Source organism: Aquila chrysaetos, chromosome 5 (assembly GCF_900496995.4).
Source record: "Aquila chrysaetos chrysaetos chromosome 5, bAquChr1.4, whole genome shotgun sequence".
Taxonomy (NCBI): domain Eukaryota; kingdom Metazoa; phylum Chordata; class Aves; order Accipitriformes; family Accipitridae; genus Aquila; species Aquila chrysaetos.
Window position 1 is genome coordinate 35581439 of NC_044008.1, and position 288358 is coordinate 35869796.

At 38.0% G+C, this 288358-nt stretch overlaps 1 protein-coding gene and 2 long non-coding RNA genes across 8 annotated transcripts; 1 reads left to right on the plus strand and 2 right to left on the minus strand.

Moving 5' to 3' along the window:
* Window positions 1-62360: 62360 nt before the first annotated feature.
* LOC115341628 lies at window positions 62361-70470 on the minus strand. Of its 3 annotated transcripts, XR_003923466.1 has the most exons (3): window positions 70222-70470; window positions 68483-69115; window positions 62361-67296 (listed from the first exon to the last, which is right to left on the minus strand). It is a non-coding gene; the product is annotated as an uncharacterized LOC115341628 (long non-coding RNA). The 3 variants fall into 3 exon arrangements; XR_003923467.1 differs by having other exon boundaries at window positions 62361-69115; window positions 70311-70470; XR_003923465.1 differs by having other exon boundaries at window positions 62361-69115.
* On the plus strand, window positions 70116-147331 carry SLC16A7 (solute carrier family 16 member 7). 4 transcript variants are annotated; one of them, XM_030014938.2, is made up of 5 exons: window positions 70116-70296; window positions 118827-119066; window positions 141401-141544; window positions 143000-143812; window positions 146428-147331. In XM_030014938.2, exons 2-5 carry the CDS (start codon window positions 118856-118858, stop codon window positions 146697-146699), a joined length of 1440 nt encoding a protein of 479 aa, XP_029870798.1. In that variant the 5' UTR covers window positions 70116-70296; window positions 118827-118855; the 3' UTR covers window positions 146700-147331. The 4 variants fall into 4 exon arrangements, with proteins under 4 accessions (XP_029870798.1, XP_029870802.1, XP_029870801.1 ...); XM_030014942.2 differs by lacking the exon at window positions 70116-70296 and adding an exon at window positions 70817-71433; XM_030014941.2 differs by lacking the exon at window positions 70116-70296 and adding an exon at window positions 87640-87676.
* Window positions 128566-170975, minus strand: LOC115341629. Its single transcript, XR_003923468.1, has 3 exons — window positions 170917-170975; window positions 129903-130022; window positions 128566-128650 (listed from the first exon to the last, which is right to left on the minus strand). It is a non-coding gene; the product is annotated as an uncharacterized LOC115341629 (long non-coding RNA).
* Between the last annotated feature and the right edge of the window lie 117383 nt (window positions 170976-288358).

The following is a 288358-nucleotide window of genomic DNA, read 5'->3' on the forward strand; positions in this document are numbered from 1 at the left end:
ATGAAAGTACTTATTTTCTTCAATGAACCATTTTATAAGCTAACCTCCTGGTATGGACAATAGCATGGCTTTTGGTGATACAAAAGCACTCATTTCTACCTTCCACTTCCCTGGGGGATTTTCAGTCCTGTCTCTTAATTCTTCTTCACCATTACAGTGTCCTTTGGGAGATTTTTCATTTGGGTCAGCAAGTAGCCAAATCTATTTGTATTTGAACTCCCCTATGAACAGCCTAAGTCATTGCCTGTGCTTTTCTGAAAGTGATCCATTATGAGTAGAAGCACAGTGAAAACAGCTGAATTCGGTGACAGTTACAGATCCTTACTTGGCACACAAGTTGCGATCAGTCCTGTAGGTGTGTAAATACTGCCAAATGACCAGTGCTCAGAATGCAGAGCAGATAACCCTGAATAATGTCCCCTATTATTTAATCTTTACAGGCAAGAAATAGGCATGTAGAGTTCTCATCTTTCTCTACTGCTGTTAGGCTTCAGGAAAAAATTCTGTAAGAACAATGCACAATGCTTAACATTTTCATGGCTTACTGTGACATAATATTGCAAAGAAAAAAGAGTCTGCAGAATAATGAGAAGAGCTTAAGCTTGAAAATTATACATCTGTTTCACTGCCTTTCTTTCTCAATGGAAAACTGTGTAGTTCAGTATTTAATATTCAGGCTAATTTACCACATCAAATGAGTTTAGTAATTTATATCCAACACATTCTATTTTTCCCATTTTGCTTAATGCTGCACAAGAAAAAGATACTTGAATATGTCTGTGTACACCTCTCCACCCACTTCTTCTGCTGGCAGCTTTTTAGGGCACTTAGTGGGGAGATGAAATACTCTTAGGCAGGAGGGAAATAAATTTCCATCTCCCACTCACTGAAAGAGCACACTGAGTACTGAGTGCCTCAGAAAGAAACTCCTAGGGAAACAGAGCAAGGTAAAATATTAGTTGCTAAACAGTCACAAAATTTACCAGGCTGTAAAGGAACCACTTCAGAAGAGTCTTGAGTCTTCATAACTACCCCTCAGACTCGGATCCTCCATGCAGGGCTCTGAACTGTGAGTCCTCTTCAGGAAGTAGGTCCATCTTTCTTCAGATGAAGATGAGGGACTTCATTCCGGTAGCTCAGAGGTTAGAGCTACCGCGCCGCAGAGCAGAGACCCACTTGCCAATCTCTGCCTGAACGTCAGGGCTGAGGGCAGCGTACTCACCGCGTAGCTCAGGAAGGACCAAGAAGGGCGAGAGCTTGAGATTGATGCAGCTCCCAACTCAACGAGCAGAAGAATGCGCAGGTAGAGGCCTCAGGTGAGACTTTCCAGGGTACTTCAGGTACATTGGTACACGCAGGGCCCTGACACTGACATTTCTGCAGATGCCACGGTATTTGAATATGAGATACAAATAATTAAAAATGTCAGGCTACTAAGACCCTTTGTTAATCTCAAGCTCTTTGGAAAGATACTATATATTATAAGAAATAATTTAAAAATAATCAGCCTTGTAAAAAGATCTATCCTGAATGACCCAATCATTATCCAGAATTAAAATAACCGTTAACGGCAATGAAGGCATTTAAAGGGTGGCAGGTTTCAATTACTGAACAGAAAAGAGAGTGACAAAGGTTTGGCAGTAGAACCGACACCACTGTCAGGAGGACTTATAAAGTTTTGTACAGCAGGCATGGGCAGAGCGCTGAATTAGTCTGATTAATAGGTTCTTCCTGGAAGTAGTGCTGTATTGCAAGGACTGTGATAGATAAGCCATGAACTTCCCTATTCCTGACCTAAGAGCCACAACAAAAGCACATGTGTACATGTGCCTTACAAGGATCATTATTTACTCGTGGGTGTTTGAGAAAAATATTTCATTAGGCAGTCAAAATGATGGAAAGTTCTTTTTGTCAATTATGAAGCGGCTTTCTTTAACGTGTTTGCAATAGGAGTGCTATCTTTAGGTAAGATACAACACAAAACCACCTTTCTTTTGTATTTTTTAAACTTGTCAGGAAGACTCAGCAACATAACTGCAAAACATCCTGCTGTTAAGCCTACCATAGTGTAAGACAGTCCTTACAAATATTTTCTGAAAGGCTACATTGCCAGCAGGACCAAGTACACCTAAAATTATAAAGAGCAGGAAGCTAGACTTACGCTCTTGGAAATCTTTCCATTATTTCCCTCAATTACTAGCCCTAAGACCCAGCTTTTCTTCTTCTTCAAATCCCTCCTGAATTACACTATTACTAAAAGAAGCAGTCCCGTATAGGATACCACCTACAACAAGGAGGTACACATTTTCATTTTGAACATCACAAAGGAAAAAAATGAAACCAGAATCAGGAAAGTATAGGCAACACTTTGCCACTTTTTCCCACAACTTTTTGCCACCTCTTCTTCTTTCAGTCTATTTACAGATTATCTGCCACTGTACTAAGTTCTTCAAAAAACCCAAATCCTTCTTTTTTTGCTGCCTTTCTGGAATAATAGTGAAAATAAATAGTAACAGCAACCTCCATTATCAATGTTTGGGTTTTACTAACTAGTTTACATAGAGATGGCCAAATAGGCAGAAAATATATTTACTGAATGCAATGGATAATGCATTTTAAAGTGTTCTGGAATTTACCAAGTATCAATAATATTTGACTACCTATTCTTTGGGGATATTTGAATAGAGGAAAACAAGTAGACTGTGTTTCTTAAATCATTTGGGGGAAATAAATTGAAATTTATCATTTTACTTAGTTGCCAAAAGCTAGGGTAGTGTGCACAGCAATATTGTAATGTACCCAGCTCAGAAGATGTAGAACCATTCTTTTTGTTTAATGGCTGACTCTGTTTCAGACTGAAAAAGCCTGAAATCTTGTCCTTTCTTTTCCGTTGATCTATAGAATATACTGCCTCTCCCTAGAAATTTTGTCAACCCTAAAGTCCACTGTATTTAAACAGCTGGATCAGTGAGATTTAGTGCCAGATTATGCCACTTCTGAAATGGAAAAGGGTTAAAAGAAAGATTAGAGACAATCATTAGTTCCCTGAAAAGACTTTCATCTCATTCTGTGTAGGGTGGGAGAAGGTAGTTCTTGCCAGTATTTTACCAAAACTCTAAGCTCTAAGCAGAATTACAGAATGGATAAAAAGTTAGGGGATTAAATTTCTTGTCAGTCTTTACCTATCCTAACACTTCATATGTATAGCATTAAATTTTTTTTTTTTTTTTTTTTTTGGATGGCATTTGCAAGCTCCCTCTAACATAAACAGGGTTTGTGGGTTTTTTGTTTTGTTTTGTCTTCCAAATGGCTATGCTATTGACTGTTTTTCTTTTACAGAGAGATTTTCCATTCACATTGTAATAATATTTTCTCCATTTGGACTAGGAAGTAAAGTTGAGAATAAAAGATTGCTCTCCAGAACTGTAGTACCTCAGCTTTGATCTTTTTAAAAGTTGCTCAAAGATACTTTTTCATTACTATGGCTAGGCTATCCCAAGACCAGGAGGCCCATTAATAAGCAAACCTTCAAGCCTGTTGTGGGGCTTGAGAATGCTGCTTCATTCCCATTTAGAACTCCTCTTATATCTGCACTGTGCAAGTAAACTCTCAGCTTAAAATTCTTGCACCAAGTTGTCTTGCATTTGCAAAAACTTGCAGCAGAAGACTACTATTACCTAGACTACTTTAGAGGGGCTTATATATACTATATGCTGTGTAGTACAGTGCCTCATAGAAAAGAGTGTTCCACATTTATATACAAAAAATGGTTATACATGTCATACATCTTCACTAATCTTAAAAATGAAAGAGGTACTGCTAACATGAAAACAAAATTACATGAAAATGATTTCTCTACGGTCATAACTGTGTGTTGCAGAACAAACAACAGAGGTAAGGTTTCATCATCTCCTTCAAATATCACAAATATTCAAATCCTTGTAACTTGGAAACCTGAGTATTCAAAACTAATCTCCAGATTTCTGGAATTTAAACCTACTTATCTCTATCAGTTAGGATTCAGCCTGCATAAGATTTTTCTTCTATAGCATAGTTACTCAGTACCTGACCTTTGCATTTGAGACAAAAATCCAACGATCTGTTTTGAAAAGCCTGGCCCAAGTAAACCTCGTGACAACATTCCCACTGCCTGCAATGGATTCATGATCTCATCTATAAGGGAACAAACATTTTTTCTGTTTCAAACAGTACTGGAAGGCACTCTTTCAGAGCATTTACAGAACATCAGAAAATGGGTTTCTGGGTAATAAAAATGAATCATTTTATTGCAACCCTTTTATTTCTTATTTAAAAATGCATGAAATGAAGCAGCTTCTTATACAAAAGTTTGGGGCATAGAGTATTTATATTTGTTCATTTCAATATAATTCATAAATGGGACATTTTGATATTGTAATTTAATCAGAAATAAAATTAAAAAAAAACCAAACAAGCCAAAACAAACCAAACAATACACTTCTGGTGTCAAAAATACCATCTTAAGTAAAACAGATTTTTCTAATGGAAAGCTGTATTTTTACAGACCGATATAACTGTGTCTTTCATGCTTATGTATAAGGCCAAGCACAGTTTAATGCTAATCACACACTTACCACTGGAAAGCAAATCATAAATACGTGAAGACATTCTTTAAAGCATCCAGTGGAGTGGGAATGAAGAAGTTAAGCTTTTAAATCTTTTCAAACAATAAAATTTTAGTCACTGTATAGAACTGAGGCAAGAAATATTTAGTGTTCAGATAACCTAATATTTAGCCGTTTAGTGTTAAAGAGGTACCACATTTTTTGAAGATGTATGTCTGGAAGAAAACTCTTGACTTCACCATGACTGATTGCTGAAGGCTTGGTTGTTTAACCTTAACACTTTATTCATGCTCAGTTTGTACATGAATTAAGTAATTTAGAAAAGGACCTTGCGATGAAAGATGCTATATAAATGTTCTATGTTTATTTTGATTATCACTGTAGCTAATGCCCGTTACTCAATTATGATGATCAAATGTCTCTTCAACCCCAAACAATGCAGTGATGAAATGACAAATGGTTTTTATTTGTAAAATTTCAATTTGGTTGATTAAACAATTAGAAAGCATGTGTGCAAATATAAAATACATCTTCTTTTATTTTACAACACAATGCAAAATTTGAATTGAGTCAAGCTGCACTTCACTGATCATCAGGACTGAAAGCTCCAACACTGGCTCCTGGATAAAAGTCTGATTCCCAAAGATATTATTATGGATCTATTTAGGCAGAGGAATTAGTTAACAAGGGATTGAAATGTCAATTAAAAAAGAACAATAAATAAAAATTTATGTTTTTGTTGTAATTCTATGGAAAAAAAAAGATTTTTCTATTGTCAATTAATCAAAAAAAAATGTGAATATGTAGCACTTGTGTGTCTTTCTGTCACCTTTACAGTGGAATAAGGCTCTCATTTACAATCCTGACTATATTAGCTTTGTTTCAATGGATAATATAAAAAAGTTAGTGGCTTTAAGGACAGTAATGTATTTTTGACTTATAGATGACAAGTTAGAAATAATAACTAATATCAGAATAAGATAGAAAAGTGTAATGTTTTTCCGTAAAATATGTGACTAAAAAGGAAGAGGACACATGAAGTTCTCCCGTACTCACTTCACTCAAATAAGCTTGAGGTCACTGGGGGGAAGGTGAGGGAAAGGCAACCGATCTCACCTAACCATAACCGAGGGAGGCAAAGACAAATAGAGAGACAGACAGTTACTTCCAGATGTCAGTTCATTCCAATTCTAGCTATACTGCTTGCTAAAAGAGCACAGAATGGAGTGAAGCATTGAGAAGTTTAGAGGAGATATTTAACTTTAAGGCAGGTAAAATTAAGTAATACCAATTTGGTCTTATGCAATGATATTGCTATTTGTCTTGAAGCTATTTGCATTGGCTTTCTTTGAATTAATGACAGGACAATGCTAGAAAATATGACATGTATTCAGTTAGGAATAACATTTGTGCTTAATATATATTTATCTCCTTCCTAGGGCTTGCTTTTCCTTTTGCTGGCTTTTCATGCCCTTTTCAGCTGCTAAATCAATATACTGAGATATATTAAAAAAAGACCCAAGAAGAGTATATTTTCATCAGCAAAGAATTGTTCATCACAATTTTCATGAGTAACCTGTGTCATAACAAATTAATAAAATAAACATTACCATTTTTCTGTCCAGAATCAGGCATAAAAGAGACTCAAGTCCCATAAGAACACTGCCACAGTGGAAAATGATGCTCTAAGTTAATTGACTAAACCAGCTGCCAGTCTAAGTAGCTATAAGGATTCAGGGATTTGTCTTTTTTCCTAATGAAAAGCCATTACTAATAATTTTTTCACAGAAAAACATGCCACTATTTAACTAAACAAATAATTCCTACTTGAAAGAGCTTGTAGGCATAGCAAATGGAACATCCAGTGAAGGTTCATCATAACCGCACCGTGAGGTACACGTACTGAGCAGTCTGCCACTTCAGCAATCAGCAAGGAGTCTAGTCTCTCTGGTGGTACTCAGAAGACTGAGAAGCCATTTTAAACAAGAATTAAAGGAACTGTACCAGTCTCAAAATGCATCATCATATTGTATCCACTTGTCTGGAACCGTGCTTATTTTGAAAATCTACAACATAAATCTGTACACAAAAAATGTGACACAGCTGCAAGACATAACAATCAAGCTGTCCAGAAACACGGTCATACATTTGAATTTTTTTCCTGACATAATCTTTTAAAATTGTAGTAAATATTTTTTAGATTCCTGTGAAACTGTGAGTTATTAGCTGTTTTGTGAAAGAGGGCTAACATTTTTTTTTCCATCTTTTTTAAGGATGTACTTAACAAGCCAACAACATCACATGAAGCATATCCAGAGAACATCATTTTGGACTACAATCACTGTAATGTTTCAAGCGAAAGCAAATAAATGATTTGGCTCTTCAACAAAGAGAATTGGTTTCAGCTGACTTTAAACAGAAATAAAGTTATAATATTCTCATATAAACCTCAGAATATAGCTACTTTTTCCAAAACCAAAAAGAACTCTCAAGCTAAGGCTAGTTTAACTCTAAATGCACATACCAATTTCTGAAAGTTTGGAACTCCAAATGAACTCTTATAAAACATTCAGGAATAAATACAAAAGGAGTTTTCCCTACTTAATAAACAGTGCTAGACATCGTAAAACTGTCCTGGATAAAGTACAAGTACCAGGCTGTGACTTAGAATCATAGTTTTGAGTAAAAGGAACCACAGAATTATTTCAGTAATTAACTTGGACCTAAAAAGCATGGAATCATAGGAGTCAGACAAAGGTATCCCATAGATATGAATTTTCAATAATATAAACCCACACTTTTCTTTCTTTTCTCTTGACATTCCATTGGAGTTGAGCTTAATTTGTGCAGCAATTAGCTTTTTGAAGAACTGCAGGGAGAACAAAGAGTTAACAGTTTGGCATGTAGGCAAGAGTCTTACTCAATTTTTATTTCTGTATTTCCAAGTAGCACACTGGTTGTTTGAGAGAGATCTTTAACAAAGAGTGAACTGTATCTTTAAATACTTTGTTTGTGGAGAGACACAACCCAGAACCACTGTTTAAAGAAAGGAGCAGCTCAGTGTATAGTTTAGACAGTCTTGCTGATAGCAAATTAGTGCTGGAATTATATTGTTACTGTGTTCTCAAGTGACTGATTCTACTAAACATTTGTTTGTAGAAATATAAAATCACCACACTTGAGACCTACGTCTTTGACATGAACACAGTTAATAGCATATGGAGATAATTTATTATGAACTTTGTAATACTTGAACAAGCATCATGACACAGGAAACCCTGTTAAATAGAGTTGCTGGGTTTTTTCTTCTAGAGTGACAATTTAGTTGTGCAGAGTGTTGTCATCAGTTGAGATTAATCACAGTAATGACATGTTTTTCACTAAGAACTTTATTAAAAATTATTTGAATATGGACCAGGAGGAAGGAGTTTCTAAGTCAAATGATGTAAACATTGAAAAATGGTAAACAACTCATCTGAAAGGTAGGTCTTACATGATTTCTGTTTGTTTGGAAAAAGAAAGTACCAAAATGAGGATGATATCATAGGCAACTCTGTGGCAAAAGTTTATCTACAAAAAGATAAATGCTTGACAATTTAGTATGAAAAATTTGGGAAATTAGAGACTGATTTTGCTAAATAAATTAACCTATTAAAAATCAAAACATTTATGACAAAAAGCTACGTAAGTGATGAGTGGCTTTCTAGTATTAAAGAAGACATGTTATATTCCAGATCCACATTTGAATTTATCCAGAAGACTAAGTAAAACATGAATTTTGATCGGGATGTGACAGCACCAAAATCTTGTGACCTGTGTAAGCAAAAGCATCTAACATCAGAAGTATTGCAAATCAGCTGCTATACCTATTTTTGTAGTCCCCTACATAGTTCACATTTTGCAAAATTAGATGCCCTCGTATGATTTTACCCCTAGCCAGGAAATAAGTTACCACAGCTAAGGGTCATTTCTGGTTCGGCCTATATAGCATCAGGTTTGGAAATGGGAATTAAAGTAGGACCAGTGTAATAATTTTGTGCGCTACCAAATAGCAAATAAGTTGCAGATTAATGAATATAAGAACTACAATTGTTTCCAGAGCTTTGAAATAAACTAGAGAAAATGGGGAACAGCTCTTCTGTGGTAGAAGTGGTCTGAAAGCTAGGGTTCAGAGGAACCCTAAGGCAGAGGTTTTCTTCTGTCATTAAATAATTATTGTAGTGCAGGACTCTTCCCTCACCAAGAGGATATAGTTTAGCACTAGCGCTCGTGGGTTTTTTGCACTGTGTTAGCCTAAAGAATGCATGGCTCCCATTCCGGGATTTCTTTTGTCCTTTGGCCAAGGATTGCGTAGTCATTCAGTAAAAACCTAATTTATTTCAAATCCTATGGGACAGATTTTTTTCTCTTTTTTCAAATGCGCTTCAGGCCTTGAGTCATTTTGTTGCCACAGCCTCTGTCATGGCTTCTGAGTCTGTGGCCAAAAGTTCACAGCCTTCAGGCAGCTTTGCTGCGTTTCAGTGCCAGAAAAGGGCAGCCTGATTCAGCGAGGGCACGAGGAGAAAGGAGAAGCAAAAAATTAATGCCAGGAGTAGAAAAGGCCTGAAAGGAGGGATTAAATCAGTGCCAAAATGTTGACAGTGTCAGTGCACTATGAGGACAGCGATGGTGGAGGCAGCCCATGGGCCAGGCAGGGTGGACCTCCGCAGCTGGGACCAGTCCCACGACCTCTGGGGCCACAGACGGAGAGGTCCTGCCCTCCCTGCCCCCCCCGCCAGGGACATTGATCCCAAGATTATTTTTTAACATATATCTGACAATTTTTATTTATTTATTTATTTATTTTTAAAGAAACTGAGACAACTGGAAATGCTCTCAAAGCACATACTGGTGTTCAAAGTCAAAGAGTTTGACAGTTAGGGTAGGACTCATCTCAAAATTTCAGTCTCCTAAAAAGGTTTTGTGTTAAATTTAAGGTCACCTGCATTCCCTGCGCAGTCCCTGATATGGGACAGGCACCTCATAACGATACTTTACTGTTCTGGTTCATTGTCCTATAACTAGGATTGCCTTTAACTACACAAGGACCTTAGGCAGCCAGCTTAGGTAGACTCTGAACTCTCAGGTAGCTAAAGAGGTGTGAGATAAATTCCCTTTTTTAGGATACAACTGGCCAGAAATTGGTCCGTTCTCATTTTGCAGTGGTTAGACCCTCTTGGCATTGGTGCAGCTCTGCTCTTCAAGCATCTGATCGAAAAGTTTCTCAAAGAGATAAGCTAACTCTCTGTCACCCCAAGTGCTTTTCCTTTTTGTTTCACTGATTAAAAAGATATCTTATCTAGAACACATTCTTCAATTAAGTAACAAAAATCTGACACCTTTTTTAAGAAGGTGTCAGCAACATATGAACAAAGAGCTGTATGGGACAGTAAGTCCCTTTCTGACATAGGGAACTATAATCAAGCCCAATTTTCAAATCAGCTAGGTTCTTTGAAATTATTAGGCATAATTTCACCTATTTACTGTGGTATAACTTATCCAGGGGACAAAAAAACCCCTTAGAACACAGAGGAAAAAAGCATAAATCAAATTTAAGGGTAGAATTCCTAGAACTAAGAAATAATTGTAACTCTTCAGTTATCATCTCTGCCATGAAATATCAAGCTTCAAAACCATGTATGCAACAAATAAGCCTTTCCTGTATAAACACAGCTTCTGGATAGTTCACCTGAAATGCTAAACTTAAAGCCATTAGGAAACTTAAGAAGCATGAACATTTTAAAGATGATAAAATATATATAAGCTTCATTCATGCAAGGTGGCAAACTTTGGTTTGCTCTAGAAAACAGTCGTGAGATTACCTTTAAGTATGTGTGTAGTTCCAGTGAATTGAATGGTATTCCTCAGGTTCCTGATGAAATTATGAATGTGGAAAGTTAAGGACAGGCTTAAGTGCTCAGAGATGCCACAGTGCTCAGTATATTCCAGAAATGGAATCTGAGATGCAGTGAAGAGTATCTTTGGCTTGAAATTTTACAAAGGAGAATCTAACTTTAGCTAAACTGATTAGATCATATGCTCAAAGAAAAACCCATCATCAGGCTAAAAAGACAAGTTTAAATCACTTCCTGACCGCTTCCTATGTCTCCCACCATGTTACTGACTCACTACATGCTTTCTAAAGCATGATCCTACCATGAGATGTCTGAAGCATCCCACAGGATGCATTTATGTGTTGTTTTCTATAAAGAAAAAACAAATATGTGTTTAGAGTTTAAATTCTTTGGAGGTGGGATAATGTCTTTGAATGTGATTGTAGACACTGATGCTGGCTTTACCTTCAGTACAAATTAGAAATATTAGTATAAGTAGCCCTATCTCACTCCTTTCTCCAATATTATGAAGCTGATGTTTATCATTAAATCAAATAATTTATCAGCCAATAGGTGGCACTGAAAGTATTTAACATTTACCTATGTTGTTTACGTTCTTTTAGGAGAGTTCACATTTCCCTCAAGTAAATGGTACATTATGCTCACAAATTAAAAGCCAAGGCACATATTGAATTCTGTCATTAAAAATATTAAATACCTTTAAATAGTTGGAGAACTGTTGAGAATTTAAACAATTCCCTGGAAATATGAACAAGTGCATCATACTACTTGCATCTCTGTCAAAACCAATTCTAAGGCAGGAGATCCTTTTGAGATCCTGGGACCGATGACATCCCAGGGAGTATCTTACTATGAAGTTTAAACTGTAAATATCTGGGGAAACTGTAGCATTCCAGGAATTGGCTTATACTGTAGCTTTTGCATGCTGCATGTCAATTTGTAATTTTTTTTCCAGCTGCTTTCATTTTTGCAATCCTGTGAGGAAAGAAAGAAGATTTTGTAGCAAATATAATGTAATTTTTCATCACTAGTGTTCACCTGAATTTTATTAGGACAAACTTTACAAGCAACCTCTTCATTCTCTGTGGTAAACACGCTCATAAACTATTCTACAAATAGAGTTAATGAGACATTTCAGATCAGATTTCCAAAGAAACGTGCCTTAACATATTCATAAAGGAGCAAACTTTCCATGTTAAGTTTTTGCTAACTTTAAATGTTCTTTGAGCAAATGTGATTCAGAAGATAGTAAGTAGCAGTGTTTTGGTTTATACTGAGTGTAATGCAGTCGTTCTCTGTGCATCGTGTTTGATATCTGCACATACGCTTCCTCCAAGCTTTTTATTGAAAGATATGCCAAGATGGTGAAGTAGGAGTGACTTGTTCGGAAAAAAATATGACATTGTGATACAACACAGAACCTAACTATTCCATTTTCTGACTGCTTCCATACCACCTTTATATAAATTTCTGTCTTAAGAACAAATGTAGGCCACATTGGTTTCAGCTATATCAAATAAAAATGTCGGAGGGTTCACTGTACTGTCATCGACTACAATGTTGCGGAGGACAAGAAGCAAATAGCCTTGAAATAGAAGTATGTCCAAAAAAGGATGGTATGTAGGGATAAACAGTAATTTCTGTGGTGCTATTTAGTGCTGTCTTGCTTGGTAGTTCAGTACGTTATGAATAATGTTAACATTTGTATCAAAGGGGAGAGAGAAACCCATCACATCGTGTGTCAAAACAGTAAGTACGTTTTGCTAACAATAAGAGCTCTGGTTGTGAGAGATTTTTCATTTACTCAGCTGTACCAATGCACCTTAATTACAAGCAACTAGAAGCTTTTCATATATTCCTGCCTTCATCATTCCCTGCTAGCAGGAAAATTAAAGTGCCTTCAAATCACAGAGCAATAGAACATAATTATTTAATGTTACAGCACCAGGCCTAGGCAAGGTATAAGACTTTCCAGATTTACCTGAATTGGTTCTGGAAACTTGTGACACCACAATTGGTCATGAGAATACATGTATCATATCAGAAAATATTTCAAGTTAAAACTCAAACCACTGACTCAAAGTTAGGCATTGTTTTCTCTGTTCAGGAAGCAAAGCAAGGAACTAAATCCAAACCAAAGAAGACTAAGCAAGGATGTATATTCTCCATTAACAGTACAACTGAAAATGTCATCCTTCTCAGATTACTTGGAATATGCGTGGATATGAAAAAAGAAAGCCCAATATTCTGATTATGAATATTTGGCCAGGTTACTCCTATTACACAACTTCTCTAACCTAATATTAAACAGAGTACCTTTAAGGTATAAGCAAAAAGAGAAGTATGAATGAATGAATTCATAAATGTTCTGGGAAAGAAAAGTATGGAATCTTACCGACATCTATGCTTGTGAATATCTGCATAACCACAGCTTGGTCACAAAAAATAAAATTATGTTTAAAAATTACATGTCTTGAAAATACCATATCTTCATTATTAACAATTTGCCACTAAATACATTTTTGATTCTTTCCAGATACATACTCAAAAACTCTAGAAACTAAATTAAACATTTTGAGCAGCCTTCAGATAAATGATCTGCTATTGATTATTTTATTATGTAAAATAAGTTGGTGGATAAGATATTGTGAGAACCTTATGTATTTCCAGTTACTTTAGCATCTGAGTATATGCAAATAGATATTTGAGTAGAAATTGAATAGATCATTAAAAAATGAGAAAAAGCTAATGCCGCAATGTCCCTCTCAAGGTTATGAAATAAGTGAGATATGGTATTTCACAGGAGTATGTTCACGAGAATATCCAAAGCCCAGAGCCCTCCATGAAAACTGACAACTCATGCTCTGTAAACTACACAAAATAATTTCCATGAGAGAGATGCAATAAGCCAGAGAGCCCCATACTAACAAGAGGATCATCTCTGGCTGATACAGCCACTGATAGTCATGAACACAAATAAACCCAAGCATAACAATAAAAATAAGGGAATGTGTTGTTTTTCTGCAATTATTGTTAAAGCATGTGATGATATGTAAGGCAACAGGACCAGTGTTTTGTTCAAAAGCCTCAATTTACCATACAACCTTATGATTTAGACCTAGTCACTGGAGCTATGTCAACAATTTTCAACAAAATGAAATCCAATTATTATATGCTGGTTTTGCAATTCTCCCCGTCCATCAATATTTCTTAAAGAACTTACTAATTTTGCTAGTTTTCATATGACATAAATGCATTTGCACAGTTGGTAATCCTTGGAGCTTCTACTAAAGTACTGTAATGTGCCGGTTTTCCGTAAGTAAATCTCAGTGGTAACTATCACAGTGTAATGCAGCTCAGGGTATTCCCTCTTAATATCACAGGCTATCAAACACGCAACGGCCTCCTAAACTGCCTTCAGTCCTCTTGGTGAACATCATGATAAGACCTCATAAAGGGTGGGAGATTCTTAAGAAATTGATGTGCAAACTTCCCCAGTTCTGTACAGGCAATACTTAAGGAATTCACTGTTTATTCTTCCCAGACATCCTCCCTCCCAGACATCTATAAGCACCTGAGCAACAACGGAGCAGTATTCTGAATGCATACGGAGGTTTGCTTGGAATGGTGGTCAGACACTGAGTGTATTTACACAGCTGATTGCACCTCAAGGTGTATTCATCTTAGGTTATATGATTCACCCTGACTGGCCTTGGGAATCCTTTCAACAGTAATTTTTTGTTCACATGGATTCTGTCGTTGAATCCCAGGATGTCTGAGGCAGGTTGCAAACAGGGATTTCCTGAAGATGATAATCCATTATTGAACTTCATATTTTATGTTGTTTAAATGCTAGATTAAACTTTTTATGTCTCTATAATTGTTTCTTTCTTTGTAAAGAAGTTCTAAGCCCAGAGCTGGTATCCTATGCTTAACCCTAGCATGGGATCCTGGTCCAAAATAGATTGTCCTCTAAAAGTCATCTATTGAACATGTTATTTCTGGTCTACTCCATGTTCATGTTGGTATAAAGCAGCAGGATATGAAATCATAAACCAGGGATCAGAACTCAGGATCTGTAATGCCTGTCTTGTCACACCTGTAAAAAACACCACAAGAAAACTCAAGGTGGGACAGCAACCTGGTCATATTTACTTTGGATCAAGAGATTAGGAATCAATTTGTCGTATATAAGTAGAAAGGTTATGGTATTTTTTTCCACTTACAAGTAAGCTTTTTGTACAAAGCTCTGTCAGGATAAAAGGACTCTCAGCATAAACTTTCTTCACATTTGCTACACTAATGGGATAACACGACAGTAAATGAAAAAACAAGTCCTGGATTTAAATTAGTTGGAGGGGGAGTTGTTTGTTTTATTTTTTTTTTCTCCCCCCCCCCCCCCCCCCCCAGTAAGTAATCTAACTCTAATTGGACTTGGATGCTAGTTTAGAAAGTCTGAAGTCATTGCCAGTTCTTGGATATTTGTACCACAACTAGAAGTCTTCCAGCTAATGAAGGAAATCAGATCTTGCTATAATGAGGAAACCAATAAGATACTGTCTAATGGGGAGACTTGTTAAAACTCTCATTGAAATGTGGCCTGCTGCTAAGTGAACAGGCTTGGCAGGCATGAATTAGAGACAGTAGCTATTGTAACCTGCCAGGGCTCTTTATGATGGGATGATCATGCTAATAAGAGAACTTTTAAGGAGAACTATCGAGAGTCGCCAAGTAACTGCCAAAGATGAGATTTCACCTTATCCTTCAGTGCATCCACTTTCTAATTAGTGATGGGAAAAATTCAAAGCAATTTGGGAATCAGCTGAAATGCAGATAAATAACAAGCAACAAATCAGTTGTTCACACAAAGGGAGACAAGGTCAGCAAGCAGCAAGGCCAGTGCACCTTGAGCTAAGTCTTTGTTTTTACACAAACAGTCAACAATCATTTGGGAAATTAGGGTCCTAAGACTGCAGTACTTCACTGAGCCAAGCACATTATGATACAGATGCTTCCATGTAAACGACACCACTTAAGGCAAGACTCCTCTGAGGGTGCAGAGCTGCATTCTTCAGCATATCGTTTTCTACTCTTGGTTCAAAGTAGACAAGCAACTGGGCAGCCAGATAACAAGTGAGTCAAAACTTGATCTCAAGTTCATTCTCAGCAGCTCTGTCTGTGAAACTTCTAGGAAGTGATAAGGGTGCTTTGAAGAAGATCTCATAGACCTCTGTGTGTTTCAAGGCAAGCTCAGACTTGCTCTTGATTAAGAGTCTAGATACTCCCAGTGATCACAGCTAAAAAAACATGGTTTCATTGACTTGCCTAAAATCACGCTATAGTTCTAAGGCTAGCAGTATTAAATAGTTTTCCTGTCACCTTTCTTGTCACTACATATCTTCTAAGTTCAGTAATAAATAAGGCAAGAACAGCCTCCTGTATGTTATAGTTCTGAATCACCCTGATGATTCACATGGCTTACCAGGAGCACCAACTGAAAGAAATATCCCACAAAACAAAACATGGTAAGCACACAAAACAAAATTGCAACCTAATATATACAAATTTGGTTAAGGCTGCAAAACCAACCTAAATCCTATAATCTCCTAACTTTCCAGCACTTGACTTTGTTGTTTTAGTGAGGAATGTGTTTTCTGATTTAAAAAACAAAACAAAAATCAAGGAACCATTAGACATACTCCTGATGTTCAAAAACATTGAAGAAAAGACTGGAAACTCATCCATGGCACAGCCTTCTGCTCTTGGACATAATAGCACAGCTCATATAAAGTATCACTGATTTTTCATCCAGCATGTTGATCTACTCCACAGATTCAAGTCATGCCAACAGGTTTCACAGATACTTGCTGGCAAATGGCACACTCTTAATGCGGAGACCTGCTCCAGTGCTAAATGTCAAGTCACCTGTTCCGTATTGAGTTACTAGAGCTTCAGAGTAACACCACTGCAACGCTTTTACTTTTTTTTAACTTGAAAGGACAATGTAGCTTTCTTCAGTCTTATCCTAGGAAATGGCCATACACTGTTTACTGATGGTTTCCAGAGAAATTCAGGCTAAGGCAAATCTGTCAGATGGAAGGTTTCACCCCAAACACTTAGAACCTTGTAAAGTTATGAGAAATTGAAGGCAAGCTCTTGAAATGCTTGTGAAACTTAACCTTATAAAATGCTTCCAGAATATTTTGTGTCCTAATAAAAACTTGTAAGCACAAAAGAAATTTAGAACTGGAATTTTTATTTGATCCATGTATCAACAGCTTTTTTTTTTCAGTGTGGGAATGTGTTCTTCATGCACATTTGTAGCAGAATCCAGAATTTCCACACTACTGTTGGTCAATAGAAACAAGCAATCTGCCTTCTAGCTGGTCCAAAAAGAAACTTGCACATAGTAACATCCATCATAAATAATGAATGGACCAATTTCAAAGCGTAATATTACATCAATATTCACACTTTTTGAATATTGATGTAAATTGGTTTAAATTGACCAGATGCTCTGAAGATGGCATAGACAGGTGCAAATTATTTCTCTCCTGTCAGCAAATCCCATTAGTCTTTAGAAGAGATGCACTAAAAGGGAAAGCAGCTGCTTATTCCCCTTAGGGACTGCATAGAAAGGCACCTCTAACGTCCCCTGGGAATTTCATAGGAGTGCTGAAAATGCAGAATAAGCTTGGGATCAGATCTTTAATCAACACTTTACCTTGACTGACTACACTTTTTATTACCCATTTCTCAGTACAATGAACCTGTCACAGCATTATCTATGCTCTGTCCCCTTTCTGAGGCCTGTGATTATGTCTAGAAAAGTAAATAAAAGAGGCTGGGGCCATTTTCTAACCCTGAGGCCAGGCAATGCCCTAGTTCATATTCATCTGCTTAAACACTCTCCCTACAAAAGAGGAGAGAAGCAAAACTGCTGAATTTCTGAAATATTTCTATTTATTTGATTCAAAATCTTGACAGTTAGTCATTGTGCTAACAATTAAATTATACATACATTCACACACCAGTGCTTGATGCCACAAAGTAATTCTGTTTTATTTACTGGTATGAGCAAAGCCTCTAAGCACAAGGAAGATGTCCTCTTGAAGTCTGACTACTTACCCTTTTTGGTTTGCATCTCCATATCCATCCCAAGGGCTTTTCACCCTTTCTTTGGGAATCAGTGACCAGCTTTCCAAAAGAGGCTTCTCCTCTTTCCTTGATTCTACAGGATCACAGATGACCCTGCTTAGAAAGCAGTCTTTTTTCTAGGTGTACTTAAGTCTTGACTATAAACCCAGCAGAAAAACATAATTAAATTGTGGTATGAGTAGAGCTGCAATGCTTTTATGCTAATTTTACTATATTCTTATGCTACAGTAGGGATTGCGCTGTGTGTAGTGTATGTGAATGGCTGGCCTTTAAAACAGTTATATGTAAGATAATACATGGTGCAAGCGAAAGAATAATTGCATGGGGATTGCTGGAGCAAGAAAACAAGATCAGGATCAAACATAGCAACTAAAGAAGGCGAGAAAGGTAAGGGGAAGGGGGGAGGCTGATTAATAGGAAGGGACTATCATATGCAGCACTGGAGCTCTGGTGGTAAGAGAAAAAATTAAAGCTCTTCCCCTCTTCCCACCTCCCCCATCCCATCTTTGACAAATTATCAATCTTGTAATCTTGTAATTTTTTGTAGTATTTTGCACCCACCCCTCTACCTCAACATGCATGTAACAACTGTTTTACACTTAACAGATTATACAGATAACATGAATATAAATTGCCCCTTTCTGACTCTGTGACTGAATATAGAATCACAAAATCATTCAGGTTGGAAAAGAGCTTTAAGATCATTGAGTCCAACTGGCACTGCCAAGTCCACCACTAAACCACGTCCCTAAGTCCCACATCTACACGTCTTTTAAATCCCTCCAGGGATGGTGACTCAACCACTTCCCTGGGCAGCCTGTTCCAATGCTTGACAACCCTTTCACTGAAGACATTTTTCCTAATAGCGAATCTAAACCTCCCCTAGCGTAACCTGAGGCCATTTTTTCTCGTTCTATCACTTGTTACTTGGGAGAAAAGACCAACCCCCACCTCACTACAACCCCCGTTCAGGTAGTTGTAGAGAGCAATAAGGTCTCCCCTCAGCCTCCTTTTCTCCAGGCTAAACAACCCCAGTTGTCTCAGCTGCATAATATGCATTTTGAATATTAGTTTCTAGGTCAGTTTTAATCCTGTTTTGTATGCAGGGTTTGTTAGATACGTTCTTTTGATTCCTTTCTGAAAATCCATGAATACATCAAACAGTAAACAGTCAATTCATCTTTTCTTCTTTTTACCCCCAGCCGTGTCTGTTCGTGACAAAATTATTTCTTTACTTTCACTCTGAAAACAACATTGTCCTTAATCATTAAATGAATGCATATTACTTCCTTTTGCTAATAGAAGATGGCTGTATATTGTCTGAAGGCATGCATACAACACACACATGGAAATCAGGTTCCAACAATGATCATACCAATTGCGTTAGATTGCTGAGGCTTTTGAAGCTTTCCAACTTGCATAACTTAGTGGAAATAGGGCATAAATCAGTTCTTCAAGTTTGTGTTGCTGTTCCTGTGTTATGGGAACAGCAGCTTCACTTCTGCATTCCATACCAAAAACCAGCTCAATAAGTGAAAGAGAATATATGGCTGTATTTGGGAACCATTACAAATACACAGGGTTGATTCACCCTCCCACCTTGCTGAGTGTGACTCTTTTGTATGACTGCCTGATATTCAGACAAAATCAAATATAAACTGCTATTGCCACAGTAGCCATGCAGCTTCATAAACACTCTATTTACATGGCAGGTTTGGTGAAGACATGGGCCAGGCTTACAGGAGTTTTACAGAGAAAAAGAAATTGCCAGAACTGGCAGTGTAAATAGAAATAGCAGGAGGAGGTGATGCTATAAGAATAAATATTGGAAATGCAACTAGGAAACGGGATGGGGGCAACTAATTTTTAGTCTTTTCTCCTCTGCAAACATAAAAGCTTGAAGTCGCCTGTCTCTAACGTACATAGCTTAAACCTTCCCAGCCACTCGATACAGCTCCCACTGAAAAGGCACCGTGAAAAAACAGTTGATTCAGAGAGCAAACATGAAATTAAATATTTTGGGATTTACATTTTTTGTCAGGTCAGATGACAATGCAAGAATGCTAGTGACTGACTTTCCCTCAGTAATCTAATGAATTTCAAAGTTCCCAATCTCTCTAAAAGCTAGCATCACTAGGATCCTCTGAGATCCTTCTCTGAGGTGCTGTTATCACATCCTTTCCTAGGCTGTGTGATTTGCTGCACTGGGGTGATACAGCCACATTGAATTAACAGGGAGGGAGAGGGAGTAACATGCTGTATAACATGCTACCTGCCGTACTGATGATGCTGCAATAGCCCAGTGTGATGAAAGCACATTTGAGTTTCATACCCAACAGATTGAAAAGACTGGTGTAGCTATCATTGCACTGAGACACATTCAACTTTCCTGTCCCAAAAGTCAGGTATTCGTTTGCAGCCAAATTTATGGACAGCATGTATGTGGAGTAGGGCTTAAACTCACAGTGGGAAGAAACCTTTGGGAATCACTGGGATTTCTAAGTGTAATGTCTTAATGGCTCTCCTATCATTCTCATAAGAAAACTGGTTGTAAATAAAATAAAATGTAAAGTAAACAAAACAAAGACATTCAATAATATCTGTAGCTTTTTTCTTTTTTCCCCTCCCAAATTTGTAACGCTTCTGCTCCCCCAGAACCCAACGTAATCATTCATAAGCCGTCATTAGCAAAGGCGCATCTTGTTGTCTGGAAGTATTTCACTGAGATCTGCTAACACCACTCCCTCCTAACACATATAAGGTAGGTGTTATACTGCGTGAGGTCTCCATTGATGTTGTCTTTCACTCGACACCATTCCCTACTGAGATGGCATCCCACACTAGAGAGTGAAATTCAGATATAAATACTGCAGGCTCAAACCAGCTTTAAATATAAAGAGAAAAAATGTGGAAAGAGAAGTTATCCTTCAACAGCTGTTGCTATTTCAGTTTGAAAGCTTGGAAAAAAAAAAAAAAGCCTCATTTTTAAAATGGTGAAAGAAGAATATATCAAGCCAAAGGGGGAAAAAAAATATCTCTGTTTTTAAGCAAAATTCTTATTCACTAGATGATAACTAGAAGTTGCACACTGCCCTTTTTGTGTTTAAGGAGGAACTGATCACAGATTCATTAGAAACTAATCCAGTCATATGATCAGACATGCAGTACAGTCATATAGTTGGAAAGATTAGCTGATACAATTAGCAAATGAGTTAAATCAGATACCTAAAATAGAAGAAATGAAAAAAAAAAAACCAAACCCAAGACATTCCTTCTTTGAAAACTCATCATTTACAAACAATACACTAATAGCCTCCCACCCAAAATAAACAGGCAAAACAACAATCAAGTAACAGAGAAAGATGACAAAAATCAGAAAGAGTAATAAGTGTGAAGAAAGAAAATTTTGCAACCAGAAAGAAGAAAAGTGTCTTCAGATATTAACTCATCCAGCCCCTCAGACAATCCATGGTTATCCAGTGTAATAGCTTTTGTACAAAACTATACTGCACACATTCTTAAACAGAGAGGCTCCCATATCAGTATGCCGTAAGTGCTCAGTTACAGAAACAGCATGAATGGGAGCGCTTCAGCAGTGACACTCAGGGACTGCGTTCATACTCCAAGAAAAGCTACAGCTAAAGGCAAATTACAATTTGAAGGCATGCCCGCCTGCTCCCTTGGCTCCAGCTCCATGATCCAAGCTGTGAGGGAGGAATAAAATTAAATAAAAGGCCCACAAGCCAAAGGTCCAAATGCTTCATTACTTTTTCAGACAAACCCACAAGTCACGTACTAATCTCAAACATTTTCTGCGAGGGAAAGGATCTTGAACTGACTGGGGAATTAAGAAGTACAACGATAGGGGGTTTTTTGAAGCTTGCACTTATTATCCATAAAAAGGAGTGTATAATCAAGGTCAGGACCCAAGTAAAGGGCTGGAAGAGCCCGTGCACTGCAGGAAGTAGTACAACATTAGACAGAAATCTGCCATGAAGACAAACACCTACCAGAGATATCTAGCACACGGAGGAACTGCATAAGCAGCCAGCTCTTCCAAGGGATAGAATTTTCTTTTCCCCACCTACAGCGCCTTCCGTAAATAACTTCCTCATGATGTTAAAGCTGCCGTGGAGCTGCACACTGTGAAGCTCTGTGGGGAGAAATGATAACTGACGATAATTCTGTACTCTTTTGGTGTCATCGCTCTGTTTTAACACAGGCATTTGATATAGACCTCTTTTTTCTTTTTTTTTCAGCCTTCAGACTGACCAAACTGCATATGTGAGAGCCAAGCTGGTATCAGGGCACAGCAAGGGCCGGCTGCCCCCTCAGGGCTGGGGAGCCAGCGGTGACTTTGGCGGCGGGGGATGCTGTCTCCCCGGGGCTGGCGGTGCGGGGCCGGGGTGCTGGTGGGGTCTGCAGGCAGCCCCAGGCAGAGCGAGCGATGAACCAGGCCTGGGGCCCGTACGGGGCATCCAGCCAGGAGACAGGGCCACGAGCAGGTCTTAACGCAGGTTAAGCTTTTTTTTTTTTAAGCTACATTATAGCTTAAACCAAGCCTGCTAGCCCCAGCCTGAGCTTAAATGAGGCTCCAGGAGCAATGGGCAGGGTGGGGGGCCCCGGGTGAGGCTGACCGGGGCAGCTGAGGCTTGTTAGTGCCCTGACGGTTAGCACCAATACAAACTGAATAAAAACTTGCCAGAGAATCAAAGATTCCTAGCATGTTTGAGCTTCTCATGGCTCCAGACCAGCCAGCACAGGCACCAGATCTTCAGGGCAGCTCGTTGTTCTCAGTCCCTTCGTATCTTCCAAGTGCTTCTAGACCGTACGTTATTCTATAGCTTCTGCGGTAAATCACAGGCTAGGTAACAGGCTCGTATAACCCCAATGTAAAGCAAAGCTATGGAGTGACTCTATGAAAAGTCAGACTTTTCACTTAACAGTTTTCACAGTCAGGAAAGTAGGAGTGGGACTGCACAGATGCTAGGACTGGAAAAAAGAAAAGGGGATCTGTCTCTTCTTGGCTGTCTGTGGTACACCCGGCTTCTCCAGGCTGCAAGAAATATGGAGGAGGAAGCCTAAGCATTGACATAAAGAGGAGACAAGATCTAAATCTAAGACTCAGCATGGAAAAATGGGAGCCAATGAATGGATGGTGAAGCAGATTGTGGTACAGACCTTGTAGAGAAGAAAACAGGACTGAAGGATCTCCCAGGTGAGAAAGAAGAAAACAAGGAGAAAAGGACTGGCAATTAGCAGGACTTCAGGGAATGGAGCTGCTGAGCTGAGAAGAGTATATTTGATAATCAAACAGGAGAAAAAATACAGGTGCAGTCAGTTTAGGTTCACTAGAACTAGACTAAAAATCAAGGATCCAGCTAAGCAGACCAAAACCAGGTAGTCTGCAGGGCAAATTGTTAGGTGGCTGTTAATGACTGAGAACTAAACACTGATGCCGAAGGGCTGGTGTGTCCCATTGCTCACTCCAAGTTCCCATTTCCCCCAGGACAGATCCAAGACAAGACCTAGCCGCTCACCAGACGCTCCTTGGCAGGGCAGGAGCTGCAGAGGGCACGACAGCTTCCCATGGCCTTCGCCACCCAGGAACCAGCCCTGCACTTGCGGCTATCCTGCAGGTAATGACATTTCTGTCCCTAGACTCATTTCAAAGGCAAACCTTTGTTATTTATGGAGCAAGGTATAAATATTTTTCTAAGACCTGAAAAGGAGGAGGAAAGGTCTGCACCTGTCCTTGTATCCAAACTGGCTCTCCTTGTGTACAGACAGTCAAACCAGTTCTACGAGAAAGTTCCAGAGGTGTTGCCTTGCAACACAGAGTTACACATTACTTGTCCTTCAACAACCCTTTCCAAAGAGACGATGCACACTACTACATATTTGCTCTGTGTTTCGTTGCTCAACACTTCCTCTGATCCTTTTGCACTCTACAGTTTGCTCTTTTTTAGACGACAGGCACACAGAGTCCACCTCTTTCCTATCTCCTCTTGATGAAGGCTCTGACAATATGTTTTATATTCTTTATACAGTTGCTTTTGCTTAGCTACCACCACCCCAGAATAAGGCAAAATTCCTCAAAGACCACTATTTTCTTTGCCTTTCTTTTCTTATGTTTTATTTGAATTAGAATAATATACACATAAACCCAGTTCTGGGTGTTAACAGATTTTATCCATTGTGCTTATCTGTCTCTGTCCATCTTTATCCCCCCTCCATATATATATGTGCCACCCCCATAATCTCTTATAGTATTTACAACAGTGTACAATACCATTATTTTTGGCTAAATATTTTAATGGGTTGATTTCACTTGAACAACACTGGAGCAGTTGAAAGGATCAGATTGAAGGATACTACTCTGCAACTTAACTACAAACTTAGCCGACCTAATTTTATGTTTAATATTTCTATTTCTGGTACTACCACATGTAGAAAATAGCAACCAACCATCTGAAATCAACACAGAATAAAGCCTGTTGTTCTTAAATACAGCATCATCTGTGTCACAAAGATTGAAGTTGTTATAAGGGGAAGATATTAATAGCCATCACCATCTTTGGCAGTTTGATTTCATGCTGCAGCTTCTGCAGCGACAGACCATATCTTCTGAGAGAGGACTGTCACACCTGAAGCAGTTTTTCTGAGCAGGCTCATCTAGTTCCTGTATTAGACTCCTATGTCTTCTTACTTCTTTTCTCTCCCAAGCTGAGAACAAGTTTTCTGTTACCGCAGAGTCTTTTCCTCTTTCATCTCTGTTTGTAAATCATACAATTGAAACTGAAAAGGAAAAGTTTATGAAATCCAGAAGCCTTTTCTAACTTTTTTTTTTAGTAGTTGTCTTTCAAAACTCATGACCTTTTTCTATGAAACCTGGTCTCCCTTGGGAAAAAGAAACTGACATATTTCCTTCCTTGCATACAGTACAGCTAGAGATCCTTATTCTGCTTCTGCACACCTACGCTCAGATTCAGTCCAAGCTTTGGAAGCATATGCTACGAGTTTCAAGCGATCACCCTGCCTTCGTACAAGCATGTCCCCAAGGCCCTGCTTACAAGCATCAGGTGACAGCTTTGTCTGGCGCTTTTTGTACTCGAATGTCAGCACAGTTGCCTTCTGTTTGAATTGTGTAAGAATTTCAAACTCCGTGTTTTGATTGGTATCTCTTACCTGTTCTGCACTTTTACTAATTTAGAAAGGCCCTTCAGAAAGCAGCTGGACTAAGTAAAACCTTTCACCAAAACATACTGTACCCACAAATTTTTGTACAGAATTTTCTTTCTATAGGTCAAGGAATCACCTCTATCCTATTAAGACTTATGCATATCCCATAACAAGACACCGCTCCTAATTCTATGGTTTCTTTACCTTATATTTGTTGTTGTGTTTTAAATCTGCAATATGAGCCATTTTCAGAGCTTATCTAAACATCTGGTTATGTTTCTGCATTGTTTCATCTTACATTAGACTATCCTCCATGTCATACCTTAATAATCTGAATAGCTTCAACTATTCTTTTGGGACTGTACTTCAGGTACAAAACATAACTCTAAATATAAGCCAGCAGAGCCACAGTTACCCAAACAAAGTATTAAAAGCTTACAAACTTCTTTTTAAAGAAAAAAAAAATTAATTATCACAGTCAATGCAGAATATTGAACACATATTGGTTGCCACAAAATTTCTTCTTTAACAGCTAGGCGTTGATATTTTTTTACCATAGTTATTCAAATCCTTTGTGATCCTCTCCTCCCATTGAAATCTAGCTACTGAAAAAAGAATCCATTCAGCATGCTCTTGAACTCTCTAGAATACCAAATGTAACCAATCTACCTAAATAATCATTAAGATTGAGAGGCTTCTTCTGAGCATGGTAGGACTATTTTTATTACGTGTATTCCAGATAATTGGGTTCTCTTACCTGTTTCATATTCTGCTGATGTATTACCTCTTCTGTTAAAGATGTCTTGGAAAGATATTTTACATCTCTAAGGATTTCTGCCCTACAGTATACAGTCTTTTTTTTAAAAAAAAAACAAAAACATTTCTGTTGGCCTTGGTATTTCTTTTTTTCCCAACAATTATGAAATCTATCTTAACAAGATCTTTGCACCTAGTTAGAATCACCCAAAGTAGGAACGATTCCCCAGCTTCCCAGTCTGTATCTTTGTGAGTTGCACAAGACCAGGATTACTCACTACGTTTCTTACTGTGTCTGCAGACAGAGCAATAGGTTGCTTTCCAGTGTCCATGTATGCTCAATGTAACGTTCAGTTTTGGAGATGTAGCTCTCTCGAACAGTCTCCATCAATAAATTTGCTATGTTTTCTCCTGCTGCTGCTCTTTCTGTGCAGAAAAGGTGGGTTTCATTACCGTGTAGACACATGGTGTGTTCCACTAAAACTTTGGTTCCTCTCAGCTGGCACTCCAGTTGTCCGTCATGCTGGCTAGGCACAACTAGAACCATCTCCCTCACCCCCAGCTGAGTGCCCTCATAACCCACTACAGTCAGACTTCGTCTTCTCTTTTCTCCTTTATGTCCACAGGCATAATGTGAATGGTTCAATTTTAAGAGAAGGGATGAAGAGCTTTTTCACCCAGAAGATCTTAGAATCTGCTATGAAGGTGATACACGCTGTGTTTCAGTCCATATAACCATCAATAATTATTTCCTTAGATGGACTAAATCCCAAGGGAATAGCAGCACTGGACATTTCCTATTATTTCCTACTATTATTTCTTATTTTTCTTCCCTCCTTAAAAGAGGAGGGACATGTCTAGTTTAAGACTGGACCCTCCTCTGGGGAGGCTAAATTTTCTGTATTTGACAGAGAAAAAAGAAAAATTAAATGAGAATTCAAAGTGTGGCTAAAGATAAACTGATCTCTCAACTTCCAGCATGGAATTCCCAATTCTGCTGCATGCCTTCTGCCAACTCTGCAGTTTTTGAGGCCCTATAATATGCCTATTTGATGAGAAAAATAGAAGGAAAAAAGTAACCCACAAAAACATAAAAAGCTTTCTCCCACTTTAATTTCATGAACTATTGGGGTGAAAAAAACAACCAAGCAAACAAACAAAAAACCCAATAAACCAGGACCATGATGGAGATGGGACATGCAGTCCAAGATCAGGAAGCAGGAGTTAGATCAGCTTATCTACAACGTTAGACCCCACCCTGAGTAAACCAGACCTTTTTTGCAGATGTGGTTCTCCCTCCCTTTTCCTAATATGGAATTTAAATCATTACTTTATCACTATGTCAGTATATAAAGGAGCTTTTACACAGCCTGCTGTTTTTACTGGGAAGGCAGAGAATTGGATAACAATTTTATCATTAAAGACTATCTCAAAATCCATATACAACCTAAATAAGGTTATACAGACAAACAGATCTGACATTCATCAATTTCTGAGTGACCAGCTTTACAATCTTCAGAAAGTTCTCTTCAGTAATTGTCAATCAGTAACAAATGAGTAGACAATGCATGGCTGAAATCTCTCAAGAAATTTGGAAAAAGATCATTCAAATAATAAAAGATAAAATTAATAAAATGCTTGTGGGTTGTCTTAAATTAATAGTGGATGTTTAAAATGTCTGTTACTTATTTGATTTAGTTAAAATAGAAGTAAAGTTATCTTTAAGAGCACTGCAGAGAAAAGAAACCTCTTTTAGTATACTGCCCTGAGTGGACAGAGATATTGAATCTAAAAGCTTTACATGTTAATAGATCATTCTCTCATTTTGGCTAAAACCAATTTGTCTTTTTCTTTTTATTCTCACAGTGAAGTCTTGGTTTTTGCTCCACTACCACTTCTGTTTCTGACATCTCTTGCTTCTCCACTTTTGGGGTGCTACACTTGCATCAGCAGTCCCCTGAAGATTAATCTACATTGTAGGCATGATCATCCATGTCAAGGAGGATTGGATACTGCTAATGACTGATCAATACCACCTCTCACCAGCCTAGAATAGTTGGAATTAGCTAGGAAATTTGCCTAAATTAGTATATACACACACAAACAGCTATCTAGATAAGGAATTAGAATCAGGAACACTTTTTTTTTTAATTTCAGGGGCATAAAAAGCAGTGTGGGAGAAGACGCCCATGTTCCTCTCTTCCCCTCACTGCTGTTTGCCCAGAGAAGAAATAGGTACAGTCATATGCGAGAATTCAAAGTGCAATGCAAAATGCATAGATCAGAAAAAAAGAGTGGGTGAGGGTGGGGGGGTCCTGAGAGATATGTCCTCTATAAACTTGGGTATTCCTTTGGAGTCTGGCCAATTCGTATTCGTTATAGTTAATCTCTTGAAAATGAGTGATCACTAACAAGATGATCTTTCCAAAACATTTTTCCCTCTTATAGGTCTGTCTCCCTAGCAGGCTGAGTTTGTGAATATGCAGAGGTTGACTGAGCTACAGTCTGTGTATGCAAGCTCAGTTTCATCATGGTGTAGCATATCTGGATTAAGAGTTTGCACTAATGTAGATAAGTGCTAAAACATAGATCCCTAACACTGCCAAATCCTTCATTTCCTGAAAGGGCTTTTCAGTATAAAGCCTTCATTGTTCAAAACAGATACATGAGATTTGCCAGGTAGGCTGGGCCGTGGATCTCTTTCTATCCACCTCTTTAATGTACTGGTGGTTACATTTTATTTTAATTACTTGATTCAGATCACACATGATCTGCACGACCAGACCAAACAGATCACCTGAGGGTTGATTACCACTAGAAATAACTCCTACACTACACACCCAAAACCTAATTCAAAAGAGCAGCTTGCACAGTCTCTCAGCATTCACTCTTTCCCTGGAGGTGCCAGCAATGAGTCTCCGTTAGGTGAGATTGACTCTCTTTAAAGTACTCTTGATTATTTACAAATCCCTACAAAACCATGATCCATTTTATTTTAGCAGCTGTTATCACCCTATTGTCTGTGATGATACAATCAATTCTGAAGATTGCTAGTCTGTAGATCACTGTGAAAAGTCATCTGAGTTCAGCGGGTGCCTGGATTTTGGTTTCTCTTTCTTCTTCCATGATTTAGGATCTTTGGGATTATTTCTTTCTTTGGCATGAATCATAAATAATACTTGTCATCATTAAAAGATTTTTTAATGCCAACCAATAAACATTCCCTTCTGCTAAGTTTTCTTTACAAAACATAATGAAATCTGCTATTTCAGAGTTTAAGAATAGTCACTAGTTTTATCATGAAGTTCTTATTCCTTAGATGCTGTCATAATATATATGAAATGTACACAAAGATGTGAATGGAAATAACTGCATATTTTTGAGCTACTGCTTACATAATTTAGAACCTAAGACAGAAATACTTCATGAAATGCAGGAAGTCAAAATCACTTCCTCCTGCTCATACTTGTTAATGGTATACTATACTTTACTATACCATACTTTAGGAAAACTAAAAATGCTCTTATTTATTAATGACTTTACAGTAAGTCCTATCTGCTATATACTTTAATGAAGCTTAAGCACTGGCTGAAATTTCTAAATGGAACAGTAACCAAAGATAATAAGCAATATGAACTCAAGGACTCTTTATTCCTATATGAAACTTTGAACTTGTCCATGTTATCTAAAAATAAACAGAACACATTTTTCTTTGATAACAACACTGAAAAACACCTGTTAAGGAGTTACGTCAGATTAAACGAAGGTAGAGAACAAAATAAACCGCAATTTCAACATGCAACACAAAGTATCGGTACAAAGTGTCCATATTAGTAAATGGATACTGTGAATTCAGCGGTTCAATTTTAAGTTGTGCCTGTTCTTTGCTTCACTCACAATTTAAAGGAAATAAGATGTTACAAATAAAAAATGAATAAAATATATTGACATTTTGAGTGAGATACATTTGATGAGCAGCCACACTTGAAGACAAAAACCATCTCAATATTAGGGTTAATCTGGCCTCCTTTTATTGCAGGTGAGGAAGGTGTTATTTAAATATTGATGTTGATAATGTCCTACTAAATAATGAATTATGTCATGGGAAGGATATTTTACATGAGAAAGAACAAACACATAGACCACATTATGAAAACTGCATTCCAAAGACATAAGTTGTTGAGGATCCAAACTTCATGAGCTCATCTGGGATGGTAGACTACGCATTATGGTGCATATGCAGTATTATCCAGATCTGAAATAGAAATCCTGAATATCCCCAGACACTGGGAGTTGGTAATACTTCTTCTGTGTAGTACCACTATTACAATCCCACAGTTAAATGCTGATAACACCAAACGAGCTTTACGACAGCTTCCTAACAACAGCTGTAGAAGTCTTGTATTCACATGCAGCCTCTGTGCTACAGTAATAAAGGCAATATCAAAAAATCCTATACTGGGGTATTTTTATTACTTTTTCAGATTCACACTATTATCTACTATGCATTTCTAAAACTGTATTGAGACAAAATGTTATTTAGAGGGTTGTTGGGTAAAATCTAGAACTCCAAAGGTTTTGTGCACAGTCAAATTACTGTCTGAAAGACATCTGTATTTTTTGGTTTTTTCCTTTGCCGCCTTCCCTTTTTCCTTCTCCTTACAGCCAAAAGTTTTATCAGATAGAGTTATTCTGTTAATTACAGTTGTGCAATTTCAGTAGCTGTTCCTGCAGGTGGAAACTGGAGATGTATTTATAATTATTCTGCAACATGAAAACACCTACCTTGTATGTTATGATCCAGACTGTGTGGCAATCTGGCATTTCATTTTCGTAATGTTATAAAGTTTGAAAACTTTAGCAAAGTCATTGATGGATTTTTCGAAAAGACTTTTTTTTTCACAATGTAGTCTCTTTCCAAGGTGAAAATTAGAGTATTTATTTTGTTAACAGAAGGGAACTAGGAACTTATTTGATTCCATGCTCAGAAAGTCTTTTTCCTGAAGGGAGCCTTGCACAACATTTTGAAAACGGAAATGTTTCTAAGGATTTTCATTTTTTGATGAATCATGTGTTTATGACCTTCCTTAGATATCTTTATTCATGGCTCCCTACTGCCTTTTATCACCTTATCAGTAATCATCGCTTGTACAATGTCATTGCATGAGTGTAGCTGCACCAGAGATGAATGATGCATTTTCTCTAACATTTATTCCATTTTTGCTTCCACAGGCCCTACCAAATCCTTGATCAGTTATCATAGTCTCTTTTTGTGTTTTGCTGGGTGACTGGTGGTTTGGCAATATATTTCTCTCTCGAGTCCTAAACGTCCCTCTTAGGACAAACAGAGGACAAAACTATTCACTTTTCCCATACAAAACAATGCCACAGATATCCCCAAGTTCAAAAGAAATCCGTAAAACTGTATTTTATTTTGGGGCTAAACTGTCTGCTGAAATTCTTGCAGATTCTGTTCTTGATCTCATTCCCTCTGGTATTCACAATGTTTCTGTTTCCTACTGCTTAGTCCCAGGACAGCTATAATCTTTCTGCCAGCAGCATTACAGAGAAGCCCTTTGTGGCTGTCATCTACTTCAGATCCCAACCCCAGAGCTTTAAATCACGAAAGCATCCTCTGACCTTACCTTATTTTTCTTGCTGAATCCCAAGCATTCTTCTCACTCTGTTCTATTCCACAAACTTTTTGAATGTCCCCAAGTACATACAGAAGCTCCAAGCAGCCACATAATCCCCCTTCCCATTTCTCCACGCTCTGTGTAAAATGTTTCTTGGCAACTTACCTTGGCATGCAGCAAAATCGTGTTTGTCTGGATCTGAAGCGTGTGGTACATAATAAATGCCTGACCAAAATGTCTTTTACCAGGATTTAAAATATCAGTACAGTCATGTTCCTTTCCAGAATGTTTAATCCAGTGATTTTCAGATAGCTGAAAATCAGGAAGCAGAGAGTTGTGTGTGTAACTTAAACTTGTGAATATCATGAAAAATAATAATAAATACATGTCAGTGAAGCATTGGCTCTGTTATTCCTCCCCAGCTGGCAAAAATCCACATGCATTTCAGCTGGATTCACTGTACTAAGTGCAGTGATATTGGATGGTGAAGGGATTAGTTGGAGCAGCTTGGCAGTATGAGGAGATCTGGGTCTGAGCCAGTACTAGGTGTATTCAAGGAGAGAGAGGTGTATGTGTGTCTTAATCCAATATCAGTGCAAAGAAATTCAAGCCTTTTCTTGTCATAGATTTTTCAGTGTTGTGAGAGTGAATATCCTGCAGAAAAAGAAAATTTATGAAAGTGTATAAAGGGATTGTAAAACATAGCATATTTGAGGTTACTTCCTAGCTGTGACCCACATGGGGATAGCTTCAACTCATTGTGGTTCACTTAGCCACACCTTTTACCTTTAAAAAGGTTAAAAAAAAAAGGTGTTATGTGTTGTCCTAAAGTTATCAAGGGCTCTATTTCCTCTGAAATATGACCTTGTTGGCGAAGACTAAGTTTGAATCTGTATATTGTGGACTTTTAAGGTCATTGCTCAAAGATGGCAGATTAACAACTTCATATCCCATAATTCAGAATTTTCTGGTTTTAAAAGGTTAAATTTCACTGACCCTACTCCTTAGGTAGGGCACGAACCCACAGGCAACCTTAACTCAGCATTAATGAAACACTTTCTTTTGTCAGAGAATGTCTGTATTGAATTGAAAGAGCAATGTCTTTTTAAAAGACAAATGTGGCAGCTAGTACATAATAACTGCCATACCTGTGAAGTTGTACCTGCATATAAATGCGTCTGCAACAGAAGTGTGGTTAGGTAACTGTTGGCATTCTTTCCATCATTCAGACAAAACTTTCCATCAGGAAAACTCACCGCAACTTTACAATGGAAGTAGATTATTATTTTAACTTTACGAAGAAAGGCAGATGGGGCAGAGAGCTGTGAAAAGCTACCAGCAGAACTGTGAGTAGATTCCAGAGCTCTAGTCATTGCCCAATATTACTACTGAAAAATTTTGTAATAATTTACGCTCATCTTTCTATTACAACTGAATACTTACAAGATACTGGTGTACAGTAATGGAATTTTTGGAGAGTAGCACCTGAAGGGGTGCGTGACAGATATCACCTATATTCCTGTGGCATAGATGATATAGACATTACTTAATGGCTTCAGGAAAAATATACAACAAGATAAACCTACAATGTATAACCTCTATCCAAGTTCCCAGATTGTCCTAGCCTATCTTTTACATTAAGAAGGTCAGATGGAAAAAGCATGGGGCTCCACATTTTGTCCAAAAGAGAAGACAACACCTGTAGAATGTTCTTTTTGTTTGAAGTCAAGAGGTCTCCAATACAGACATTAAGACAGAACACTTTGAAATATTTCACAGTCTCATCATCTAGATCATCTGTCCCAGAATCAGCTCTTATGTATGTTTCAGGAGTCATCTTTTAACTTTAAAGGTATTCCAAAAGCATCTTTTCCATAAGTCAAAAACTGCAAAAATAGTCAAAAAAATATTACCTGAGACCCTGGTAAACAGTATTTTCCTAAATTGTGGACCTCAGTGCTAGTGTCTCCGTCTGGATGTTTCAGTAGAAATACAACTGAATACAACATGAGAAACCTTGTACTTTGATGGCAAATGCACTGCCGTGTCAAGAAGCAGAAGTACAATGGTCTAAGAAACAGGATCTATTAGTATGGGCTGAGCAAAGTTCAGATAACCAAGTAACCAAGCTAGCTCTTTCACAACACACTGGGATATCCCTGCACGATACTGTCATGCGTATAAATCTATTAAAGAGTCTTCAGGAGAGAAAAAATCTTTATAGAGGCTTTATGGCATATTTCCAGTGGAGCTAGAAAATAGGTGGTCAGTCATGTCTGACCACATCTAGATGTAAAAAGAGGAAAAAGATAAAAATATTAAAGTCAGTTTACCCTAAAATATCAGCTGAATTATGTCTCTCCTCATTAACTGATTTTTCTGGAGTACTGAAATATTTAACTCTACAATTTAAGCAACATTTTCTGAGTGTTGTTGGAGAGGCTGTATAAACATATCTGAGAAACACAGAACTGCAGCAAAAATTGTTTCAGTTAACATCACTCTTCTGCAAGTGTCATGGTCTGTCTTTTCTACATTATCACCCTCACTGGACACTAGATGGATAAGTCACTACTTTCCGTTCTACTTCAGTACAAAGCCATTGTGAAAGACCAACCTTGAAGTATTGTTTTCACCATACAGGACTGTCATAAGCTGTAAATCCTCTAGCAGAATAAGAATGCAACGTAAAATTTCCTACCTATTCTTATCATGTTAGTCACTACTCAAGCCAAATAATTATTTAAGAGGTCTAAAATGCCTTACCTTCTGTACTGACCACTGGTTTTGCTATATTTTACCTGTAAGTGAAAAACATACTAATAGTGAAATTAATTTACTTTCTCTCATCTACCTGTTCAAAATGTAAATTCTCAATGCCGAACATTGCCCAATGCAAAGGACACAGGAAAAAATATAACAATAGGCTTGTTAAATATCCTTGCTTTATTCAGAATACTCCTATTTATTCCCCATCTGGAGAACACTGACGTACAGGAACTGCAAGTGCTTAACAAGCTGCAGGTAGTGCAAGACTGAAGCAATAAGTAACTTTCATGCTGTCAAGATTTCTGACCTGACAAAACCCCAAAACTTCTATTAGTCTTGCCACCCAAATTCACATGCAATCTATAGCCTGTCTCTCTTTCATTCCTATCTTGTCAGCCCAGTGTCTTGTCCTATATTGGTCTAGTTTGATCACTACTGAAGTAAATTATTACAGACTACACTTTCTAAAATTATTCCAGTATGTCTACCATTTTGCAATGTGTACATGCTCTAGGAGGCAACATTTCATTACCCATCAAAGGGGCAATATCATTACATTTCCTTTTTTATTTTTCAAAACCCTATCTCTGCAATAAATATCAAAAGTCTTCTTATAGAGAGGGCATTTGATGGAAGCATCACTGAAAACTAAGGAAAGATCCACAAAAACCTTTGATTACAGTCAACTTACAGTCTACAGAAGTCCAATTTTTCTTTATGAAGACAGCTTCTAAATTTCCAGCCTATATAGATACATGGTAAATTTATAATAATTTGATCATATGCCAACACTATCCTTTAAGATTAATACTTTTTTTTCCCTGTAGCTTTTATACTTTTGATATATTTATAAATAACAAAAATATTCTTTCACAGCTATCCTTTTGCTCTTGCAATATCTGCTGGTGATACTGACCCTTGTTCTCCACTCATTCCAGTTGTTTACTCATTTATGCAGCTCAGCTGTCTTGATCATCAAAGGCAACAACTTAGTGCTTGAGACAATACTTCACCAGTATCTTTAATACTCTCTACCTTTACAGAATACATCTCTGATTTCTCCTATTAGTTATTTTTTATTCCAAAATATCATTTTGTTGACTTGATGACTAACTTACTTATAGTCCTTCCTTTTACTGATGTGCCTCATCGTAGAACAGAAGTTGCATTGTATGAGTCCAGATGCATCATCTGGTATTTGCAGAGTAAATTCCACACGACTGTCAGTTAGATACAAACGCCACAAGAAGGGGGTGTAGAGAGGAGGCCTCTGGTTGGTCAATCCCACCTTTCCATCTGGGATGCATAACATTCCTGAATGGTTCATCACTCCATGGGGATGCTTTCAATCTCTCTAATGACAACTGTATTATTAAGTAAACAAGGATTTTGTTTCCAAAATCTTGGGCCAAAAGTAATCCAAAATTCAACTCATGCCAAGCCATAGTCGGAGAATGTTGCAAACTGCACTTACCCAACCTAACCATTGCAACAACTTTCACACTCTCTGGATAATAAACCACACTTTTCTCTGTTTAATGTAGAAAACTGTCTATATAGGAGTAGCACCAAGCATCCTGCAACATGATGTAATGCTTTTAAATGCATTTCAAAAGCTTGCAAATTTAGTGCTTTTTTTTTTTTTTCCCAGTGTCATGGTTTAACCCCAGCCAGCAACTAAGCACCACGCAGCCGCTCACTCACTTCCCCCTACCCAGTGGGAGACAATCAGGAAAAAAAAAAAGTAAAACTCCTGTGCTGAGATAGGAACAGTTTAATAGGACAGAAAGGAAGAAAATAATAATAATAATAATAATAATAATAATAATAAAAATAGGATTGGAATATACAAGTGATGCACAATGCAACTGCTCACCACTCACCGACCGATGCCCAGTCAGTTCCCGAGAGGAGATCCCCCCCGCCCCCACTCCTCCCAGTTTATATACTGGGCATGATGTCATGTGGTATGGAATACCCCTTTGGCCAGTCTGGGTCAGCTGTCCTGTCTGTGTCCCCTCCCAACTCCTTATGCCCCTCCAGCTTTCTCGCTGGCTGAGCATGAGAAGCTGAAAAATCTTTGACCTGGCATAAACACTACTTAGCAACAACCAAAAACATCAGTGTGTTATCAACATTCTTCTCATACTGGATCCAAAAGATAACACTATACCAGCTGCTGCAAAGAAAATTAACTCTATCCCAGCCAAAACCAGGACACACAGGCGTTTTTTTTAAGTGAAATAATTAACTGTGAATTAGAAACTGACAAGTCATAAACTTTAATAAGGCTTGTCCCCAATTTATAATGTTGGATGATTCAGCAGAGATGCCATTAAAACCTCATTATTATTAAGCTAAGTTCTACCACCCAAGGTCAAGGAATGTAAGCAGTTCACTTATTCCAGTTGGAAGTACTGGGTTCAAAAGATCAAAAAGTTGGTCACTCCTACAACTCCCATGATTCCCCAAATTTTAGGTCTATAGTCTTGTTTTCTGATTTGTTCGCTTGCCTCCGGTAAGGTGGTTGACTGTAAATGTTGGTTCATGAATGACTTACAACCACACCTTGAGTTTCTTGAGGGAATTTGTCAATTAAAACCCCCAAAATTTAGGGAAAATGTTACATAAAACCATTCCTTTGTGTACCCTGTTATCCTGATAATCTTGATGGCCTACTAAAGGATCATTGCATAACTCAAATGTTTCCCTATTGTGCCATTCCTCTAGACACCACCTATGAACATGCCTGGTTTTCTGCACGTACTGTATCTAATGAAGTCCCCGTAGTCTTCCGTACTGTCAGCAGGAGACCCTCACTTCACCTCACAGCCAGCCTTGAAATTCTCAGCTGAAACACAGAGAAGCGTGTGGCTGAATCTGGTTACCCGGTCTGGAATCTAAATAAGATATCAAAATATATTACACTACGGTATTTACATGGAAAGGTTTTGTGGAGCCTGTCTGAGCCCTAAGATCTTTCTTATACTTTAAAAGGATACTGCAGTAATCCAAGAAGGAAACTCAGTGTTGAACTGTATTATATACTTTTGCCTGAGGACAGAAATTAAAAAGAAAAAAGGAAAGAAAGAAAGAAAGAAAGAAAGAAAAGATTCATTCTATGTCAAACCCTTGATTTAATTCTTAATTTTAAATTATTATCATAAAAAAATGCATAGAATACATGATGGCATAGATTGCTTTGCTACTTCAAAGATGCCCCAGTCTTAAGTTATGAGAGAATAATAATAATAATAAAAAATTAACAGAAATTATTTCAACAACAGAATTCCCAATGTGTTTGTCCTCCATCTCTCCTATGCAGCCCAGTGATATCTCCAACAGCTGAGGTTGCTTCTATTGCAAGGAGAATTTGGGGAGAGTCTGATATGTACTGGCTGTGACTGCTGTGTAGGTTCATTTCCTACTGGGCCCTTAGGAAACTCATGATGGAAACACACACTCTGACACATCTTTATCATCTGTTGCCTGTGTACAAATCCTGATTAACACTAAAGTTTCCCTTTTTACTGCTAAGGTATTTTTGTGAGAAAAAAAAACAAACCAAAAGCAAATCTACAAAACAATGGCTCTTTCTTCATATTTTAAAACATGCCTCTCTGGAGCCACTTTTTTCTCCGTACTTACGCTCTTAGTACGGTATATGGAGTTCTGTCAGAGAATACAGCTTTATCAGCAATAAACTGACACTATTACAACCCCTTCTACTCAGCAGAGAAAGAGAATGCAACAAATGTATGAGAAAATCCAGCCTTTGGATTTATATTTCTCAAAACTTCCCAGCTCTGATGATGCTCTGCTGTGTTCCCACTTTTTGTCAGGAAATTCCATTTCAATAGAGTTTGACATTAATGGCATCTTGCAGTATTATTTCCTAGAGGGGGAAAATATAGTTCTACCATGTCCTTACCTGTGGCTCCAAAAAGCAAAGCAAAGTCTCACTGACTCCTGCTTCCCTTTAGTATTCCATTATTTACCATTTTGCTTTGAATCTCCTTCTGCTCTTCCGAAAACTTCTCAGCTTTACTCACTTAAATTAAAATTCCAATCCAGGAATAAATATCCTAACCTTCACCGCCAAACAACAGCTCTCCACAGTCTACCAACAGTGCAAAGAAGTTTCTAAAACCATATTCCAAGCAACCAGTTAAAAGATCTTCTACCCTTAGTCCCAGTGAAGTTAATAATGAATAAAACTCTTTTTGTCCATGTTACCTTAGTAATCATCTTGGCTAGAAGAGGAAATAAAAACTTTCTTTTATCACCCAAGAAAATGTTCTTAAAAGAGATTATTGTCCCTCAAATGTTTTGAGGGCTGAGGTAATGAGGAATTTCAGTGGCATAGTCATAGTGCGATTGCTCTATAAGAAATAATATACATTTGTAAAGATTTTCAAGACAGTTGAAATGCTAAAATATATATTAAGCTTTGTGGTTTTCTTCTTCATCATGTACACTCCACTAATCTAAATCACTAGTCGTTCCAAAAGAACAGCAGGACAGCCTTGAACATCTACAGTCAGGCACAACAATAACATGTAGGTAACTAACACAAACATTTCTATCCTTTTTTTCAGAAATGCATTTTGGAATGGCTCTCATCTAGGATTCTTCAGGATATATTTGATTTGAAGGACTGGCTATCTCACTTGAGACTGACTATGATAATTTCTTACATGGGTGCTGAGAACTAGATCTGGTCCAAAATATTCATTAAAGCAAGATTCATGGGGAAATAGGATGGCAAATGTTGATTCTTTGTAGATTTGCAGATTCCTCATGTAGGCAGGAGCATTTAGCCAGGGACCAATTCCTTAACAACAGGGAGAAAAATAGGGTGGAAAACAAAACGGGTAAAATAGTTCAACAACTAGAATCACCATATTATGTTAAAATTATTGTGTTATAGACCTACTTACAGAAAGAGAGGCTGAGAAAAATTTGAACAAAACCATACAAATGCTAGATATCCTGGAATCCAGAGTTTTTGAGATTTCTACATAACTTGTGTTTGTTATTGCTGTTCATTCACCAGGCACACTCCTTCATTGTCTACAGTGCATATTACCTTAATGTAAGATGAATTTAAAACTAGTTAGACAAACTTGAAACAAAATAGTGCAAGTTTGTGTTCAGTTCTCAAAGTCCACTGAATAATGACAAAATATGGAATGATGTTCCCCACACATTATTTGCTGCAAGTGTTTCTCTTTGAAACTCCAATTTCACCAGGTGAACAGTAATGACAAATACTCTGCATGCTCAACTTACATCTGTCCTGGTGGTCACACAGTCATCTTAGAATCATAGAATAGTTTGAGTTGGAAGAGACCTTTAAAGGTCATCTAGTTCAATCCCCCTGCAATGAGCAGAGACATCTTCAACTAGATCAGGTTGCTCAGAGCCCTGTCCAACATGACCTTGAATGTTTCCAGGGATGGGGCATCTACCACATCTCTGGGCAACCTGTGCCAGTGTTTCACCACCCTCATTGTAAAAAAGTTCTTCCTCATATCTCATCTAAATCCACCCTCTTTCAGTTTAAAACCATTACCCCTCATCCCACCACTACACTCCCTGTTAAAGAGTCCCTCCCCATCTTTCTTGTAGGCCCCCTTTAAGTACTGGAGCCTTCTCTTCTCCAGGCTGAACAACCCCAACTCTCTCAGCCTGTCCTCATAGGAGAGGTGCTCCAGCCCCCTGATCATCTTCATGGCCCTCCTCTGGACCCACTCCAACAGGTCCATGTCTTCCCTGTGCTGAGGACTCCAGAGCTGAAGGCAGTACTGCAGGTGGGGTCTCACCAGAGCAGAGTAGAGGGGAAGAGTCCCCTTCCTTGACCTGTTGGTCACACTTATTTTAATGCAGCCCAGGATACAGTTGGCTTTCTGGGCTGTGAGCGCACATTGCTGGCTCATGTCCAGCTTTTCATCCACCAGCAACCCCAAGCCCTTCTCGGCAGGGCTGCTCACAATCCCTTCATCCCCCAGCCTGTACCGATAGCAGGGGTTGCCCTGACCCAGGTGCAGGACCTTGCACTTGGCCTTGTTGAACTTCATGAAGTTCACATGGGCCCAATCCTTGAGATTGTCCAGGTCCTTCTGGATGGCATCCTGTCCCTCAGCTTGGTGTCACCTGCAAACTTGCTGAGGGTGCACTGGACCTTACTGTCTGTTATTGATGAAGATATTGAACAGTACTGGTCTCAATACGGATGCCTGAGGGACACCACTTGTCACCGATCTGCATCTGGACATTGAGCCATTGACAACCACCCTCTGGATGCAACTATCCAACCAATTCCTCATCCACCGAACAGTCCATCCACCAAACCCATCTCTCTCTAATTTAGAGAGACGGATGTTGTGAGGGACCATGTCGAAGGCCTTACAGAAGTCCACATAGACGACATCCATAGCTCTTCCCTTGCCCACTGATGTAGTCACTCCATCATAGAAGGCCACTAGGTTGGTCAGGCAGGACTTGCCCTTGGTGAAGCCATGCTCGTTGTCTTGAATCACCTCCCTGTCCTCCATGTGCCTTAGCATAGCTTCTAGGAGGATCTGTTCTACGATCTTCCCAGGCACAGAGGCGAGGCTGACAGGTTGGTAGTTCCCAGGGTCCTCCTTTCTACCCTTCTTAAAAATGGGGCAATATTTTCCTTTTTCCAGTCACCAGGGACTTCACCTGACTGCCATGACTTTTCGAATATCATGAAGAGTGTCTCGGCAACCACATCAGCCAATTCCCTCAGGGCTCTGGGATGCATCTCATCAGGTCCCACAGACTTATGTTAGCTCAGGTTCCTCAGGTGGTCACAAACCTGATCTTCTCTTACAGTGGGAGGGACTTTGCTCCCCCAGTCCATATCTTATGGTCCATCCACTTGAGAAGTGTGGGAAGAGAGGTTGCCACTGAAGACTGAGGAAAAAAGTTGTTGAGTACCTCAGCCTTCTCTTTGTCCATTGTTACCAGTTTGCCAGTCATGTTCATCAGGGGTTATGCCTTCTTTGAGCTTCCTTTTCTGGCTGACATACCTGTAGAAGCCCACATAAGCAATGGCCCCAAGTATATTTTTAATCTGTTATTAGGAATCTCTTGCATAGAAAGATTCAAGAAATTTTGAGTGATTCTTGCTTAGTTGGATTTTTTTTTGTGGTAAGATGGACTGTCTGCTCTCCAAATTGTCATACTTTCATACAAACTATTTCTAATCAGACATGGAGGTTGAAAGCTTTGCCTGGGAACAGAGAAGATAATACCAAGGAGTTATCGTACACTAAGGTAGCAGCTTGAATAGTACAATACTAGCCAGTAATCCAAAATATTATGAAGTTATCTGTCCTTTAAAAGAATATGGAAAATGCCCATAATAGCTTTCATTTTCTATAGAAAGCACTTCAAGAAGAGATCTGAGATAATTAGCAATCACAACAAAAAGGGACTGCTTTCCAATCCAGCTGCAATTTTGTATGTACTTTTACTTTGTAGGTATTCAAACTTCAGAGCTGTTCTCTACTGCCAAAAGAGTATCTCTTTTATTAATGACTTTTTCTGAAATTTCTACATGGGAATGTAGTGTTTAGTCAAAATATGTTTTTTCTACTTGAACTTACTTAGTATAGTTTGACTTCTTTTAGGCAACCATTATGCTCCACAGACTTGTTTCTCTGATTTAGTGAGTAGGGAAACATGCCATGACTCCTGGCTTGGCCACACTTCCAGATTTCCTTTTATGTTAACTAGGTCACAAATAGGAAGGAGATAATGGACTCCTGGTTTTTTGGACACAAACATGCATTTGTGTCCAAAGACCCAGACTACATGTTCCCAGATTATATATTTTAGGCATAGTTGCAGGCAGGCATTAATTGCTTTCTCAGATCAAAACTTGATTTCATTTTATGTACTAGAGCAAACTAAAAAACTGCAGACATAAGATTAATTTCAGTAAACATGTCTTCCAACTATCCCAGAATATCTCAATGGAAAACTGATTAATGTTTTCCCTGTGAAATATTTATTCAGCTGTGTAAACTAGTAGTGTTTATCCTGTCAAATACAATGTTTTTCTGTGGAAAAAAAGACAGAACCCCCCCCCCAACAAACCTTTTTAGCTTTGGCACCCAGTGTACATATTCCTTCATAACAGCATTATAGACACAAAACCCAGTTGCTTTGAAATTTTGCAATTACATGTGATCTCTATGAGAGTATGGCATTCAGCATCTAGAACCAGAAAACAGAAGAATGTACTTTCATGATGGCAGAAGACTAAATATTCTATGAGGCATAGTTGATCCTCTGAGATTATACCTGCAAGTTTAACCTGGTTGACTGTCTTCTCATTTTACAGAAATTCTGCTCATCTGCAGTAACTGTTCTGAAATAACATTAAATTGTCTAATCATTGCAGCTCTATTTGCTTATTCATTCAAACATATGCTCCCTAGAGTCTCATATCTAGAAACAACATAAGGATTTCCTCTCTCTTTAACTTCTATAGCTCTCCTTTGATCTGTTTCTGAGCTCTAAACGTAGTGATTCCAGGGTTACCTAAAAATGTACTGCATTCATTTCTTTGACAGCATTTTCACATAAAAGTGAGATTCTGGAAGATTGAAGAAGTATATAAAGACACATTGCAAAGGTGATTTTGTCACTCTAACATCATATTTGAAATGTTAATGTTTTCACTGTCATGAAATTTTATTATAATCATCAGAGTTTGTATATGGAGTCTTTTTTGATACAACAAGAATTGCTTGCTCTGTTTGCAGTAGTTATATGATTTCATAATTCAAACTGGCAGATTCAAAACTGTATAAAAATATACATGAACATATGTATGCCTATATATGTATGAACGTGTAGGTGAGTATCTAACAGAAAAGAACTTTGTAACAAAAAAACTAAGTAATACTTGTAAATCACATTCTGATTGAATATTTCTAGTGAAAAATGAAAAAGCATTACTTGAAATGGAAATAGATCTCTTTATAATATGAACTATTTATTCATAGAAATGTCATAATAGCCATAACAGTAATACCAGCATGCTAAGAGCAAATTAAATTCAGGAGCAAGGCCGACCTTATTTGTCACGGACTTATTTTTCATTTTCAATTTTGCTAATCATAGTTTTTCAGAAAAACAGAAGAAAAATTGTTGAATTGATATTGTAGCTTATCAAAAGCTAGGGAACTGAATAGCTGTAAGAAAGACAGCTATTATTTCTTATTGAGACTACCTGTGTGTCCAATTTAGGAAATATGTAACAGAAGCAAAGGTTTTCAAAACAGATGCTCTTCTTTTGGAATAGACACACACACAAAAAGATGATAGGCAGAGCTCTGGGCTTCATGTCCCTCAGCATAAATGGTTTCTTTGAGGCTAACGCTGTAAACTCCCTTCTGAAGAGGGTCATTACAAATAATCCTTCTCCCTTGTCCTTTACCTTGGAAGGGGAAGAGAATGTCTATGAGAAAGCTTTTGTTCACAGCCATGCTTGTGAAGCACATGTATTTTGCTACGTTGCAGAGATGGAGCAATCTGTCAAGGAGGGAAAGAAACTATTAGAGTTCAATTTGTAAGGCTAATTGTCTGTTTAAGACAGGACTTGGAAGAAAACTGGTTTTTTTTAACAGGGATATTAGGCCCATTTGCATGATCGGAAGTGGAAGAATGGAGACTGTACGTAGGTCACATGATTATGAAAGGAAATGCTTGAAATATATGTGGGAATGTCACGTGTTCAGAGAAAATTCCTGTTATTAAAAAAAAAAAAGTTTAGAAAAATAAACCTGTAAAGATTCCAGATAAGGTTTAAGCACCCTGAACATAAAAGGTAAGGAAACACAACATAAGCTACGCCACCCTTCATTTTATATTCAGTACAACAGGGTCTCTTGTTCAATCTTGGCTGACCAAATCTTATGAAATCTTCTAAAACTGTCTTTATAAGTTGTGTGCCAACTCTCAGTTAATTTGCACTTCTAAACAGAGCTAAACTACTACCTCCTCCTCAAACAGAACTAAATTACTACCTTTTCCTCAACCATTTCCTACATTTTTTAGTATCCAATAACATATTGTACATTGCTATATAGGTTACCTTTCCATGCTTTCAGCATAACTTTGGCTATACCCAGCCATGTTATGGCCTCTTGACAAAGTATTGAACTTCAGGAGATCATAGATAATCAGTCCGAAAGGGATCAGATAGATTTAAGAATGAGTCCAATATTTATTTCAAATTTAGAGAGTTTCCTGAACTCACCTGCCCTCTGTACAGGCCAGGTGATTGTCTTAAACATTAACAGATCTATGCAGTTGCTTCTTTTCATATAAATGATTAAATATTCTTGGTTGAGAGAGGGAACTGAGAAACTATTCTGAAACTAGAATTTACTCCTTTGAAGGACCATGATAAGGCTGAAATGACTCTTCAGTTAATATGTATATATGTGGAAAATGAAATGCAACAGGAGACATGGAGACAGACCTTTTCTGATGCACACTAGTCTCATGTTTTGGGTATTAATTTGAGAGAAGAGGCAGTGAGGTTCAAAAAATATTAGTTAATGGAGGATGGACAGGGACAGGTCTCACTTTGGAAAGGAAAAATATTTTAATGAGGAAAAATCTGGGATTTATATTGTTTTGAATATGATTGATTTGAACTTTGCAATAAACTCTTCCCTCAGAAGGATCCTCTCCTGTTCCACTTACTGTCCAGAAGTTTAGTTCTGAATTCATGAAAGTTTACTAACTCCTTGGAACAGAAAAACATTTTTGCCTTTATTTTTTTTCTTTCCCTCTCTAACTCCAGTGTTGATGTTCCATGTATATACTGACACCATACTAATAATATCACAAAAAATTACAAAAATACCGATAGCATTCTTCAATAACCTGAACACACAGAAGACTAGAAAAGAACTATGTTAAATAGGGCAGACTTCTACTGACAAAATTTACAACTAAATTTGCTGTGGAATGTGTTTTTTCTCATTAGCAAGTAAAAGAGCAAGGCATTTGTTAAGATGAAAGATAATCTTTCTTACTTAATAAAAAACAAATATAATAGTTGTCATAACAAAAGGGACACTCCAAGAATGAAATTACCATGTATTTCATATTTCTGATTCTAGCACAAACAAAACTTGTCTTCTTTATACTACAAATCACTACACATTTTCCCCAGTTCTTACTGGATATAAAGAATAATAATGGCTGGGAATAAAATAACTTTTGTATTCACTGCTTAGGAATAAAAAGGATAATGTCAATTAATTCTACTGAATATTCTTCCATATCTAAATCTGTACTCACTCCTGATACTTTTATTTTCCTCCTTTAACATAACACTGTGCTTTCACTGGACCTGATCTCACTCCTGGATTTTTAAATTGGACTTTTCCTACTGAATGTAAAAGGTTCAAGTTCGCAACCTTACCGTGTTGTGCATAAATATACAAATATACAACAGAATGCATATTTATGCACCTCATTTCACATCAGCTTTGCAAATTCAGTTTAAGATACATGTTAATGCTAAGCTAAGAAAGGCAAGAAGCAAAAACGTGTGATACAGGAATATGGGGGAAAAAAATGCCTTTCTATGCAAATGTTGTAAGGTGATATTCATGGCTAGCAAACAGCTGAGAGAGAAATACCTCACAATACTTCCATTAGGAACATGCAAATGGTTGATATAAAAAGGTTCCAGATCATTAAGCATGCTAAAGTCAACAATAATTTAATTAAATCATTTCAAAATCTGACAGGAAGGCTATGCAGTGTCTGAAGAACAAATCTTATGTATTTACAATGGGTTAGTAGCATCATGAACAAAATACGCTGGAAACAGATTTCTCAGGTAACAATAAAAATGGAAATACTACAGACTTAAATAGGTTAAGCAAACACACAGCAAAATCCTACCCACATATACAATGTGATATTTTGGCTATAACTGGCTTCTACTACAACTGGCTTTGAACTTTAATTACAATCTTTGCAAGTAAGTCTTTGCACTCAGAGTTTAACACTCTGATTTTTTTCAAAAGTAGGAAAAACCACCACAGTTTGCAAGGGAACTGAAAAACTTTCATTAACCCATGACCTGTTAGCTATTACTACTTCATGTCTTCACATTCCATTCAAATCATCACATTTCACTGAAAACATGTTTTCCCCTGGAATTAGTAACATCTCTTGAAACAGTAGAAGCTTCTTTGAAATAAGCAGACATTGTACAGAGGTGAGCAGTAGATACAATATGCAGACTCTCCTCTCTCCATTGCTATTGCAAATGCGTGCTAGAAATAGTTTTGCATCCCCAATGGATACTTTTTTCCAGGCTTTTCTTGTATAAACTGCTGTCTAATTGATTTTTCCTCCATTAGAGGTTTGTATAGTAAAATAATGGCCAACAGTCGATGACAAGTTAGCCATCACAGAATTAAAGTGAAAACTGATCAACCTTTCATCTTTACAGAGGATTTCTTCTGGACAATGTTGGAGAATGTGCTGGGTTTGGCTGGGATGGAGTTAATTTTCTCCACAGTAGCTGGTATGGGGCTGTGCTTTGGATTTGTGCTGGAAACAGTGTTGGTAACCCAGGGATGTTTCCGTCCCTGCTGAGCAGTGCTCACCCAGAGCCAAGGGCTTTTCTGCTTCTCCCCCCACCCCACCAGCGAGGAGGCTGGGGGGGCACAAGGGGTTGGGAGGGGACACAGCCGGGACAGCTGACCCCAGCCGACCCAAGGGAGATCCCAGACCACAGGACGTCGTGCTCAGCAGATAGAGCTGGGGGAAGGAGAAGGAAGGGGGGACGTTGGGAGCGATGGCGTTTGTCTTCCCCAGTCCCCGTTCGGCGTGATGGAGCCCTGCTGTCCTGGAGATGGCTGAACACCCGCCTGCCCATGAGGAGTGGGGAATGGATTCCTTGGTTTGCTTTGCTTGCGTGTGCGGCTTTTGCTTTCCCTGTTAAACTGTCTTTGTCTCAACCCACAAGTTTTCTCACTTTTACCCTTCCGATTCTCTCCCCCATCCCACTGGGGTTGAGTGAGAGAGTGGCTGCGTGGGGCTGAGCTACCAACTGGGGTTAAACCACGACAGAGACCAAGGAGCTATCATCTCTATGCACACACCAAAACCAAAAACATCCTTGAACTGTTATATGTATATTTGTATATATAGATGTCATGTATATGCTATATGGATATGGATGCTGTATATATAGTAAATAAGGAGGAGCACATATATATGGCAGAAACACCAGTAGCACATTACTGTAGCTGAGGTAGTCACTCTAAGCTGTCTTTAAAATGAATGGATGGAAATAGACATCTCAAAGGCAATTAATTGGAGCAATTTTGGATTGCTATGTTAAGGTAAGATGAAACTCTTCTGTAGTATCTGCTTTCCCCTATTGATTAGATAGCATAGCTAAGGTGAATAGCTAAGACTTAGGTGTCTAATTTTCAAACACTTAATTTAGAGCAAATACATACGATCCTAAAGAGCATCATGGATACTAAATTATTTGTCCTTTTGATAAAGAAACACGTCAAGGATGTAATCTAGAAATTATATATCTGAAGGGAAAGCAATCAGAATTTGGAAACCCCTATGTCTTTATTTCATTTTTCACTTGTCCTAAGCAATTTCTTACCTCTTATCATGCCACACACCCTTCTCTGTGCTTTTTACAGGTTTGGGGGTTTTTATGTGTTTGCATTTCCAGAAACTGATGAAATATTTACAATTTGCAAATACCACTTCTACACATTGGTATAATTATGATTCCTGCTTTGCTTTACATTCCTTTGCTAATAAATCATATTACTGTGATTGGTTTCTGACCATTACTGAGCATCAAGCTCAGACTGTAAGAGAACTATACCAAAAAGCTCCCAAAATCTCTTTCCGAGTGGAAAGAGTTACACTGATGCATGTCATTGTATCTATATCTAGGATTGTTTTTCTTTCCATGTGCATTTCTGTGCAATTATTGGTGTTGAATTTTGTCTGTATTTTATTAACAATCAGTCACCTAGATCATTCTGCAGCTGCTCAGAGTCAGCTTCAGAAACATTTTGGTACAATGCTTGCAAGTACATCCACATCTTTGTCCTTTTCTTTGTATGATGTTCTTCTGAGTTCTTAATGTGTGGAAATAAATCACAAACAGAAAATAAAAAATGGTTACAGAACTGTTTGTTTAAATTCAGTACTACGTAAGCAATTATTTCATAGATTTTTCTATCCAAATACCCAACCCTTGGTTTTTTTAATTGCTTTTATTACCCATCTGGCATAATGCTATTTTTACTATTACCAGACTCCATTATCATATCAGAAAATTTACTGATAAAAAGCTGTGTCCCTGCCCATGGCAGGGGGGGTTGGAACTAGATGATCTTTAAGGACCCTTCCAGTCTAAACCATTCTATGATTCTATGATTCTATGATAAATTATGCTGATGTTTAATATGAAGCTTCTCTTCACAGCTTTTACAATATACTAATATTGTGTTAATATAGCTTATAGTGATAGAAATTAAATCCTTAACAATAGGAATTGTTAGCTTGTTAATCAGAAAAATCAGCCCTTTCTTGGGTATAAATTACTGTTTCTGTAGTTTTCTCAATTTATTAAATAAATGTGGGTTCAACTGTTACTGATCCTGTACATTTTCTCCTTAAAGATGGAATTCAAATTCAAATTACAAAATAAGGAGGTTCTAGAAATTAATGGTAGATTTATTATCCATGAGGAAAAAGGTCAAAGCTATTTGTTGAATGTAGTTGTCTTACAGAGGAAGCAAACAAAAGCTTTGCTTTACATTTCTGAAGTCAAGAGGGCCACTCCTTCGTTTACTGAGAGACATCCACTGAAATGCTTTCGGGTATAGCCATAACATGTAAAAAAACCTGTGATGTGTGATACGTCAGCTGATTTATTACCTAGCAAAAGAATGCTGTGGGTATACAGCCACATAAGCAGGAAAAAAGCCAGTAAGCTTACCACAACTACTTGCAAATAAGGTATGAGACATTTATGCCATCAAGGAAAATATCTGCAGTCAAATATTCATTCCCAGCTACTTGGAAATACGGCAGTTATTCAAATAAAATTCTGGGCCAAATTCAGCTACAGCATAACCAGGCTTATTTACACAATTACACATAAAAATTTCTCCTTGTTGCCGTTACTCAAAATGGGATTTCAGCTCTTAAAGGCAGAATGAGACCAACATTTTAATTTCTGCTCTGAATCGCATGGAGCTGGAGGCTGAATGTGGCTCTCTACCTCTCAGACAAACAACTCTGCTGTTGAGCTGTCCCTTTCCTATTTATTAATCTGCTTTTTCTCTCTCCTCCCAAAAATGATTCACACTTGTCCTGACAAGGGATTCACAGAGTCTCCCAAACACCTTGAGTCAAGACATCTGTTGTGCGAAGTGTAGTCTTTCCTTGATGAAGAGGATTAATCCAAAGGACATTTCATCACCAAGTCTCAGAGCAACCCCTCCCAGTCCTTGTCAGTGCATTTTCACCTCCTCCTTTCACCCACAGTGAGATCTGTACACTTCATCTGAGCATGTTCCCTGCCTTTTAAGATGCAAGGACAGAGAAAGGTTTTCCCAGTTTCACTGTCAAATACCACCACCTGCGGAGAGAGCCTGATTACAGTACAAACCAGTCTCTCTCGCTATCTGAAAATATCACATCAGCCCAGCAAAAAAGAGATTTGGCAGCAAGTTGTTCAGTTCCAAGATGGATTTTCTTTTCTATAAGAACAAAAAAGATGCTTTTATAATCATGTAGGGCCAATATTTGTCTCTGTTGATTGAGGTGGAGAACCGCGCATAGGTGAGGAAATTAATTCAAGTTATGTTTCCTCACGTTTTAGGGTCTCCAAGGCCAGCAACTCACAAAGCAGTAGCAAGCAGAATCTGGATGCAAGCCATGCTCTTAATGAGTTACTTGACTGGGTGGCTAACGCTGATCATCATCACCTCATCTCTGCAGATCAGAGATCTTTTTAAGCAAGACAGCATAAAAGCCTTTTAATACAGTATACACGCACTGCACTTAAGCCAAGTTTATTGAGTTTTGTGCTACTAACCCGCCGTCGGAAGAAACAGTACAGCACCATTTCTCCTACCTACAAAGGAGACCTGGATTTCTCAGGTTCATCAGTACGTGATTGCAGTCTTTTGGGCTACGTTTTGAAAGAGAGGTCCTTATGGTACTAAGCCCTTACAATAGATTTGTTCTCAGATCTCCGTCTTTAGATGTTAAATGCAGAACATAGAGCTGCCATTCAACATTTTCCCACTGTCATCTTTGCTAGTAAATAACGTACTTGATTCAGTACCTTTGCAGCTTTTTATGGCTGTCAGTACACTAAAAAATAACAGGCTAGTGCCCCGCCAGAAGTAGATAGAGTTCTAGTGCAGGGATAATCAAAGGAATTAAATGTAGTATGTAGTTATCTTACAGAGGAAGCAAACAAAAGCTTCACTGTATATTTCTGAAGTCAAGAGGGCCACTCCTTTGTTTACTGAGAGACATCCATCCATGTCTTTACCTTCCCAACTTGGGCTCTTGATTTCTCAGCAAACATTTCTCACAGATTTGCTCATCCCCTTGAAAAATTAGAAGGAATATTTCTGAGAGTAACACTATAAAGCCATGTCCATGTGATTTTAAAAACAGCGGGCTAATGATTTACTTTGCAATGACAAAAGGCTTGATCAGCACTTCTTCACTTCAGGCCGTTATTGTGTGAAGTACCTCTCATGCTAACTCTCAAAATTCATAACAGAACTGAGAGGTAAAAGCACTGCATGGAGAATGATCTCCCCGTTCAGTCCTTTACAGATCTACATTTCTACTGTAGTCAATGTACCTGGTTGAGGGTGTAATCTTAGCTCTAAATTTGTCTTATTGAAATAAATAGTATAAGCATGGAATTGATAATCACCTGTAATGTTTTTAAAAGTGGTTTAATGTTCATTTAAATAAATACAGCACATACCGAACAACGTGGAGTATTGTGAGGAAAATTACATGAAAAGAGATTTTTTTCAAGGAGCAACAAGGATGTTCTGCATTTTAAAAACACTATTAAAACTGAATATTAATATAATTACAATTATTTTACTTTTCTTTAGGTATCACATCATACATTATGTATCGTTACTTTGTTTTGTAAAGCTGCCAACTGCAAAGTGTCTTGTCATTTTTGTTGCCATTAGTGAATTGTCTACAACCATTTTCAACCAAAGATACACAAATAATAGTAATAGTAAGAATAAGAAGTAACTAAGCTGCCATATTTCTTTGTTTATATTCTGAATGGATCTGGATAGTTATTATTTTATTTTACTTTATGGACACATTGTCTTAAGACCTTTCAAAGAAACAGCATGAACATTATTTTCATAATTTTTAAGGCAAATAGATTTGGACACCAGGGTTGGCCAAAGATGTATCAGTTAGTTTTTAAAAATCAATACATTTTTCTGGTTTACTGTCATATCTCTAGACTCATTTATTACTTTGATCTTCTATTTAAAACACCTGAATAAAATGCAGTATCACAGTATTAACGTCAATAGCCTTTCTTAAAGACCTATTGTGGGACTAGGATGAAGGTGTCATTGCAGTCTTTGTTGTATTTATGAAAGTCCTATTTAAGACTCCTCTTCACCCATTTCTGTAGTTCTGGACTTATAACACGTTCATTGTTCTTTCTTTGCACCTCTCCTCTTTTACTTTCTATTTCTGTTCTGGGATCCCTGCAGCATTCCTATTCTAAGAAAATCCACTAAACATGTATATGTAGCAGAGGGTAAAATCATAATTTACCTCAACTGTGAACAGGAAAAGCAAGTATTTTCTGCTACCCTTTTTCAGTCCTTGTTATTGAAACCAGCCTGATGTTATCTGCCTCTGTCTCCTTATCTAGTCATGTTTGAACATTTTTTTGGATTAGGAGAAAATGAGCCCAGCAGTAAAACCTTATCTCAATTGGCTATGTCTACAGTGCTGAATAAAATAGGACTAGAGAGCAAGCTCAAACCCTGAAACAAACCACTCATAGTCCTTAATTATTAACATACTCTCTGGCGTGGTTTTCACCTGTACCATCTAGCACTGTCCTAGAAAATACTTGGGACTGTATGAGCCAAGAGCCACTCCCGCACCCAGAGCTTTCTCCACCCTGCTACCCCCTACTAACCATCCACCCACCCCTTCCACTTTCAGCAGGTCTCGTACCTTGAATACACCCCCAAGCCCCGTCGATGCCACCCCAGAACCTGTGACAGATGCCCTCAGCTAACATGCCCTCTGAAAACGTTCTGGGCTGCAACATTCTTTCATTATTTCAAACATGTTAACTGAAAAATAAAGAAAATGAAAAGTCATTATTTCATCTGTGGATCCAAGGATAGCATCCCAGGCACGGGCCCAAGGTCAAGACTATTGCGCGGATGTGGCCAGTCTGTGTCAGTCGGCCCTAGAGCTGAAGAGTGCTCCCTGGCTCTTTACAAGTGCAGGTGTCACCAGTCATGGCCAGGGTGGGGATGCAGGTCAGCACCACTGGTGATGCAGAAAGTCACTGAACTTGGCAAGGTTTAGCTACTCATGGGTCACACATTCTCAGTATGGAGGTCTGGAGGAGTACAGAGAGACTAGAGGAGGGTTAATAGGTATGTTTGACCCATCACTTTTTTTCTTTTTTTTTTTTTAAATCTGAAGAGGCTTCTCTAAGCATTTTGGATTCATTGCTAAGTCCTTTCCTTAGGCTAGACACATAAACAATCAAGCAGGGCTCACCTTTTTTAAAACATACCTGATGCTACCTACTCTTTGAATGTAGCCCATTTCATAAATATATTGCAGAGAATTATTTATTTCCCTTCAACTCCAACAAACTTAAATCCATAGCTTCCATATCTCAAGCAAATGCCCTCACAACAAGACTATGGCTTGGCTTGGGGCTGACAGTGATACCCAAAGCACCCAGCTAGAAATGTTAGTTTTGCACCTACTCCATACTGGGTGAATAATTTATCATGTTATTACTATTGATGATGACGATGATGATGATGATTATTATTATTTTGTTTTAATCCCAAACCAAATTTAATGTGCATAAATTATCTAGGGAGCAATGATTAAAACCCATGTATATTGCCTTCCACCAGAATGCTCCAACCTCTAAACAATGTGCCAAGTGCATGCACCACAGTAATCACATCTCTTTTCCCAGCCATGGTTTCTGAAGCAAGCAGTTGTGGCTTGGCTTAGGTTGAACTCTCTGTTGCCAGCTCATGAGACTGTCCAACGTACAGTTACTAGATTGGATCCTTTGGGAAACAGACTTCAGGTTTCTAAATCGTAATGGAGCTTGGATGTAGAGAAGGCAATGTTGCTGAAGACAAACTAATTCTGCAATCATATATATGTACGCACAAAGCTTTAGACTGAAAGAGAGGTGCTAACTGAATACAGGCATCTCCAGAGTCAGAAGTAACAGAAGAGTATGTGCCTTCTGAGATTTAGATATCTCGATCTGTTTCAGGTATGGAAAGCAGGGAACCCAAAATTCAATCTAAAAGCATCATGGAAAATCACTTCTAAAAGTCTTAGCAAAAGACATTGCTCCATCAAAATAATATGAAGGCCACTATCTGAATTAGGATAGTTGCAGGGAATAGGGAACTCAGTGCTGAAGGAGATCAGAATTATGTTCTTGGTTTGCATAGGAAGTTGAAGGGAAAAAAGTGCTGGGAGGGAATCTGCCTGGCCTCTGCAAATGCAGCAAAGGATTATAAACTTAGGGAATAGCTACTTGGGTTTTGGCATAATTTTTATGGTGTGCTTCAAAAATAGTTTTGTGCATGAGTCACCCCAAGGCTACTGTTAAATCAATGATTGACTACTGTTGTGAATGCCCTCAATCAAGAACCAGTATGAACTCCATAAATTAATGAAGATGCTTGCATTACTACACTTCTTAATGGACAGGTTGATCTAACTACATAGTGCAGTGAAAGAAAACAATTCACTCTCAAATTTACATCCTGACTTCTTTGAATGAATAATTTTTATCCTTTCTTGAGTCAATAAGTAGCTAATAGGCCATTAATTATAGGCAGCAACTTGCAGCTTGAAAAAAAGAAAAAAAAGACATATCTTCAAAAAAGTAAGTCAGAGCTTAATTTAAAAAGAACATTGTCAAAATAAGGTAAATCTAAATATGTGAATAAGGAGAGAGTGAACCTTGGATGTGGTTGATATTGTACCCCAACTGAGTATAAAGAGAACATGCCACTTATCAGAGAAGTTCTGAAATACATCCTTCTGAAGTGAGGAACTGTGGGAAGAAGATAGTGAGGAACTCTGGGACGAAAAGTCCATTTTAATATAGATGTCTAAATCTTAAAAATTATTGTAACAACATAGTCAATAGCAGGAGATTGAACTTGATTGCCAAAGGTATCCTTTGAAATCCTGTTTCTGAGGTCTACAAAACCCAAACCTCTGATGGTGCTCTATATGCACGCTTCCTCTCAACAAAATTTTAGGTTCTCAGTAAGACACTTTCGTGACTTCCCTAGAAACCTTGAAACAGCATAATCAAGAGTTCCTTTAGTTTAAACAAATATAATTTCCATCATTCATGTTCCTTCTTTCAAAAACAAGTTTATATAACATTATAGGTTAAAATGACCTCTTGCTTCCTCTTACTCATTTTGATTTAATCCAGGCTTTAATTCCATCTACAAAGTTTTAAACCATTGGGTTATGCAAAACCACCTATTCTTAATTTTCTGTGTGTATGTATACATGTGGGACAGAGAGAAGGAAAAGTTTTGTATTAAGTAGGTACTAATGTGGCAGGAAATAGGATCTGTTGTAATTCTTACTTCCCTTTGCTCAGTCTATGAAATACACTGAGAGACGTGACAAAGAAAACAAAGTCTGTTAAAAACAGTCAGCGAAGTCACTAAATCCCATAAGCAGAGGACTAGAGGAGTGACTGCCGTGTTGCCAAATTGCCCTTGTTCATACAGTCATGTTCCAAATTTGCAATGCATCAGCATCTTAACATTGTTTGCTGAATCTGCATTTATGCATTTCAATTCTTTACGTCAAACAATTCAATTCTGTAACACCAACATTTGGTGCATTTGAGAAATTAGAAATAGTTCTTCTCCCCTTTTCTGTCACTGCAGTAATTTAGTAACATGATGCGAAAGGAAATCTACCCCATATCAAACACCCTTATTGTGCCAAGTGTTCCCAATGGTATCCTTTAATTCTGCTCCATCCTAATCCATTGAAGGACTGTGGCTAAGGCTGTTGTGAGATGAGCAGAGATGAGTAGAGATGACGATGATGTTGATGATGATTTGACAAAGTATAAATTCATCAAAAAATCTATTTTCAGTCACTTCAAAACGATGTGAGTGCAAGCCAAATGTGCTCATTACCAGAATTTTGAAAATTTCATTACACACAAATGTAGAACTATCATTACGCCTGCTTAATCTACTGCTCCTGACATTCATACAAAATTTGGCAGTCCCTGCTTAAATTCCCAGCTTTCTCCCAGATCCTAGGTTAGCATACTAACTTCAGAGGACAAAGCAGAAATAGAAGATCGTATTTACCTTTCACTGTGCTGTTTTGTATTAGTGCTTTTAAATCCAGTGGCTCTTGAAAGGTTTTCTGAACCCGATACTATCAAGCTCTCTCTGACTCAGTGATGGTGTCTTATACCAAATGAAGGACTTCCAGTATACAGATATGTTATCCAGAAATTTCCCAGCTTTCACATGCTCCACATCCCACCTCTTATGGTGCTTGTCTGAACTCAGATCTGTTGTCTTTCTGACTGAGGTTAGGAATCTGAAACAGTTTATTTCATAGGTTAAATTAATACCTTCTCCCAAGGCAATAGATATTCTGAGGGTAATGCAGAGAAGAGAGAAGATAAGACTTCTGTTACTTCTGCTAGAATTTTTCTTCTCTTTACAAAACCATTTGCAGCTTGGCAGTTAGGATTAGAGGAGTTTAGGATTTAATTCCCCTAAGGCGAACTGCAAACTAAACCTAGACTGCCCAACACAGGTGGACGTTCTAACACTCCAACAGTAAGAAATATGTGGCTTTCTCCAGCAGCTTTGTCTGCATCTGGTCCATCTTCTCCTTTACTTTTTCTTACCTGTGGCCCAAGAAAATTGTTTGTACAAGGCCACACCATACTTCGATCTCAAACTAATTGATTTTCTTTCTTATCAGTCTTGGACCTAAAGTAAAAAAAAAAAAAAAAGAAACACAAAACACTGGCTTCTCAGAATAAAAATTATTTCTATTGCTTAATTCACAAGCTAAATTGAAAAATCAATTCTTTGCACAGCCTTAAAACATAATCAGTCTCATTGACATTAATGTGCTGAAGTACACAAGTGAATTGAAAACTATATTCCTCTATTATTGCTGAGATCTGTCACAAGTAATTTTAGAATCGCTTATTGATCTTTCATTATTAAGATTCAGAAAAGCACTCATTTGCTAATCTGGCCACTTCTGACATCATTCACAATAAAAACATTACCATACCACCACTAAAATGAAACACTCAGACAAACATCAATAAATCACCCCAAACATTACCCCAATATAGAAAGAACTTTTCCCCATTGGAACTTTTGGTGGGGTTTTTTTGGGGGGGAGGGCTGCTGGGGATTTTTTTCTACTATTTTAAGCCAGTCTATCTTCACCCCTTTCGTTCAGGATATTGACAGGAATGTATGACAAAGAACTAAACAAACACAGTTCTCTAAGATGCAAAATTAATTGTATAGTAATATATGCATAACAATACATAAGCGTTGGTTTATAAACAACAAATCAGTCTCATTGTGCTTGCTGAAAACAAATGTCTATAATTTTTCCATCTTTCTCTCCTTCAAAAATTCTCACTGAGAAAAAAGTGGAAATTGAATTATTTATATATAGACCCATTTGGTCAGCTTTGAAAATCATGCCTTATTTTATTTGATAATTCTAAATGATCAGTAGCACTACAAGAAGACTGGCAGCTAGGGTTTTTTAATTAATATTGCTTCTTTTACTGCATTTTTGTAACAATGGTTAGCTAAGTATTTGATGAAGGCTATAAGAAACAGAGAATACAGTTTTCATATGCGGGAGAAAAAACTCACCAAACGCCAATATTTCCTATCAAAGCAGAAAACAGCTAAGCGCCAAATATTTCTACCTGTGCCAAGTCTGAATACACTTGGCAAAGAGATGTTGCATGCAGGAGAAAAATATCTTCTCCGTGAATATCACAGATCAGCTGCCAGCTACGGGCAGGTCTCTGGTAGGTGCATTGCTGGCCTGGGCTCATTAGCCGTAGCTTTGGGCTTGTCAATGCATAAAACCCTCCTGCTCCTGCAGAGCTTTATGGGGGTTCAAGCCATCTGTAAGTCGATTCTTTACACCTTACACAAAATACGAGTGCAGCAAAATTGTGCCATTTTTTTTGCTTCTGTTGGATGTTACATCCACACTACAGGATCTATTCAAAACACGTTTTTCAAGTAATAGTCCGTATGGAGTACATAAAAGTAGTAACATGCAGTTAAAGTGCAGTGAACTGACCAACAAAGTTTTAAGTCTTTATGTTTAGGGGCATACATTGACTGGCAGGCAGAATCAGGATGAAATTTCTCTTACTACATCTAAAGTAAAATCAGGAAAAGCAACACAATCCATGTCTTCTCCGTCCTTGTCATTGTTCAGTGCTGGAGAGTATAGGAGAAAGTCCATTACTCTGGAAATTCTTAAGTTCTCATGCATAACTTAACAGCTTTTTGTTTTTATTTTCTTCAGCTTAGTGATAATATGCTTATCTAATGCAGAACTATCAGGCAAAATTGGAAGCCTGTGATAAGTCATTGTACAACAGGACACAAACAGAGTGGGTGTAATGAACTATTGAGCAGTCAAAAATCAGCTAAAGGCAGTATGATAAATCTGTCTTGAGCCCACTGATCAATTTTTCCCTGAAAAAGGATGGCAATATGCAAACAAGGGAAAAGTTAGGATGGAAGTCATTTCACTTCACTTTAGATTTTTAAGCTGTGGATGTTTATACCTGTACTAACACCCTGGGTTGTCTTGTAGTCAATAGAGACAAATGGGCAGTTCCAGAAACACAATTCCACTGCCTCATTTTAGACCTTTTTGTTGAAATTAACTGTGTCCTTCAGGTTCCTACTTCTAACCACTGAGCATAAGGGTAGCCTAGATGCTTAGCTCTGATGTAGCTGTTACATTGCAAAAGTTCCGTTTGGTCATATAAATCTCACATAAAGTAACTGAAATTCAAAATGTACCTGGCAGAGGCTCCCCCCCCACAACTGATCTCTTTAATGTGCAGTGTTTGGGACCTTCCTGACCTTTCCTATGACCTTTCTGCACACACAGAACACTACAAGCCCTTTGGAAGGGACTGTTGTATTTCACTGTATCTGTCATCACAACTGATCCCTGTTTGAAAGATAAAGGATAAGAACAGTGGCTTGCAATCATAGATGACAAGTCATCTTACCCTTTCTTTTGCCCTCAGCCAAGATCAGGTATAGTTTCTATCAGATATATCAAAATATATTTTTACGTGAAAGTTGTTAAATGGTTTTATGAATTATTACTGAGCAAAAAATAACCATACTAGGAAACCTGATTGTGATGTTCAGCTACCTCAGATTTGTGAATAGGTAGGCTCTTGAGAAAGAATAAAAATCCTGACAAAGCGATATTCAAAGGCTTTGGCCATTCTAACTGCAGTAATTGTAAAATGTTCCTACATTCCATTTTATGTCCATGCTGATTTTATATAAAACCTATATCCATTGTTCCAGTGATTTGAATGGGACAGAAATATCTGTAGATCTGGTTAATGTGTGGGCTAATGGGAGCTACAGGGTAATAGTCTGCCCTTAATTCACTGACTTCTTTCAAAGATCCAGCTCTCTGTGCAGCCTATTAATCTACTAATGAGTCAAACCATTTCTGAAGTATACAGCAAGTCTGGAGACTTGCTACAATTTGTTTGCATCTCCCTGGTTTTCGTCAATGTCGATGTGCTATTCACAGCACCAAGCTATTCTATTTTAAGAAGTACTTTGAGAAAGGATGCCCTTATCAGGAAAGAGTTTTGGATTTAATAGGAAAAAAAATAGACATAGTATACAGCACTCAAAACTTAATGAAAAGTAATTCTATTGACATTAAAAAAAATATGTAAGAGGTTGCTTAATATCTGGTACCACAGCTCTGTAGCATATTTTCATAATGGAAGATGAAAAAGATTTTGAGGACTGGTTCTGACATCATCTATAGCCATGGCTAATCCAAACTACCTGCGTACGTCCTACACAGAATAATGGGGAGGGTCACAGACAGCTACAGGTTCTCTGCAGAGATCTTTTTGTACTGCATTTCTTCTCCTTTTTAAGCTGTTTAATTGCCTGGCTTTCAATTGCCAGGCTTTTGTGTCAGGGTCTGCAACTATTTTGTAAAGCATTAATATGCTTTATAAATAGGATAGGAACAGTAACCTTTGCAGCCAGTGGAGATGCTCACAATTTATAGATTATATCTGAAAAATGTACTTTCAGAGAGAAACAGGGCTTTCATAGGTAGCTTTTGTTTGTTCAAAGAACAATTAAAGTACACAAGACACGGTGTACCATCATGAAGAGTGGGCTAGTTGGGATACTAAAAACAACACACCTGGGCTTACAGATCCTGATTCCCAACCTAAGAAGGGTAACTAGGATTATCTTTGCGTAAACTGAAATGTGCCTGTGAAGTCATGGCCTTTCTTTAATGACTCAGTAGATGACGTATTTGAGGGCAGATTGTTTATGATATACCTAGTGTACACAATTTTTAGAACTAAATATGTCTCAGAAGCTAATATTTTTTAAATACATCGGCCATGAGAATTTCTATTTGCAAAGTTGCACAAGAAGCTTCATGGACTTTGTTTCCAACTAGCTGTTGTAATTCTTGTCGCAATATGTAAGGTTCTTATATAGCTTGTTTGTTCTATATTAGAGCAGCTAATATCTGAGATTTAAGACCTCCTCCTTTTGGCCTCGTCTTCATCTGTTCAGGAACACTGGCTGGCTGCCACTGCTCTGCAGCTGTCTAGGCACTGTCTCTGTAGCTGTCCTGGGTCAGTAGCCACCCTGTGTAACCTTAGTCCAACTCTAACTTGGATTGTGTCCTTTGCTATTGCTTTCCATTTTCATTTGATGCTTGGATTCAAACCTGCTCTCTGGTATATTGGCTGCTGATCTTCAGGTTAACCCAATGTGCTAAAACAAAACAGGGGTTTGGTGCTATGAGAAGGAAAAATCTTTGGGCTAAGGGACAAATGACTTCCCTTCCCCCGATATGTACAATCACTACAAAGGAAACAAAAAACTGTCTTTACAGGAAAGTATTTTATTCACATGGAACAGGTAAGCAAGACACTCAGACACCAAATTCAGAGTAACCTTCTGCAGTCTTCCATTATTACAGGCTACCAACTCAAATAATCCTCTTAATATCTTAAATGTATCGAATAAGCCCGAGAGATTCAAGAACTGACATCATTACACCGATACACATTTTCAGGATAAAGGCACACAAAGATTACCCAAGATTGCTTTTACTTGGCCAAATACATGTTACCAGTTTAGAGTATAGATGTGCACAAGTCACAGCAAATGACAAGAGGCGATTTGACAATTTCACAGTGTTTTGGGTTTCTGTGGCAGGGTTTTGGTAGTGGGTGAGGTGCTGCAGGGCCGGCTCCTGGGAGAAGCTGCTGGAAGCTCCCCCGGCTCGGAGCCGGACCCGCCGCTGGCCCAGGCCGAGCCCCTCCGCGACGGCGGTCGCGCCTCTGGGAGAACAGATTCCAGAGGGGAACGGCCCGTGAGTCGGGGGAGTGGGATGTGAGAGGAACCCCTCTGCGGATACCGAGGTCAGGGAAGGAGGAGGAGGAGGAGGAGGGGATGCCCCCGCAGCCTGTGGTGAGGTGGCAGGCTGTCCCCCCCAGCCCATGGAGGGGACCGGGGAGCAGATGCCCACCTGCAGCCCGGGGAGAGAGGAGCCCATGCCCAAGCAGAGGAATGCCCCCCAAGATGGCTGGGACTCCGTGGGAAAGCCCACACTGGAGCAGCCTGTGCCTGAAGGACTGCAGCCCGCAGAAGGGACTCATGTTGGAGAAGTTTGTGAAGAACTGCAGCCTGCGGGAAGGACTCATGCTGGAGAAGTTCGTGGAGGACTGTCTCCCGTGGGAGGGACCCCGCGGTGGAGCAGGGGAAGAGTGAGGAGTCCTCCCCTGAGGAGGAAGGAGCGGCAGAGACAACGTGTGAGGAACTGACCCCAACCCCCATGCCCCGTTCCCCTGCGCTGCTGCGGGGAGGAGGGGGAGAAAATTGGGAGTGGAGTTCAGCCAGGAAGGAGGGAGGGGTGGGGGGAAGTTGTTCTAAGGTTTAGTTTTACTTCTCATTGTCCTTGTTTTGATTTGATTGTTAACAAATTAAATTGATTTTGTTTTTTCCCCAAGTGAGCCTGTCTTTTGCCCGTGACCATAAGTGGTGAGTGATCCCTCCCTGCCCTTGTCTTGACCCACGAGCTTTTCTTTGTATTTTCTCCTCCCCATCCCACTGGGGCCAGGGAGGGAGGAGTAAGCAAGCAGCTTCATGGTGCTTTGTTGCCAACTGGGCTTAAACCATGACACACGGAATCCTAATTTATCTTTGGGAGAAACTCAAGAAAGTTCTTTTTACCATTTTTGTCAGAAACCTAATGATTACAGTAGAATATTTTTCCAGTTTCTGGAAGTTGCATCCTTTAGAGAACTGCAAGACACAGAAACTGACAGTACATTTTGCAAGATGCCATATTTTTTCTCTGTGTTCAGATGGAGGTGAGAGAACAACCCAGCTCACTCTGAAACATATCCAAAGCAGTTCATCAGCTAAGGCACTGAGTAGGCTTCACAGATTGCATTGACTCTGTTGCCTAGAACAGGAGTTTACACATACAGCTTACACTTGAGCAGTTCCATATAGATGCCTAAGGCGTCTTAATCTCCACTAAAGTCTCACCCTAGACCACAATAAAGTGCTGCAGAATTCAAGCCATTTGTTTAGAAGTGGATATTTCAATACAAACCATCATACTTGTGTATCCAAAGACGTTACTGGCAATGAGGCAATGACTGCCAATAAAAGAGAAATGAAGAAAGAAATTTTTATTTTGTGGAATAACCAAAACAGGATAGTGTGATCCCAAGGCACCAGCAGAAGCTCCAGCAGGCCTAATTGCTACAGAATAAGAGAGTCACCAAAAAGAAGTAAGAGCACATATGTGAACACCTGCAAACACGTACGTGGCTGCCATGCCACGTATGTGTTGGGGAAAACAGGGTTTGGATTAGCAGTCTGAGGCCTTCCCCAAAAGAGTATTGACTTCTGCTTCCTCGTACTCTGCTGTAGAACCGCATACATAAGTATCGTGTGGTTTCTTCTTTAAAAGTCTCCTGGTGTTGATTTGTATGTTGGGAGAAGGACCTGTTGGGTAAGTAGCCCCCAAAAGTTAAACGTATTGCTACATCTGAAATCTTCTGTAGTACCTTTATCTTGCAAAACTACATTTGTGACCTGATCAGTAAAGAAAGTAAATATATAATATACTGAGGATTTTTACAGTTTTGAGGCATGAAAAGCACTAGTAATCCAAACACACTTCCATTTCTTAGGTTTTACCCACTTTGGAAAAATGTGACTATCCCAGAGGAGAATTGCAACGTAAACTATGATTTTAATAAGTCATAAAGGCATGAAGTAAAAGCTCTTCATGTATGATTTTGATCATGTAGTCCAGTGCTTTCGACACAATGAATAACAAATGAAAGTACTGAATATTAATTGCATATTCAATATACTCACGGTATTCAAGATGTTCATGATATTCTGTAAACCAAGTCAGGAGTTGCATTTTCACGTTACTGTGAGTGCAGAACGTGATCCCATCAGAGTGTGCTCATTGACGCTTAATGTTTCTGCAAACCAATCTACTCTTAAGGGCCTTGTTCAGACTATTATAGCTGCAGGATGATTCAGATGTAGTTCTTTAGGCATCCCAAGTCTCATACAATCAGTGAGTGGGTTAAGTGCCTCCATGAGGAAGTTAAAAACCCTTAAGGAGGAAGCCTTTCCCTTTTCACTGATGGTACAGCAACTGTCTTTGGGAACACTCAACCATGATGTTTGTCTGAACAGTTAGCTGACTCCTGTACCTACATAGAACAGACATCTTCATCCCCTGAGACTCTGAGCACTGAATTAATTTTTGAGCACAACCAGATAATGAAGGATGCCTCCTTTTATGCACAATTAGGAAACTTGACCAGATAAGATTTCCTTCTGTTTAGACCTCCTATAGCAGTACCTGAATCTCAGAGAATTATGGAGCCTGAGACTGAGTTGAACTATTTATTCTCCATTTTTCCTGTTGAATCTGGATCACAGCATAGAAAAAAATCTGCAATATTCAAAGGATTCATGAGAGAGAAGTAAAAAGACCTGTTTCTATCCTAATTATAAGGATGCTTCCCTGGGAGTGATGCTTTCTTACATCTTGCCCCTTATATTACCCTAAGTATTATTTGCACTGTTTAGGACAACATGTTGTCAACATCTTCTTAGCTGATAATTACCGACATACTGGAGTCTTATATAATGAATATTTAGGCACATTCTAGAATTTTATTTAATAAGCATTTTTTTAGCTATTTCTCTTTTATCTTCTTTTAAAAACAAATAAAAATACGCAAGTCAGAAAGAAAATCCTCCTGCTACCTAAAAAGTTTTGTAATCTAATGAAGTTAGGCATATTGTATAACACAATGCTAGTAATTTACAGTTGTATAACATCTAAACTGAAAAATTGATATAAAAAATGGATCTAGACTGGCCCAGAGTCTATCACTAGGATTATAGTGGCACAATGGAAAAACAAATCAGGCCTCAAAATAGCAAATCGTCATTTTAAACTTTTGATGTATGTAAGCTTTAAAACTTTGACCTTTTCTTATTTCAGCAGTCATAGAATGAGATATGAAAGGAAAAACACCCTCAGCAATCACTACTTAGAGGCAGACTTTACAGAGGCACACAAGTGATTCATGTCCAGAGGCATAGCAAAACAAATATTAAAACAATACATAAAAAATAAAAACATGTACATCAGTTACTTTTTAAGAATTACAGAGACTGTTCAAAGGACACAATTATTTATGCAACCAGCAACATGAACACATCTAAATTTTGTTAATGGGTTTTGTGAATATAATATGTTGCTTTCCTGTTTAGGACTTCCTTTAACTGTGTTGACCAATACTCTAAAAATATTTGATGCATGTGTCTTGGTTTATGTACTTTCAGTATAATGCACAGAATGATTTATAACTCTTGTGGTACAGAGAGATTTTTTTTAAGGTATCTTTCAAAGCAAATTGAGCAGCAGAAGTCTTTCTTTCCTTTTCTTTTCTTTTTTCTTTTTTTTTTTATTTTTTGTTCAGCTCCACAAGAATTCACATTACACTGACATCAGCTACTTTCTGTGGTCCACCTGAGTGGTTAAACAAAATAAAGACAGATGTCAGTGAAGTAATTTGAGCACTTCTTTGGTGGAAAGATGCCACTGACAGACTTCTTTTCTGTGCGCACACTTACAAAAATATCTCCTGATGCTATCTCCCTACCACCAATACAGTCCTACAAGATCTCAGAAGCCAGCAAGAAGAGTTATCAAATGGTATCAGTTTCCTTGCGCGTTCATGCAAGATTTCACACTTTCCATAGACAGGAATTTGAGAATTATAAGAGTGACTTGAAGAGAAAGATGTTTTGTAGGACTGTTTTAATATACAGCTACTAAGAACAACACATTTTTTACTCATAGACATGGGCCTTGCCCTCTCTTCTCTGTGCTCATGGTAGGGAAAACAGAATGGTTATTTTAAGGCAAGCAGAACTCACACAAAAAAGAAATCACGTGCCCCGCAGAGGACCACGATCAGTATGGCAGGAGTCCTACGTAACGGTTGTGCCGGCAGTATAGGCGCAGCAGCATGCAGGGTAAGAAGGGGGCGTAACTAGTTTTCTATTCTGGCAACTGTAATTTAATAGAGGGTCATGGTGTTCCTGGTATTTTGGTCACCTGTCTTTCAGCAGTGTGATCCTTCCTCACTCTACTGCAGTAGTGATTTCTATGACTGAATATGTCAAACTGCGTTTCCAACAACATCTTGAATACTACTTCAGAGCTGACAGGCATGAACTGCTACTGTATTTTCAGCAGTATTAGACACAGCACTGATCTGGGAGTTGAGTTCATCAGTGACCTACCTGAGTTGTTACCTCCCCTCTAGAAGAGAGGTTTATTATCTCTCCCAGGTTTCCAGATTGCTTTTCTATTATCTATTTATCTTCTACACTTCTACCGACTACCTGCTTCGGCTGATAACTGCCAACTGCCTCAAATTCTCTGTGATGCCTGATAGAGATCTTTCGCAGTCAAGTCTATCCCTGTAGTTACAATGTGCTGTGTTCTGTGTCCCCAGGAGCTGTAAAAGAAAAGGATTTTATTGGGTCTGGAATAGACATGGTCGATGCTTATAGAGAAAACTCACCTCAATAGAAAGACATGCTTTGGCTATATTTTATCGTTAGAATTCTACAGTCTCATCATCTTTATATGAATTTTATCACAAAAATTGAAGTATACGTATCTCTTACACTCTACAGAACTAGGATTAAAGTTTTATGCTAGCGACAGAGCTATCTGTGTGTATGAACGAGGGTGGAGTGAGACACAGGCTGACAATGATGAGTTGTTGATATAAAGCTTACAGAAGGTAGCTTAGGTGATTTACCAATATAATTTTAATGATAATACCCTGTGTATTTGCTGGAGATGAGGAGCATGCACACCACACCAGCCTGTATATGGACATGAGAGAAGTTTGAGTTGCGTATTTGTGGAACAGAAATCAATCCAGAACAAAAAAACATAATCAGAATGCAATCTTATGTAGGCCAGAATGACACACAATCATAAAGATGCACCCTTTAGATCCAGGCTCTGCGACTAGAAGACATAACCTGTGATGTAGCAGAAGAATCTAAGCTTAGCAGAGGACTTGTAAAATTTTGGGTTCAAACGAAACTCTGTGACAAGTGGCACATGGGGGAAATGGACTCCTATTCCAGTAGGAGACTTACCGAAACAGTTAGTGGATAGGCTCACAGAAAATACCGTCAGGTATTCAACATTTGCAGCATTTTCTTTTTCTCTGGTGAAAAATTATACTTAAAACCTTTTCCCGTTAATATCACTAAAAAGACCTCAAGCTGTTACCAACTGAAACAGGAGAGTACGTAACATGCGACCTCCCAGAAGTCTATCTCACTATTGAATGGACACAGAATGAATAACCAGATGTGTGACTTCTTTTCACACACACGCTAGATAAGTTTGTTTAATTTCTTCTTTACAATTAGATCACTGAAAAATACAGAATGCCACAACCCCATATACAGACACACATGCACACACAGCTCTGAACTTTTGCTAGCTTCTTGACATTCACATGGAAATTATTAATTGCTACCACCAATACATTTTTAATTCTTACCCTTAGAGGGTAGGTATGAATATTTTTACTCCTAATAATGGGCTTCCTACATTGAAGGTGCTCTGAGACTGGAAAGATGTAGAATGACAACAGGTTTTTTTTTTTTTTTTTTTTAATCTGCAACAGGAAACGGAATCACTTCAGAGCCTTCGTTCTGCAGCACTGGCAAGGGAGTGCATTCACTTCACAAACCTGACGTCACTGCAGTCGAGGTCAGCATAAAAAAATAAAATCATACATTGACTTTTACTCTGAGGGCTCATCGTAATTTTTGTGACTGTAAGCAGGATGCAGACGTTAAGCTGTATCTGAAATTGTGCAGACTATAGGCCAGAATCACACACTGTTATAACTGCAGCTAGCTCATGTTTAGACTCTGCCTTCAGAGTAGAAAACGCAAAATGCGATGAAGCACACAGCAACAGTAAGTCAATTAAGATGCATACAGCTTTCCTAGAGAGGGTGTTCTGAAAAGAGGTAGAGAAAGAAACTGCATGAGGCACATATGTATATACAGAAAATATATATGTCTATGTAATGGTTAACATATGTTAATATAATCTACTATTTCTAGATAGATATGTTAATGTATGCAGCAGTAATATAAATACAAATTTATGATATATAAACACAGAATACATCCATTTGTACTGTATGTAGCACTGTGCTATACATAGCGTGCAGTATGTACCATGCAGTACAGCAAATACTGTGTATGTGATATACCTTATCACATCTATCACTGTGTAAAATTTATTGTCTATAGTATACAGCATACATTTATAAATAAAAAGTGTCTATATTTATATCTATATAAATACATATTTATTCCTGTTAAGGTACATCAGTGGAGGAAACAGAACTATGCAATGAAAAACAGTTACCATTTCTATCTTCATGTATTTATTTTTCAGCTCCCTTTGAAAATCACTTTCCTAACATTCTACAAACCAGTAGGTAAACCGTAGTATTTCACTGTAAAAGACAATGTAGCCAATGTCTTGGCACTTTACAGGAACCGTATGAGGTCCCATACAGCCTATGATTTTCTCCAGGGCATGCAAAGTGTTTGAATGTGGAAGAGAGCCTAACACTGCTGTAATGCCAAGTCTACAACTTTGATTTCAGCACTAGCAGCTTCTCTATGAAAGATCTTACATCAGATTTCATCGTAATTGACACATTTTTAATCCCGTAATTGTGTGTGGGCCGGCCTGGAAGTGACAGTGAGTTTGCCCATGGGCGTCTGTACCCAAGGCTCCTGTGCTTGTATGCCCAACAGTCGCTGCTTAGTGTTTGCTCGTCCCTCCGCTTGGCTCGGTGGGCCCCTCCTCGGTGCTCCTTGGTCTCCCAAAGCCCGTGGTGCAACCCGCTGCCGGGACAGACCCCGTCACCGCGGGGATGCTGGGCACAGGCTCCTTTCACGCGCTTGCACAAGAGAGGACTGGCACCGCTACCTGAATTAATGCAACTGCGACTTCCACCAGCCGCCCTGGCAGTCGCCATGGACGTCTGCTCCTAAAAATGTCCCTGGACTCAGGTACCCAACTCAAGTGTTACTTGGGTTATGGGATGTCACAAAAATGACTCCAAACTGTTCCTTCCTGTTCCAGGAATAAAAGCATTTGCTGTGTCTGCCAGTGAACTACTCACTGCTCCTTAGGACTACTGTCCCAGAAACTGCCCAGAGACTGCAGCGACCTGGCTGCTTTACAAACACCTGACAAAGCGAATCTGAAGAACTTGCAGTGGAAGCAGATGATACATAAATTGCAACAATAATATCCTCAAGAAAGAAGGAATGATAAAATGTTACATTACTGAGATTTCTGGGTCTGCATCTTCCCGTTTAATGATTGCAGAATTAGATTAGTAGAATGACAGAAGAATTCCTCACATAAAAGCAAACAGATTCATAAGCAACGGAGCCAAAGAAAATCTGATTTATATGAATTTTGTGCTTCAAGATGGCAGTTCTCTGTGGATGGATTCTTTGATGTGTAATAGGTATTGCCACTCACGCTGCAGCTTTTTTGAGGGGTGCCATGCTCCTCTCCAGATTATTTTTCAAAAATCTTTGTTCATTGTGGCTGACGCTAGCTAAGGGATTCAAATGTTATTGATGGAAAATAAACAGACAATTCTATCGAGTCCTCCCCTCCTTCGCTAGCAGCTCAGGAAACTGGAATGTCCCCAACCACAACCCAAGTTCTCTCTCCTCCTGTCCATACGCAGGCAGTCACAGTTCCTAACACATCTGTAAAGATCCGATTCATAAAGCTCTCACTAAACAAAGTACATGCAATAAAGTTAAAAAAAAAATAAAAATCAGGATAACCACATTTACTTTTGTACATGTTTTGCAACATAATGTCAAAACTGTAATTACTCCGGCCTCCTCACACTACTTTAAATGTTGCACATAATGTGCAACCTTTACCCATGAGAATAGGCACTGTGGTAAAGGCTTTAATTAGGCAATTGTATGATTATGTCCTATCTGTTTCCCTACAGGATTTTAGCCTTAAGGACAGAATTTGTGGATAATTTAGTGGCCGCTTTCATAAGTATGTTCATGAGATATACAAAACAGTTCTTGTGACTTTTTTTTTTTTTTAAGGGAGAGAAAAAAGGGGGCAAAGAAAGAGGCGACCAAGGTTTTAACCAACAACTCATCGCTGACTGGCCAAATTTCAGTTCCTGCTTCAGAGGACGAAGTTCCCGCGTTTAGCACAAAAAAGATCTCTGTTAATTCTTTTCTTTTTTTTTTTTTTTTTTTTTTTTCCCCTGACACGAGCAAACCGCCGCGCCTTTCCGTAACCTTTCCTTGAGAACAGCGAGCGCAAACAGCCTTATAACGTGAAATACTTGGCGCCCTCGGTCCCGAGGAGGAGGACGGAGGAAGGCGGGGGGGGGGGGGGCTCGGCGGCAGGTAGGCGGCAGGCGGGGAGGGCTGACGCCTCGCCCCGGGGTGGGGAGCCGGGGCCGGGGGAGGGCGAGAGGGGCCGGGACGCCCCCGGTGCTGCCCTCCCTCTCCCCGGCGCGTCGCGTCTCGTCGCGTCCCACCTCCCTCGGCCGGGCCGGGCCGGGCCGGGCGCCGCGCCCCCGCCGCGCCGGGTTGGGCAGCCCCGGGAGGCGGCTCCGCCGCAGCCTCCGCCCCCCCGCGCCGGTGCCGAAGACGCCTCGGCCGCTTCCACGGCAGCTTCCCCGGCAGCAACCCGGCCCCCCCCCCGCCCCCCCCCGCCCCGGGAGAGCGGACCCCCGTCGGCCCCGCCGCACACAGCCCGCGGGCTTCCCCTTTTCCCTTCCGTCCCCCGCCGGCCGGCCCGGGCTCTCCCGCCGCTGCTGAGGACACCTCATGGGGAAATAAATAAATTAATTACCACACTCACCCCCCCCGCGGCAGGGACCGGGAGCCGCCGCCGCCGGCGGCCGCGGGATTAGATCCGGCCCGAGCTAGAGACCAGGTAACGTAACCTACCCGCCAGGAGGGAGGAGGAGGAGGAGGAGGAGGAGCAGCGAGGCCGCTGAGGTCGCCCCCGCCGGGGAGAGGGCTCCGGGGGACGGAGACGGGGCTGCCGCGGCCGTGGCCCCCCCCCCGCCCGGGGCGGCTGTGCCCGCCGCGCTGTCAGTCACACACACCCCCACCAGCCGCACGCCCCCGCCGTGCCCCCCCCCCCCCCCCCCCGGCCCTTCCCCGGCTCTGACAGGGCGGCGGGGCCCGGCCGAGGCCGCCGTTTCGGGGCTGGGGGCACGATCCCGCCTCCGCGCTGCTTGCGCGCATCCCCGCGGGGCCGGGCCGCCTCCGCGGGCGCCGGCGGCGGGAGAGGTGGGCGGGGGAGCCGCGGAGGCGAGGGGGGCTGCCGGGGGGGGGGGGGGGGGATAAAGCGCGGTGCCGTCATCGGAAAGGGGCCTGCGGGAAGCGCTGATGTCACGGCGCTGGGGTCGGGGGTGACCTTGGGGAAGGTGGGTCTGGGTGGAGGCTCCGCTGCACCGTGGGTTGCCCCGCTCCGCGCTCCTCCGAGCCCCACAGCGCTGGCGTCTCCAAATATTGCTGGCTTTAGGTGGTGGCCGTGTACCAGGCTCCCGGCGTAACGGGTACCAGAGCCGGGGGCAACGGTCCTTCTCCATCATTCTCTCTACCTGACCTCTGGTGGCACACAGCCACCAGTCGGAAGAGTCTCCCTGGCGAGGGGCAGTCGTCCCAAGGGAAAAGGAGTTCCCGGTGCCCACGGGGACCTCCGTGTCCTGGGCTCGTGGTTGCTGAGGTGGCCCCTGCGAGACACTGCAGCAACCTTAGAAGAGGGCGAGAAGTCGCCCTGTTCACGTTTCAGAGACCGGAGTGTCCCCCGCTACTCCCGGGAGGGCGCGTTACCTCGCAGTCCTGCCGGGACGCAGAACTGACACGGGCTCTCCGCTGCTTTCCCAGCCAGGTAGATAGGAAAACAAAAAGGAATAACATTTAGAGAGAGCCGGCCTTTCAGATGCCAGCCTGAGCTTTCAGTAAAGGAGTCTTACCGAAAATATTGTTGAAAGCTGTTTTGGGAGAAAGAAAGAAACTGAAGGAAGCCGATGCCTCATGGACGTCCATTCTCGTTTCATTGGTCTGTATAATAATAATTCGTGTTTCCATAGTGACATCCATCTGTGGCTCTCAAGTTACTTATCAAATAGTAATGAAGTAGGTGCTTGCAGCTTCCGTTGCAGGAATGGGGCCATAAACTTAACAGCACACCAGTCGAGCCAACAAAATACTGCCTCAGCTCTGTCTAGATGAATCATGATACGAAAGTTAGTCTTCAAGACAGAGGGATGTAGACTGATATTTAAAGGAAGCAGAAAACTGACAAATAGTTCAATAAAAGTGGTAAATGCTTTTATGTACAAGTATTAAATCTGGGAATAATGTGTAAGCGATTCCCTTCTTATTTTTAGACAACTCTCTCCTCTCTCCTTCCATTATTGTCTGCTAGCTTTGAATATCATACTTGAGAGTGAGTGCTGAATATCTACTCCTTCCACATGGCGGAATCAATTCAGAGAGGAAATTGTCCTCCGGATGTTTCTATTATTTGTGCAATTTATTCTAAAACTGTAACTCCACGTCTCAGTAAGGGCCCAGCTAGCTTAGTTCGCAACATAGTGTTTGCAACGTAAGTGGCTTCAGAGCAAAGCAGCTGATCATTTTGAATAGGCAAAGGGTGGCTGGAGGTTACGGATTTTCTTTCTACGGCAGCAGTAAGTCATTTTGGTTAATGAAGTCAGCCTTATTTTATTTATATGATGGAGACGTAGAATAGCCTAAATATCAAGTGTGGTCTTCAGGGAAGGTCTTAATGGATGGCAGAAAACGAAATTCACACGCTTTATGGATAGGAAAACTCTTTGGATTGTGTAGTGATACCACTGATCTGAGCAGGTATTTTACATGTAAAGGGGGAGACTTTGAAGTATTACAAAGGGAAATATCAAAGAATCAGTGTAGTTAAACATTGCGGCTTTGCAGCTGCAGTGGAGAGGTGGAATTCTGTTTCAGCAATTTTCAGTGTAAATGAATGCATCATTAATAGTATTATTAAAAAAGTCTCCTTCCAGCTCTTTAACCTAATTCCATCTGTCACTCCTCTGGAGTATACACTGGATTTAAGCTCACTCAGCTCTTGCTATGGCAAAATCCTCATTCTAGAATCTGAGTTTTATGGACGAAGGCGATCCTTTGGGCAGCCTTAAAGGAGATGCTGTTATTTACAGATAGGCAAGGTAAGGGAGAGAAAAGAGCACTTCTCCGTGAATCAGAAGCTGATCTTTTTTAAAACGTTTTTCTTTCATTACTCTTCTTTCTTGGATTTGGTTCACTATGTCGTACTTCTTCTCTATTTCTTTACACATATATATATATATATATATATATTTCTGGCACCCATTGTTTTTCTTTTTTTTTTTTTTTAGAAAAAAGTCCTCTCTGGTATCCTTTGTTTCTTAAGTAAATTATCTTGTCCTCTTTTTACGATGAGCAGGTGGTTTTGCTTCCAGTAACTCAGGTTATTACTGGACCCCTTCCAGTTCAAGAAAAGAGACTACAGCCTACCTGATTTTTTCTCCTATTGCAACATCAGAGGATGCTCTTCAAGAGTTGCATTTTTCTTGAGGAGGTGTTTGCTTTAGCAAAGATGGTGTCCGGATATAATTCTCAATGAATTGTATCCCTTACGCCATTTGCCAGAGTTAAAGCTGTCCATTTTCTTATGCGAGGATCAAGAAAAGAAGAATGTTCTTGGGCTATGCTAATAATTTGCGCTGTTAAATGAATTTTATGTTTCAAGGTCAGTATGATTATGAAAATTTAATTCTCCTTTGATTTTTATCAAAAAAGAGCTAGGTCATAGCTGTTAATCATTGTTAGAGAACATTACCAGTTTCTGTGTCTGTTCGTGTAATACATATGGCCTAATGTTTGCATAGCACCAAGGAGGAGGTTGGATAGGAAAATAGGACCTCATTGACCAACTGGTTTATGGGTCAAATGAAAGTGGGAAACAGGCTGTGTCCCACATAGGCATCTCAGTCCAAACCTGCATTCCTTGGCTTGCATGTATTTGTGAGCTGTGGTGCCAACTTTCATAATTTTATTGTGACTCTTGGAACATTTGAAGAAAAGTTTGTGGTATTCAGACAAAAGTAATTGGGATATAGGAGTAAGGAGATAATATTCCATGACTTGAGGAATAAGGATATTGGACAAACTGACTGGGGAACTGTATTTGGCTTTACAATCTATCACATATTTCCCATATTTCTTATAGCTCTTGGTCTTATAGTCAAGCAATCAAAATAATGTTAAGCTTTTATTGAAGAGCAAATGTCTAGCCAGGTCACGGTGGCTGACAAACTAGAAACAGTCCCAGTTTGTTTTTTTTTCCTTGCAGTCTCAAGATTTTTATTTCATAATATTTGTGTCTGGGGGGGAAGAATCATCATCATCAGCTTGTTCTTTTGTTGATTATATTTAATTTTAGTTTATGCAGTGTCTGTAAGTAGTTCCTTTATTTGTTATCTTCAAGGTCAGGCCCCCAGTTACATGCTAACATATTTTATTTTCAGGACCTGGTGCTTTCCTGTCTCATGACACTTGCAGTATTATGTAATCAGAGGTGTGCATTAAGAGCATTTGCTGATAAAAATTGAGTAAGCATTTCCAAAAGGATATTAACATAACTAGGGCAATTAAAAAAGTTCCCCAAAAGGAAGGAGGAAAATTAATGGAAAAGAATGGAGTCTTTTCCTTTGTGGTTGTAAGACTTAAGATCTTAAGAAATAGAATTAATGTTAATTCACAAAATCAGGAAGCACTAGAGAACAAACTTAAGCCTGATTTTTCTTTTTTAACTTAGCTGTTGATGGATTTTCTTTTAACTTGGTGTCATGGTTATTGAATGTGAGGTATTGAATGTATTTCAGTTCCACCCAACAAAAAAGCAGTGCTCTGAATAATAGTGTAAATCGTATAGAATTGGCTAATCACTTTAGACTGTAGGAAACTTGTACTTTTAAGTCAGCTATTGAAAAACTGCTGAAAGCCCAAACATTGCAGAAATTGGAATATTTCAGAATAGGTGGATTTGACATTCTTTTCATATGGTTACTCTGAAGGATAATGACAGCATCTGATTTTAATGGTCAAAGCATAAAACTCTGCAGACTGGAGTTGCCCAAACATGCAGGATTGTTTAAACAGTGTTTGCTTTCTTCCTGCCTGAATGTTTGTACCCCCCAAAAGAACATTTTCCAGTTGTTTTGACAGAAAGCTTGGTAGTTATTTCACTTTTGTCTCTCTTTAAGGTTTTCCAATGGAGGACTCAGCTGTAGGTGATGATCAAGGTGCTGTGGGAACATTCAGAAAGCACGTTGCACAGAAGACAGCTCAGAACACCTCCTATATTTCATGGCTTTTCTTATCTTTATATATTTTTAAAAGTTCTGGTCCTTTAGAATAGCTCATCTTCCCACACCTGCTAGCAGGCTCCTGCTGCAGCTTCAGGCACGACCATTGTGTAGTGCCCTCCCATCATATGGCCTCAGTGACCAAACTGTTGGCAGCACTCCCAAGTTGGGCGCTTCAGGACAGCACACATGACAAAGCGTTGTAATGGTGTTCAAAATGTGGTTGGCATCAAAGAACTTTAGCCATTTGCTGTCACTACAGTGGTGGTAACAACAGTGCAATGGTGTACGTTGCCTTTTGCATGTGTTCCATGCCATAGAAATTAGTAAAATCGGTCACAAACCAATACTACATCATCCCAAAAGATAGAAATGATTTTTTTTCACAGAAATAGATTAATTAAGATTTTAGTATTCATGCTTGCCACTCATCACTTAGACACTCTTGCAGTCTATGGTAGAAGCAAAAAGGAGACAAAAAAAGGATGAAATCTCAGTTTCTCTTGTATTACTTTCAAACTCATAGTGTCAACTTCAGCCTTGTACTTCTCAGGGCTTGTTTTCTGAATTCAAGAAATACTGAGAACAGATACAAATTTTACAGTACTAAGAACATGTGAAGAAACAAACCAAAAAGAACAGCATTTCTGTGCTGACAAAAATGGCAAAAGCATACATGCAGAATACCTATTTGATTTTTTTAAACAAAATCAGTTCCTACTGTAATATATTTGATTAGTATTGCAGATAGAGAAATGCGCTCACTTTCAGCGTGTGCTTTTGAAATCAATTGTATTAGAGTGGGTTTTTTAACCTTAGAAATCAAGTGCTTTGTGGCATTTTTTTCAGATCTCTGGGATAATTATATAAATATTTGTCAGTGAAGGCTAGAATTTTTGAAGTGATGCAGGACTATGTTCAAAATACCGTCTATAACAGCTTGGCTTCTGAGAGACGTAGCTGCTTTGTTGACCTTTGTGAGAGATGGAAATTGGAAACCTTAAAATGTAGGACGCCTCAACAGTTTGCCATGCTATTGAATTAAAATGCCATAGGAGTTGGGATTACTATATTGAGCTCCTATAGTTTGCATTTTTAATATGGCCCTCAGAGAAGGTTCAAAAAAGAAAGGAAAAAGAACAACTTAATGATGCAAATAAGCTCCCCATGGGAATGTAGGTGTCTGATTTCTTAACAATTGGAATTTTACGTGTTAAATTCCTTGAGAATTGTGCCTTTGCTTAGTACGCTCTCCACTGAACAAATCTCTTCTAGAAGTTAACTGGTTTTGCATGCTATGCCGGGGATGGATTTGGGTCTGAAATCGGGTACCAGACCCTGTGGTCTCAGCAATGCCTCCTGCTGATGTTACAAATGGGAATTGTTAAGCTATAAACTGCAAACTGGAACTGAAGACTGGTTTCAGAAGCAGCAAAAAATGTGCTTAGGACAGAGACTCAAGCTGGCTGACCAAGGGGGGTTGCATCTGGGAGGAGGTGGAGGGAACAGAATAGACTGTGGAGGGAAATTGGTGCTGGAAGCTGAAGAAGGCAATGGGCCTATCATCCCATTACCAAACCCTTTTTAAGACATATATCTTTATAATGATTTGTACGTAGTGTTAAACTAAAGGCTTCCCTTCTGCCCTGAGGAATTTGCAAGATCTCTGCTCATTGTATCACGCAGGGGTCCTCACTCCCTGTCTTCCATTAGGCAGCCTCTTTCCCTTCTCCTCACCAACACTACAAAAGGCACATCAGGAGACTCAATAGCCCATGATTAGAACCCACAACACCAGATTTTAGCAAGGAGTGAAAAGAACTTGTGTATTTTGAGACCTCTGGGTTGTATATTTAAGGAAAATAGGTAGAAAAGAATATGCCGTAATAGCGTGTACTTACAAAGCATGAAGTATGCATTGTATTTGTGAAGAATAGGAAAAAAGGAGATCCTGTTTTCTTGTTCTTGTGCCGATATAATTATGTTGGCTATAGGTAGTTTTTTTTTCTCATGTTTTTCTGATGTAGTTCTCAAAAAAGAGATGTTTTGATGTAGTTATGCTGGATATGAGGGTGCTTTATTTCAATTTAGCTTATTTCCTCATTCATACATAACAGCACTAGAGCATTATGAAAGCTGTGCATGGCCTGCCTCAGTTTTAGCTATATTATAATAGTGAACGAGGTTTATAAGCAAAGCTAATGAATGTGAGGGCCAAACTCACGAGGCATAGAAATCCAGGAAGGGCATTTAAAGCGGACCTAAACCCGTTGTGATATTTTCTCTCAGTCAAAGAATATGTCAGCGTTGCTTGATTGGCATTTCCTCTGTTCCTGTGACTCCAGGTCCGAGCTTGATCTCCCTTCCTCTTGTGCAGTGCCGCTGGGTTAAAAGGGGTTACTCGTGGTTTACACCCAGTAACGGCTGAAGAGACTCTTTCGACAGCTGCTCAAGACTTGGTTAGTTAGTCTTTTGGATCACTGGCTTTGACTTGCCCAATTAGTTTAAATGGAAATTATTTCTCATAATGATTATCAAAATGATTTCTCTGTTTCCAAACAAATACTTTCATGTGTCCGTCTTCTCAGTCCTTCTCTTCCCCTCCTTCTTTCTGTGAGAGCATTTTCCTTCTCACCTTTTATTAGAATAAAAAAACTCAAGGTAGAAGATCAAGTTACTATTCTGCTCTGCTCGTCCTACCGGCATACTGGGTTTTCCACACTAGAACTTGAAACTGTCAGAGACATGCTTACTTTTAGGACAGCTTTTATATGGCACAGTTGATGCTCCTCCATAGTAACCAGTATTTATGGTTTCTATAATGCTATTTTTACCTTCAGAGTTATCAATGTTTACATTCTTTACCCTTCTGTTTTTTAATTCTGCCTTTCAGGTGTTATGATTAGGGTAAAGAAAAAATGTAGCCTTAGAAAAATTACAGATGTAGAAGGTGAAAACAGAGTAGAAGGGAAAGAGTCATTAACCTGAGGAAATGCTATTATTTTGAGGAATTTCACAGAGGCAAATATCATCAAGCTAGCAGAGGTGGAGTAATGTGTCATATTTTCAGTCAGAGTGGTTTTCAGTTGTCTTCAGATTTTTGTTTGTTTGTTTTTGAGAAAGGAGTAGAGAGAATGTTGACCTTTGCTTTTATTATTTCTGTGTGCTAATTGTAGGCCATAGCAAGCTTTTTGTTGTTGATGAACAGTTGTGTTGTCTGATCACCCAATGGGTGTGCACTCTTGGCAGTGCTGTTGTGTATACCAGTATATTCATCAAACAATAAAGAAATGAATATGTTAATAAAGGAATGAATATGAAATATGATAAGAGGAAAAATTAACAAACAATTGAGCAACACAGTTCTCAAATATTAATACTGCAGCCTTGAAAATAAAAGGTGAGTGTTGAGTTTTAGCCTAGTGGTTGAGAATATCTTGACTTCCAGAAGTAATTTGCAAATACTGTAAAACACATTCAAAACCATTACACGTAACACTGTAAAATTAAATAAAGGGTAGAAATGTTATTGAGATTTACTTGAGTAATGGTGGCCTGTAACCTCAGTGGGAGCCGACGTGGACTCCGCAGTATGGATTTGTTCAGGTGGTTTAGTGGTGGGTGGGCGGGCAAAAAGGGGATTGTTCCTGACTTACGGCTTGTAGAGCACCGGGAAGCCCCGTGCCAGGCTGCAGTCTGCTAACGCATCCCACCGGGCGCGTTCGTGAAGTTGATCCGCACGGTGAGGGCGCCGGCGACTCCCTCTCACGTGTGCCGTGAAAAGGGAGCTCTGACATACGAAACGCGAATATGCCACGTGTACGTGGCTGCGTCCACTAGCACCCACCTGCATAAGGGAGTGTTGAGCCAGTTGACGGTTTCTAGCTCAGAATTATTTTTGCGATTAAAAAAATAATAGTGGCTTCCACCGTTATGCTTAATACTAAAGCCGATTGCTTTATGCAACCTGGAAAATACAGTCATATTGTGTTCATAATAGGATACAAAAGCCTGTCCTTCCCACGATGAAAATAAGTTCTTCTGAATGTGATAGCATAGAAAGGTGTTAATGAAACAAGATGTTCTTGCTTAACTAGGTAATCAGCTTGCACTTCTGGATATACTTTAGCATTGCTGAAACATTATACACCTAAAATGGTGACTTAAATCATATTGTTCTCAATGCAAATATATTGCAGCTATGAGGCCATGATATTTTTTTTTCTTGTAGCTATTTCCTGAAAAATTAGCAAAGCTATTGTAGTTGCCATGTCCAAGCTTACTTTTAAATTATTGTACTGAAATTGCTAGTCTAATAGAATAGGATTCTTACAGAATAGTGAATGATATGTTTTACTGAGGATTCAGAATATGTTTTTAACCTTAATAAGGTAGTTAGGATTTTTTTTCTTTTTGTTTTTTTTTCTTTTTGTTCTTTTCCTCCATTTACCAGTTTTATCCCAGGTGTATAAATACAACAGTTTTTGTATGCAGCACAACAATCTTGTGAAACCTAAATTAGCCACCTAAATTAGGATCTTTAATTTCAGTGTTACTGGATCCTGAGTAAGTAGGTTGTTATCTCTTAATAACTGAAGCTTAAATCCTACTTTTAAATCAATCCTCTCTTCTAACTAACACTTGTACAGGATGAAATCAGAAGTTATAACTGTATAGGCTGAACAGCTTATTTTATAAGTACTTTGAACAGCAGATATAGTTGTTTTATAAGCAGAGAATCTTGCATTCTGGTATAGTCTCAAAGAAGCATCTACTTGCTTCTCATTATGGCAACTAAATATAGGTAAGTGAGGAGATAGTTTTTCTAACAGAAATAATTGTATGTATATATACAAACACAGAAAGTGACACAAAAAATAGGAAGAAATACACAAAATGCTGCATACTAGGAGCTGAAGGGGGGGAAAGAAGAAAGCACTGGAAAAAGAAGTGTGGGTAAATTGGTTTGGTGTTTCAGGGAGTTCTAGTGCTGCAGTATGGTATTTACAGCCCATATTGATCTGCCACGGGTACCATAGGTACATGTAGATGTATTTTCCATACGATCCTTTTGACTCCTTTGGAACACTTCTATGACGAGGTGCATAGAAGGAGTAGTGGATACTGATGGATAAAAAAAGGAGATTGTTTCATACAAGGGGAACAGTGTGAAAGCAAGCATGGGACGGAAGGAGGGGAACCTGCCTGTTGGCAGTACAGGAGCGTGAAGAGTTGTAGAACCTGGACCCAGTAAGAAAACAAAGGGATCGAGTGCTTGGAGGGGGCATTTCGCTGCCATTGCTTTGACTTGGCACGGGAACTGTCCGAACTGAACGGATGACTCTTCAGTCAGCATTTAATAGTAAATTTAGCCCTCTGAAGAATGAAGGACTCCTGTAATCAAGGAAGGTTTTACTCATCCAACCAAAGCAGAGCAGGTTCTGTTTTCCAGTGCCAAGTGGCTAAGGTTGTTTGCTTCATAGCTGTTCTCGCTGCTCCAAAGGGGAGTTTGAACTGTTTGGTCAATCCCTGCTGGGTTCATTAACTTTGTGTGTTTGTTTCTGTTACCCCATTGAGAAGGGAATGGTTTGTATTTGTGTTCCTAAAAGATTGGACCTGAATTATTTAACCAAACCCCACTGAGCACGGAACCTTTTGTATTTGGTTGAACTCGTGCTCCCAGGGTCATTTTCATCTGCTTCTCTGACCTTGCCAGAGGGAATCCCTGTTTATTTCTTCATTTGGTAGAACTGTTTATCTGGGCCCTGCTGAGGATAGAAATGGGCTGCCTACTTTCTGCTGCAAACGGGAACCATGAGAGACTATTGCTTGTTGTAAAGACAGAAGAGCTTATGTAAGATGGTTTTTGATTTCTTTTTTTTTTTCCTTCGGAGAATTGGTAATTTCTTGTCTTGGAGGGTGTTGCAGTGATTCTTCAAGCAGGAGTGGGAAGGCTGGTGACAGCAGTGAGAAGACACAAGGTCTTGAAGGTAGAGAAAGAAGGGAAGGTAGATGATATTAGCTGTCAGGCTGCTAGGCTTTAATTCTCAGGCAGTCCAGCAATGCACCGACTCATTTTCTGCCCTGCTTTTGAGGAAAACCATGGTAGTGTGAGCTACCTAAAAAAACCTCTGTGCCTCAAAGTGGAGGGAATGCACAGTGCTCTCAGAGCGCTGGCTTTGATTTCAATCCTAAAATGGAGCAGCCTAAGTATTAGAGCAGATTGAGCAGTTCTGTTGTGGACCATGGGCTGACTTTTGGGAGGTGGTTTGTGTTACTGCTAGGGTTACCATCTGTAAAAACACCACACGTGCACAAAATAGCTGCTGCAGAGCTACAGTGAACCTGTACATTGATCTGAATCTTTTACCTGTGGTAGCTGAAAGTGTATTTATCTCAAATAGACATACTCAGGGTGGCTTGAAAGAAGTTGATTAGTCCAGAGAGCGAAAAAGAAAAGTGAGCTGTAAGGGAAAGGTGCTGCTGTTGCGGTATTCAGGCCAGCTGGGAGTTGCATAAAAATTTATCTGTCTCCTGAGGAGCCTCAGTTGGCAGGATTTGTGTGGATTTCTGCCCATAAAAATAAACCTGCTTTACCCTGGTAGAAGCTACAGCCAAGAGTTGATCCCTCAGGGGTGAAAGCTTCTGCCAGCACAGCTGCCCCTCTAGGCAAAGTAGAAAGACATTATACTGCACCCTTTAATCACTGTGGGTTATATCTCCTTCTTGTCTTTAAACAAAATTACTTCATCAGTTCTGAATACTTTTATCACTATGCTTATATGTTAAAGTAATATATACCCAAGTACAACTGTCATGTTCCCACTATAGTGTACACCTACATTTATTGCTTACTTGTTTTAAATGCCTCCTTTAATCATGGCCCAAATCTGGCTGAAAAGCTGAGTTACAAATATAACATATATTTAACAATTTATATATCTGTACATAAATCATAAACTTTCAAGCTGGAGACCATCTTGCATTTTCTTACAGGCTGGAAACAAATATTTTTTGCTTAACATAATAATTATGCAGCTACAAAGATTTGCTACGTTAAAGCTAAGAGTTATAGGCTTTCACAAGATGTATACCATTAAAAATTAAGATGCCAGTAAAGGCAGTAGTACCACTCCATTCAAGCTCATTTTCCTTTTCGCTTATATTTTGCAATGTCCTCATAGCATCCTCTCCCCTGTGAAGAACACATTTTATAGTACTCAGTAAGTCTCATGTACACACTCAGTTCCACTGAATTAGGCTCACATACATTATCTGATTTGACTAGAAAAAGATATTTTTCTACTCTAAAAAATACACTTGCCCACAAATAATTTATGAAAGACAAAGGAAGGGATTTGGTATGATAATCTAAAGTGATCTGAGTAAAACAGAAAAATTGCAAACATATATTAGTGAGTTGAACATATTTTGTCTTCACGTGCTACTGCAGTGTTTTAAAAAAGTAAGAGTGTTAGTGGCCAAGTTCATACTTCTTTAAGTCATTAGGAGATACTCAAATAATCATGGCTTAACTGTTCCCTGATGGAGTAGTCTTAAAAATTATTTTGAAGGTATTGCGTTCTTTTATTTTGTGTACGATTATCTGTATATTCATATAAATACATTTAAATACAAGATAGTGAGGACGACTGAGGGGAAATCGAGGCACCAGGGGAAACATGAAATATCAGTCTTGCGGTGAACAAGCCTTAAGTCAGTTACGGGGTGGTTTTTCCTTACCTTGGACTTTGTATGCTGGTATGTTTTTTCTGTTACTAGAGCTGTTAGAGCAAGGGGGGGTGAGAGCAGCAGCCTTTGGGGGATGGGGGAGGCAGAGCGGAGGGAGGGCGGTGAGCGTCCCACGGAGCAGGCTGAAGCGGCGGTCGCCGTTGGGGAGGGCTGGCAGACTAAGGGGCTGGTGGGGGAGCACGTGTTTTCCCCACAGTGCCATTGCAGTGAGCGCTGAAGTACAGGTGGTGAGAAGGAAACTACCGATATGTCCATTTAGCGACTCGTGCACAGGCGGTTTTTAACACACCGGTGTTTCTGGCTCGTTCTGAAAGGTGGTGTACGAGAGGGGAGAGTTACTGCCATTTTGGAGACAGGTGAGAAAATCTCTGTGTTTCACACTGACCAGGTACAGCAAGTCTGGTCCTGCTGTTGTCCATTCCTGGCCCTTTATGGTCTTCTCCATTCACTCCTTACTGTGCCTTGAGGCTAACCGCTGCAGAAGAGTGCTTACAGGAGAATCAGGCAAGAACCACCCCAAAAGGCTGTGTGCTGGGCAATGTGATGTGCAACATAGCTTTCAGATTTGCATTTTCTTCATACCTAACGCACTCAGACTTGTGCAGCGTCACACCCTATGGCATATCTTATTACTCAAGCTCTTGTGTATCTGCAGTTATCTAAGCCAACAAAGCTACTTCAGGCCTGAACCACAATACTTTATAAATAATTCACAGGGAATAGTTTTAAATTAATATCGTCCCTTTTTTCTGCAAATGGATCTACTATGGAATTCTTGAGCTTATTCAAAAAGACTTGGCAGTATCTCTGGCAAACTGTTACTGTTTTTCTGGTCAGTTGTGTGCAGTCCCACATACTATCTGCATCATCAGAGACAGCCCTAGCTATTTTGTTCCTTGAGTAAAATATATTCGGCTGCCTCTACTCCAACATTTGCAAGAAATTATATTTAATACCAGCATTTTTATAGAGTTTCAGAATGCCACATATTCAGCTATTATGAAATACAGTCTCACAAAGTTCCAGAATGATATGAGACAAATTATTTATGCATTATAAAAATTAATGTCTTATTAGCAATTTAATCAGTGCAGTCACAAATTGTCTCTAAAAATGCTGCCTCTCCAACTCTGCAGCTCTGGGCAACTGTCCAGTCTTTACATAAGGTAAGCTGGCCTCTACCTTGTTCTGTAACGCATTGAACATTGTTTCAAGTTTTAATTGGATGGTTTATGCAGTGACTTAGTTGAGTAAATTGTGAATTAAAATTACACATACAAAATTTGTCACTGTTTTTTTGTCTAACAAGGCAGAGGTTTGCTTTTGCTATATAAGACTTGACGATTTACTTTCAAAAAGGATACCATCAGTTGTCTATGGTATGTACATAAAGCATGAGATAGCTTATCTGCACCTTCCATAAATTTTCTTCTATGCAGCCATGATAGCCACAAAAAAAGTTCGTAATGCAACATTCCTGAGTTGCACATTTTACAAACACAGCAACAAAATATGGGTGTTGCAGCACATGCTTTTCAGAGACTCATTACTCGGCCAAACTGAATGTTTTTTTCTCAGCAATACAGAAAAGATTGCAAAATTTCAGATTTCAACACTTTACTGTTAAGCTGTGGATCTATTTCAAAGAAGATAGAAAGAACATTTTTAGAATCCAGAACATATATTTTTCACTTTGTTATTTTATAAGAGTTAAATAAACAAACAAAAAACCCCTCCTCCTACCTACCCCAAAACACCTAAGATTTAAAAACATTGGACTGGAAGAAGGAACTGGGTGATTATTAGTCAGTCCCCTGCAATACCAAGAAATGGTATTATGAACACAGAGGGCTGCGTCCATCCAAATGCAGAGTTCAGTAGCATAGGTATCTATAATTGAACAACTTATCTAGACTCACTTTATATAATGGAGAGATACAGGCACTTGTAGGCCACGTATCATTTCATTACAGCTTAGATGTCTAAAACAGGTCAGTGAGGTACGTCCCACAAGTTCATTTCTGCCCATCGACTGTAAGTGGAACCTAGGTATCCGGATCACATGCAGATGTCGGCACTGTCAGTGTCTAAATATGGCTGTGATGAATCCCTCCCTTAAATCAGAAAAAGTCACAAATCATGTGTAAGCCAAAAGATATCTTGCAGAGCTTTATTAAAAGCTTAAATCTTCCCTAAAATGTGAAAAGATAGAAGTATATACTAGTAGGAGAAACAGGAGAAGTGGAGATTGTCACCCCCTATCTGAGGTCTTGCAGGGGATTAGACCAAAAAAAAAATATAAAATTCACACCAACAGAAAACAGTTTGTGACCAAACCTCCATTATTAGAACAAACCGCTATATAGCTTTAAGTACTATTGCCAGTGCTAATGTAAAGCATTCTTTCAAGAAAATCAACATCCTTGGATTGTGACTGAAGGAAAAATTGTGCTGTAATATTAATGATATCACTTGGCTGTGTGCAAAAGAGATTTTTTTTTTTTTTTTTAAGTGTCTATTAATAAACGGACGTCATACTGAAACAGATGTTAGTGAGTAGCAAACCTGAGCTGAAGTTCAGATCGGCATCCAGACTGAATGGTTATGGTGAACATACTTCCGTTTTAACAGTTTAAACTCGCGATCCTGGAAGAAAACCTCAGCTTCTTTCTGGTGCCTGGCTCTCTTCCAGGAAGGAATGGTTAAATTTAATACGCGTGTGGCTCCGTGTGAGTGGGCAGCAAGGTGCAGTAAAGCAACAGCATCTAGGCACCCATCGCGGAGGGAGCTCTCGAGTAGCTGTCTTCCTGTTATTATTTAAAACCCCGCTGCCATTATTATTCACAAAATACACTGCCAGATTAGTCTCATATGGTGAGTTGACTAATAGCCCTCACGGTACCTATACGTTTTTACAGACAACGGTCCAAGAGAGTGTTAACTTTTCTTTCTGTCAAGGTGAAGCTGACCGCGAACGGCAGGCCGACTGCCCCGCGCCGGCCGGCTCCGTCGCGCCGGAGCGCGCTTGAGGGCTGGCCTTCGGGGACACCGCGGTGGTACCCGCTCTTCACCCCTCTTTCTGCGGCTGCCTTCCGCAGACGCAGAAATCTGGAAGGCAGAGGTGGTTTTCTCTTCCCCGGCCTGGGGCGGGACGGGGATCCTGTGGAAGGAAGGGCCTGCCACCCAAGGGCGCGGTGGGGGGGAGCCTCGCGGCTGACAGAGGCGAGAGGCCGAACGCGGGCCGAAACGCAGGCGGTCAAGATGGAGCGGAGGGCGTCCAGCGCGAACAATGCCTCGCTTCCTATTTCTCTCCAAGAATAGGAAACGCGGTGGTGTTGGCACCGCAGGGTCTCCGTCAGAGTTCAGCAACCCGTGTTAGCCTCCTTTTTTGTCCTCTTCTCATGCGCTTGTGTCAGCAAACACGTTCCCTTCCTGCCGTTGTCCTCAGTGCCGAGGCGGAGACCTCTCGCAAACAGTCCTCCCCACAGTTCGGCGTTAGAGGCTTGCCTATCGCTGCCACGTCTTATCTCCCACAGATTTCATCCTTCCCGAAGGAACCGTTTCAGATTCAAATTAAAGTTTTAGACAGTGCAGAGATCAATTAAATGATAATATTTTCTCATGATTATGCCGGTCTTTTTCTTTAAGCAACCCTCGTATTGGGTGTGTATCCAGTAGTTTTAGAACTTGTCTCACTTTTCATGCGAAATTGCCACAGGTATTAGAAATGCAGATCATCGTTAGCATCGTTATTTTCAGATAAATTAAGAAGTTCATTGAGAGAATTGCTTCTTTCCCTGTGAATATTCAGAGTGGTAGGCAGTGAAAGTAACAGCAGTTTGCTCATAAGATCAGTCCCAGAGACTCTCTAGAATTCCCAAAGAAAGCGCTTCTGAGAGCTCTGAGGCTTTAATATCAGTTGCACAGTGAATATCTAGGATGAGAAAAAGTTTCTTTTTTTTTTTTTTGACCTGAGTCGGCAGAATGTTTTTCCATTTCATTTGGCCATGCAGTTTCATCCCTTCCAGCACTTATTTGGTCAAGGCAAGTATGGTGTGTGAGACTGGTGAAAAATAACAATTGCAAGGACACGTACACCTTTTTGTTTGCTTCTCCAACAAAATAGTTAAGGTCATTTTTGCAATTAAAAAGGAAAGGCTTTTGATGTGAACTTGTAAAAGCATTTTGCTCAGAATTCTTGAGTGAAGTTATGATCTGGTCTAAGGTACAACTTGTCTTTTATGTATGCATTTATTTTGTCATCAGTATTGCAGATGATTTGATTTTTTTCTATAAAAAAATGGTGAGTTTTTGTAAAATTTAAGATATAATGGAAAATAGTTTTTGGAGCTCTGAAGCAAATTCTGCATTATCTCCAGCAAAATACAGCTTTTTAAATAATGTAGTGGCTAGCATTGCTTATTAATACAAAGAAGTTTCTCATTACTCTATAAAGCCTAATGTAGTATTTTACTATGCCTGTTAATGGAGCAGTCTAAAAAAGTCTAAGTTAATTGCATATTTACTGTTAATTGCTGGACGATTTTGTTCAAATGAGAAAAAAATTAGACTTTTGCAACACTGAGTGCCTCCAATTTTGCTTTTAAGCTTCTGCTGATGATCTTTAGAGCATTTTTATTATGTTTTTAATTTGTTGAACAAAGTCATATTAATGCTGATCTTAACTTACTATACGTTTTAAAAGGCAGGTTCACACCCAGCATCTCAGTACACACTCCTGTAGCCTTAGCCACAATTTATGTTCAGGTGTCCCCAGATATTAGCACTCATTTTAAAGGCTATAGCATCTAAATAGACCTTTGAATGTACACAGAGGATGATAAGGAAAAATCCTGCATGTCAGACAAAGAAACTGCGAAAGAGACCCTAAGAGGACGACGTAATGTTAATAAACCAAGGATGCCCTTCTGTGGGATCGTGTTCTGAATGTTGAGCTTCACAATTACCCCTTCCACCTCAGTAATTTGAGATGCTTGTTGGTTTGGCAATTGGTCACACAAAATAAACTGTCCAAACATCATGTGTGATAATCAGCCAATCAGGTCTCCAAAGAGTCTTTAAATGTTCAAACTGAACAAAGGCTCTGTACCTATCAAGTTCAGATTATTGTCTTGGACAGCAGCTCTCTGCCAGGTAATGTGCTGTTTTTCTATTTCCTTTTAGCTTTACTTAGTAGCAATAGGTAGTTTCAGATTCCTGTGGTAATCCATGCAAAACTAATTGACTAATTAAATGCAAGACAAGTCAATGCGCCAGCTCACGTTGCACAATATTTGCTATTGGCTTTTTAATGATTATCTAGCATATATTGACGAAAGAGTGTGAAGAACTTCAAAGAAGAAATATTCTTACACTCTGTCTACTCCTAAGAAGTTATAACAAGTATTAATGACTGAATGGTGACACTCCCCAGTCTTGTCAGGCTTTATAGATTTGATTGACACTTATTGTTCATATATTTTGCCAACATATCTGAGCAAATAAAGAGTTCAAAGATGAGTCTTCTAAAGAGAAACTTTAAAGAAAGGGAAGCATCAGTGTAGTTCAGGTTGGATTTCAGGGCTGATTGACATGAAATGTAAATCAGAGTTAGAGTGAAGGGTGTGCTGGAAGTGGTTCTGTGACTATGTGGCTTGGATTGAATTAGAGGAATGACAGGACAGTGATAAAGAGTGCAAGCAAAGTGTTTGGCAGAAGCACAGCTTTGAAGAAGCTCAAGAAGCTCCCAGCTAATATGGAAAAAAAAGATGAATGAGGGCAGGAGAAGATTTGAAGACAAGTTGGACATAGCTGAGGCAATAGGCAAGGTAGATGATTGCTGTGGCAGCATGTGTGGGAGTGAAGACTAGAGCCTGGGCTGACAGGGAGAATTAATCCCATGTGTTCTGAAGTAACTCATAAATGCAATATCAATTTTACTTACAAGACAAGTCTTCATGATAAACATCTTATTTTCATAAGGATTTGGGAGGGCAGCCATAACATAATCCCCCTGCATGAAACCCAGCGATGGAAGGAAGGCTGTTCAGCCTCACTGGGCACTTACACAGTTGGTTCTTCTGCAGTGCCAGAGATTTTTGTCATGAAGAATGAGGGGTTGCTTTAAAGCAAGCAATGTGGGTGTATATTTCACTGACACAAGTAACTCTCAGTCTTTTACAACCTCAGAACTCAGTGTCCTATGCCTTGTTTTAGCGTAGGCACTTAAAAATTACTGGATTCCTTTGACTGAAGCAAGAGCAAAAGTAGTTTCCAATTCTGTTTTTCATATATAACAACCCCTCTAAAATCTCCAACCAACCTAAACAGTTTTGCCGATAGTATTTTGGAGAAAAATTTACTGAGTTTATTTCATGGGGATAACCTGGTGATTTTTGGTGCTGTTTTTGTCATCCCTGTTATCAAAGTTTAAAGCCTCAAGGTCTAATTCTTCGCTTACTGAGCTCAAAACGGAGCGCAAAGTTGTCTTTGATTTCACTAGAGCAGTCTGATGGCTTAGGGGCCGGAATTTTGGCTGTCATCTTCGCAACTCTTCTGACATCAGAAGCACTGTAATGGCTTACCCCGTAGTAAGGCTGTGGACTTAAATGGGTCAAACTGCAAAACAAAACCTGACAAAACTGGTCAATGGTGGCAGTCTTCACGCTTGCTTCCAATGGGCATTTTTATGCCTTTCTTTATATTTTTTTCATTTGTATTTGCTCATTATATGATAAATCTACATGAAATATTAGTCATAAATTATTTACGAGAAAAGAAAATATTGGAGTGATCAAAAAATAAGTAATATTTTGTTTTTCACCAGTGACCAGGACCCCAGCGTATATTCACATAGTCCCATCCTCATGTAGAACTGATGTATTGTAACTCTCCAACAGTAAAAAGAGTCACTGGCCTGTTAGTAAAAATAGGAGATAACAGAAAGGTATTCCTATGGCATAATGGTAGAGGTCCCCAAATCGTTGCATAAAGGAGTCACGTTTGAACAAGTGATTTTTCGTGATGCTGCATGCAACCGTAGTGAAGTTTCAATATGAGGAAAATTCCTTTTGCTTTAATTTACCCCCTAAAGAACTGTTTTTCAGATTGTCACACAAAATTGATTTACCAGTAGAACTCCCTATCCCCTTAAACAGTTATAAGATGGAAAGAAATTGAGGGGAAAAAAAGCCAAATCGGCCTGTCTCTTCTCCGCAAAGTCACAGCAAAAGGAAGCACTGTGCTTGACCCACATAAAAGAAGAAAGCAGGAGAGTGAAAGGTGTGTGTGCAATGTAATTACAGACATAAAACAATCACTGCATGATGTTTAAACATTGCTTTATGGTGTTTCCACTGAGATATTCCGTTAGTATGTGATGATAATGAATCATGATTATACTTCACTGAGAGCTCTTGCCATGACTGCATACTTTTCTGATTTTTTTTCCTTCCTGTGGATTGCACATGGAAACAAGGAAGAGAAAATACTTGAAGAACATAGCCAGAATAAAAGCAGCAAAATTATACTAGTACTTGGAAGTGGACAAACTTTTCAACACAGTTTTATTTCATTTTGTCAATATTATTTTATTCAAGTTAGAAATGCAGCTTTAAATATAGTCTTGTGGGGAATGTGAAAGAATGCCTGGGCAGCACATATGTGTTGACAGAAGTGGGGTTTTTTAAATTCTTTTTTTTCCACTTCTGTAGACATAGCTTGTCTATAGCAACTAATCTGAGAAAGAATATTTTCAGCTAAAGAGAAAGATCGAAACAAGACAAGTGCTTCTTTACTGGTAAAGCTCTCAACATCTATACAGCATCTCAGTTCAGCTGGCAACATTTCTCCCAGATCTAACTCCTACACGCTCAGATGGGAAGTCTTTAGAGCAGGGAAAAGTGCCATCTGGTGATTCAAAACAGTACAAAACTGATGGAATCAACTTCTTGTAGATGACAAATGGAACTGGTCATCAACCTCAAATAAAATTGCCATATGTGATGTTTGGTCCTGAAGATCCTGAAAACCGACAAAACACTCAACTGTCTCCATTATCAGATTTCTATTTAAAATTTTATTCTTTCATGATACTGCAGCAAATGAATATTGTATGTTTAGCGGCATAATTCATGCATTTCTGTAATCACAAAAATGTCAGTGTATATGTGTGCTCATACAAAACTATATACCATATATGCCAATTATCTAAATTATGAAAATTTTAAATGTACACTTATATTTGTCCTTTTACATTAGATTTTGAACTCTGATACAGGGATTGTGATTTACATGGATATTATATGGCACATACTGTACAGTAACAATAATGTCTCTTGTATGAAGAAACTAGAGAAACAATAATAGGTTAGAATAATAATTCTAACTATTTTCATAATAAGTTAAACAAAATATTTGATAGTTGATAAGCTGATGATGTGCCTTTAACTGGAGGCCTCAAATTTAAGAACAGAAAGACCATGAAAAAGGGAAAGGGTAGGCTGTGACTTTGCAGAGAAAGAGAAGACATAAAAATGGCAATATTTTATTCAGCGAGTTCAACTCCTTTTTCTGGGAAGAACTGTATCTGGTTTATGTTCTGGTTTGTGGTGAGGGTGAATTAGTAGCTAAGAGAGTAAGGTAAACTCAATACTAGCTCACTACATTTGTTTAAAGGCTCACATCTGTAAACATTTAGTCTGAATATTAATTTTATTTGCATGAGTACTCTGAGTATCCTGTTGATTTTTATAGACCACATTATGCAAAGTTGTTGAGTTTTTCATCAAGACTCCCTTTAAGAGGCTTATCAGAGTGAAACATAATGCTGTAGGGTCTAGTAAAAATATGCACAAGTACTAAAAAGCTGTGTGTAAGCATTCATAAGAATAACTCCTCTAGTTCAGATACTGAAATATTCGTTGATAATGAGGAAGAAGCTGTAAAACATCCATTCATGTTCTTAGACAGATTTTCCTTGAAGTCAGTAGGCATTTCAAAAGGGTCAGACTGTATACGTATTTCTGTAAACTGATCCTTCAGTTTAAAAAAAAAAAAGGAAATACGTAATACCGAAATAGCATTTAATGAATATTAGACCATATCCATTTTTCTAATTAGTAATTTAGAACGTGTTCAAAAAGGATTTACTACAGACTTGTGTTTATACATCACTGCTAATATATATCTTTTTTACTTGAAAGCCATTTTAAAAGAGAAAAAAGGCATGAAGAAAAAAAATGTCCTATTGAACACTTACAGCTCTGAATGGGATTGTACAGACATCTTTGGCATAAAATTTCTAATAAACTGCCAAGTATGAGCTCAAGGTGTCTTGTCATACCCTGTGAAGTTAAAACACTTTTTGTACGCAGTGCCACGGACGGTAATGCAAAGAAGCAGTATTTCTCAGCCAAATCCAATTTTGTAATCCCCTTTAACTTGCTTGTTACATTTTGTATATTCAGGTATTAGTTCAGCTTTTCCATTAGTTTATATTAGTGCCTTGTGATGTAAACCCTGATGTGAAGCTAGCACTACAAATTAATACTGTCCTCTGATTTTCTGTGTATGACATGGTACAGATAACTTTATCCATAATAGACAGTATCTCTATTTTAAGGAGATAAGACCAGATGATAATTCTTTATATTGACACACAATGACTAGTTGGGTCAGGGTGAGTTTGCATAGTGGAATGAGCTCCCTACAATTGCGTCCAGTCACCTTCATAATGAGAAATGGCATAAATGTTTAATTCATTCATTTCTTTCCACTCAGAAGGTCAAAATGAACTGGTATCTTCATTTCTGTTTCTATAAGTTTTCAAATGAGTTTTACTTTTTCGTTTTCAAGTAATATTTAATTTGAAATATCAAAGGAACAAAATTAAACTCTAAGTGTCTATACAAAGTTAAGAGAATGAATAAAAGATAAATTCAGTTCATTGTAAATTTCAATAACAACAGTCTTAATTTTAATGCAGCTTAACTATTTTAGAAGTCAGTTGATGGTCAAAGCCAATGTTACTGTAAAGCAGAATGAGTGAAAGCAATCATCCTTGTGGTGACTGGGACTGATGATGACCTTTCTGCATTTATCATGTGATTAGAAAAGCAAAGAATTTTCTCCTTCCAAGGACAAGAAATCAGGTATATCAAGTTCTGTTCAAAAAAACGGCGAAGGTTACAGCATGCTTTCACCTTATCTTAAACAAAAAAGAATTTAAAGAACTGACTAATTAATTTCCAGTGCAAACAGCTGATCTGAACTATAAATGACTGGGCTTTTTAAGGAGTAGATAGACAATTTAAGAAGTTCTTTGAATTCTAGGACTTGACTGTGGCTTAAAGCCAGGCCTCCTTTGGAAGACCGGTGCTGCATTAGAGTTAGAATTCCTTCTGGACAGCATGTGCTGCAACAGGAGCTCTACCAACCTGCGAGATGGAACAGCATATCCCCATCTGTTGCTGGCCAGCTGTCCTGTACATCCCCCTCCTTTTCATGAGATCAGCCTGACAGCAGTAGTTACGCTCTCGAGCCATCGTGCAGCAGAGCCGCGAATGTGAAACAAAAGGGGAAGGTGCACGTCTTCGCAGTCGTTTGCCTGTCTAGAATTCAGTCCCTGCGTGTGTTGGGGTTTCTAGCTCTGATCCAGAAAAAATACTTAGCGTGTGTTTGTTCCGCTGAATCGCTGAGGGGTCTTTTCCTAGAGAGAAGCATACAGGAGAGATAGTGAGATTGTTTACTGAGGTTTGTTATAGGGAATATCGTTGGAAGAATTAAGTGCTTTCCTGGTAACTATTGGTTTACAATGCTTAGTAGTTAGCAAACTATTTTATATTTCATTAAATTTACTGTTGCCTTGTGTCAAGAGACTCTAAGGTCTAACTCCCACATTTGGGAATAGTAATTACTGTCCCTTTTTCAAAATGGTTAATTTTGCAATACGTTCAGGAAATACTCTGACAGTGACAGCAAAATGTGGCAGTCCACACAGTGTCTTCTGAAATCTAGACCTGTGAGAGAAGGATAAAATACCGAGAAAACACCTCTTCAATGTTTGTTCTGAGAGAAAGGGATGGTGACATGGCTGTTAGGATTATTTGAGGAGTAGGATTTCTAAGGGAAGGGTAGTGGTTTTTTGTTTGTTTTTTTTTTTTTTTTTCCCTAGGTTTCAGGCATGGTTCAAAGTTTATTTAGGGAAGTAGAATGGTATACCATTCACTCTTTGTGGATTTGCCTTAAAAATATGCATCATTAAAGAACCTAGGTGATCATTTCTTTGAGTAGCTCCTCATCCTTGTATAGTGAGAAATAGCAAGTAGTCGTTACCTACTAACCTTCTCTACATCGAGTTTTTACAGCGTCACAGACATAGAGCAGCAAGAATGTGTGATTGATGTCATTATATCATCTTTAGATTGACTGGGAAGAGCCTATTTCACTTTATTCTGGGCGGCTATCTGTGGTGGCTGTATGAAGCGTTAGTTCATTTTTCCATTCTCCCTCCCTGCTATCAGATTCATTAAAGCTGAAGCGCTTGCCCTGGTTGACAATAAACCTCAGGTATTTGTGAAAGAAGAGTGTGCTAGAAATGGATATTGCAAAAAAGGGATACTCATTAGATAACATAGTGTGAACGTTTTTGGCTTGGTCTTTGTGTTTGTTTTGCAGCCTGCACTTCCTTGGGAATGCAGACATGGAGACATGCCGGTGCAGCCTGGGTGCCCAGGTTGCTGGCGGAAGGGCAGCCCCTGGCAGGCTGTACGCAGCAGCCAGCGCTCCCAGAAGAAGTTAGGAGGTAACTCGCGCACACGCCTACGCTGCTGGCTAGCCTTTGCCTGAAGACATCGGAATTAGGGCCCCAGGAGAAGAAAAACTTAATCTACGTTGTAAATGGCAGGTTGACGTAACTTCAGCCTGAGGTCATTATAACTTCAGCTGACGGGCTGATGGTGGTGTGCAACTCCAGCGATCTGCGCTGGTAGTGCGCTAGGTCGAGAGAAGGAGGTAGGAAAGCAAAACTACAACAGCTGATCTGTGGGAAAGTGTGTCTTTTTGAGCCCCTTAGGTTTTGTCCCTTTGCACAAAGGGGACGATGGCAGGCATGAAGTGAGGGGAGACCTTGAAACATGCAGTAGAAAGGCAAAAGGACTGAGGAGGTATGTGGGATGAAGAGAGTATGATGTACGTGACCATACAACATGAAGAAGGCTCCATGAGAGGCGGCCAAAACCCCCTTCTTTTTGGTGTTCTCTGGACTAGGACAATTGAGATGGGGCTACAAGAAGGAGAATCAGCTCTTTTGGGGCATGGTTATCTGAGCTGAGCTACTCAAGCTGTGAGAGGGAAAGCCATCCCCCTTCTCCCCACATATTTTTATAACAACCACTCGTCTTAAGAGTAAAAGTCAACATTTGAAAAGATCTGTTTGAATGAGGGTGAAATTACACCTGCAAATCAGAAGACTAAGCATAGTGTGAGGAGGAAGCGATTTTGCATTTTGTGCACCTTCATCCCCACAAAACAGGCACTTAAAAGAAAGATATTTAATAGTGAAATAAAGAAAAATGGAAAAAGGAGAAGAAATCCCACCTAATGACAAATCAGGGATCTTTAAAAAGTATTTTAACCAAATCTGGCATTACAGACACTTTAAATCACTAGTTATAAGTAGACCATCACTGTACTAAAATACTGGTATAATGAAACAACCATTTAAGTGCTTTTGGGTGTCTTTTTCTGTATCTTAACTGCCTTGAATTCATTATTTATTTTTTGTGAGACTTTTCGGAGAGTATGAATTGAGTTTTAGTATCACTGTGATACATCAAATTGCTGATATGTCCTCAATTTTTAATACCAAATGAGTAAATTTAACTTGGAAATAAGAAAAGAGGTGAACAGGAATGTAACTCTATAGAGTAGGAATTTTTGCTTTAGTAACGAACTCTATTCACATATTATTAGGAAACTAATTTGTATCAATCAGTAAGAAATACACCATTGGAACAAACTTTAGCATTTTTTGCTTAGTAATTAATCTCTGACTTATGAGGAAGACTTTCTATAATGTATGAAAATATTAAAGAGTTAATTACAGTCTATAAAAAAAGCCTTGTGGGATGCATTGCATCGTTCACATGAGACACATTGTTTTCTGTCCCTCAGTAAGTACTTTATTTGTTCAAAATGATCCCATGATATTAATTTCTGACTTGGCAAGAATGATATAGATCAACAGTATGTACTAACATCTGGCTGCACAGTGCAGCTGAATCATTCGTGCGATAGCAGTAAGAGAAGAAAATGGCATGCAAATATACATAATTTTAGGCTCAAGGGCCCAGTATTCTTGTGCAATGCTGGTTAAACAGACTGACAAAGCAGAGACAGTTTGAGATGTGTTAATATGGGAAAATATAATTAGTTCCAAAATAAAAGTTACTGTAATTCAAGCAGTAGACACAAACTGAGGAAAATAGTGCTAGCCCTGTGTGCAATCAAATCATACTGTAAGGCTGATGATTTGATGGGTATTATAGAGTGGAAATAGAAGACATGAAGAGAAATTACAGAAGCAAATCCTTCACAAATAGAAGTATTATACATATCACAATGAAATGTATCAATGACAGAAATGCAGCTTTGTTAGTTACTGCAACTGTCCTATCAGCTGAGTCGCCAAGTTGCTTCTAAAGACTGGCGTAACATTTGATATCTATTCTTGAGGAGCATTTCATTTCTACCAGAAAGGTGTCTGAAGGGCAATTTAACCTTAAGTTAATAGAAAAGTAGGTACGCATTAATTTCCTTATGCCACTAGGGAAATGTAGTTCTTTGGCTAAATATAAATTCCTCATCTCTCCTTCCCTGCTAACCATAATAAGGAAGAAGTGGAAACTGTTTTTCCTTGTCTGCCAATACTCAATGAAGAACAATTAATTTTCTTCTCTCTCAGTTATCACTTCATCCATCTTTCTTTCTCTCCCTCACTCCTTCTTGCACGTTCTGTTTCTCTCTCCCCTCTCTTTCTCTTCATCTAAATACACACATTCATGTTGTCCTCATCTAACCAAGATACTCCTAAAGCTGTTTTTCCAGATGCCACGCAGCCCAGTGTGTGGGTGCCTGGTAATAGAAGCCAGTGTCATGAAGAGATGGATGTATTTATTGGCTTTTTATGAGAGACATGAACCGTCCACATAAAGTGCAGACTATCCTGATGTCTGTATCCTGATGGCCACGTGTATGGAACATCAGACAAAAAACATTGCTGATGAGTCTGGGGCTGATTTTAAACTGGTGAGCTAGATCTTGGCCTCTGAGGTATCTCAGCATGGTATCTTAAAATGGCAGGTAAGGGAGAGGCGTACTTTCACACAAAGGCTAACTTCCACTGTGTCCTCATTGCTTATGAGGACGGCATCTGAACTTGCTTTCAGAGCATTGCTTGTTCATTTATTCATGGTGAGTATTGCAATTTCTGAAATATGTTGACTCTGTAATGCACTGGAAAGAGGGTTTTTCTGAGCCTGTAGCATGAGTCAGAAGTGCCTAGCTACTGACATTTAGTCACTTCTTAATCTTTTCTTTTGTTGCACAGTATGAACAGTACAAACAGGATTCTGCCTGCTCAGAACTGAAAATGTTTATCCAACGTAGAAGTGCTAGATTTCCAGAAGATTCTCCTATCTTCACAGACAGTATTTCTGGAAGGAGATGTCAGGGAAAAATCTGACGGCATTACAAGTTACAAAAATTACTTTGCATTACTTTAATATTGCCCCAAAGTAACCTGTTGTATCAGCATATTTCCTCTAAATCTTTTATGCTGAATTTCATCTTCTAAACTCCTGTGGGTTTTTTTTTTTTTTCATTTTTGTCTTGATTTCTCTCTCATCAAATTCACACATCTATATATTAATAACCAGAAGGGCCTTACCTATTTAAACAGATATGGGGATAAAATGCAATTTTGTTTCATGGAAATCCCAAAGACACATCCACCTTTTCCTGGTTTTGATCATCCTAACATCTTTATGAATAGAGAACCAACTTTCTTTCTCTCCTATACCCTGTAAGTGAGGATGAAGTCCATTAAAGATAATGGATTGATGCTATCATGATATAATAATCAAATATCAATACATTCTTCTAGCCTAAAGCCTGCTTTACGAAATTCTCATTTCAACGTCTGATATCATGTGCATACCTGTAATACTAATAAAAATTATTTTATTGCAGAATTAATGTAAGGTACAGACTAACAAACAGTCCTGGAAATACTTGAAAGAATAGCAGTAGGCCCAGCCTCAGGGAAGCAATTATTTACTGTGACTTTCCTTTCAACTTTTGTCACGTGTGATTTTCACAAGGTTTCTTTTATTACCCTGTGCAGTTGCCATAATAACAGCATGTCTGTTGTTGGAAACCTCAGGCTGTATTTGTCTCAGGCATGCCATGCAAGTAGGAAAATTGTATTTAAGCCTTGACATAGTATGGCATGACTTGGTTCATTTATCTGGATTCAGCCAGCTGAGGGTGGTTCAGCTTGTTACTCTGTTAGTATAAAATGTACTTCCTTGTCATTTTTGATGGATCATTAATTACCCCTGTCAGGTAGTAGCAAAGGGTTTTGTGGTTTAAGTCCTGCAACAAGTTTTGTAAAATGTAGGGTTATTTCTGAGGTGCGGTGCATGGAATAAAACTAAAATAAGGCTGGTTTTGGTTTGGTTTGGTTTGGTTTTATTCCTTTTGGCAACATTTCCAATGTTTGTCACTGTATTTTAGTTGCCTTGTTGCTCACATTTCATAAAATACTACCTATCTTATGCGACACGCTTAAATTGGGTTTGCTACATATAAATCAATGTCTTGGATATGAAATACTCTGATCCTGTTCTTCATTTGCATTATCAAGGTGACGTTTCATATATTTCCTTAGAAAGAAAATTTTAGCTTTGAAATTGGAAAGTGAAGTGGACAGCATTGCTGCTTGATGAGTTCTGAATTAATAGATAATTTCTAAATAAGATTCTTTTGCCTCTTCATAAAAGGAAACCTTAAGGAATTAAAACAGAACAAAGTGCAAAAATAATTCTTTCTAAATGCTATTTATTTTTTTATATGACAAAGTGATGAAGAAAGGATGAATGATGGGAAATGACATTGCCAGAAGCAAATTAAAACACAGAGATAATATGAAGCATATAAATATTATCCAAACTATTAGAATAGACAGAGAAAGCATTCATCTATGTATTTCATTGCAATTGGGTTATGGCTTAGTTCAGTACATCTAGAAGATATTTGTACCCTGATGTGCAGATCCTTGTTTCTCATTTGGAAATCTTTTCAAGTCAGAATTTTAGGACTTTTGGCAATTATGCAGAAATCTCAGATATGTCTGTTGTGGATGCACAGTGGTCTCCTGCAGCTCAGTACCTGAGAGTCACGGCTTCTTTGTCCTACAAAGCAGATGCTCGTATTTCTGCCCAGAAAATCTCAGGCACAAATAAGCCAGGCCTAGGCAGCATTAATCTGAAATCTGGATATTCAACCCATAAACAGTCAGAAGTCTTCTTTAAGTCTAAAGCTCCTATAATGTTTAAGATCAGAGGATGGTGGGAGCTATACAGATGCAGCTGTGTTTGCTTTCAAAATACATTGAATTTTATTACTTTCTGTATGAGAAACTTGGTCAGTGCCTTGCATACACAGAACCAGGTTCCTATTGCCTTACGCCCTAACTGTACTGTGTTACTTTGCACAGTGTTAAGTTTTCTGCAGTTTCTGAAAATGAGTCTTTTTTTTGTCATGGTATGAGTTGATTACTCAGAAATTGAGATTCATTAAATAACTGGTCAATTTTAAAAATCATCCTGAGTCCTCATTTAAAGCTTAACTGTTGAGAGCAATTCTTTTTTCTAGAGCAGCTTTTTTTTTATTTGCATGCACAGGTGAGACAGACATGCTTCAAATAGAGCATGAGTCTGGAGAATTTATTCCTAAGGTTTTAGAATCATATTGATTTTGTTTGTTTACTTATTTAAATCAATATCTTTTTCTTCAACTACTTTGGCATCAGTATTAACATTTCATATGACTTTTGTCTCAGAGAAACGGTGGGGGAAAAACAAATCCAAAGCCCCAGTTTCATATAGATTTAATTCTTAGAAACTGCTATTAAAGGAATCTGTGAAAAGTTTTACATAATTTTGTTCCAATAATAAAGACTGGTAGGGTTGGTTCCCCTCCCCCCCCACTTTTTTCCCCCTCTGGTGTATAAGACCTCTGAAATTGAGGGAAGAAAAAACTTTTATGGTAGATATTCCTATCCTCTGAGACGAGTTATAAACTCCTCTGTCCTTCCTCTCTGATTTGATTCAGGATCTGATTGTTCTAAGATAAAAAACAATTTTGTTGCTGTGTTTTCTTCATTGTAGTTGATCTTTGCTGTGCTCATACTACTCTGTTGGCCAGCGGTATTTTGGAAAAGAGGATCAAGCCCATGCACCTGTATTTTTTGCAGGAAATAATGAATCTGATCATTGCAAAGAAACAACTGGGGGTATGCTGGATGCCAGGGAATGAGCTAAAGAGTAAGAAAACAGTTACAGAGAATAGAAATTTTTTTATATTTGCTCCTAAAACTAGTGTTTAATCAGACCACTTGATGAAGAAAGTATAAACTGTTGAATTTCCATGAAATTCTGTGTTGATAAATTCTATCAAATAAAACCCAGCAGTTTGGCCCAGATCTACATTTTTTCCGAAATCTGTTGAATGATTTCACAGTTGAAAGCTGTTGGGCGTGGCAGTTTTTCTCCAGAAATGCTGTGGCATTCTGTGCTGGTCAGCTGAGGCGAGAACGGCTATCGGAAAAAGTGCTGCAGGGTGATAGCAAGCCACAAATAGTTTTTTAAAATGCCTGTGACTGTGCTATACTGCACAAAAGAAAGACACCTTATTTATTTGTGTGAAAGCACAGAATTTTTCTCTGGCTTGACTGGAAAAGAACAGAAAGGAAGAGGCAACAGAAAGACCACAGAGAGAAGCAAACCCTACTGAAAGGGGAGAGCCGAGTCCTTCTTTTCTAAGAGGTGCATATGGTTATACACGTTACTGAGCCTGCCCACATTTTCTTGTGTAATCCTTCCCACCTCCTTGCATGACTTAACTCAGAATATAGTACAGGCAGGGTCAGTGAGGGTGAACCAAAACCTCCCGTCATGAGGCTAAAAGGTGACCTTGTTCTGCTGTGATGCCAAATATTTAATCTGAAATTTCAGCTGAGTCCTCCTGCAATATCCTTCAGTGTGAGCACAGATATTAAAATATTGGAGAAATAAAAGACAGTTTAAATAAGATAAATGTTATGATACAGAAGGCAGAATGGATGACAAATACAATTGAAGCTTCAAAATATAGTATGCATGCCATGCTAATCCCCCAGAATGCTTTCCTGGTTTGTTTATGGCAACTTTTTCTTTTTTATGAGTAAATTCTACTTTGGCACAGAAAGTATGCTAATCTGCTCCTCTTTCCATGTCTTTTAACAAGCACTTGCTCATGCTGCAAAATACAAACAGACAATAGGTTGGCTAGTGCTGAATGTGTGGACTTTGCATATATGATTTCAGCTTAGTGGTATGTAACAGCAAAGCCAGCACTGATTTTAATTTTTCCACTAAATCCTTACATTTCAGGATGACTACTGGGTTTCTTATGGATTGCTTCTTTCATTTGCAACAAATAAAAGGAAGAGGTTGTTGCTACATTATGATTTCAAATTTTCAAAATCAAGATGTCATATTTTTTCAGTAGAAGAACTTGGACATTGGAATCTGTTGAATTCGGAATAATCAAAAAGATACATTTCTTTGCCTACAAGAGAGAAATAATCTGAGATGAACTGTAGAGAGGCTGTTTCTATCATAAAATCAGCAAATTAACACTGCTACTGGGCTTCACTCACTCTCAATTAAAAATGTGATTGGCATTGAAATTGCCAAGTTTATAGTGAAGACAAAGGGGAATATTTTTGCAAAGTCTGAAACATTAGCTTTAATCTTTTATGGTTTCTCATATCACTAAAAATTCTCCTCATCTGAAATGTTGACTTTAATGCTTTTTGTCTCTTTTTCAACTAAAAAAAGACTTGCTATTGTTTGCCCTGCAAAATATATACATCTATAAATCTTGAATGAGTGTGCTAGACCAAATAAGAAAGTTGCATTTTAAAATCTTTTTTTGGCTTTTTTTTTTTTTTTTTTAAAGAGAGAGTGAGAACGAATGTTTCTGAAATACCCTTTTTCCCATTGAGTTCAGGTTATTTGCATAAATAAACCTTCGATGCTTTTCCATGAATATGGGAAAATAAATAAATAAATAAATAAAAATATAAAAAATTGTTTTGAAATTTGGGATGCCCCGCTATCACTCTCATTTTGGAAAGTTTTGTGCAGAGCCTAATTTTTTTCTGTCTCCCTTGATTGTTCCAGAGAAACTTCATGGTATCACAGCACTCAGAACACATAGATTCCACTGCCTACCTGCAGGTAGCCTGCCTGTTGTTTTTTAATCTTTGTACGGCACTCTGGGGGCAGTGCCACAGTGATAAATGCTTTAAAAATGCAGGTAGGTTAAATAGGTTTTGACATGGGCTTATGCAAAAGGCAGTTCTAAAGGGCAAAAATAATACAGCGTTTAAGACCTTGCCATTGAGAAGCATATATATTCTCTCACACTGAAGACTGAAAGATGAAAGAAGAAACCGATAGACAATATATTATACAACAGTCCCACTGATTGCTGAATCCCCTTAATGGACAAAATAAACGTGATAAAACTGATCATATATAGGCACTTAAATGGAGAGCTTTTCATGGCTGTAGAAAATGGTCTTGATTGCTATTTTCGTCAGAGACGTGTATTTGGCCAGTTCTCATCATCCCTCAATTCACTACAATAAAGTTTGATATGGAAAGTAGTATAAGCTTCATATGTAAGCTTGATATACAAGCTTCATATATCCATGATAATAAATATAAGCTTATATATAAACTTCAGTAATCAAAACCTCAAAGAGCTGCTGCATGGTAGTGAAGGCCCTTAAATTTCTTTTCCTAGTTGAATCAGAGTGTTAACATTCTGTTTCTTGGCGTGGTCAGAAGTGCCCCAGCCTCGATTGTGCGCGATGCCTTACTCCCATCAGGGTCTGTTAAGTAAACAACATGAGGTCATTTGATAGGTCTGGACTGTTCTACAGTTTAGAGGTTTACCTGGTCAATAGGGTGTCACGCTGTTGGTTGTGTTAGGTGACACTGGCACTTCCTTTTCAGGCACTTGCTCAATAAACAGAACATTACCTAACGTTCAAGTTAGTTTTCTATCCAAGAAAATTCTAGCCAACATATTTTCCATTTCAGGGGAGTACTTCAGTTGTGAGACTATTCAGGAGGACATTGTTGGTCTTGATAAAACTGTTCTATTTGGGAGGCAATAATCTCACATTCCGTGGCTGCTGAAGATTTGGCTAACAAAATTTAGCCTGAGCAGGAGAAATTGCTGCTTTGGAGGTGGATATGTAGACGTTAGGTTTTCCTGAATTGATTGTCTTTCCACTACAGACACATTAGACAGCTGTAACCAACAACCAGTTTGCAAAGCTCTTGAGCCTAAATGTTTTGTTTGAAATAAAAATGGATGTATGCGTGTTCTTAAGCTCTTTGTTGAAATGAGACATGAAAGGCTTGCCTAAAATTACAAGAAAAGTTTGATGCAGAATGAGAGAATGGGCCCATGTCACCTGAAACCTAAGTCATTGCTTTGACTGGAAGACTATGATTCCATGTCAGGCATGGAGTTAAAAATAGTCAGGTGTATACCTAATATTTATTGGTGCACTCATACAATAAATATATATCATGAAAAAATCATCATTAAGAGGAAAGAATAAATACCGTGCAATCCACTAAAAACAAGAAATTGCAAAAAAGGAGGGATTAAATGTATCACTCAACCTGACACATACCAATCAACCCATACAGGAGTGGAAGTATGCTCCAGGGTGAAAGAGCTCATGTATACCTTGAAAGACTTAATACATCTCTCTGTTTCATGTTTCCTGTCCTGGGTACATCATCCTATTTGTAAAATAAACATCATACTTCAGAAAGGCTGTGTGTTTTTCACATTCATCTACTCAGCACTGATATCCAGAAGAAACAAAAATCTACAAACAGTTATTATATTCAAATTTGTCTGTATGTCGCATTCTTCTGTGAACTGTAATATCCTGGAATGCACATAATAATACTATTTTGGATAGTGGTTTGTTGATAAAATACATCTTTCTTTGTAATTGATAAGGATAAAGACTCCATTTCGGATTGTATAGTAGCCATTTTATGCCAGTCCCTTGGTGTAAATATGCCCTAGAGCCATCTTTGCTTTGCTTAAATAAGCGCTTTATTTCAAGTGCTTTATTGGCAATTAACAATGATTTTGTAGTTACTTGGCAGCAAACGGTAGAGTAATATTACATTATTTCACATCAGAGCAGGTATGTGTGATATATTAGAGCAAATAAACCAGCGCTTTGCTCTGTTAACAGACAACAGTAATCATTTTCTTCAAGTAAGGTGTAGCTATGCATATCTTCATCATAAAGACTTGTAGATAGGTGGTGTATGTGAAATATGTAAGTTATTTTTCCTTATGTAATTAAGGAGGAGGCACAAGTACAACCTTATTGTCTATCTCATGTCAACATTATTACTATTTCTAAGCCATTTTCACCATTTTGAATGATTTTTTGGCATTATATAATAATTATTCACAAAGGATATTGTCCTATTTCACTTTCTTAAGTTTTTAGAGAAAGATACTCTTTGTAAAGTTTTTCTTTCAAACTGTGTTAACCTGTAAATAATTAAGCTTTTATTATAATTTTTTTGAAAAACCTAAATGATTCTAGAGTAGTTGTATTGAAGTATTTGTCTAATGAACCTTGGAGGTGTTCCTCATGCAGAAGCCAAAATACAGTGAATTTCAGCGAGTGACATAAAAGCTTTGAAGAGGGTGAACGTGGGTGATTCAAGGCTCAGGTAATGGTCAGAGTAGCCTTTTACAACACTTACTTAGGAGCAGCCCATAGCAATGAAATATGCAGATAGATAAAACATATTCTTCAAGAGGGTTTTTTCTTGATCTTTTAAGAAATCAGGATAAACAGGGTGTTTATAAAAGCACAATTTATATTAGGTGATCCAGCCACTGGTCTGAAATAGATGTGCTATGCATTAAGTAATGACTAATCACTCAGTCTTACCCTTGAGTCTACCAAAGTATTGCTTTAGTATCTGTTTTACATGTAATTTTATCCTATGTGCCTCAAAGGAGTTGAGTGCTTTGTTTTATATGTTTTCTTATGGATCATAGAAGGCATGCAACTTTATAGGACAGGAGTGCTGGTTTGTTTTGTTTATTTATTTACACTTTCTTTTCTTACAGTGCTTCTGGTCATAATTTTGGTCAAATTGTCTTATTAAGAACTATATTGTACCTCTCTGGCTGCTCTAATAGTACAAATTCAGTGTAACCGAAGAAGTATTCTGAGTGCAGAGCTTCAGTCTGTTTCTTTTATACCTAAGGACAATTCAAGAATTACAGTACCTGTTCTATTTAAAAGAAGTTTAATCTTTTCTTTTTGTGGGACTGATTTTTTGTGCCAGCTTTCCAGTTCAGAATTAATTGTCAAATCCAAATGAAGTTTGAGGAAGCTTTTTTTGTGGGAGATAGATTCATAAAAATCCACTTGTTAAAAACAACCACCTGCATGTGCAAATGTGGGGTGTGAGAAGCGTCGGAAGTACATAAAAGTTTGCTATCATTCAAAACCAGACTTCTGCATTCTGTTCTATTGCATTTCTGCTGGTTTACTGAATTGGCAGATTGTAATGTACAGAATCCCCACTCTGTCTCATCTGAGAAATGAAGACTGAAGGAGTGTGCAGTAGAAAATATTTTATTCAGTTGTGTACAGAATTTGTACATCATCATTGCATTGCTATGTTGTTTTCATTTAAGTAATTGTAAAAAAATCTATGAACTAGCACATGAAAAAATCCTACAATAGTCTTATTTAGGGAAGGTGCTAGAAAAGATTAAGATTCTCCTTTGATTGATGGAAAATTAAGCAGTACTTTGTGTTAATTTGCCATTTGAAATATGCACAGCTATCATAATAATAGCTATTTTGTAATGTATATGTACTGCAAATGTATGCATGACTTTATAGATTGCAGCTAACCCTACAAGGTGGTTTTAGGTCTGATGCATAACAGATAGGTGCGAGAGCCAATTGAAAAACTCATAAATAGCCAGAGCTAGATGACATCTCATGCACTCCTCCTCAAAGTCCTATTTTGTTTTGCAAAGAAGATGAGTCATAGCTTTATTCACATTTTAGGGATGAAAACAACACTATTTGCTTCATCCTTTTGCACGCTGATATCTGCTCAGGAAACCTGAACAGGTACATTCTTTTACTGTCCTTTTTCACTTTCTAGACATTCAAGGTTTATCAGTGCTCTTTTAAAAGTCAGCTTTATTCTGCAGGGGCCAATCACACATTTCCCCACAAAGGGCAAATGACAAATTCTGTGCATTCAAATTTCATTTCACAGGTACTACCACCTACATGCATTGTACCATCATCCGAGATGCATAGGCACAAAAACGCAACTTAGGTATGTTTTTCCATCATATGCTTCTTTTATCATGTAAACAGTGCAATAAATGTATGCAGCATTTTACAGACATAGTTTTTGAATCAGTAAATTATACGAGGGAGAAGAGAAAGAAACAACCCATGTTTTTTCTATACATGAAAGCCATACAGATTTTTTTTGGAGTTAGGGCAGAGTTCATTTTACTCAATCTTTTGTCTCTTAGTATAAACATTTTGTTGACTGAAGAGATGAATCTCACCCTACATAACTTACAGGGGAAAAAAACCAAAACAAAACCCAAATTCCATGTTTAATATACAAGATGAAAAATATTGTGAAAAGGCAATAATAATACTAAGGTTGAACAGAACACAGATTTTGTGCTTGAATAAAACAGATTAAAACAAGTACAACATCCCATTGGGATCACCTGGCAGTACATCCAGTAATATTTTGAGCCATACATGGAATATTAAAAAGTGTGTTTGGAGAAACTGTAAAGAAAGAAAAAAAGCCTACTTAAATCCAGTCATCCCAGAAGGTGGTTGTTGTTTCATCTGCAACTATTGACTGAGAAAGGATCTAGCTAAATGACAATTAGAAATACGGATTTGTAGTTCAAATCCATCTAAGCCCCTTTGAAGTCAGTTGGGCTGTGTGTAAAAGTAAAAGTCTATGTATAGGAAGTCTATGCATGGCCTATGCATACCTGTGCATAGGTAGGATAATCGGATAATAGACTTCAGTAGAAATGACTAAAAGACATGTCTTTAAAGGTTTTAGAAAAACATATAAACTCCAGAGTTGGGTGTTTTGTACACAAAGAAAAGTATTATTGTCTTGAAGACTGAAAGAGTAATCTTCAGTGGACTACAACGCTCTTAGGCCATGAATCCCAGCATTGTATTGCTTTCTCAAGGAAAAACCTTGAGATTTACAAAACTCTGCTGCTGCTTCCTTGTCTTGTTACCAAGAAAAAATGAATAGATATGTGGAGTGTGCTGTACATGTTTTTACACATTATGAACAATTTTACATGTAGAAAGGTTGGCTAAACTGGTTTTATGTGTAAGTGGGCCTTCAGTACAAATCGTAAGATAACAAGCAAATGTATGTATCTGCTTTTCACAAGGAAAAATACAACTCAATTTTTTGCCTCTGAGTTGGTTAAACTTCTGTCCTGAAAGGGACAACAGACTCATTGCTTAGATTGATGCGCTCATTGCCCTACATTCAATATGGCTTGCTCTTATTTATTAAGCTTCCCGGTAAATATGATTTAACTAGTCTCTTCTGTGAATATTTTTACTGTGCCCTTTTGCTAATTGGAAGCATGCAAATACCACAGAGATCTTTATATTTCTTGTCTCATTTGCTATATATTTATGTAAACTGTACTGTTTCTATTGCAGCTATTATAGTGAAATTTTGAGAATTTGAAATATTTTGATCTAGATTCTCAATAATGAGAATAATGAGTGTTATGTTATCTCAGTTCACAGGAGAACATCTGAAGTGTAAAGCTTTTCTTGTGATGATACAGAAATGTAAAAGCTAATGCTTGTGAGTCTGTTTACTTTGGTGTAGTTTTGGCAAAGAAGGGTTATGTAGAGCAAAGCACCTTGGTACATGGGAGAAGTTTTACAGTTAGTCCAGCGTATATCAGAAGTGCAACTTGTTGTGAATTTATCAGGTTACTTTTGAGCAATGAAGCAATGCTACCTCATGTTCTCTGTCAAAAATGAGTAGTTTACCAGCTAAACCAGAACTATTGCAATAGCAAGCTCATATTGCGTAATTAGCAGGCTGCTGCAGTTCAGGACTTCGGTTTTCAGGTTTACTTTTTGGGTCTGCAACGCAGAAAGTGGCCTATTTGGATCATCCATTTCTAGTAAGAAAAGGAATTCCTCTTGTCTTAATGTTTGAAAGGAGCACTTTCATAACAGGCTAAGATAGCTGGTAAGTTCTGGTCAAAAGGCTTGTGTTCCAGAAGGCTTGTGTTCCACACCGTAAATTGGGCAAATGGATGTTGTATAAGGTAAATGCATAGTGCTGGGATTAAATGGAAAATCTATAAAGGGACATTGAAATACGGTAAATATGAAAAAAATATGGAAAAAAAAATTGGATTTCTAGATTCTTCAGAAATTCCTGATGTCAACATGAGAGGGGAGGAGTTTCAGAATGATGTAGCACTTCTCTTGCATCCCTCAGTGGCTGGTCATCTCTTCATCTCTTTGAGTGTATTGACAAGCACTAAACAACTTTTCAGTGCCGCTATGCCAGAGCAGAACCACAGGCTTCATGCATGTATTCTGGACGTTCAATGGGGATTTAGTAAAAGACAGAATAAAAACGTTGCAAATGATACATCTATAAATGATATGATTTATATTAAACTCTTGATGAATTCTAAAGCATGTTGCAAATTAGTTGAAGATTGTTTTAGCCGTAGCATTGTAGAACTAGTCTCTGAGAGGTACAGCAGTATGTTGTACTCTTTGGGTGTTGTGTACTGTGTTAGGAAAAAGTGTCCTCCATAATAGGCAAGAGAGGTTTTTTGATCTCCCCATGTCCAATTTCTCACAATGGGTGGAGGAGTACACATCAGAATTTGATTAAACCATCTTGGCCTTTAAAGTTGTTTTGTATACATATCGGCAGGTCACCTTATTAACACTTGGACAAAGTACATAGTAAGTTTGTAATTAAACATCCTCTTCCTTCCCATGGAAATCAAATACAATCATAACTTCTTCCTTCCCTGTATTTGTTTATGCTAAAACATTGCCATTGCCTAAATTATATTAGTTTTGGTACATACTTCAAATGAATCTTTTATCATCATGTTCCAGACTGGACAAATAATCATCATACATGTACTTATTTTATGTAGCACAATGCCATGATACCTGAGTAGATCTAAGTTGCCTCGATGGGATACTGAGCTAACACAGCTATTCAACTCCTACTAGCCACGTTTAGCCATCAAGAGATAGCATGAGTATCTGCGTAGTACGAACCTGTCCCGTGTAAATATATACCTCCCCATTTGTTTAGCTGTCTGCTCAAATTTACAGGCTATCAAACAAGAATAGAACTTTGTTTACAATCTTTTACCAGCATAAATATCAGCATAAGAAAGGCTGAAAGTTGAGTGTGCTGGACATACTGTCTACTTCAATGCTAAATGGTTAGAGATGTTACCTTCCCCTGCACAGTCCTCAAGGTGCTATTAAAATCTGATTTCTGTACTTAAGAAATGGCAAGTGCATCTTCAAGGATGGCCCCTGCACGGCCCCAAACACGAGCACTGTGTTAGTATATCTGCGTGACGATCTATCTGCCTGGAACTGGAGACAGTTGGAGTGAGGAACATGCCTTGCTGTCATGTTTGGCTTTTTCAGAGCCATGGGTCTCACTGGTCATAAGATTAATAAAATGAAAATTAATGTCTCTGGCTTGAGAAAACTCTCAGGTAGACTATGTCTGCGAGAAAAATGTTGACATTTTTAGAATTCTTCCACTTTGTTTTATGAAGCCACACTGATTCAGTTCTAAAAACATTTTTTGTAAATGTATAAAAAGCTTTCATCTCTGCTAAATTCTGTTAAGGCAGATGAAGTTCATTTGTTCATTCTTTCTTCTTTCTTTCTTTCTACCAACCTAATATGTTTTAGTAATTCTGGAAGGACCTCTGGATTAATTATCTTCTGGCTATATTGTGCTTGGAATCAGTGGCTCACATTTTAACTTTCACTGGCAGAAAGAGCTCACACATCAAGCCTTTACAGGCACAGCTGTATTGACTGGATTTTGCAGTTTGAATTATCTGTATGTTTTTAATTTTATTTCATACAAATAGATGGCTTACTTGCTCTACTCTCACACAGCTTTTAAAATCTACATTAACCGAATAGCTTCTTACTTATGACCTAAATCCTGGGGAGATTTTTAGACTGGATACCTACAACTGCAGAAACTCTTCTGGCTTTTCTAAGATACAATGGCTCCCAAGTAATTTGTTTTAAAAGCTATTTTCCTCACTGAAAGTTTTGGTGGTTCTGCCCATTTCCTTTTTGCCTTATTTATGTAATTTTCTATATAATACATAAGTTAACTGTAGCTTTGCTAACAGATAATTCATAATTCATTAGATTTCCCAGTTCAAACTTCTGAAAGTCTCTATGTCATCAGAAGTGTTCCTAACTTTTTCCATTTTACTAACAATACAGAAAATATTTCTTAAACTAGGAACAATTTCCAGACTGGCAGGAATAGATGAAATGTGAACCCCGTATGAGCTTTTGCTGTCTGGAGTTATTTTCCAGCCGTGGCTTGTTATGTGTTTCCAGTCATATGCTCTTAGGAACAGAATCCAGATCAGTTTACTTCCTATTACATAATCTAAGTAGTTGTCACTGAGACTTAAGCATTCGTAACTATTTCCACCCATGGGAGTCATGTGCTTCACGAAAATAGAAGAAAAATATTTTCCCAGTATGTGTGAGATGGTGCTTCCAGGCCAGGATTTAGGCGAGTGGTGGGACATAAACAGAAAGTACACTGGGCCGTAATAGTGAAGTAGAGCAGACAGCCAGGGGTTGGTTTCTAATCTCAAGAGCACAGAGTAACTGATAAAGTTTACAGAAATTAATGTCAGCAGAATTTGAATTGGAATCTATTGCGTCTTCATAACGTCAAATATTAAGCTGGTAAATGGATGTGAATATTATCTTCAGCAATAAATGAATTAAACATTGCCACTTCCAAATTATATGTTTATGTAAAAAGACATTAATTTTGATTTTGAGAACTTTAACTAATAGCACAGCCTAAGAATAGACTAGCTTTACCCATCATTGATATTTTTTTTCTGCAGCTTAGTATTGAGAGAATGATACTAAAATGAATATCTGTTATTATTGATAATGGAAAATCTGCTGCTTTGGAAAGATTATGCTATTTATTTTTCAAGCAATGTGCAGCAGCTGTGCAGACAACTCCATTAACACTGACTTGAAACCTTAGTTCTTCCATTTATAAAATACCACAAATAAGTGAAAATATAACTCCCCATCTTCCAAACATCAGAACTCTTAAAAATATGTATCAAGCATACAGCTCCAGATTTACATGACTTTTGTTATTCCGGGTATTCTTCTTTTTTATAATATTCACTCAATGTGAATTTTAAAGAAGATGAGTGTGCTAATGTACTGAAAAGGCTTACATTAACAAAGATGGTTCAAAATTGGTCTACACGGAGTTAAAACAATAAGCTTATACAACAGGTTGTAAAGCTGGTAACTACCATAGTTAAATATGAGGGAGCAGTTCTAGAATTTAAAGGGTGGTACGAGTGGTTAAAAATGAATAAGTAGATCAATATTCTTGCAGTGTGGGGAGCCAACGCTTTGAGTTATAAAGGACAGGTTTAGCTGAGCTTATTGAAACTAGTTCTTTAATGGCACGACAAAGTTTTGGTTTGGGTTTTTTTGAAAGGTTGATTAGTATGATGGTTTATTTTTTTCCAGGTATGCAGAATTTTTCATCAACCTCAATCAACTTATTGTTAAAACTGGTTAATTCTTCAGACTGGATCACTGGCATTTTCAATTTAGCCATCAACATTTCATTTCAGTGCACTTCAATTTGGGTGGAGTGCCAGCCTCTTCAGGCTAGATTTTCTATTGACTGCTATTTTGAAGTAATTAAAACAGAATTGCAGTCACTTTCATTGGAATTCATTTCACTTCACTTCACGTCTAGGCATTTAGTCATCCAGAGTAAGCCAGTCATTTAGGTTTCCCTTAAAATCAATGGAAAAAAGTAATAACAGAAGACATGATGAATGGAAGTCCAACCCATGACTGTCATTGTGAATACAGATTATGGTTACCCAGGAGAATGTGGCAGCACAACATGGGAGGTTAACCCCCCCCCCCCCCCCCCAAAACCCCCAACCCTCCAGTGAATTATAAATGCTGCATTGATATTAGTTTTGGCAAATAATGTTAGCCATCTCACTAGTGACTCAGCAGCGCTCAGAATCTGATTTCAATGATGTAACAATTCCAGTATAGTTTCAATGTAATTTTTTCAGATGGGGGTTCCAGTTCTGTAAAAACCTGACTTCAGTGACTGGCTTAGTAATAGCTTTTGGCCTCAGCCTCTGTTTAAACGGCGATGAAATAGGGCCTTAGTGCAAATGGGATTTTAATTACACTCTCACAGCATAATTTGTACATTTTTGCTTTTTATAGGGCAATATCTTACAGGGCTCACTTCTGTCGCAGTAATCCTATTTGAGTCCTCAAACAGGAAGAAGGAATTACAAGACATGCGCCTTTATTCCAGTCTTCTTGGTAAAAGTGAATTAGACCTTTCATTATTCCCACAGCCATCAGGAACTCACATCTCTAATCGTCCTTGTTTAACTCTGCAAACAGGTTTTGCTTTTACATCCAATTATCTGCTCAGCTGATGCTGTTACTACAGATCAGCCCATTACAATGCCAGACCCTAAGAAGAAAGAAAGTTATTGGGATTGTTCATTTATTTTTGTCTTGCAACATGTGCCTTTGCCTCCTTTCTGCTTGCCTCCACAGAGCCTGCCTCTGCCAGCCTCCTAGGTATTTGGAAGAATGATATTAATATACCCGCTTTGGATGTCTGAGGGGCTATTAGTTTCCCACACCATCTTGTTACTGCCTCAGTGGGATGACAAGCATACTACAATATTGCTTCTTAACTGTAAATTATGGATGGGTTGAACAACTCCATGTTTGTTTCATAGATGTGAATATTTAGAACTAATTCCTTCATCTCCTCTTCAAGAAAAAAAAAAGTTTGTTTTTTTCTCAATAAGCTATAGCTTTATACTTAAAATACCTGTAGTAATATATTTTAATATTGTCGGATATCGTGCTATTAAAGACTGAAGTGAAATGGACTTTAAAATTAAGTAAGGCTAGTGATTTGGGGTTTGTTTTTTTTTAAAGATTTGCTTAGACTTCTAGCAAAAATCCTTAGTAAATGTTAGTAAATCCTAACATATGCCCCATAAGTACAATTTAATCTAACAAACTATATATATAATTAATTTTATTGTCACATAAAAGTCTGGAAAGCATTCACAGACATGGCCCTTTGATTCAAGCCTGTTGGAGAAACTTTACAAAAACCAGCAGCTCTCCGAAATGCTAAATAGCCTGAGCCCATTTTGGCAGTTTTGGTCTCGCATAGGGTGTATTTGTCCTGCAGGTTCGACCCTAGTGGAAAAAAGGCAGTAAAGTCAGATTCTGAGTGTATCTTTCATCTACCTGGGCTTCATTTCTCGCATACCCCGCAGTCACTGAATACAGGCATTCAGGCGAAATGGAGTATTTTCCTCTTTCAGGATGATTAGCCAGTTCTTTTAGGTACCAGAGCTCATTAGGAGCTACCTTGCCTCCAGAACTGAGTGGTTAGAGCTAAAAGCAAAGAACAAGCTCTCTTGATCCTTTCAGTCAGAGCCTTTCTGCATCCTCCTGTTCTCCACAAAAGAAAATCCCAAGTCAGAGCGAAACCTTGTCGCAAAACTAAGAAGATATTTTTTTCTTCCGATACTGAATATTGCTCACAAGATAATGACAATAGCTTGTAGAGGTTAGTGAGGCAATACCGTCTGATGACATGATACCTATCCTGCCATCCTGCTTGGAACTTATGAAAGAGCTGTTAATAAAAATAAGAAAATTGAAAGTTTTGCAGCTTTTAAGCAAGGATCTTTTGTAACAGTATAACTCCTCTGTAGCTCATTATTTTACTAATGCTACCACAAAGTCATTTATTTCAAATACCACAATGTAATTGACATTCGTTAGGGGTAAGTTAGAGCAGCAGACTATTCAAAGCTATGAAGCAAACATTGTACCCTGCCTGTGCTCCTAACTCAAGTATTAAGCGGTGCAATTAATCTGCATTTGCTACTTAATGAGTTTCTAAAACGCAGATGTACTTAAAAATCTCAGTCATAACTCACAGTTTACGTGGACATTAGTCCACATCCCAGCTCTGCCACTGATCTGGGACAAGACTTAGGTTATTTAGCCTGTTAGTGTATTTGTTTCCCGTGCCTGAAAGTGGATGATACTTCTCATTCACCCCACAGGGATGTTCTAACACTGAATTTGCTCAAGTTTGCAAAGGGTTTTCAGGTCCTTGGCTTACTGTGTGGAACTGGAATGCAGTACACATGTGCCAAATATTCCTACTATCCTACGGCAACTGGGGACAGATTTTTGCCATACCAGCTCTTTTACTCGGGGACAAATGGCTGCTGAGTCAAGTGGTGATGGGGCACGTTGAGGACAAGGCAGACAAAATGCAAGCAGAAAAGCAAACAGTTACTCTAATGTTGCAGGAAAACAAAACTAAAACTCCCAGTAAAATCGGAGTCTCTGTAAACAAAAGAACAACATAACCCCTTCTCAGAAGAGTCTTTGACAAGCTTTTGTATTGATAGCTGATTCTGGCAGCTGGCAACTGCAGAATATTAATGAAGCATTGGTACAAGAGCGGTCTGAACGGGTTGATCATCACTGGCTGAAGTCTATGGTGCATGGTATCAAGATACATTATTTGTCTGTAGCATTTGCTCTTAGTTTGACCTTGTTGCTTGCTTGCTGCTTTCTCTCTTCTTTTTTTTCCCTTTTAAAATTTCCTTTCCCTTCCTTCCTCCATCCCTTCCTCCTTCTCTCCCTTTCTCTCTTTCATTCACTAGTTCTCATTTGCCTAAGTAAATTCAAATGTGCTGAGACCTATATAATAATGTTGCATATCAGATGTTTTAGAAGTGTCCTCTTGCCGTGTTTCTCTCCTATTATTTGTTAGTAGTCACACGCAGCTCTTACTACAGGAAGCTATGTTCTTGTTCACTGCTTACATAAATGGGATTTATAGAGGGGAGCTGGAAGGAGCTTAGGAGAAAATCCTTGTGCAGTCTGACTCAGGGTACGGGAAGGCCGAGCAGCCTCTCTGTGTCTGAGAGAGAGAAGGGAGATGGATGGCTTCGCTCAGGACGCGCTTCAGTCGCTGTTCGCCTGCTGCTTCCCTGGGCGGAGGGCAGGCAGCGTTCCTCACCCGCTGCTTGCCTATAAAAGCAAAGGTATGAGCAGTGCTCGCTCGCTGGCTTTAAGCACATGATGAAATTCATATGACTGACTAAAAACACTGGTGGTGACCTTTATTTACTCAAGTGCTGCTTTTTTTTTTTTTTTCCCCCCCGGTACCATGTCCTTCACATGGACATCATCACACATGCCTTTTTTATGCTTTCTACCGTGTTTCTTTTTATTTTTCACAGCTCATAATAAGCTGTGAGAGGTCTGAAAAGGCATTTTGCTTGTCACTGCTTCATTCCTCCCTCTTCTGCCTCTTCCCTTGTCAACATTTATACCCACTGATCTAAAATGATGTTTTGTTTTGGTTGCTAATGGATTTTGCACTTGTCTGTATATTACCTGTACTACCCAAATCTTACTAGTTAGGCTTAGATTAGAGCTAGGTATGTTAATGTGCTAGACTGTTTAGGAGGATTTCAGTTTCAGGGATATTAAGTGCAGATTTTACAGAAGAAAGTTGCTTTGGCTCCTGAGCAGGTATGGGATGTTTGAGATGTTGGATTTAATGTTCCTGACAAAATGAATACTTTTTTCCTCTTGGTGCAAACATGTTGGTTTTTTTTTTTTTTTTCCTTTTCACCTTTTATTAACTGGAGCTAAAATTAGCTATCACCATCATAAAGGAACGTCAGGGAAGCTATTATTAACTCTACTCTGTGGAATAAACAGGAGGTGTGAGACACAATGATCCAGGCTCTTCTTTGTGACAGTGTAATGCCTCGTATAGGTTAGCAGCCAGCCTTTTACTGCTGCAGCGTTACAAGCTGGCCATGCAATGGACTTTGCAGGAGTTTGCCTCTAGGCTGAGGCTTAGGAGCAGCCAATGCCCCTTTGCTCCTCTCCTTAATGCCCCCTTAGTTTACTGTGAAGCTTTTGAAGGGAGGAAAGCACTGAGCTGGATATAATGGGATCTTTCCAAAGCGCCGATGCCTTAGTGACATTTGGGAACCTTCAGCATTCTTCTGACTAATGTGGTGTCCGTGATTTTTCAAAGTGGTGTGTATTATTTTTAGGAAACGGAGTGCTTCCTCAATAAATTGATAATCCCTTTCCATTTTTATGGAGAGAGATGCCTTGATGTTGTGTGGCATTACTAAAATTTATAATAGAGCTAGAAGTGTTGTCATATGAATATGAAATAGGGAAACAAATATGCTCAAACTTTGAAGTGTAAGAAAACAATAGTTAACCTTTTTTTAGGAAATAACCAAAAGTTTTCTCAGATGAGCAGAACAACAGCTTTCTGGGACAGATAGCAAACTTCGTTGTTTACTGTCACTCAGTTCGCTGAAATAGAGTTCTGCTTTTCATGCCGATTTGAGGTTTTGTGCTTTTGAAGGCAATCAATCATCACTATGTGTGTTCTAAGTTACAACGGGCTTTCTGAGATACTCTTTGTTCTAATGGGTCCTGATGCAGCAAAGCAAACTGGTATTTAACTGCTTTGCCAAAGTTAAGTCTCAGCCACCAGAACTGTCTCTGCTCGTCCAACTTCTTCTAGTGGCAGGCCCAGGTTTTCCTCACTGATGTACGTTAGTGGACTAATGTTAAGCTGAGACTAGGATAAGCAGAAACAAAGTACGGGCCAGAGGTTCTTTCTGGACATGCGTATAAAATGATGTATATGCTCTGTGTACAGAGCAATAGATATCTATTGCTGCCAGCGGCAAATCTGTGTGATATGATGCAGAAACCAAACTACCTGGGCTTTTGCAACCTTGCATATACGTCAGATGTTTTAATGGTTGATTTAGCTTCCCCCCAGAGGTCTGCCCATATCAGGGTGATGGCTACAATCAGCTTCAAGAAAGTGGAGATTCAGAAGTCCAGTGGGTTTCTATCCCAGGGCTAGCCTAGCGATAGATAAACTTAAAAGCAACATTTTGCTCGTTTTGTGACATATATTGCACACAGTGCTACATGGCGTTTACCCAGAAAGTTCTCCAGGCACTATCCCGAGAGATTAATATAAGCTGACACAGTTTGGTTTTTAGATTTTGTTAAGGTAATCATATCACTCCTACTGTTAATGCAGTTTGCTGCCAGAAATTGGAATATGCCGTTAAGCGGCACAGAAGAAGTCACATAGAGACTTGCTGGTAATCATAAGCATGACAGCAACCTCCACACTGTTATCATCCACAGCTTTCGATACTGGTATGGCAGGAGACCAATCGAGAGTAATAAGTTGCCTAAATGCCCAAGAAAGAAACAGAGAGGAAGGAGGAAATTTCAGTTCTTGCTGTTTGTGTAGGCTGGATTACACAGAAGAAAACACAGGACTCCAGCTCTGTGTTTAATAATAAAGGGATTTGATAGTGGAAAAATCTCAGAATTACCAAATGGATTCTCACTATTGCATATTTCCTAAAAAGGTTGTGCAGAATGTAGAAAGCTTATGTTTTTAGGTATCAGGATGATAATAACAGTATGAAATTTATTTCAGGCCAAGGAATTTTAAGTGGATTACCTATGATTTCTTGAGCTGCCTGAATGTGTTGGTTGCACCTCTCAGAACCCCTGTAAGATATCACTCTGGTGGCATCTTTTATGTTAAATTCTGAATTAGAGAATAGCTGTGGAAAGTTTGTGACATTATTAGTGAAAGACTTCCCGATGTCTTCTGACATGTGGAAGCGGAGCAAATATAGTACTATCAAGCTCCACCTTGTTCCTACAAAGTCATATCGACATCAACTAATATGAAGATGAAAATGTTAAAAACAAGAGTACAATACGGAATTGTAATATTTTGTATTTATTTTATGGATACACGGGGAATTTTATATCTCTGCTTAGAACCTGCTTTTTAGATGTTCTTATGAGATAAGCAAGAGATACCAACAATCGTCAAAAACTGGATTATGACAGCATATGGTAAAAAACTGTGTAATGAATTTATTCCTTGCTGTCATTGCTGATGATTTTGCTCAGGTACTGCTAAATCTTGCTAACACAATGGCATTTAGTGATAATTTACTGTAACTTTTCCCCATTGTTTCCTGTAAATCCAATTTCCAGGGTTTTTTTCTGTTTCATTCCTGTGCTGAATCCACACTGTAGATAGTAGAGCTATGTAAATGAACCCCCACAAACACGTCGCTTTCCAATAAGTGACGAATTGCAAATACAAGTTCAGTGACTGAGATCAGTGATTTGTAACAGTTGCCACATACTGAATAGGATATCGCGAATATTCTTGCCACAAGTTTTTTTTGCAGAACAGATTTTGCTTCTGAAAACAGGTGCTTACGTTCTGTGGTCCCATGAAAGCTGGAAATTGGTCTCTGCTCTGAGGTTTCTTTATAATCCCTGCAGATGATGATTGAATACTGCAGCTTGATAAAGAAAAAAAGGAAAACTGTTTGAAACCTTGTTTCTTCTCTTCTTTTTCAGCCTAGTTAGAGAAGAGACAAAGACCAAAAATGCCACCAGCAGCAGCGCCACAGTACCCACCTCCGGATGGAGGTTGGGGATGGGTTGTGGTCTTTGGGGCTTTTATCTCCATTGGATTTTCCTATGCATTCCCCAAAGCCATCACGGTATTCTTCAAAGAAATACAAGAAATCTTCCACACATCATATAGTGAGATAGCTTGGATATCGTCGATAATGTTGGCTGTCATGTATGCAGGAGGTAAGACATTTATGAAATTTGCAAATACCATAGTTTGTTTGGGTTTTTTTTCTATGGTCTTAAAGTGTTTAAAGTTAATTCCTACCTGATTTTATCATTATTACCTAAAGAATTAAGCAAAATACATGCTTCTTTTTGTATCATACTTTATCAGAGTCCTGGTAGCCTCATCATCATTAAAGCACTGTTTACTTTCACTTTTAAAACATTTTATATTCTCTTCCTTTTTGTTTTCCCCTTAGGGCCTTTTGTTTGTTCCTTTACCTAGTTCTATTTTGTAATTTTGCCCTAAATTCACAGTTTCTGAAAGCCACATTTTCCAACAAAGCAGTGCCCAAGTAACTTCTCCTGGGACTGGGAGTAGAGTTGCCTGGTTTCCACTGCCTCGGTGAGATCTCTCAGTAGATCAGATGATGGAGCTTAAACACAGAAAATTATTATGGCAACAAGGGTTCATTAGTCAGGCACAGGTATTCCTCTGTAGACAGAGGGTTTATATCTCATCCCTGTTTGTCCTAAAATAAAATTCTACTTTCCATTTAGGCCAAGAGCCATGTTTCATACATGCCATTTGTATAACAGCTAAGATACAGACAATCTTATTCTTGGGACTGAAATAAACAATGAACATAAACTCTCTAATATCTTTTTTCTTGTGAGCAAGGAAGTAAAGAACAAGTAAAGAATTTTAAAATATAAAGCCATGTTTAAGTACTAAGTGTCAAACCTCCTTTGGCAGGTTTTGTGTCTATCAACCTCAAAGACTAACTGTTAAATTCAGCTTGATTTCTTCATTCTTTCAGAATATTTTTTTAAGTATTGGTGGGAGCTAGCTGCTACTTAGGCAAAACACTTTTTCAGGCAGTAGAGAGGTCTGAATAAGAGGTTATTTCAGGCAATAGAACTGGCATTGCCCTTTCTTTGGATGGCATGAGGTAACCGCTTGGAACATCTGAGACTGTTTGCAATGATGGAGCAATTAAATGCATACCTTTATATTTATGTGTGTGTCTATTTGTATGTACATATGTATAAACGTATATAGATAGAAATGGAAAACATTGTGCCAATAGCACATTGAGATTCAATATCTTTAATCACTGAAGAGCATCACTCCAATGTTTTTCAGAAGTGGTATCTGTGTAATAATAAAGTACGGTATTATCAGGTCCAGTAAACAACCTATTGAAGGAAGCATAAAGTCTCATTTTTAGCATGGTAGTTTTTTATCTCTGATTTCAACTTACCTAAGTTTTGACACCTGAATGACCCTAGCTCCTTTAGCAGTCAGGGAAAAGAGATAGGTGCCTGTAGAGAGAAATTCAGACTACCTGAGTTGTTCTCTCTAAGTACCTGTTTTTCCCCTCTGACTATAAAAATGAACCTGCAGCCAGCATAGCATTAGCTTAAGTACCTCAGGTAAATATTTTTCAGTTAATGGGGTGGAAAAGTGGATCCTTTATTCAAATGCTGGCAGAGACAGAGACCTTATAAAGACATCTTGACCAGTGGGGTCAATATCAACAAAAGCTTGCTGTTCAGATATTTTGATCCCATTTTTATTCATATGCTAATAAAGAATCATAAATTATTCATACACTAGTGGAGAATCATAAAGGATTTTATAGGACCAGCAACAATAACCAAGTGATTCACCAAAATTCACCAGGTGAAGAAGTAACTTGAACTAATGCAGTCCAGAGTGGAGTAAAAGAGCAGGTATGTCCCATCACATTCAGGTCCCCTCTAATGTAGTTGCTCCTAAAGGATGCATCAGCACTTGCACTCGGGAGCGTACATGTGTACATGTGTACATGTGTACATGTAACTGTGGAGGCCCCTGGACAAGTGTTGGACCCACCTGGAACAAGAGAAGAGCACAGATGTTGAAAAGCTGGAGTTTGTTCCTGCTTTCCCTGTGCTGTGACTTTTGACCTGGACTCTTTCTCACCACTTTTTCTGATGGGAGCTCGATTTTCTAAGGGCGGATTTGCTTTATAGTGCAGGTGCTGTTCTTCTGTTTTAATCTTTGAATAACGTTTAATTTATGCCGGTTTTGTCGTCTCGAAGTTCACCCAAGTTTTATTAACAGTACAGACGCAAACCACAGGATGTTTAGCTGTGATCATTTTTATCTCCAAGGTTCAATTGTGCACAACTTTTCATGTAAAATGCAAAGCATTCAGTACTTCTGCCTTTTCTCTAATACCTCTTTTACTGTTCTGAGTCCCAGCATACTAACTTGACCTGTACATTGACATTAAAAATTACAAAATTGTTTACTATTCATTCTGCTAACAACTACCCCAGTCACTATGAAGATTATTGGCACAGTTGTTTGAATATCTTGTTAGAGACTCGTGATTTTAAAATGCTGAGAATAACGACCCTGCCTGATATAAACACTCTTTGAAGCCATAGCTTCTCTAGAAGCACTTCCTAAAAAATAGGCCATTTAGACAATCACTGGCAGAATATGAAATAGCAATCAGGAAAAACATTTCTGAAGGAAATCTCTCCTTTGTTTTTACTGTCTGAAGGTGGTTTGATTCCTCAGCATTTGATGTGCTATAATATGAAATACACGTTCAGACCATGAGTACAAGGTGTATTGTTTACTATGAAGTGCGATACGTACGTCTGCGATGAACACTCTGTTCATCATACTACTAATTAAGGTAACCTGAAAACATCTAAGATCTGTCATCCTCATTAGAGCTTAACATTCAACTTATTAATCATCACAGTGGGGTCAGTGAGTAAGTTAGAGTCTGTGCAGACACTCTTTGCTTTGGAAGCTGCAGCCTCTTGCAGTAATTAGCTGGCATCTGTGTTTCAGTAACAAGGTATTAACTTACCTTTCAATGCCTGAGAAAAAAAAAAAAAAAGAAACTAATAAAAGGCATCCAGTAAGGAGCTAAAAAATGTTAATTATGTTTATCACTTACTTCATACTTAGAATAAATGGCATTAAATTATAGCAGACCATCTGGCAATCCATATGGTCTCCTGCAGTCCTGGTTAATTCCAGCAAATAGGTCAAGCACAGCATTCACCCCGTTAGGAAAGCACTAAGCAGAGGTGACAAATCTGATAAATCAATATGAAACTCTTTTCCCCTCTCAATCTGGCATAATATGCATTTTCATATTAGTTTTTGTTGGGTTGGGTTTTTTTTGTTTGTTTGTTTTGTTTGTTTTCTTAAGCTCTCCCCCGCCCCTCCCGCCCCAATCTCCTGGATGTTTGTTAGCGTTTACTAAAAAGCCATCCCAAAAAGCAAGATCCTGTGATGTGATCAAGGTTACAGGTATTGCACAGCCTCTACTGTTCAGCCTGTGCTTGAAAAAAGCATCCTCTGGAGAAGAGCAATAGTTCAGTCTCCATGGCAACTCCTTCTTCTGCCTCTCCTGAGCAGAGACTGTCAATTGTATTAAATTAAGGGTGATGGGTTTGTGATGGGCTGCTACACCCAAGGGACTGTGGCTGAGCCCACCAAACTTGTGTTACTGGAGGACAGTAGCTGGGATAAAATGGAATTAATTGAGTTATCCTGACAGGCCAACCTGTGTTTCTGTATGTGCATGAACACATATGTATATAAAATATGTGTGCGTGTATGTATTCTTATATACATAAGCTATATATGTATTAATACATTTATAGAGCCGTATTTATGCTCTAACACCCACAAGCATTAAGGAATTCAAGAAAAAGATCAAATACATTTGACCTCAAGTTCTGTCAGTTCATTCTTCTCTTTTTCAAAACTTCACCTCTCACATTGCGCAGCGGTAACAGCCAAAGGTGATTAGAGAGATTCTTATCGGAGCTCGATCTGTTTCCAGTAAAAATGTTTTCATTGCTTTCAGTGTAGGTTTGATAGGAGCCTTAGTGGCAGCTATGAAAAAGCCATGTGACAGGTCCAGTGATTTCAGACACAACTGACCTTGAGTTTTAGATTTCCTTAGGGAAAAAGCAGTTGGTTTACTTGTCTTTAACTCGTTTTCTGTCATTTTTCCAAGGACAATTTCAGTTTGGGGTTTTCGTTTCTTTGTTTTGTTTGTGGTTTGTTTTTTTTTTCAAAATAACTTTGTGGGTGTGACACTGGATTATAGAGATTAGCCTGAGAGTTGCTAAATCCTTCAAGCCATACTCAGCTGTGAAATGTGGGGTAGTTTTGCTGGTCTGACGTTCAAAAAAGAAAGGTCTATTTAAATTCTAGACGATATTTCTAAGTAAATAACTTAAAACGCACCTTTGGACCCCTTTTGAAGAAAAATGCTATGTAAGTGTAAGTAGTGGCCATTACCATTTTTCAGAACATGCTCATAATTAAAAAATGCAGCATTAAATAGCTTCCTCTCTCTTCTTCTGAATTTCTTAAGTTATTCAAGTTTGAGGTTAAATATTTCCAAACAGTAGCAAACCCTTAAAGGATTTTTCAGGTGACAACACAAAGGTAACCTATAGACAAATCCTCATTTTGACTTTTTCAAACACTAATTTGGAAAATAAGATATCATATGGTATGTTCAAAATATTTGTGATTTTATCTCAGTGGGTGTTTTGGTGATATTGCTGTGAAGATGAAATGGCGTGCACAGTGGAGATGACAGTTGCAAAATCCATGTAACACAAACAACAGATGGTTATGGATTTTTACTTTTGGACAGGACCTGGGCTCCTACACTTCTCTTCCTCCCTGGTAACATTTTCTTATGTTGGTTTTACAAATACTGGCTCAAGGAATTCAGTGGCCATGTGTAAGGAGATGGAAAAGCTTTCTTAAACTGACCTATGTCCTTTGTTGTCAGGGACAAGCGTTTTTCTCCATCAGAATATGCAAAGTGTTGAATTTTAATAACCTCATTTAGAGTGTCCTTGAAAGCAGAACTTATCAACTTTCCAAATGCCTCATGGGCATGAGGGAATACTTCACATTTAGCCTAAAATATATGTAAAACATCTATTTCAAGTTAATTTGAGACTCGCAGATAAAGGAAAAGAAGTCATAATGGGGTGACACAAGAACAGAGCATTTTGACTCTTACTAGTAAGAGGAGATAAGCTCAAAAAAGACGTATCAAGAATAACAAAAATATTATAAATTTACAGTAGTTCAGTTTTTAAAAAAGAAGACCTGAATGCTAAGGGAGCCTGGTAAAGCCTCTGAAGGATAATACAGCCACTTCTTTCATTTCTTGGAAGGCTCTGAGTTTTAGTTAAACTGTACTTTCTAGGGCAGTGTTCTGCAGTAGCAATGGCTGTTTTAAACAGAGACCTTCCCTAATATTTACAAAACACTCTTTAAAGTGGTCATGGGAAGAGAGATGAAAAAAAGCAGATCTGTTGTAGATGGTTTTGTACATTGTTTTCAAACAGGTTTGTTGTCCTATCTACAGGAGCAAGCTGGTTTTTGACTCTGCAACTTGTTATGTTTGGCTGAACAGATAAGATCTAATTGTTAAATATTCAGTGCCATTTGGGGATCTAATTTTGTCAAGTTTTCATGAAACATAGTTTTTACTGGGATTTACTGAGACACCCTCAGGAAGCCAGTCTCAAAGTTAAGGACATGCTGCCACTGAGAGAAATAAGGGTTTTTTGTCTGTTATTGTACACTTACATTAATTTTGAATAATTGTCAGAAAGACATTACGTGATGAAGTATTACCACTGTGCCTCTGCCAAGCTCTTTCTGTATCCAAACCATAGGTTATTAGTAATGATTTGATGCATATCAAAGAAATATAGAAATATATAGAAATAAATTTAATTAACTCAAGCCCTTTACTAAAACAGTTTTCATTTACATACAAGTAGGCAACCTGGATTACCTAATGAACGTTAGTTAAGGACCCTTTTCCTATTTAAGGCTTTGTATTAGTCTTGATCTCCATTTGGTTTTATAGCCAGGGATTTCTATAAGTAAAGTAATGAATATTGACAGCTTTTTTATCTGCAAAGAAGATTCTTTTTTCTCTCCCACTTAGTTTCAAGTAATGGGTCAAAGTCAAACAATAATAAATAACATGCATCATAAAATACATTTTCTAAGGGGCTAAAACTTTGGGTTTGTTTAAGAAAGATATCAAGGGACAAACTTAGGCCTTTGATATGTTCACTGAGCTTGTAAAACTTTGACAAAAGAATGCTTATTTTGTGTGTACTAATAACGTTGGATTAGTTCCCATATAGTTTTTCATATCACTGGATCATACAATGGTTGTATTTGTGATGTGTGTCGGGTAATTCAAAGGTAATGAAACAATGGTCTAGCACAACTGGGTATCATGAGATATTTAAGCAGATACCAGAGAAGAACTGTGGGGAAGGAAAAGTCTGTGTATACCATTGTAGTCACACAAGCACTTCAAATGAAATAATAAACCCAGCACTTTACAAAGAACTTATTATAGAATTTTACTGGTCCATTGTTTTGGAATGTCTAAGAACTATTCCCTTGTTTATTTTGAAGGGAAACAGAGTTGTACTGATACGTTTAGAAGATATTCTAAGCCAGCATCAAATAGCAACAGCTGAGACTTTTTCTGTGATTCATAAAGAGATGTAGATCTATAGTCATCAACAGAAGTAAGTGGACCAGGGACTTAGTGACAGGTTTATGCTGATGCCAGGGGAACTACAGAGATCAAAGAATGAGGTGGTTTTAAATTGTCTTTTATGATTACTTTAAACACTCTTTTAATTGATTAACTGGTTTTGAAGATTTTTGCAGAGAGCACATATGACACATGTAGATTAAACATATATACCATACGAAGAGTTTTTGATCAGTCAGAACCTTTTCATCCAACAGTGACATTCTATTAAGATTATGTATGTCAAAGAGCACAAACAACTGCAGCTTTAGTAAGTAATATATGCTTCATTGGTGCATACAAGCAAAAGAAAAGCTTACCTTTCTTTTCCAGAAATTTTGGCAGGTTTTTTTCAATTGTCAAGAAACAGTTAAGCATTTTCACACAGTTTTACCTGACTTTTGTTTGGGTGAATAAGTAATGTGACTAGACAACCAAATGAAAGAATGTGATTAAAATAGGAGACTGTCTTGTGAAATAAGACGTTGATTTCCTCATCTAGTTCAAACACTTCTTGCAACACTTTCCCACTGATGATGGGAACAGGTGCCTGTTTGGTTTTCTATGTGTACTGCTTTGGAACACTTACCATTAAGTGCTTTGACACACCTATCATTAAGTGCTTTGACTTTTAGGAAACTTTTTAACAATAGTCACTCAAGATTATATGGACAGGATTCATGTATTTAGTCTTCCTTAGCATAGGCACCTACATCTGATCCAGTTGTCTCGACGCCTTCTGTTGTCATTTGGTAAAAATAGGAGTTTCTGATTCAACCCTTCCTAAATTACATGTCCAAAACACATCAAATAAATCATGTTTTAGAAAGACTTCCCTGTCTTTTGAGTGCTAAAGGAATCTAGAGGAAGGGTTCAGATGCCCATTTTGCACAAGTCTGAGGTGATGCCACCCTACATGATTGTTGCCCTATACTAATACATCATATTTCGCTCCCTGGAGACCTTGAAATCTAAGAACGTTCCTGTTAGAGATATGCACCCATGTGCATCAACAGATCCATTGAAATTCATAGTAATGAATGACAGCTTTCACTGACAATGTTGTGCTCTTATCAGAGACATGTAAAATAACTGCCTGGGACTCCATTCCAAGTATGGGCACCATGGTGCTAATCCTTCAACATGTGCTTAATTTTAAATACCTTAGTGATCTCATAAAGTTCAAAGTTAAAATAAATTTTTCACCTGCTTAAAGTCAACATATAAACATGTTTATATATTTATGCAAATATGTTTATCCATAGGTGTTTGTAACTTCAAGATCTCTTGACAGTGTACTTTCAATGACTTAAGTGCTCCCAGCGGCGCTCATTAAAATCTCATTTTTATTTATGTCAACCTTAAAAAAACATTATCCATAAATGATTCATGTCTTTTCCCCAAAATAAAATATAAATAAAATATAGAAGATTAGCTTTGAGGATTTACAGTATTTGAGCAAAACTGACAGTGTTCATTTATTAAAGTAATCATTTGATTAAACTTTTGACTTGTTTGTCAGTAAGCTTATCTCTGCTTCATAAAAAAACATTTTTTTTTTATTATGGACACAGTACAATTTGATCTTAAGTATGAGTCTCCTACCTTCAATTTTAATTTATTGGATTCCACAGTGTTCCAGTGCTGCAAAGTGCACTGAGGAGTGGAGAATCATGTACGGTGACTGTAAGGATTGTTCTGATTATTCACTGAAGCAACAAACTATGTAACAAAACACTTTCAAATAGTGACCTGAAATTGTATGATCCTCACATGAGGAGAGAATGTAGTCAACATTAGAGGTGCTTGTGAGGGGCTGATGGCCTGAATAATCATTTTTGATTAACATATTCTTATTGTCATAGAAAGTTACAGAAAATCTAAAAATAAATAAAAAAAATTGACAAAAAAACCCACAACCCCCTCCCTCCTATGGGCTGGACTTGCCGAAGGACTACGCCTCCCAGAATGCGATGGGGCAATTCATCTCAGAGTCTGTTATGGGACTGCATATACAATAATGAGCAACAGAGCCCAGCAATTTGGCTTATACTAAATTAACAAACTGTAGAGCTGCAATTCTTTTTAAGACGGTTTGGTAATGAAATGCAATATAGTACCGAATGACCTGAAACAAAATGTCTGCAATTATTTTGAAAAGCTAAGCGGAAGAATTAGATCATGAGAATGCCAGATAGTTAGTTATATTTTGAATTTGTTTATTTGTATGACGGCAGACGTTTGAGATATTTCAGAGTGACTTATTTGAAGAGTTTTAATTCAACTGAAAATTCTGAAACTTGAAATTTTTATTTCAGCTTGGGAATAAAATGGATGTTAAAGCATAAGAGTGTTTCATGCAATGCTAGTTCTAATTTTATGTATTGTTCCTTAAAAATCAAATACCATGTCACAAAGATGGTACACGTGGGAGTGATTCGCTTGTCTTTCACTCAGCGCCATAGTTTATACCTGTGCGAAGAGTGTGCAAGGTTATATAAACCATTGCCATTGTGATTTAGAAGCTTTTCATATTTACTTACTCAAATGTAAACAGTAACCTGAGTGCAAAGCACTTGACCCTGTGCTCAGAGAAACAGAGCTGAAGTGGCATAGGGGATTGAGGCAAGAACAAATTTGTGTCATAGAATTTCTTCTGGATCATTTCTCCTAGTGTTATAAAAAATTTACTTGACAAGGTGTTCAGATATACATATTGCCTAGATCAGTCAACTTTCTAACCAATTGCTTCTCAGTAAGGTGTATTAAAACTTACTCAAGAAACACAGTTCTTCCTGTGGGAAGAAAATAATTCTTTCATTAGTAAACCTAATTAATATTCTCCTCACAGGCACACATGTTAAATCCTTGCAGAAGCGGGTATATTTTATTGGATTATTTTAATATATTCTGGCTGAAGAATATCAACATAACTCCTTAGATGAAAGGTGGCTCCAGGAATGCATGATGTTCAGGCAGCATCTGTAATACAAATCATGAGAAGCCTGTATTTTAATGGGTACTAATTTATTTTGAATTTATGATGCATCACAATCATTAGAAGTAAGTTGCTTGACATTACTTGGTGGAGAATAAGGTTTCTGCCAGTGGTGGGTTGTTTTACTTCTTCACACTGGGTAAGAAAACACGCCTGGTTCAAAAGCCACACAAATATTATCTTCAAGTGCAATAAGATGGCACTAGGTCACCAAACCGCTTCATGTTGCTTTGTGCAGCAGAGCTCAAATATTCCTTGTTCATGCAAGCAGACCCGATCTAGACTTCCCCTACCCCTCCACTCCCACATTTTCAGAAGACCTTGTCTGTGGAGATGTATCCTCTGCTGCTACAAGGGAAAGGACGGCGTACAGAACATCATAGATATTGTTTCCTCTCTAGTCCATGCAAAACACAAACGCCATAAAGGCATTTCCCCACCTCCCTCATAATATATTCCTTTTCCACTGCTTAAGTCCCAGCCTTCCTCTACTATTTTTTCATGATTCTTTCACTCTGCACTTGGTCATATTTTATGAAATACTGTTTTCATAGGGGAAGGTGTAGTTTCCTCCTCATTAAAAGAAATCATCACGTCTTGGTTGATTACAGTCCATGGAAAGTGCATTTTTTGATCCAGTCCACAAAAGCAATGGCATGTGACTATACATAGGAAACATCTAAAAAATTGAAAGACCCATCAGGTAAAGCTCTTTCCATTGTGGATGGAAACCTGAAAGTGTCAACCTGATGACAAATTCAACTCTGATGACAAAAAGTATGTGAGGTGGGTATGGTAATATGCAAAGATAAACTGACATCTGTTCAGATAATGTATAGATTAAAAAAATGTATCTGATTTCTCTTTCAATTTTATTGGATAGAGTGTTAGTCTCAGGCATGTGTATTTTGCTGTAAAAGGCTAGGGAGAAGCAAGGAAAAAAGAACGAGGAGAGACGAGACTAGAATTCATTCTTAAATTATTGATTAATCAGTAAATAGTTTCCTGAAGATTATTATTTTTAAAAAGCAGTTAAATGTGGTTTGTCTAAAGTGTAAGGAAATTGGAAAATGTTCTGATCTGAACCTGCGGGATACTTTCCGAATTCTGGACCTGTTCACTAAGTTGTCTCCAAAGGTTCCGCTTCCTCTAGGGTGTAATAAAGGCTACTGATTCAGGCACAGCTGAAATAAAGAAATGCATTGAAAGATGGAAAACATGACATAAATCTTGTACCTATTGTTGATCAGGAGGATAATCTGTTGATAACTTTTGGCTTTTCATTATCCTAGTTTGGATTTTTTTCTTCATGTTTCTAGCCACTTAACACTTTATATTGCTTTTAGTCTTTTTGACCTGGAAGACAAAATATTCGGCATTACATTTATATATCATTCTATAATTAAACAGATTTTCTCAATATACAAACATGTTTTTTTTTTCACTTGTCTGAAAACAGGAAAAAAACCTACAAATGAATCCACCCAAAGATTCTCCTTTTAATTGACAACTGAATGTAGTTGTGTCTCCCCTCACCCCCACCCCAGTTTCTCAGTCTCCCCTTTTGCAAAATACTGGGAAAAATGCAAATTCTGTACCTGGTATGATCCCGTTAATATACTATCACTGTCTGCACTCTAAATACTTCAGGTGCCAAAACCTAATGACAATGCTCAGTTCCCAGTTTGTATGATATCTTTGAAACACAAATAAGTTCCTTCCCCCTCCTCTTTCCTTTTCCCTTTTCCCTCCCCTCCCTATTTCCTCTTCCCCCTTCCCTCCCTCTTCCCGTTCCCCCAGTATGTTGTGAACTAAATATTATTCACATATATTTACCTTACACAGTTCTTCAGACAGGATCTAATTTACGGGCTGTAAAGGAGTTTGGGAAATTCCTACTCTTTTCTTCTAATTGTTACCACTTAAAGTCACCATATGCATTTTATTAGATATTATTAAAAATACAATTATAATGAAAATAATAATAAAATAATGTTTTAGAAAGACTTTTCTATATAGTACATTTTAAGCTTAATGGTACATATGTGTCAAATAGCAAATGGATTTGGAAATAATCTTACAATGTTATTGGCAATGACCTAAATATGATGATTTCTCAGGACACTTCCAAGTTATAAATACATCCAGATTTATACTTTGTGTTACATATATTCTGAATATGTAGATGAGATTTAATGATCCACTCATGATCCATAATTCACAGTAAGTGGTCCACAGAAACATCATACATAGTAGACTGAGTATTTTCAATTTGAAGTTTAATTATACAGTGCAAAATTGAGACCAGAAAGGAATATGGTAAAGGAGGAACTAGGAAGAAGCATGTATCTTGTGCCTTCTGAAATTACATATTATTGCCTGTAACAATATATAAGGAATGATTTCCAAGTTGAGTTAGTTATGATATTATTCTGGAAGAAAACAAACTGTAGGATGATGTGCAGCATAAAAATGGGATATTGTGTGAACATTAATATGATGGGCAATTTGTAGAAGACAGAGAAATCCAAATGACAATATTAATCTTAACTGGAGTTGGCTGAATTTTTCACAGTGAATGCGTTATCTGAAAAATGTAATGGTTTGAGTTACAGAGAATATACCCTACATTCATAAGAATTACTAAATAGCCTGTGCAAGGTCCTCTGAAATTGTTTGCTATGACTTTTTCCTTTCTGTGATGTCTGCTAGCCTTCCAAATGACGAAGTATTGTTCTGCTTCCAGGAAAAGTAGCCAGAGTTTTTTACAAAGGTGTATAAAAATCATGAATGATAATAAGGAATAATAAATAGGAAGTGGTGAGTAATGAATATTTATGAATATTGTGTTCACATGTGCATACACAGATTTGTAGAAAAGACAGTCATTACTCAAAGAGGAAGAAAATAAAAAGGGAAATATTTGTAACTAGCTAATAACATGGTTTAGGAAAATGTCTATGAAGAATTAAAACAAATGTTTGCAAGCACTGTTTGTTCTGTGGGTTTTTTTTCTTCCCAACAATTAGCTCTGAGATTAACAACATATCTCTTATTTTCAAGTTGATATAATTGTAGTTGTGACAATGGTATGCTGTAACCTCTTGTCTTTCTCTTCAGTTTTATGATCTGCAACAATACAGAAAATCGTCCTCCCTTTGTAACAGCAGAATATGCAGAACTCGTTTGGCAATCTGGTGCACACAGTTAGCAAGCTGTAAAGACAATTTTTATAGCTAAAACTGTAATCTGCTTTGGCAAGACACAAAGTACTAAACACGAAGTCTTCTTCCATTACAAATTTTCAAGTTCTTTGAACTTGGAAGAATGAGTTCAGAAATTTCCAGGTGAAAAATACTTACAAATGGGATGAGTACTTTCTATTATCCTAGGAACAAACAACTCATTTATATCATTAGGAGTCCAGAAATCAGATGAGGAAAAGTGGTAGGGTTTGGGGGCTTTTTGTGTGTGTGTGTTTGTGTGAATATGTAGTCTCTGTGTCTGGGCATAGTAGTTTTTTAGTAAGATTACTTTTGAGATAGATAGAAAAACTAGTGGAAATACTGGATAGCTATAAGTGAACCTCTAGTTTCGGTTTAGTATTAATTTTCCTTCGTTCCCTGAAAACGGACATATTGGATAGGATTTATTTTAATCTTTTCAGAAGTGTGATGCTTCTTTCAGTACAAGGACTCAAACATGGATATTGCCAAATGGAACATAGTCTTTCACTTGCAACCATCCACAGAGAAAGAAGGAACAGCCACTGAGATGAATGGGTAGTACTTCAAGGATGAGACCTCTGGAAGAAAATCACTAAATATTTTCACTGGAGCATAGTTAGAGTTATGCCTCCTGAAGTTCCTGGTGAAACCCTGAATAGGATGTAAATTTAGTGAAGTTTATTATTAATTCCTTCATATTAACTACTGCTATAAAGGATTACATTTACTAGTGTGTATATATATATCAGTATTATTATCTTTACTGTATTTCTGGTGAGGAAAAATGAGTAAGTCCTTGTTTGGTTTTTCATTTGAAGAAGTAACCTTTAATGGCACAGGTTCATTCTGCTTGTCAACAGTATTATTATTTAAGTGAAATCCTCAACACTTTTTTGGGGTCTGAAAAGCTGTTTTAAATTTAGATACATGCAAGCCTGTGAAGCCTATGAATACTAAGCTTTAAAAATTCATTGTCTTTTCTTCTGCAGGAAACTTTCATTAATTCTTCCCGGTACCTCATATTTGCCACTGAATTTTCTAATGTTCATGTTGATACACTACGTGACATTTACTGCTTAAGTTACAAGATGGTTGCATCAGTTTTCTGAGAAGAAAAGACCATTTATCTGAGAAGACCATTTGTGATGCACATATTGTGCTGATGCTATTTCCAGCTATCCCCATTACAGAGGCATGCAGGCCACTTTGTGAAAAAATACGTGCCTGGTGTTACAATGTCTCTATTTATATACATCTCTCTTATAGGTGCTTTGGTTCCATCTCCTCATTAGCTTGTTCCCTCCTTTCTTCTTGTTTCTTGCCTTTTTCCAAGTTGGCAGACTAGTTTTTGCAAATGTCTATGCACGGGCTTCACTTTATTTAATGATACTGAAGGTAACAGGAATACAAATATAAGGAAAGTTTAAAAAAGCGCTGAAATATTTTGCTGCATCTGACTTCATTTCACAATAAATGTGTCAATGTGAAATCTGGGCAAGCAATTTTGGGACAGAAATTTTTTTTGTAGTCAGTGACCATAAATGCTTCTGAAAACTGCTGAGTATTCAGCTGCTAATAGAATTACACTAATTTCCTATTAAATACTATGAAGTTTCATATTGCTAATTTCAAAAGAAATGTCATAAATCATCTTAAAGTCTTCTGCTTTGTGATCGTGTTTTAGCCTTTCATGAAAAAAAAATTCTGTAGCAGAGCATGCAAAAGATAATTAATATAAAGCATCAATATGTATCAATGTAAATAGTAATGAGCATGGCTCCTCCTTGATTAAAAACTGGGCAGTTTTCCAACTTTTTTAAATTCATAGATATAGAGTAATTTTCTAAATTGAAGATGTTTTCTAAATTACATGGTCCATAACTCCATACACATTGGCACCCTAGAAAACAAGAAAAGAACCAGTAAGCCAGTCAACAGCTTTAATCAAAATACGTAATGCCCTCAGTTCCTGTCTCTGATGTATCACTGGGAAAAAAAAACGAAAATACCAAAACAGATCAAGGATCTGTAATTTCTACAGAAAAGCAATATATTTAGAGCAAGCGCCAGCACCACTGATCACTTATTTTGTTTCTTCTGAACATTTCAGGACAAAGGCAGCTCATATTTGCAGCCAGACGTACATGTTCCTGAGTCGAGCACATCAGTTCAAAATTAGCAGATGTAACCTTTTGGGAGGAGAAACCATGAAGCAGCAGCCCGTGTGTTGAGGCACTCTACCACCAGCCAGGCTGTATTTCTTATAAAAGTCCTAAGGAATAGCTGAAGGTCAATTTAATCCTCATTAGTAATCAAAAGATAGAAACTTAATAGGATTCAAGGATCCTTCAGGACACAAGTGAGAATGTGTGCATGACACTGAGGAAATACAGTTAGAGGAGGGGAAGTGGTGAGCAAAGTGTGATGGATGGTCGGACGACTGACTGCTTCTTGCCCGGCATGCTGGGCTTTCAGCTGCCGAGCTATCTTAACTCATAGTTTAGCAACCCTAACTCAGTGTTAGCCATTTCTTTTTGGTGATATTTATTGCAAAAGCATTTTCTTTTTTTCTTTGCTTTCTGTCAAGTTTACTATATTATCTAGGTTTATGGAATCAGTGCAGCCAGTTGTAAATGTTACATGAAATAATAGAAAAAAAATACTGCCAAATGCACAGAGGAAGCTTTCCAACGACTGTTGAACTATGTTACCTTCATTGCTGTTACACAAACACATAGGATATGTCCAAAATGCAGGTTACCATTCCCAGAAATGGGATAAAGAATCTAACACAAAAATAGTTGCATGACATTTTAATACTTTCAAAATCATCAATACTTTTTTGGATTTTTTTCTGTCTGCCTTCTCTAGATGCCTATCCAAGAGTACTAAAATTATTTAGCTGAAGGTTTTTGAACTAGAGATAAGACTGTCATAGAATGCTCAGTATTTTGACTTAGACCTGCTTGAGAAAAGCAGCATATTTTTAAAGCATTTTCCAACTTAATGAACAGGTTTTAAACATGATCAGAATCAATTTTGAGTTGCTTTTCCTCTGGGTGCCAGAGATTACATTCCAACAGCAGTATTAAGTACTTGCTTAAAGTGTTTGTGGTTGAAGGAGCTTTTTTAAAGTGAAAGACAAGGCTCTACTTTAGCAAAATATTGGGGAGTCTTTGCCAAACAAAGCAAATCAGCTGCTGCAAGTGGATTTTATATTTTGTAAAAAAAAAATGAAAAAGGAAAAGGAAAAGAAAAAGGGAAAACAAAAAGAAAAAGAAAAAAAGAAAAAGAAAGAAAAAACAAAAAAGAGAAGAAAATAAGAAAAAGAAAAAAGAAGAAGAAAAAAGAAAAGAAGAAAAAGAAAAAAGAAGAAAGGAAAAACAGAAGAAAGAAAAAAAAAGAAGAAAGAAAAAAAAAGTCTGACTGATATTAACAAGTAGTTTATCCTAATGATAATTCTTGGAGCTCCTCGGGCTTTTCCAGCCTTGTAGGAAACAGAAATAAAAAATAAAGCCGGACTGGAAAGATAGCTGCGTTGTCTCTGCAGAACAGATGGCTAAAAATGTACTTGTGTTTAAATCACTTGATGCAATCTACAATATTGCATTAGTGCAACTTGAAATATTATCATTGCATTTATTTTCAACTTTTTTCAGCAATTCCCTTTATTTAAATAAATGTCATATTGTTTAGACTGAGTCATTTCACGTTGCTTTGTATCAATGACACTATGAACACTGTGTGACATTGTCAATGAATGTTTAAAAAATTACCTCTATATCAGGAAGGTTCACCTCTAGTTCCATACTAAAAATAGTGCGGGTAGCAAAATAAAAAGCATAAATGCACTGGCTGTATGTGAAACAAATTACAGATGTGGATGATCTTTAATTACATCATTGTACTATAGCAGTGAAAAATCAAACCAGGACAAATAAATTAAATACTAAAACCTAGATTATATACTTTTTAAAGAAACTTTCATTCCTACAGTGAATATAAACATAGAATAGACCCAAAGATGACGTCTTTATGGACATAAAAGACAATTGTGGCAGCTTGATACTGCTACAAACCAATCCCTACTATTGCAACCATTCTGGCTAGTTATTACACATTTAAGTTGCAGAACATTTTGTCATCCCTCACAGAAAGTGGTGTCTATTTACGGGAGAACTCTCTAGAGTAAATATATTCTTTTTCATTTTGGTAAGAGAAAAACTGATGGAAAAGAGAAAAGGCAGCAAGAATTCTAGTGTCCTAGATTCTCTTCCTTTTATAAATTAATGGAGTGTACCTAATGCGTTTGGACTTATAAATGTTATTCTACCTGAGAGCTGAGCAAGATACAGATTTTATGTCAAATAAATCTTCCTTTATTCTATTTCATGGCCTTAAAACTGATCTTCCTTTACTATTACCTCAACGTATTATGAAATGGAAATATTGTTATCTGGTTTGCATCCTTTAAGCTTTTAGAGACACTAGATATAAGGTTGTTGCACTGTCTCCAGAGTCAGATCATTTTTTGAAGTGTATATTTTCTTAGGGCTGAAAAAAATGAATAAATGGATAGATGTTGTACATGAGTGTGTGTATCTCTGAGAGTGTAACTATATGAGAAAGAATATTAAATTTATAGTGCATAGTCTGAGCCCTTTATTCATTTCTACAAAAATAGCAAGCAGTACATTTTTTTAAAAAGAAACTTTAATGTTCGAGTTATGTTTAAACTGTATTAGCACAATAAGCATCTTTTAAGGGGGAAAAAAGTGATTATTTCTTCAAACATCTGCTTTTTAAACCTACTTATTATTCAGTTATGTAATCTTTTTTATTGCTTTTCATTTACAACAGTATGGCTTAGCAGAAGAAGGAAGATTTAAATGGTGATTGAAAAGTTAAACTTGAAAGTGAGAGGCAAATATGGATAATTGATACCTTTGTTATTATATGAAATAATTAATCTCCTTTGTAAGCAATATATTTCTTCCGAGAGGTCTTGGTATTCACTGAAGACCAGCGAGAGCAGCTTTGTCATCACATTTTGCACAATACAGATGTGCAAGTGAACGTTCTGCTGAACCCTCAAAACAGAGCGTGGGTGTCACGTTATTACAGGCTTTGTATCAAATATCGTAAACAGCTCCCAAATGCGTGAGCCAGTCTCTGCTCACATAGCTGAAATGGCTTTTGCCATCTTGCCCTTGACATATGATAATGAATGTGAAAAGCTGCTGTTTTTTCTTGTCTTCTAAAGCATTTGTGTCCTGCTGCACAGCCCTTCCTGAAAGGGTTCTTCAGTGGCACCGGTTACAGTCGCTTTCTTATTCCTGCTCACACTCTGGTCATTTGCCTCAAACAGAAAGATATAATCCAAAAATACAGCCAGGAGATTGTTAGCATATTATGATAATGGTCTTAAATTTGGTTTAGGGAATGTATAGTCTTTTGTGGCTGATGGTTTGTAGGTGCTAAGGGAGAGATCGGAGTAAATATTCTTGTGGGCTTCCTGACTTAACATCTGTTGCGTAGTTACTTCAGGAAAGTAGACTCAGGGATCCAGCAATCCTTCAGTGCATTAACGTGCATTAATGTATAGCATGATTTTGGCCGGGTTACAGTACTTAAACAGCTTAATCTTCCTTCTGCTAAAAAGAAAAAATATGCAAGGAATATAGGTACCTGCTGGCATGTAAGCATTACTTAAATAATTATAGAAGCTGTTAGATGTGAAAAGACATTTGTGCATGGCTAAAAAATGTATGATAGCAGGCAAACAGCTGGAATTTATGTAGATTCTTATATGTTAAGATATGAATATGCATTATTTTATGAGACTCCAAAACCAAGTATTTACGCAGATGTCACAAGAAAATGTTTAACCGGCTGATCAGATTGGAAGAGTTCCTAGGTAACTTAGGGAGTAAGCTTGAACTAACTTTATGGCTTATAGTACAATTAATATTTCCCACATGCACAAATTTTAAATCAAAATACTGGAATATACTAAAAGAAAACCCCAAATTAAATGGAGCTGTGGTGGTAAATACACATCATTAACTTAAGGAAAACATCTCAAAGAGAAAATTATGTTTAAAGGAATTTTAAATTCATAATACATTCCAGATTGAGGTCATTCTAAAGTACAGAGCTCAGGCCCGTCAGACAGCTTTGTCTTTCCTCTGGTGTCTTCATCCACTGCCTACCTAAATTAATACATCCATATTTGACCTCAGCTAACGGGTCTCTTAGGGGAGGCTAACACTGCATGCTTTGATCTGCAAAGCTGTAACTTGGCTTAAGTGCCACCGTTAAGACCTGCAGAGATGCAGTTTTCTTGGTCGTGGTAAGGAACTGTCTGCAAAATGAGTTCCCTCAAAGGAGAGGGAAACTTGCCATTTCTGGACAACCCCCAGAAAACATGACCAACCACCCTCTAAAAAGAAACCTCTTCTGCACATCCCTAAACAAGGAAGAATCTGGCTCATTTTCCTGTTCTACAGGAGAAGGAAGGAAGGATTGATGGAACAGTATTAAAGAATATTGTAGTCAGTACTCTTTGGGGGTGAATATTACAGCAGAGCTCATCTTTGTCCTTGATTATGGTTGGAAAACCTTGTCAGTGCTGTGCAATGCAGTCTTTTTGATCTATAATTTTATTAAAAATGCTAACAATATAGCAATATTGCACAAAAATCTTTTTTAATGCCATTCCTCCCTTTCCAACACTTGATAGTCTGCTATGTGTGGATTTACCTCATCTTTTTCATTTAGTCTCACACCTATCCTTCTGGCTTTTCACGCTGTCTTTGTTTAATGAGAAAAGAAACATTGCTAACAAACAGGTCTATCTCCATCATAACTGAAGTATTTATCTAAAGGTAAAAATCATGGTGCTGCCTGTAGTGAATAAATCTGTAAAGAGTGTGGTCAAATATTTCCCTGCTATGATGCCTCTTTCCTACATTTTTTTCTAAGGATCAGCAAAGAAATATTTTCAGTAAGGCTACGGCAAGGCAACGTAGCAGTCATTACAGTTATTAGAGCAGTCATTTGGGGGGAGGTCAGAATGTTGACAAATACTAACCAAATTTTTCATTTACAGTTTTGTAAATACTTCCATTTCATCACAGGAAAAAGAACTTGAAAATAATTTTAAATATCATTATTTTGATATCTTTGAAGTGAAATACTGGTATTGCGTTTAGCAATGGTAACAATTTTTTTTTCCAGAAAATTGCCTTAGAATTAATTTATTTTCACAAGTATAAATATTACTTGATATTGAGATGAAACTTTTTGCTTTGAGTTAAACAAAGAGTTCCAGTTAAAAGGGACTTTTTTGACCCAGAGAAAATATTTGTATTGTTCACGTATTTCAAAAGGGCTTTCTTTCTAATTCAAACATGAGCCAAACTACTGATTGTCCAAACATAGCTCTATAAATAAAAAAATCGTGATTGAAGTTATGCTTCAGCATAGTTATGAGAACACAAGTTTATTAAGGCAGGAGAAGTAAGCATGATATATTTGGAAAGCGCTTGGAGTGTAATTTGTCCATCCTTCATGTTTCACTGCTTGCTCCATATGGCCTCAAAGGACAAAGCCCACCACACCACTGTTCTGCTCAGTGGTCCCCCCCCAAATGGAAATAAAGAAGCATTAGATATCTCATAATACAAGCTGTCGGTGAAATGTCTTAGTGCTTCATAGGTGATTTAAAGTCTTTTAATGAATCTCTGGGCTATTGTATATTTGGTGGGCCATTCCGTGCTGGGGATGTTGGTTTCAATATCCAGTTACGCTCCAGCTGCAGCTCAGTGAGCAGCAGAGCCTGATCTCCTGTGCTTATGTGTGTGTAAGACGAGCCCTAATGCCTTCACTCTGAGCATCCTTTACCTTCGCAGTAAAATTGCCACCCTGTTTCTCCTCTATGCCCCCACCTATGTGAAACGGTACAGCTGCCTGGGCAAGAAGATAGATTGTTTTTACTGGTGAAACCTGAGTGTAATGGTCAGTGTCTGTGCTGCCCGGACAGGGAGCCTTCTAGGAGCTTCCCCGGGCTCCTTGGGACCCAAGCTGTTTAATGAATGCACAAACTGTAAGATCTAAACATCACTCAAATCTTTGCCCTTCAGTCAAGTTATTTTCAAACTGACCTCTGGATTCACAAGCTATTAGAAAAGACGAGCGGGGCACAGGGCAACACTGTTGTAGAAGCTTATTTCCGTAAGGAACTAAGCTCAAAATTGATCGTTTGGCATATGCTTAAGGCTTTTGTTGTTGATATGCAAGTAGTAATTAACATTTACAATACATCCCTAATAATACTTTAAACATTCAAGGTAATTCAAACAGTGGAGTCTAAAATAACACTGTACCTATGAAAATACAGTTTTAAATTTGGTTATATTTGGCTTTTTCATTGAGTTTCTGGCATTTATTCCTTTAGATATTTATAAAAAGAGACTTAAAACTGTCACCAGTACAGTGAATGATTTGCAGTGAAATCAGATGCAGAGCTTGGCATCCCACTTTATGCCAGGTGCCGGCTTTATCTTGAGTTTGAAATGTATTGCTTTTTATTATGGTTTTTTTTTTTAATTTTATTTTTGAATTGGATAAGTTTGGTTATTGCAAAAGCAAGACTATTCATAACGGTTTGGGCCAAATATAGTGCAGTCAGATGGTATGCAGGTTTACCTAAAGAGCTTTGACAACCTCTTAATCTTGATATGTAGCACACCGTCTATTCTAGTCACGGTCATTTAAAAAACATATAATGCATGTCATGCTAAATTGCACACTAGCTGTTTGTTTAGTATGGACGTAATTACACCATAAATTGAATTGCAGTTGGAACTGAAAAACAGACCTGTAGCAATATTTTCAAAGTTTATAGGTCTTTTTGCTAAACCGCATCTTAGATTTTCCCAGACAACCTATAGTCATCTTACTGCCCATTAACACACCTTTCTGCATGAGGTAAGGGAAAACGAGCCTCAGGGGCCAGCAATTTACATTCTGATTTGACAATATTTTTAAGTCTATGTGTAGTTTTAAGTAGGAGTCCAGGACATGCTACGGTACTAAGGTCAGTTATTAGTTTGCTTGTCTGGAGATTCCTCCTGCTCTGTGGAGTTTTGATATCTGTCTCATACTTGAAATTCTTCGGTCCTTGCACTTTCAAAACTTCCATTGACTGATCTCAGTATTGATTGCTTGTGAACTGTAACAATCCCTCTTGCTTGTCTGATGTCTTTAATCTTTTTATCCGTCTCCATGACTAATCAATATTTATATTGTCGTGGAGGCAATATATCCACATCCAGGCTCATGTGTCTGCAAATTCACAGAGTGTGTTTGTAAGACAAATTGTTATAGAAACAGCTAAACGATTTCTGGGATGGAAGAGGAAAGCATTCCAACATATCCTAAATACAAAGACACGTGTGATGGAGTTACCTGTTACCTGCTAATGCGTTTTCTTTCTACCAACAGGTCCCATAAGCAGCATTTTGGTGAATAAGTATGGTAGCCGGCCTGTGATGATAGCAGGAGGTATCCTGTGTTCATTTGGAATGATTGCTTCTTCTTTCTGCAATAGCGTCCTGGAACTTTATCTATGTATTGGTGTCGTTGGAGGTAAGAGTCCTGTTTAAAAGGTATTATTATATTATATTATTTTATTCTATATTATTCTATATTATATTATTTCTAATACTGTTCTACCAATGAGCCTTACTGATCAAGAACCCACTGTGCAAGGCATTGTACAAACGTAAACCAAGAAGGTAGCAAGATCAGTTAATTTCTGCTACCTGAACTATCTAATCCTTTAAATTAGCTGGTATGATGTTAAATTATTTCTTAGGATAATTCAGGAACAACTGATGATTTTATTCGATAAATGCTGTATGTATGTAGTGTTCCACACTGCACTGTAATTATGGTATAAAAATTGATTGGCTTGTGACAGCACTTATTACAGTCATTTGTGTAGAATTTCATATTCATTCTTTTAGCTTTCAATCATGTTGCACTTCAAACGGGGTGGCAGAGGCTAGCAGAACTCTAGTAAAAATGCGAAAGCTAGTACCAGCTTTCTGTAGGTTTGTAGATACATATACTCTCACAGAAAAGTATAACAACTTCCAGCTCAATAGCTTTTCTGTTTAAAATCCCCCAGGGTCAATCCCCAAATAAAATTATTCTTATATCATCAAAGGCAGGGATATTGCCTAAGGCAATGAACAACAATGATCATAAAGCCAGTAAATTAAATAACCTGCTTATCAAAAGTTGTGATTTTTTTTTAAACTACCTCCTCAGAATAAGGAAGGCAAGTGAGATGAAATATTTGTAGGTAATAAATGAATGGGGTAATACTTGTTCCTACATTCAAGCTCGTCTTGTTTTATGTTGGGACTAAAGGAGTCCTTCTTTGTTCAGTGATTATTTCTTAAAGCTCTTATTTTTTACACCCTAAACTTGAGGCCCACTGAAAGGGTGAGTGGTCTGCTCTGATGCATGTCCTCTACACTTCCACCTTTAGTTGTGACTTCCATACCTGGGGAAGTGGAGCTGAATGTGCTCCAAAATAATTAGCCATCTTAAGCTCCACTTTTGTATACAAGTTTGATCTTAAATAGAGCTGGAAATAAGAAATGAGGAGATTTATGCATTTAAATACACCCTGCATTCATTGTAGCTGAGGTGACATTTAATAACTTTTGTGAAATGAGCCAAGAGAGAATTGCATTATAGCTTAGTAAATATAAAAATGGTGAGTCAAGGCCCTGATACCATCATTCCTCTGTGGATTCCCCTGTCTCTATCATTGCTGAAATGCAACAAGGAGTTTTGGGTTTTATTGCAATGGTACAGGGGGAAATGGCAGAATGCCACCACGACACAGTCTTGTGTTAACACACGTAGACAGCAATGAATCTGTATTTCATTCCCTGATGCTAGTTGGTTTCTGTCTTCGATGGAAACCACTGGATTAGATCTTGGTCATTTTAAAAATAACTTGAAAGAGGTGTGATATGTTTTTCAGTGCATGACCTGCAATAATACTGTCTTTTATGTGTTGTTTAGGTCTGGGTTTAGCTTTCAACTTACAGCCTGCCTTGACCATGATTGGCAAGTATTTCTATAAGAAGCGTCCCATTGCCAATGGATTGGCCATGGCTGGAAGTCCAGTGTTTCTGAGCACATTGGCACCTCTCAATCAATTCCTCTTTAATGCATTTGGCTGGAAAGGAAGCTTTCTCATTCTGGGAGGACTTCTTTTGAACTGCTGTGTGGCTGGGTCACTTATGAGACCTGTTGGACCGAAAACAGTCCCTCCTGTGAAAAAAGATGTTGAAAAAGGTACAGGAGATTCTACCTTGCACAAAAACAACAAGAAGTCTTTTTGGCAAACTATGAATAAATATCTAGATCTGTCCCTCTTCAAACACAGAGGGTTTCTGATCTATTTGTCAGGAAATGTCATTATGTTTATCGGTTTCTTCGCTCCAATAGTATTCTTGGCTCCTTATGCCAAGCACAAGGGAATTGATGAATATTCTGCTGCTTTTTTGCTATCTATCTTAGCTTTTGTAGACATGTTTGCTAGGCCTTCAATGGGACTTGTAGCAAACTCCAAGTTTATCCGGCCAAAGATTCAGTACTTTTTTAGTTTTGCTGTCTTGTACAATGGCGTCTGTCATATCTTGTGCCCTCTGGCAACAAATTACACTGGCTTGGTGATATATGCTGTATTTTTTGGGTTTGCATTTGGAATGGTTAGCAGCGTTCTTTTTGAGACATTGATGGACCTCGTTGGGGCTGCCAGATTTTCCAGTGCGGTTGGACTTGTCACCATCGTGGAATGTTGCCCTGTGCTCATAGGCCCTCCTCTAGGAGGTAAGAATCTCTATTATTCCATTTTTTCAGACATTACAGCATAATCATGCGATTTAGCATTGAATTAATATAAACACTGTTCTTAATGTTTAATGTTTTCGCTGTGACTGTAGCATCAGTTATCTTTGGGCTTTACAGCTGCAGATCCACACGAGAATCTAAAGGCATACATTGCGTGCTTGTGCAATAGATAGATTACGAGCATTCCCTACTGGCCCATCAATCCAGGTGATAAATGTGTGTTTTCCTGATAACACGTAGTGCTAACTTTGCAACCTTGATTTACGTGTATTCAGCTCCAATTTGCTCTTTGCCATCACAGTTCTTACTCTCTTGAATGGGTCAAATCCACCGGTCAGTTGTTGTGAAGATCTCACGGAGCGGCTTATAGTTTCTCTAACCTATTGGCAGCAGGAGGAGCACTCGCTTAAAATTAAAATAGCAACTTTAGTTTGTCTGAACGGAGAGGACTGGCATTTATAGAGAGAAGAAAGTGGCAGGGAGGTGCCAGACAGGACAGGGGCACGCTCAACAGCCTCGGCAGGGTCCACGCACGGTGGGATTCCAGCGCGGTGCCGTGGAGCGTTGCGCCCTGGCGTGAGTTCACGCCACCGCAGCCGGTCCTTTAGCCTCTTACTAGAGCCAACACATACATGTAAGGCAATTCAGAGTGTGAACTGACTGAAAGATGGCAATGTTGCCAGCTTCACTCTTTTGAGTGTAACGGGAGCTTAAAGGGAGCCTGGGGTTATAGCTTGGACTATATTCATAACTTTTGGGCCTCCAGCACCCAAAACGATGAAGACTCTTGTCTAAAGTTTTTTTGTTTGCTTGCTTTTTAGTCAGTACTTAGTAATGCTGTTAGTAAGTTTTATAATCTTAAGGTTTCTGATGATATAAGAGACTAAAGAAATAGATGCTCAAATCTTATTGAAAAGTATTGGTTACTTGTGTATGTCTCTATTGCAGTGTAAGCCCAACAGTATGAAAATAAAGATAGTGAGATTACCAGCCTTGTGAACATACACTATACCCACATAAACAGTGCCACAAAAGGCAGCAAGATTACGTGTGTCCAAAACCATTTATACATATCAAAGTATTTTGAGGGTTAGTCAGTATTTCTATGAAAATAGCAATGTCAAGTGAAATTTTAAATATGCGAAAACAAATCCATTCACTTCAGTGCAATTATATTTGTCCAAGTGCATGTTTAAAAGTCCTCAAGATACTCCATATTTCCCTCAACTTCTAAGATACAAATTGAATTTGGTAATGGCAGAACAGCATCTATTCTTCTCACACAGACTCTTCCTATGCCATCTAGTGGGGGGAGGGAGCCTGGGACCACCAGAGTCCAGCCTGTTCTGTTAGGTTCTGAAATCAGTATTAATATTAACTCTAAAGATAGTAAATCTAATATTTATGGAGCATTAGCAAATGCAACTCTTTACTTTTCAGTATATTTGCTTTGCAGAAGTTTTGAAAAGCATGTGTTTGTGCTATAAAAGTATGAATAATTGATTTATCTTGTTAAATAGAGACAGCAAAGGGGATGAACACGTGGAAAAGCTGAATTCCAGCTTTGACTAGTTCATATCCTTTAAAATATTATTCTGAAGTAATGTTAATGCGGAATTTCATTTTTAATCATCAGTTTTATGAGACTGCTCACTGATAAAAAACAGTAAATTGTACTGTTTACACTAATAGGTGAATTATGCACTTGCAGTGCTATTTGAGTTTTTCCTAATACTAGGCTGGAGAAATAAAGAAAAGACTAAAACAATTTAATGGCTTGTAAATGTGTATTAGGTGTACAGGCTGGCATTATGGCTTCAACCCAGTAAAAGCATCTAAATACATACTAAATTGAAGCACGCAGGTTATCCTGTGAAATTCAATGACAGTGTAGCAGAGTTCAGAGCTAAATACTTGGATACGTACAAATGTTGATTTGGGAGTTGGGAAAATTTAGAAAGAATGGCTCATAAAGTGGAAGGACAGTTATATTTTATTTTCCTTGTCATGACCAAATTAATCTCAGAGTTGTGGATGAAATTTTTAGGGGCAGGCTTCATAGTTTAAAACTCAGCAGTTGAGCATGAGAGCTGAAGGGACAAGCCTTTCTATCGCTTTCACCAGTCACAGGAAAGTAAAAGTGAAAAGCAGGCAGTTGATGCACAGTGACAGCAGCCTAAAAAGGCACATACCTCTTCATCCTATTGTCTGTATGCAGCCTCCGTGAGTGTCAGACCGTCACTCCAAAACAATAGGAAACAAAATTAGGAGGTGAATAAAATAATAAGGCTATGTAAGAATGAAAATGAAAGAACTAAAAAACTGTCTGTCATTATTCATTAAGCTTTAGTTACTTTGTTCTTCAATATTTTATCATTGTCGGTGATTCCAATAACAATTGCTACCTTGACTAATCCAGATTTCGTTAGAGTTCCTCTATATATGTTAGACAATTTGAACACATTGAAAATGCTTTTCTGCTCCAACTTCAAAACCAAGCAATATATAGCTATTTCTCGGAGGGAAAGATCTAGATTGGATTGGGTATCCTATTCTAAAGATTCAGTTTCTCTGTTCTTGTCTTTGTATTTCAGGCTGGTTAGTGGATGTTACCAGTGAATACCAGTACATGTATTTTGTCTGCGGAGTGATTGTGATTGTGGCCAGTATCTGGCTGTTCATTGGCAATGCCATTAACTACAGGCTTTTGGCAAAAGAAAAGAAGTTAGAAGATGAGAAGCAGAAAGCACAGAAGAATGCTGACTCAAAGGAAGCGGAACCGTTAACAAACAATGAGAATGAAGATGCTGCCAGCAGAGCAGATAAAGGTCTTGAAGATCCTTCAGAAAGAGAAACCAATATTTAATCTGCAATATAGCTCAGAAGGCAACATTTATGACTTCCATTAGAAATATGTCTTCAAGACAGAGGCCAGGTTTTGTGGTAATAATGATCAGTCACAATATTGGATGGGAACAGATTTTTGCCCCGTGGCAAGACTCTAAGTTAAATTACTATCTACCGTTTATTTATTTCAGTGATACAAAATTGAGATTACAGAGGTAGTGACTCCATGCAAATGAGTCCATCAGAGTATGACTCTGGACAATCAAGAGTCAGGTAAACCAGACTATAAAGCCTTCCAATGAAAAACAGTTTTGTGTCAAAAGTATATCTAATGCAAAAGTATCTCCTAGTCTTATTTGGGAAGATACTTTGTGTTCATCTTTAGAGAATTGTTAAAGTCTGTTGAAATAATCTGCCCAAACTGTACTTACCACTAATATTAAAAAGAATATAAGCTCAAACATTTGTTTCAAAAGAGACAGAGTACCTGAGTGAAGCACACTGAAACATTTTCTCTTTTGTATGCCCACTAGATCAAAAAGATACATTATGTCTGTATAAACAATTATAATATGGATGTAAAAGTTAAGGCTAGAAGATGAACAATTGGTGGGCACCATCTCTAAAATACAATAAACAGCTGAATTACAATATATTCCAGAAGTTGTTTCCTCCTGTGATAGCTGACTACATTGTACTTCACCATTTACATTTGAACACAAAGTACGTTCAGACCTCACTAATTCAAACTACGCTAAAATCTGCCTGTACATAAGAAGATTTTAAAGCAAGATTTACATCGCTAAGAGTGGCAATCAGTTTGTTATTATGTAATCCTGTATGGCTGAAGGATCTGGGCTGTGAAGCCTTCTTCCTAAAGGGACTAGATTCAGAACCTGTTACGAAGTCAAAAGGATACTTACCCTTGGCTTTTGTGGCCTGAATCAGTTTCATGGCAGTGACTTCAAAGTAGATGCTTGGGTTTATTGGCAAGTCATTAGTTGGTCCGCTGAGAGGAGATTTAAGGTCTAACTTCAGGTCTTTGCAGACAGGTAATTTCATACCAGTTCTCACCTCCCTTTCCAAAGTGTTTAGTGAAAAGCTACTTCTTTTTTGTAATGCCAGTTCAAGCAAAAATGCTGCAAGGCACATTGACAGTGCCAGTCTGGAACCTTTGTACTGACGTATCATTTTTGTGCAGGATATTTGGTCTTGTGTCTACAATTTCACACAGACACTCATATAAATCAAAATGTACATAATTGTTCCTCTTCCTTTAGGCAAAAGAAAGCATAAATCTACAATTTTACTTTACAAAAATGATTTAGCATTGCACTTGAAAGGTAAAAGTGCAAGCTTCTGAAAGTATTCAGTGAAAATATTTCTGTTCTATTTGTAGGTGAGGAAAGGTGCTATTCGTTTTGGAGAGATGCATATAAATGCCTCAGAAGTTGTGAAAATTAAGGGTCTGATTCATAAAATATTTATGCACTGTTTATGCAGGATACACATACACTCAGTTCCAGGAAAAGAATATCATTCATTTTAGCCCTCTTTTAAATCTCAAAAAGTTGCAAATATATTGGACAGACAGCTGTGCTAAACACACTTTGAAGCACCAATAACAAAAGAAAAAAAAAATAGTAAAATCTAGCAGATTTTAAGAAAGCCATTTCTTAAGAGTAGTGTTCAATATTATTATTTTCAATCTTCTTCTAAAAATTTTGGTAGTGCTTGCTTCTATTTTGCTGGGTTATCATCTTATATACTATGAAGTTCCACAGTAATGCTGAACTTTTTCATTATCTCAGCACTGTTTTGGGGGAGAAGCATCATGAATCTGCTCACAGCATGGTACAGAAATGAATACCTACTTTTTACCTAATTATATGCAGGAAAACCAAACATCTTCTACAAGTCCTGTAATTTTATAGGCACATCAGCAACAAAATATGTGCATTTCAGAGTTTTGGGAGAAAATACGGGTTAAATGCTTAGATTTGAGTGGTGAACTGTGTAAAGGAGAGTGATTTTGTCCCAGTAAAATTAGAGTTCCTCTCCTAGCCCCCAGCTTCAGAGAAGAAATAAATACACTGCTCCTCCTTCCGAACCGTAGCCCTGCCAGCAGCCCACGAGGTAAAAGCATTGCTCTGTTTCTGGCTATACAAACATACAGGGTGAATTCCAAGATCTGTGAAGGCCCTACGTGCCCAGAGCCAGAAAGTGATTAGGAGTTTCATAGACACTAAGCTTTCATACAGTGAGGAATATCAGTTATAAATACTGGATTGTAAAAGATGAACTGAAATTTTAGCTAAAGAATAGTCATCAGGAACATCACTCTGCTCTTGACAGCAAGCAGTAGAAAGGCAGAGGTTATTTGAAAAGAGATTAATATAGAGGCTGAACCAAAATGGCTGAGGCAAAATTCTAGGTGCTTATTATCTCTTTGCAAAAAACAGCGTCATTAAGAATACAGGGTAGAAGACAACAAGTGTCAACTTTTGACTTAAGTCTGCTGAAAGTTGCTGTTGAGTAAATAAAGGACTCAGGAAAAAGATGATAAAAAAGGGCTTTCAGGAAAAATGAAAGCAATTTACCTGTTTTACGCAGGATTAGAGAATATGATGCAACATGGCATAGGAAATAAGGGAAAAACAAGGTTCCTAGAGCCATAGACACAACTGACCACCAGGAACAAAAATTATGTTGCTATCTCAGCAGAGATAAAAATTTGAATAAACACAAACCTCTGCAGAGATACTACTCTTTCATCTCTGGTCAATTATGTTAAAAAATAATGGGAGTAAAAGAGCTGCTTTATCACCACTCACAAAGTGCAATTTTTAATCCCAGAAGGTAAAATGATGTAGCAGGCAACTGGAGCAATATAAAGTAGGAACTGAGTCAAGTGAAACATTTCCTTACACTTCCTTCATTACTTTTTCTCTTATTACTAGCAGCAAAATAAAAACCATCAGAATACTCTTGATATTACTGAATGTTAAAGAAGTTAAAATCCAGAGATGAATGAAGAAAATTGGAACCATATCTATGCAAAAACTGCCTGGAATTAAAAAACTGTGTCTTCCAAATAACAGGTCCTAAAGGGGCAATTGCCTTGTATAGGTAGCTCTTATTTCTAAAAGTAGTAATAATAAAAAATTGCCTTGAATCACCTCTATACTGAGCAGTAAAGTAGCAAAATGAATATAACTTGCCTTCAAACCCCTGAATATCACTCCTACAGAGCTGTAATTTATACTGCAAATAATTTCATCATTTCGTTTCTGCTTTCAGGATAAGACCCGGGTATATACCATCCCTCTAAATTCCCCTGGTTTCTTTTTAATTACCTTGCCCCCAGTCTGGACCACTGCACGGTCAGGACTAGGAGATGCCCCAGCCCTACGATGAAGAACTGTACTCTCAAACTTCAAGACTTGCCACGTGCATCTGTTACACGCTATGGAGTCTGTAGTCTCTGTCAGTCAGCGCAAGGAAATCCTTAACTGGTCTTAATCTCACTTATGTATACTTCATCCTTTTCTTTTCCCTGCCACAATATCACTGAGCCTAATTACCATCTTGCTCTTACTTGAGCAATCAAGAAAAATAATGCCAAAATTTTAAAATTAGTAGGAAAGGGGATAACATCAATAATATTTTTCCTATTTAACATCAAGGTTAAATTTCAAGTAGTTTCAGAGTACACATCCAGATACTTTTCTCTCTTTAGGGGTTTTTGACATCATACTCTAGTAGCTGGAGAGTTCTTCTGTATTGCCCTTTCCAACTCCAGAGAAAGACTTGTCACTGATAATTCTCAGTACTTTTTCAAGAACATATCAAAATTCCACCCCTCCCACCTCTCCCTATTGAACTGTGGTTGCAACTGTTGCCAGTTCTGTATTTCCATTAAGTTCACAAAAGCATCTTGTTATATGAAATCCTGTAGCATAAGTAGTCAGACTACAATCCTTTTATTTCAGGAGTGTGATTTGTGAACTGTTTTGACAGAGTTAGGCAAAGTCTTATTTTATCTTCAAAGAGATATTTTTTTTTTAAATTGTTCTGTCCTTATGAGAGGAAGTTCAACTTATTGCTGAAGTGAATGGCAGCAGTTTCACTGACATCATGATTCAAAATTCACATGAGTTTTAATGGTCTTCTTGCAAATCAGCATCCAGTGTGCTTAGAAAACATTTGGCAGTGTGTACCTAATTGTTACTCCCAGAGAACTCTCGTTCCTCTTGAAGGTTCCCCACTCCCACCCCCAACCCCATTTTCCATTTTGATGTACCACAAAGAATTTGGACCTGGAACATAGTGACTTTTTTCTTAAATGCTTTCTTGTCATTCTCTTTCCTCAAATGCCTAAGCAACATTTTTCACACGCTATTTTCAGGTCTGGATGGTTGTGAGTGTTAGTGGGGAGATATTATTCAGATGGATGATAAGCTACAGATACCACATACAGCCAGATTTGGGGCAGCCATCAGGATTTCACTAAATGAAGCCAGTGACCAGTTTTATAGATGAACATGCTATAACTGATAGCGACAATTTTGCCTATAACAAAATTGAATCAAGGAGACTTTTGTTAGTTTCTCTATAGATGACTATTTTTCTACTCACAGAGAGGAATATAAAGGAAATTTTTAAATAATTATTTTCAGAGATGACATATCAATTTTAACAAGGCTCTCTGGATTTTTGGGGGGGAGGGTGCTTTTCTGATATTTGTGCATATATATATTGAAAGTGTTTGCATGTATTATCACATTTTTGATCACAATTTGCATAAGCATTGCTATGTAATTTCAACATAATTTGCATGTTGTTGTTTTGCAGTTCAAATTTTTCTCGTCATCTACCTCTCAATTGAAGTTTGGAGACTTGCACGACCCTGGAAGAATACAGTTAACAAAAAGTATAATGATAAAACCTGTACAGACTATTAGAAAGTCTCCCAAATATTTGAAGCTACCTACAGTTCTATTTTTAAGGCAGTGCATATTTATGACCAAATTCTTTCTATCAATTGGCATAGCTTTATTAAGTCTAAAGACTTAACCCATACTGGTGTAGTTTTTACATCACTGAACTGGTATAAGAACTCAATGTGTCATTTAGATATCCAAAGTCTACTGCCCTTTCTGTGAGATACTGGCCTTCCTTTTTTGGTTTTTGTTTGTTTGTTTGTTTGTTTTCTTTCCATTTCTGAGTTAGTGGAATTAAATGGAAACACTACTTAGTTGATACATCAAAGCAGTTTTAAAAAGTATTACAGAACACTTTGCAATTTGCATCCCTGAAAAAAATGTTTCTTTGGTTTAGAAATAACACAGAGTTCTAGCTTGCTTTCCCTTTTCTGGGGCAATTGAGGGAGATGGTCACAAAATGTTGGATCAGGGACAAGGTATAATGATTGTTCTTCATATGCTCTTTACAAAACCAGAGATGATGATTGTTTATTCAAAGATATTCTTTTTAGTCTGCAAACCATTCCTGCCTTCTAGGACCTACTACAAAGTCTACCGAAGCCAACATAAAAAAAACTATCAAGAGTCAAAGAGCTTTATCAGCCATTGGAGGTGATGTGCCTTCAGTGGAGGCTTCAGCCTTATTTTCTCCATATCAGATCTCAGGAGTATCAGATATAACACAGCAAATGCAGGATTTGTTGCAACTGGCAAATTAAGCTACACCTGCATAATATTCCTAATGAATCAGTCCCTAAATTAACGCACAATATGTATTATTTTTATAGTCTATGTAAATAAAAAAACCAAACACCATAAACTCTGAATGTAGATTATAAAATATAGAGGATATATTTAAATAAATATCTGAACAAATCTGTTTAACCCCAAAGGAAATTATCTATTTCCTTTCAAGCCTTCCTTCAGCAGTTTATATTCTTCATTTTTCTTATTTCCAGAGAAAATGGTTTATGTCTTTTGGGAATGTATATATAGACATATATATAAGGGAATATATATTCAGATGTGTGTATGTGTGTATATATGTATTCCCCTATATAAAAAGCTCTAATTTATATATATTATATATATTTATGTATATATAAAATATATATAATGTTTTAGAGTAAGTTGCATACTGTGCCTGATAAATGAAACATATTTGTAAGCAAATAAAAGACTTCAGCAAATGACAGAAAAATTTAAAGGTTTTCTGTAAGAGTGTATTTTATTATTTTTCAGTTTCTGCTGGTTTTATTTATAGTAGAAATTCATTCAGAAAACTGCAATATTACATAACACTGGTATTTCAACCATTACTCAATTCAAAGTGGCCTAAGATCACGGACAATTCTCCTTGTTGTTAGAGTGTAAAACGTACGTTGTTGCTGAGGGGGTTGGTTGGGTGTTTTTGCTGGGGAAATACTAACTAGATGGTCTCTGAACAGACTGCAACACACAGACTGAGTTCTCATCTGTTGCAGTATGTATGACAAGATCATACAAAGTATTGATGGACATGATATTCTTGTAAAAAGTATGGAAAATGAGAATACTCAAGGCCCGGCAAACAATATTCCTGTTAAATTACTATGGGCAACTCTCCAGAACATGAGACTCTAAAAACACTGACAATTTTTTATACCTTTTCCAGGTTTGGTTTTTTTTTTATTTTGGGTAGGCAACCCCATGAAAAGTCTACATTTGCCTCTGACTCTTTAAAAGTTCTACCTTAAAGTTATTGAGAGATTTTTCAGAGTGGTACATAAAGCACATGTATAAATACCCTTCCTGAAGTGTGACATAGGTGCATTTTCCACTTATAGCCTACTTGGAAAGTTCACCGTATCTGCAGTCTACCAACAGAACTTGGTATTGCTATGCAATAATTAAACATGCAGTAGCCATTGTTGTTGACTAACAAATTTTTTTTTTCTTTTTGTATTTTGCAATACTGTACGGTTTTTACTTGAATATATTGGCTAGTTTTTTTTTTTTTTTTTTGGACAATCATTTATTAGCTAGAGGTGCTATTTATGTTCCAAAGAGATCTGGGTGAATGGTAACATTCTCTTTCTAGATGCCAAATCCTTTTTTTGGCCTGACAAAATTCATTGTTCATAATGTATATTAACCCTGTACAATGCTTATGCACTGCATTACATTGTATTTAAATGCAATTTTGCTCATTAACTTCTATTCCAGGCTTGTACTAGTGTCTAATATGTCAAGTTTGTCCATATATATTTATGGAAAATTACAATGAAAAATGTGTATGATAAGCAAGTGAAAAAAAAAAAAAAGAAAAATGAAAATAAAATTTCCATGTAAAGTTTCTGGAAGGATGTAAACGGTGGTTTTTTTGGACTCTTTAATGGTAACCTATTTACACTTTTGAAGTGTGCAAATATTAATAGATATATTAATTGATTCACTATTGAAATGTAGGTAAGATCTCAAAATCACTTCTCCTTGCTTACAGAAACAGAACTGGAAGATTTCCTGTGTAGGAAAGATACTACTAGCAGCAGAACAGGCTACCAGTCCCTTGCAATTCCTAATTCTACCATAATTATGATTTAATCTCATACGTTACTCAAATACCATCTGGACACCCAGGATTTTTCCCCATTACTCTGATTGGGATGTTTATCTATATTCCATCTACGTGCTATATCATTCATTTGTCACTAATAGTTGTTTTCATACAGAAGAGGAATTTATCCATGTGGCTTGAAATAGTGGATGGAGATAACTCTATTTCATCTCATCTTTCTAAGCGTTCCCAGATCGTATGTATTTGTCAGTTGACTTAAGGTTATGATTGCTTGCACCGGTTAAATTGGTGTTTATTTATAGAACGTGACTCGATATTTAAAATTAGAGATATTAAGGAGATATTAGAGATAATATTAATATTAGAGATACTAACGTCCTTTGCATGCTGTCTACACATCTTTTACACAGAAGCACAATAAGCTACTAGGAAACAAAGGTGTAAAAGATAAACTATTGAATAAGAAAGAAATAACTTTGTCTATGAAAGCAAATAGTCTCTATTTTTATATTTCTCATGCCTGTAAAATCTATTTTCAAAGAATGTTAGCTATATGTTATCTATAATCTTCTTGATATGGAAGTGTTGATTCACCTACCAGAGTATATTTAGATTTTCTTTAGATTCTCGCCCTTTGTAATATTTCCATATTTGAGTATTTGTAATATTAATAAATAATGCATTTTCAGGCATTGACCGAACAAAAAATAAAAATAAAGTTAAAAGTACGTAGTGGTAAAGCTGTCCCTTTGGCACGATGAACCAGGTATGATATTTAACCCTGCTCAAAGACTTTGTTGATATCACTTGCATGCCCAAAGATATGTTGCCTCACAGAATTGATTGCATGACTAAAATACATTGCTGAGTAATAACCGCTGAATTCAGAAAAATCATACCTATTCCTGAGGTTTTGTATTTTAATAGTTCAGTGGCAAGATAGACGGAGACCTCAATCTGTATTTTGTCTCTAAGGTCAGCTGTTACTCTTTTCCCACAAATGGTATTTTATTCTAGTAATGAGGCTTTTTAGCTCCACTGATTATCTCAAACTGAGTTAATAGGTTACATTTACCACTGCAGCTCAGCAGTAATCACTTCCACAGTTTTACTCCACTGATCCTTTACTGATTGCCATTCAGTAAAGTTCCTAATCCATAAGATGCATGTACTTTAATACATACAATATAATTATATCCCTAATAGTATGCATGTGAACATTCATTTTTCCTCATGCCTCCTCTTTATAGACCCTGGTACGCATGTATTTGCCATAGCACGTTACGCTTCAGTTCATCTTCTTAAACTGAGATAAGACAATCCTCTAGAGATCAGGGATACTAAGTTTATTGTTTAAATATAAAATCAGAATCGTAAGCCAAAGAAAAATAAGTGAGATATATATATAGTACATTAACAAGAGACATAACTGGTGATTGACATTCACTGGTTGAATAAGTAGTTCAATTTTCATTAAGTGACTTCTAATTTCCAGTGCCTGATGACGCCAAACTGTAAGTATATTCCATGAGGTAACAAGTATTTGGTTAGACTATATCCACCCCTTCGAACAACTGTTTTTCTCATAGAAAAGTCCTGCAGGATCCTATTGTATAATATAATGATGTTTTCACCTCAAAATGGAGATGTAAAGACATGATTCTGTTGTTTCTTTGACTAGCATGAGACCTCAGTCTTGTAGTCTTTTCTGTGCAAAGGAACTCTTGACCTAATCCACAGTTACACTGTTTTTCTCACAAGATGTAAAAAAAGATGATTTACCTGGAGAAAATCCAGAAACACTGAGGCAGAATGTTATTTTAAGGACACTTAACACACTTTTTGTCCATTAGCACATATGGATCTAATAACACCTGGAACTGTACTTTCTTCAGTTTAAAATTTTGGAGTTGCAGATTCCAAGTATTATTTGCAAATTACCTCAAATCAATATTTCAAATTAGCATATCTCAAGGAAAAGTAAGTTGTCAAAACTAATATTCAACTTAAATGATTTTCTTCTTAGCATTTTGTCAAAATTTAGAGTAAATAGGCCTGGAAGCTAATTAAATTACTTCCCCTCTTTCCTGTGCTCTTCTCATCCTAACTTTTTCACTCATATTGACCATGCTGAAAAAATATCCATCAAGTACAGTAATGCATTTTAGCTGCTAGACATGGATCTTCTTTTAAACAAATTACACCTGAACAACAACAACAATGGTAAGTAAAAAAAAAAAAAAAATTGAAAAAAAAAAGTTATTTTCCAACTGTTTGGAAAAGCAAAAACTCTCAGATGTTACATGATAAAAAGCATCTCTGAGAAATTTCTTGGAAATGGCCAACTCTCCATAAAGAAAAAAGTGAATTAAAATGCATGACTGGAGGAGATACTGTTCAGCATTTGTAGATTTCATCCTAAAATCTTGCACCTATTATTTCAATTAAAGATAGAATTAGATGTTAATGTCTGGAAATTGACAATTTTGAGTGCTTTTAAGCATTAATATCTATGCAAGGGGTTTGTTTTGTTACAAATGCTATGATTTTTTTTTTCTTTTGATATGTCTATTTTTTTCTGAATTTAATTATATTTTTCCCCCTGGAAATTGTGTAACTGTAGTTAATCAAGCAATATGTATTTTCTGTATAAAACTTGCAGATTTATTGTGATAGCAGAAGGGTTTTAGTGCCTTCTATACCAAACTATATACAGTCCCAGTCAGTCTTATGGCTGTTCCCCTTCCTACTTCCCCTTCATATCATTCCTCATAAGCTGGAAATGTGCACAATCTATTTGAACCCTTTAATGTCTATGAAATTGGAATGGGAAATTTGCTAATGCCATTTTCCTTGTTTCTTAATTTAAGAAGTTCATTGGCACAATCTATTTTGGTTTTATTGTCCTTGTCAAAGTTCATGGAGACCTACAAAAACCACAAGCATTTAATAAAGCTCTTTAAATGGTATTTGAATTCTGAGCACAAAAGCCGTATGAAATATTTAGGAAAACGTGTTATTCAAACATCTTAAAACTCTCAAAAGTTTCTGTTAGAATAAGTTTAAACTGAATACTAATAGAAAAGATTTGTCTTACATAAGCTGGTTCAGATATCCATAACTTGTATGTGCTTGTATTTTCCACAAAATAAATATTTTCAGAAATGGTCCTGTAGAACCCTAAAGCTGTAGCTATGCACCAAAAGAAATGGCAAAGTGTTCTGGAATATCACACATGTGTCAGTATTCTCTGATGAAGAGTTTATTTTGGAGGAACAGTGATTCATTTTGCCAACCATCATAACATACTTTGATTAATAACTGCAATTCCAGTTTGGCCTGAATGATAGATGAGTAGCAGTTAGGCATGATAATTATTCAGTTCAATCACTGAACTGAATAATTGGGGAAAAATGGTTGAGGTTGAACTGAAGGGTTTTTTTCCTCTCACAAAAAAAGTGTTTCTTTGCCTTAATTACAAAACAAAGCTTTTCGATTCCATTTTGGGCCTTCTGAGTGGAAATAAAGGCAGAGTTGGAGACCATTTATAAAACAATAGGATTCGGCAATGATCACATTATTCATCAGACATTCATCTGACAGATTCAGTTCGTTCTTCTGCCTGACATGAATGAAGCCATGATTCCCTCTTCTAAAGCTGCCGGGGATTCAGGAGCGCGTTGCTGTCCTGCTGATAATTTTTACTGCTGCAGAGACTGGCAATCTTTTGTTCCATTTCACATGGCAGCATTCTAGCACCTGGACTATATGTCTTCCAACAGCAAATATTTTATGCAAAGGGAAGGAGCACCAATAAAAGAAATTGCTCCTACCTGCACACCAGAAAAATCCTACGGAATTGTGTTTGGGGATTATCATAGGAAATGCATCAGTTTGAAAAGATACATAGCTTTTGAAAGACTGAAATAAAGTAGATTGGCATTGATAATCTCCTCTCTCTTTTTACTCAGCTGATGTCCACTGCAAATAAAAGGTTTTCTTCTTGGGTATTAATAAAATCCACAGTCGGCTGTTTTGTGTTTACATGGACACTGGATTTGTTGTATCAGAGGTAGAGTCTGACTTGATTGAAAATGACTGCCTCACAGAACTAGATATTTGTCTTCCCATCCTCAAACCCGGAGGCACGGAAGTTCCGTCTGGATACAAAAAGTAACTGAAAATGGGAAATAATGCCCCAAAGTAGCAGTTATTTTCCGAGAGAGTCAATCTTTCTAGCAATATTTTTCCCACAAGTAACAGTGTCACTAAATGGTCTTAATTCTGCGTTCCACTCAGGTTTATTACAGCAAGACTTTGTCTTAAAATTAATCAAGTGAAAAGATATTAAGAACTCAGTCTTAAATTCTGCCTTAGCAACCGCAACAGCAGCAACCCGGAGATTCTGTGCAGCTGGCAGAGGGTGGCAAGTGGGCTGTTAACAGAAGTGTATAGTCCCAGGAGCTCAAAAGTGTGACGTCCTTAGTTGCCCTCAAGAATTTGAGATTAACAGGAGTTTGCAGCCAGAGGACTGCTTTAAGTTCTGAAGTTGGTGCAGGGCATCAACAACAAGCACGAAACGCCCCGGAACCGTTTACAACTCCATTTTGTGTATCTGTTAATAACTTATTCCCCGACCTGTGTCCTCAGACTTGGCAATGTGTTTGCTGGTTACCGAAGGGACAGTCACTGAGGGGCCTCCACCATAACCTTCCTCTCACCTTCCTCCGAGTGCGGGGTGGAAATTGCTTGCCTCACGCTTTTTGTACGTTTTCCAGATTACAGTTAAGCATCCACAACACACAACGCCTGAGCGATGCCCTTGCTTCAGCGCTGCAAGGTGCTCAGTTCTGGGGCTCATCTCACTGGCTTACGGCAAGAGGGATCTGTTTTGAACGCAGTCCAGATTCGTCCTCGCTCTGCCCCAAACCATGCCAAGGGATGACCACAAAACATTTAGGCTGGACAGTTTGTGTGGTTCTTTCTCTGGTATTTGTAAGCTTCAGTGTGCATGGATATAATCCACAGGGAAAATGTAAAGTTTTTAATTTGGGAACTTCTCTTTCTGATGGATTTTTGCCAAAAACCTTAAGAACCTCACGTGGAACCAATCAAAAAGCTTTGTGAGTAGATTTTTCCACTTCAGGATGCCTGTCCTTAGAAGGGTTTCTCTGCCAAGCAATTTTCAGTCACTTTATGGAAAAAATACATTCTGGAATAATTTTTTTGACCAGCACATGAGACTGAAAATTCTAAGCAAACACATTCTGGAAGTACCTTTGGGTGGATGAAAGGAGCACAAAAAAGCTTCAAATATAAGGAGACTCAGGAATAACACATTCAGGAGTCTTCCACTCTTGAAAAGCTATTCTCTTTTGATACAGACTTTATGGGAAAGCCCGTATATTTAGAAAGGTGTCCCTTTAAAATAGGGTCACAGTATAAATAAAAAGAAATTAAAATGCAAGATGACTGGAATTTGTTTCACATCTGTCCTATGGATTATTTTAGGATATTTCCAAGCAACTTTCTGGACTTGATTTGTCTCTATTTTCCTACATTTCTAAGCATACAAGAAATCATGTCTAGAAAGTTTTTCAAAGAAAGGTGAAACCTATGAAGTCGAGGTGTAATATCAATGACTACTAATATTTTTATGTTCTCAGAACACATACGGTTTTCCTTGTCACCTTTGTAGCAGCTGAAGAACCACTTCCCCTGTTACAGAATTGCAGGCAATAAGTTCTCAGCATGAGCTTGCTAGCATCCCTGAAGAAAGAGTACCACACAGCTACTCACTTTCTAACACCTCTGGCCTAGAAATAGCTTCATAGTTCAGCAAAACTCAAAGCCACATATTGAATTAAAGGCAACTGTTTCTCTACTCAGCTGCTTATTTCTAAGTGAGGTTTATTACGATAGGAAAGAATAGATATGGACGTTTGTAACAGTGCTAATGCATTAGATGCTAAAGAAATATAATGCTCTGTGGAGGTAAAAATATAAATCAAGCACCAGAGTTTCAGGAACAGTATCTAATCTGTCTGAAAAGTCATCTTGCTCAGTCAGCAAACCTCCTTTTCTACTACGAAAACAAGTATCTGTAAGTCCAGCTGGTTAGCCCTACATTGTATTAATTGGTTAACATCCTACAGCTCTGTGGACCTGCGGAAGATGTGGGGCAAAGGGAAGGTCCATATGGCCTCCTGCTCCCCTGCACATTCCTAGCTGCTGTGTTGAAAGCCAGACAGCTCCTTTTTGTCACCAGTGGATGAAGAGAAGGTCATATGCTGCCAAGCTGGTATAATGTGTTCTTTTCCCACTACATCTTTTCCTCCATTTCACAGGACAAGGCATGCTCTCCTAGCTCCCAGTCTTGAGACAGGATGCAACAAAGGGGAAAGGCTCTGCTTTCCCCGAAACTTGTGAGTAGTGCCTACCCTCAAAGCTCGTGAGCGGGGTCTAGGAGCTGGTCCTTACCTGCCTAGCTCTTCTCTCACTTTTTCCTTTCACACAGGCTTTCCAAATGCACTGTTGTTTCTCCCAAAATGCTCTCTAACTGAAAATATACGTGATTGCTGCTGAGTAGAAATAATCTTACTGCAATATGGTTCTGCTACTGCATGACAGGTTGTGACATATTATGTTGTAGTCGGTCAGTGAAACATTTATGTCACAGTAGTCACTTGCTTCAAGATGGAGAAGTAGATTACTTATGTCTCTGCTACAATATCATCCACATCATCTCTGTTCTGCTATCCTTAAGCCTGTCTGATCCACATCACCAAACAAACAGCTCTCTACACCACTTCATATTTTGCTGTTTCCATCTACCTGAAAGCCACAACTCCCTGTACAAAGCTGAGCAACTTAGAGTGTGTGCGAGGAGTCCTCCCAGGCAGCATATGGACTGATTGATGAGGAGCACTTCAAACCAGCTTCTGACTCTTCATTAGTAAGGCTACAAGCTGAAGGGAGAGAGTGGGGTGGTCTTCTAGTGCCACACGCTGTGATTGCTTCAGCTTTTCCAACCCACGTATGCCTGTACGTGTAGCTGTGAGACAATCGTGAGTTGCCTGTTGGGACACTACAATGAAAAAGACAGTGTCTTCTCAGGACCGGGACATAAGCTGTTCTCCAAAGCCTTCATCTCAGCTCAAAGACAAGAAGGGAGGAAGGAAACAATGAGTGCAATCCACAAAGGACATGGTCAGCTCTGTTTGTTTCTCAGTTATTTTCTGATTTATGAAGTTAGAAGTGTGGCAGTCCCTTCGCTTGAGTTAACAATAGTGTTTCTGAAACTTTTTGTGAACTGATGAAAATCACGATTAGCCTCCTGGCTTCGGTTGCATTACATGACAGTGACTCACTGGTGCAATGCAGTGTTTCTGCCTGCTGTGCTGCAATTCTGAAGGGTGCTTGTTATTTAAAACATGATTTCCATTACATTATAGAAGAGTTGAAACAAACCAACCTCTAAGAAGCTAGTTTATGGCCCTCTACAGTTAACCTTCTAATACAGAGCAAGAATGAACATGCCTATTCCGATGTGCATCCAAACCAAGCATTGGATTTACAACTGAATTTCTGAATACGTATGAGAACGTAGGGTCTTCATGGGGGTCTGCAAATTTCAGTCTTGTCCAACAGCCTGCTTGATTGCAACCTGTTTTAAATGAGTTGGTGATTCTCAGCCAGAGATGTCAGGAGCAGCTTTGAAAATACCAGCCATATGTTTCATTGGGTAAATCCTACCATTAAAATCTACCAGTTGGGTAGGTAGGTAGCAGTTCTGGAAACTGACTTCAGTGAGTTGCAATTTTAAATTAATCCCCAGGAATTTATCTATCTATCTATCTATTTATATTATAAATATAAATAGAAAAAATATGAATACATTTGTAAAAGTTGTTTCATCACATTTGTATACACATAGTATTTAATGTTCAATATCTTGTAAATGTCCCTAAAGACAAAAGAAAGAAAATAATTTGCTTCAGAAAGCAGATACTTCTACAGCTATTTACTTGGTCTCTTTTACATCTAATGAAAATAGGGTTATAAAAAAAGGTCAGACAAGTTTTCACTTAGCACTAAAACAATTTTCTCATCCCAATCAAGTAATTTAAAATCCCAGTACTGAATACAGCTTTTATATCTCTTCACTTTCATTTTCCCTAGTAAGTATGTGTGAAGGTCCATAGGAATCTGCTGTACTGAATATACACTTTCTGTGGAGCTCTCCAGGTAACTTTCAGCTGAATTTCCACTTGATTCATTTCCATTTCAGAATATTAATTATTAAAAAAATGTTTCATATTTCAACTTTTAAAGCTTTCCTGCTCATAGGGAACAATCCTCATTTAATTCAGGCAGTTTCTCTATATTCATAATTAACTGTCTATTTTATATTTCATCTCCTTAAGCTCCTCTGTTAGGAAGATTATTAAAAAAAGAGTATATATGAAAGTGTCAGAAACTTAGTCTGCTTGCACTGATCAGTAAATGAGATCTATCCTTATAATCTGAGTCATCAAGAGAATCTTCTCAGAAGATTAAAGGAATGGCCCTGAAATGTTCTGGTAATCGAAGTCACGTAAAGTCAAAAAGCATACTCACTGCTCTGTTCATGAAATCCATACTTTAACAAAAGAAATGAAAGGCATCCTTGGCCTTCTCAAACTTCAAGACTGCAGCTTAGAATTGAGCTGAGGAGAATAAAAATTTTGGTTTAAGCCTTTAAAGAGTGATGCAAGTAAGAAATCCAGTTGGGGCTCTACATCTTTTAAAATAGTTTGAAAAGGCACGGTCAAGTACAACAAATTGTACCCACTGCAAAAAAAAATCGTATTTAAAGCTCATCAAAGGCCAGGTTAATGTACTAAAGAAGATCTTTCTGCAATGATCTGAGAATTTTCAATTTTATTGCCATCTACAGCTTTCTGACCCTTCAGCATGTCTCTGTTAACCTGATCTTCCAGTGTGCTGCTCATTGCACTGCAGTAAATACCTGTGCAAAGTCAGTAATCGTCCAGTTCTGATTCTTTTATTTCCATGGCATTATGGAAAACATCACCATCATGACTGTCATCTAGCAATAGCTTCCTTGCACCCCACTAGCATATGCTTTTCCATGAAATTTCTTGGCTTATTTCTACTAGATATTTGTATTCAGCACTGTGAGGGAAAAATAAATTGTTGACAGAATGCAAGAAATAGTTTAAAAAATAAGATTACTCTCCCAGAATTAAATGAGATTTGACTGGTATATAAAAGAGCTATGTCACCTGATATTTGACCTTTTGAGGAGCCCACCATGTAAGTCATACATCATCTAGAGCATTCCAGGCCTGGTACTAAGAGCTGTGAATTTGTTACAAATAATTTGGGGAAAAATGAGAGGATTTGATGTGTCACATGTCTAAACTGTGAAACTGATTGAATATATACAAAAAAGTGAAAGCATGTGTTAAGCAAAAGTAGATCCAAGTAAAACTGTATCCATAACACTTGATTAAATAATGTTTTTTGAGAACCTAGATCCTTGTCTGATGTAAATCATCACTATTACTATAATTTTGCACAGCACAAGGATAACATTTCTTTTTTTAAATTAGTTTTTTCCTATGTAATAATTACACTCAACTAACAAGAAGAAGAGCAAAGGTTACACCACAGGTTTTATGAAGTTTGAAGAAGTCACAGTAGAAAGCATTCCAAGAAAATAAATGGAGCTCTTTGTGTGTCCATGAGCTCAATAACTAAATCCAACATTTTCACTAGAAATGCATTTGCTACATGATAGATCTGATTTTGTACCCCTGCTCACAATAAACCTAATGGTTATTTATGCTTGTATTGTGCTATTGAACTAGTTTTACACTATTTAAAAATAACTCTTTACTAGTATACTGCTTGTATTTGACACCTCAGCCATTTGACACATCAAGTTACTTTTCCCTTTCTTGTCATTAATTCTAGAGGGGGATTTCTGCTGTCCTCAGATCTCTAAGTAAGGTGAGATTAAGTACTTTTTAGAGATGCCTGTCTCTTCCTTCATGCGACTCCATGTGACTATGGAATACCTCTCCCTCTCCCTCTCCCTTTCTCTCTCCCTCTCCCTCACTTCTTTTCTCCCTGTAAAATCTAATTTTTCTTCATAGTCTTCAGGTTTCACTGAAAAAAATACAAAAAAATTGTTTTCATCCATCTTTAACAACAAAACAACAAAACCCCTACCAAAGTGAAAAATCCTATAAAACCTATTCTTTTAGCAAGCAGTAAAATCCAGTATTATCATAAACCCAGTTTACCCCTGGGATAGAACTACATCAGGCTGAGGTTCATAAATTTGTTTTTCACAGAACCCTGATCCTCATGGTGTTTTGCACAGACCAGTCTTCCTGAACTGTTTTTACTCTCGTCAGGAATGGTCTAATGGATTTTGGAGTACAGTGATCACCACGTGATAGCAAAAGTCTGGTCTAGGAGTCTTTTTCCCTATAACATTAGGGGTAAGAAGAGGAAATGATGTAATAACCTTCACATTGCTTCTGTATCTTTTGAGGATCATCATGTTTCAACTCTTAGTTTTTTCTTGGCCTTAACTAGATGCAATATTAATATTCACCAGGCTGAGAGAAGTTCTGATATGATATGCTGACTTATTCCTGTTGAAATATTAAACTGAAGTTCTACTATTTTTTTGCAAGTTTACTATTCCCCATAACTTTAAAAGGGAAAGGGATGGCTGTAGATTCCTTACCTTATTACAAATAATTCTAAATTCAAGACAAGACATAAATAGGACTACTGAAAAGTAATGACTACTACACATGCTTCTGTATTTTCACATTAATTAAAGTACATAGCTTTATACATAACAAAATATTGAAAGTAAACCAACAGAAATTAAAAACTTTCTAAAAAATAAATCAAGCTAGAATTTATTCATCGCTTTTATGTAGTAAGAGAAAAATATGTACATTTTCTGACAGTGTTGCTGGCCACATCTTAAATAAACAATACACAGTTTACAGAGAAAATTTCTGTTGATGAAACCAATTAAAGCAATCACAGTTAGGAACATTTAGACCTGCACTTTGAGCTGACGCTCCACCGACTATGTCTTTGTCCTCTTTATTTTCTTTAAACTCAGCAACAGAAGATACAGCTGGACAGTCAGCCCACACATTCCAGCTATGCTGGGAACGCTAATCAGATTCCTCACATTTTTAAAAACTAAAGTAGCTGTAATTGAGCTAATGCATTGATAATCTAGAGACAAAGCCATTAGCACAGCTGTCCAAGGGTCAACAAATGAGAACTGCTGCATCCTGTGTGTTTGGAGACTAATCTGCCTAATTGGCTCATGGAGTCTCACTTCAAAGATGTACTTTTTAGTGATAAAAGACACGTAATTACTAAGTGTGAGATTGGGTCAGCCTTGGCGAGGAACAGAAAGAAAACCAAAACTGCTTGGCACCATATCTAGTCTCTTTGTCACTAAAGAAATGACTGAAATCTCTATGACTCTTTCAATCTTTTCCAATTTGTAAATATTCTTCCTTCTCTCCAAGTCATGTTGCTGTGCTTGCCTATCTCTTTTTTTTTTCCTTTATTTTTGGACCTCATCTCCCCAAATCCACAACATGTGCTGTTCTTTACAATAATATCTCAGAGATGAAAGGTAAACAATGGTTTCCTCCTGATCATCAGTAAGAATAAGATTCTGCTGAACCAAAGTCAGTAATCAAAAAATCTAAAATAATACAGGAATCAACTCATATAGATGTCTTCAAATCAGAATCAGACTTAAGATCTTTAATTTTCTAGTAACTAATTTTCTTCTCAGTTTATTCTTATGCATCTTCTACTAAAGATTTCTTTCCAGATCTCCTATCCCACTGAAATTATTTTCTCAGCAGTCAGTGGTGTTTTATAGGGTGTGGAGGTACTGGGTTTCTTTTTTGTTTGTTTGTTTGTTTGTTTGTTTGTTCTTCTTTTCCTTGAGCTAGGAAAATAAAATGGATAAAAGGTAACTATCAGAATTTTGGTGGAAACAAAGTATGCTATCATGAAGCAAAATGGCATATTTCTCTACCTCAGAGATACAGGCTATGCCTTGTGGAAGCACCATTCTTGGGCAGTAGAGCATGCATACAGGATGAGCTAATGCTCACAGCAGGAAGACTGAAGTGCTGGCTGATTTGTTGAACTTACTTACATTTATTTAATAACAGGTGCTTAAATTTGTCCATTATTTCATTTGAGAAGAATAACATACCTAGGCCAGATTAAAACATCACTTTGAATGGGACATCATAAGAGCCAAATCACAGAATTCACTTAAGCCATTTTTACGTATTCAAAGGGAAAAAAAAGCTTTCCTTTTTCATTTGTTCCTAATTCTTTCTCACTTGTCACTTACAGATGTAAATGACTGCAGATTGGGCAAGAGTTGAGGGTTTGGGGAAGATAGTGCAAGGATAACTCCCGTCTGTGTACTGTGCTCGTATCCCTACATTAATAGCTGAAAATCCCTTTCCCATCACTGGCCTTTGAGTCACCCCTCATAATTTATCTAATTCAACCCCCAAAATAAGTCATAAATTAATCCTTACACTTCTTAAGGGAATATGTGCTTACAAAATACAACTTACTGTCCTTTTGTAATAATCAGAAAGAAGTATATCTGAAATTATTGCGGAATAACGTGTGAATGTACTACACTGCTTATTTAAAAAGAGGTGAGTCTTCCTAAATAACCCCTTTGGAGATGACCTTTGTTTTTGATTAGTATGAATAATGGAATGCTATCTTGGATGCGGTTCTCAACCAAATCCTCAGGAACATCCACTACACAAAAATACTTTTAGTAGAAAATCCCTTTTATTAGCTAATTAATGAATAAGGGAACAACAAACTCAGATGTGATGAGGTTACTTCTTTAATTTTAGTGAACTATACATACACAAAAATGGCTATTGCTTTGTGCTTCACCTTCTCTCACCTATTTGCTTAATTTTAAGTCTATAACTTTATTTGAAGATATTTTTTCTTTTTACCTCTTTTGTAGAGTTTTCCACTGATTTATTATATTATTATTATTATTATTATTATTATTATTATTATTATTATTATTATTATTATTATTATTATTATTATTATTGACTCTAATCAGCCTCTGATATAAAGGAATCTGAAAGCTTTTGCCTTTAATTGTTAGTAAGAGCAGATACACTTACAGGATAAATCATGGCATACAGGTAAATATATAAGCCAGAAGTGAAAAGTTTATTATCAAAATTTCTATAAACTAAAAAAAAAAGCAAATACTGAAAAAAAATAAGTCCTAGCTAGAAAAGCTACAGAGAATATGTGTTCTTATCTGACACTTCAAGCAATGGGCAAATGTAAATAGAGGAAAAAAAGGATGTTAATATTTTTAGGAGCATTCTTTTATGTCCCAGGGGGGTTCCATGCAGACTGTCAAATATAAGATCTTGATTTACTTTGGGAAATGCAGTATCACCAGTTGCATTTGATGGGGTTGAGAAAATCACTCTCAAGACAGGACAAGAATATTACATTTGCAAACTGTATTTCTTCTTTTAACCAGTCTAAGAAAACTGCGTGTAAAGGGTAAAGCGCAGATACTCCTGTATTTGTTGGCCAACTTAATTTGTCGAATGCTAAAGAGATCTCAAATCTGTTTAAAAAGAGGGTCCTATATGAGACACCTTTACAGGTTCACATGTACTTGGAATTTTCTCAGTTTGGAAGAGTGGAAGAAGAATGGAGGTTTCGTGCCACCATTCTCCAGGTGCTTCTGCAGACCCTGCCTGTGTTCCCCACAGCCTGATCTCCTGGGGTGCTGAAAGGCTCATCCTCACAGCCACGAAGGAGCACGGAGGTGTGATGGCAGGGGGACCCCCATGCCCCCGTCAGAGATAGGAGACCCCACTCCAGCCCCAGGGCTGTCCCGGGGCAGCCCCAGCCCCACGGACCAGGGGACACCCGGCCCCAGGAGTCAGCGAGGAGCTCTCTGGGTCGCCCCACAGACGGGGGGCATCGCCCGGGGTGCAGGGTTCCCCGTGGGCCGCAGGGAAGAGCGCTCGGGGACTGCGCGGGACTTACTGTAGGATGTCTGGGGGAGGCAACGAAGGTGGGGAAAGGGCCGGAACACGCCGGTTTGGGGAGGAGCAAGCGTGGGAAGGCAGCGGGAGAAGGGGAGAAGAGGAGCCGGTCCTGTGCAAACAGGTGCTGGGACGGACGCCCGTCTGTCCGCGCCTGCGCCCGAGCAGCTCGGTCTGTCCCAGCTTCTCACCAGACCCCACGTCGAGCGATTTTCCTGGGTGGGGGGCTCTCTGGGCTGCTTCCCTCTTTGGGTACCAGTGTCAGGGGTGGACTGCTAGTGGGATGCCTGTGGTGCCAGCACCTGGAGAGACTGGGGGGGAGCCATGCATGTTGTGTGAGGGTGCGTGTGTCAGGGTGTGTATGGCAGCTGGAAATCAGAGTGACCACCAGTCTAGGCTGGATACTGGAAAGACAAGGGGTCTGTGCCATGGCTACTGGACCAACCGTGAGGTCCAAGCCAGCTCCTGGAGAGTCCGTGGGGTCTGGGGTTTGAGTGAGAGACCTGTGTGTGTGTGTGTGTGCATGCACGTGTGCCGGAGGCAGTGCGGGAGGCAACCGGGGAGAGTGGGGATGCAGGCCCAGCTACTGGACAAATACTGGACAGATACTGAGCATCTGAGCCCATTTCTGGAGGATGCACGGGGGGGGGGGGGGGGGGGGGGTGCATGCGTGTGTCTGCACCGGCAGCTGTAGTAGGACCATGGCCCTGGGAGCTCATCTGTCCCCAGCATCTGTGCCCGTCACTGGGCAGATTGGGTGTCTGAGCCCAGGGGCTGGAGGGGTCCATTTTGTATAACATCAATGTATTTCACACTGGTGGACCTTAATCTTGATCAGCCAGAGAGGGGAGCAGGGTGAGGCCATTGGTGCTGTCTGCGTTCACATGAAGGCTGAGTGTGTCTGTGCTGATCTATGTGGTTGGCCACTTGTGTATGTATGCATGTTATATACATGTGTTTGTGTGCCTGTGCCTCTTGAGAGTATACTCTTAGCTTTGCTACCTGTTGGATGTGCAGGCATGGAGCTGTGGCGGCCTCTTCTCTATCAGGCTACTGGATTTGGCAACCCCCTAACATTGCACGCTTCCAGTCTGCTCCAACACTGCTCCCAGTCTGACTGATCAGTGACTTGACTTGCACATTCTTGGCTTCAGCAAAATATCTTTTAATCAGTGATGGAAATCAGGAGTCTCTTTTAAGGGATATATTCTTAGATATGTCTTCTGTTTCTGAGAAGCTTTTATGACAATTTTTCAGTTACTCCTTAGGAATGAATTCACCATTAATAAAAACAATAGATGTGTACAAGCTTTCCCTGTGCAAAGCACGTGTCTCCCACCTTCTCCTCACTAGATGCTCCATGTAGATGAAAATGCAATTTCAGTAAATGTCACAGAAGGAAAGTCAAGATCATATCCTCTTACATCCCTCACATACAGAAGAAAGAGGTTATTGGTAATGTAACAATAAATGAAACTGGTCATAAGCAGGTTCTTAGTCTAGAAATAATAGTTATGTAGCCATACTGGGTATCTGTAGTTTTGTGATATACATGAATTCATCATGTGTCCACGCTCGCTACTTAGGAAAGATAGAGAAAAGTATAAATTAACCTGATCATGCAATAGTGAGACTCTCAGAGGCATTCCAGAGTACAGGTGCAGTTTGTCCTGACAGTAGTAAGAGCTGTTAGCACTGGGGATGGTGTGACTCAGCCAATTTCTAAAGACGTGTTTGCTTGTTTTTCCACTTGGAGAGAATATTAGTAGGTTCCACCATGTGAATGGAACCTCATTTAGTGCTATGGAGCATCTGCAGACTCTTCTGACTTGCATTTGTAAAATTCAGTGTTATTACAAAAGAAATATCTTTCCTTTAGTAGATGCTAAATATTTATTTACGTGTCCTTTGGACATATTACTCTGGACTGTGATCCTGTCAGATCTTATAAATGATGTGTGGAAGGAAGGAAAGGCGAAGGCATTCAATCTGGATTGGAGACCCTCAAGGAAAATATCCATAATGCAGGAATTAGTAGTGGCGGTTATTAAATAACAGTTTTCCTTTGCGTCAGAACATGAAATAATCTCTACTTGGTGGTGGATTAAATGGAAAAGAAAAATCTTTTTCTTGAAATAGTAAGGGATAATAACTTGAGTAACCTATCAGTTAAGGTAGTACCAATTTTTTGTTCTGCATTGTTTGTCCCTTACATTTAAGCAGAGCTGGTTCCATATTAGAAGATAGTCCTGCAAATATCTTCTTAGACTAGATTGAGGTAAATGCTTAGGTGCCTTTAGGTTAAACAGGGCAGCTATTATGCCTTTAAACTACTCCTCCTTTTCAGAGTTTATCATCAGACTCGAGGTACTGAGCAGTACTCAGTGCTGTACCTCAAGTATAAAATCTACTGCTTAGAAACTGGAACCTGAAATTAATTCTGAGGATTGTTAATCAGAGTTTAGCTGAATTAATTGTTTTTCCTATGGCAGTGGTACAAGAAGCTTGCCTTTTTTTTATACTGTTATCTAAAGGATTATATAAGGAGAGTGATACCTTGGTTCAGTGTTCCAAGGGAAACTGGGATTCAAAGCTCTGCTTCCTAGGAAAGCTCCTTAACTTCCAGCAGAAGGACTGTCTGGGGACTGAGAATGTTTTATCTCTCTCCTGTGTAATTCTTGTGATGCTGAATCCTTGTCCTGAAGACAGAAGATGAGAAAAAAAGAATGTGATTCCATAGTTCTCTATTAAGCATTCCCTACCAAAGAGAGTCTTGGATTTTGGTCAGCCAGTATTTTTGTTGTTGTTGTTTCATTCAATAGCAATGTAATGCAAATTACAGGTGTGCTTGAGGGGCTTCTGTCTAGTAGCACTGAAGACAGTTATTAGCCTATGCATCAAACTGCAGTTTTTCACACTATTTCCAGAGGAGGAGGCTATCCAGCTTACTAAAGATTTTGTAGGAAATGAGAGGGAGAAATACAATTTAGAACTCTCTATTTCAAGTAGGGAAGTAAATGCATACTTACTATTTTGAGGCTGTAATCACTAGGCTGTGTAGGGTAGGTAGTAGTGAGAACCTGTGCCCTCCATTCACAAATGCTTCAGTGTTATTAGACACGTGGAAAAGTTGTCTGTAGATCAACTTAAGTGACCTTTGAGTTATTCCTGTAGTCTTTAGAATTCAGTGATGCTTAGACTAAAGTCAAGTCCAAACCTGTGGGTGCAAGCACCATAGCCGGATGTGCAGAAGTCAGGGGAACTCCCAGATCAAAAAGCATCCACAAAAACACCTTTACATGTAAACAGCTACTGTATACAGTTTCATTTCAGGGGTAATTTTGGACTTTGGTAAGTCATCTAACTAATCTTGTTGTTCCTTTTCTATAAATATTAATATTATGTACATGTCAAGTAGACACCCTGCTATAACCACAGGATCATCCTTTCTTTTTTCTTTTCTTTTTTTTAGATAACGACCTGGGATTTCATGCATGAATTGCAATTCACCTGCTTGAAAGTTACACTTCAAAGCTGAAAGCAAAACAAAAAAAATCCTGGAATTTTCATCTTAGTAATTATGGTTTTCAATAATTCAGAAAATTGTGGTAAATATTCCTTTACTACTGTTTGTAGATTGCAGGTTATTGTTAATGCCTTCTAACAGTTGTTTTCTTTTATTTTGAAAGATTTATATAGAATTCATCCTGCATTTTTTCATCAACTTAATTTGACATCACAAATTGTAAGGTGTAGATAGTCAAGATCAGTGCTGAAAATTAAATCCGTCATTTTTTTGTTAATTTGACAGGCTTCTGAAACAGTGTGGGTATTCATAATTATTATTAGGCCAAAGCATATAATTTCTTTTTGTGAGCAGATTTATTTTCATTGGACCTTAGACCCTAGCACTTTTAATCAGAATATATTTCAAGATACAGCTTTGTAGGTTACTAAGCAGGAAAAAAAAATAGGTTTCTAACTGGCAAAAAATAGCTCCTCATAAAAGCAACAGCAGCACAACAGACCTTAAACTGAAATAAATTATTAAGCAGTTACCTTCTCAATTTTTGTCATTGCTGATAGAAATCTAATCTGATTTTTTTATCAAGGTAATCCATAATTTGAATAAACCTTGGAAAAGACATCTAATTGTTTTTACTAACTACATGAATTTTAAATATTAAATGTTCATCAACAGATTCAAACATCATAAATTGATGTAGAATATACAGTTGGAGTGGGTGGAAATCAGTGTAGCATGCAGATAAATTCAGGAAAGAACTGATAACTACTGTACATGCTATGCTGATAAAAACAATTAATCAATTGTAAATTGATATGCAATTATTGTAGAAATTGAATGTAATAGGAAAAGAAAAAGTCCCACCTATATTTTCACATTCATATAGAGAAATGCAAGAACTCACCACCTATGTCCCTCCCTGTCCAGTAGACCACGTAGCCATGCGTAAATATTTGTAGGGCCACCACAACCAACAGGGCTTTTGAAAGAAGCTTTGTTTAATGGAAGACTAAAAAATATAAAAAAGGGTTATATGCACTTCTTGCATATAAAGTCAAAAAGTCATTCTTAAGAAAAGTGGATATTAGTCACAAACATTCCTTGTTGGTAAGCACCTCAAGGAAAAACAGAACTACTTTGAGCAAGCAAAAACTGTTAGAGAAAGTAAATACATCTCCTGTCAGTTAGACTCACGGACTTCCTTGTAAAATTGATTCCAAGTGTACGACATGTAAATCAACAACTTGGTAATGCAGTTAACAGCCATTCAGCCTCTAGCAAGTTACGCTGCAGTCACCACTGATTTCCCACTTCTTCCTGAAAAAGATTCCATTTTCACACCTGCCACCACCACGTTCTTCCCTGGAAAATGAAGTAATATTTTGCTTTCAAAGTATCCCCACGGTCCTGACTGAAATCATGGGAGCACTTAAAATCATCTGCTGAAACAACAGATGTTTCTGCATGTAATCTTGCTAAACAATTTTTGTGAACATATCCAACCATTATTCAAGTACCTTAAGACAGAGATTACACAGAAAAAAAGAGAAAAATAAAATGTCTCAAATATTAGCAAATAACAGAGACTTAATTTCCTCTCCTCCAGTGACATGAAGACACCGCAATGACTAAACCGTACATCTAAAGCCTATAGCTGATACAAAAAAACCAAAAGAAATTACTGTATTTTCTTTTTACAAAAGGTCGTTATTCTGACTTTCTGTCCTCTCATCATAGCATCAGGCAGATAATGCAATACAAATTTAAATGCAAAATGATCCAATCACTTTCCCAATACAGTTCCTATATCTGCCAGAGTAAATCCAAGGTACATTAAATGACTGAAGTTTCTCTGTGTTTCAACCAGTCAAAAGGGATCAGTTACAATAGGTTGGCTGGGTTTTAATGATTCGGAATGCATTAACATCTTTTATATTGCTGATTTTCTTATGTTTCTCTGTGAAAATGAATGGTATTACGGGTAATTTCACAGGAGAAACATACAGAAACACAAGAACAGCTGCCATAGTCAGACCACACGTGCATATTTCCCAATATTCTTTCTGACCATTGTCAAATGTATATTTTCAGCTAGCTTTTCCAGTATATGAGTCAGATTTATTGAACTATAATTTCTGAGAAGCCCCCGAACGCTTTTATAATTAACATCACTTTTTATTGACTGCCATTCTTTCATACTGAAGCCAACTTAATGAGCTGAGTATACACACGACTAGCTACAAAATGACTGTTAGCAGTTTGACAATGAATTTTTTTGGCTTTTTGTGGCAAAAAATCTGGTCGTAGTGATTGCTACTATTAATGTTACTGATTTCTTTTAAAACATATTACAATTTGAAACAGATCCCCCACTCACCACATAAAAATATATTCCATGAAGGCTTTATTCTTATTTTCCCCGAACAGTCTTTGTTTTCCTGAGTACTATATCTTGATCATCTATTAGCTCTTCAGTCTCTGTTGTAAGACTCTTTTAATGTCTCTCAAAACATTTTTACTTGCTTTCGATGTTGTTACTAAATTGTTCATAAATAGCCTTTTAGATTCATTTATTATGGTTTTTCATTTAACTTTTTATAACCTGTGTACTTTTGTAGTTCTAGACAGAAATTCCAGTCTTTGTAGGCAGTCATTTTAGTTTTAGGATCCTCATTTACACTTCTTTTTACACATGCTGCCTTTATTCATGGTCTTGTTAAAGATGGTTTAGATTATTTTTGGAGGGTTTGGTGTCATTAAACAGTCTCAGTGTTGCATGCAAACACTTTACTTGTTTTGATGCTCCTTTAAAACTCTTCCTCATTTTCCCATAATTAATTTCTTAGGAGTTAATCAATAATAGAGTGGATATTTTAGTTTGCTTTTCATTTTTATGCAGCTAACTGTATTTTGTAAATTGTGTTCACTAAATGGTTATAAACCAGTTTTCAACCAGTTTCAGTGTATAGATTTGGGCTTTGTGATAAATTGCTTCAAGCAACAGTCTAAAATTTTATTGTTGAACTAAATGTTATGTTATTTATCCATATGAATAACTAGATCTTCCAATTATTATGAGGAATTTTGTACTTTAAGCTTGCCAGATGCACATTCACTTGGCTAATACTTAATATTACATTTCCTACTTATCTTTGGAAATGTACTCCATGCTAGGTTTTAATACAAATATAATGCTTCATTATATTTGAGTAAGCTGTCTAAGCGGCAGCACTGCCTCTCCACTACTAGGTCTGTTCTGTTATTCCTATGCATTTTGTGCAGTGGCAGTATGGTATTTTGCCATTTGTGTTACCGCCGTTCGAACAGGTTATGGTCAATATACCCTGCTTAAAGTGACTTCATTGCCTGAGCCTGTTCTTTGATTATTAAAAGTTACAAAGTTCAGTCTTTAAATATTTCTTTTTCTTTTCTGTTTGCTTGCTTTTCTTTTAGGAAAAAGAGATTTTATGCTGCCATTCCCCAGGTCTCAGGGTCATATAATAATTCAGATTGAAAGGTCGGTAGTCCAATCTCGGGCTCAAAGCAGGGTCGGTGTCTGGACCCTGAGGGCACCCACAGCCCTGATCCCCCCTGCCCAGTCCCTGGGGCTCCTTCCCACCCTGCCCATGTCCCACTCAGGTTGTGAAAACTTCAAAGGCTGGAGACCTCACCGCCCGTTCGGACCACCGGCTCTATTGCCTGCCTGTCCTCACGGTGAAAAATGTTTTCCTGGATCCAGTCCCAAGCTCTCTTGTTTCAACTTGCGCTCATTGCCCGTCATTCTCCTGCCATGCACCGCCGTGAAGACCTCAGCTCTGTCGTCTTCATCATCTCCTTATAGGCTGTAAGGGACAGAGGGTCCCGTCTCTGACGGGGGCATTGGGTTCCCCCCACCATCACACCTCTGTGCTCCTTTGGGGCCGTGGGGATCAGCCTTGCAGGGGCTGATGGATCCTGTGGGGCACTTGGAGGGACTGGGCAGGGGGGGACTGGGGTTGCCCCAACTGTGGAGTTCCACTGCGCTCCCTTGGGTGTGTCTTGGGGGGCTTTTGTCACGTCACCTGATGGGGAACGCTTCGTGGTAAGGATGGGCAGCGTTAGACGCACGCACTTCTCAGTACAGAACTGTGGGTGTGATAGTATTGTCACAAATCTGTGACAGGAAAAATCCCATCCAGGTCAAAACCACTTTCCCGTTCTCACATAGAGCTATGGAAGTCAAACTTTCTTTAGTTAGTTTGCCAGCGGTTGACAGATGCAACAGTGCTCTAATTCCATTGATTTACATATTTTTACTATAAAAATCTCCATTTTTCCAGGCAGAAATATATTCTTCAAATGCAGACATGTGCAATGCCAAGGACTAATGACCCTGTCAGTCAATACATCTTATTTAATCTCCGAAAGCCTTTGTTCACATGCTGTCTTGGTTTACAAATGAAAATGAGAGAGATTAGTGTTTCCAACTGAATCATTCCTCACAGCTACATCAAAAGACCCTGAGAAGACATTTGTGACTGTTAGCCTTTCACTGTGTGTCCCAAAGATGAATGGCACCCCAGTTCCCGAGGCGGACTCCTGTGGTTACCTTCAGCAGTGCTTGCACTCTGTGGCAATGTGCATTGCCAAACTTGTTGAAATTCAATTTTATTTCCAGGAATATTAAATCCACTGACATTATAAGTTATAATAGTAAAATGGTACGACTTTTTCTTTTTTTTTTTCTGCAGCCTTACTTCATTAAAAACTAATAGTTTCTTGATTCAATGTGATGAAATGTGGCTTAATGCCTTGTTGTGGAATTTTAAGAGATACAGACTACGCCAAAGGTAAAAGTTCCTGAGAGTCGTGGCACTGAAGTCGAATAAGCAAAGTTATTTTATTGACAAATGGTAGCTTGACATGTCTGTAAAATTTATAGGATTGGAAACCTCCGAGGAGTTGGAGAAGGAAATTGCATTTGATATAATGGGAAACATTTGCGATTTTTTAATGCAAGGCAATGTATTCTACATGCTTGCTATCAAGAAACTTTTTCAATCTCCTCCTGCCTTTGGGATGACTCTTCTGATGACTTTTAAAATGAGAGAAGAAGGCTTCTATTGGGGACACTGGAAATACTTGTATGCTTGTGATGGAAATCTGCTGCCTGTTATGAAGTTTTACTGGGAAGTTCATTAGAAAGTTTCCTTATGTATAATGTTTTACACAATTACAGAAAACAATTTGATTTTGATCAAATCACATTTATATGTGATAGTGTCACCAATAGGTAAGTATGAAAAAATAAGAATGAAAATTATGTATTTGTAACAGATTTTTCCCTCCCAAGGATTCTGTGGGTTTATTTATTTATTTATTTATTTAATACACTGTGCCTTGGAGTGGAGTGAAATGAGTACATTTTGCTACGGAGTCCTCTTGCATGTAGATCAAATGTTTTGTGGGCCCATAGAGATATAACCTTTGACTGCCGTATTTATGACTTTAAATTGCTCCTGAAAACGAATTATGAATGCAAAACTCAGATTTACCTTTGGGTGTTGATAATATTTTTTTTTTGAAAAAGATGTACATGTTTGCATAATAAATGCATTTTATTTTTTTCTCTATATTTGAAATATTTCTTTACTATGAAATAATGAAACCCATATGTGATTCTGCTAACCTTTGTAAGAGGCTCACTGAATCTGAACATAAAAATGCAGATAATACTCCATTTAGATTATATCTGAGTGTTGATAGTTATGGTCATTTTTTCTAAGCACTTCCAGATGAAAATGTAGAAGAGAAAAAGAAAGATAAAAGAAGATGGGGTCATAAAGTTTCCTTGTTCATTTCCATAGGAAGTTGTAATACTGGTATCTATCCATGAATTGAGGCAGAGTAAGGCTAAAACTCATCATTAATCACACGTTCAATTGCTAATGAATCTCTCTGGAAACTTTGCATCCAGAGAACATCTACTACACCGAAAAATGGTTTCCAAAGGTAAGAATGACAGGTCCTGTTCATGCAATATACTGTACTGAAGTTGGTTTCTCATTTTAAATCTTACCCAGGGGCAGAGCTAGTGCAACTAAGAGAGCTGTCCTGAAAATTGTGTTAACAAGAATAAAGCACAAACTCTGTTTTATTTATCAACTTTTTGTTGTTGTTGTTGGGGGTTTTTTTGTTTGTTTGTTTGTGGACTCCCTCACAGTTTTAACACCACAGAAATAATTAAGATATCATAATGTATTAACATTTTACTGTTCATTTTTTGCTTCCCTCCTGAAAAGCTTCTGAAATTTCATAGTTGTTAATTTCATTAGTGTTTCATTCCATAACAAAACTTAGGTTAAAGACCTAGAAAAAAATTAGGGTAGTCTTTTCCATTTAGCACCAAAGGGGGGGGGGGGGGGGGGGGAGGAATCACCTCCTGAGTTGTTCTCACAGATTTAAACATTTGAAAACAATCACCTTCTTTTCTTAAATTTTTAATACCTACAGATCCAAGCCTGACTAATATTTAGAGACAGAGTTATGAGATGAGTTCCCATCATTAACATTTAATAAATACAATATAATTCTTACTAAATAAAAATAATACCACAATAAACTGGTGGATGAGGGAGCTTACCCTACCATATCCAGGTACTAAAAGGGCTATAAATAAAAAGCAATTTATTTTTATCACCTTTTCTATTAATTCACTTTTAAATTCTTTTTCTCTGATAAAATTTAGTCTATCCTAAATTACTAGGTGTGTTTTTTGTTAACTTAAAAAAAAAAAAAAAAAAAAAAGATAAAAATCTGTGAAAAGGATATTGGAATAAGACTTTTTTTTGTCTCATGAAATAAATCAGGGCCAGGGCTAAGAGCCAGGTCTGCTCATGGCAGGGTCTGAGAGTTTTCTTTTAGAGAGAGAGAGGCTCCCTGTATCATATAGGGATGAAAATAAAAGATTCAGAACTTCATTTGTCACCATGTGAGCAACTCATGAGGGTTGCTTCTGGTGAACTACTAGGAAAAGGCGTGAACTACCAGTGTATGAAAATATTTGGATTCATGCCCCTTTCCAGGGCACAGGCAGCATGGGAAGGGCCTTCGCTGACTTCTTGCCAAATTCTCTGTGAACTTACCCTTTGAGGGGCAGAGTTTAGACTTTATTCTCCCCATCCCTTCTTGACATTTGCTGCTTATTTGGCTGATGCTTCTGATTTTTCTGTTTTGACTCCTTTGAGCACTGCAGACAGGGGACCAGTTCCATGTGGGCCAGCAGGTAAGAGAAAAGCAGATGCTAAAAATTCTTGGAAATACTAAATTTAATTTTCCATTGGGTTATTGCACTATCAGTCAACGTCCACCTGTGAACAACTTAATATACCTGCACAGACTTCTGGAATATTCCATTTCTTTCCACTCTTGGGTTGTTTAATTACCTCAGTTACTAAAAGAACACCATCTGCAGCTTTTTGGGCCACTTCTTCGTCCCTATGCCAAGGCTGTTCAGTTCTGATGTTAAGGCAGGAATGCCAGCTGAGTCGCAGCTACGGCATCAGCATGAACTCCTCGCACATCTGCCGTTTGCCTTGGACTTGCCCTCATCCAGGCACCGTGCCTCGATGGAGATCATGGCTCCAACTACAGTCTACAGCTACTTGGCTACTAGCTGCTCTTTTAGAAGAGTGGGTAATGACAGTAAGAGCTAATATATATTTTTCTTTGCCCCTATACAAGGGATCAGCCATGGTAAATTTTACACAGTAGGGAGGTTTGACTGGTGCACTTCAGCACAAAATTGCATCCAAAGCAAGAAATGAATGAAATGAAATAATATAGTAAATTTATCTGGGTTTGTTGGGGGGGGGGAGTTGGGGGGGTTGGTTTTTTTTGTGTGTGTGGGGTTGCTTTTCTAGGGGTTTTTGTGTGTGTGCACTAATGCTGCTACAAATCCAACAAGGGTTCTGAGCACAAATGCCTGCACTCCTACTGATTTTATTTCATTTGATAATGGCAGGCTTTTGAAGCTTTCTTTACCTAAAAGTGGCATCTTTCAAACAGAGAATCGAGACACCAGACAGAAGCACTCGTTAATGTTTACTATTCATTTTTCATAGCAAGAAAAAAGAGCACAGAGGAGTTTTAACACTATCTTCTGTACAAGAAGATACATTATTGGAAAATGCAACTTGCTGTTATTGCTGGTATTATCATGAACAATGTATCCATTATCACTTTGTAGAGGGCTTCTTATCCTGTTATCTTGCTTTGAGTCTTGCAAAGTGTACTTATTGTGGAGGGCTTGCTTATTACTAAACTTGTAGTATACTCCTGCTTTTTTTCGGTCTTTCTTTCATCTGAAGGAAACAACAAAAATGCTTTTTTTGGTTGAGGGGCAAAGGGGTTGTATTATTCTTTATTTATTTATTTTCTCAAGTGATTTATTATTGCAATAAGTTCAAAGATGAAAAAAAAAAATCTGATGCAAGATAAAAAAGGAGTTTTGAGGGGATCTTATCTCATGCCCCCCTTGCTGCAGAATTCAGTTATTTTTTTGTGTCATGGAAAGGATCAGAAGCTTGTTTTAGCTGTCAGCACTGCTCTACCTATTTTACCCTGTTGCCCTGCACTCCAAATGTATTTATTCTCACAGAGAAGCCATTATCTCTATTTCACAGTTGACCAGCTAAGGAACAGCATACTTTGGGACAAACTTAGACAAGTAAGTGTTAGTGTAAATGATTTTATGCAGGATTCCTAATGATCAAGTCCTTTATCATAGAATCATAGAACTGTTTGGGTTGGAAAGGACCTTTAAGATTATCTAGTCCAACCATACTGCCATGGGCAGGGACATCTTTCACTAGATCGGGTTGCTCAAAGCCGCAGCCTTGAACACTTCCAAATTTGCCCATTTGCTTGCACGGACTGATGATGAAGTCCTTCTTATCAGTGTATACTCTGTCTTCTACACATACACAACAATCCTCTCCTCAAACAGTTACTCACTCCTGTTTACCTTATTATTCATGGAAAGAGAACAAATGTTGTTGGGAGAGGATGTACAGCTGAAGCAAAGCAGGGTTCAAGCTTTCACATGTCTTGCTGTCAATAAGCTTCTGCTTCTACAAAGCATGCTTGGTTTATTTTATTTAGTTAATTACATGAGTTACCAGAGGTGGAGCTCAGATGCTGTACCAGCAAACCCATTACATTTGGACATTATACTAATTGCTGAGGTATGCCAGATATAAGGGTTCAGTGTATCAGGTTGCTAGAAAGTAGGCTGGAATCATCATGCTCATTTTACTTGTAAAAATCCAAGCTGGCAAGAAGCTGAAGCAGCACAGTTAATGAAAGGCAGTTGCCTAATTAGCTTAGCAACAGAATTTCACTAATTTATTTAAAATAAAAAAAAAATAAAATTAAATGTCCTAAGTTGTGAACCATGAGCATTAAGCACTTTCCAATTAGCAATTCATTTAAGGGAAGTGCTTTTATAGGACTTTGTATATGTCTATACAAAAAATGTTTTTTTTCTGTGAAGAATATTTTAAAATTCTGTCAGCATCCTTTGAGATGAAGTATTCAGAGCAATGTTATTGCTATGCAGCAGTGTGGTGTGGGCCAGATTTGCGACTCAGGCTTTCTGCATCATTGAAGAATCATAGGGGGGTCATAGGACAGCAAGGAAGGTGCAAGAGAAATTTCTGCTAGCATGGAAATCCTTAAGTGTTACAATTTAGGGGCAGCGCCCTGTTTATGTTCAGCCACAGAAAGATCCAGGCTGCTCTGAACAGCACAGGGGGCTCAGGTCTGTCCCAGGAATCAGGAGGCAAAGCACGAGCTCGGTATCGTGGCGGCTCTGCAATTACACCCCCGGGCACCTTCTATCCCCAGTGCCTTGAGGCACTTTACCTGACACATCACTCCCCACCACTGCCAGTTCCGAGCAGATTCCTTAGCCTTGCCACGGGCAGCGTATTTTGCGGACCTCCTAGTGGGGAATGCCACGTGGGCACACCATTTCCATTCCTCCGAGGAGTGGGGGCTGTGACCCATGCCGGCCAGGACCACCAGCTGAGGGAACCGTCCCCTCTCAGCAGTCAGACTAGCTGACTGACTTTTAGTCTGCTCGCCAATAGGTATTTTAAGGACATGGGCAATGGAAGAAGAGTGAGAAACTATTCCAATTTACTGTGTGACTGACCTAAAAGTGCAAGCAGGGTGACACATGGTGTGTGACTTCAATACCAAAGGCTACAGGACACAACATTTCCTAAGCTTCTATACTTACTTCAAAGTAAGTAAAGATGTGGTTGAGATTGAACTGATGTTGTCTCTTGCCAGAGAAGACTCCAGATTCCACGTTATTTCTCAGGTTCTTGTTCTGTTGTTTTGTTTATTTATTTGGGTTTTTTCTTTTAGGTCAGAACCTTTTCTTCTGTCCCCCCATTCTTTTTGCATCAGCTTCTTAGTTATGCAAAATCAGCTTTCCATGTCCAGCTGAAGCTTTGCAACACCCACCACAGCATCTTCTTCATCCTTCTTGTGGCTGTGACTACTGCAGCACCTGATCTTTCTTCCTACTTTGCATGGTTTTGTGTGTGTGTACGCACACACATGCTACTTTGGTCTATGTTAGTAGTAGTATAGATTGAATAAAAGCCACAGGTTACATATTCCCTATTACAGAATCAGCTTTTCTTTTTAGTTCCTATTCTGACAGGTGTCTGGACAGGTTATTTTTGGACATACATAGAATCTCGACTTCATGGCTGCATCTAACTTTGATTTGGAGGATAGAAAAGATGTTTGCCTAAAGTCACCTAAAGGGACAATAGAAAAGACAGTATTTCTTTGCCTTTCTGTGCTTGCAATGATGGGTATTCACAGCTCTCTGAAAATACATTGTAAGTGTTGTCGTTCTAACTTAAAAACTTTGTTAAAAAGTTAGAAACATTGGTTTCTAAATTACTATTTGGGAATTAAATGAGCTGCCCTTCAGAAGGCGAGATGCTAATGAGAACACCGTAGGGCAGTATGATAAAGTATTCAGCAGGCTTTGTATCATTGGAAAGGCATTACACAAGTCAGAAGAAGTAGTGTTAGACTGTTTCTGTGACTCCCTTTCCTCTTTTCTTCCTGGTTCTGCCCTTCGTCCTGAACAAAGAACTGTGTGCTATTTCTCCTTTCTCAGCTCTTTGACTAGTCAGACTAGTCAGGAAGCCCACGGTCCACTACCTCGTGTCTGCACAAGTGCAGTTATACAGAGTGCATGTGGTGCAATGTCTAATCTTTCAACTCGTCTTATTATCCAGCTACATGGCGGACTCCTTGTTTGAAGAACAAATGCTCTCTAGCAAAGGACCCTTGTGTGCAAAGGATACTCCTCATATTCCTCCTCCTTCTTACTCATTTTAATTGATTGCTCGGTGGCTTGGAAAACTAACTTCCTCCTCTTGTTGTAACACACGCATTTCAGACCACCCGAGGCAGGTATACAGTGACAAAACCAGTGTTTGTGCTGTGACAGGTACAAATTGCAGATAAAATCTCTTCCTTGGATGTTCTTGCAAACAAAGTAACCACAAAAACACATGGCATAAATGCCAGTGGGATAACTATCAATCTCACAAACACAGGTGAATTAAAATAAGGAGGTACTCATCAATAATTTGTGCAAATCTCACAATATCCCTACAGCTTCTTACATTTCACTGACCTTAAAGGAGAAGCATTGGGTACTTGGTTCATCAAAAAATATTAGGATAAATTTGGGTTGTTTTCAATTTTTTTTTTCCTTCTCTATTTATAAGTTTGTGCTACCAGAAAATTAAATGCCTGTTTTCCTGTCCCCCACATTAAGACAGCACCAAACTTTGCTTCTCCTTAATTGGCTGAAGAATGATGTCTATAAAATAATCAAACTTTCCTTGAATCATCAGGTTTCTCAATTTTCTTGCTGCATGGGTGAATAAGACTTTAATGATTCCAGCCAAATGATTCCATTCAACAATTGAGTGGAACACTTTACATTGCTTCATCTCCTGCCACAACAGTTTTCTCTGTGGGAAAAGTAATGAATCCCTTTCAGGTCAGCTTCACAGAGATGTTTTTTTTTTTTTCTTTAATTCTTTTGAAAATCTTTTTTATTATGGGAACTTTAAGGATTGGGAGGTGTGGGGGGACATTTCTTTTCAACCTGAAATAGAGGGGCTCTGCAAAAACTCTGATAGTTCCACTCTTCAGAATTAAATTACTAGACCAGAAGTTTTGGGCCTTTTAATGTTTTGAGGCAATGAACATGAAAATTTAGGAATGGACTGAGATCCAATATTGCACCCTCAGTCAAGCATTAGAACTTTGTGAAATAAAGTATACCATTTCTAACAACACCATCTCAACCTCGAAAACACATGTGGACATCAAGTCTTCAGCATCATGTGATTTGTTCTTGAAGATACACTTCTGTTAATCCTGTGACTTGCTAATGTAGACAGAGCTGGAGATGGTTAAGGTCCCCCAGGAGGATCTTAAGTAAAAACTTGCCTGCAGTATTAATCCAAGTGCCGATTTCGTAGCAGTAAAGTTTCATTCTCGGATTCTAACTATTCTGCAAGTGTTTCAACTGAAAACAGGGACTCTTCTGATTAAAAAAAGAGGGGTGTGTGTAGAATCGGGGAAAGCAACATAAACTGCATTCTGCAAATCACTGCTTCTGTGGAAGGCTGCCTGTTGCTTATTAGCACTATGAATTAAGTCTAATGTGGTTTTGCGCTCATCATAAGCCAGTCTGTCACATTAAATACAGTAACATTTTTTAAATTTTTCTTTTTAATGCTTCATTGTCAAGGTGGCTGTGTGCCATCAAGAGAAAGGAAAATAGAATCTGAGCCCCTAAATACCGATTAAGCCACATGGATGCTTATCCTAGAACAGATATGATCAAGTATTAGTCATTGGGGAAGCTATGACTGCCTGGAGTTTCTTTCTTGAAGTCTGTCCACACACATTTTGTTGAGTACACCAAAAATCAACAGGACAGATGAAATAGAAAAAAAGCCTCTAACTGCGAAAGTAAATACTTTGTTATGCTATTTGAACTAATTACCTACCTGGAATGCATGACCTCAGGAGATCTAGATGCTGTCTCTGGATCTGACTTCATTTCATGACCTTGCGTTAAGAGACAGCACAGCCTCAGATATCTGAGTCTCAGTCCTCTGACAGACAGCAGGATCTTCAAAGAGTGATTTGACGTTCTTGTAGGTTTGGCAGGGAGCAGCTACAACCAGCCAAAGAGAAAGAGTAGGCAAAGAACATGTCCAAGGTGATCTCTGATGCCTTGATTAAGGGCTGCTCATTAGGAATCTCTTAACTGGGCTTCAGAATAGGCATAGGAAACTTGAAGAGAAAAATGCCCTGCTTTTGAGTACTTGAAAAAACAGAGAGACTGTCATTAGATAAGGGTGATGGGGACTCCATTGGTCAGAGAGAATTCAAACCCTCACTTCCAATATTATTCTCCAGTTGTGGGTGAGACTGTAACAGGTTGCTTTTTCCCTGCCAAAGGCACTTCTGCAAGCTCTGCAAAATTTATGGGGCAAAAATAACAATAAGCAAGATTTAGGTTTGATCGTATGCCAGTAGCCTGAAGACTCCCTGAGTTCTGGTCTCTTGGAAGTCCTTACATGCATTGTATTGAAGAAAAATACGCATACACTACCCTGGACATAGGGACAAGAAGTTACTCTTGAAACCATTCAGTGAAACTATTAGTTATGCTGTCTCTTCTGGTTGTTACACACTTGAATGAAACCACCATGACTGTGAAATCCTGGACAACTGTGCTTTAGAATGAACTCGGCCCCTTTTCAGTGGTCTTTGCCTAAGTGGGGACATAATCAGTGCTTGTATACTTCTCCCAACCTATCTTTGAATTTTGATGTTGTTTACAAAGAGACTAAGCAGTTAAGTGGTCATACGCAATAGAGTGTTTGGGAGCCAGTGGATAGGGAATTTTGGGATCCAAAATTGGAGTCTTCTTTTACTTAGAGTGTTACCAGGGTTGGAGAGTATACTGTCTGAATTTGTCTCAATTTAAGCAGATTTTGGACTGTCTAAATTTTACCCTTTCCTTGTTCCAACTCCAGTATGGAAAATTCTGTAGCCATGTCTATTGGCTGTTTATAATGTTGATTACTGAATGTTATAATAACCTTAGCTCGAGCTTCTGAGTTTTACTATAATACAAATAATAAAAGATCATAACCGGGGTGTTTGAACTGCATAGTATTTCCTGCCTTCTCCTGTCCTGGGCCTGGAAGCATTAGGAAGGTTCACAGGCAGAAAATTCAACGCTGCAATGGCTCTAACTCAGAGGGGCACTCCTGATTTCTGTTAGTTAAACTGAATGACTGAGCTGGACTTGGGACTTAATCTGTCTCGCAGAGGTAAACGCTAACACATCGTTCATATAAAGCAACCGCCCATGGGTCAGAGACGTAGGGGCGAACCTGAGAGCTTTTATGCATACAAGTAGCCCCACCACAGGCCTTACTCAAGGAGTTTTTCTCACATTCTTAACTTGAGTTTTACACCTTGAGCTTTACAGGTACTGATAATATGCCCTTGCAAACATAAGTTGTTTCAAATGAGCAAAACTGGAGTTTCTTGCTACATGACTAATTAGCATAAGCAATCTCTTGTCTCATAGCAACCTAGATCTGATGATGAACACCTGCCAGCCCAGATGGTTTGGGGAGGAATTTTCTAGTTTAATAGAATAAAGTACTGTTGCTGAGCTGCCTCAAACTATTATTTAACAGGAATTTTGCAAGAAGTCTGAAAAGTGATTATTGTGAAATCTTAACAAATAAGCATCTCTAAAATTGTCACATTCAACTGTCATCACTTGTCAAGGCATGGCTTTTAAATAATGCATGGCTGTTACATCTTATTCTGTCTGGGTGTGCTAACAATAGTACCGAATAGGCACAAACTCAGGAATACTGCAAAACCAATAGGACTTGCAAAGTTACAAAACCTGTTCTCTCATTATAAGATTTTCTTGTATTAATTGCAGTCTATAGTTCCAAAAAGCTGTACGAACAAACTTAATGAGTTCTAGTAGAAGATTTTTGTAAAATTTCAGATAAATGTTCAAATACGTTAACTCTTAAATATTTATTGAATTGAGTCTTGTAACTTACGGCAATGGTTCAGTACAGGTATGTGGAGAACTCCAAAATATATCTGTGTGCTAGAGATATTGTTGCAGCAACCTCATAACTTACTGCTGAAATTCTGATCTCACTGATGTCAAAACCACCAAGTTTTCAGCCAGTAAACATGGGGAACCTTAAAAATACCAACATTTTTTTTTTTTATCTACAAATTTTTAGAGAAGATAAACTTTTCTTAAGCCCTTTCCTTAATCCTATTTCTTAAACTTTGAAGAGATTAAGAAATCTCTCTGAAGAGAGCAACATTATTAGTTTCAGTGTGAACTCTGTATCATGGTCCCTTCTGCATTTTAAAATCTAACACCAGATTTGACTCAAATTAACAGATTGACTTTTCTGTGGCTACATGCTTTGCTCCAGTTTTAATATCATACCTAGAAAACTGAATATATAATAATATAGAGAGGAAGAAAATTCCTCTTGGAAATTTTGTGTACTCTGTATTTTGTCTTAGGTTTCTTTATATGATATTAAGTAATCAATATTGGTGCTTAATTTTAGAGAAGGTGAGGCAAACTGATGATAAAAGTGCTTAGGGTTAATAAAACTTCTTAATGATTGTCCCACTTGCCCCTGTATCTCCCCTTCTTTTTATAAAACCATTCAATATGAAATATGAAGAGCTCATTTGAAAAGACTAGTTTACTCTGAAGCTCCAGAAACAACTTTAGAAAGCACTACATATGCTAATATATTCCCAAACTGGAATTTAGTAGTTCTAGTGGTCCATGAGTCAGAAAAAAAATCAGTTTCAGTTTGTGATTCAAGTATTGACTTTGCAGCATTAACAATAAAGCCTTGTTTTTTCTCAGTAGTCTAAACAGAGGTCCTTGAGAAAATATGTAAGGTGCATAAAGGTTTATACACCAATTTACAATCCCTTCCCTGATGGAATCCACACTTTAAATTATATGCAAGATTTGAAATGAGGGTATTTCACCATTCACTTACCATTCATTGCAGATCTAGTGTACAATTTAATCTCCTAACACATTCCAGAGGTGTACTTGCTAACAGTCTTCAGCTGAGAAAGAAAAATAGACTATATCATTGGCCACTTAGGACTGGAAGAACAATATCTTCATAATATCAGAGGGAAATGCATATTCTCCCCAAAACACCAGAAAACCACAAGGCAAAAGAAAGAGCTACGCTGACAAAAAAAGGTACAGGGAAAACTGGGATGTGTCAGGCTGCAAGAATAGCTCAAAGCATTTCTATTGGAACATAGAATACATATCTTGGTTAAATTGCAGCAAATTTCACTCATCAGCTTATTAAAGTACCACAATTTACATTGCAGCATTTTGCTTAGGAATATTTCCTCTTTTTTTTTTTCCCCTCTCTCTTTTGTTCTTATTTTTCTTTACAGGAGAGAGAATGAACAGAACTGTATTATTTTAAAAGATTCTCTCTTCTTCTCTTCATTTATTTTTACAAAAATAGCAGGTGTGATCCTATGATTCAGAAGTGATAAGTATGGAATTCAAGCCTCTGAGATACAACATCTGAGGCACTGCTTTTCTCTTTAATTAATAAATCAAGAACCCTGATTGTTCTGTAACACACATCCCGGTTCTTTCTTTAAAATAAGTATGATAAATTTAGAAAATACTGCATGTAACTGCTTATTAAGAATGTTGAGATCAAACTCATAATAGTGAGCAAATTACAAAAGTACCATTAACTCAATTCCCCCAGATCAGTTATTTAAAAAAAAAAAAAAAAGTATTGAAGATTCAAGACTAAAGGTTAGATTAAAACAGCGAGAGCATTATACTCATAAAGCTTCTGAACAGGAGCTGACGGGGAGATCTTTTATTTCCCACTTTCATGTTGGATGTCTTGCTGCATACTACTTATCTCATTCTTAGACTATTTGATGACAAAGTTTTCTCAGGTTTCATTTAAATTGTGGCCTGAAGGACACAGGACAAAATAGATGATGTCATCAAAATCAAGCCTGACAGACATTTCAGAAGGGATGTGATGAAAATAGCATAACTGTCATCCAAGTATTTCTTCAAACCAAAGTCCTTGGAAATGGCAGAAGCCCTCAGACATGCATGTATATGCATGGGGGGTGTATACACATATGTGCACATACATATATATGTGCGTACGTATTTAACACACAATAAGGGAGATTAAGGGGAGAATATTCAGAACAGGATGAGGCAGTTTATTTTGGATGGCAGAGGGCATTGTTTAGGTAGATAATGTGACCAATTGCTGAGATTTCTGAGCAGACTTCCATACCTGATCTATTTTCAGGTTCTGTATCAGGTTAAAAATTGAGCTAGAATATGAATTTTCTCCTGAGATGAATGGATTGGCATAATACCATTATACTACTGTATGGGAATTCTTGTATAAATGACTAAATATATATAGACTCACATTCATATTGTGGAACTGTAATGTATATATGAGTCAGGACTGCCAAGATCATCCTTTCCAGTTCAGTACAGCAAAGCTTAGAAATATCTTTCTCCAGGATAGTATGGAGAGGCCACTGTATTCCTAAGTAGCAACATATGAACCAGGAATGATTCTTTTAGGAAGTAAGACTGTCATGGATGCATTTGGGTAAATCAGAAGTTTTTTATTCTACTGTAATTTTTAAATTATGTTTCTCCTTCCTTCTTGATTCTTTATCACTTGTGAACATTTTTTTTCTGTGCTATTCATCTCAGCAGTTGCTCAATGCTTCTGTTTGCTCCCTGTTCCAAGAACCGACAGTTGCCTCTGCTGATCATCAGCTCTTTAGAAATTGTTTCGCTTTTACAGCAGTACCATGATATTTTCAAATGTCTACTCTCTCAGATAAAGGGAGGAAACAAAGCAAAATAAAAAGCACCTGAGTGCTTTCAGAGCTACATTTAATTTCTACATTCCTGTCTGGTCTGCTTGGGACTTGTTAATACTGTAAATAGAGGCAGCAAGGCAATTTGAAGTAAGAGATGAATTGCGCTGTGTCTAGCTGTACAAGACATAAAGGTATGCATCTACTGTCCTTGTGGGGGAATTATGAAATATTGATTTGAATTCTTCAGCTAATGGTCAAACCCCCAGAACAGCATGATTTGTAACAGCAGTAAGAATTCATACTCATGAGTCAGTCTAAAAAAAAACACTGAAGCCATTTCATTCTGTATCCAGTTCCTTGCCATTTTCATAACAGCAATTTCTCTGTAAATATGGAGTGTCATTTCTAGAAGATTATAGCAGAAATTGCATTTAATAATTCCTGTGTCATATATTCCATCATTCAATTAATCAGCAATATAATCAACATGCAAAAAAAGGCCTATCTATGATTCATTCAAGGTACTCTATATTCTCTTTCACATGAGATCATAAAACCAAATTCTGAGTGAACACAGTCGAAGTAAAACCTAATCTACCTAGGATCTTTCAAAAAGAAGCTGCAACAACCTAACAGAATTTATTTCATAATATTTGAAAAAAGTTTATTAGAACAGAAGGAAAAAACCTAAAAAATACACCTGTGAAGAAATTCAGTGCTCAGTACTAGAACATGGTGTTATACCATACCTATACAACCACATTATTAAGTCCGAAAATCTACGCAGCTGTTGTCTGTCTGTTCTACAGCTTCAGAATGATTTACCAGGGCCATTTGTCGGAACAATCGCCTTCTTTTCAAGTTTATTTAAAGTTGTTACTGTGCAATGCAAGCTGAAAGGTGTGGCCACAGATGCAAGATAATCACTTTTTTCTAGCTTGGTCTCCTTCCCCACTGTAGGATCAAGTTCTGTCCAGGATCAATATCAGTTTTTAATACTAAAAAGAATATGGTGAACAATACAAAGTCTCTTAGGAACATTCTTTGGAATGATAAATTAATCCATTTGGCCAAGTTCCAGGGTTTTTTATATTTGCTTTCCACAAACATTGGAGAAATGCAGTTTTCGGGCATGAACGCTATGGAAAGCAGTGTTAAATTACCTTTAATATTTGTGCTGAAGGGGTTTGATCTCTCATCCAATCAAGGAACAGAAATAATTCATAGAATCATAGAATACCATGTTGGAAGGGACCTCAGGGATCATCTGGTCCAACCTTTCTTGGCAAAAGCACAGTCTAGACAAGATGGCCCAGCGCCCTGTCCAGCTGAATCTTAAAAGTGTCCAAAGTTGGGGAATCCACCACTTCCCTGGGGAGATTATTGCAATGGCTGATTGTTCTCATTGTGTAAAATTCTTTGCAATTTAAACGGTTTCACTGCAATATGAAAATTATAATAGCGTAATTGAATTTAGAATCTTAATTGATCCAGTGAGTGCAAAACATCATTATTGGATAGATACATTCATAGCAACAAGACAAGGAGAAAACACAGGTTCATTCAGTGAAATGTGTTAGTTAAATTATCCATTCTGCTATGGAGATATGAAAGTCTGCTTTCTGAAGCTTTCTTAACATGTGAATGGAGCAATAACTTAGCCAAGGAATAGGGAATGAAATTTTATGGATATGTTGTCTGACTCTGTAAATGAGGGCAACAAATCAGAACAAAATAAAAGTGATAGAAATTCAGATTCACTAGTTGTTCCAATTATTGTTTGTTTAAGCACTTCCTGTGCTTTGCCTAACATGCCGGTCCCTTCTGAGAGCCAGCATAAGAGTTACCTTTCAAAAGAATCAAATTAAAATATACATTACAAACACTATCTCTAACTTGATTGAATGTGGATGACAGCAAGAGATGTCAGGAAACTGTCATAGGAAGGTTACAAGGAAAGGGTCTGAAAAATCAGGAATGCTGATTGGATGAAATTCAAAGGCATTGAAATTGTAATCTGAAGGACAAAATCTACATTTCATCTCATATGCATATCTATGCTCTGAGCTTCTTTGTTCTGCAATCAAATAAAAATGCCATGAAAGTACAGACTTGGCAGGTCTTCCAGTGCTCCCATTACTGGTAGAACTGGAAACACAAAGTTAGTTGAGCTTTTATTTCTTGTAGGACTTTTCCAAGCAGGAAAAAGTCTGACAGCTGTTGAAATCTTTCGGCTGACTATTCTGCAGCCACAATGAAATGAAAGGATAGAATCTTCTTCCTCTCCTTCCTCTTCATAATTTCTGAATATGAAGGTGGTACTGAATGGCTGCCATCTGTGAGATCTAGATTTCTAAATAGTCCTCCTGGATTAATAATTGTATATCACTTGGAAATATGCAAACTGAGGTCTAGATGCACTGCATAAAGTCACGTCAAAGCTCCTCAAAAGAAGTGGACCAAAGTGCCTTGGCTGCTTCTACCTGAGTTTTGGATTCAATCAGTATTCACTGTAGCAATACAACTATAATTTTTCCTCTTCATTTTCACTGATTACAGATGGATCTGTACTGCAGTCTCAGGACATCTGTCTAAGCTTGTAACTTCAAGCCTAATGATATCTGTTGGCTTAGAGACTCTGCAATGATTTATTCTGGTCCTGCTTCAGCATGACTGCTGAATAGAGTCTGGATCTGAGAAATCTTACAAGGTAGCAGGATGTGCAGTCTTTGCAGTGGAAGATATCCAAACTGAGTGAAGACTGTAGAGATCAATTAATCATATTTGTTCTAGGCCAGAGCTCCTGGGCATAGTCAAGCTACATATATTAATTACTAGAAATAATCTTTGAAATGTTTACATTAAACATCCATTGGCAGCAGTGAATGACTGTACCCTTCATGCTGTTGAATAAACTTTCTACTATAAGCATAAAGAATGCTTAAAACATTAATGGGGAGTCCAGAAGTCCTGCAACCAAAGAAGCCAAAATGCACTATCACTTAAATTTTTAATGATAGATATATGGGAGGAGAGAAGCCTGTTTCCAAACACAAAACCACTTTTCAGACCTCACTTATATGCAATAAATGGTCTAAACATGCACATATTGATTTGATTTGCAGTCACCATTCATAAGTCAATACTGTTTAACATAATATACTTTATTCTACACTAAGCAGCGTACAATGTACTTACACCTAACCAGTGTATGTGCAACTGTTCTACAGGAAGGGAAATAAGTATTAAGAACTAAAGCCAAATTCCAAACTCCTACTCAGTCAGTGAATGAATCAGGATGCAGAAGTTACCCACACAGAATCCACAATGAACTAATGTTAGTTACCAAAATCCTTCCATTCGCTCCTCATTGGCATGAAAGAAACCTTCCTTCTTAAATGGTACTTAAATGATTTGCAAAACTTACGCAGGAGTCCTGGACCTTGATTGGATTGAAGTTAACATTGCTACCTCATTCACTACTACATAATCTGAGGAGAAACTGTATTCCTTTACTTGGTTCTTCTCACAGGATTGCCTCCTACTTCTCCGTTTTGTAAATAAAATAAATGTACCTAAAGATTTTCAATTCTACCCTAACTTGCCCATTATTTTTCTCAAATTGTGACAAAACCACTTTCTAACTACCTAAGAACATGCCATAAAAAGCACTGTATACTTAATTGAAATGTATCTTTGGTAATGCAGCATGATTGGAAATGGAAAATTATTAGGGAATGGAATATTGCATTTCATGTTTTAAGTAAAAACAAATTTCAAGGGAAGCTAGTAAGAAAAAAATCACAATATTCCTCATAAAATCAATTTCTAAGTAATTGAGTACTGTTTTACAGTACATTTTTTTTTACTTTGAATGTTTGCCTTTGCATATTTTCTGGCTATTGCTGGTTCGAATCTAGAAGGTCTCTTTGAAATTTAATGGAAACCAAAGTTATAATGTTGCAACTGCTTCCATGCACAATATTTATCATAACTGACTTTTCTGAATTATCCAGAAGTATATCTCATAAATACTTAGGCGAGGAGCTCCGAACTCTTTTTGTCCATAAAGTGCTAGGGACCATCACCATTGAAACATTAAAAGATGAAGTGACGACAGCAATGGTGACAATAGCAAGACATGCTGAGCCCGGAAGGAAGTTTGTCTTGAGCTGCAGAAATGAAGGTATTCCAGGGCTGCTCTTATAAAACAATTGTAAAGCTAGCACAACTTCAGAATTTGGAGATGGAGCATATTGGCGATATTTGGGCATTGGGAATTATGATTTCAAAAGGAAGGTATAATTTACAAGCTGTAAATAAATATATGTGGCATAATACATCAAAGTAAAACTCCAGCAATTCAGTGCCACTGAGCTCAAGTCATTCACTAGATACATATACTCAAGGAAATGAACAGTAAGCAGCAAAAATGGAGAGAATGCCAAGATCTGGAGACAAAGTGACAGGACAGGGCACACTAAGCAATGCTTAAATGTTGTGTTGTGTATTGTTACACAAACAATTTCATACACTAGAAAACATCTCAGCAAAATTACAGTTGGTCTGGAGATGTATGATCATTTTATTTTTAGGCCAATGTATTATCATGAGCAATTGGTATCCAGCAGAACCAGCACTCAGGAATCAAGCAAGTTAGAAGAAACTAGATAGGAAATAATAAGAAAAAAATGAAGTCACTAACTGAAGCAATGGACAAGTGCATTGCAGTAAGGTCATTTGCTATCACTATAATAAGGACAAAGAGGAGGAAAATTTATCTGAAGATCCTTGTATTTGAAGAAACTTAAATTCATAGAACTTCAGTATAAGAAGTTATATTAATAAATATCCTATCTTGTACATATATTTGTTGGAGGCTGCATACTAGTGACTACTGGAGGCTGCAACAACTAAATGTTTTCTCAGCTATAATGACAATTTCAGTTATTAAAGAGATGCAGCCTGGCTGTGACTGGGAAGGAGGAAAAAGGCTATATTTTGAAGGCACTTATAAACCATCAATCTGTTTGCACTGAAACTAGTCGCAATTCCAACATGTCTGTAAATGTTGATCTTACTAAAGAAATTATTTAATATAAAAGCAAAGAACCACGTATGGAGGCCTCTTCTCCTTTTACTCACCTTCCAGTATGTGAAGCTGCACATGACTCCTAGGCCAGAGGACTTACCAGAGAGGGCCCGTCCCAAAGTACCCAAGCAAGGCAGCAGGACAGACCTGGAGACCATGGTCAAGTCCAACCAAGAGTCCAGATCAAAAGGCAATTTTGTGGTGATGAGGCAGGTCCAAGGTCAAGCCATTAAGTTAGCCTGAAGGTTAGGGTTAGGATGAGATACAGCAATTGCCAGACAGAAACACTGTGATAAGGCAGGGCTAAGAAATCAGTCTATCAGTCAGGATTAGTATCAACAGGAGCCATGACCAGAGTATAGCTGAGCTGGAGACTACCACTTTTCTGGTATGGCTCAGGCAAGGACTGAATGCCCCAGACTGAACTTAAATGCAGTTCCTGGGATGACTGGTGTGGGTGGAGGCTCCATGTGAGGTTGGTCAGGGCCCTGAAAGTAATACTGGTGAAACTCCAGGTGAGTAAGCTCTTTTATGGTGGAGATATATTCAGAGAGTGGTTTTTTGTATGAGAAGTGCAGCTGGACAAAGTACTGGAATAGAGCAGGCAGAAAACCTAGGTGAGGATCTTTTTTTCTTTCAGTAGAACAGATCTAAGGTATTCAGAAGATGATTAAAACATCAGTAGAGAGATGACAAACTTTATTTGGACTTTCCTTAGGAGTGAGAAAGTTTGGCTGTTTATTATAGGTTTGTGTGGCACAGGGTTTTTTTGGTAGCGGGGAAGAGGGACGCAGGGCTTGAAGCTCGAAGCTGTTGGAAGCTCCCCTGGCTTGGAGCAGGACCTGCCGCTGGCCCAGGCCGAGCCCATCAGGAACGGCGATAGCGCCTCTGGGAGAACAGATTTCGGAAGGGGAACCTGCAGTGAGTAGTGGGATTGGAATGTGAGAGGAACCCCTCTGCGGATACCGAGGTCAGTGAAGAAGGAGGAGGAGGAGGAAGAGGAGGAGGGGATGCCCCCGCAGCCCGCGGTGAGGCGGCAGGCTGTCCCCCCCAGCCCATGGAGGGGAGCGGGGGCCCCCCACAATGGCCGGGACTCCGTGGGAAAGCCCGCGCTGGAGCAGTCTGTGCCTGAAGGACTGCAGCCCGTGGGAAGGACTCAGGTTGGAGAAGTTCATGGAGGACTGCCTCCCGCGGAAGACACCCCACAGCGGAGCAGGGGCCGAGCGCAGAGTCCTCCTCCCCCCGAGGAGGAAGGAGCGGCAGAGACAAGGGGTGAGGAACCGACCCCAGCCCCGTCCCCTGCTCCCCTGGGGAGAGAGAACCGGGAGTGGGGCTGAGGCGGGAGGGCGCGGGGGAAGCTGTTCTCAGGTTTGGCTTTACTTCCTAATATCCTTGTTTTGATTTGATTGGTAGTAAATTAAATTGATTTTGCTTCTTCCCCAAGCTGAGCCTGTCTTTTCCCCGTGGCCATAAGTGGTGAGTGATCCCTCCCTGTCCTTGTCTCGACCCACGAGCTTTTCTTTACATTTTCTCCTCATCCCGCGGGGGGCGGGGAGTGATCGAGCGGCTGCGTGGTGCTTTGTTATGGGCTGGGCTGAAACCACGACACTGTTCTACTAGCTGGGAAAGAAATGAGGCAACAAGAGAGGTAGAAGTGGAACTTGTACACTGTCTGAGAACATATATTGGTAAACCTATTAGCAAAAGCTTTTTTCCTCACCTTTTCTATTTGACAGGTGCTACAGTGGTAAGTGCCTCCCTCAGAAGTGCATAGGTTAACTATTAGCTTAGTCAAACACACTGATCGTATTTCAAGAAGAAATGCTGATAGGACCAGGACAAAGCTGAAATGAAATTATTTGCTAGCTGCAAAGCCAACATCTTTAAGGAATTGCCCAAAGTAAATTAAGAAAGAAAAACTTTTTTTGCATGAGGTAGAGCTGCAGATCCTTGGGCCTTTAGGCAAATAGATCAATCTTGGTACTTTTGCCATAGGTTTGATGAGTCAGTGGGACTGATCCTCTAAGAAGCCCTACTTTAAAGGGCAGCAAATCCAGAATTCCTGCTGGCATTTTCACCTGGTTTGCATGGTCCATATTCTACTTCCTTGCATATCTTTCTTCTGTAGAAGAAGGTATTATAAGTTTTTTGTCGAAACTGGATAAAGCTGTGATGTTAGGATACTATTCCAATCAGCCTGGAGGAATTTTATGGATAGAAACTTCAAGGTATTGTAAGAATAGTAGGGGAAGTGATAAGTAAACAGTGTTTTCAAGAGGTTATTTCAGCTTCTAAATTCTCTCAAGATATTTTCAAATAAAAGCAACTTATTGTGCCAAATTTTATAGCAGTGTTGTTCCATTTTCTTCCTCGCTTATTTCAGTTGAAGATGACAGGCTTGCTTTGACAGGGTTTTAATTAGTTTCCATATGTGATCTATTTGTACCATGTGGCTCTGAGATTTTCTTTGTGTATGGAACAAAAAGCAATTTAAGTAATTGCAATTATTTACCTGCATCAGTTCTAACATCCCCAAAACAGATGGCTTTGACAGTTTTTTATTCTGTGTGTGGGGGTATGGTGGATATATATAAATATCTATTGTTGTTATATATATTTAACAATACAAACATTTGTTACACACATATATATCTAAACCGAACACAATATACATACTGTTGTACATATACAACATATTGTTGTTATATATGTGTATATATATGTGTGTGTGTATGCATGTGTACTGTTGCTGTCATTCCAGATTGTTTGGATAGACTTTTTGCTCTCTGAGAAATTGTATTAGAAGAAGAAACAAAGATAGACAGGAGGTCAACTGAAGGATTTTCAGCTGTTAAACTCTATTACGAGCAATGACTGAAATGAATATAAAAATGTCTTTCCTGAAGGGTGAATGTACTCTAGTATCCAATATCTGATGTGACAGTGCTTGGAAGCCCTTTCTGAGATGAACTGAGCTCTCCTTATTATTTTATTTGTTCAGGGAGGAGTGGGGCTTGTTTTGTTTTGGGTTTTTCTCTTGCATCAGTTCGCTTCAGTTTTCATGGGTGCACTAAAAAAACCACTGACAAATATACAATAACTTGCTGTATTCCCAAGATGAGCTATTCATCTGACAGGAGCAATTAATTTACAATACACAAAGCACAAAAAATGTTTTATTCAAAGTTGCAACAATTTTAAACAACAAAATGAAATGTCAGAGGACAATTTGGTATAAATTACAGGGAAAGAAACCCAACACCTATTCTCAAGGAAAAGTGATTGATTACTTTTTTTTTTTAAACCATAAAATTCAAATAAAAGAAAGATGTTTTTCCTTTCAAGCCCTTTCTCTGATTCAGAATATAGGTGCTGACATATTCCCAATTACATAATTATCTGCTCTGCACAGTCTCTGGGTTTGTAGACTGCTTCAGACTGCTCATTATATTCTTTTTAAGAAATCACAGTAAAAATATTTGCATGTCTCTACTCAATCCATAATTAAAAGTCTTTGGAATTACTTCTAAAAATGGTGTTTACTAGCTAGAATTAAGACCAAATGCATTGCTGGTAAGGATTTTTTTTTTTTTTTTTTTTAATTCGCAGAGTAGTGTTCCCTTCTCTCAGGAATCTTCCACTTGTAACAAAAATAATTTTAAAACTTAGAACCTGGTAGAGAAAAGCACTTAAGCACAGACCTAAATCTGTCACAATTCAAGATAACATATTAGCAAGTTCATGTGTTTTGACCCTGGAAGCAACAATTAGACCATCCAGCCTGACACTTTATATAACAAAACTGGAAAATTTCATAGAATGGTTTGGGTTGGGAGGGACCTGAAAGATTATCTAGTTCCAAACCCCTGCCATGGGCAGGGACACCTTCCACTAGACCAGGTTGCTCAAAGCCCCATCCAACCTGGCCTTGAACACTGCCAGGGATGGGACATCCACAACCTCTCTGGGCAACCTGTCCCCGTGCCTCACCACCCTCGCAGTGAAGAACTTCTTCCTTACATCTAATCTAAATCTACCCTCTTTCAATTTAAAGCCATTAACTCTTGTCCTATCACTACATGCCCTTCTAAAAAGTCCCTCTCCAGCTTTCCTGTAGGCCCCCTCTAGGTACTGGGAGGCTGCTATAAGGTCTCCCCAGAGCCTTCTCTTCTCCAGGCTGAACAACCCCAACTCTCTCAGCCTATCTTCATAGGGGAGGTGCTCCAACCCTCTGATCATCTTCATGGCCCTCCTCTGGACTTACTCCAACAGGTCCATGTCCTTCTTATGTTGGGGGCCCCAGAGCTGGACACAGTACTCCAGGTGGGGTCTCATGAGAGTGGAGTAGAGGGCAGAATCACCTCCCTCGACCTGCTGGCCACACTTCTTTTGATGCAGCCCAGGATACAGTTGGCTTTCTGGGCTGCAAATGCACATTGCCAGCTCATGTTGAGCTTCTCGTCAACCAATAGCCCCAAGTCCTTCTCCTCAGGGCTGCTTTCAATCCACTCATCACCCAGTCTGTATTTGTGCTTTGATTGCCCCAACCCATGTGCAGGACCTTGCACTTGGCCTTGTTGAACTTCCTGAGGTTCACATGGGCCCACTTCTTGAGCTCATCCAGGTCCCTCTGGATGGCATCCCTTCCCTTCAGCGTGGCTGCCACACCACACAGCTTAGTGTTGTCAGCAAACTTGCTGAGGGTGCACTCAATCCCACTGTCCATGTCGCCGACAGAGATGTTAAACAGCGCCCGTCCCAATACCGACCCCTGAGGAACACCACTCCTCACTGGTCTCCACTTGGACATCGAGCTGTTGACTGCAACTCTTTGAGTGTGACCATCCAGCCAATTCCTTATCTGCTGAGTGGTCCATCTGTCAAATCCATGTCTCTTCACTTTAGAGGCAAGGATGTTGTGCAGGACAGTGTCAAATGCTTTGTGCAAATCCAGGTAAATGATGTCAGTCGCTCTTCCCTTATCCACCAATGCTGTAACCCCGTTGTAGAAACCCACCAAATTTGTCAGGTACGATTTGCCCTTACTGAAGACACATTGGCTGTCACCAATTTAATGCACTTATTCCTGTAATAAGTTCTGTAAGTTGTCTTTGACTAAAAAACATCTTCCAGAAATCTGATCTTGACTAGATAACTTCAGGTTATGGTGTGTTCATCAGTTGTATGTTCTTACCCATAAATACTGCATGAAGGTAATCGTTGATTTATGGGATTTAAATATATATTAAAAATTAAGCAACTATTTTCTCTGAAGGAAAATCTTTTCCATATCAAAGCCCTACACATGGGCATCACTGAGGGATCTAGATCCTGCTAGTATTCAGCTATGTTGTTTTTCCTGTGCATGGCAAAAATCCTAGTTGTGTGAATAGGGGCAAAATGGATCCATAGTGAGTTCAGGAGGAGACTAATTTTGTAAGGCAGGATTAACCAAACTGGTAGTATTACGACCAAAGAGGAGCATTAACACAATTCTGATAGAGACTTTCTAATTGTTCTTTAATAGTATGAAGATTTTTAAATGCATCTTATGATTTTTGCTAATCTGCCTTATGAATTTGACTTCTTGAGGTCTGACAAGGTATATTAAGTTGTCAGGAACATATTAAAAAAGGTTTTTTTATACATGTAACACTAGATCACATCATTATGGAATAAAAAAGGTTGGATTCCAGATATAATCATTCATCAAGAGCTAAAAACTGCAGACTTTTATACAATACAAAATGTTTATACAACATAAGATGTTTTGTATGTATGATAGTGAACAATTCTGTGGTATTTTTACTTCTTTGGGTTTTTTTTTCCCCAGAAGGCAAGGAAAAGAAGTTTAACGGGAGCAACAGTTCTGGTCCTTTTCCAAGTAAGTTTGACAAGTTTTTTTTAATTGATGTCAGCCTTGCCCTCAGTCTGTTGAAATTTTTTGTCAATTTTTTTCACTTTTTTTAATGATGGTAGGAAGTCCTTAATAAGAGTGATTTTACCTCTGTGGTCATGCAATTCAGTGATAATAATAAACTGCAAAAGTCACAATACAATGTTCACAAGCTTGCCTGGGAACCTCAGGATGCAGGTTTTTTTCTTCACTGCCCTAATTCTGTTCTAGGAGGATTTTTTTCACTTGCATGTATGATTGTAAAATTCTTACACCCCCAAGGTTCCTATTTCACCAGCTGTGATGGGTTGACCCTGGCTGATTGCCAGGTGCCCACCAAAGCCGTTCTATCACTCCCCCTCCTCAGCTGGACAGGGGAGAGAAAATATAACAAAGAGCTTGTGGGTCGAGATAAGGACAGGAGAGATATCACTCATCACTTACCGTCACGGGCAAAACAGACTCAACTTAGGGAAATTAACTCACTTTATTACAAATCAACCAGAGTAGGGTAATGAGAAATAAAACCGAATCTCAGAACACCTTCCCTCCACCCCTCCCTTCTTCCCGGGCACAACTTCACTCCCGGCTTCTCTACCAACCCCCCCAGCGGCACAGGGGGATGGGGAATGGGGTTTACGGTCAGTTCATCACACGTTGTTTTCTGCCGCTTCATCCTCCTCAGGGGGAGGACTCATCACACTCTTCCCTGCTCCAACGTGGGGTCCCACCCACGGGAGACAGTCCTCCACGAACTTCTCCAACGTGGGCCCTTCCCACGGGCTGCAGTTCTTCACGAACTGCTCCAGCATGGGTCCTTTCCACGGTGTGCAGTCCTTCAGGCACAGACTGCTCCAGCGTGGGTCCCCCACGGGGTCACAAGTCCTGCCAGAAAACCTGCTCCGTGGGCTCCTCTCTCCACAGATCCGCAGGTCCTGCCAGGAACCTGCTCCAGCGTAGGGTTCCCACGGTGTCACAGCCTCCTTCGGGAAACCCACCTGCTCCGGCGTGGGGTCCTCCACGGGCTACAGGTGGATATCTGCTCCACCGTGGACCTCCATGGACTGCAGGGGGACAGCCTGCCTCACCATGGTCTTCACCACGGGCCGCAGGGGAATCTCTGCTCCGGCGCCTGGAGCATCTCCTCCCCCTCCTTCTTCACTGACCTTGGTGTCCGCAGAGTTGTTTCTCTTACATGTTCTCACTCCTCTCTCCGGCTGCCGAATCTGCCTGTCCCAACTTTTTTTCCTTCTTAAAAATGTTATCACAGAGGCGTTACCACTATCGCTGATTGGCTCGGCCTTGGCCGGCGGCAGGTCCATCTTAGAGCCGGCTGGTATTGGCTCTCTCTCGAACACAGGGGAAACTTCCAGCAACTTCTTACAGAAGCCACCCCTGTAACCCCCCCCGCTACCAAAACCTTGCCAGCAAAACCAATACACCAGCTTTTGGCCAATACAGCTGAGAAGACAAATATTACCCTAGGGATTCTCTGGAGCCGTAAACTGGAGAGAGTTCAAACTGCCAGAATATCCCACTTGCCTCACTGAAGGTATTCCAAAGGGATAGTGAGTTTCGATTTTATCTTGCAAGAACCCATAACACAAAACAATGGAAGGTAAGAATGAATCTGTGGGGTTTTTTTGTTTCTTTCCAAAACTCAGAATAGGAAATCATGGTACAATAATTTACATGACAGCAAACAAACCCCCATCAGAATCAAACCCAAACATCTGCCTCCCTCTTTGTCCATTGGTCAAGCTGGACCTTCACTCAATCCTTGTATAACCTCAAACATGGGTTCCTAGTGTGCACTGCCCTCTCAAGAAGTATTTTCTTGAGGTAGAACACTGGCTTTTTTCACCCACAACAATTTGGGGGGGCCTTTGAGGATGGAGTTTACAATTTCAAGCTTTCTCTTCCTGAAGGATTAGTTACCCTTATTACAGAGGCACTCTGAATCTTCTTAGAGAAGCCTATAAGCTGCTCTTCCCTTTTTAAAAGATCTTTTTATGGGACCTAACAGAAATACCTCATTTACTCAGCAGAACTACTAGCAAGCACTTAATTCTTTCAAGAACAAAATGCTCTTTTCCACTTTATTCTATAAACTCCACTGTGATCCAACATTACGATTTCTCTGTTGGCAAAATGTTATTAAGAAGCAGCCTTCTTGCCATTTCTTTTCTGCTCCTTCCGTTTAACTAATCAATTATGCTTGTGCTGCTGTAGCTGCTAGTGAGGATCTAAGGTGAAAGAAAATATATGTCAAAATAGTAAAAAAACCCATCAATCAACCAACCAAAAAACCCCAACAACCCCTTCCCCCCACTTAAGGAATGGTTAGCAAACTCCAAAACTGACAGTCCTGCTAGAGATACCTGTGGTACCACCACCTGCTTGTGTGTGGGACCACTCCTTCCCAGGCTTTGACGATTTTCATGATATAAACAGGTATATCAGCAGTTCTACATTTTACAAAAATAGAAAATGGATTAGTGCCCACAGCTTATTACTGACTTCTCATGGAGATCAGACACAATGTTAATCACTCCTTTGAGGATGATAACGGAGTTGGGGTGACTATCTGTCAGCCCTGTGTTTGAGGAATACTGTGAAAATTAGACTAACACAATCAAAAGAGTAAGCACACTGAAAGCAATTAAGTTTTGAATTAAAAATTAAATGCTAGCAAAAATAATAAGAAGAATTGCTTGGAGATTTGGAGGAGTTTTGGAAAATTCACCCAAAATGTACGGTTTCCATTTTTACTGTGTTCCTTGGGAGGCTCAGTGAAGATACAAGATAGGATTCTAAGTAGTCAATAAATACAGAAGGATATGGTGCCTACCGCATTTTCAGGCTATAGTAACAACTACTTTTTGAGATGTCAAGAAAAGGGATGCAGTTAAATGTCAGTATGTTTCATCCTCCACTTTGTTGTGAAGCAGTCATACGAGGCTTCCAAATCCCAGGATGTCTGATACCGGCATTTGTTTAAACCCACTCCTTTTTGGCTGAAAATCCTTAAGGATACCAACTCATTCACCAGTTTTGGTAGAGATGTGTGTTGCTATGTCACCTTCCCATTCTCCTTCTTCAGCCCGCAGCTGGTATTCTGCTTCTCTTCACCCCAGTCTGGAGAGTTCCTGCTACCAGCCGTGGCTGGTGAAGAAAGCAGCCAAGAGACAGTGGCATTGCCCCACCAGTTTTATACACTGATAAGTTCCCTCACACAGCAATAATTCTCAAGCAATTCTCCCACTGTTTCATTTTCACATTCTTCCACAAGAGCAGCATGAAATGAAGGGATGGCCTGGAAGCACAACCTGCATTCTTTATGTAGGTGGACTTTATGATAAATAGAAACAACCTCATGAGTCAGCCTGTAGCTGTTGAACTTAAGTTCTTTAGACAACTTCTTGTATTTCCTTACACAGCAGGAAAAAAAAAAAGCTGCTTTTATGACAGTTTTGAAGGTAATGGCCTCCGGTTCAAGAGGATACTAAGAACTGGAACAAAATAGATTATTTCTGAAGCATAAACTGGTAGCAAGATCACTGGTAAAACAATATTAGGCAATGTCTACTAAAAAAACTATTAGATGTCTTTCTTATAAATACAAGTAAGTAAAAATATGTATATTAGTGTAAATATTATTAATAAAAAAGTGATAATTAATTTAGGCATCCTTATATTAGTTATTTCTAACAGAAAACTAGTATTTTTCTCACAAAATGCTACTAGTTTTTCTCCTCCCATACAAAACTGAAAACGTTTTCTCCAGAGATAATAAAAATGGCTTAACACAAATTGCTTTTTTTTTTTTTTTAATTTGAGGTTTTATTTTGTTTACTGTAGAGCTTTTGATTTGCTGCTGAAATTGGTAACATTTTTCTCTGGCAAATTAAGTCTCCCTGGGTGTTTTCTTCTTCTCTCTAATGTGTCTGTGTAAAATTTAGAATGTCCTACCATTATGCGCGTCAACTTTGTTCATAAATAGAACAAAGGATGAAGAGATTCTTGCTTGCTTGCTTGTTTTGTTGGTTTTTTTTTAATTCTATGCAACCTTTTTTTTTTTTTCCTATGCAACTGCATGATTCACAGGCCATTCTAGCTTAAAAATAAAAAATAAAAAAATTATTCTTGACTTTAGAAGGTTTTCAAGAAGACCCAGGCTTCACAAAAGGTTCGTGTCTTATATCCAATGAAGAGATATCAGTGAACCCAACTACCTTATGAAAGCTCTGCTACTCTATAGCATTGCATTTCCATCTCTTAACTCTTCCGAACCATGTGTGGGAATTGAGAAAGAGGGGAACAGCACACAGGGCTGTGCAAAAGAGGGAAACTAGATTCCCAGCCAGTTTTTCAACCACCGATGTACTTCCCTCCGTGTTTTAGGTAGCTAATGTGAGGATACCTGATTCTGACCCATGTAAAACTAATTCAGTGTAGCAGTTCCTTTTATGAGGCATGTGATCCCCTGAAATCTATGTTATCTTTGAGGGTTCTGTGTAAGAGAAATAAAAAAACCCCAACCAGTAGCCAGAAAGCTTAATATATTCAAGAGTATTAGGGACTAATTTCTAAGCTGAAAAATCAGGAAGAACAGCTTTCATAAATGACTGAGGATTGGAAAGAATGGCTTTTTTTTTCCCCTCCTGATTAGGCTTCAGAGCCTTCTATAGCCTGAGAAAGTGAGCTAGACTTTCTGCCTTTCCCTAAAGAAAAAATATAGACAAGGAACAACACCCTACAAGCATTGTTTTCAGCACAGCTGCGCACTTGTAAATTAGTTGATCACTGGGAGCTATCTACAGAAACTTGATTTTAAATGCAGAACTTCAGGTAAAAATATCGAAATGACATGACTCCATTTACTCAGTGTGTTATGAAATCCCACCTGCAACCACAAGTACAACTCTTTCATTGCATTTCTAATATTTTTATATGACCTATATAGCTCATGGTCCCTTTTTGAGGCTTGAATCTTTTATGTTTTCAGTTGATATACAGTTTTTATCTCCAACAGTAAGGGCTTATGTTTTAATATTCTGAAGTTCTGAGCAATTGTGAGAAATATAAAATGATGACAATCCATGCAATGCTGCCAGTGAAGAGCTGTATTCTGTAAGGGAAAGTGTTTCTTACACCTTCAAGGAATAATGAAAAAATGCTTTTTTGAAAAAATTGTTCAATATATTGAGGAAAAAGCAAATTATTAAAGAATAACAAGCCTAATGTATTCTGTAGTATACTGTAGCTATGAAGGACTTTTTTTTCCCCTTAAAAGGTAGAAGTGATTAACAGATTTTTTCTATAATTTGGGCATATCTGATTATATGTTTTTCTAAAACAAAGCATTAGCTTAACTGCTTTGTAAGTAAATTACATCAACTTTTTCTAGGTCTATAATTTTAAATATTACAACTTCACAGTCTCTTTTTTGACCTATTTATTTCAGCACCTTCTACTGTAGACCTCATCATGTTATAATTCTTCCTCTAAATAGAGTTATGCTTCCGTTTATTGTTTGCCATTAAATTGTAGATATTCAGATACAAAACAAGCAAGCTTTGAAGGCAGAGGTAGCTGAACCCTGGCAGCTAATAATGGTAGAAGTCTGATTTAGGAGTTACCTTGCTTATCCCTAACAGAGAAGTTAATATCTCATTTTGATGCTCGATGTTCTTTTTTCTGATTTATGTGCAGTGCATTCCTCCCTCATTTGTTTGAGAAATGTCCTTCAGAACTAGAACAGAGGTTATTTATAGTTCTCTGGTGGTGGTTTTTTTTTGTAAAAAAGACTTGTGGTTAGCAGGGCATCAAGGGATAGAAGAAACAGCAAAACTGATTCTGAATATTCCACTTCCAGTACCCAGAGAAAACCCAATAGAGAGCATGTTGATTTTAGTCATTCTTGCTGCCTATCATTGTTTATTGAGGACTTAGCACCATACAGATAAAAAGCATTGTGCAACTAATTCTCATTGGTCCATTTGTATTCTTTCCTTATGATACATATGTGTATACATATAATAAATGCATGAATACAAGGCAGATGAGCAAAATTTGTTTTCTTACTTCAATGCAGAAGAAAAATGTGGACCCAGACACAAAATGTTAGCATGCAGGAATGATGGGGTTTGTATTCAATTGACTGTAACAATAGACAACTCAAGCTGAATTCCCAAATCTGGGTCAGGGCTGCAATTGTGATTTCAACAAAATTCCTGGATAACAGTTAAAAATAAGCTTCAATAAACAAAAAATGCAGAGTTAAACTTTTCAGAAGTGACTAGCAACATATTTTTCAATGAGAATCAGATAATAGATGGTACATTTTGCCAAAAAGTTCAGCCTTTTGTTTTGCTCCCAAATCCTGATTGGTCCTAGGAGAGTCCACCCTGCACATACATATATCACTTAATTCTCTTTTGCAATTAACTGTGCATTTCCCTTTGAGACAAAGCCCAGATGCAACTCCTGGCGTAGCATGCTCCAGCGACCACAGACCATGCACGGTGTAAGCAGAGGAAGGCAGAGCTACTTCGCTATTCCTTGTTCTCCAGAATTATTCCCAAGGGCCCTTGAGAACTTCCACTCCCAATACAATGATTAAAACAGCATTCATGTGGGCAGCAACACAATCCTCCCATCATTTCAGGAATTTCAAACTTCAGTAATCTAAACGACAGGTAATTATGTTTTAGGGCCACAGAAGTGTCACGGAAAACCCAGAGGACACCCAGGCCAGAGCGCTGTGTAGTGGGGGCACCGCTGACCTGCTCCAGAGGGGCAGCCGGCAGGACCACGAGCACAGGTTTTTCCCTTTCCCCTTGGCCTGGAGATCACTCCCGTTGGTGGAGGATTTTTTCAGATTAGATGTAGTCGTTGCTATTTGTAGAAGCAGCCTCAGTAATCCTTTAAAATGTCCTAGGTAGATGAACCAAACCTTTTTAGCAGGAATGTATAAAAAAGATGGTTTTATTGTCCTAGGCATTTAGACAGTTCAGAGAGAGCAAAGAAAAACCCATAAGAAGAAAATGAACACAGTAGGAGGTCAGATGAAACCCCCAGCCAGTCTGGTGTGGAGCTTCCCACCATGCCTGGTAGCAGATATTATGTGAAAGTTGTCCGTGTTTTCTTGACTGAACAGGATCAGGAATAAAAAGCATCCATGGCCAGGCTGTGCTGTAGCCTAAGAAGGGATCACTTCACCAAATATTCACCTTCCAGAGCAAGACAGGCATTGAATTGTCTCTCTTTTGGTAAATCTCACCTGGATGATGCACCTACACATCAGGGTTAATAGCCAGTACAGGCAGTTCTCTGCTCTCTTCTTAAATCCATTTTTACTTTTATGTACATTTGCTCACTTAGTATATGATCAAGAAAGATAAAAGATCAAGAAATCAATAGCAATTAAACAGGCATAAAAATATTAGCCGTCACATCATCTCTCCCTTCAAAGCTGAAATTTTAACTTTCAGAAACTTATGCAAAGTGAGACAGCAGCTAATAGTGTTTCAAAACTAATGCCTAGCTGTAAAAGAAAGACATTTTAAAAATGGAAGATCTCATAGGAGAGTATCTTTGTGAAATCACATTACGCAGAACTTACAGTATTTACAAACACTTCTTGGCTGCATTTACTAGTAATTTATGAATTACTAAAATTACACAAGCACATCAAAAATAAATGACCTCAGAACATGTTGTGATGCAATATTTTTTCAGTTTTCAGTGCTTATGTACTCAATTTTTTAACTGGAAGGCATTCATTTTCTTCTAACTTAGGTGAATTAAGTAAGTTGCACTATACAGTACTGTGCTATTCATCTTTGGTGGCAGAAGATTAGTCAAGATATGAACCAGACGTTCATTTATTGTGAGAAGTCACACATATTTAAGTTAATTGATAAAATTTCTTTGGGACAAAGCCCTAATGTAATCTCTTGGCTTCATTCCAGAATGGGCTTTTATTTATACAGTTCACTTCTATACAAAACCTCTGCCAGGATGGCAGGTCATCATTGTTCTTGTAGCTGGTGCAGATTTCTTTAATGTAAACAGGAACTATAGTGTGCTAGGTAAGCACAGAGGGTACTTCTCCACAGCCGACTACTGGAAAATGACAGCACCTGATGGGAAGTTAGAAACAACAGGCCCGAAGCAATATGTTGAAAGATAGAATTCAGACACACAAGGCTTGAGACTGTCATCATGCAGTGTGTCAAGCTAATAAAACAGAACCAAACTTGGCAGGCGATGAAGCTGGCAGCTCCAGGAGCATCCTCAGGGGACAACACGCCTGTGGAGAAGTCACCACTGTGCACAAATGGTGAATTTTTCAAATCCTTCTTCAAGTCAGAATTATTTGGCTTTATGTGGCTGCTCTTCCTCTAATTTGGAGGAGTAGTAAAGAGACCCACAACAGAAGGGAAAGATGTATCTGTTACTTCTGGGGCTGTTAGACCTGCAATGCCTACTACCTCTGCTTCAGTTGTCTTGGCCATGTTCTAAATATATAGAGCATACTTAGTTATCCCTTCACATAGGAATCACCTGACTGCTCCAGGAACAGAATTTAAAAGCCTGAAAAGAATGTAACTAGGAATTTATAAATAAATATTCCTTTATTAAAGACTTAAGCTTTTAAACCTTTTTTGAGTAGTATAACACTTTTACATCTGTAGCTTATAACCTGATTCAAATATGTATGCTGTTGCTCCTGTAAATTAACATGAAAATTTATGAATGTATTGGGTTTGCGTGGCAAGGTTTTGGTAGCAGCGGGGGCTACAGGGGAGGCTTCTGTGAGAAGCTGCTAGAACCTTCCCCCATGTCCGACAGAGCCAATACCAGCTGGCTCCAAGTCGGACCCGTCTCTGGCCAAGGCCAAGCCCATCAATGACGGTGGTAGTGCCTCTGGGAGAACAGATTTCAGAAGGGAACAGAAACTGCAGCCGGAGAAAGGACTGAGAAGACATGAGAGGAACAGCCCTGCAGACCCCCAGGTCAGTGCAGAAGGAGGGGAGGAGATGCTCCAGGCGCCGGAGCAGAGATTCCCCTGCAGCCCGTGGGGAAGACCACGGTGAGGCAGGCTGTCCCCCTGCAGCCCAGGGAGGTCCACGGTGGAGCAGATCTCCACCTGCAGCCCGGGGAGGACCCCACGCCGGAGCAGGGGGATGCCCGAAGGAGGCTGGGACCCCGTGGGAAGCCAACGCTGGAGCAGTCTGTGCCTGAAGGACTGCAGCCCACGGAAAGGACCCACGCTGGAGCAGTTCATGAAGAACTGCAGCCTGTGGGAAGGACTCACCCTGGAGAAGTTCGTGGAGGACTGTCTCCCACGGGAGACACCCCACAGTGGAGCAGGGGACGAGTGAGGAGTCCTCCCCCCGAGGAGGAAGAAGTGGCAGAGACAACGTGTGATGAACTGACCCCAACCCCCATCCCCCATCCCCCTGCGCTGCTGGTGGGGAGGAGGTGGAGAAAATCAGGAGTGGAGTTGAGCCGGCAAGGAGGGAAGGGTCGGGAGAAGGTGTTTTGAGATTCAGTTTTATTTCTCACTACCCTACTCTGATTTCATTGGTAATAAATTAAGGTTTTTTTCCCCAAGTTGAGTTGTTTTGCACATGACGGTAATTGGTGAGTGATCTCTCCCCGTCCTTATCTGAACCCACAAGTCTTTTATTTTTTTCTCCCCTGTCCAGCTGAAGAGGGGAGTGATAGAGCAGCTTTGATCGGCCCCTGCCGTCTAGCCAGGGTCAACCCACCACAATAAATAAAGCTAAATATTAGCAGAAGATATTTATTTCATCAAATAGTAACAAACAGTGGTAAAAGAATGTGTACGCCACCAAGAAGAAAATATTGATTATTCAACTGTGGATTGCTATCTCCAGTAACGTAACTAGTTTATATATTGATTTACTGAGAAAGAACACATATTCATTCTATTTTATTCATTTTTCTCTAGTGCCAATTTGGAAAATTACACAAGAACAGGTTAATGAAATCATAAAAATAACTGAATAAAATTCATGTCAGGAAACTAAACACAATATGAAAAGGTATTTTTTCACAATGTTCTGTAGGATTAGGTCCAAATGGCCTAACTTCCTCCTCCATCCCTCAGCCTAGTGTGTCCTATTCTGATTCCAGGCATTGCCAAAGGCCCTACAATGAGCCACCAGGAATCATTTCTTTCAATAAAAACTAAAGAATAGGATGCAAGTACAAAATTAGGCAGGATAACCTATTACTTAGTTCTGCTTCCTACTAAAGCATTTCTACAAATACTTTATAATTAATTAAAATATTTTCAGATGTATTTCATGTAATTACTTATATGGCAATAGGAAGTAACATTACTTTTACTTTAAAGAAATTTTTTAAAACTTCATGAATTTTCCCTTCAGCTTTGTCACTGAACCCTCTAACTGCACTCTCGTACAGTGTCCCATATGATAGCCATAAAAGTTGCTTCTAATTTAGTAAAGTGAAATCTTAGAATGAAATCCTGTCTGTACAGTTTTATTAAAAAAAAAAAGGTCCTGCAAAATCCTTGGTGTCATGATGCTCACTTGCTTGTGGCTTTTATTTATTTACTGCTAAGATACCTACAGACTGCTGCCAAACCAAGCTTTTATTTCAATCTGTTATCTTAAATAAAAAGGAAAAAAAAAAAAATAATCAGTCAGTGACAAATTAACTATGAAAACTTCTTGGAAATATTGTTTCATGGTTCAAACAGTGCCATCAAAATGAGCAATATAATGGAATTAGATGAATGAGTTAAATTATTTGGAAGATGAGAACATTTGAAAAATAACCATGGAGCTCAATGCTTAGCTAGACATCAACTTTCTGATAAAGCTTATGAAAGCACGTTTCTTCTTTTAATGAAGAATACTCAAGCACTTTTTTGCATCCATTATTACTATTTTCTTTTGCAATAGCAATAAGAGGGCATAAGATAGAAGCTGTATCGATGACAGTCTAAAAATTGGTTGAAAGACAGTTCCTTTACCAAATTACTAATTATGTGAATCTTTGTGAGACACCTTGAGAAATGAGAATTATGTGATGGAATAAACAGAGGTATGAAAGAGTAGCACACCCACAGAGATTACAGAAAAGTGATGGTCACCACTTCTGTTTAGTAAAACCCATTTTTGATTCAATCAGTCAGCAATATTCATGATGTTTTCTGCTACCTGTGCTGAAAACTACGTTCAGGTATCTGAGATGCTGTTTGGGTTATACTGTATTCTTTTGAAGTGTTCTTTATTACAGCATTTTCAGTATTCAGGTAAAAGCAGAAGGGATATATTTCATATTAAAAGAAAAGGCATATATGACTAGGTGTCATTTTATTACCTGCACATATTTTTTAACAAAATAACCGTGATAGTGGAAATAAGAAGTCCCATGTTTTAAACATTAAATTACTTGCTATTATTGTTTTAAGAGAAGTCACTCTTTAAGACTCTGTTTTTACACTGTTCTGTTCTTAATTTGGAGTGGATGATTAGCAAAACAGAATTACTTAGAGAAAATAAATTATTTTTCAGTAATCCACCAAGAATTAGCTGATAGCAATCCAGATCACTGCATTTTTAGATCAAAACTCCAAATTAAAATTATTGCAGTATATGTCACATTACAGGGAGCTGTAAGGTATATACTTATTAAGCACTACCTGATACTGAACCTAAATGCTCTCAGGTAATAGACTTCTGTAGTATATATTCATTTATAGTGTAGTAGCAGCAAAGGAATGAACGCACACATCTTTAACATTGTACTATAATCTCTCCTGGCATTGATTTGTTTGAGGGTGGAAGGACACCTGAGTTGATATGGAGAAATCCAGTAACTGGTTGCTGGTGAGCCAGAGTCTTGGGCACACAAATGCACCTGGGAAATCGTGATGTTATACTTCTTTATTAAGCATTCAGAAGTTTGTTTCCTAAGGACAAGCAAATAACTGTGATACAATATCACAGCACACTTACTTGGTATGTGCAACACAGTTTTATCTAAAAAACTAATTCCTTTTTCACTCAAGTGAAGTTAGTAAATTCTATTGATCCCTTTAAAGGCACAGAACCTAAAAATTATGAAACAAACTCTGAATGTATGATTTAATTAAAAAAAAAACCTTATGAAAATTATGGTAAATTCATGACAAATGGGAACTCAAGAAGAAAACTATTGCATGCAGTCTGTTACTATTTGTTGCCATCATGAATATTTTCATGATTCTCTGTTGGCATTAACTGATGATAGGAGGTTTTGTATAGAAAGTGGAGAAAGCAAGTACAAGAGATTATCTTCTAAATTTGATTCTAACTGATACAGAGAAACTTCTCTCTCACATGAAAATGAGAAGCAGATCATAAGAGGGATCTTGAAATGGCAGGAGTTCATGATCATTAAGAAGGAAAAGAGAGATCACTAAACTGAAAACAATGAACTTCATGAGATCTCAGGTAGTAGGCAGGTGAGAGCTCAGGGAAGCAAGCCCAAGGAAAACTGTCCGTCCTTCAAAGTAATTCTAACAACAAAAATTAAGATTTACTACTATAGAGAGGAAAAATCATTGGCAGATAACATGAGGAAGATGCGCCTTTCTAATGACTTACTGCTTAATTTTGACAAGAAAGAGAGCCTGTGAGTAGGAAACAGGTACAATTAATACAAATCAAGGGGGAAAGGTCTCATCCTCGAATAGGTCATGCACGAAAACATTAGATGAGTGAGACTGTAACGATATGTATGTCATTCTGGTCTTCCTGAATTTCATCTTAAATGCTTTCTGAACTGGCTGAAGTGATCTCAGAATTTTTTAATGATCATTTTGAAAACCTTTGGCTGAGGTAAATGAAGAAAGAAAATGCTACTAGTCTTCTGAAAGGGGTAAAAATTACAGTTGCAGACCATCCAGAATAATTTCAGTTCCTAGGAAAAAGTAACAGAAGAATTAATCTAAATGTTTATAAGTACTGAAAATTAATTTTAAAAGATCATGATGATAATATGCAATTTTTGAAACTGATCTAATTTCCTCAAAAAATGTATAACACTCGTGACAAGAAGTAAGATTTCTCTCTATGCTCATGGGAAGAAGAAATAAAGGTCTAACACTATGATTTTCCTAAACCTTTCAGCAAAGTCTCAAATGCTCTTTTCCTAATGAAGGTTAGCAAGTGGAGTCTATTTGAAAGAACTATGGTGTGACAGCAAAATCAGACTCCATGACCAAGCCATTCCATCTCTATTTTTCTGCATTTGGTAGGGTATATATCCTGAATGCCACAAAACATACATAGACTTTATTTTTGAGAGGTGTTATTATAAGCTATACAAGAGAGGGCTTTCTGGGAATAGAGGCAATATAAGTATTATGCTTCTTGTTCCATTGTTATTTGAATTTATTAACTAAATCTATTTTTTGCCCAGCATTGTAATCCAGTAGCTTCTTACTGAAAATAAATGTGGAGTAGAAAGAACTATTTGATTTCCACACTCTACTTGTAGTGTTTCAGTAGGTTGGGAGCACTTGTAAGGAAAAAAAACCACAGCATGATTAATACATTTCAGAAATATTAAATATTTCATCTATGGTTCTTTAATTAGCAGTGTTGCAAAGCTGTAGAGAATAATTTGGGACTGACCATTAAAACCTTTTAAATATTTTGATTTATACCCCAATGAAAAAATATCTAGCTGGTTACAGCTGGGAGTGGAAATAAGCAACAAATGATAGTTTGTAAACTGATTAGATCATTGTCATTTTCCTTGATAATCATGCCTCACTGCACCAAAACAGCGTGCTAAAAAAGTTGAAGTGATTCTCTTCAAATTTCTCCAAACAGCACATGTATGTATGATTTGAAATTGTTTTATGAATTCCACGCAGCTCTCTGCAACAGCACTTAAATGTGTAATGTGAGACTCGGTTCTACTTCAGACTGGCAGAAGAATCTTTTGGGACAAAGTCTCTCTTTGGGTTTGATTCGGTTGGAAACTTAGGTGTTTAATGCTTTCTGAGGTGCCCCAACCTATTGCACCATCCCTCCAGCTTTCAGATGAGAAGGATGTACATTTCCATAACGCCGTGTTGTACCTGTCAGACACACAGGGAGGTCTCAAGTTCCCTGGGTCATCTCAAATGGCACTACACACCTCCGTTTAGGCGTAGGTAACCTGAATCCCTTGTGTCCAATGCTTTGTTATTAAAGTTACCTTAAAAAATGTCTTCAGCTCTCTCTGAAGAGTAATTCTTGTCTTCTGTTCTGAGCTGTAGGTTATATTGAACGTTATGGGACAGGAACCTGCTGTCAGCATAACATGTTTGTAGGGAATTTATTCCCATTGCTTCCCATATCCTAAGTGACTTAAAAATAATTGGCCAAATAAAATGAAGTCTTTTGCAGAATTCACGATACATCAATGTAACAGGCAGACTGAACCATCATGATCACCTAGTAATTTCAGTATGGGATTGAAAATCCAAATAAAATATGGTACTTCTCATCATGAAAGATTCTGGTATGGGTTTTTGTGGATGGCATTTTTAGACTTCTGTAATGCTTCTTGTGAGCTTTGGCTGTGCTCTTAGGTTAAGCCAAATTACCAAAGATTTATATGGTTCAGACTACCAGTTCAAGCTATTAAAATCTCTTGGATTCCCACATTTAGGGCAAATTTCAAGACCCATCTGTTTGGAATAGGTCTGGTACTATCACATAGGAGATGATAAGTGCTATGTTGCTCCTCGTATAGGAAACTAAAATAATTAGAAATCTGAAAAACTGTGCTAGAAACTTGTCAAGGGAATGAGATCACACTCAGATCAGATATATCGGTTGTAGGAAATGAAATAAATTAAACACTGTATTGGGAAATCTATAATGTGTTTTGCAAACAGTAAAGAGGTTTATTAACAGGTGTATTTAAATTTAGAGAACATAACACCCATACAGAAGCTAATAGGATTTCCAGATTTAAATCTGAAATTAGTTTTTTTGTGAAAAACATTTTAATGGGCTTCAACTGAAGCAGGATTTTCCTGTAAAGTGGAGTTAATGCCAGCAACTCCTTCAATGGTTTAACAAACTGTGACAAGTCTCTCAGCACATTCGGTGTTTTAATTAGACATCATAGTAGCAGGCAAATTGATCTCCTCTTGCTTTTCCTCTCAAGTGTCAGTTACTTTAAGGTGAAGTCCCAGAATGATTTCAGCTAGTGGGAGTGGAATTAGAGCAGCAGCTCAGCCCTGGCCACAAACTGAGTTTGTGTGTCATTAAGCTGGTAAGCTTCCTTTCTCAAGTGTGTGCTCCTGCAGCGGAATGGGTGAATGTCAGCAACCTCATGCTGAGGTCCTGCTTAGTAGAACAGAATATTAAATATGTGTATGGTCTGCTATTTTCTAGGTCAAACTAGCAGTCATCGAGCTGTATGCGGATTTGATTCTGAAGGTGCCAAATTGCTCCTCTGCTGGCGTGAGAGGCAGGGCATAAACCAGCCCTCAGCCCCCCTTTTGTATGTCCTCGACGCATAATAGGATTGAGCCTGGTGTCATATAAAAACCTGAAACTGCATCTGCCTCACATACAGTGCTTTGTATATGGTAGTGCTACTGAAGCTAAAACAACTGGTATGGAGCAATTTAAATAAGCCTGACAGCTACAGCGGTGCCACAGAGACTGAGCAGACAGTGGCTTATCGCAAGCTGCTGCAGTCCGGTCTGGGTATTTATCTGTGCTGGGGGAAAAGGCAAAACAAGCAGTCACTCTGCTCTCCCTCTCTTTCGTCCCTTTGCAGGATAAAGCAAAAACCACCAACACAATCCACATCAAAGAGGAACACTATCCTTTTGTGGCTTTAGGTCTGCTTTTCAGTCCTGGCCCTTATTTTTATCTTTATGCATTTAAAGAGCCAAGAGCCTTGTCGCAAAATTGTCGGATGGTATATATGACTTTAGTGATGCTACCATATACTTTTTTCAATATACTCCAGTGGATAGAGCACCCTGGAAGTGGAAGTATGGGTTCATTTCCCTCCTCTCTGTGTAAAGATTCAAAGCCCTCACTTCCCAAAAGCATTCTCTAGTCACCAACCTATAAAATAAAATACTTCTGTAGGGCTCCTGAGGCTGCCCTATTGATCAGTGAGTATGTGCAAAGCCATTTTAAATTGTAATGCTCACTTGCAACTGCCATAGAAACCAGGTAGGTGACAGGTATCGGTGCACACCTGTGTTTCCTGCGTAATATGTTGTCAAAATATCACTAAGGTGCAGTTGATGTCAGGAAATTAGAAAATACTCCTCACACCACCATTTTTAAGTTACCTTAAAAAAATAGGAACATTTTGAGAGCACAAAGAAACAGCCTGATATTTGGCTGGGGGAGAGAAATTAGATTCTAGTATTATTCCCTATCATTTATATTTTTACTCTGTGGTTTAGATGCTACTGGGACCAAGGACTGTGACACCCTGTCTGGTTTTCAAAACTAAAAGTTCTGAATATGGCTCCTAGTAGCTGAAAGCATCTGGAAATGGCTAATTGAGGGGGAAAAAAGAGTATTTTACACTTGTTGCTACCTAAGGAAAATAACTGGGAGAGGTAATATCATACTATATGGTAATGTCACTGTGAACTCTATCATCTTGCAGCATAGATACTTGGCTTCTCGTGGTAAAAGAAATACTTAAAAAAGTAATAAAAATCATGAACTTTTTTATTATTTGATAACTTTTGCTAGATCGTAGTGAGATAGGATTTTTTATAACAGATGCCTGAAAATTGCCATAATCTGAATTTTTTGAAGGTTGTCTCTGTTGAAATGTCATTTAAGAGAAGAATACTATCATATTAAAAGCACTTTGAAGTCCCATCACATTCCAGTAAATGCCTCTATTTATTAATAAATTTTATGTGCTTACATGTATTAAGTTCTTAAAAGCTGCAGAAAGCTTAACAACGAAATTAAACATTTCTGTTACCTAAATAAAAAATTTCAACATAATTCTACAAAATTTTATTTCCAAAAGATTTTTTTTTATGTGTGCTGAGTAAATAGATTTTTATACTGAGTCTTACTTGGTTCTTAGCACATTTTGCAAAGCATACTTATTGCTGACTTCACCAAGCAGCCAGGGCTAAGGTCAGAAGAGATAATCAGCTTGATAATCAGCAAATTTAAAAACAGGTCACCAGAAATAGATAGTGTTTCACATAATGTGAATAGCAGCAAAATTCCTCAACCATTTTTAGATGAGATTACTTTACCTAATATTCCTCCTCTTGTTCAGCTAGAAATAGTGCATACAGCATTATAAAGAAGGCCTAGATTCTGAAGTAGTGTATTGGGTCTGGTTGAGATGGACTTAATTTTCCCCATAGCAGCCCTCACAGCTTTATATTGGTAGCTAGAAAGGTGTTGGTAACACACCAGTGTTTTGGCCATGGCTGAGCAGTGCTGGCACAGCATCAAGGCCATCTCTCCAACGTTCCCCCCCCCTCACCCAGTAGGCTGGGAGTGGGCAAGATCTTGGGAGGGGACAGAGCCAGGACAGCTGACCCAAACTGACCAAAGGGATATTCCGTACCATATGATGTCTGCTCAGCAATAAAAGCTAAGAAAGGAGGAGGAGGGGGGGCAACATTCATTATTATGATGTTTGTCTTCCAGAGCAGCCGCTACGCATATCAAAGCCCTACTGCCCGAGAAGTGGCTGGACATCACCTGCTGATGGGAAGCAGAGAATAAATCTTTTGTTTTCCTTTTCTTTCACATGCAGCCTTTGCTTTTGCTATATTAAATTGCCTTTATCTTGACCCATAAATTTTTTTCCATCTTATTTTCTTCCCCGCTATCCTGCTGAGGAGGGCAGCGATAGAGCGGCTTGGTGGGTGCCTGGTGTCCAGCCAGGGTCAACCCAACACAAAAAGATACAGAACAGAGTTACCTCTACACAGTTTCACAAAGGAGAAAGCACTGTTTTACATCTTAACCTACAGAAATTACTCTAGTTGGAGTTAAAAATGGTTTTTTGTCTTTATTCTCAGGGTTCCTGGTTTACACCTTGAAGTTAATTAGTACAGCTGTTCTTCCACAGAGTAGGGGTTGCCTGGGGTTCTAAAAATGGTGGGCTTCAGCCTGAACACAGCTTTGCCTTTCTGCAGGAGACATATAGTGCCTTGGCCAGTGTGTGCACTGCTCCCAGTCCACAAGGCTGTGAGCGTGCTGCGCGTCCTCCCTGGCGTTGGGTCTCGCTCCCCAGTCACCTGCATCGCCCGGCGCTGGAGCGTGCTACCACTCCCATTTGACCCCACTGCCTCCGCATCCTCGCTCTCTTCTTTGTCAAGGTCCTTGACAAAGTTGGTCCTTGTCCAATACCACCTCCAGTTTGGAGCTGGTGTTTTATTCAGGCACATAGCGAGGAACACAACAGCTCTTGCATGCTGTGGCACAATCATACTTTTTGTGATGCTTCGTTCTCTGGCTCACAAAACTTTGAGCTGCAGATTTAGTTACAGAAAGTGCTGGGATGGTCACTACTGTGGCAATGTTCAAGTCACTCCAAAATATATATTTTTATGTTGCTAACTGCTATGAAAGCAGATAAACATTAAATAATTCTGATAGCAATACTTCAGAAGGTGAGCTGCTCAGCTACTGTCAGTCCATCATCAGTAAGTAATGTGCTTTTTTGAGTGAATTAGAACATGTGTACTTCTAACTATGTCTGGAAATAGTAGTGAGAGAGTATTTCCCAAAGCATCTGCATGCTTCTATTTAAATTCTGGTTGGAACTGAAGGTAGGACAAGCAAAATACACATTCAGAAGATATGTTGAAAGGTCCTTCTGAAGATACTCATAGGCCACTTGAATTCAAGGTAAATTTAGCTCAGACCTTTTAAAATTCCTAACAGGAGATGTATTCTCGAGAGACAATGTTTCAGAGCAGATGTGTGTTTGTCTAGGTGGAGATTATTTTTTATCCTGAAATGGTTGTCCATCCTTAAAATATCCCAAAGAAATTTACATAATTCCCTAAATTCTATTCTTGCTTATTATTTATCCATATAAAGACACTGCCTATATGCCCATATTAAGATTTTATTTCAGTCTGATAAAAAAAAATCTTCTTTTTCGAATGGGATAAAGAGCATCAGCAGATAAACTCTGGTTTCAGAAACTAATTTTTTTCTGACTTGCTTTCTCTTCCAAACCTGTTTTACGTTTCTTTTGTTGACAAGTTTTTCAGATTTATTTTCTTTGTTGTTGCTATTGTTAAGGGTTTATTTGTTTGTTTTGTTTTTTTTTTTAATTTAAAGGACAATTTTAATTGAAGACAAAACAGTATTTGTCACAGAACTCTTTGCTTATTTATTAGGTGCCCTACACCTGGCTGCTAGAAGTCAAAAAGCTTCCACTATTTTTAAATCTCTCCTTTTTTCCCCATTAGAAGTCCTGGAAAGAAGAGCGTATGTCACCAACTCTGCCTAATTGGGAATATTTTGTTGTTATTTGCATTATTTATACACACACACACGTTCTACAGGCTATTTTTGAAGTTCATTGTTTTCCTCTGCCAGTGGACTTGGTATGGATATTGAGTTCCCTGACTACCCTAAAGCTGCCACAACTGTAAATCACAAAGGAAGGCATTTTCGAAGACAGTAAGAAGAATCCTCTTTGAACCCAGAGTAGAACAAATGTATACAGAATAGTTGTTACTAGTACTGGGTTTTTTTTCATGGTCATACCTGTGCTGCCTCATCAGCAATTCAGTTGTCCCCTGCTAGGCACTTTCAAGCACAAACCCAAAGCGACTAGAGGTTAGCCTGTGCATTTAAATTTATGACCAACTCCATAAAAATATGTATGTACTTAACTGCTATAAATGGACATACATTCCAATTGACTATAAGAAATCAAGAATTTAAAGAAAGGTTACAAACTTTTGTAGATCTGGCTCCAAGGAAGGAAACGTAAGGGAGTGCAGGATGTGCTATCAAAGATATTCAGCCATAATCTAATAGGAAGCATTCATCTTCCAAAGTTTACAAAAATGCACACACTCCTTGCTGTTCCCACCTGACAGAGTTTCAGGTTTGCTAGAAAATAATTTCTGCTGTGATTACTTGCCAACATAACCCCTTCCTTAGACTGGCATATCCCTGCCTACTGTTAAATGGATTCCATCTGTGTTTGTCAACAGTACGCACAGTTCAAACTCAGCAGCCTTACAGACCACTGAAATAGTTTCTCCTTCAGATGAGCAAACATAGGTCTATGCCACACAACACAAAGAGAGATTTCTTTATATTCCTGAGGTTATCTAAATAACCTGCATTTTTACATTCAATAGCTTGATCAAGGACATAGCTGGCTGTTTTCTGCGTAGTTCCCTCTGTACAGCTGATGATACAGAGCGTATCACAGAAGCCTGCGTAGAAGAGTTTATGTCCATTATGGGGTTGGCTACTTTTAATTTCCAGGAAAACTCCAGACTGTATTTAATAATGCTGGCTGGGGTATGTCATTCGAACAACTCATAGTCAGTACCTATGCAAATATAGCATGATAGACTTAGAAAACAAATCACCAGAATTTCTTAAAAGAAAAAGGTCTTAATGGAATGTACTTTTCATTTCATCTACAAATAATTCCTTTCAAAATGATCTGTTCAGAGACTGTAAACAGTAGAGGACTTGCTGTTCATTGTCTCCAGTGAGATGATCTGTCTGAAGAGTGCTGATTAACATTCTTTTAAAGAGCTCAGCTTGTTTCAATGAGAATCGTGATTGCTTTTTGATATGGCAGCTGCTGTGAGTATTTACACTTCTTCCCACTTCAGCTGTATGTTGCTGGAGGCTTTACAGTCGCATCCAGGCATGACTTAAATGATCTGAAGCCATTTGTCACATATCCTGGAAAAATTAGGAGCCTTAATGTAGAGGGATTTGAGTGAATAATTTTCAGTGAATAGTTTATTCAGGAAATGCAACCTCTTTCTTGCTTAAGTTCTCCGTGAACAATGACTTTAGGAATATATTTGCTCTTTGTCACTGCTCAAATAATTATTTTCGTAAAAAGATCCTATCCTCTACTTTTCCTCTCCATTGTATGAAGATGGTATTAATTGGTTGAGATAAGTTACTTTTGCTTTATGGTTTAATATTTCGATTCCCAGGAGATTTAGGATGTCTATGAGTAAACTAGACATTGAATGCAGAAACAGATGCTAAAAAGAACTGTCTTCCAGAAAAGTCATGTTTAAATGTCATGTAGGCCTAGCAGACATCCAGTATACCTACCAACTTACATAGCCAAGGAGCTTTCCTTATTCAATCGTTCAAGCAGTGATGATTTTGAGTGAGAATAACTTTGACCACCATAAGAGATGGAGCCCGAAGTCATGGGCTAGATGAACCCAGTAGACATTTTGCGGACATTTCTGGACATTTTGTGGACATTTTACAGGGGTAGTCCATAGACTGAGGGAATGATATCTGCATATTATATCAAAGGATGGGAAGGGGGTGGTGGTGGTTAACGAGGATGTATTTGATAGTATGGTACCTGAGCATGACATAAATGGTATGGAATAAGGGGCGGAGAATGTGCTGGGTTTGGCTGGGATAGAGTTAATTTTCTCCACAGTAGCTGGTATGGGGCTGTGTTTTAGATTTGTGCTGGAAACAGTGTCGATAACCCAGGGATGTTTCCGTCCCTGCTGAGCAGTGCTCACCCAGAGCCAAGGGCTTTTCTGCTTCTCCCCCCACCCCACCAGCGAGGAGGCTGGGGGGGCACAAGGGGTTGGGAGGGGACACAGCCGGGACAGCTGACCCCAACCGACCCAAGGGAGATCCCAGACCACAGGACGTCGTGCTCAGCAGATAGAGCTGGGGGAAGGAGAAGGAAGGGGGGACGTTGGGAGCGATGGCGTTTGTCTTCCCCAGTCCCCATTCGGCGTGATGGAGCCCTGCTGTCCTGGGGGTGGCTGAACACCCGCCTGCCCATGGGGAGTGGGGAATGGATTCCTTGGTTTGCTTTGCTTGCGTGCGCAGCTTTTGCTTTGCCTGTTAAACTGTCTTTATCTCAACCCAGGAGTTTTCTCACTTTTACCCTTCCGATTCTCTCCCCCATCCCACTGGGGTTGAGTGAGCGAGCGGCTGCGTGGGGCTGAGCTGCCGGCTGGGGTTAAACCACGACAATAACAAAGAACTGAAACAGGAGGAAGGAAGGACTAAACCACACAAACTCCAGTTTTAGGAATCTAATTTCTGGTTGAAACACTGTCCAGCAGTATAAATCTCAGGCTTCCCATGCAAGATGTCTGTAAATTAGCTATTTAAGTATTAGGTCCATACACAGGAAGGTGCTTAAAGAAGGCTGAAATCAACCCATGTATTGGGAAGCTGGTGGTATTTTGTAGTGGGAACATATTGCTCTGGGAGATGATTACTTCCACCAGGCTTGCCAGGCAAAAGCAGAGGGAAGATAAAGGTGTGATGCCTCCTTTTATCCAAAAGTCAGTGTCTAGATCACTGATTCAGGATATTAGAGGTGTAAATCCCTTTTCCACCTGTGGTGATCCAAACCTATAAATAATTGGTAGAGTGGTGGTATTTGTGATATGATATTCTTCACAGTCTTTACGGATTTTTGGTTTTCCTCCTCTCCAACAGCCTAACTCTTTCCCTCCTGTATCAATTGTCAGAGCACCAATTTTAAAATAGTTTCAGGAACACTTTTCATTTATGAATGCACTTGCAGAAAAGTCACATTAGTTTCCTGTGAATGTTCTTACTGATAAAAAAAAAAAAAAAAATCACTGATCTGACTATACATGACAAAAAGCCTTCATGAAGAGACCATTCTTCCACTACTGCCTAACTCCAGGTTTCCTCAGGGGAGTATGATGTTCAGAATGGAGGAAGTAGACTGCTTTCATCCTACTAAAATACCACAGCTGCAAACCACTGCTACTGTATGTGACACAGCAGATGCAAAAAGCAACACTTTGGAGGGTAAGCATGGTGAGATGTTGTTTGGATAATGCAACAGTGCATTCTAAGATTGTCATTCACAATTAATTCAGCACTAGCGGTTGTCTAGACAAGTGTCATCATGTTTTATTTACCTCATCCAACACCACTGCTCCTTCTGAGAAGCTCCTTATTTCACACTTCACAGTTTGTCCCATTCTTTGTACTGCTCAACATGAGCAGCGGGAATCTGGCCCCCACTGAGACGCTTGTTTCACCTAGTGAGAAAGTGCATGTATTACTGAGAAAATGGTATGATCTGGGCTATGTATTTTAAAGATTTTCTTTCACACTGGTGTTTCATATTCATATTCTTTTGACCTTTTAGGATTAGCATTGCCTTTGAAGGAAGAGAGGAGAGAATCTAGTTCATTTTCATCAAATCTCACAGTCACTGCTGGGTTTTTATACCCACATTCTCAAGTTTTACAACTCCCGCTTTTAAGAGTGTCCCTTTTCTGCCTCTATTTCAAAGTGGTAAATATACTTTCTTCTTGTTCTTTTCTGCCTCCCACTTACTCACACAAGAATAATCTCTTTTTCTTGTCCACAGCCATATATATTAGAACTAAAACTGGTACAGTGCATTCACCCCTTATACCTCATATATCACCCTGGCTGACCTTGAGTTCTTACACTCTCTTCTTCATTATTTAATACTACTAATTTTTCAAAGTACTGTAGAGTCCAAAACTTGTCTTAAACAAGGACCTAACTATGCTATTTGCCATGACCTGAAAGAAAAAGTCTTTTTAGGTCTATGTGGACAGACAGAAGAGAGAGTGTAAGTCACATAAAGTAATAACACTTCGATGGTTCGGGGGTGTTTTGGGGGGTTTTGTTTTGTTTTGTTTTTTTAAATTCCTGAGAATTGAAAGGAGTCAGGTTATACCAAGATGAAATGTAGACCACAGGTAGGGGAAGTGTGTGAATTATCATAGTGAAAAAAGTAAAATACAAGAGAGTTAAGAAAAGCATTGGCATACATTTATAAGTATGATCTTAAAACTGCACTACTGTCTTTATTTCCACTGATTATCTTAAGCCACATAGCTTTAGGAAGAGACAATTTTTAAGAATTTTCTCTTCCTGAGAAAGTTTCTTCTATATATTGCAAAGATCAGACTTAGACTTTGATTAAGAAATGGCAAATGAGCATTCAAAACTAAGTCTGAAAAGTTTTTCCTGTTTAGCCCCACAGCAATTACAGTATGCAATGCATAAGAATGTCTCAAATCGTTAGTACACGTAACAGAAATGAGACAGCAAGATCTATTCCATATTATGAATGTTAATAAAATCTGCAAGATATGAACAAAATTCAGCTAGGCCAAAATATTACCTCTACATTAACACGTAAGCCTTGACTGTATGATATAAAAGTTGGGAGGACTGATTAGCAGAGGTTCTCATTTCATTGGTATTTCTGGTACCATCCCCTGATGATTATCTCTTTATCTCATGACAGAGTTGGAGGACTTCCTTTTAATTCTACTGTAAATATATTTCAGCCTTGTACCTCAAAATAAAGTGTGTGTGTGCGTGTGTATGCACATGTATGGCTGCATCTGTGGAATACAAGTTCAAGTATAGATAACAGACAGGTTACAATGTCTTCCACTATTTTTACTTTTATTTTTCTGATACATATATCATATTTTGGCTTTTCAGAAATCATTACACAGGACCTACCTTAGGTATGATACACTTACTAAGACTTGAATGAAGGATTAACATCCAGCCACCTTAAAAGAAAGCTCCCTTTAAAATTTAAGGCATTTAAAACCAGAAGGAGTATTCTATCATCAAATGTCACCTGTGATCTAATTTCTCATTCAATGGACAGAGATTGATTCCTAACTCTGATTCCGTAAGATCTGTTTCTATTACTACTTACTAGATTTTCAAATATGTTTTTCATGGTTTCTTCCACACTTCTTAAGTTCATTCTCTAAAAATTACTTCAAAGCTACCAAATAAATGTCCGCTTTTGATATGATGTCTACCAAAAGTCTTGACAATTGTTAGGTGGACAGAAAGTTTTTGAAAAATAAGGTCTGTTACTTGTGAGGAATCTTGTTTCCTGAATGCAAGTGCAGGTTTCATTGAACTTCAATCTAAACCAAAAGTGGGAAACTTCCAAGAGAAAACCTGGAAATACAGTGTGTCCTAGCTGCAGTATGCTGCTGCTCAAGAAATTTAATCTTTCATATTTCTGTAGTCTGTGGCTTTGGGAGACTCCTGAGGTGAGGTCATTCAGGGCTGAGGACCCAGCACTGCTTGGGTTACCACTCTTGGAGAGGCTTCCTTGTAAGAAACCATGAGGCTCAAGGACTTAAAGACCCAGGTCCCAGCCCCCCTGCCAGCACCCTGGGAACCCACAAGGGATGAGTATGGGAGAGATGACTTTGTTCCAGTGACAAACATTTCAGTCTCAGTGAATCTTGCTAATGCTTGGTTTTGTGGGAAATGTTCTAAACAGTTCTTAGCCCCTTACCCAGCATGCTGACAAATACCACTTCACCATATCCTTTTAGGTTTTGTCTGTTGGCATCTATCCATCCTTTCTTAACTAATTCTCAGTTCCCAAGCTCTTTAAGGGCAGTCACCTTCATTGTTTTGTTTGTACTGCTTTGAACACAGAGTATGTATCCATGATTTGTAAATGATGCTTTAACACTCAGGACAAAGATTAACAATCTTTCTAGTCAATACACTGGTAATTTCAATAGGAAAAAAAAATAATCATACAACAAATGAGAGTATTCCTGGTTTAAAAATTTATGGTAGAAAGTCTGATATGCACGTTAATTATATTCTAAATAAAAGATGCTTTCCACAGATCTATTTAGTCATGTGTGCTTATTGCAACAAGAGGAGGTAAGAAAATAAGGACTTCATTCCCCATTTTCCCATTACATAGTCTGACAAAAAGCAGTGGGCAGTTGTATTCCAGAGACAAAGTTACTATCTTGTCACTATTACACATGAAAAGTATTATCTATCACAGGGAATTTAATCCACCACTGTTTTCTTTTCCTCTTACCTTTTAGCAGATGATGAAGTGAAACTCCAAGGGGACTCTCATACCTATATGAGTAACTTTATTTGCTACCCATGACAGCTTTGCAGAGCCACAGCAGCTTTGAACAAATGGATGGACATGGACTTTTTTAGCTTATGCATTTTCAATGGAATTGGAAAGTGATTTCTGCTTATGAGGCTTCCTGCAGTTACACTGACTTGAAGTGATGCTATTAGTTACACATGGCTACTCACAGAAGGCTTGGGTTTACCTTTTTTTTCTACCCCACAAGTGATCAGTTATTGAGGGATGGTTTCGTATTGGCCTGGAAAGCAAAATACATCATTTTCGCACTATTTTTTATGGAATATTGGGTATTGATTGAAATATAGCAGTTTTACTAAAGAATGTTGTCTGTTCTGTACTTCATATATTGTTTTACAGTTGTAGGAAAGTTATCCATCAGAAAAGTAAAGTTTAAAAGGAAGTTCATCAGTATTCCCTCTCTTCTGCAAAGGAGAAACTGAGAAAACGAGTGCTGAGATACAAGCCTCTTTGAAGAGGACTTTGCAGTAAAAACTATGATAATCCTTTGACCATAGGTTGCCTGTGAGGCATAGTTTATCTATGGTTGCAATGCTATAAAATACACGCAGTTATCAGTGGGTGACATGAAACATATCCATAGTTACTGTGAAATACTACGCCCACTGAACTCAGTATCTTTTTGACAAAACTAGGCAGTTAGTACACTTAATTTCCATTGGAACAGTCGTGCCTTTTTTTTACTGTTTAATTACTTGTGAAACTGAGTAACTTCCAGAAATGTTGTTATGATTAATGTATAGAGCTGTCAGATGAAAACAGATCCTCATTGTGCTAGGCGCTGTACGGATGGCTGGTGAAAGACTGACACTGCTACAAAAAACTTACCATTGAGAAGGCAAGATGCATAGAGTGAGGAAAGGAAATCTGTTTCTAATTAAATTAAAAACATTCATCTAAAATAAGGATGTAAATACGCTTTTTAAATGGTAACCCTGTTCTTTGAGCTTCATTCACATTCTTTCAGTGCATACAAATTATCTTGAAAGATAAGTGAACAGCAAGCATATATACAGCAGTTAAAGTGGAAAATAATTCTCTTCTGTTCTACTTCTGGCTCATTCCCTCTCTTCTGCTTTGGTGCATCCCAAATTTCTGCTATCCCAGCCTGCCGGCATTCAGAAATGCCTTTCATAGAGCCAATGAAAAAGTGAACTGAGAGGCTGTGATGACTGTGATGTATTCCTGGGTTAAAGGATTCCTACAAACAGACTGCAGCTCTGCACTGCCGTACCTCTGTTCTGTGCACACATAGCAGATGCAACTGGTGGAGCTGAAAAAATTAAAAGGCTAAACTGTAACACTCACATGTTAGTAACTCCCCAAGACAAATACTGCTTTATAAAAATGTGTTACTGTTTCTGACTCTCAGTGAATCTAAATGAAACCCAAACAATCTATTTCAAATCCATGTTAGCATACAACAAACATTCTTCTGTTCTGCTGTACATCTGGGCTTAGTCAAAGTGGAGATGCAGGCTGGAGACACTGAAGGAGAGGCTGATAACCACAACAAATTCCAGTTCTTTACAAAAACATACCTCGATGATGGACAAATGCTCAGCCACTGTGATCTTCAGTTTAAAGAAACAATACTGTTGAGAAAATCTACCTATTCCTGCTAAGAATCATGAACATATCTTCATCTCACTTTTCTCAAAGGTTGCTGGCAAACCTAATTAAGCGATAGCAATCTCATTTCTTTTGGCATAGCAAGAAAATGCACCTCTGTTCCACAGACACATGGACATCAGAGCTGGCTCCTCTTAAGGAAGGCAGACCTAAGGATTACAGATACTGTTCTGGATGCTTACACTACATTGGTTTTGTGCACTTAGTTTAATTAGCCTTATTTCTACTAAAGCTGTGTGATAGGCATATAAATGTGTTCTCTGTACAGCCCAAGTAAAGCCCATGTCTTTTAGTACATACTGTCATTTATTCTGCCAAATACCAGCTTGAAGTTTATAACATGCAACTGCATGGTCAAATATCAGTAATGGGCATATTGTGTTCATCAGTGTCTGCCTTACTCAGACACAGTTTACTGTTCATAACTATCAAATTTAGTCCCCACTATTGTCAAGAGTTAGAAACACCCACCAACATTTTTTAATAGAATAAAGTGAACAGCTAACTCCCATACTTTAATTATGTGAATGATGTAAATAGTCATTCTTTCCATTTTCATATTTTCTTCTCATGTGGAAGAGCTTAAATGATAAGATAACATGGACATTTATAGTAATATGGACACAGTATAATAATGAAAGTATAATCATTTGCAAAACATTAAATAGGTCTACAAATGTCAATGAGATGAAGTTCATCTTTTCTAAAACTGAATGATAATTTTTGCCTTCTCAGGCTTAATATTAGGTAAAGTTCACACAAAGTAAGTAGCTTTGACCAAATTATAAATGATGTCCTTACTCAGCAATGATTTATTCTGAGGTAAGAACAGCTTTATGGCATTTCACTGAGATCACAGTCTACCGATAGAAGAAAGGCACCTGTACTCACATCTTCATTTATTTCTGAATTTCAGTACATTTATATTAGCAATGCACTTAGCATTTCTACCTTTCCATCAGCTGAAAGCCAGCTTGTTAAGCATCTAAAAACAACTGCTTAGAACTTTATCTTTTCTCTCTAATTTTTTCTATGTAATTCCATTTACTGATTGTATGTGTGGAAAGTGAAGAAATTTAGTTTAAACAGATATCCTTATTCTCTCCCCAAGGTTTCTCTAAAATATCTGTGTGTTTGGAGAAAGAATTGTTGCCACTGAATTACAGGTTGCATGTTATTAAATTATATGTTGAGAGCTGGCTTACACTTATTAGAGCTAAATATTTCATGACGATATGATGTTAGCGCTTCTGATAGGAAAGCTGTACAGGAGATGAAAAACTCCATTACAGATTTGCAAAGAAAATGTATATTAATAGTTGATTGAGACATGTCTATTTCTTTGTCAGAGTGAAAGAAACCAAATCGTCTGAGAAGCTGAAAGGATAAGTTTCCAGGAAACAGAGAGACATGTGCTGTGGGAAACTTACTTATCCTCCAAGCATTTTTGGTGGTATTACTATTTTTATTTTACTTATTATGTTTCCTTGATTCACCTAGATGAAGAGAGAATCTTGTATTTCAAAGGTTTATTAGTGGTACCTAACCTGCAATTGATTTTTAAGAGTTTCAAAGAATTTAAAACACATCTCACAGACATTTGTGAATTTTGTAGTCAATAGCTTCCTGAGTAGATATCTACTTGATAATTGATTTTTAATTTTATGCAACCATTCTCTGGAGCTGCGAGGAAAGTCATTGTAGGATTCTTATAATGATAAACAGAAAACAAACCATGAAAAACAGCACTGGGTGAAACAGAGGTGTAAAGATGAAAAAACATAAACATCATCCTTAATACATTTAAGACAGATGAAATAGTTGCAAATGTCAGATAATAAATGTTCTCACTGTGTGGGTTTAGTTGTTCTTCTAAAGAAAATATTTAGACCATGATTCTGAATGATTTAGGTAAAGTGTTGTTCTTCCAAATCTAAAAAACATTAGCCCTAGAAACCCCAAAGGATTCTTACTACCAATGTTCAGTTGATACTAAGCTGCACAGTACCTAGAGCCAGTGGACATTTGCATTTTGACAGTAAAATGTCCTTAGGGAGGTCAACCTCTGTTTCCAACTAGGCATGTCCATGCTCTCGAAATTTGATACTTGGTAATAAGAAAGGCCTTGGGCATTATGAGTAAGTATATGTGCATAGAAAACCACTGTGCTTGTGATGAGAGTCCTATTGTGCTTGCAAAGCAAAAATTTAAATTTTTCGAGCAAGCTGCTCATGCAAAGACCAATTATGCAGCAGGATTAAATCCATCTAGTCTATGCCCTCCTTTCCAAATTGGGGGCCTAGCCCCAAGGTTGTGAGTAACATTACCACAAGTGCCGTGTAGCCAGGCTTCTTTCTCTCATCAACTTCCTATTTAAATCTTGTTTCTAAGAGTTTTAATGTAAGTGTTGAGAATAAAATGTTTAGCTTCAGCATGGGCAGGGGATGCTGGTGGAACGGGATAGATTCATGTTGTGTGTCCTCATCATGGCTAATAAGGCAGTGACTGAAAGAAATATTGCTGAAAAAAATATGGTTTCAAGTGCTCTCAAATGTGAAAAAGACTTTTCTTGGAGGTATTCTGATTACAGTTAAAAATTCTTACTGTATTTTTGAGAAAGGTCCAGTGGACATATCCATTGCCAGAAGACACTTATGGAGCAGCAATTCTATGTAGCTAGAGGCTTTGTCCCAGAGGTAAACATCTCAGCTACATCTAAATTGCTGAGCTGGCTAAACCCCTCTTTTCAACTCTTTTGATGTCTGACACATTGCTCTCTTCTGGCTGCCTGTTTGAGATGCTCAGAAATACCAGTGGCTAGCATTTCAACAACTTTTTGCTAATCCAGCCTACGGTGCTAAATGCTGCAGAATAAATTTTTCACTGATATTACTCCAAGTCAATAAAAAGGCTGGAGGATAGATTAGCTGGAGAACATGGAAAGAAGTTTAAATCTTTCTCTGTTTCTACTATATTTTATATTCTATTGAGAAATCCAGTCCATTAAACTAAGAAAATTCACAGCTAAGATTAAATAGTGCCATATTCTCTTGAGTATATATTTTCCTTTATCCTTCCTGCAACAATAACAGTTGGCATATGAATGATATTTTCTACCTTCAGAGTGCTCTAGGGTGATTTTTTAGTGCAAGTTAATATGTGACTCTTGCTTAACTACACTTTTCAAACCTCAATCTCCATAATTTGCACCAAATAGGCAACCTTTATTACGGAACAAAGAGCTAATATTAGCATCCCTTTGAAAAGTTGCATACCACTGAGACTTCATTATCATGACAAAAATGGTACAAAAGTAAACATAAATAATGCAAAAAGCATTGGTCAAAATCTGATCTAATTTCACCAAATGATTCTTTACTGTACAAATAGTCTTCTAAAAGTCAAAGAGACAGAATACCATCAATGCAAAGCTATCATAACCTGGCCCCTAAATTAGTATCTTGTAAATAAAAATAATAAAAATCCCACACTAATACCTCCCCCCTAAAAAAAGCCAACCAAACCTCAAGCAAAATGAAGAGAATACACTTTATGATGCATAATTCTCATTTTTTACTCACTTGTGAACTCATAACACTTATTAATTCACAAGTAGTCAGCCATCAGCCAATTGTTACAGAGAATTTTAAAACTGCGATTTATAGGTAGTTTTGGTTTTAGTTGTATTAACAGTTACATTAACAGTTAACAATACTTAACTGGCATTTGTAAAAATCTCAGAATACTTAAAAAAACATGCTTAATATAGTTTTCAGTTTAGAAATATGAATAAAAAAAGATCCTGCAACACAGTAAGATTGAAGGCTGGATTCCCATAACCTCTCATTGCCTGTAAATGAAGGAGGTGTTGTTATTAATGAGCCAAGAAAGAAGCTCAAAAGAGCTTTGTAGTATCTAGAGATGAATACAAGAAGAGGTTAGAAAAGTGAAGGAAAAATCTGATTCCTGAAATCTTTCTCTCATTTATAGGCTGGCAGTGGAGATACCCAAACTCCACAGGAAATTCGGTTTAGTCTTTTTGCCTTAGCTTTTAGAGAAATTAATCATACAAACATACTCCTCATATATGTCTGCCTATCTGTCTGTTAATCCTTCTAATAAATTTAATGGCTTGTATGTTCAAGTTAAAAATAAACACTTTTATTAAATTTCTCACTACTTCTTAATCTCTCTCTCCTCTGCATCTGATGATAACACTTGGCTTTTTAACAGTAGGTATGAAAGTGTGTTACGAAGGAGGTTAGTATTGTTTCTATAGCATCATAGATCAGAGCTTGAAAGGTCATCTAGCCCAGTCTGCAGATCCAAGGCAGAATCAGCTATAACTAACCCACCCAAGACACATATTCATCTAATCTGTTCTAAAAAGTCTTCAGTGATGGAGTGTCCATACCTTCCCAGACAATCTACTCCATTGCAGATCTGTCTTCAAAGTTGTCAGTCTTTTTAAATGCCTCCCAAGTCATCTTTGATGAACTCTAAGTCCATTATTTCTTACTCTAGTTCCAGTAAAAAAAAGAAAAGATTTTATACCCTTCCTCTTGCAGCTCCCCTTTACACATTAGAAGACTCTTACCGTACCTCACCTCAGTCTTTTTCTGTCTAGACTAAGTAACTCCAATTTTCCCAGTGATTCCCATTGATCATCTATGTTACTCTCCTCTAGACTGTCTCCAAATGGAAAACATCTCTCTTTAAGCAGAGTCTCTTAAACCTGAGGCTCCAGCTAAGGTCCTAATGCCAATGGGTGGAATGAACAAAGTATCTATTACATTTCACAGACATTTCTTCTATGCATACATTTGTACATGAGGACTACTTATGAAGAAAAAATCACATCATTAAACAATTTGAAATCATATATAGATCTTTTGCTGGTCTGCTTTAAGGCAGGGCTGGAAAGGAGAAATCTGTTGAAGTAGAGATCTGATCCTGTCTGCCACTATGTGTGTTAGGTTTAAGTGTAGGTTATTCTTCCTTGTTTCTCTTCAGGTATAGGGGGAAGACAGGTTTTTTTATTCAAAAGTGAATATAAACTAAATCACTGGAGAACACTGTGAAGATCAGACTACCTGAAAGTTAAAGAATATTTGATTCAACAATTAAATTATTGCCTTAACTTCCATTAATAAACAGAGTTGCTTTACCAGATTGTTGCAGAGTTCTGATCAGTTTTGCTTCCCAACACGGGAGCCGGTTTAATGTAAACCTTGGGGTTTTAAGGGCCAGCAAACAAGCTGGTAGGTGTTGGAGGTAGGTGAATCTGGTGGGGTTTGGGATCTAACAGAGTTCTCTAGTCCCACTTGGCTAGACGTCCTCATCCTCAGGTCCAGCCACTAGTGAGATGTACACATGCACACACACACACACACACACACTTCTTTTTAATATGTTCAGACCAAATAAATTCAGATAATTAAGACTCTATTTAAAGTTTCATCTAAATAACAATAGAAAAACTCAAAGGGGGCTAGGGCTTAAAACCAAGAAGTGGTTAGTTTCAGCACACTCAAATCAAAATTACAGCAATCCCATCTCAATTGGGAATTTTGCATGTGTTCATATTTGGTCTATTCTATAAATCTTAGGTATACCTATAGGTAAATACCTATAGCTAAGTGGAGCTGGCCCATCTTACCACCAGTGAGCAGAAGAGTAAGTTTCTCTTCACTCCCTTCACAGCTGATAAAGGGCAAGATGGCTTACAGGACTCCAGAGGGCAACGGAACTCATGTTGCTGTATCTTGGGTCAAATTGCTTGCTCTTTCAAGGTGTTTGTTTCTTCCCACTGACCATAAAATCAGCCTAAGAGGTAAGGCAGACCTCTCTATTCATCTGCTTCTCTAGTTGGTAGATACATTGGTTAGTACAAGTGAATAGCATTCACTGAAACAGAAAAATACAAATTCTGATGCACTCTTATAGAGCAGGAATTTGACAGAAAAAGCTGCATTCTGTGTTCCAAATCACAGAATCATACAATGGTTTGGGTTGGAAGGACCTTAAAGATCATCTAGTTCCAAACCCCTGCCATGGGCAGGGACACCTTCCACTAGACCAGGCTGCTCAAAGCCCCATCCAACCTGGCCTTGAACACTGCCAGGGATGGGACATGCACAGCCTCTCTGGGCAACCTGTTCCTCACCACCCTCACAGTGAAGAATTTCTTCCTCACAGCTAATTTAAATCTACCCTCTTTCAGTTAAATGTTCCATAATCATTGGTTGTCTCTGCTTCTTCCCCAAATGAGGAAGATTATAATACAGATACAGTGAATAACGATGAGGAGATATGCATTGTATAACTACATTATAATGAAGATGTAATTAAGTTTAGCTGAGAAGGAGCACATTTTGTTCTTGTGTTTGCTTCTTGATGTTTGAATTTTATGCTGCTCTGCAAACACTTTTAAAACTTTTTTTTTATAGTCACAAAGTGAAGAAACTTTTTTTCTTTTTTTTTGAAAGCTGAGCTTCTTTTATTCCTAAGAGCTGGCCCTGTAATGAAACAAGCAGTAATATTTCCAAGAACAACCAACAAAAGGGTTTTCATTTGCTCTTTTATTTGCTTTCTTAGAGCTCAAATTCATTAAGCTCTAGCAGGCCAGAGGTCACAATGCCAGAGGCAAAAGTAAGAGACAAAAATGTAATGAAATGTTGAAGTTAAAACATCCCCAGGACAGCAGGCAAGATTAGGAATCCATTGTATTTTAATTTCTCATGTCTTTTGGTTATATGATATTTTTATGTATTTCTATTCAAAATATTCAAATAATCTCCCTTCTGTTAGGTGCTAACAAAATGTGTTCTTACGAGATTAATTGTTCATTACAGGAGCACTGCCTTCTATAAGTACCACATTTTAGAAATCAATTACAACAAATGGATTTTTACAGCGAGTCTCAATTTGACAGATTACTTTTGAACATCCCCATACAAGAACTCTCTGCTGTACCCTGCATTATGCAAAATACCTCTTAATTTTATAGCTAGGATTGCATTTAAATCCTTGGAGATATACACATTTCTTTGTTTACTGACAAACATCCAGATTTATGCATTTTGAAACATTCCCAAGTTTCCCCAATCCTTGAAACAACTTTAAATCTGAAGAGTTCAATTTGTAGCCACTGTAGTCTCGTAAGTCCAAAGCTGGAAGTTCTGTGCTGCAGCCTGTGGAATCAGACACTGAACCTTGACTCAGGTTTCGTGTCTCCACACTTTCCGCCTCCTCCTTCCCCTCAAAAACCCAGAGACTTTCTTTCAGAATTTGGAATAAATATCCCTTAACACTTTCTAGATACCATGTACTAAATGTGATGGTAGTTGCAATCTTGTTCAAAAGTATAATTCAGTTATCAATTCATAGCATAATCAAAAATTATTTTTGAGAGAATTGAAGTTAAAATTTCAAAGTCTTTCTCAAAAGTTGTGCTTAAAAACAGAGTCATGCTGAGACTGTTTAACACAGCCTAATGGCCCTGTCCCTGTGATGTGCTTACTTGTTGTTGCAGAATTTCGTTTTTCAGACAGAACCTTAATCTATTTCCAAAAGATTAAAAAACAGTTCTACATGCAACTCATTAATCATGGCAGTTAATTAAAAATATTAATTATAAATATTTATTTTGTGCTGCATGCAGTTCATTGACATTCAATGGTACTATGAAGTGGTTGACACTAACCACCTGGAGTTCTCACTTCCACACACTAATGGTAGTGTTTCTCCTTCTAAACCCAGGAATACAGAAGTTTAGTGATATGAACATGTATTTATGAAATAAAAGAAAAATAAAAGATACCTACCTGATAATCACAATATGTAATTGTGCCACTGCTCAGGATCAGGACCAAATATTCCATAATATTTTATAGTTATAAGTGACAACAGGATAATCTCAGTGTTTTTCCTGCTTGCATTTGTTGTTTCGATGACTTGGATGTGTATTACATTGTTATTTGCAAAAGCTCAGTATTCTCTCAGATATTCATATGCCTTCAGATCTGTGGTGGGTTGACCCTGCATCATGGTTTAAGCCCAGCCGGTAACAAAGCACCACGCAGCTGCTCGGTCACTCCTCTCCCAGCCACGGTGGAATGAGGAGAAAATATAAAGAAGCTATCATAGGCTGAGATAAAAACAGGGAGGGATCACTCCCCACTTATGGTAACGGGTAAAAGACAGACTCGACTTGGGGAAAAAACAAAATCAATTTAATGTACTACCAATCAAATCCAAACAAGGATACTGAGAAGTTAAAACCAAACCTAAGAACAGCTTCCCCCCAGCCCTCCCACCTTCCCACCTCAACTCCACTCCCAGTTCTCTCCACCTCCTCCCCCATCAGCGGCACAGGGGAGCAGGGGACGGGGGCTGGGGTCGGTTCCTCACCCCTTGTCTCTGCCGCTCCTTCCTCCTCGGGGGGAGGAGGACTCCGCGCTCGGCCCCTGCTCCACCGTGGGGTGTCTCCCGCGGGAGACCGTCCTCCATGAACTTCTCCAACATGAGTACCTTCCGCAGGCTGCAGTTCTTTGCGAACTGCTCCAGCGTGGGTCCCTTCCACGGGCTGCAGTCCTTCAGGCACAGACTGCTCCAGCGCGGGTCCCCCACAGGATCACAAGTCCTGCCAGCAAACCTGCTCCAGCGTGGGCTCCTCTCTCCACAGATCCGCAGGTCCTGCCAGGAGCCTGCTCCAGCGCGGGCTTCCCACAGGGTCACAGCCTCCTTCGGGAACCCACCTGCTCCGGCGTGGGGTCCTCCGCGGGCTGCAGGTGGAGATCTGCTCCCCCGTGGACCTCCCTGGGCTGCAGGGGGACAGCCTGCCTCACCGTGGTCTTCCCCACGGGCTGCAGGGGAATCTCTGCTCCGGCGCCTGGAGCATCTCCTCCCCTCCTTCTGCACTGACCTGGGGGTCTGCAGGGCTGTTCCTCTCACGTCTTCTCACATTGCTGCAATTGAGCAAGTTTTTTTTTCCCTTCTTAAATCTGTTCTCCCAGAGGCGCTACCACCGTCACTGATGGGCCACTTGGCCTGCGGCGGGTCTGACTTGGAGCTGGCTGGCATTAGCTCTTTTGGACGTCGGGGAAGGTTCTAGCAGCTTCTCACAGAAGCCACCCCTGTAGCCCCCCCGCTACCCAAACCTTGCCACGCAAACCAAATACAAGATCATTCCTCAATAAACCTCTCTCCTTTTGCTGTCTGATTCAAGGAATTTTGAATTACAATATTAATTACATACTTAAACAATGAAATGTTTTTTTCTGAGGGTAATGATTTTTCATTTTGAGTGAAATCTATAGCTCTGAGAATTAATGGAAATTTAGTAAGGTTTAATAAAATGCATTCATGTTTTGCCAATGTAGGCTTTATATTGAAAGCAAAGAAATTACATGGTTAGGTCTCTTTAGAACTGCAGTCATAAGTTACTAATCTTTGAAGTTAGCCTTGTAGCTAAACAATTATGGATGATGTTGTTTAGGGTAAAAGAACAAAGGAAAAAAAAGGAAAAGAGATACTTTGATTTCCTGATAATAGTAATTATAGAGTTTTATCTTCTTATTTTTCTTTCCATTCCATTTTTTTACTGTAGGCTTCTCTCATTCTGTAAAGACCTCAAGGGGTAAAATTTCAGCTGCTGGGATTGAGTAAATTTCTCTGTTTAAACAAAAGGTGGGAAGTATAATTTCCAGCTGTAAGTGGGAACTCATGAAAGTTCAAAGAACGTGTCCCAGAGAAGCAGCCGCTCACAATCAGACTTAATAAGAGAGGAAAAAAAAAAGAGGAAAAATAAAAGAGGAAAAAACCCAAACCCTTGTGAAATTTATTTTAGTTTTTCAAACGTGATACAATAAGCAGATCAAGAACAATGTTATTTGCACATGGTATTAAATCATTCTGTATTACTGTATTCTTCTTTGGGCAGGTAGAAGGTTCATACGTATAGGAAGGGCTGGGATTTGCTGTGATCGTCAACTTGTTTTGAAACCTGAACTCCATGCTAAAATATCTTAGAGAGAGGAAGATATCTGGAGACTGGCTTTGTCACATACAGGGGCTGTGCATCAATGTCATCCTCAAGCAGCGTGGAAAAAAAAATAAATCTTCTATTCTTCTTTTATCAGCCTTTGCTGATCCCTGCAATATATGCAAAGTATTGAATACCCAGTCTTTACCGGGTAAAATATAGGTAACAATAAGAATAGTGTAAAAATGATAACAGATGTGTGTGCATATATGTTTCTTATAAAGATTAAAACTTTAAAAAGCTTATACATTAAATTAAAAAAAAGGTTATTTAATCTTCCTATATTGATCTTATTGTTAAGTGAAATAAGCAATTTATTAATATATTTCCCTGTCACATATGTCAACCACATAACTCATCTTTGTGTGAAATCATCCTCCTTTCTCTCAGTTTCAGTTAGACATTTAATTTTTCTTGGCTACTCTAAGAAATCTTCAGGGAGAAGAGCCTTTTTTCTCTCTTGCAATCATATTTATTTTTGTTTTGGACAGGTTTCTCTTACTTGATGTTGACAACCTGTTTTTTTTCTGTGCCATTTTTTGTTGGCTTCTATGTGAACTATTTTTAAAAATGCAATTTACTGTAGTCTGTTCAAATAAGCGCTGCAAATATGCTAATGAGTTCTGAGCCTGGATTTTGCATAAACAATTCATACTGTATGCACTTTTGATTTATATTTTTATTCTTAATCATAGAATCACTCAGCTGTTATGACTGGAAAAGACCTCTTGGGTCATCTGTTTCAATCTTTTTGCACGTAGCAGATTATTTTTCACTGCTAGTCTGTCTCCTGGAGGTGTATGTGTATGTGAACACATAAACACATGCACACATATATACATAAGTATGTATATTCCTAAAATTTAATGTAATCCTCTGTCAAGCAATTGCAGCAACTATACCTCAGCTTTCTCGCTGGGCATCATTTCATTACCTAATTTTTCTCAATGCTAAAAAAAAAAAAATTAGATATAATTACCTTTTTTTCAATTTCAAGTCCAGTTATGCTCTCTCATGCACTGTATATATTCTACCTCTCTCCTTTGAAAAATGGTGTTTAAAACAGGATTCTAAGATACAGTTGCATTCTGTATCTTCTCTTACATACAGATGCATGAGTTTCCTTTCCTTCCTTCTCAGCTTCATATGAAAATGTCCTTTAATCACCTGACAGGGAAAGCTGGACTGTGTGAAGAAATTAGACAGAACTTGCAACCTATCTGAGGTCAACCTGTCCATGCTATTCCTGAGTCACTCTGCAAAGTATCAAGCTAGATTCTCAGTTTGCAAACCTGAATGAGGGAACTCTCCTCACAGAAATGGCTGCCTCGCAAATTCATGAATAAGGATACCTGTTAACACCTCTGGTAGACAACCAAGGTAGTCAGCAAGAGGTTTGTAAGGTTTCCCATTACCAGGAATGTACAAAATTTTTATTACAGATTATGTTATAGACTTGACAGGTCTTAAGGGCATTTTTCTAGACACTCTCATGTGAGTTTCTAAAAAACCTGATTATGTGACAAAAGAAACCATAAAACTAGAAATCTTTTAGAGAATATGATTGTGGGTGGCCATTCAACTGCCTGGTACTCTCATTCCATCTCCCCAACTCTCTACACATTTCAGATGCTAATGACTGCAAGTAATAAAACTACTTAACACACGTAATTTTCTGGTACTGCCTTGGAAGAGGACAGTAACCTGCTCTATTACTCCTTTACTGAAATTCAGGTTTTGCTCAGCTATAGTATAAAACAGCTCCAAAAAAAGAAAAGGTTATTAGAATAATATTCTTTTAATAATAACAGTACTCACAGATCACTGGACTCAATGAGTCTACTACTCACAGGTCAGGAGATTTAATACTCTCTTGGGTTTTCAGTCCTTTCTCTGAGCCTTTGATAAGCTAGGAACTCTCTTTAAAAAGGAAGCATTTCATACATTACCCAAATACAGGGTATCATAAAGGAGCTGACTTAAAATTGTACTGGAAACTGTAATATAGGCATTTTGTAACTTCAGAAATTTTTATTTTTAAGTTAAATATTCTAGTCATATAATTGTTTGAAACTTTTTTTTTTCACTTTTAAAACCAGATGTTGGTAATAATGAAAATTACATTCTTGATGACAGTATCATCCTCCATCAGGATGATACAGCAGTCAAGACTGATTGTTAACTCCAAAAGTAATTCAGTATTTAACCTAACACAAGTCTACTTTGAGAAGCTGATTTTCATCTGTCATTGGTTTGTTGTTTAACCTGAAGTTTGAAGCCAAAGATATCACCTGAAATTACAGAATCGCAGAACCACAGAATGGCTGAAGTCAGAAGACACCTCTGGAGGCCATCTGATCCAACACTCTGCTCAAGCAGGGCTGACTAGCGCTGGTTGCCCAAGACCGTGTCCAGATGGCTTCTGAGTACCTCCAAGGATGGAGACTCCACACCTTCTCTGGAAACCTGTCACCCTCACAGGAAAAAAGTCTTTCCTGAAGTTCAGACGGGTGCTCCTGTGTCTCAGGTGGTGCTCATTGCCTCTGGTACTGTCATGGGCCACCACTGAAAAGAGCCTGGTTCCCTCCTCTTTGAACCCTCCCTTCAGGTATTTGTACACATTGATGAGATCCCCTGGATCCTCAACTCCCTCAGCCTTTCCTTAGATAAGAGGTATTCCAGTCCCTTAATCCTTTTAGTGCCCTTTGCTGGATCTGCTTGAGTATTTCTATATCTCTCAGCCCAGGACTGGACCCAGTACTCCAGGTGTGGACTCACCAATGCTGAGTAGAGAGGAAGGCTCACCTCCCTCGACCTGCTGGCAACACTCTTTGTAATGCAGAATTAAATTCTTTCATTGTCATATAACAAAACAAAAATCATTCAGATGGTGAAGGGCACCCTCAGAGTGCTTTGTTTCATGTGTGAGGTTTGTTTTAATTCAAAACATAGCATTTGATCAAACTTCAAAATGATATTTTACTTCTAATTTTTTTCACTTCCTTTTATTTATGATCAAATGATTTGAGCACACAGTTTTGGGATGCTTCTGGTGAAGCAAACCACTTTTTATGTATTAGGAAAAAAAGTGTTGTCGCAAAATGTTACCTCAAGCAGTAAAATATGAAGACTACCTTTTTTCAGATTACAAAGAAATGCTGAATGTATTCATTTCCATGTCCAGCAGAAATTATTGTCTAACAGTTACAGGTGTATTGCGTTTACTACCATACAATTTTCCCTGTTTTCAAACCGATCTCCTCAGCCTCTGCTGGTGGTTTAGCCCACAATTATTCTCTTAGCTCTTCATCATGTTTCCCCAGCTCACAAGCTTTTGCTTCTGAACTCTCTCCCTTCTTCCCTTTCAGCATATTGTGCATCTCTCCTATCTGGTTGCTCCTATTTTTCCCTATGTTTGCTCTTTCTCCCTTACTTTCTCTCTTCTTTCTATTCTTATTTTGTAGCTTTTCTTAAATGCAGCCTCTTCTTTCTTCTTGTTCAGTTGAACAAGTGGAGCAGTAATATGAGAAAGTCTCTCAAGTGTAGCACGGGATTAGGCAAACATCTTTTACACACTGAAAGCATAAGAGGCTCTGGGAGTCTGAGTTTGGTCATGATTTATGTGCACGAAGAGCTGTGAGGGGATGAAGCGCATTTAGCAAGGATCAAACCTTGTGAGAAGTAGTGGGAAGAAAAATCAGTCTCTACTCAACATATGGAAACCGAGTTTGGAGAAGTACACAGTGCTTTTGCTAAAGACTGTAGAACTTGGTAAATGTAACACTCAGTGAATCATTTCCTGCCTCTATAGTGACATATTGTCAAATGCACTGGTTCTTCTCAAGAATTCTGGGTTTTGTTTGGAACGTGGGCAAAACAGCAACTTCTCAGCAACAGTTGATCAAATTTTGTTGAAAAATGTGAACTTGAGCTGTTGCTCCTTGCATACACTTGGCTTTCTTTCTGGTGTTGTGCCTAAATGATTTAAATTTAACAAATTTACCATACAAATCTGAGCTATGTAACAGGAAATGGTAAATATCTGTAACATTATTTCTGGCTGTGTTGTCTGTAAAAACTTTTAAGTTATTATTTACATATTATTTTAATTATTATATATAAATTTTAATCTTATATTCTTAATGCAATTTTCCAGAGAACGACACTTTCAGTCTGTAATGATTTCTTAACCTTCAAAATATTTTTTTTCCCACAAAAGCAAATAAAATACCTTTTGGAAAGTACTTAAAAGATACAATTTCTTGCACCTTTTTTAATTGGAACTGGAGCTTTCAGTTTGGGGAGTATAAAAAAAATTTTTAAAAATGTTCTATATGGTGCTTAGTAGTCACCTCTGATGAGAAATAAATTCATACACTTGTCAATCTCTTGATTAATGCACTGATCCAGGATAGAGGAAATACAAATTCAAGTCTCTGATCTTGTATCAGGAGGATCTGATATAAGAAGTTCTTCACAGCAGAAAAAGTGACCTCTGAGTTGCTCCAAACTCAGGATGAATGCTTTGGTCAATTGTCCAATAAAGCATGGTAATCTCTTTCTTATCATCCAAAAGAAATTTCTAAAAATCAATAGGATCTTTGAAAGAATAGGATTTTGACTTGATTACAAATGCCTTGGTGTTTTTTGCCTTTAGATTATGGATGTGCTATTCTGCCTGGTAAGAGGACGCAGATCAATTCCTCTCAGAACACCATGGAAGAACATCCCTCTCTCACAGCCACAGTCAGGTTCATTTCTGAGTGAACAAAAGGAGGATTTATTGGAGTTCTACAGAAAAGAGAAAAAGAAAACAAAAAATTAAGTAGCTGAATGGTGCCTGTGAATAAGGCAGAAACTTCCCTTACGCAGCCTAAATGCATTGTGTAGCTAAGCCTTTATTTGATTCATCTCATTGTCAAAGTTTTAGTGTTAGTAGTTGGATGAGTACAAATGTGAGTGAAATAAAACCCTTCTTTTCCAGTGCCCTCAATCTCTTGGCAAGGTGGCAAAGAAGATGCAAATCCAAAGTTGTAATTAATTCTTTTTCTTCCTCAGGCACTGAACTTTTGCTTACTTACTGGATTATACATTTGGGAGCCTACCCCACCCCTCTTATTCCTAACAATAAGATATTATCAAACTGGAGAAGACTGCGTGGAGATTTTGGGGAATTTCCATCAAATGACCTCTAGAAGAACAAATTAGACAAATGTGACAGATCTAGGTACAGTTAAGTGTCTCTGAGGCAGAGCATGGACTAAATGAAATCCTGAGCTCCCTTTCAGCTCTAAGATTTGATAAGGAAGAATGATAAGTAAGTTACTAACTCTTTGGTACTTATCCGATTGTATTATTTTTGTTTGGAGTATGGGCAAAATAACATCTTCTCAGCCATAGATGAAAACCTGAACTGTTCCAACACAGAATCAATAGACTTTCAGCCTTCCAACGTAGAAAACCAGACCTCTTACTGGTATGTTAATCAATCCTTTCTGATTCTGGATAAAGATTGCCTCTCTATTTCTCTTCTGCTGGGCTGATGAATAAGTGGACTGGTATATATTTCAGTTACTTGTCAGTTTGGTAACAACCTTGGCAATGCCTTTCACTGAGCATTCATGGATCCAAAAGCTGTCCTCAGGACTCCGTTTGCCAGTAGTCAGTCCAAATTAAATAATTCAGGATTGTCAGAGAGAAAGGAATTTCTTACCTTTACGCACAAACCAAAACATAGTAACAGGGCTGCTCTTGTAAAGCAGTAGTCAGTGATGCTGCTACGTTAACCTGTAAGTGTTCAGGCAGAAGTGTGCTTTGCAAACAGGTGGAAGAGTTACTTTCCCAGCTGCTCCTTGCCAGCTCTCCTTGCTGGTGATTATCACTCCCTTAAATTTCTCACCAGAGCTGCTCATGTCAAAATTGCAGTCAAAGTGAGGTAGGTTAAGTGAAGGGGTTTCAATACAAGATTTTTCCAAAGACAGAACACCCTGAAACTGTCTTGGCAGCAGCAGAGCTAGCATATCAGAGGGACGATAAATTCTGCCTGGGAGTCAGGATGGACAGAGGCAGTGATGAGCAGCTGGAGATGTCCATAAGGTAATGTAAATCTAGACAAGGATGTATGTCCAAAGCATAATGGTACATCATCACATTGCATTGTAATTTCTTTTCCCTTTTTGTTCACCCTTAGCTTTCCCTCCTTTCCCAATATTGTACTTTCCTCATCAGCTGTTTGTGCCGCTGTGTACTGAACCAGCAAGCCCCATTCACTGGTTTAGAAAGAAATGCTTTATCCAGGGTTACTCCATTGTTCATGTTAGGTTTATACACTCTCAGATCACCTGGAAGGCTTAGATAGATTCTTGATTGCATTACTGTTGAATTAACAGGCCACAAGGAGTTTTTCCTAAGTTTATGCTTATACGTTGGTTTACTGCTGGCTGCAGGAAGATGGGCACAGTGTCTGCTTGTACCAAGCTTACCCACTGATTTTGGTTTGGTGAACCTGAACTGGGAAAGTTAGTTTGTACCAAACGAGCACTTTGCTAATGTGGTATTAGTCCATCTTGTTGAAGGATTCATGCTGGATTTAAGCATTGCTGAACCACAACTTTTTTTCTTCCAGGAATTAATTCGCAACATGGGCTCATGTCTCTGAATCCATAATGTTGATGGGATGGAGAGATGGGAGAACCTCATCCAGATCTTGCATCAAAGTATTAGTAAAGCGAAAGAGTGCCTACAGAAGTACTTTCACTAGCTGGAGTGCACTAACTTAGCAGATTGTAAAGTCAAAAAGAGGGAGTTTTCCTCCTCCGTCTCATTTTTCTTTTCCTTAGTCTTGTCTGCACAGTCCTTGCTCAGCTCACCCTGACGTTTAGCTGAGGCTTTTGTGAGTTACTTCATTTCAGTAGCTCAGCAAAAATGCTAACAAAACTGTAGACCAACTGTAGCTTATCAGCTTTTTGCCAAGCTGATAAATAGAATTGGCTCAGCAAGGTATCCTCCAAGCCATATAACACAAGCGAGGGAACGATGCAGACAAGAGCAGGGGAATGAACAGTGAAATTGTCACTTTTGCTGGCAGAAAGTTACTCAGGCATCTCTGCTGCTCAGGGAAATGTACCAGAAGACTAAAAAGGTGGCACTGCTCTTTATCACCTGGGAGATCATCCAAGTCCCATTAAAGTAATTAAGTTTTTATACTTATTTTAATGACACCTGGATCAGGTGCTGTATAAACAGACTGGTAAATCACTAATAATAAGTTATTAACATGCAAATGAACTCTGATCTTTGGTATGGGTGTATGTTATTCAAGGACAGTAAGTAGTTAGGAATCAGATACACACTCCAAATTTATAAAGTACTTTGTATGTATCTAGTAACCTTCATATCTAAATCTCAAAGTAATGTTTTAAGAATTGTCTGTGATTAGACAACTTCACTACTAATTATTTGCTAATTTTCATTCCTTTTCTCTACATTTCCTCTGATTAATTGGCTTGATTTGTGCAAGCTATTGAAACTTGTTATATGTATCTTAAAAGTAAATGTATAAGCTTTTAAATATTACAGAGAGACTTGTTCTTCTGGTAGTAAACTGAAGTGTTAATATCCTCCCTTTCCTACAACTTACTAGTCTTTTGTGTTGATGCTGATTCTTTCACACCACCACTTCAATTTCAGTGCTGTTTCTCAACTTTCTCACCTCGTTTAGCTCATGGTACTAACAATGGACAAACAGCAGAAGTTCTTCACGCAGTGCATATGAGAGAACCTGTTATTACACACCACTTTGGTTTTCCCTATTGCTTTCTTTTTCTCTTTGCCATGTTAGTTAATACTTGGATCCTATAGTCATACTATATGTGGTCGTAGGAGCCTGCTCAAAAAAGATACCATTACACTCTCATGATTCAAAGGGCTGATAGGGAGTTTCGGGATGACTACTGCAAACTCAACATATTGCATGTTCTGCTGCTGGCTAGACATTTCACCTCACGCAAACCTGAGCACATTAAATTTCATCACCCTGGGTACATGGAAGCCATCTAAGATAAGCGACAATAAAATGTGGAGATGGCTAATATATTTAGGACTGAAGTGGCTGGACATCAACACTTATTCTTAGACATAAAGGATTTCCTGTTATGCTCCTGCCCCTAAAAACCTCTCTAGTAAACTGTACTGGGCACTTATCTCGATTGTACTCTAATGTAATTTGTATTCATCAATATTCTGCATTTATTATATAAGCTGGCAGATAGTGTAATTCAAAACCATGTAAGCTAATAATTTAAATTGTGATATTTTGTGTTTAATGTATGAAAGTGCTATTATTCAATAATTTGGCATGTTTTTGCAGTAATAGTCACTCTAGAAGCTAATTTAGTGATATTTAATGTTATTATGTGTTTTAGCATTGTTGCTAATTTCATCCTATAAATAATTTAAGTAGTCATTGCAAATAAAATTGTCCATGTCTATTAATATGGAGATTGAAACTAGAAACTCAGTCTGTGTCTTTATCCAGTTGCCTATCAAATTCTGTTTCCATTTGCTTATACAACTGTTCCTTCTGTTCCTTCCCTGTTCCTTCTGTTCTATGTATTTCTGTAGATACTTGTCCAAATAGTAGGACTAGTAGTTTTGGATGCCTCTCTGTGTGTGTTTAGTATATGAAGTAAGCTGGAATTTTCAGTACCTGAAACTCTCTGGCACTGCTAAGCTGATCTCTAAAGAATACTACTGAATGCCTTTGTAGAGACTGCATACCTGCCCAAAGAAATCCACGTTACTCTTGAATTCATGTCATTTAGCTCTAATGGGATATGACAATGAAAAATGAGGATGCCTTTGCTCTGCTGGGAACTCTCCTTATCTTTTAACCTTACTGTAGTTCCATGTTGAACAATTTGAAGCAAGCCCAGCCTTGTGGCACAAGTTTTTCTTTTCTTTTTAGCTAGAAATAAACCCTTTTCCTTCCACTATGATAAAGTCCATAATTGGTAATAAACTCGATCACTTTTTTTTCTTAGATTATTGAAACTATCCTTAAAAGACAATAAATTAAGGGTGACTTTTCAGTTGGTAATTTTATTACATCAGCTTCCTAAAGGTATAATGAAATTGTTCGGAAATGTAACAGTACTAAGAACTCAGGTAATGCTATGCAATTAGTGTCTGTATTCAAAATTGTCTGTCATGAATGCAAGAAAGGCAACAAGTGGGATTTTAAATAGCTGTATGGGAAATTACTGAAACTTTAGCTTGGAATTCAGCATAACACTTGTGAAAATAGCAGTGTAACTCACAGCCTTCATGCAGATGTACACATTAGCAAAATGGTTTAAATACACGTTCAAATATGTTTTGTATCTTATATATAACACAAACATCCATATAAAAGCAGATACATTAAAACTAAATTTATACACGCATATACACATATATATCTATATATACATAAACATGTGTCTATATCTTTGTGTGTATCTCTACATGCCTCTGGGTATATGTGTAGTGATTTGTGTCTTTAGACTACTACATTGCAAATAAATGTGTAAGGATGGAAAATTGCCTGCACAAATTGGAAAATACACCAGCAGATTAAGAGCATGCAAGCTGAAAATGTTTCCTTTTGTGGCAATAATATTGCTGTAACAGCTATGTCAATAAATATGTTGTAATTCTATCTTTATGTAGCTGGGTAGATTTACAAAGCAATATTTAAAATTAGCACATGCACGTGGCATGCTTACATTTTGCTACTATTATATCTTGTGTGGATAAAATACAATAATTATTATACTATGGTAACATTGTCATGAAATAGTAATCCTAGTTTCACTCCAAATTATTTGACTACAATTACCTTCAGTATAAAGAATACTCTATAGGCAGACATGCCTGGTAGTGAGTAAATGTTGCAAAACACATAACATTATTTACTCAGATAACAGTACTTAGGTACTTTCACTTGAACTGCATGTGGGCTGAAGACATAAAGAGAGCAATGAGCAAAATGAGAATTTGCTGGAAGGCTTTTACTAGAAGAAATGAGGTCTCTGTGATGTCTCTTCTTATTTCCAGTCTATAATGATCCAGAAGAACAAAGAGCATATTCGTGGAATTCAGTGATAATCACTCTGATATTACATAGAGAGGAATATTGAACACAGCTGAAACAGATAAAACAAAGAGCTGAGATGTTAGAAACATGGCAGTAAACGGTAATATGAAGTCAGACATAAAAATAATGCAAGTTAACATATATACAGCTAGACTGAAATAAGGTCACTGCTGAAGTAGGTTTCAGCACGCTGGATACTACTAGAAAGCATTGAGACAACATGGAATATCGTACTAGTCAACCAGAGGAAGCACTTAGACACAGGGACATGCTTTCCACAAAGGAGGGAAAGAAAAACAGAAGCAAAAACGTACCAGTGTTCAAACTGTGTGCATGATGTCACCTCGGGAACTGGCAGTGAAGTGTGATTCTCAAATGCAGAATTAAACAATGAACAATATATGTTGATGTTCTTTTCGACAACACAGAATTCTGTCCTATCTACAAAGCTACTTTTCCACTGCTGCTGTCATTTATTTAGATTATGAGCTTTTCAGAGCAGGGACTGTATTTTTGCAGAAACTGTGAGTGCAGCAAGGATTCCAAGACACTATCATACCATCACAATAGGTGTTAATAATTATGGTTCACTGTGGTTTCTTCCTCACACATTATCACAGTATTACCTAATGATAGCCTTAACACTACAAAGTCCTATAAAATAAACCTATAGTTGATTTAGCATAGTTCATATTTTTAAAATGTATATTGTATGTACCTCTAAATATTCATCTTTTGTCGTTTGTACTTGCAAGGTAGCAAAAGCCTTTTTGATTCTTAGTACATTGGTAAACAGTTTTTCCATTGCAAAACAATTTCTGAGTATTCAAAAACTGTTCCTGTTTGACATTAGGATTTAATCAAAACCTTTTGAAATTTAAATTACAGTGGATAAAATAAAAAGAGAAGCTGCAGGATGCTGGAGGACAGCCATCATCAGCACAATTATTTGGGCCATGGGAAAAAGAGTTTCAAGTTCCTTCCCTGCTCAATTGGAAGTTGGAGATGTTTATTCTGCACATATATCTCTTTCCCTGACTATTCTGAAATGGAAATCTTTCTTGCTGGAGATCTTCACGATTTCACAAATGGGAGACTAGCTATGTCTAAAGTGTAGTAAAAAGGGTACGCTGCCAGACCAAAGCTGGACAAGACTTCACAAGGTTTTTTGCTCATGTTTCTCTCCAGCACATCTATTTTGGTTTCCTTCACTCTGTGGCTTCCCCCCAGCTGCTTCCCTGTACTGCTATAGGTGCATATAAACATGGTGGATGACCTGGGGCATCTAAACTGCCCCTTGATGTTTGATTTTAGGCAACTGACATCCTCTTTTACAACCCAGAATAGCAGCCTAATCACTGTGCTAAAATCTTTTCTAACGTAGCACTGATTTGGACTGCAATTGTTCCCCGGAACTCTATCTTAGAAATATCTAAACTTTCTTACTCAAATATCCATGAAAACTGGTGAATCATTACTGAAATACACATACAAACAATTAATTAGTGTAAAGAAACAAAGAAAAAAAAATCCCTCCCAGTTGCAGTGGATAGAGCAAAGGAAATAAACTGATGAATTTTCTTCATAGCTTCCTGCTCTCTTCTCTGTCCCTATTTACTGTACCATCTGCAATATGAAAAAATCATTCACTATAATTTAATAAGTGACATTTAAATATATGCGATATTGAAACAGTCTAGCAAACACTCAGGCTTTTCAGCTCTTTTGTTTCCCACTGTCAGGCTAGAATGGCAAAGAGTTGCTCTGAAGACAGGTGTTGACAAAAAATCATGGGATTATAGTGGATGACACTTGACACATGTTAAATATATTTTTCCCAACACCCCAAACTTCCATCTCTTCTATTTCCACATATAAATGATCTTAAAGCAAATTACAAAAAAGTAGAGTAGAGGTCACTTTCCAGACCACAGCAAAAATCACATGACCCTGCAGCACTAGACCTATAGGAATGACATATAGGCCACTAAATGTTTTTGTGTATAGCTATGGACACACTGAAATAATTTATGCTGTCTCCAGATTCAAACTATTTCTTTGTGTACATCTCAGGGGGGTCCTTTTGCTAGATGAAATCTTCTTAGTATTTATTCTTTGTAATCTGATATTTGGGGAAATATCTGAGTGATTTATTCCAAGCTCCCTAGGAGCGACCCATAGCAATGCACAATGCCACAGGAGAGGGCAGGACGCGGTGTCTGCCAAGCAGCATGTCTGCAGCAGTCAGATCTGCTGGGGAGAAACAGATTCTAAGTGTACATGTCAACAGGGCAAACATATTCTGAAAAGAAAATGAAACTAAGCATATTCCAAAACAGCATGAATAACTGGCTATGGGACCAGAATAGGACTCAAGACATTTCTCCACTAAGTGACCCCCAATAAGTCCTCTTGTTTTTTTTCTTTACTTCTATAAAAGAAGGATTACCATAAGACTTATGAATATAAGTAATACTAGGTTGCGAAAAAGACAAATGTCAGTTCTATTGGAATATACAGAAGCATCATCTTGAAAATGAAAGAAGCTAACTTTATCCTGTTCTGCCATGGTTACGCAGAACTGCACCATACTTCAAGGCACATTTTGGGGCATCATATCTCAGGAAGAGTTTTGACCAACTAGGTAAGCTAATGCAAGCACTGAGCTTTGAAAAATATATTAAAGAAAGATTGAGAGGACTGGAATTGCTTATTTAGAGAAAATTAATCAAGGATAAGATAATAACCTTTGGTCATGTAAAGTGCTGCTATGAAAAGAAAGTATTCCATGTCCAGATGGACAGAACAAAAAAATAGCGTTCAAGTTTAAGACAATGAGGGTTAGGTGAGTCCACAGAAAAAGATCCTGAACATAAGGATAGCTAAGTAAGGAGGGAGAAGTGGGAATGAGAAACATTTAAAAAAAAAAAAAAAAATCCAGAACATTTCCAGGAAAGTAACCTTCTAAACTTGTTATGAGAGAGGAATACAGGCAATATTACATATACCAGACTGACTGAATTACAGTCCCTGCTCAAGGTCTTATCATCCCACATAAAGACATTAGGTGTCATGCTATCACCTTCCAGGAACGGGTTTATAGCCTGCCTAACCCCAACCTGAGTACTGGGTTACAGATCCCAGGGTAACAGATGTTACTATGTTCTCAAATCTAGCCTGGGATCTCTCTCTGAAAAATCTGTGAAATTGTCTTATCAAAATGGCATTCAATCAACTTCTTCAAAACAAGACATCATTTATTTGTCCATTCCTCAGTTCAAAGCATGTTCCTGTCAGCTTCTTCTGATTCATCCTAGACGGCCTGTCTTACCCCACAGCACTTGATACGACCATTCTTCAAACACATCACTGACTGTTGGCGTCCCTTTTTTTCAGTCTTGACTAAACAGCTTGTCTCCAAGTCTGGATCACAGAGCAAAACTGGGCAGGGTCCCATTGATAGGCTTTCTATGATAGAAAAAAGGAGTTTCTTAGGTTAGCATGAACCCAAGATTTTTTAAAGTTTTCTTGAGGGGGAGGAGAGTGTGAAAAGAGTCCAGAGTCACCATGAGCAAAAGTAGGAAACACCCCTGCAGAACAAGCCTTGATGAAATATTTTCCAGGACAAAACATTTTTTATTGATGAATTATCAAATCTCCTGAGATGTCCTTCACAGCTATACATCTGGCAATGTTGCCTTTGGGGATACTTCTGACTGGGTCATTATTTTACTTTTCCTCTTCAGTTTCTAAGAGTGCTTCCATGCTCCTTTAGAGTAAATGATACGCAAGCAGGTGGACAACAATGTGAGAGGCAGATAGAGTCAGATATGGTATTCAGAAAATAAAATTCAGCTCTTTTCCAAATTCATGATACACACTGAAAAAGCTAGTTCTATTTTAATAGTTTAAGAGATTTTTTTGTCACTTCCATCCTAAATAAAGTAAAAACAAATTTAAACCTTTGAGACCTGCACAGACCACAAAGTGTCGATAGCTTACTTTTTGCAAGGGAAAAATTGAGTAGTCCAGGAAACATTTGACACCGAAAATTCTTTTCAATGCTGCCAGTGGAAAAAGGCAGAGACAAAGACATTTTAAGATCAGAAGCAACCAAAAATCAAGGGTCAGAGGTGGGGGGGTATGATGGAGAGCTTGAGGTGATGATGAGTAGGAAGAAGGGAAAGGCATTACTTCAAATCCAGCCATCACATTAAGAGGAGGAAGAAAGTGCTTTTATTTTCTTTGATGGAGTGTAGCATTTCTCTTGAGAGTGCTATAACGTCCTGAGGACATTGCAGAAGCAGTATACCACGAACTGATCATCTGGAGACCAAGTTTGTAATGTGGTGGCTTCACTCTATATTGTGATAACAACACATTGGACTTATCAATTTGAATATAAGTTGCAATTTTATAAGACTGCTAATCATATGGGATTTTTACAAGGGACCATTCTATTTGAATCCTTGAATGTTTCTTGTCCTTGAATTTCACCTGGATGGTTTAAATTAAGCAGAAAAACTTTTTTCTTCTTCTTCTTTTTCATCATATCAGGATGTAATAGGCTTTTAGAAAACCTCCCAGCCTTGATTTGAAGCTAACAAGAGATGAGAAAACCTGTCACTAGCATTGATAGATTCTCTTCCATAATAGAAGAAAATGCACAACTTATTTCCAACGTGAATATCTAGTTTCAATTTCCAACTACTGGCTCTTGTTACGATGTCTTCCACTAGATAAAAGAGCTCTGTAGTACTGAAAGTCTTTTTTTTTTTTTTTTTTTTTTTTTCTGTGAAGATACTTACACACTGCAATCAAATCACCTTACAATCTTCTTTTTGATATGTTCTGTGTTTCACTTTAAGGTACTTTCTCCAATGTTTCCATCATTTTTGCTAATCTTTTTTTCATGAACCTTCCCTAACTTTTATCATTCTTTTAAAATATCTGGAGACCAGAATTATAGGGAATATCCTGATAACACTTTCAGCAATGGTAAAATCAGCTATGCACTCTAATTAACTTTTCCTTCTCCAAGAAGCAGATTACTTCTTATTGCTACAGCATTGTTCTGAAAGCTGGTTATCTTGCCACTATGACTTTTAGATCTTTTTAATCTCCTCTTTTCAGGAAAAAAAATCTTATTCTGCAGCTGCAAACTCCATTATTAAATTAATAGCTTTCTATCTGGCTGCATTAGAAATACTTCATTTGGATATGACTGGTTTATCAAGCTATCCAGATTACTTTATGGCATCTACATTCTCATTATTATTTACCACTGTGATAAATTTTATGCCCTCCACATGTTTTACTGCTGGTGATTAGATAATTACTTCCTTATTATGTCTCATTGGACAGTGTCCTGTTCCATGTGGAACCCCAGTCTCCTGTATAGTGATGATTGACCACTCATGGCTTATTTTTAAGAAGTCAGTTAACCAGTTCTTGATCTGTCCAACATATTATACTTTATTATACTATTCTGTGCCTACTACCCAGATTTATTAAACAGTAAAAATCAATGGTCTGGAAATCTTAAAAGTTCTTTCGGCTTCAGATTGTTCTAGCTTGCCTTCAGCAAAGACTGGTCTTTTCTTTAAGGAGACATCAGAAATCATGCTTGTGTAGTCTCCTTCTGCACTAGAAGGTAGTCTATCATTACAACTCCATAATAATTTGTTTTGAGCCAAACAAGGTTGACACTAGCAACACAGAGGGTAATTTACATTGAGGTTTTCCTTTTTTTGCCTTTCATGGGATGAAACCAACTGCTAAGAAAATTTTCTACCTAAAAATTCTTCCAACATCTTGAAAATCTGGAGTTGTCTCTGCATTCTGATATAATATTCCTTTTATCTGTTCCAACAGATTATTACCAGTGATTTTCTAAACCACCTTACAATTCTTATCAATCTTGCAATTACATCTCCTCTCTTTTTGATTGAGGAAGACAACATGCCATGATCGGAGAGCTCCTCTGTCTCTCAGCAAGAAGGATGCATTGAAGACAGGATCCCAGCCCATCTTCAAGTTCTTTTGGATTAACCGTACTTCTTCAAGTAGTAGTGTGTAGCATAAGAAAGATCACCTACCAATATAACTTCTCAGAAATGCATCGGCCTTCAACTTTGTGAGTGAAAGAAATACTAGAGGAAAAAGAGGGACTGAGCAGAACGTTAAAAATCTGTTCTTAAATCTAAATGGAGAAGTAATCATTTCAAAAATCTTTTAGGAATATACTAGCTGCATAGTTCTGTTTTCAAAAACTGGTGACATTAAGCAAACAATGTTTGCAAGATATTCTGAAAAGGGTATCTGGGATAATTTTAACTTCTGGAAAAAAATGTCAGTGTCCTGTTGATATCAAAAAGAAAAAAAAAAATCATACAGTTAGAGGATGGATGATATTTTTAGCCTTACCCCTGTTCAGGTACTACAGGGAGGAATATTCAGGTCATTGAGTTTTACAAACCCCTCTCACCAATGCAAGAATAATCACATTAGGTTGCAGCACAGTCCAGCTCGTCATCACTCCGTATGACAGTGGTGCTGCAAGATTCACAGAGACTGTCCAACACAGGACAGAGTAGCATTTGCTGGTGCATTTTACAGCCTCTAGTGATCTGTACTTCAGCCAATGCCTGAGCCAGAGGTGGTACTTTTGTCCAACCACTTTTTGAAGTAGTGGGGACTTGTAGTAAATTGAGAGTGGTTTAAGAAGGGGATCTATAGTTTGTGTAATGTACAGAATCATTAGATTTGTCTTATTTACATGTGCTATACTTGTTTCTTTTTATGCCGCTAGTTCACAGAGGGAGTGAACAGTCATTGTCATTCATGATTTTTAAGACCTCCATTGTATTTGTTTGTACTGTCTCATTTTGAGGCCGCAGAGTCTGTTTCTTTTATAGAAGCTGTCCTTGTCATATTCTTTCTATATCTTTTCTAGTCCAATTCTGTTCTTTGTTTTGCTTCGTTTAATTTTTCTTGTAACTTCACCTCCTTGAAAAATATTTCCATATCACAAGGGACTAGAATTATTTCAAATGTGGATACATAATCAGTTTGTACAGTGTTGTAATGATACTGCCTCAGTTGTTGATCGACCTTTTCCTAGTTTCCCTCCTGCCTCATCTTGCTTATAGAAGGTTTCTTCTTTCATGGACATAGTAGCTGCAGACTTCTCTCTTCTTTATTCATATAATGCAGAGAACACTCACTGATTACCATATACAAGAAGGTTATAGAAGTTTCTTATGGGTCATTCTCTTGTGTAGCCAGCTAAGACAGCAGGTTCTCTTAGAGGACTGTGTTACTGCCTTAGCTGAGATCTTTTCTCTGAGCTCCTTTCTCATAGGATAAGTAAAAAAAGCTTAGTAGACTTCATGGGGGTCCTGGGTCATTAGCGATTGTTGGGATACAGACCCTCTTAACATTTGCTGAGCTCTAAAATAGATAACTGTGTATAATTATCTATAGGTTGGATAATTTGTCACTGCCATTTTCATGTGTAGTGTACTTAACTGTTTTCTTAAAATGATATTCATTTGCTGATTTTCATACTAATGAGTTAGAGAACATTTTCCAATCTTCATTTGCAGTTCCTATCTTCAAATCAATTTAAGTAAGCACTAGAAAAGGGAGTGTATTTTATGTATTTTAGGTCTGTCCTCAGGCAACAAAAGTGCAGATTGATTCATCACAAATCCTACTTTTCTGAACTCCCTGCTCCCCAAAAGGCATATCTTTTAGACAAATAAAACAGTGGGATTAAGTTAATGGAGGAAAAAAATAAGATAGTAAATTCATGAGATGTCAAGCTATTGCAGCAGTGAGCAAACTTCATTGCATTTCTCAGAGTCATTGCAATCCCTATCACAACGAAAGATTTGTTCTGTATTTCTTGCACTTGTTACAGCCTTTGTCATCAGGATGATGAATTTAATTCCAGTGCCTTGTATATTTCTTGAATTACAGTGGTGTGCCCTGTCCCCTGCCCTTTGTAGTTTTCCATCATTTCTGAATAGCTGGAAAATCCTTTTTTTGTTTTGTTTAACTGCTGTTGTAACTTCTCCTTGAAAAATGTTTCCATATCACAACATCTTTCTCCATAAAAAGTTGAGTAGAAGGAGCTGTATTCTACATGATGTGAGCATGATTTAAGAATTTGAAAGGTAGGGGCTTATATTTCATTTACCCCTTTTGCCTGACACAAGCCTTTGTCTTATGTGCAGATAGATGGAAAGGAAGAGAAAGACGGAAGATATTATAGAATCACAGAATCATTTGGGTTGAAAAACCCCTTTAAGATCATCAAGTCCAACCATTAACCTAACACTGCCAAGTCTACCACTAAACCAAGTCCCTAAGTGCCACATCTACATGCCTTTAAATACCTCCAGGGTTGGTGACTCCACCACTTCCCTGGGCAGCCTGTTCCAATGCTTGACAACCCTTTTGGTGACGAAATTTTTCCTAATATCCAATCTAAACCTCCCCTTGAGCAACTTGAGGCCATTTCTTCTCATCCTATCACTTTTTACTTGATAGAAGAGACCAGTACCCTCCTCACCACAACCCCCTTTCAGGTAGTTGTAGAGAGCGATAAGGTCTCCCCTCACCCTCCTCTTCTCCAGACTAAACAGCCCCAGCTCCCTCAGCCGCTCCTCATAAGACTCATGCTCCAGGCCCCTCACCAACTCGGTTGCCCTCCTCTGGACACGCTCCAGCACCTCAATGTCTTTCCTGTAGCGAGGGGCCCAAAACTGAACACAGGACTCGAGGTGCGGCCTCACCAGTGCCGAGTACAGGGGAACAACCACCTCCCTGCTCCTGCTGGCCACACTATTTCTGATACAGGCCAGGATGCCGTTGGCCTTCTTGGCCACCTGAGCACACTGCTGGCTCATACTCAGCCGGCTGTCACCAACACCCCCAGGTCCTTTTCCGCCGGGCAGCTTTCCAGCCACTCTTCCCCAAGCCTGTAGCGCTGCGTGGGGTTGCTGTGACCCAAGTGCAGGACCTGGCACTGAGCCTTGCTGAATCTCATACAGCTGGCTTCAGGACAAACAGGGAGTGGAAATAGTGCCAAAGCCACTTGGTACTAATATGGAGAAGAAGATAGCCAACAAAGTCAAGGATTCCCAGACACTTAAGATCGAGAGTAGGGAAAGAGTAGGGAAAGAATGGAGAGATAATTAAGAAAAGCATGCATTTGTCTATGTAAGTACACTGCCACACAAAGCATCATCATTCTCTTAATGAAAGGCCACAGGTATATTATAGGAAACCATCTTTGCCTCAACTATTGTGAAAAAACCCTGAGGTCCCTGGGGAAGTGGCATTTTTAGCTAGAACAGGCAGGCATAACAGGCCATTTTTCTACAACATCTTGTATTTCTGTAAGCATATAAGTACAAAGAATAAGCAAACAATGAAATTTCTTTGGACAGTGAGAAGGTCCCACCCTCAGTACTGAAACTATGTTATTTCTAAGGGTTCATAGAATTCATTGAACATTGCCATTTCCAAGAAAGATATAGAGGCAGTTGCAATGAGTTTCTATTATAATGTATCTAGTAGCTGCCTTTTGCTTTGGCTGTTAAATTTTTTTCACAATAAATGATTTCAGGAACCTTCCTTCTGGAAAACAGTTAAGACATCTATTAATTCAAAAAGCCTCGATTTTCAGCAAAGTGATTTTCTTTATAGCAACACTTCACCTGAAGTAAAATATATTAAACTTTCCACCCCTCTCCACTTTCTCTTCATAAGCTTCAGGAAAATGTTGCCATGGAATATTTAAACCAGCTCAGTTTACAGTGGGTTCAGTTCAGCTCACCTCCAAGCAAGCGATATTATCCTAGAAATTCAGAAGCATTCTGAACACTAAATAGTAGCAGGAGTTGAGAAAAAAGAAATTGGGGTTAATACCCTGTTGTTCTCCCACTCTTTCCTATCAGGTGTGTAGAGACTGAAAGCTAATGGAAAGAGAGCGTAGAAGTGAAATGTTCCAAAGTAAGGTGAAAAAGTTTAAATTAATCTTTATTTTCAGCATGCTTTCCACCTGGACTCAGGCTATCCTCTCGGTGTGTTTAATGCCATCATTACAATTATTCTTCCCTCTTGACTGAATAATGAGCTGTGGTTTCCTAGTCCCAAAATACCTGCTTATGACTTGTACTTACTAGCTTGGTCCCACTGTGTACGATTTAAGTGCAGCAGCTCTCATAAAAGACTTTTTCCTTTTATGTTTTTCCTCCCTTTGTTTTTTAGAAAAACACTCAGTAAAGAACTTATGTCCTCAAGAGCTCTTCTTCTTAACATTAGGGAAGAATCAGACAGAGTTCCTCTGTGTTACAATTTAAATTGTGAGAATTTTGTATACAATATGAAGAAATCTTTCCCACTTTTATCTTACAAATATATTAAGAAAATCTGGTCAGCTCTGTATAATAAAGATTCAGTGACCAGGAGTGCATATACATGTCAGTGCCTCATAATTCATATGTGCTTCCCTTTCACCATGAGGCCTCTTGAATGTTTTAATGTCTGCAGTAAACCCATAACTCATTGGTTATGATCTTTTGCTGAAAGTAAATATGCTATTACTTCTGAGATCTTTTAAATGTTAATTGTGGGGTTTGAAAATTATTTCCCACAAAAAAAAAAAATCTGTTTTTCCTTTATTTAATGTCAGAAAATTACATGTGACTGGTTATTTACAATGCGATTAACAGCTTCAAATTTAAATTGCCATTTCATTCCTTGCTTATAAAAGCTTGCCTTTTTTTTTTTTTTTTTGGTGGAACTTAATGGTAAAAAAAAAAGTTAACATGGTAAATTCACCCTTTCTTGAAAAGCACTTGAAATAAAAAAGGGAGTTTTATTAAGTGTACGAAGAATGATATTACCCTCAGTGCAATCTCTGGAACATAGAGGGCACTGTTACATTAATGAAAATAACATTTTACAAACTGAACCATTTAGAATTGCTTTTAATGTTAGGGACTAAAGCACCAGTATGTTATAGGATAGTGATAGTTATGATGTAGCTGTTCCTGTCTGCAAACAAGCAGTTCATACAAAATGCAAATGGAATCACATACGCAGTGTATTTATCTAGCATGAGTAAGAAATAAAAACCTCTATGTAGAGATTGCTTAAATTTATTATTATTTTATTAGTTCTTTGAGTAAGGTTTGCCCTTTCTACTAGAAAATACTGTGTTTTTAGAACAGCTTCATAGTATTCTAACTTGCAGAGACGCATCCTTAATCCTCCTAACACATTTTGGAAAGGATATTTAGCACATAACTGGTAGATCGCAAAGTACCTTACACGCTAAGGAGAACCGTAATCACTATTTTACAGATAGAGAAACTGAGTAATTTTTCTTCTGCTCTGCTGGCTTCATGAGCAAGAAGTCTACCCACAGCAGTGCCAGAGTTGTTCATTCCTGTCACCTTATCCTTCCCTGCTGCCCACAAGCAACAGCAATACTGGAAGAAGAGGAACTTTTCTTGGATGGCCATGCTTTATTCTGTGCTCTGGAAGACTGTGCAATTAAGAACTACACATGTAGGTCAGAGCACAGAAAGCAGGCAGCATTTGTGGGACTGTGACACAGGCAGGGAATAGCAAGTTTTCTGGTTGGGGGAATTAAGATCAAGTCTGAAGACCATATTCGAAGTCCTTTGGAGTTGGCTGCAAAACCTCTTTTGGGGTGGCACAGCCTCCTAAGGAGGTCTGGACTAGGTCTCAGTAGACATTGTACTCTGCCACTGGCTAGAAAGTTGTTTAGAACTACTCTGATACTTCAGATCCACACAGCATTTATTATTCAGTTTCCCTGGAAAAGAATCCTCACACAGGCTGAGGTTCATTACTTCAGGAGCAAAGATGCTGATGCTCCCACATCTGCCGATAGGCTGAGAAGAAAGGTAATACCTTCTTCAGCATCATCTTGTGCCTTGTAGCTCGGTCTTCTTTTGTATGCGCTTGTTTACTTGAAAGCAAGGAAACTGTACAGTAAACAAGTTCCAAATATTTCTGTTCACTCCTTTATGGAGGGAGCTTGGTAGCTGCCTCAGTCTGGAAGCTCCCATGACAATTGTCATGAATCTTACAGAACACATGAAATTATTAGAAACCACATCTTCCTAGCAAATCCCATTAAATATAGAACTAAGACAATGGCCTAGGATCTATTTTAATTAGAGTTTCCTAAGTACCACCATACAGCATACCTAGTAGCAGTGACTTTCTTATGTTGGAAAACAGCGACTGTGAGAGTGGACCTATTTGCTTGCCGTTATTGTGATGTTTGCAGATAGCCCGGCATTAAAAAGAAGTATCCAGATTCCATTGGTTTTCATACTAGACTACTTAAATAAAGGGGTGTATATGTATACTAGTTTAGTTGAACGTGGTTGCTTTTCTTTAAAGCACAACTGATAAGGAATGCAGACATAGGCAAGAAATTAAGAGGACATAGTACTGATACCAAAATTGTTGTTTAAATATGTGTCAGCTGGCTAAGGATGCTACTACATTTGGAAAATTGTGCCATCAAAATTCATCAGATATGACCTGAAAAAAAATCTGCAGATTCTTTGGTCCAATTCCTATTATTAAGTCTTAAAATAATCCTCCTGAGACCTTTAGTTTCTCTGTATGCTGTTGTGGACTTCTAGTGCCATAAGTCACAGTGTTATCTTAAAACCAACTAGCAGTGTTGGTCCCTGCTATCAAGTACCAGAGTCCACTCTTGCTGTTTCCAGCAGAAATCATATTTTTCTCTAGTTACCTTTTATAGAATCATTTATATGATGCATATGAAGATTATGCTGGAGAACACTTCTACAATTGTGGGTGAACATATATATATATTGAAGATAAGAGGAAAAAGGTAACTTTTTACCAAAAATTTTAGAAAGTTGAATATAATTGACTTTTGTCTGTCATTGTGAAAGCAGTGACTGTGGTCCTAATGTGAACAGAAACTTTGCTGTTGCCTAAAGAAACACTAGGACTAGGCATTAATCAAATTAATGTTAACATAGAAAGATATCTAGAAATTAATAAAGTTAAAGACTGTCATTCATATTTGATACACACATTTTCAATAAAATGAAAATTTGTTATAGTCACATAGTCTATGTTGAAAGCTAGCTATTATGAGTCAATTACTATTAGCAGAGAGTTAATCTGAATTTCCATACCCTTACATTTTCTAAAGTAAAAAAAAAAAAAAAAAAAAATTCCAGGAACTCCTCTAAAAAACAATCTCATAAATAATGGTGATACATCATTCTTGTAGTATCAGCTCCTGGAGTCAGGTGATTAATAAAAAATAATTTTGGGCATTCTGATCAAATAATTTTATGGACATTTGTGATAACACAGGTAAGTTCAAAAACCTCACAAATCAAGTTAATGGATCCTTCCAACATTTAAAGTTATTTTATGAATGGTATCAGATCTTGTAATGTTGGGAGTATGGCTGTGATTTTGAAATGCTTAGAGTTATTTTACATTTCTGTGGCTCCATGCAACAAATAAAAAATGTAGCTCCATGTAACAATTTATGGGTATATTTGATAAATACATTTGCTAAAGAGTTTTTAATGTTTAATTCATACAAGTTTCAATTATTTCCAAAATTGCTAAAACATACGTTGTCTTTACAGTATTTTTGTTCCAGGTATCAAATAATATTCCTTTTTTTCTTTGTCTCTGTCTCTAAATGTCACTTCTCCAAAGAAAACATATTCAACTTCAGGTCAGGATGAACTTTTGAAAAATTGCATAACCTAGACTAATGTTTTGTAACTCAGAATCCTGCTTAAGAAACATTGGGATCTCTGCTAGAAGAATTGAGAAGGACAAAAGACGACTGATACTTTCTCATATCCTAGAAGACTGTAAAATACTGGACTTAAAAATTTGACCCAGCATTTTTTTTCCATGTCATAGCTGTGGCATGTTTTCAAACTCATTGATATATTTCAACTCTACACTGCACGATGCTTTTTCCAAATGTGAAAAACTGCAGGGCATCCTACCTTAACCATTTCACAAGTGTAAGACTGAATATTTTCTTTTCAGAGCTTCTAGACAAGACATGAAAGAAATATTTTTCAAGCAATAGTTTAAATTTAATCCTAGTTTAAAAAAAAAAACCCTGGAAGTAGCTGAAGAGCCAGATGTATCTGGTGTAGAGACAGAGTTAGGTGCCTTAGAACTAATTAACTGTGTTACAGACTGGGAAGACATGAAGAAATATTCTTCATGTGGTTTGGAAAAAAATATGAACTGGCAAACCTTTGAAAAAGAAGGCATTTTTATGACATTAATAGAAGTCACAGATATTTCTTGACATAAACTCAGCATATTTACAATTTACAGCCTGCAATTTAAAGTTTTGTTAAAAACACCCCAAACTTACCATTAAACATGCCTACTGATGGAGACAAAGACCCACAGACTTTGTAGGAACTGTATCATAAATGAGTTTCTTTTTTGCTTAGTGCTATGTATTCAAATAGACAAGGAAAAAAGATAGTTTAAATGCTTATGAGCTAAGTGCTCCTAAATGCTTTTATTTTTCTGAGTCTGATTCATACTAAGGCGGCAGCCTTTTCTCTTTAAGGTAACCTGTCATGGCTGATACATCTTCTGGGACAGTCCCCTACCACTCCCGTGTTCTATTCCGCTCCTGGCAAACTATAATAATGTCACATTCAGAAAACCTCAACTCTAGCACTGCAATTATCACTGTTTTTCTTTTCCAGTTCAGTTCACAGGTCTCTTAACCCAACGACTTGCAAAAGACTTCTTCATGCTGCAGTCTTTTCTTCTCTTTCCTTTCAATTTGGCAAGCTCTTTTCCTGTTAGCAGACTTTAACCAGCAAAACAGCAGGGTCTGAGGAATTTTCATCATAAATCAGAATGAAGAAAAGCAAGATCTGCAATGTTCAAACTGTGGAAAAAGAAACCTTCTTATGCTAAGAAGGACTAGATCTTATAAGTGGGACTTTATGCATGAAAGACAGGAGATACTCAAATATCATCATCATGTTGGATCTTCTATGCACTTGATTGGGTTGGTGTATAGTGACTTGCCTGGGACAAAGTTTTCGTGGAAAACAGAAAAGTCCCAAAGGAAATGAAAGGATTATGACAAACAGCATAGAGTCACAGTTAACTAACTCTTAAGAACAATATATTTCAGGATACATTTTTATTGAATGAGGGCTTCTTCCTTCTGTCTAGAACTGCAGACTGTTGAGATGCTTAAGAATGTAATATCTTTTTCCTCTCACAAACTCTGCCAGCTCCATACTTCTGACATCCTCAGTATCTTTGACAAGCAGGAGGAATAATAGGGAAATTTTTCAATTCAAATTTTCTGAAAATTGAATATGAAAAAGGCATCAAGAAAATATCCCAACTTTTACTACATTATTCTTTTTAAGACAAAGTGAGATTGGAAAGTGATTTCATACCTTGCAGTTTACAGAACTACCCGTATAATTTCTTGAAGACTGAAATACTACCCACTTTATCTTTTCTTCCCATAATGCAATTTATTTCACAAGAAAAAGCATTACAGATTGTCTGTACATCTAGTTATTTACTTTGAAATGTTTCTGAGCATTAATTAGTGCTTCTGTCAACATATTCATCTGTGCCATTCAGAAGACATGTAAACCACCCACACGCATTCTATTGCCCCAGCTCTCGGGAGGTTTGGATTTGAACAATACAATAAGGTGCTTTTGAAATGGATTTCAATCACACACATTTTTTTCCTCTATCATTTGTAAAGCAGAACTTGAGAATTACTTTCTTTTTTTTTTTCCTACAGGCACATTCTGCAAACTATATGAGTGAATATCCACTGTAAGAATCCCATAAAATCATTTATTCCCTATACATTTTTCTTGTGACACTTTTAGAGAGGTACTTGTAGTAGTAAAACAGCTGTAAGAATGGAAGTGTACAGACATGTTATTTCATAATGGGATGATAAACAGGCATTCATCTGTACTCAAAAGTATAGAATGATTACTAAATGAAACCTGACAAATTTCCAAATTCTGCTTTTGAAATGTTCAAAACCAGCAGAACAGTAAAAAGCACAGTAATGGAAAGAGAGACAGCTCAGAGCTGATTAAGATTTCCATCTCTAGAATATATTTTACTTAATTTCTTAAAGAGGTTCAACAAACTGTTATATGAAATAAATAAATCACTTTTTTTTTGTACATAAAGAATGGGAAAATGTCTTGTTAGGAGACTTGTATTTCTATTTCTATTGAGCCCTGAATTTTGCTGACGGTTCTTGTTCTGTATTTCCCTCCTCCTCACAGCTTCATGTTGGTATGACTGCTCTCCCTTATGAGAGCTAGCACGGCCTGTGGCAGACAGAGCTGTTCCCACACAGCCGCCCTGAAGAGCCGCGCAGTGACAGATGTGTGACAAAACCGTGGTGCCTACTCTGAACGCCTGAAAGTCACATCCTGAGAGAAAGATGCCAGGCACATCCTTTAGCACGTGCAATGTCACAGGGGGAGATAGGGTGAGACTGTATCTGCCATTTTAACGGACAACGTCTTCACCAAAAAGGGATGTCAGGTCAGCTCAAGATAAGCATGAAGGGAGGCAAGAGTATCTAGAAAATGTTAAAAATCTAAATAGAGTTTCCAGTCAGATTAAATACCTCTGTTTGAAGAAAGGAGGGAAATGTGAATATTTTTAAATTACTGCTATTCCATCCTTTGCTTTTGAAAGAACTAGATTTCAATTTTTTTGCATATTTTTCTGATTTTGGGAGATGTATTTCTCTCTAGAAATACTCCTCTTTCTGTTCTAATCACCTTTACACTTTTATAGCTCTCCTTTTATCATTTTAAGAAAATAAAGATGAAAGAGTAGAAATAGGAAAAAGGAAGTAAAAAAAAAATAGTTTTCCTAGTTTTGGCACCCCTTCCCCTATTTTTACAATGAAGTTCTAAAACATATTGATTTTTTTCACAATTTCATATGTGGACCAGCTCTGATCATAAATACCATTAGCCTTCTTCAGCTAGGAAGATGATTGTCCAACACTGTTGCTACTGTTCTCTGTAACCCCAGCCCAAATCACACTACAGTACTTCTGTCCAAACACAAACGCAGAATACCACCTTCTCCATCAGGCACCCATAGGTTGTTTTTCTTTTTCATTCCTGGCAAAGTAATTTCCAGCTCTATGATAACATTTTCGTTGCACTATCTCCCCTTTCCATCCCTTCTTAAGCAACATCCATTCCCTGCTGAAAACACAACAACATCTCTTTCACTCTCATTTGTCTATTTTTCTCTCACCTCCACCTTTCTTTTTACTGTAACAGGGAGTTTTCCTGTTGTATTACCTCGTAGTCTTTACAGGTAGAGGATGAGTTCTGCCACTGATTGAATTTTCTCTCATTTCTTTTGATGCAGCAGCTCTCTTCCCACCACAAATCCCTAAGTAACTATGTAGACCCTAGGTGAGCCCGTATTCCCTGTGCGCACACTGCAAACACACCAGCCTTAGGAACCCATGGAATTAAATACTAGAGTTCCACACCAATCACAATTGGAATGCTGTGATGCAGGAGGTGCATCATTTTGAGATTGTGGCTTCAGTTATGTTCAACGTATTGCTTGTCATCAGAGCTGAGCTGGCCACCAAATTACATGGGGTTGTTCCTTCCCTGGGCTCTGGATCATTTTAAACTGCAGAATAATGAGGAGTGCATAATAAATCACAAATAGATGTCTGATCCGAATTTGCAGATTCATGACAACATAGTAGAAATGTTAAGGATTTGCAAAACTTGGCATGTGATGTCTAGCCATTGGCTGGTTATTCATATTTACAAGGATCGTGGTTTGTAAACTTTCGCAAGCCAGATTTGGGAATTATTTGATGGAATACTTGGGGATTAGGGTTTGCTATGTTTTGGTCTCAGGGTAGTTTAATAGGACCCTTACATTATGTGAATGTGTATGTGAATCTAAGTGTTCATTAATGAAACTGCAAGAGCCTGCAAAAATAAAATAAAATAATAAAAAAAAAGTAGTTGGAAACACATTATCTACTTTTTAAATCTCCAAAAGCTTTTGAGCCTAGTGAGAGCTTTATTAAAGTTAATATAGGAATTTTCTTGTATTTCATTGAATTTCATTGAATGTTTGCTCCATTGCAAACTTTCTTTCAAAGATACTGCACTTTTCCATCTTCAGATAGTAAAGGTGCAATTTAACAGTGTTGTGTAATGATATTTTAAATTCCACACAAGTTTCAAAAGTCTGATACTTCAAGCTTATTTACAGTTTTAGCCCATTCCAATTTTCATTCCCTTTCTGTGTCTTTTATACTGGGTTAAACAGTGACAACTCTTCAATTATTTGAGGGTGCACACATGTATGGCCAAAACCAAAAAGATAAATGAATAGTTTGCTTTACAGTCATTTTATTTTTAGCCTAATGAAGAAGGCTGCAATTCTCAAAAGCATGCAGACATCTGAAGACAATCAGATTCTCACAAATGTGAGGGGACTGAGTGCTTGTGAAGACGTTAGGCCAAGTGACTAATGGGACAAATTAGATCATGACAGACTTTCTCTAAAGTACTTAAACTAATCACAGTCTTCAACCCACTCACAAATACAGATCTGAGACAAGAGGACTAAGTATTAAAGTGCATATCCATTCCTCCTGAGAAAACAGCTCTTCACACATGCTGGCATAATATTTTAGAAGTTGGATATATTTTAGAATCATCACCCTTGTGTCACATTCATCAGAGGGGAACAAGAAAAACAATTACCTCAATTTTAACCATGGCAAAGGCAAGCAGCACTGCAGAAGGGTGGTTATATCTACATTGATTGCATGAGTGTTGATGGGAACTGTGCTGTGTTGTGTGAGACTAATACAGACGATAAGAAACTGCTTTTGCTTTCTAAATTTTTAGGACACTGAAAGGAGGTTAGAGAGGATTTACATGTGAAAGGGGGAATCCTAAAAATGTCTGTGAGGACTTAAGTATCAGATGCACTGGCCAGGCAGATAATTTTAAAATCAAATAGCAAATTGATTTTTGCATCCCATTGGTTGTTGCATTCTCCTATCCTTTGGGAAAGTTTGGTCTTTACTATGATATACACTGCAGCTTTATTCACTGGAATATTGTACTCTGAAATCTTGGTACCTCTACTAATGTTATCCCCACTACTAATATTTATCCAAAAGGGTAGATGGAAGTATGTTATGTGCTTGGATTGTTGCAGCAGAAGGGCATTACACTCCTGGATATACTCCCTTATTCTCTGCCCCAGCCTTATGCTATCATGCTCAGGTCGGGGAAATAACACCATGTATGTTAACTGGTCCCAAGAAGCTCAGACTTTTTGTTTCCAGGCTCCACATCTTTGCTTTTCATCTCCTGTATCATTTTCAAGACATAGACAGGTGGAACAGCTACTTGTACAGGAGTCAAAACCTGCAGGCTGCACAAACCAAGGGGCCTTTAATTCTCACAGCATCATAGTGTTGCAATCTTGTATCTTTTTTTTAATGGCTTTAAGGCTGTATATAGAGCCTCTGAGCAAAAAAAACAGGAAAGAAAAGAAATCCAACACCAAATCTAGTTCTGAGTTACAATTTTCCCCAGCTGTAACCTTTTCTTCCTAAATATTAGCAAACTAATCCAGCATTGGGTATTATGTTTTTGGAATACACAATCCTCTGAATATTTTACATATTAAATGTGTTTGTTTTAAAGACTTCTTTAATAAAACAATTGTTTTGATAAAATAAATGTTTCAATCATGTACAGCAACAAGGAATTTTTTTGAAAAGGAAAATAAAGAAACTTGATTTTTATTATGGGGTTTTAATTTCTCTTTCACAACTAAAAGTGAAACAATAGTTGTGGTAACTGACACTGCATTGAAATTACTAAGAAAGGGTTTTCTCTAGTGTATATGATGCTTTTATATCTGTTTTAATTTCTATGCCTTTCTTGCAGCACCTTTTGATACAACAAATTCATTTTCTTCTCTTTGGATGAATACAACTTTTGTATCTCATACACGTCTTCTGTATGTTCAGGAACAGTCCCTTATATTTTAATGTTAGATATCAGCCTCTAGCTGTGATAAGACTGTACTGTAATTGAGCTGTTCATTGTAATCAGAATAATAGAATACCTTAGAAAAATTGTCAAAAAATTAAGACTTTTATTTAAGTGCCATTTCATTTTAAGTGAGTTCTTTTTAAGCAACTTCTTTCTCTGTCCTTGTTACTCTGATCACAGAAATTCACCAGGGACGCAATTTAGCAATTTAAATCCTCTCTTGATTCCTACAGTGTTGTTCACCCAAACAACACAGACTTGAAAATTTTCTGTCCATTGTCACATGGCAAAGATTAAGAAACTGTAGAATTTTATTAGAATGAGAAGATCTGATTCAAGTCTTGGTAACCTCTTCCCAGGTTTGGACAGTTCTCTACCACCAAGTCTTTATTCCAGATGAGACTACATCACTGAAAAGGTGACATTCACAAGCCTTAAGATTGGCATAAAAGTTTGTACTGTGAACAAAAAGAGGGATATTAGAAGGTGGCAGGAAGAGTAATGCAAATCATCTTTTCTGAGCAGTTTCTGTATGCAAATCTTCTTTGTACCATAGTTTGATTTGTTCTTTGCTATCAATAGAATATAAATCCTTAGAAATACCCTGAAGTACATTGGGGGTTTTATTTCATCTTAGGTGAGTTTATTTCATTACAAGTGAGTTCTTTTCAGACAATTTCCTCCTCATTCATGTCACAGTGTGACTCACAGTTTCTTCATGTTTCTTTTAATAAGTTGAATAGGTAACAAAAGAAAACTAATTTCTCTTTCCTTCCTCCTTGAAGGAGTGCACAGGACATAGAGTGTTGCAGAAATCAGGTGAAGAGCTTTAATTCCAAGCAGCGAAGCCGAGAACAGCTTATTGTGCTTTTGATAAATGAGATTAATTTAATATCTCCTTTTCAGATGTCCTTCAGAGGTTTTCTTAGTACTAAAGGGAACAGACAGACAAAATAATATATAAAAGCAGTACATAAACAGTAGTGATGAGGAATACAGTTAAACTAAACCTTGATTACTGACTCCATACTGTAATGGATTTGGGGCACCAAGAAACATCTTGGAGTTTGTGTCACCCCTGCTGCTGTTCCTTCCACCACCTCTCCCAGTCACCATCACTGGTGCCCAGCTGCCATGAGAGAGCTCAGGACAACAATACTACCCTCTGATGTTGATGTTGGCAAGTACACAAAGGCTCTTAAATGTTTTTCTTTTTCTTCTTTTCTTCCCCACCAGCTGTACAACAGCTATTTTACTTCGTGGTGAAGTAAAGCTTTTAAGCATCATAAAAATTTCTTTTTTTTTTCCTCAAAACTAAAACAAATAATTAGTGGTATCTTTAAATCATGGTCATGCTGTGTTTTGGCCAACATTATTATTCAGATATTTACCATAGTTAAAATAATATCCTTATTAGAATAGGATGAGATATGAATAACTTAAGCTTAAAATCTTCATCTTACTCAAACTGGACTGCTGCCAAGGTCTATATGTGCTTTAAGACTTCCCCAACTTAAAATCCGTGACACATTTGACCTGTAGGAGGTGGTGAGTGCCTATCCAACAGTTAGCAGTTGTAAAAATAAAGCATGACTCCAGAACAGACATCTCCCATTGAATGCCTATTACCTGCTCTGGGAAAATCAGCTAGACAGTAGGAATCCAGATGTAAACAGAAAAAAAAAAATCTAAAATACAGAATATGTAACACATCTCTATGGTAAGAACACTTCAAAAAGAAGAGTGCATTCAGCCAAGAGACAGATTTTTTTTTTTTTTTTTTTTTTTTTCCAACTGCCATTTGATGCTGTTGACTGGAAGCAGGTAGAAGAAACATCTGTTTCTTCTGGTTTGCATTCAAAATTAAGGCACAGCATTGGCTTACACTGAGAAATAACCATGAGCAGGAATTTGGCCTCAGCAGATCTCCACTTCTTGCAGCCAGTCCTCAGAGCAAGTGGATGGAAAAATAAGAATCTAATGTTATAACAGGAGTCGGTCGCTGCTCTCCTCGCACGCCCTGACTTCTCGTTAGGTCCTGTTCCTGAGCTGCAGTGGGCATATCCTTTTGTTGTGAAAGCCAACTACTTCATCTGTTCTCCAAAGCATGAATTTTACTTCATCCATTCCTAATAGCTTTTCAATAATGCCTCCTTAAAAATTAAAAATAAAAAATTGAAGAGTTGATAGTGAAAATTTTTATCCATTAATGCAAGTCAGAACTCCTCTTCATACCATCAGTGTCCTCAACAGAATCTGGCAGTGCCATTTTCAGATTTTTGTAGCAAGCTCCTTCATATCTTTTCTTACATATATAGTCAATGGAACCACTAGAAGTCCCATTGAAAAAGTATCTGGTACAGGCAATAACAGTAAAAGTATACACCAAATTTAAAAGGTCTCATTGGTCTCTCTCTACAGTCAAACTCCGAACTGTGTTCAGTGGTTTCTTCCAAAGTCTTAGAGAATTCCAGGGCAGGGCATCAGATCAGTCACATTATGCAACTTCTGTGGGCTAATGAAACTCTCCTCATATTTAAGGCAATAATTCATTATTAGCCTAATGAAAGGATAGTTAAACTATTAAAAAATATTACTCAATTTACAATGACACTAACCAAACTGGGTAATTATTGCAGGAATCTTTAATAAATCATTTAATGCTGATATACACAAATTTTTTAGTATCTAATCCTTTCTTTGGTGGTATGCTCACTCTTCCGGTACTTCTGTGGGTCCTAAGGTTGATGGTGCTGGTCTTCCTAGAAGCAGGTAGGGTGACTTGGTCATCAACAGCCCAAGTCCTTCACCAGAAACGTGGCACTGTTGTTATGTTCTTTTCATTCACTCTAGGACCCACTTGGTGCTATTTTTGTCTTTGCTATATCCTGTCCATTTTTTTTTTTTTTCTATGTATGGTGTAGTTTACATATGTTGGATACTTGTTCCTTGTTCTCTTTGTTTTCCCTAAAACCAGTTTTTACTAGGCTTCCAAAATCACATTCCTCCAATGATCAGAAATTGTTCACTGAAGGTCTGCCTACAGCCTTATGGCTTGAAGCCTCTGCTTTCATCCTGTGCCCACACTGTCAAGATCTCTGCTATCATTCCCCGTCTGCACAGCTCTACACCACATCTTCAGTCTAGCGTTACACATAGTTCAGGCTACAAATGGTAGCATATTACTATCTGTCAATTAAAACAATATATCAAAATGATTGTAACAATAGACATTGCACCAAACATACAAAGCTAAGCTAAAGCCAAAACAAATTAAGTAATAGCTGCTTGCACATTATATAACTGTTGTTATAAATAAATGAATAAATCACCTAATAAACAGTTCTCTTTTCACCATGACCAATACCCAATTTTAAAAAGGAGGTAGCTCTTCCTCTGCCTCTGACTTGACTGAACTCAAGCAGAACACTGTTACTTCTAGTTAGGGAACTTTTCATAGTTTCATTATCAAGTGCAAGGTATAAAGTGAAGTTTGGTAATGTAATGAGAAAAATATCTGAGAAGGAATTACAACACAGGATCTTAACTGAGCTGGAGATAGAAATAGATGAATTTGAAGTTAACTTCTCCATAAGTTCCATTCAGTAATAAACTACATAGAAGTCTATATAAAATTCCAGATTGAAAAATTCTCTGTGGTTTAATACCACCTTGAATTTTCATTACATCGGACGAGAGCAGTAAATGATAATTTTTTTTCTCTTCATCAAAAATAGAAATAAAAAATGTTATTCCCTCATGTATTTGTATTACTTTTGTTCAAGAGGTACATGTGTCTACATAGGCAATAATGCTGATCATACGCTACATTCAGTTAAAAAGCTGTGCAATAACAAACCAAGCAAAGGGAAAAAAGACAACCCAAGCCCCTAACTTACAATAGGTAAATGTACCTAAAAGCAGAGCAAATATGGACATGCTTTTGCCTAGCTTGCTAGTAACAGGGTACCCCTTTAGAGTAGTAGTTGGTACTTAAAGGTATCTGAAATGAGACTACATTAGGCAGCAGTTCCTAAACATTTTTCTTCTGTTTGCCTTCCAGTGTCCTGTCTGCATTTCCATTAACATTTCTCTGGGGTTTATTGTTTGCAGGGACTCCCTTCTTATCCACTGACATTTCCAGGGTCATGATGTTCAATTTAGGAACAATTACACTGACATCAGTACATTTTTTGAGGTTCTGGTAATTTCCCAAAAACAGCAATCAGCAATCCAAAACCAAAAAAGGCAAAAGCAAAACTTTGCAGATACGACAGACTTCACCTCTGTCAGATAGTCCTTTAGCCATGCCAATAAGAAAATCCAAGTGTAACTTTCAGGCATGACATTAAACAAAAAAGGCATAGAAAGAAACAGAATTCATTCTGTAAAAACACATGTGGATATTAAAAGAACAAACAGTCATTCGCTGCCATGGTTTAATCGCAGCCAGCAACTAAGCACCCTGCAGCCGCTCTATCACTCCCCACCCCTCCTCCCCAGTGGGACAGGGAGGAGAATCAAAAATTAAAATTAATTAAAACTCGTACACCTAGGGTTTTTCTGGACTACTGGCCCCAGCTGATCCTAACTTTAAGGAGCAACTACTTCCACCAGAAATGCTGGAAAACTTCTTGCATATATTCATTCTGGGTTTAGCACTGCCCTCCTACCCCTAAAGTGATGACTAGTTAGCCTTTGTGTCTCTGTAATCCTGTATAGTCCTTGGATGATGAAGTGGCTGCAGTGGCATAGAAAAAGGGTTAAAACCAGGGGAAGCCAGAGCTAGATGCTTTTGCAAATTCATTGCACATTGCATTTTCTCACCTGCTCATATATTACACATATTCATAAGCTATCCAGAAAAGAGGTGAGTAGTGAGGTGAAAAAGTTTTCTGGTAGTATTAAATTATTCAGGGTAATAAAAGCAAAATCTGGCTGTGAAAATTTGCACTAGTTTACAATACTGAATGAGCAGTAATAGATGAAATTCAGTGGTGATAAATGTAGAATAATGAGCAGATAGAATAACCTCTACATGTATAAACAATGAGAGACCCTAAATAACTTATTAGCATTCAAGAAAGAGATTCTGAACTCATTGTAGACAGTTCTACAAAAATATCAGGTCTGTCCTAGGAAGTGCTCAGAAACCCCAAATATAGTATTTCAAATGACTAGGAAAGGAATAAACAACAAAATAAAGAATATATTTAGAGAAATACATAAATACTTGGCAGTTCTGTCTCTCCTAGTTTTGTGTAGAATGTAGAAAAAATAGAATATGGTAAAAAGAATAATGAAAATTATGAAGTAGTTTTTGTGCAAACAGAGTCTATATAGATAGAAAAAGAGGTAACTGTGGAATAAGTTAGAGGTCAATAAAATCATGAACAATTGGAAGATGTGAATAAACACATCAAATGAACTTCCTAGGAAGCAGATCTTGAAGAAAACAAAAGGCAGTATTTTTTACACAAAACAGCTAAATTGTGAAACTTGTTGCTACAGGATGTTATAGTTGACAAAAATATAAAATAGGTTCATAAAACAGACAAATCTGGGAAAGAAGATTGCATGCAAAACAACTTATTTATATGGACAGTGATGCACTTTAAAGTTTATTGGAACTATTGATTTCAACAGCGGAAGTCTGCCTGGCCCTCTTTGAGTAAAGTTTTCATTTCCCTTAGTGGTGAAAGGTTTAAAATTCTTTGCTTTATATTTGACACATGGTATAAAAATTCACAACTATGGTTTTGGAGGTATTAGAAGAACATTTTCTATCCTGGCTAGAGCTGGAAATTAAAGCCCAAAACAAGGCCTTTTTTTGATCCATAGCACATTAAGCAAATGCCTACTTGGGATTCCAGAGAACTAGGGAAAGATTACTACATGTGGTAAATATGTTGTAGAAATTTTAGAGTAAGTTTTAAAATTGAGCATATATATCTTTATGTACCTATTGTACAAACTTGTTCCAGCATAGGCAAGAATGGTTTCTCTGTGATGTGTCACCAGCATTAATTAGAGTTGATAAAACATAGTTTTAAAATATATCAGTATAAAGAAGAGCAAAAATAAATCAGACTTGTGTACAGATTATTTTTTCTTTTTTTTCCCCCAAGACACAATTAATTGTGTATATTTTTTTTGCAAAATCTTGTGTTACTGATCTAACACTAGGCAATATATATGTCTAGTTAGCACCACTGCACAATGTATTTCTAAACAAATATACTACCAAAAACTGCAATCACCTTAACTTACAAGGAAAATGATGATTTTTAAATGTGAATTTCAAATGAAGACCTAGTTTCTGATGGGGATATTGTCCAGCATTCAAAGCCAGAGAAGATCCCTTTTGTTACTGGTGGGAGAAAGAGTCAAAAGAAGAATCAAGTATCTAGAGATAGCAGTGAAAGTTTTGCAGTATGAAAAATCCCTTTTTTTCCAACTAAAGAATACTGATAGGAGAAAGACAAAGTGCAGTGAGGAACTATGAAAGGCTGGGAAGTTCAGTCTTTCGAAATTACCCATAGAGACAGTGTTGATCGCAAATGATTGCAGCTGATAACAAGGTGGTGATTTTTTTGTCTATGACATCATGAACTGTGTTTCACATTACTAGAGAAGTACTTTTGTAGCATGAGATGAAAAGTGTATGTTACATGCCCTGATATGTGCACGAGGGCATGTGAAAGTAGGAAGTCAGCTGGAATAATGTTGGAGGAGTGTGCAGTATGCAGTTTCATCCATATTGCCTTTGAGAGCGGTCCTGGAGTGAACTATCCCTGAATGAGCTCCTTTGTAGAATACTAATAAGTGAAGCAGCAGCTGTGCGGATCAAAAACTTGAATGGCTTAAAAGAACTGTCTCAGCACAGACATGAGGCAGATCAGATACTACAGCCAAGCTGATGGACTTGGTATTGCTATTTCTAGCAAGAAAGACTTGTGCTTTTTGATCTGTAAATCCCAGACAACAATCCACCATGAGGTAATGCCATTGGAATAGTTAAAAAGCACCACTGTAGAGATACCTGAACTGATCATTGGTTCTAACCTGACCTGCCTTCCATGTGGCGTTCATATACCCACATTACTTTTCTAAGTCCCCCTTGCCCACGTATTGCATATGACAAAAAGGAGAATAGCCCATAGTGTATCTGTTCTTGAGTGAGGAAATATGGCTGTCCTGAGCTGTTTGAAGAGGCAATGCATGGTAATTAGTCATTAAATTTTACTGCAATATATAAAATACAAACACATAAACTTTCTGTTCTACATTCTTTATTTCTCATAAAAATCTGTTTTAATGTAAAAGTAGCAAAGATGATTCCATATTTTTGAGCTGTGACCCTCAGGCAGCACATGAAAACTGATCTTAAATAATTTGACCTAAGTTTCTGGCACAAATACTTAGTCTGAAATTGGCGGGCAAAAAAGGAACAGTGATTTGTATATGAATTTTACGTAAATTACAATTTATGTATTCAATAAACTCTTCCTTTTCTTGCAAAAGTTAGATACGTTAGACTATTGTGCACTACTCACCTACCCTTAGCCTTTACTTAAGGGAAGTTCCCAGTTATGACATTTCTAGACAATATAGAATAAATATGCAGCTATTTGGCTGTTGTAAAATGAGTCATCTTACTTTCAGAAGAGACAATATTTTTTCTAGATATGTATAATAACCCTTGTAAAGAGGTGCTTTCTTAATTCCTCCATGGCATTATCTAATCTTATTTATACTTTATTATATCTATAGATTCCTTTATGGTGTTCATCACCATGGCATTTCAGTGCTTCCATCTATCCTATTTTCTGTAAAATAAGTGCTTGCTTTTAGCACATATCAGTTGATAGCACAGCTTCACTGGAAGAGAGATGAGGATTTTTAAGAGATGACAGAAAAAGCCCTGGTAAAATAAAAGGACTTATTTTACACAGCTCAGACTATAAGCGATTAGTAGCATGAAGGATTTGTCTAGATATACATTTTTTAATGGTACATAAAAGAATCAAACTCTAACCTGTACTGTGTAGTGCAAAACATGTCCATCATACAACATTGATATCACCATCTGCAGGCCAGACTTTCTGCACAGCAGCATGAGCAGGTCATTAAAGAGACTTGCTTTCTTCTTTCATTTCCTCTTGATTGTGACTGAAATGCCCAATATTCCTATTACCACTTATATGGAAAGGACTGCCTTTTCCTCTAGACTTCCAAGGGTTCAAATCCTCGTGTATCCACTGGATGTGCATGAGAGACCTTTTAGCTGCCTTTTAAAGTATCCTTTTGTGTCTTCTCTTCCTCAGCTTCATCTCACTCCGTTGCCCCTTTTGATGCTGAGATAAGCATAGCTGCTCTTCAGACACTTTTCAACCAAGAGGAGTCTCAATTGCTGTCTATAGGGTTGATGGCCATGTACTGGAAATTTTCATATGAGCTGAATTCTTTGTAAGAATGGACTTACAGAAGTTAAACATTATTTACTCAAAGCCTGTACAAATTCCAGACTTTCCAGCTCTACCACAAACTCTGTCCTGATGCTGCCTGGCAGCTAGGAACCAAGACAGATGAAGAATCTTCAGTCTGGGAAAACACAGGCTAAAGTTTCTGCAGAGTCCTTGCCAGTTATGCTAAACATAACTTTGGGCGCTCTTGAAAATTAGTTTCATTCTATTAGATCAATGAATTTCTATAAAGTGAATTTGGAACTCAAATGTTCTTGATTGTCAGTGTTTGGAAAAAATACTGAGTAAGAAAAGAAGTATGGATTACAGAACTGTGATTTGAATCTTCTGGCACTCAAGTGTGACATTTACGATGAGCAGCTTGGATGTAAATCAAAGTAACCACAGGGAGTCTCTTAATTTTCTGACTCCAGATATTCACCAGGCTGGTGTTTTTAAAGTAATTCCTGTGGTCAGTGGTACCAAAAGGAGTGGTGGCACTAATGTTATTATCATTATAATGTACTTCTAAACCTTCTTCAGAATGTGTGCACTTACAGGTAGATTAAATCGGCATGAGTTGTTACGAGTGAACAAAAAGATTCAACTATTTCTGAGGTGCTTTAAATGAGGCTCTTTAAGGCTTCTGTTATCATCCCGCCTCCAGCCAGAAAGAAGTCACGGAGTGTGCCATTTTAAACAATTTCTTGTTTAGTTCTAGGCTCTCTTTCTCTTTTCTGCTCCAGAATGTCTATATTATCTTTATAGTTAACATACATGATGAATGACCTGTAGATCTGTACAAACCTACTAGAACAGTGACCCTTTTTAAAACCACTGAAAATAAACTGGGTTCCTTATTTTGTGTCAACCCTGGTTGAATGAGCGGGAGGAATTCAAGACAATGCAAAAATGACACAGAAGCAGCAGCAGCAGAGGTATACCATAAAACACCATAGATAAGGCCCTTGTTCATAAATTACCCATCAGCTGTGAAAGTCTTACTAACAGAATGAGAGTCTTTGCACTGTTCAATAAAGTTGGGAGAGATGAATCCCAGGCATCCCTGAATGCTGAAGTCAGTACACTTATTTATCTGTAATTAGGGAAAAAAATCTGAAAATGTACATTCAAAAATTCTACTTTCATGCTAATTATCTGTTGCTGTCTGTAGCACAGACTTGTTTAATATTCTCAGAGATGCTATAAATCTTTGCTAAAGTTTAAGGCTGCCTGCTGAGAATTAGTCAAAACGAGCACTGAATAAGAATACCTGCTAATAATTCAAACATAATTTGAACATTAAAGCATGTTGTGGGTCAAGGCCGGAGAATAAAATGTAAAGAATAGCAACAAATACAAATTATAAGTTCAGCTGAGTCAACAGTCTCAGAACCCACAGAATTCAAACTCCTAGGGACCTCCTTTTCCAGTGTTCACAAAAAACCCCCCTGCTTGTGTTCTGTTACTTTGGGGAATAACTCTTAACAGAGAGCTGATTACAAGAACAATAAACAGTGGATGTATATGTAAGGTGAGTTGGGAGCATTAAAATCATATTAAAATGGACTTTTCCAGTTTCCCATATTTATTAGATCAAAGATAAAGATCACCTTACTGAGCTTTAAGTTTTCCAGATTGAAACAGAGATTTTATGCAGCCCTGAGTAAACTTGGGCTGAAGGGTGTGAGAGACTGAAAGAGTTAATGTCAAGGGGAGACTTAACATTACATCCACATGCTCTAATACACTCAGAAAAATAGTTCTTCCATTGTACACATACATTTCCCCTTCTTGTGCAAACTTATAGGCTCACAAAGCAATTAGAAGTTCTTTTGTGACTAATTGTGATCAGAGAGCCTTTACTTCTTTATATGTCTTCATTGTCACAAAAGAAGAATCACCAAGAAAAGCTGCAGAGGCCCGGAATCTTCTTTGTAGACAATACCCAGTTACAGCATATTTGGGGATTGCACAATGTTGGTATTGGCTAGCAGAATATTTTAATGATATGGCAAAAAGCCATGCTGATGATCTATGGAAAGAAAATTATTTTTTTTTATCTGATATGTCACAATCCCGCTGCCCATTTTGCATTGCTGTATATGTGGAAACATGAATGGAGTCCCATATTGGCCGCCTCGTCTCCCACAGAGACATATTAGCAGTCCATGGAAGAAAGGGCCCCAGAGTGAGCAGGCGCAGTAGTCGGCCAACCAACGTATGGTGGACATGGTGAAACATTTTCTGGGCCAGTTCTTACTTGCAGTGATAGCTTTTGGACTCCTCTGACTTTTGTGAATTTCTTCTAGGCTACAGATAAGTAGTTTTGGCAGATTCTCAGGTACAATACTAATATAATATGCTCAGGTTGATTACACATGTAGATTACTAAAGGACAATAGCCTCTAAGATTATACCTCCTTGTATTCCACTAGGAGTTATGTTTCTTTGAATGTTCATTGAAAATATTATAAAGACATTTTATTCTTGGTAGTTGAATCACACATAGTAGGTCTTCCCCTGTTTCTCAAAAGTTTGAAAAATTTGATCGTCATTGGAACCCTTGTGGAGGTTGAAGTGCAGCATTTTCATATTTTTTCTGTAATTGTAATGATGATAAATCTTTATATTCCATGTAGAATTCTCATACAGAGGGAAATTAAATTCCAGAAATGACAGGAAAAGCTGATTTATGGACCGTTTCTTACGCTTGAGAAACTGGCAGAGTTCATTGATGAAATGCATAAGTACAACTATGTGGGCTTTTTTTCTTTTTTTTTTTTTTTTTTACTCTTTGAAGCCAAATGAAGTGAGGTGTTCAGTTATAATCTTTTAAGAGTGCTTAACCAGCTTTGTATGAATGCATCAGCACGGACAGTATCAGCAGAGCTGAGCTGTCTCGCTCATGCTGGGGGCAAAACTGCTTTCAGTCTGGAAGCTACATATCCATGTTAGCTGAGGCCCAGAACTATTATAAAACATGTACAAGATTTCTGACCTGGAACCAACTCACAGATTATTTGCCTGGAACATAGACAGAAGAGTCCAACTCTGTCTTTTGAAACATATCATCAGTCTCTCTTGACTACTTAACCCAAAATGGGGGGGATTCATTGCCCCTTAGTTTAAGCATCTAAAATGCAAATTAGCTTTTCTGTCTAGGCAATAATAAACGTAGCTTCTCTGGGGGATTTTTTTCACTGTAAGACATATATCTAAGATATCAGGTTTCTGTCTGTTCTGACCATCGAGGAAATGTAGTTGAGTTGCTTAATAGTAGCTGCCTAAGATTTAAATGGCTAAAGGTGGATGAGTTGTACCAATGACAAGAAAATTGTTGAATGTATATGCACAAGGGGCAGAGAAAAATCTACCAGTGCTGTGTTTTAGAATCCTTCCTTTTAAGCAGACAGAGCCACAATGTGTAAAACGTGACATGGATATGATTCAGTAAATCATTAAAGCATGTCAAGCTTTATTAGTCCTCTTCACGACACAGTGTACAACAATAAAAATGGCGAGTGGGGTGGTGATGGTTGTGTTTCTGACTATCAGTCTAAGTCATTATCCAGATTTAGAGTAATTTCTCCTCAATCCAACAGGTAGACTGAAAGGGCTTACCTCTACCACGTTCACAGGAAATAATAAATGAAATTGTATGAAGAATTAAACCATATAAATGCAGAAGAATTCCAGTTTGAATCTTTTGATTTCTGCATGTCACAAATAGACAACTCACTGGAGAGTTCACTGAAGTTGTGAATTTTTAATCGCTTTCTTTATGTCATGCATTTTTTCTGCCTAATCTTAAGTAGCTTTAAAGTAAACTTATCATATCCTTAACTGGTTTTCCCCATGGGTCAATATTTTTAAGTATTTATTCTTCCTTACCTGTTTTCAAGGTCAAATACCTTTTTGGTGGAAAAAAGCTCATAAATTGTATTTCATTTCAGCTTGCTGTCATATCTTCACAAAGGGGTCAAAGTTATTGCAGTTGTTACTGAAGACTATGAGCATAACATCAGATCCAAAGAAAGCAGCATAATCTAGTGATGATAGCTAACTTTTACATTGTAGAACTGTAAAAATTCTTGGGAATAAATTCATACTACAACAATGTGATGAAAAGAGTATTAGGTTATTTATTAAAGTAACTATCAATAATGCATTCATCCTCCAGAATGAAAACCCATCAGAGTCTTTTTAAATTGAACTAAACAAAGCTTTATATGTGAATTTCCTTTCCCCTATCTACCTCTACAAGAAAGATATAAATCTCTTCCTTTTATTCTTTCAGCAAAATACAAACTGAAAAGTAGTATAATTTCCACAATGTCGACAGTACTAATCACCATTCCATTAGAAGGGAGTACATGTTTTGTTATTATTATACTATGTTTCAAAAAACTATATGTTCTTTATTTATCGATAAAAAGCATTGAAACATCCTCACCTCTCAAAGTAAGCAGCCTAATATTATAGTTTTCATTCTCATGCTTAAGTGTTTCTTTAGATTAGTGCCAGTGGCTTAAATCCTCTTCATAGAGGTTTTTTCCACTGAGAGGAAAAGACTGCAGCTGGAGTAGGGATTGGGCCCCAAAGACCTTATGAATGTTATGAAAACTTGAGATAATATTTTTCAGAAGTCCATTCAACACAGCAAAAACAAGCAAGAGAACAAAAAACAACTACCAAATGAAGGTAGTCAGAGTGAAATAATTTTTCACTAATTTCTCAGAATATCTTATACAGAGCGTCCAAACTCACTCAGCATGCATCCGGTTTTAAAATGGCTGAAAGAAAGGGTGGAGGTTACATTACAGTTGCTCTGATCATCACCTTTATAAACATTTCATTTTTATTTTCCTAGAAGAAGAAGAAAATGAATAGAGCAAAGATTTATGTCACTGAATGTCATAGCTGATTACCTCTAGAAATGAGAAGAATGCAATTTTTATGACTTTATTTAAAGCTGAGCTATTTTTCATAAGCAAATATAGCCAGTCCAGACAGCTTTAATTTTTAAGAATGTATGGTACGCTCTGGTATAAATTTGTAAATTATGATATGTTTTTAGAATCAGTGTTTTCCTAAATAAAACATCCAGCACAATTCTAGTATGCATAATATTTCTCTTGTAATTTGCAATGATATTAAGACAATAATTTTTCTTAGTAAGATGCGGGCACTATGAACCATTTGAAAATACCATTCACTGATAATTTACTTCCAGGGATGACTTATGGTTACAAGAAAGTGGCTTCTTTTTCCAGCCAGTGGAATGAAGTTGCATGGAGAATTAGATGTGTGAAGAATGTGTAAAAAAAGTTAATGAAATTCAAGGATCATTGCTGTTAAAATGATATGTAATAGTTGTGTGTCTGGCATTTATTTTTATCTTTATTTTTGTAGGACAGATACAAATAGTCATATTTGTGTTATACAGACTACCTGTGCATGGCTAATATGGGCAATGGTTCCAAAGACCTATTGATTCCCTGCCAGAAGCTCACCTCTATGTGCAGTGCATGTCCAACAAGATACTCTCAAAAACTGATCTGTATGACTGATGAATTATTTCCTCTTTAACCCATTCCTAAACACATATATTCTTCGTCAGAGCTAAACAGAGGAGTATGTGAGAAAGCAAGCCCATACCCACATATGTGTTCATGGGAGAGCAAAAATGATCTAAAAGTATATCTACGTAGATGGTGCCAGTCATTGGAAGAAAGCTCTGCTCTGAAAGCTGTGTGCATAGTGCTGTGTCCAGGATCACAATCTAGACATCATGTGTCCTGAAACAGTGATGCCCAAGAACCGGGGCACAGCATTTTGACTGTTGATATAGTTATCAAAATAAATCTATATTATCATCAAAATGTTCATGGTGAAACAGTGAGCACAGCAGATATGTACTGGGGGTAAGCATAGAGAAATATGGTTATTTGGTTTTGTTTGTTTAATAGAAATTCAGATATAATGAAACACAACTAATGCTGATTCCCCTGTCACATACAGATGCCTCCATTTCCTAGTTTATCTTTTCTCTGAAACCTCGTTAAGAGACTCTTTATTTCCTGTAGTCATTATATTTCCCAACAGGAAGCAAGGAATTTCCAGTATCACCTACCATTGAGCTAAAAAGGTAGCCAAAGCAGAAAACAGAGATAATGTTATCACAAGGTTTAATCTGACAAAAATCTACACTGCAAATCTTTAAAACTGTACTGCAAGTTAGTGACAAAGTCCCTATGACTTAAAGCTGCAATGGAGCTCTGAGGTAGAGCACACTTGAGTTTATCTTAATTATTCTAACAAGCTTTTCAGCAGCCTGGGGGGCTCTGGTTACTTTGCATATGTTTGCTTTCAGCAGTGAATATGGGAGCTCATCGCCCATTGCCAGGCTCCAGTAGCTACCTTGGAGAAAGCAATGTCAAAGCCTGTAATCTTGGAAATGACAAGCAGCTTGCACACTGCTGTACCATAATTTTCTTCTTCTTGGTTCACTTGGTTCACCCAGGTTGAAAAGTTCATCCACCCCTGAAGACAGAATCCTGACTTGGCCAGTTTTGATGATCCATCTGCTACTTAGTTTAGAGTAAGCATGCCTGAAAAAGCTGAAAGAGTTTTCAGTCTCTGCAACAAGTTTATATTTGACCAAAAACTGAGAAAATGACCCATTGGATGAAAAAGATTAAAATAACAGTGCTTATAAACAAAATTCCCCCTTGTCCATGTATCCTGACAGAACAGCCTCCTTTGAATTTGAACCTCAACCATCAATTTTTAACAGTTTGTTAGGTTACAGTCAACTTCACAGTCCCAACTGAAGTCCTTAGGAAATCTTTTTTCTGCCACCTCTGAGACCTCACTGTGGACACCACAAGAGTCTCAGTCTTTCTTGCCTATGGTAGGATTCTTTCTTACAAACTTTCCCCTCTTTTTCTCTCTCTGCTCTCCCAGTTTAGGAAAGTTTCTCTCTTGTGGATGTTCTTTGCCTCTAAAGGAGACAAAATCTTCTACCTTCTCGCATCAAAACTTTTCAAAAGGCTGGCAGCAACTGCCACCAACTAAACAAGAATTCTCCTTTCCTGTGGTCCAGCCTTGCCTTCTTTATGTAGCAACATACAGCAAAACAGCCAGCAAGCAAAGCAGACACCAGTCCTTCCAGCCTGCTTCTCCTGACCTCAGCATCAGATTGTTCCTTCAGAGTACTTTTTTTGTCCACTGCAGTGTAGCTAAAGCACATCATTTAAAATATTTAAATATGTAACTGAAAAGGTTTTTCTTGGGCAAATTGGTGGGTTTTCCCCACATCTCCTACTAATAATCAGGATCCTGGAATAGTGAAATTTTGATTTTTTTCACAAGAACTCTCATGACATGAACATTCAGCTAATCAAAACAGCCACTCCATAGAGAAATAAAATGTCCTTCAATATTAAAGTACATACATTTGATATGAGATGACTTGTAGTCCATCACACAAGCCCTCATTTCACAAATTCCAGTAGATAGAAATAATTTAAACATTCCTATTTCTCACTCACACACCAGCTATTCATAAAATATAATCTATTCAGGCAGAAGGATAGGTATTGGGTTAGAATAATGGTTGCTTATTTTTAGACATCATCCCGTATTCTTGCTAGAGCCTGAGAGCTGCAGTTACCTTAATTGGATGTGATTTTTCTGGTTACTAATATTCTGAGCAGGTTTGTAGCTTCAGCATTATCTGTCATGCCATACTATTGACATGTTATAAGAAGAACAGAAGTGATATTGTCAGTAGGGGTTCAGGCAATGGTGAGCAAAAAGGTTCAAAACGAGCTACTAACACCAAAAAACACAGGTGGCAGGGGCAAGTTTAACATCCTAAGAATTTTTACGCCTTGAGGACAGGGTCAGCTGAAAAATGTTCCTCTTGAGGAATCTTCTCTTCACTAACTCTTATATTCTCAGATTATAATGAGCTCAGAATTCCTATCAACCCAAACCCAACTACTAAGGAATATAAATTCCATATTACAAGTTTATAAGGTGAGAAGACTTAACCTGGCAATGAAATCTCTGGAAAAAAATATCAGTCCATTAATTCTCTAACTGGAAAGCTGCAATTTTTCTGGGTACTAGTAGTTTCTGAAAATTCTTTAACAGGTGTGGAGATACGTGTGAAAGATTCTGTCACTAGACTATGTGGCTATGCTCTTTCAGTGGTATAACTTTTTGCATACATATATTCCTAGATGAAATCACGAAGGACTTGTCTGTTTGTTTGTTTCTGTGAAAAAGCACTGATATTTCTATTCAGTTCTATACTAATATACTTGATGCCTTCCTGTAATATTAATCAACCATAGAAAGAATAGAAATCAATACAGCTCTGAAATATAGCCATGCAATAGCAAAAATAAGCATGAAAAAAGACAGTCTATGCAGCGCATTTCTAAATGCTTTTGAGGATTGTGCTAGAGTTGCAAAAAGCAACTGTTTTTTCCTCTGTAGGCAGCTAAGGCTATGCATTTTATATGGTGTGTTCGATGGTAGGTGATATATTCCCTTAATGTTACTATTAAACTCTTAAGAGTGGATTCTGATCACAGATATTCTGGTGAACATCTGGCACAACTCCACAGAGGATCTTTGGAGTTATTCTAATTTATATTGGTGTCACTTGGTGTCACATTGATGAAAATTTGGTCCTATGATCCTCCTCTCCACAACTTGTTTATGTTTGCAACTTTGTGGCTAACAAGAAATTTTATGCTGATAAGTAATTTTCCCCAATTCTGAAGTTCTCAGCAAATCTTTGCCTTTGTAAGGACATATGGGAAGGCTTTGTTTATCTTAGAAAAAAAGTAACTCTGGAGAAACTTTAAGCATAATGCAGAAATAGAAATGATATTGCAGGGCATTTTCTAATATAATTGCATAGCTTAACCAGTTAATTATAGTAGACCATAGTCCTGTTGATAGCCTCTTCGTTTTAACCAAATGCAATAAAACAAAGCCTCCTTCTGTTGAAACACAGGAAAATCTCAGAGTACATTCTCAATAATAAAGTAAGAGTGGGTAAAGAAGGCAAGAATAAAAAGAATATCCAGAGTCTACTTAGGAGTACGAGTTAGCTGTTGGGTTTTAAAGTTTTATTTCTCCAGTTATTGCTTAATTTCTAGATTTTTTTGGTGGAGGTTACATCCCTCTGCATATTATGGACAGGCTTATATTAGCCACATTTGCAATTAAAATTGTAGGTTTTTATTGATAACTCAGGTAGATTCTGCTTGCTTCTTTAGAAGATTAAGGGTTAAAGTCTCTGTGATTGAGCAGTAAAACCCTACAATGGAAGAAGGCTCAGAGGAGATGGGCACAGGAGATGTGTTCATGAAGCTGAGCGCAAGCAAGAACAACATAGGAAGTGATCAGAGCTATTGTAGAGAAAGCTGGACTTCGCTCAACACAAAGGCAACCAGAGGGTGACCTTTGTTTTAGATAAATGGCTGGATCAGTTGACTGGATCAACTAGCTATGTCAGTTGAGTGCATCTACCAATTGTGTAAATGGTTTTCCCAGTGTTAATCAAAAGGCTGTGAATGTCGTCTTGAACTAGCCAGAACAGCATGGGGGAAGTCTGTATGTGGCTCAGCCCAGCCCAGCGTTAAAAACGAACAACTGATAGAATGAACTTGGAGGCGAGCAACGGGCTTGAGCTGGCTTCAATCCATGTACTTCTTCCTGGTGGATGGGGACACCCAGTGTCATGACAGTGAGTGTATACAGACCATTAACAGGAATCACTTATATTGTGATCCCACTGTATATTGCAATTGCTATAGTTTGCTGAGTGTACTTACATTGTGATTTCAGTATATTGACGTATCTCTCTGATAAGTCAAAATCCTGTGTAATGTCAAATATCTACAAGTAAGTGAACTTGGTATTAAACATTAAACCCTTGTCATGTGGAATATCTAAAAGGAACCTGATCAAATATTATTGGATTCTGACAATCTGTTGACAGAAAAGGGAGAGTTTTCTGATCATTTTAATGTTCTTTCTTATATTCAGACAATTTGACTAGAAAAGCCTCTTGAACAGTAGGTTGTGTATCTTCTTCTCTAGTCATCTACTGCCCACTCAAGACAGTTTCTAAATACTGTGTGAACAAGCAATGTTAGCTGTTACATGAAAGGTTAATTGAAAACAACTGTTCAGATTGGGCAAGTAAAGCAGAGGATAACATGGGGTTTTTTGTTAATATCAACCATCCTGATCTTTGCAAAATAGATAAAAAGATCTCCCTGAGCTTACAGCTCTGTCAGAATGCAACTATTTTTCCATAGAAGTATAATATTTCTTGACACTTTCAATGTGTTTTCTTATCCTAATATCTGTATCACTTTTTAAACACTAATTAATCCTCTTAACATTGCAGGGATTAAGTTCTGACCTCATATGAAGGAAACCGCACTGCTAAATCTTGCAGTTTTGCTGCAAGTTACACAATATTGATGTGTATAGTTATATATAAAGATATCATTGCTGTAATTTAAATTGCTAGTTATGCATAAAAGTTTTTCAGTGATTTTTAAGGCAGCTAATTTGACATCTTTTTTCAAATTTTGGTATCAAGTTTTGCACTCTGTTTCAAAAAATGGCCGTAAGCGGATGCTTCAGAAAGGAGGAGAGTAGAACAGGTATTTCTGATACTTTCCATTTATTAGCCTCTAAATTCTCCAACTATATCCAGCTCACTGAACTTCCT

Bases quoted from the DNA above. Each gene is read 5' to 3' on its own strand.
- SLC16A7 (XM_030014938.2), top strand. From the start codon at position 118,856: ATGCCACCAGCAGCAGCGCCACAGTACCCACCTCCGGATGGAGGTTGG. The intron at 119,067-141,400 runs GTAAGACATTTA...TTCTACCAACAG, and splicing joins GGCTGTCATGTATGCAGGAG to GTCCCATAAGCAGCATTTTG. The intron at 143,813-146,427 runs GTAAGAATCTCT...TTTGTATTTCAG, and splicing joins CATAGGCCCTCCTCTAGGAG to GCTGGTTAGTGGATGTTACC.